The sequence below is a fragment of the Sciurus vulgaris genome (assembly GCF_902686455.1).
Source record: "Sciurus vulgaris genome assembly, chromosome: 10".
Lineage (NCBI taxonomy): Eukaryota > Metazoa > Chordata > Mammalia > Rodentia > Sciuridae > Sciurus > Sciurus vulgaris.
In genome coordinates, this window is record NC_136470.1 from 59,626,200 (window position 1) to 59,896,569 (window position 270,370).

The window sequence follows — 270,370 nt, forward strand, 5'->3', positions numbered from 1 at the left end:
TTAATTAATTAATGTGATTCAAGAACCAAGAGATTAGTGTGTCTGGCCAATCTCTTGGCAAGATAGTAAATACTCCCTTAAGAAGTACCCCTGGCTCCATGTATCTGAGGCTTTAAAATTTCTAAAATTTGTTGAGACAAGTATGCAGTACACCATAAGGATGGCCAGGCCTTGTGCTAGACGCTTACCTGTGTCATGTCATCCTCAAAATAAACTCCACCAGGTATTTTTAATCTCATTTCATTAGTGGGGTATCTCAGGCTTAGGAGGAAAAAGGGTCATCCACTTAGTGATGGAAGTATGCCTGTCTGTGACGCTTTTGGTGTATCTTAAAAAAGGAAATATTCATGACCCATGGTCCCCAGGTACTATAAAGATGATGCTAGGAGATAGAGTGTGGATGGCCTCTGACCTTTTGCAAGGCAACAGCAGGGATGGCCTCTTGCAGGAAGATGTGAGTTGGTATGATTTCCACATTTGGTCATGCATTCCAATCATCAGGAATACCAGGGATATACTTGTTTTTTATTTTGCAAAATATTTCCAGATAACTTAAGTTTTTCACTCACCTACCCTTGCACACTTGATGGAGAGGAACTCAGAATTAGGTGTAGGGATAAAAACTAGTAACCTGAGGCAGAACCCATAGGTAACAAACTGAGACTAATTGGCCATAAGAGATTTTTTTTTTTTTAATTTGGGTTTGCAATTAGAGTCAAATATGAACAATCTTTTCTTCCATTTTGTTTCTAAGTGAGTCATCTTTTTGAAGTACAGAGGCGTCACTCCCTGCGTTATGAGCATCTTCTGGAATCACAGAATCTGAGAGGGCAGGGACCTTGGAGACTGGTCCTCTCACTTTAGAACTGAGGAGACCAAAGCTCAGGAACCGAAGGTCACAAGAATGCAGAGCTGGTGCTTAGCTGAGTGCTCTTTCCACCAGGCAGTCCTGCCTCCCTATGTACGTCTCGGTGCCATCAGTCACCCCACTGAAAACTTGGTATTCTCTGGGTTTAATTTAGACATCCAATTTTGCCTACCTATAGCTGTCCCCAGAAACAAACTCTGAGTCCTCCCTGTCCACTCAATTTTAATAATTTAGATTTCTCCAGCAAGCATAAGACCCTGGCTTGGTTTTAAATGTCAGGATTTCCCTGTATTTCATTTTCATTTTTAAAGGTTATTCTAATTTAAGTTGGGGGAGAGGGAAGTCAGGCAAGCAGCCTCTCTCTCTCGAGTGCTCATATTGTTTCCTTAATGCACCAAACCTTCTTTTAAATCTTTTCATTTGCCTCTCAGCCATAAATATCATTTTAAGTGAAGCATATTTTCTCATTTATTTCTCTAATTATTTTTGTGCCAATGCATTTGGGAAAAAATAAAGAAGGAAACATTTACCGTACCTAAAGCAGTCTCAAGTCATTCTTCTGCTTTTGACAGATACCTATCTGAATGGAAGGTTCTTTCTTGGTGCCAGAAAGAACCATTACTGAGTTAAAGAACAGCTGCTCATCAGTCACTGACTTGGGGAAGAGAAAACAGATGACCGCTTGTCCTCATCCTTGTCTTTCCTCCCTTTCTCCATATTTTGGCCCACAGACTCAGGCCATATCCTTCCTGGAACATCTTTGTAGAGAGATTTCAGTAACAGAACTTCAGCTTTTATTTTTCCTGAGGGAGTCATTTTTAAAAGGTGAAAATTATTGACCCTTTAATATCTTCCTCTTCCTCTCTCTATCTTTTAAAAATAGTGTTTCTTTCCTTCAAAGTGTCAAGGAATTGCAGGAAAAAGAAAGGGTCATATGTTGAATCTGCATTCTCTTTAGGAGGTATCATGTTTCTAGTTGGGCCATGACTTTTTGTCAAACAGAGGCTCAGAAATGAAGATTGTTGAAGGTCTTCACACTCCAGCCCACCTGTCATGGAATCCCTTACTTAAAAATATTACTGTATAACCATATGGCAGAAAACTCATAAGAGTTTTAATTAAAAATAATAACACTAAAATGCAAATGTAGTTGTTGGGTAGTAGGCTCTGCTTGAAGCTTATAATCTGGAGGAAGAAATTTATTTAAAAATAGCTGTCTCATGTATAGCTTCACATGTAGATTAGGACACTGTCTTTGGACTCAGCATCATGATTAAAAGGCAGAGGGAATCATGAAGAGTGAGTGACTTGGGAGATAAGACCTACAGGGATGGACACTTGAGAGAAATAATTCAGCTTTTGTTTTTTTCCCAGTCTCTCCTTTTTGTTCCCATCTCAGCAAACCATGAGCCAATCTAAGATTTTAGGTTCCTGAATTTCAGATTTATCTCTTTAGGAACACCCTCAGGAAAACCAAGAAATAAATGAGATTTTGTGATTTGCTTTTTTTTTGACCAACACCTAGGATCTTCCCGTTCTTCCTGCTCCGTAATATAGTTTTCAGGGTGTGCTGTGCGGACGTGCCTGACCTCCATACAGATGGGGGAAGCCGCTCTTTTGAAAGGAAAGCAAGATTTTCACCTCTTCTCAGGGAACCCTGGGAATCAGGGTTGGAGGAGGAAAACCTGGAGTGAGCTTCAGGTATCTTGCATAAAAAGAGCTTAGAAATCCAAGGGGCAGCATTTAAGGAAAATCTAGACCCAAATCTGAGTCAACTACACAAACCAGTAAGGATTTCAATGGGGACAATGGGCTGAGCTGGGGGGTTTAGGTACCAGGCAACAGTGTGGGTGGAACCTGGGGAAGCCAGGTGAGAACCACAGGGTTCTCAGGATGAACTGAGAGCGGGGCCAGACTTGAATGCTCCAAGTTTGCACCTTAGAGGGTGAGGGTGTCCTGAGGGTCTGTTGGCTCATGCCGCCTGTCCCATCTGTGCTGGCCTCGAGGTCTAAACTCCTACTTCCAAGCCCATCCTTCCAGATTGATCCTAGATGCTGGCCCTGGGCTCTGCTGACTGAATTTCTCCTTTTCCAGCTGTTTCCTTGTCAGGCCAGTTCATGGCAGGTACTAGAATCTTCTAGACCAGAGGAGGGAGAGGAGTTCCTGTCCTTCGTGCCTCATTGATAGCCCCAACCTTCAGGCACAGTCTATGTCAATTTTTCTCACTTCCTCTGAGGCACCCTGTCTCCCTTCCCCAGAAAGCTGGTTCCAACTCCTCTTTTAAAACTGTTCTAAAAGCCCCTAATCTCTTCCTGGTGCTCCTTCAGTCTAGGATGGTGGTTGCTTTCTGCTCTCAATTGTTCTGTTACCTCAGTGTCCTCTCTTGCTTCTCAATCCTCCAGTGTCCTCTCAACCAATTCCTTGTATTAAATCCCTTTGATATTTCTACTTCCCTGACTGGATCCTGACTGAGGCTGGGGCCCAGCTGACAGTTTAAGGTGGGGAGCCCACCCTCTTTTTCTAGATGCCCTTCACACTTCTTCTGCAATTGCAGCAACTGGGCTCATTTAATCCTGGTCGCCCACTGAGGTTGCTGCTGTCCTCATTTTATTTCTGGTGACTCACAGATGTCATTTTCCCTTAGTCACCCAGTACATGCCAGAACTCCATTCAAACCCAGGTTTAACTGATGTGCAAGCCTTTCTCTTTGGATTCTGGCTTTCTGCCTGTGCCTGGCTTCCCTCCTTCTGCTCCTCAATCATCTGCTCCCCCTTCCTCTGAGCGGGGCTTATGGAGGTGGGCATCCTCTCCTGGGGCAGAGGAATAGCAGAGCCCTGAGTGGCCATGAAAGATGGGTGGAGGGGAGGATGCTGAGGTCACAAAGGCAGCCTAGTGAGATGGGGGACCCACGGGCTTAATGCCTGGGGTGAGAACACTCCCCTCAGTAGTGAAGATAGGCAGGTCAGGGATGGGAGAACTGGCTGAGAATGCTTAGGACAGAGCCAAGATGGGGCAGGTGCAGCAGCTGCTTTAAAATGTCTGCCTTTCTCCTGAGAAACTTTAAACACCCTGAGAAAGACTAAGCCATGAAGAAAATGAAATATCTTTAGTATTATTCTAATCCCTTGTATTTGCAAATCTTTAGAATACACAAAGCACAGTACAGTTGAAGACATTATATCATCTTATGATGCAATAACTTTGTGGGATGGTTTACCTTGCTGATATTCTGGCCATTACAATAGTGTTTCCCTTTTCCCTTTCACTGTTAGGAAGCTCAGAGTCCAATGGGTAACCCAACTTTAACAAAAGAGTAGACCTTGGCGGCATCATGGTTCTGGTGATTTCCCTCATTTTATTTTATCTGTTGTCATTTTATTTCAACATATTTTATCCTAGATTGCACACCACTTTGTGAATCTTTTTGAAATCTTTTGGAAAATTATCCCAGGATTCTCCACTTCCAAGGATCTCTTTACCTGTACATTTGTCTATGGTTTCTTCTCTATGTCCACTAAGACTTCCATTCACCATTTATCCCTCATCTACCTCCACCTGTACCTTTACCCACATTCATGACTACGAGGGAGGCAGGGAGAGTCCAGCTGCTTTGGAGTTTTCCAGTTGTGTGTTTTAAACCCAAATTTGAATATGAAAGCATAATTAGGAAGCTTCTGACATAAAGATGGTTCCCATCTGGTCTTGGAAACCTCCACTATGTTTTCATGAGAAAGCCATCCATTGACAGACATACTAATGGGCCTGTGTTATAGAACCCAAAACTTAAAAAGTTCTAACCCATCAAGAAATCCCATTCATCATTTCATTTTTTGGAAAGGATATAAAAAATGAAATGTCAGAGCTATAATGTCAGGACCGTTTAAAATGTCAAGTGCTTGTTGTTGCATAGCCGGGCTGTCTGCTGTTCTGATCAAACCTCCAACTGGCATAATAATTACAGATGATACATCACATTTTCATGCACAACTGGATCCAGATTTATAACAAATCAGATGGAAACATTCTCACTGCCCAGCCTGAAGTTTTCTTCTTTTCCTGCATAGCTTAAGACTTTGGCTTTGGAGCAAAAACATTAATTACTAATTCAAGATAGCATTCAGAGTAAGGAATGAGAAATAGTGCAGAAAAAAAAAAATTTCTCCAATAGACCAGAACCCAGTCATTTATAATATCCAAATGCAACAAGAGCCAAGAGGCAGCAAACACATTTGTCAAATGCATGTTTAATCTAAGGATGCAAACGGGTGGGGATGCTTCCCAGGTGACACAGATCTATTTCAAGATACAGCTTAATTTAAGTGTGCAAGGGCATACATGCAAGCTCTATTCTGAACTGATAGGTATGGAGACAAGTCTTCGGTTTAATTGGCATGTGTGAATCTGCAAAGGGAGTGCTAATGTGCAAACAGAACCTCAACAATGCGACTGGTTAGGATCTTTATGGAAGTTTCTACTGCATTAAAATTAATGCTGTATTCATTAGCCTATATTGATTATAATAAAGACGGAAGCTCACAGAACACATATGGGGAAGATTTCATTTCTTTTCTACTGGAAGTTTTGTGCTCACTTAATGCTGGAAAGGGGTTCTCACAGCAACTCATTTTCACCTTCCCTAGACCAGCCTTGTCAGGGTGTTGGGAGGAGTCTGTCTCCAGCGTCTGACTGCTTCCCATTACAGATTACGGTCAGCACATTGGAAAGGTCAAAGCTCTTGGAAACAATCTCCAGGAGATCCCGATCTTTTTCCATACCACTGATGAATTCTTCTAAGGTCAATTCCCCTGGAAAGTAATAAGTGAACGATTAACAAAAGGCTTTGTACATAACATTCACTGGCACACAGCAATACATTCATCAGTTCTGATACTTTTTTAACTTTCTTTTTTTTTTATTGTAAACAAATGGGATACATGTTGTTTCTCTGTTTGTACATGGAGTCAAGGCATACCATTTGTGTAATCATAAATTTACATAGGGTAATGTTGTTTGATTCATTGTTATTTTTTCCCCTTCCCCCTATCCCTCCCACCCCTCTTTTCCCTCTATACAGCCTTTCCTTTCTCCATTCTTGCCACCCTCCTTAACCTTAACCCTAAACCTAACCCTAACCCTAATGATACCCCTCCAACCCCCCATTATGTGTCCTCATCCGCTTATCAGCAAGATCATTCGTCCTTTAGTTTTTTGAGATTGGCTTATCTCACTTAGCATGATATCCTCCAATTTCATCTATTTGCCTGCAAATGCCATAATTTTATCATTCTTTATGGCTGAGTAATATTCCATTGTATATAGATGCCACAGTTTCTTTATCCATTCATCACCTGAAGGGCATCCAGGTTGGTTCCACAATCTGGCTATTGTGAATTGAGCAGCTATGAACATTGATGTGGCTGTATCTCTGTAGTATGCTGATTTTAAGTCCTTTGGGTATAGGCCAAGGAGTGGGATAGCTGGGTCAAATGTTGGTTCCATTCCAAGCTTTCTGAGGAATCTCCATACTGCTTTCCAGAGTGGCTGCACTAATTTGCAACCCCACCAGCAATGTATGAGTGTACCTTTCTCCCCACATTGTCTCCAACACCTATTGTTGCTTGTGTTCTTGATAATCACCATTCTAATTGGAGTGAGATGGAATCTTAGGGTAGTTTTGATTTGCATTTCTCTTATTACTAGAGATGTTGAACTTTTTTTTATATATCTGTTGATTGCTTGCACATATTCTTCTGTGAGAGTCTGTTCATTTCCTTAGCCCATTTGTTGATTGGATTATATGTAGTCTTGGTGGAGAGTTTTTTGAGTTCTTTATAGATTCTGGAAATTAGCGCTCTATCTGAAGTATGAGTGGCAAAGATATTCTCCCACTCTGTAGGCTCTTTCTTCACATTACTGATAGTTTCCTTTGCTGAGAGAAAGCTTTTTAGTTTGAATCTATCCCAGTTATTGATTCTTGCTTTTATTTCTTATGATATGGGAGTTCTGTTAAGGAAGTCTGATCCTAAGCCAAGAAGTTGAAGGTTTGGACCTACTTTTTCTTCTATAAGATGCAGGGTCTCTGGTCTGATTCTGAGGTCCTTGATCCATTTTGAGTTGAGTTTTGTGCAGGGTGAGAGATAGGGGTTTAGTTTCATTCTGATGCATATGGATTTCCAGTTTTCCCAGCACCATTTGTTGAAGAGGCTATCTTTTCTCCATTGCATATTTTTGGCCCCTTTGTCTACTATGAGAAAATTGTATTTATTTGGGTTTGTGTCCATGTCCTCTATTCTGTACCATTGATCTACCTGTGTATTTTGGTACCAATACCATGCTCTTTTTGTTACTATTGCTTTGCAGTAGAGTTGAAGATCTGGTATTGCGATACCCCCTGCTTTGCTCTTTCTACTGAGAATTGCTTTAGCTATTCTGGGTTTCTTCTTCTTCCAGATGAAATTCAGAATTGCTTGCTCTATTTCTGTAAGGTACATCATTGGGATTTTAATTGGAATTGCACTGAATCTGTACGGCACTTTTGGTAGTATGGTCATTTTGACAATATTAATTCTGCCTATCCAAGAACATGGGAGATCTTTCCATCTTCTAAGGCGTTCTTTAATTTCTTTCTTTAGTGTTGTATAGTTCTCATTGTAGAGGTCTTTCACCTCTTTTGTGAGATTGATTCCCAAGTATTTTATTTTTTTCAATGCTATTGTGAATGGGGTAGTTTTCCTAACTTCTCTTTCTGAAGATTCATCACTTATGTATAAAAATGCATTGGATTCATGAGCATTGATCTTGTAACCTGCTACTTCACTGAATTCACTTATGAGTTCTAAAAGTTTTCTGGTGGAATTTCCTGGTTCCTCTAAATATATAATCATGTCATCAGCGAACAGGGATAGTTTGACTTCTTCTTTTCCAATTCGTATCCCTTTAATTTCTTTGGTTTGTCTAATTGCACTGGCTAGAGTTTCAAGGATGATGTTGAATAGAAATGGTGAAAGAGGGCATCCTGCCTTGTTCCAGTTTTTAGGGGGAATGCTTTCAGTTTTTCACCATTTAGAATGATATTGGCCATGGGCTTAGCGTAGATGGCCTTTACAATGTTAAGAAATGTTCCCACCACCCCAATTTTTTCTAGTGTTTTGAGCATGAAAGGATGCTGTATTTTATCAAATGCTTTTTCTGCATCTATCAAAATAATCACGTGATTCTTAACTTTAAGTCTGTTGATGTGGTGAATGACATCTATTGATTTCGGATGTTGAACCAACCATTTGGTTTCTCCTTTATTTGGCTATTCCTTTAGGCTAGTTCCTCCCATTGCTGATTTGCATCCGTTTTTTTTTTTTTTTTTTTTTTTTTTTCATCTCTTCCTCATGAAATATTTTGCTGAGAATGTTCTGCAGTGCTGGCTTTCTTTTTGTAAATTCCTTGAGCTTTTGTTTATCATGGAAGGATCTTATTTTGTCGTCAAATCTGAAAGTAAGTTTTGCTGGGTATAAGATTCTTGGTTGGTATCGTTTTCTTTCAGGGCTTGGTAAATGTTGTTCCAGGCCCTTCTAGCTTTTAGGGTCTGGATTGAAAAATCTGCAGATATTCTTATTGGTTGCCCCCTGAATGTAATTTGATTCTTTTCTCTCACAGCCTTTAAAATTCTGTCTTTATTTTGTATGTTAGGTATTTTCATAGTAATGTGCCTTGGTGTGGGTCTGTTGTAATTTTGTATACTTGGAGTCCTATAAGCCTCTTGTACTTGGTTTTCCATTTCATTCTTCAGATTTGGGAAATTTTCTGATATTATTTCATTGAATAGATTGTTTATTCCTTTGGTTTGTTTCTCTAAGCCTTCTTCAATCCCAATAATTCTTAAATTTGACCTTTTCATGATATCCCATAATTCTTGTAGATTCTGTTCATGATTTCTTACCATCTTCTCTGTTCATTCAACTTTGTTTTCAAGGTTAAATATTTTGTCTTCAATATCTGAGGTTCTGTCTTCCATGTGTTCTATCCCATTGGTTATGCTTTCTATGGAGTTTTTAACTTGGTTTATTGTTTCCTTCATTTCAAGGATTTCTGTTTGTTTGTTTGTTTTTTCAGTATGTCTAGCTCTTTATTGAAATGATCTCTTTCTTCCCTTATTTGCTTTTTTAACTGTTGATTGGTGCGATCATTTAATGCCTGCATTTGCTTTTTCATCTCCTCCTTCAATGCCTGCATTTGCTCTTTCATCTCCTCGTCTGCTTCCCTGATTGCTTTAATTATGTATATTCTGAACTCCCTTTCTGACATTTCTTCTGCTGTGCTGTCATTGGGTTTTGTTGATATAGGATCTAGGTTTGTTTGGGACATTTTCTTCCCTTGTTTTCTCATATTGGTCAGATGTCATTGGGACTCTGAGATATTGCAGATTTCCTCTATTGGCTTGTAGTGTCCCTGTAGATTTCCAGTATATTACCTTCCAGCCTTCAGTTGCCTGAAGTCTTGGAGGAACTTGATAATGCAGTGTTTCCGAAGAAAGCTGCCCCAGCTTGCTACTGGTTCCAGGGCTTGGAGCTGGCTCTTTGCAGAAAGGCTCTTACTGGGTGGTCTGCTCCGAGAAGCTGGCCATGAAAGGAGTCTGCTGCCGAAGGGAGCAGGGCTGCTTGGAGAAGCCCCTGGCTGCCCTGTCCTTGTCCCTGAAGCTGCCTGCGGGCCGGAGCTCTCCAGTAGCTCCAGGACTTGGCGCTGGTTCTGTGCAGAAAGGCTTTCACTGGGCGGTCTGCTCCGAGAAGCTAGCAGTGAAAGGAGCCTGCCACCGGAGGGAGCAGGGCTGCTTGGGGAAGTCCCTAGTCCGAGTCTCTCAATGCCTCCCCTTCTTGAATCCTGGGTTCTGGAGTGACAGGAGATGCGGTCACCCTCTAGTCCGCTAATTTGGATCTCCCCGTGGAAAGAGCCTGCCACCAGAGGGAGCAGGGCTGCTTGGAGAAGTCTCTGGCTGCCCTGCCCTGGTCCCAGAGGCTGCCTGCGGGCCGGAGCTCTCCCCTGGCTCCGGGACTTGTGGCTGGCTCTGTGTAGAAAGGCTCTCACTGGGCGGTCTGCTCTGAGAAGCTAGCTGTGAAAGGAGCCTGCCACCGGAGGGAGCCGGGCTGCTTGGGGAAGTCCCTGGCTTCCCTGTCCTTGTCCCTGAAGCTGCCTGCGGGCCAGAGCTCGCCGTTGGCTCCGGGACTTGGAGTTGGCTCTGTCAGTTCTGATAGATGTTAATTGATGTTCTTCTTTTGGTGTCCTTTCACCTCTAAGAGTCTAAGTTATTTAAGATCTTTATGTGAAAAAGCATTCAGTGATGGAGTTGCCAGTGGAAATAAAGAAGATGAATATAATAACTTCTATTTTTAGATGAAAATATCAGGAAATGTACCTGATGAAATAAAGCACACATGTTTTGTGTCTCCACACAATATTGATCAATTGACCTTAAATCCTGACTACATGGTCAACTCAGAAGAACATGATAGGTTGTAGACTTCTAAGATCAGGAAGGGATAACTGTTTACAAGGCTGTTTTCAATGCTTTTCTGAGGAAATAATTCCAGGAACGTCACAAAGCTGTGAGGAAGTGGAAAAATTTCTTCATTCTGTGTATTATTATTGACCACTAGTTCTCTTCCTTTCTGTTTTTTGATGGCTACTTTTATCACCTTGACGAAGCCTTCACCTGTGCTGGCAGCCCTGTGCTGTAAATCCATCGTCTTATCCTCCTGGGTGCTGGCTGCTGTGGTTTTCCACTAGCCTCACCCATGAGATAACTTTTTAACATTTTGGGGTGGGGAGTGGAGGGGAGTCCCTGTTGACACAAATCATGTGGATTGGAATTATAAGTGTGATCAAAATGAGGGGTGAAGATGCGGTTCTTGGTCTCAAGCAGATGGTACCTGATGGGGTTTGTAACTAAGTGAGAGATCAGGCAAAGGCAAGTCCAGAGCAGTTCTTAGCCAGAGAAAGAGCACCTGAGACAGAAAGTCAGCAGCAACTGCATCAGGAGTAGGCTGACGAAGCGCTTAGAACAAAATCTGCTCAGAACCCCAGCTCACAGCAGTTAGGAGAACCCCCTATGTATCACAGGAAAATATAACACAGAATAAATCAAAGTGAAGCAAAGAAGACTGCAGGAGTGGTAAGGGTGTCGGGGGCCAGTCACACATGTGCGATGGTGATGGGGCGGGGGACCTAAGCAACCAAAGTATAACCACCTTTGCAAATGGAAGTCAAGGCTGCTAAATTTCCAGCCCCAAATACCTAAAATTTTCCGGGGATCAGCATGGCCAAACGAGAAGGGGGAGTGGAGATGGGGACGCTGGTGTCTGTTCTGAGTTTCTGAGCTTGGTTATCACTGCTGGTGGTGGAAGCAGCTGTGGCCGGCTACTGATGGGAAATGGGGAAAGATGAAATTCTTCGCTGCTGTCTTTTTCCTTGTCTTCAGAACACCTATGAACTCTGCTTATTAACTTTTTCCGTGTTACCTAATTACAACAAAAAGTCACTTTTGCAATTTGTTAACTTCTACCTACAGTAACTTAAAATATTTACCATATCTAAACTATTTCTTTTGAAATTTTCCTATTTTTCTTTCTAGCACTAAACACTCATTCATGTATTCATCCAAGAAACATTTATGAAGACTACGTACAATTTCCATTCCACTACCAAATGGTCATGACAACTACAACCCACTTCAGGGCTGTAAACACTGGGTGCTTAGCAAGCATATGCTGACAAATTGCTTTCTTTAATCTGTTGTTCTTTAGTATTGCTTCTTAATCCTCTTTAATGTGACTATGGTTTAGGCCCAAACAAATTAAAAGGCTGGTTTCTAGGATGATCCCTAGAGAGGATCACCTATAAATGTCTAGCAGCTTCCACCAAAGAATCTACCAGCAAAGAGCCATAGCCTGTAAGAGATGTTTGAGCCAAAGGTCACAGGACTCAAATGGACCTGAAGTGGCTACTGAGGGTTTATTATCTTGTTTTATATTTAGAGATATGTTTCAATTTTTGTAGGACATAAATTAGAAGTTGCACAATTTTGATTCTATATGTTGAATATATATAGATGCATAATTGATAACTACATGGTTTAGGCTGTTATGTTAGGTACATGTTCTACTTTAGGTAAACTAGAAGATTGGTAATACAATCTCCTTCTCTGACTCACCCCTAGTCCAATTTTAGCAGCATCATTAGTTATAGGACATCTACCCATGGATATTCAATTTAATTCTAGCTTTGCAATCTGGGTATCCTGTTGATATTCTTGGATCATTCATTTCTTTTCATTAACATCTTAAATAATCTTTGATAAGAAAAGATAACATCCCCGCCCCCCCCACACACAACAAAGCCAAAATTGATTGTGCCTACCCACATTAACATTTTTGCTTTGAAGACATCAGCTCCATTTTAAAAGAAATCAGCTGGCATAAAGAAAACTGGTATCAGTTCTCATACTTTTGTTTCATAATTTCATGAAAATCGTGCTGGGGCTGAGAAATTAGCAAAGATCAGGTGGGGGTGATTATGGAGGTGAGAACGACCAGGGTTCCAAGGGAGGATGCCGGGGAAGAGTTTAAATGAGACAGGAATTTTGTGTTCATTAGCAAGGTGGTGCCAGAGGCATTCAGCAGCATTTTGTAACCGTTTTCACCTGCTGCGATTTCTTCTCTGTAGGGAAACTCAGTTCCATCTTGACTCCTGGTTATTCTCAGTTTGGTTCTGTGGGACCCTGGTGGCTTTTCACAACGATCCAGCCTAAAGCACTGATCTTTCTGGTGGAACATCTCTTTTTATATTCTTTCTCCGCTTTCTTTTACCTCAAATATCCACTCGATGGTCACCTTCTCTGGTCTCTCATTTTCACTTTGTTATGAGCCTCTTAAGTCCTCTTTTCTGTGTACTCTTTGGCTCTATGTTAAACTTCCCAGGCACTTCTACACGTGATGCTGTGAACAACATCTGTAAGCCTTCCTTAAATCATATCAGGAATGACTCCTTCCAATACCTCTACACAATGGAATATTATTCAGCCACTAAAAAGAATAATAACATGGCATTTGCAGATGAATGGATGGAACTGGAGAATATCATGCTAAGTAAAATAAGCCAAGTCCAAAAAACCAAAGGTTGACTGTTTTCCCTGATAAATGGATGATTATACATAATGGGGCTGGAGGGGTCGGTGGTGAGAGAAGAATGGAGGAACTTGAGATTACATAGAGGAAAATGAGAGGGAAGAGGGGGCAGGGGTTTGAAAGATGGTGGAATGAGACAGACATCATTACCCTATGTACACGTATGATTACACGAATGGTATGAATCTACATTGTGTACAACCATGGAAACAAAATGAGGTACCCCATTTGTGTACAATGAATCAAAATGCAGTCTGTGAAAATAAAAAATAAAAAAAAAAAAAAGAATGACTCCTGACCAGAGCCTGGGAGAATGTACACTGCTATCCTTTGGGTGGCAAACCTACAGAATCCCTGCTTAAATTATTCTGTCTTGTCTCATTGTCTTCTTCTCTGTTTCCATTTCATAATAATACGAATGTTTAGCCTCAATTTTCTGTCGTTGTGATTCTGTTCCAGTTCCCCTTCTTGATGCTTTTGTTCATAACATAAAAATAAAATTGACTTGTTAAATTACAACAATAATATAGACTCATGGTAAAAAAAGATTTCAAACAATACACAAAGGTATAGTGAAAAGAATCTCCTTTTACTTTTCTCTGGTCTTTGGTGCCACTTTCCATAGGTAATTAAATCCTGTTAATCCCAAGTTATATTTTGCAAATGCATACATATGTTGATTTCCAAAACATTTTTAGTTGTCTTTCTTTCTACAGAGAACATCACATATTGTGTTTGTTTCTTCCTTTCTTCTTTTATTTTTCATTTGCCATCTTCTTATTAGACATTCACTTTGCAGTTACCTACTGTCTACCAGTGCAGGGAATATCCAAATATACAAACAAGAAATTATTCTGGCTTTCGTTTTTTTCTAGAGTTATTTCTATACTATTCTTTGCTTAATCTTTTAATCTTTCATGCTATTATGATAATTATGTGTAGAATACTTTCTAATTCTTTTGCATTTTTTCTATCATGACAAAGAGGATGTTGGTCATTTTTTTGCAAACAACAACTTACAATCAAACTGGGATTCTCATGTATGTTCTTGAAGGGGTTTTGTTGTTGTTGTGTCTTTATATGCTATGATTGTCTTTATGCTTTTCTGTTTCTTGGTATGAGGAATTTAATCTGGGTCACTTCATCACTAAGCTATATCCCCATCCCTTTTTATTTTTTATTTTGAGAGAGGGTCTCACTAAATTACTGAGAACCTCACTAAATTGCTGAGGCTGGCCTCTAACTCACCATCCTCCTGCCTCAGCCTCCTAGGTTACTGGGATTATAGGCATGTGCCATTGTGCCTGGCATGATGACCTCTATCTTTGGCTTCAATATTTGTTAGATGATCAGAAACCAATGATGTGCTTTGCCTTTTATTTTGAGAGATCAGATATATATGTGTATATTCAGTAATGTTCTGGTACATTTTACTGAACATCTATATTTCTACCAACACTGATGTTTTGATAACAATAGCATAAGCAATTAAAAACTATATTGAGGTGTATATACTTGTACAAACGTGAAGAGTCTCTGTAATAACTCCCTGTTTTGTGTGAATGAAATGCTTTATGTTGTTATTCTTTGTCCAACACTGGCCCAATCCTTCTGCCTTCATGACTTTTTCTTTTTTGTCCTCTGCCACACTGGGCTTTGTCCAACAGTAGAATTTTCAGCATCTTTTGCTTGACACATGACATGATCCATCTGTTTCTTGACGAGATGATGAGAAGACCTCTAAAACTTTTTCATAAAAAATCAAATTTTAGCTAAGCACAGTGGCACGTTCCTGTAATCCCAGCAATTCCAGAGGTTGAGGAAGCAGGATCACAAGTTCAAAGCCAGCCTCAGCAATTTACTGAAGCCCTACATAAACTTAGTGAGACACTGTCTCAAAATAAAAAATAAAAAGGGCTGGAAATGTGGTTTAGTGGTAAAGCACTCTAGATTCAATCCTGCTATAAAATAAATAAAATAAAATAACCAGCAAATTGTATCAATTTTCACTTTGTATATGCATTTGCTGAGAATCAGTTAGTCATTGTTATTCCAAAGTGATGTGTGTTTATGTGTATGTATTTTTTTAATCTAAAATGTAACTTTCTACCAGGAAAAACAATTAGTGTGTGCTGTTTTATCAATTGTTCTAGAAACCATACTGTACCGGCTCTTTTCTGTCATTGACAAATTCTTCCAGGTCACAGAGCCCATTTCTGTAGCCTCAGCTGCAGCCTGAACACAACTTCTCTCTTCCCGATTCGCATGCCCTTCCACCCAGCCCTTTCTATTGAGACGCCTTCTAACCACATTCCCCACTTACTGGTTCCCTCACTGGCCCTGTGGAATTGCTCCAGAGGGTAGACAAAGGGTCCTGCATCATCTTTTGCTGCCTGGATCACATACATGGTCTGTGTCCTCCAACTGCTAGACACTTCATTTTTTCCTCTGTACGCCCAAGTCCCCCTGCTTCTCCAAGGGAGCTGACTTTTCTACTCCCTGACTCCAGGCGCCGGAAGCAGTACTCACGGGCTCATCTCACTGCTTGCCCTGTCTTTAGAAACTCACTGTAAAACGTCTTCAACAGTCAGGGGTTCCGCGTGCCTCCCAAGTGCTCATCCTTCAGTGTTAGCTCTGGCCGGAAAGGCTTTATCCTCCTCTCTGCTCTAATCTCTGCCATCCTGCAGCACCTCTTAGAGTGAATTAAAGATGAGATAGAACAAAAATGGCAGCATTTCTCTTGTTTGATGGCCTCCATCAAACCCATTTGGTTGCAAATTCTAAATAAGGTTTTCATTGGCCTTGTCAAGTCCTCCTCTCTCCACTTCCCTGATCTGTTTCCAGTCTCCCTCAGCCTCTTTATCTCCTCTGAGTCGGCTGACTCATTTCTTGTAAGCCTTCACATGCAGAGGTTTATTTTATTCTTTGAGTCGGTGTACTAAGAGAACAGACTGACTTGAGACGGGAGAGGCAGATCTACGACTTGGCCCTTAGATAAAGAGCAAGGTTGTTACTATTGATATAGCTCCAAATTGTTGTCTCAGAGCTCTATGCTTGTCCCATGGTTTGGTTCTTTCTCAATGGTGGCTTTGTTGAACTTCTTCCCAGCCTCCTCACCATCTCCTCCCGCCACACAGAGCTGCCACCTTTGATTAGTACAAATGTCACAGTCAACATAGGAACGTTGGTCTCTACTGCCCTCTTGTGTCCAACAGAGGAAGTGACCTGTGGCGGGCAGGTGGATTCCATGGAAGGAGCTTCTTTGGACTGATGACCACCAGGACTGGAATCTTCATGCCTCTTTTTCTTTAACCTCTTTCTGATAGCTTTGTATTTTCATACTGCTAAGTTTTCTGGTTTTCAATGACCATTCCTATATTTCTGCCTCAATCCCAAGTCAAATCTTCACCTACCAGTTCACTGATGTCAAATCCATTAAGTATAGGCATTTTCTCGTCTCCTGAAATGTCTGTCTTCTCTCTCTACCCCTGCCTCTGAAAAGACATGCACTGCTAAAGAGGAATGCAGATTTGAGGACAGAAAGAGAAGATGGAGAAATGAGCAGAAAGAGCATAAAGGTAAGCAGCTATAGAGACAAATACCGATAACTCTCCAGAAAAGTATAGTCGAAGGGAAGGAAAAAGTCAAATTCTAGAAACCCTAGTTGAAGGAAGGCTTTCTGCAGTGGGACAACTTGCATTTATTTGCTAGTTGTTGGAAAAATCTCCACTAAGGAGGTAAAAATTAATAAAGCATGACCTGAAGCAGACAGAAGGGAAGTCATCCCATATTATCCCAATTCCTTTCTGTGCTCCTCTTTATAGACCCCAAAGTGTCAAGCGGCACACATTGAATATAAATACAGTGCACAAATATTTGCTCAGTTGAATTGTACTGACTGACTGGAGAACACTGGACCCGCCAAGTTATGAAGCCCAGGTCACAAGTGGGCTTCTCTTAGAAGTTTCCTGCTTTTTCTAAATGACCCCCCCCCCCCAATCTTCTACTGTGTAAGAAAAGCAGGTCATAGGAGAGTAGCCCCTTACCATCATTGTTTATATCTGTCTTATGAAGCACCAAGTTGACGAATTCTTCAGGACTCAGAGTTTGTTGGCCATTGAGGGCTTGTACAGCCTGCAAAAAGACATTAAATCAAAGAATTCAACTCTGCTGGAAGCAAATATATTTTTTTATAACATTTCTGCCCCAGTGTGACAGGATTTGGGGATGTGTTAATGTAAGTTTTGCTGTCCAACCTGTTTCGGTTGCTTAAAATAAATACAGAGAAAAGATTGCATGTCAGTTCTAGGTAATGGGGCTTGGAAATTAAATTCACTGAATAAAGTCTGAATTTTTATTTCGGGCGGTATAAAGGGATCCATTCAAAAGATGCAAAGAACCCCTTGGAGAAAATAATGTAGTGGTCACACTTGTAAGAATTCTGAAAAGAGGTATTGTTCTCAATTTTGGGTTGATTCATTTGGATCTTATGGATGAACATAAATGTATGACCAGAACTCCGCCATATGTAGGGTTTCCTCTCTGGCTTCTGCCATTGGCACCTCTTTGAAGGACGATGGACTGGAAAGATAGATATATATGCCTTAGAAGAATGCTGAATTTCTCTCACATGCTACCAGCACCTTTTTATCATAAAAGTTGTCAGAAAACCCAGGGCAAATGACATTTTCCAGCCTTCCTAGAAGGAAGATTTAGCCCCTCCCTCAAGGCAACTAAATTAAATGACCCAGATTTGACATAGAAATCCATAATAAAAGAGAATTAGTCATCTGGAAATTTGGACATAACTTTTGGACATAACTATCTTGACTGAGCATGAAGGAATCTTTAGAAATTTTCTGGCAATGTATTTCAGTTAGAGGGCACCATCTTAAATATGACTGTCTCTCTTGCTACTTCCCAAGTGCTACTAATGTCGATTCCAAGGTCAATAATTATACACTGTGCTAAAGTACCACTCTTGGCCTTAGTGAGTTGACCTCACAGTTAAATACAGGACAAAACTTCAATGTGACCATTACATACATCTAGCATCAAATCAGTTGAATACATTTTAGGTTTCTCAGTGTTTGGGGCAGAGGCTCCAAAAGCCTACAAAACTTGGCTAGGTGTCTAGTAGCCCCAAATCTTGAAGCAACACTGGAGTGTCATAAAAGTCATAATAAAAATTGTGAAGTCTTGATTCATCCATCACTCATCTCCAGATAACCTAAGCAAGAGTGAAATACTGATGGGGAGGTTGAGAGGATCCAAGGGGATATTCTCAGAGGGAGTTGTCAGCATGCTGTTTTTTCTCCTTCTCTTATAGGAGAAGCAGGATGGGGAATGGACAGGGAGACAGGGCTTTCTTTTCTCTTCTCCTTCTCCATTAGCATCTCTACTCTTTCTCCTCTGCTTTGCTAATCAGTCTCTGAGCAGGAGGAAGTAGGAGAGAAGGAGAGTCCGAGCATCATTACTTGGTAGGTACTATCATGGCTGGCTAGCTTCTGTGCTCTCTGGACTTTCAGGTGTTTTAAGTAGTTTGCTCTTTCTCTGACATACTCCTTCATCCATTACTGAGACTTTTTTCTGCAATTCCCTAGACATGAATCATGCATCTTGATTCCAGCCGATCCGTTTCCAGGGCAGTTTCTCAACCTCCACACCATAACATTTTGCCATAGATCATTCTTTCTTGTTGGGGATTGATCTGTGCATCGTTGAATGTTTAGCAGCATCCCTGGTCTCTAACCAAGAGATGGCAATAGCATCATCCTGTCCCTGACTCCCTCCCCCGTTAACCAAAATGTCTCCAGACGTTGCTAACTATCCTCTGGGTGGGAATTCTGGGTGAGTGCCTCTGCTCTAGGTCTACTTGGGCTCTCTTCTGAGGCTCCCTTACTCCTCCAGTGGCCTGCTGGACAGGATCGAACAAAATTCTATGCCAGCCTCCTTTCCCAGAGGTCTACACAGGATCCACGGGGAACACTCCAGCATTCTTTGTTCCCACAATTCTAGGAATGCAGATACCCCACTTTAAATTGCATCCTCTCCTTTGCCCTCATGGTCGGCTTCTTCGAGTTTCCCACATGCCGCACATAGCCGTGTCTCCATCATTTCCCTTGTTACTGACTTCAGGAGTCCTACCCAGTAACTCTTCTCAAAAATCCTTCTCGAAAACCCTTCTCTGGACTGTTTCATGCCCTCGAAGTGAGATTAAGATGTAAGACCCTCTTTTGTAAATTCCAAATGTGCTCTAGGGCAGTATTTCCTTCACTCTCTTGACACTTGGCTGAATTTCATTTTAACATCCTTATTGTAGGTAGAGAAAACTTAGGTTCGACAATATTATTATTCTTTCCCCTACCGTTTCTTTTTTTCACTTGCCATTGATAGGAATAATGTTCTTAGGTCACCTTTTAAATAAGTATATGTTCCAAATGCTGCACTAATTTGTTTAAACATTTTCCCTTATAATTTTTTACTAGCCTATTCTTTTTATTCTTTGCTTTTTCTGATGAAAGTAACTAATGCTGACTCTAAAATTAAGGTAATTTTTAGCCACTGGATACAGACTCTCACATTTTCAGGAAATTTGTTCTGAGTAATGCTTTGGTGGCATTCCCCAAGATTTTTATGCTATGCTTACATCTTAATTGTTTGTAGAATAACCTAGGGTATATTCATTTAAAATTGTATTTTAAAATTTATGTGGGGTTGGACTCCACAGGATACTTTAAATTCCTGATTTTGTGGTGCATTGTGTAAGATAAAAGGAAGAATTTCTGAATTTTTGTGTTTAGAAAATTTAATTGCAAAGTATGTTTTTTGTTGTTGTGTTTTGCAAATGACCTGTGTGAGATTGAAGTGGTAACAATGCCAGTATTGAATTCTTCTCATGTTGGTTAACTCTACACTTTATTTACTTGGCTTTACATTTTTATTTGCTTTGTCCATTTGTTAAGATGTTTGATTATAATTATAGTTCTACCCACTTATTGTTTTTCTTGAATTTTTGCTGATATTTCTACTACATATTTCGTTTGTAACTTAGCTCCATTGTCTATAAGACAGTGAATTTGAATTGGATCATTTCTAAGACATCTGACTTTAACTCCTTCATGTCATGTTACCAAGACAGTGTATCACCTTAATAATGTTTATTATACCTCTTAGATTCATTTGGGTACAATGTCCTGCTGAATTACGTTTTACTCTTTTCCGTTTTAATCTCAGACCATTAAAATGATTACCCACTACTTCACTGGGGGCAGTGTTGGAATGGTGACTTAAAAAGGCACTCATTGAACTTTAGAGTTGGAAAGGATCTGAGATCCCTGATCTAGCTGTTAGAAATGCATCAGTCCAACTCCCAGAAAGATTAGCCTCTAAGTACTTCAACCTTAGTTTGTGTATCTTGCTATATATCTACAAATCATCTTGTATTTTCACTGATCCTCATAAGATTTTCTGCACTGAGACAGTAAAAAAAGATCAGTTGCTTTAGAAATTCATATTTATTTCATTTTTCATCCCAATGCTCTGCAAAATTTTGCGAACTTCGGAGTGGATCGAACCAAGGAAAAAACTTGTTAATTTGCAGTTGCATTTTCAGTAACCGAACGGAAAAGTGAGACTCACATGGCTTCAGCAATCTAACATGTTCATCCCAAGAATACCCAATTACGTGGCAAGCTGTCACCCACTCTTGCAAAAGAAACTTCACTTCCACTTACCATGAAGATGTTCAGCAGTTCCTTTTTGTCAATAGAACCATTTCCATCAGAATCACACAGCTTAAAATACCATTTTAATTTTTGCTCGATTTTTCCTTGTACCACTAGATTTACAGCAGCAATAAACTCTACAAAGTCGATAAATCCATCCTACGGGAGGCAAGGTAGAAAGGGAAATGAATATTTCAGAAGAACAATTGTTTTTTACTTGATAAGTCATGTGTAGGACCTTTAGAACAAGTTAAGACAACCCCAACTATTTCAGCATAAATTCTTCCCTAGTATTTTGTTAAAAAGATAATATATAGCTACCATTTGTAAAAACAAGTACTTTAAGTTTATGGTTAAATGCCTTAAATCTGCATTATTTTCAGAGTGGTTTTGGGTTCACAGAAAATTTCAATGGAAGGTGCACAGATTGCCTGTGTGTCCCCCATCGCTGCACATGTACGGCTTTCCTCATTATCAACACCTCCCACCAGAGTGGGGCATTTTTTTCAACTGATGAATCTACATCGGCACATCTTTTTCATCCAAAGCTCACAGTTTACATTGTGATTTACTCCGTGTTATAAATTCTATGGGTTTGGACAAATGTATAATGAGGTGTACCCACAATTATGGCATCAGACAGAGTACTTTTACTGCCCTAAGAATCCTATGTGCCCTGCTGATTCCAACTTCTCTAACCCCTGGTCACCAGTGATCATTTTACTCTCTCCATAGTCTTGCTTTGTCCAGAAGATCATAAGGTTGAAATCGTTCGGTGCACGGTCACTTCAGATTGACCTCTTTCACTGAGTAATATGCATTTAAATTTCTTCCATGCCTTTTCGTGATTTAATAGCTCATATCTTTTCAGCACTGAATAAAATTCCATTATGTAGATACACACCCTTAGTTTATTGATTTACCTACTGACATCTTGATTGCTTCTTAATTGGCAATTATGAATAAAGTTGCTATTCAAGCGCAGATTGTTGTGTGAATATCCATTGTCAACTCCTTTTAGTAAATACCAAAGTATTTAGATAGAATGGTAAGAGTTTGTTCAGTGTTTAAGAAACCACTAACTCAAAGGTGGCTCATAATTTTTCATTCCAACAACAGTGAATGAGAGTTCCTGTTGCTCCACATCCTCACCAGAGTTTGGCGTTTTCAGAGTCCTAGATTTTGGCCATTCTAAAGGCATGTAATGGAATCACCTTGTTTTAATTTCCACTTCCTCAGTAACATATGGCGTTCAACAACTTTTCATATGTTTGCCATCTTCTTTAGTGAGTCCTTTGGCCCATTTCTTAGTCAGGTGTTTTATTTTCTTTATGGTTGAGTTATGAGAGTTCTTTGTGTATTTTGGATAATAATCTTTTATCAGCAATATCTTTGACAAATACTTTCTCCCAGTCTGTACCTCGTCTTTTCATTCTCTCAATGGTATCTTTTGCACATCATAACTTTGTGCTTTTAAAGAACTCAACTTATTCTTTCATCCAAGGATCACACCTTTGGTGGTGGTGTTTTTAAAAGTCATCACCACACCCAAGATCATCTAGATTTTCTCCTGTGTTTTCTCCAGGAGTTTTAGAGCTTTATATTTTGTGTTTAAGTCTGTGATTCATTTTTTTTCTGTGATTCATTTTGAGTTAATTTTCATGAAGGGCATAAAGTCTTTGTTTTGATCACTTCTTTTCTTTGCATGTGGATGTCCAATTGTTCCAACACCATTTGTTGAAAAGATTGTTTTTTTTCTCACAGTGAGCTGCCTTTGTTCCTTTGTCAAATAAGTGGGACATATTTATGTGGATCTATTTCTGGGTTTTCTATTCTGTTCTATTGATTTATTTGTTTACTCTTTTGTCACCACCACACTGTCTTGATTGATATAGTTTATTACATATCTTGAAGTTAGGTAGTGTCAGTCCTCCAATTTTGCTCTTCTCTTTCAATATTGTGTTGGCTAATCTGGGTATTACCCCTGCAGGTAAACTTTGGAATTAGTTTGTCAATATCCACAAAACAACTTGCTAGGATTTTGATTGGGTTATATTGAATCATTAGATCAAGTTGAGAAGAATTAATGTCTCAGTAATATTGAGTCTACTTATTCAGGAACATGGCATATCTCGCCATTCATCTAACGATCTGAGTTATTTTACCAGAGATTTGAAGCTTCCCTCATATAGACCTTGTACTTATTTTGTTGGATTTATACCTATTTCATTTCTTGGGTGCTACTGTAAAAGGCACTGTGTTTTTGACTTTACATACCACATGTTTATTGCTGGCATGTTGGAAAATGATTGACTTTTGCACAGTAGCTTTGTTTCTGACAATAGTGCTATAATTCTTTGTTGACTGCAGAAGGCTTTTCTGTCAGTTCTTTTGGATTTGCTGCTTGAACAATCAAGTCATTCACAAATAAAGACAGCATAATTCCTTTCCAATCTGTATATCTTTTCTTTCTTTTTCTTGTCTCATTACATTGATGAGAACTTCCATATGGTCTTGAAGAGTAGTGAGAATGGGCATCCTTGCCATGTTCCTGGTATTATTGGGAGAACTTCTGGTTTCTCACCATTAAGTGTGTTACTTGCTGTAGGTTTTTTGTTGATATTCTTCATGAAGAGGAGATTAAGTGCCTTTAAAAAAGACACTTTACTTCTTATGCCAACAAAATTTTGAAATGCTGTGACAGAAGGCTGAATCCTTACTCCTGAGCCCTATACAGCGGTTAACTTCTGAGTGTCTTTAGATTGTGTCCTGTTCTCAGAGAATTTTTAATAGGGAAACATATCTAATAAATAAATTCTACATTTATTTTTGTAGAAACTGATATTTTTTGCACAGATAAGTTTTAGTCTAGGATATTTTTAAAATTTAAAGTATGAATCATAATTTATGAGTCTCTTTTTCTGTAAAGATTATGTCCTATTAGTCAATCCTGGAAAAGATTATTTAAGGATCACCTTAAATAATAATCTTAGGAGGTCCCCCTCATCTTGTTTTAAATTGATAAAAAACATTTCAGTTGAAACAGAGATAGTCTATGTCACTCTTCAGAATCATAGTTTTTAAATTCTGTACTCAGAATGCTCAACTACCTTCAGAAAGATAGCCAGCTCAGGCATGTGACCTGGTCTCTGTTATTTCCCATATAAGTTCAGATGCCAATGGTAGCATAGTCTGCTCAAGAAAACATGCTGTCAACTACATCCTCTTTGGAGTACTTGTGATGTCAACACCTATTTATAGAGGCCAGAAGGGCCATAAAAGATTCCTCCCCCTTCAAATTACAGGGTTTTAAACTTACAGGTCTGTAAAGTGATATGTGTTTGTTTTGTGTCTCAAGCTTTTGTGAACAGTTTCACTAAGTCCATGGGAAAAGCAACTGAGAAGTCACCAGCAGCTCTGGGTAGAAGGCAAAGCCTATTTAGCTAGATAATAGCATTTTTTAAAGATTTTTTTTTTTTTTGTAATAAGATAACCACAATATCGCAGATATTAGAAGCCAATGAGCTAGTCACATCGACATTGTACAAAATATATTGACTCATATTTTCTAACCTGTGGATCATTTTTACTTTTAAAGTCAGAAAAAAATAAGAAAATATTTTAAATTCATTTCACTACAAATGGTATTATGCTTTACTATTTTATAACTTATGCCTCTTTAACCCATTATGACTATAAATCTCTTATAAAAGATACAACTAATAGTTGGGAGTCTAACAGAAAGGGTAAATTTACCTAAAGGTAAATTTTAAACACAAAGTGCAATTGGTTTTTACTTTCCTACTTTCTTACTGCTTGCTACCACTTTACCTTGTTTATCCCTAGCAGAGCCATGACTGAGACAAAGGAAATATCCTATTGTAGTTGAAATTTATTTAACATGACATCAATATCATATATCCAGATTTAGCAGGACAGAACTGTTATTTTTGGAAATAAGACTGGAGATTTGGAGGAAGTAAACATGGCAGACAGTAACCAGTCATAGGTAAATCTGCTCCCAGGCCTTTCTTTGGGAACTTGGGATCTGATCATTTAGTACAACTGTCTCCTGGGAAGTTATTGGGTGAGTTATCAAAGAATCAGAGGAGCATTCTCCCTGCAAATCTGGTTTATTAGTAAGGTCATCATCCAGATTTTCCATGAAAAAATTTTTATTTGATGATGGTTTGTTTCACTTTATAAGTTCTACCTTAGTGATCACAGCTTTTGGTGTCATCTGCATGATGAATGGCAGCAGGCTAGATTGAGGACCGTAGCCTGTAGAACATTTGATATTTTATTATCAGGCACAATGCCCGTGTGGCCTTAACACCTTCCAATCCAGGCTCCACAAGCTCTGGACCAGCCCTACCAGGAGGTGAGCATAAGTATTTACCACTGAACAGTTTTTAAATGGGAAACCTGGATTATCTACACGCAAAGCTGATTTGGAGTGAGGAAACTTTCCTCTTAGACCAGGCATTCTCTTTCAAAAATTTTTAGAAGCAAATCATTCCATTTTCCTTTCAACATTCTGTTATGCAGCCAGACAAATTAATCCACACAATCCACAGCCAACTCTTCTTTCCAATTACCCTTCTATTAATATTTTGAAGAAATGTGCATTACTCTAGCAAATGTGATTTAATAGCTTTTGTTAGTATTGTGAGGGTTTTAGGTGAATATTTATTCTGTAAATCAGAGGAAAAAAATTGATTATTGTCTTCAGGTAATCCATAGATTTCAAGGGCAAAAGAGGGAGAAAATTATTACTGAAGAGGTGAATGAATGTCCCTACAAATGTGACTAGGAAGAATGTAGGGAGAATACTCAATAACTTCTCTTTGGGGAAATTCAAGGGAACATTCTTAATTTCATATTTCCATAGCTGAGCTACAGAAGCTTGTGCGGCATACCATAGAACTGTCTGGAGAAGCTGGTTCTTGTAGCCTGAGCCTAGGTGGAATTCATAAACTTCCAGCATCAGAATACTATGGATGATAATGAAATATGCATATTCCTAGATCCCTATCCCACTCCTAAAACAAAAACAAGCAAACAAACAAAAAAGACAAAACAAACAAAACAAAAAGCCAGTATCAAACAAAGCTGCTCCAGATGTAGTCCAAGAACCTGCATTTTAACAAGCTCCTCAGTTGGCCTTATGTATCCTAAGATTTGGGAACCACAGACTTACTTTGCTTTTCTCATCCACATCTTATTTTGTACCTAGTTCTGTCACCCCAGTTATCTCTTCAATGGTCTTTTTAATTTTGACTTATTCCAGGGTGATTGTGTAACTTTATTAAGACTGGTTAGGAACAAAATAGGACTCACATGATTCAGTCCCAAAATGACACAGTCATAAGAACATGTTCCAATGATCAAAAGTTAACCTCAGAATAATGAAAAGTCTACACTCCCACTTCTGGAACAAACACAGGTTGCAAGACATCTCTGGATTTCTTCACAACACCCACTTCCTCTCCCATCTGCCTCTCCAAGTACACCCTGCTGCTCGCTCTTCAGCAGCTCGGTTCCCGGCTTGCTCACTGCCAGCCCTAGCTTGAGAACATTTCTTTCTTTTATCACACCAATTTTTTTTTTCTTAATTCTGTATCACAAATTCTAAAAAATTATTTTGGTGATGGCAGAATCTTCTTAGAAACTGAGGGAGGGGATGATACTAAAAGCTTGCAAAGCCAGAATTCTTTCAAGGAGTCCTCAGGAAGGAAGAGTGAGAGAGTATGCCTATCAAAATGATTCTAATCCCAACAGGTTTATAGATCTACACATCATGTTTTTAGGATAGAGTGGATTCCAGGGGAGAGTTAAACTAGAGATGGGGATATGGAAGCATGACAGCTACCCAGGCCAGTAGGGAGTCTGACTTCATTTTGTAGAAGGAAGGAGAGAGAGAGAGAGAGAGAGAGAGAGAGAGAGAGAAATACAGACATCAAATTTAAGTTTTCTCATCATCTCTAAAACATATGAAATTATAAGTTTTACATCCATAAAGAAAGTGAAAAATATGTTTAAAAATTTACTTTCTGTCATTATTTTAGAACCACCATATAATTTTAAAATAAGGAAAATAAGCTGGGCATGGTGGCATATGCCTGTAATCCCAGCAGCTTGGAAGACTGAGGCAGGAGGATCATAAGTTCAAGTTCAACCTCAATCATTTAGCAAGGTACTAAGTAACTTACTGAGACCCTGTCTCAGAATTTAAAAAAAAAGTAAAAAGACTGGGGATACGGTTCAATGGCTAAGTGTCCCTGGGTCCCTGGGTCCATTCCCTGTTATTAAAAAAAAAAAAAAAAAAAAAAAAAAAGAAAGAAAGAAAAAGAAAAAGAAGACCCTGAGAACTTCTGCCTAACAGACAAACATAAAATCCACAGGTGGGCTGTACAGTCTCCAGGCAGTGGACCTACCATAATCATAGCTGTTTTCAGGGTATGACCAATCTGAAGTATAATTAGAAATTTATATATAAAGTGTATATAAATATGAAAATGATTTTTATTATTTAGTACTAATTAATTTCCAAAAAAGAAAGGATAAAAAATCTATGTTCTAAGTCACGAAGCTAGTCACTTTCCCTGCATTATCTCTAATTCTAACAGTAACCTTGCAGGTCACCTTATTTCTCATTTTATGGAGTACAGAACTGACTTTCAGAGAGGTTAAAAAATTGAGCTCAAGGATCAAAACTAGGATGTGGGTGAACCGTGAATTTAAACTTAGTTAAGGCTTTGTTCATGCCCAACAGGGCCCTCAGAACTCCTTACGATGGAAGTCTCTTTCCAGATGAGGCCCATGGACTTGAACAGAGGGAATGCATTCAAGGCAGGGTGCTGTGCTGGATCCCTGGGTGGGAGCTGTTTGGGAGGAGACAGAACTGTGTAAAGTGAGACAGCTCAGAAGTCTGAAGGTGCTGCACCGGAGCCTGGGCTACCTATACACCTGTGCTGCTCAAGGAAAATCTGGCATGAGTGCAATAAGCTGCTTAGCTTCAGAGAGACTTTGAGATCAAAGGGCCCTCAGGGCCACCATTTCCAGTTCCACCCCCACCCCAGCCCAGTGCCATCTGGCTCAGCAGGAAAAGAGATGTTCATTCCCCTCTTCCCCTTCCTGCCCCCTGGTACCTTTCAAAAAAAAAATTTTTTTTTTTTTCTATTTTCAAACCCTTAGCTCCACTTCCACCATCCTTGGGTTTAGCGTCCAGCAAAGTTTCCTCAGGGAATGTTCTCAGCTTCCCCTCTATGACCTGGTGTGTCCGTCCTGGGACTTCCTCAGTTGACACTGTCCTTGGTCTTCACCTACATGCTTGGCTAGGAATCCACAGTCATCCTTTGCTGCAGAGCCTGTCCTTGCTTTGGCTTAGCATTTCTCACCCTCTGCAGGGCTTCATACCCACAGGGCAGACCCGACTGATCCCTCCACACTTCTCACTCTGTGAAGTCCCTAGGTGAAATCTCACTATAGATGTCATCTAATGTGTCCGCTATGGTTCCACCATTGCTTTCTCTCTGTTTGCCTGAATGATTTAGCGTATTTCAGAGACAGATGATTTGAATGTTGGAGGCATGAGTTTGTAAACTGCATAATGTCCTTGAGGGCACTTAGCTTCATTTCACTGACTTAAATTCTAGAATTTCCATTCTAGAAACATTCATTCATTTTCAGAAGGGAAGTAGGCTGGAATAACAATAATGATTGTAATAGTAATCATCATGACAATGATATTATTGGTGTTATGTAAACTTGCCGTACATACAGGGCCAGGAATTGTGCTTTGTAGATAAAGACTTATTTAACACTAATGAGACCTTACACAGTATTTACCAAGAACCAAGGCTGCTTGTGTTTTAGTATCGCTAAGCCCAGGGAGCCTGGAGATGTAGCTTGGTGGTGGAGCACATGTTAGGCATCACAAGGCCCTGAGATCACCAGCACCAAAAAGAACAACAACAAAAATCCCCCAAAACCATGGAAATAGAAATTATTGTACAGTAACTAGTGATTTACTCTATATTTCTACATATTTCTAAATCAGGAAAATAAGTAGTCCAAGTCCAACAAAATTTTGCCAAGCTATAGACCTAGAATACAACCATTTCCATCAGAAGAACAAAGGAAAAGAACAGAGAGAAGGTACAGACACAGGGGAAATACTGGGAATAAAACTGGCCAAATTATATTGTTATGTTGTGTGCATGCATGAATATATAACAACAAACCTTATCATTATGTGTAATGCACCAATTTAAAAATACAGGAAAAAGGTAAAATGTTAAAATTTTAGAATATCCAATTTCTATTATTTTTCAAAGAAACACTTCTTAAATTTCCAAAAAGAAAAAAAAAAAAAAAACATTTCCTTCCATATACCAATTTTGTGTTATTTTTCATAGCATCACTATCTGTGGAAAATTTATGAATTTTCACAACCTCTTAACCTGCAGACTTCTGGGTGTTTTCCTTCTTTTACATATGACACACTTCAATGACTTTTACCAGCTGTGCTGGAACAGTAGCAACATGTGAATTGAAACATCTGTCTGAAAATGGTTATTCGGTCGATAGATATAAAATACTCCAGATAGGAGCATAAGCACATTACATGATTGGTCAACAATTGCCAATTATATGAATTTACATGTTAGGAATATCAATGAAAGTACACAAAATAAAAATGCTACTTCTTATTCTTTCTCAGGTTCAAAACATCCTTATCCCTTTCGTGAATTTAAAAAATCTCTAAGAGAAATGTTATTTATGTTCAGGGTTTATGACCTAGCTCATTTTCATGTATGGACACAAATATTAACAGCAAACATCATCTCTCTCCGATGCAGAATTGCTGGCACGTCCTGAGGAGAGACTCAGCTCTGTGGGATGAGAGACACACTGCTGACTTGGTAAACTGGTTTTATAATGTGATCTTTATGCAGATCAGACACGGTTGTTCTTGACCATGACTCTGCAAAATTCAAGGGTTTGGGACAAAGGACTTCTCACTATATTTACAAAACAAGCTCCTGATTATTAATAAGTCTCCTGGATATAAGGAAGTCTTCACCATCTCCTCCTGGAATACAGTCAGCTCAGCAGATGTCTGGGCCTCTGTGAACCGGAAGTCAGTCTTCTGTGACAAGGGAGGGCAAGACAGGATTCAAGTCCGATCACCTCTGAATGAGCTATTTGACATCTGTGATTAGAACAACAGCAGCATCTTGCAAGGAATTTCCTTAGGTATTTAATACAGGTTTACTATAACAAGCATCTGTCTCCCTAACTCATATTTTAACAGAAAATAAAGCCAAGCTTCACCCTAACTCACTCAGACGGTCTCCTAAGAGTTTTTTATTTCCTGTGTGTAAGAGCCGGGATCTGTGGTCCTTAATGAAGAGAAAAGGTGAGTCAGAGATGCACAAAATGGCAGAATCAATGGTGGAATGAATACGACTACATTACTTGCTTCAGGGTTGTATTTTTCAATACTGAAACTAAAACAGGCGTCGTGACCATAGCTTCAGAGTTAGAAATTTTGAGCCCAGAATCCTCTTTGCCTATGTCCTCATGGTCCACAGCTCTTCAATGACAGAAATGGACCTAGAACCATTTTCTGCCAATAAGACTGTGACCATCTTGGGATAGCACTGGTGCTTACTCTGACCGCACATTAGAATCACCTGAAAGGTTAAAAAACAAAATACTCTTTTGCTTGATTTGGTCTTAGGTAGAAGCCCAGTCACTGATATTTTTCATAATGCTCCTTGGTGTTTTGAATTCATAGTCATAATTAACATCCACAACAGATTTTATTAAAATATATATGAGTTTCTGGGGCTTACATTTAAATGTATGTCACCTGGTAAAGCTGATGTCTTTTACAGGTAAAATTCTGGAAGGACCTCAGGCAAAATGTTGACAATTGGTGGTATATGTGAAAATTCTTTGTAAATTATGAAGTGCTGAACAAATATGAGGTGTTTTATTAGCACAATAAATGCTTCTTCTGAGCTTCTATTAAAAGTGGCTTTGAAAAGAATAGCCTTGGTTTACCCCTAGGAGACTGTAGCTTAACAGTAAGCAATGGAAGAGGTAGTTATTTGTTTCTAGTAAATATGGTTTATGAAGAGCAACAGTAATTGTGATCACCTCCTAAACCAAACAACCCGATACATTGTTATAGGTTGCAGGCAGCCAGGGGTTAATTGCAGGTAGCTGCAATTATGATGCAAGTTAAAAGGCAGATCTTGGGCTTTGATTGCTAAGGACTCCTACACAGAGAGAAACTAAGAACACACATAACCAAAGGTCACTTATGAATTTGAAGTAGAGCTGAGGTCCCCACATGTGTCCTGGTCAAAAATCATCAATTACATTTAATTTACATTTTAGGAATATCAAAGAAAGTAAGCAAAATACCATTTAATTGATTTCATTCTGCATTTGGCAACCATTGCGAGGGGCAAATGAATGTTCAAAGCACTAGGATAAATTCGAGGTGAGAATAGCAGGAAAACAAGGCCTGCGCCTGCAAAAACTCACCCTCTTGTCTGGAAGTATAATTCAGGCTTGATAAGAAGTACTGTTAATCAGAACTGTTATCAAACCCGAGGGGGCTGAGGTCAGAGCTATCTGCATTTTGCTGATAAGCAAGGCCTCCCTTTCTAACTGTGCTGGGTAGTTTTTTCCAAAGTTCTTTCACCTACATTGTGTCACATGAGCTCAATGACAATGTAGGCAGGATAGGTCTTGTCCCAGTTCTGGAAATGAAGAATTTGAGACTCAGAGAGATTAGTGGTTTTATCCAAGATTACATACAGCAAGTAAGGGACAAGCTGGGACAGGAGCCCAGGAATCCTGGTTCTTCCCAAGGGGCTGCCTTCACTGTCCCTGAGTTAGAATGTGATTCAGATTATAGAGAGATTCTCCAAGGGGCTCATTGAGAAAGTAACAGCAAGGACTTCTGGTACATTGAGGCTTGTAAGATTTGGTTTGTGAACAGATTTATAGGTAAATTACTATCACATACATTGTAGTAACCATACATCCAACTCCACAGAATGCTGCTTCTTATTCTTTCTCTAACAGGTTAGCCATTCATATTTCTAAGTATTACTTCTTCCCTCATTTGGGATCCCCAGGGTCCATCTGGGACTGCTAAGGTAAAACAGCAACCTGAAAATTTGCTTCTCTGCTTTGTTTTATCCTAGTGTTTAGATGTTCTTCTGAATTAAATGCTTACTCTATTTGTGGTTTGAGTTCCAAACCCCACACAGAGAAACCATCTACTTTTCTCAGTGAGACCACTGGAGGCCACAGGAAGCAAAGCCTTTTTCTTTTTTTGGTACTGGGGATTGAACCCAGGGGAACTCAACCACTGAGACAGGGTCTCCCTAAGTTGTGGAGGCTAGCTTTGAATGTGCCATCTTCCTACCTCAGCCTCCTGAGCTGCTGGGATTACAGGCAGTCATCACCGCACCTTGTTGAGGGAAAAACTTTTGTTGAGTCTTTTAAACGGGTTTCCCCGCACCCTCCTATTACCAATAAGCAGGCTGCTATTACCCCATTTGCCTGTGAGAAATGGCCTCACCCCTGCCTTTCTGCATCGGACACAGGATTTTTTGTTGTTGTTTTGCTTTGATTTTTGCTTTGATTTTCCATGGGATTGTTTTTAGAGGAGTTCTGGTCTAGTTTAAAATATGATGATGCTATTCTATTTAGATAAAACCCAGATACACAGATGTGGCCCACTTGTTTACCTTCCCACCTATTACAGCAACAGAACCGGAGCAGAGCCCCAGGGACCGAAGGCTTTCTTCCTGTTCTTCCACTCTCCAGGCATCCCAGTGCTCTGGGATCCCCAGTGCAGTGTGATCCCCTGCAAAGCCTGGCTATCTACATGAAGCAATAGATACAGGGGAGACTTCTGGGGTGGGTGGCCCCAGGCACACGCTAGTAGAAAGTGGGAATGATGAAAATAGTCTTTATATGGTTGTGAGGATTCTATGAGATAATAAAGTGCTTAATATAGTGATTGGCACGGGAATGTGCAGTGTTAACTTTTATTAGTAATAATCCAAGTCTTGCACTTCTTTAAAGATCTGAAAACGTCTTAACTTCTCTAGAAAGCCTTTCCTACCTAATGCCATGACTTAATTTTTGTTACATCTTCTGATCCCAGGAAATGTGCCTTGGTTCGCCCAGTCCTACTATATAGTATGTTATATTACACGGCCAGTCATCTGGACATGACTTTTCTCCTCGATTAGGCTGTGAACTGTTTAGGAGCACCCAAAATAATGACTTCTACTTGTCCACTGACTTCCACCCTCACTTCCTTAAAACAGCGAATGCAATTTTTTTTTTTTACCTTTTCCCGTTCTGCCTGGATGGAACTGAAGAGTTCACCCAGCCATACCTCCATCTAAGTGGACAGACACATTAACAGACTGGCTGAATAGTGTGGAATCAGAGAATCAGCGTGCTGATTTCATCTCCCTCAGTCTTGGATCTTTCGTTTCCTTCCTTTTATTTTTCAAGAATGGATCTGTATTCCCACTAGACTGTGAATGCCTTTTAACAGGGGCCCATTCCTATTCAGCTTTGTTCCTACTTCCTTCAGCCATGCTTCCAAGGCTCAGTGCAGTAGGGTAGAAAGGCAGTGTGTTCATGATGTGACTTTGCCCCTGACAATCCCTTCTATTGTTCAACTCCTCCACATTCACAAAGACCTTCACTTCCAAATGCTGAGGAGGATATGGGGGGAAAACTCTTATACATTGTTGTGGGATTGTAAATTGGCACAGCTGCCTTGGAAATTGGTATGGAGGTTCCTCAAAAGACTAGGAATGGAACCACACATGACCCAGCTATACCACTCCTCGGTATTTATCCAGAAGACATAAAGCCAGCATACTATGGCGGTACATGCATACCCACGTGTACAGCACGACAATTCACAATAACCAAGATACGGAACCAACTGAAGTGTCCATCAACAGATGTATGGATAAAGAAAATGTGATTATACATGATGTAATTTTATTCAGTCATGAATAAGAATGAAGTTATGTCATATACAGGTAAATGGATGAAATCTGAGAGTATTATTTTTAAGCAAAATAAACCAGACTCAGAAAGTCAAGGGTTGTATACTTTCTCTCATGTGAAAGCTAGAGAGGAAAAAGGGGGGAAAAGGGTGGGAGGCATCTCATAAAATTAGAAGAGAGAGCAGTAGAGCAAAGGGACCAGGGGGAGAGAGGAGGGGAAGTTAAAAGGAGGCTCTTGGGGGTGAAATTAACCAAATTATGTTATGTGCATGTACAGATAAATCACAATGAATCCCACTATTATGTATAATTATAATGCACCAATAGAAAGTTAATTTAAAAAAATAAGTCACTGTAGATAAGTTACTGTAGCAGAAAGGCAGAAATCAAGAGTCCATTCCTAGTTCTTGAGTTTCAGGGTTTAAACCATTTGTGTTTCAGAGTATTACATTTGTGCCAGTAGAAAATGACTTGTAAGAATATTGTCAGAGGCAGTTTTTCTGGTTTCTCCTAGCTACTCCCTAAGTAGATAACAAGTCCAGAGGCTGGGAGGTGTGGAATAAGGGAGGGAAAAAAGGGTGGCAGACATGGAGTGGGACACTGCTTTGAGAGGGCGAGAAGGTAGGAGGGCCAACGGAACACCAGGTTTGGCAGAGTGAAGCACCTGGGCACTTGGCATAGCTTGGGAGAAAGGGCTGTAAGCATTTCTGCAAAGACGAGTCCAGCCATTGCTGTGGCTTCCATGTCTAGGAGAACAAAGGAGCTGAGAGCGAATCTGACCTAGGAGTGAGCTGCGTGGAAACGACAGCTCCTGAGTGAATCAGGAGGTGAAGAGAGATGGCGTCTCAGTGAGTGTCAGTGTGGACAGAGGCTCCCAGCCCCTAGGAGAGTACCCTGAAGTTCAGGCACCTTCTTGGGGATTACATGCAACCCCAGCAAGGGAGAGATTCTATTCAGAGACGTGTGTGTGTGTGTGTGTGTGTGAAGTGAAATACCAAAGGAGTCAGGAAGGCAGGAGCCCTCCTCAGGCAGGGCGCTGACCTGATCTAGGTGAGGGTCTATTAGCAATGACTCGGCCTTAGGATTTCTGCTGCATCTATCCCTGATGGAGTCTAAGCTCAGGCGTCCTGGGCTCAGCCCAGCACGGTGAGGGATTCCCACAGGCAGCGCCTGGGGCTCTGGTCGGTTGTGTTCCAGGATATCTGAGGAGAAGTGGTCAAGTTCTCCCCCAGTGAAGCTGGTTCCATTACCGTGTGATCAAATGTGTTCATCATGTAATGTGCTGGAAGATGCCAGGCACTTCTTTTAGTTTTATTAAGGTAAAATTGACAAATAAAAATTGTATATATTTATAGTATACAGCATGATGCATACTCTGTGAAATGATTAAATCAAGTTATTTAACATGTCCTTCACCCCACATAGTTAATTTTGTATTGAGAATATTTAAAATCTTCTCTCTTGGCCATTTCCAGGTATTCAGTACATTGTTGTTAACCTCGTCACTTATTTATCCTGCTCAACTAGAACTTTATATCCCTTGACTAACATCCTCTCGTTCCCCTTCCCCATCAACACCCCAAACCCTGGCAACCACCACTCTATTCTCTGCTTCTATGAATTCAATTTTTTTTTATATCCCACATACAAGTGAGATCATTCAGTGCCTGGATTATTTCACTCAGCATAATGTCCTCTAGGTTCATTTAAGTTGTTGAAAGTGGCAGGATTTCTTTCTTTTTAAAGGCTGAATCGTATTCCTGTGTGCGTGTCTGTGTGTGTGTCTGTGTGTGTGTGTGTGTTTCTTAATCCATTTGTCTACTGATGGACACTTAGGTTGATTTTATATCTCGCCTATTGCAAGCAACATTACAATGTGTTCAGATGTCTCTTCAACATACCAATTTCATGGCCTTTGGGTATCTACCCAGAAGGGGATTTCATGATGATATGATATTTATGGTAGTTCTATTTTACATTTTCTTGAGGAAACCGCATGCTGTTTTGAGCCATACTGTTCTCCACAGTGGCTCAAATGTAAGTTCCAACTTACATTTCCACCAACAGTGGACAAGGATTCCCTTTCCTCCTCATCCTGGACATACATGAAGCATTACTGAAGGGCCAAGGAGAAGCCCACAGGGTATGTGATTAGCCAAAGGAACCGTTATGAATTTTACACCCTAGACTTCAGGATCTATTTACTTTTATGTTAAGCACTGTTCTAATAGGCTTGTTTAGCTTGAGTATAAGCTAAATCCAGGTTAGAAATGGCAGATTAAAAAGAGATCAAAAGCTTATTAGTATTATTATAGCAACCAGAAAGCTGTGAAATATGTTTGATAGCAGAAGAGATAGAAAGACAATAAAAAGCAAACACAAGGACAAAAAAGCACGATTTCAGGGTTTGTTAACAGAAGGAAACTCAGTCCCAGAGACTTACACAGGACATGGGTGCCTCATGGTATTACATAAAATGTAACAACTGATGTTCATATTAATGTCTTTGATATATCAAGAAAATGTTTAACTGGCACTTTGAGGAGGCAGGAACATAAGAAAGGCATTTTGAATGATTTCCATCCAGAATTCTTAAAATCACGAAGGAGCTCCACAGAAATACTAAATCCTCAGGGGTTTGGACAGTGAGTTATATTGGTTCATCTAGTTAAATATATTTTTTTGTTTCCCCGTGCATGATTACATGCCATGTCTCAGCATCACCTGGTAATGAACAATCCTGGTGCTTCTCATTTCACAACCTGGTGTCACGTGGCGATCCCCACCTTTCCTGTGGCCTGTCATCACGGCTCAGAGTCACCTGCTTCCCCAGCAGACATAAAATCTCTATGACAAATCAAGGACACTGGCAGAACTCACAAGCTATTTGAGTTAAGGCTTCTGAGGTGGGCCTGGCCATTCCTTTCGTGGTCACATAGGGCCTCCCGCCAGTGGAACACACGCCTGGGATGCCTCTCCGGAGGTCCTCTGCCCCTGCTTCCTGGACAGCAGATCCTTGCTTCCACCCAGCCTTCCTTTCACTGTTCCTGCTCTTGCATATGCACCGCGGGCAGGCACGGTGTGTTCCAGGCAGGGGGCTGGCAGCAAGACCACTGGCAAGGGATAAGGCATCAACGCTCTGGAGAACGGCTGCAGAATTCCATGAGCGCTCATCTTCCAATCTCCCAAAGCACCCTAAGAACTTGAGAAGCTTCTGTCTAGAGCAACAGCCTGCCATCCTGAAACTGGGCTGCTTGCAGCAGGCACCCCAGGACATCAGCAACCACACAGAAAGAGGGGGAGAGGGAGGTGCGGGAGGTGGGAAACAGACATGCCAATGTGCTTGCAGTAACTGGAACGCATTTCAGGGTTACGAACAAAAGCAGAATATGCCTCATTTTCCCACAGACTTGTAAACTCCTTTGGTTGCATCTTACACTAAAATTTCTGAGGAGGAAAACAGTCGAACTAAACAGGCAACATTTAACTTATGTTTGAGAGCAAAGTACAAGAGTGTCCTGAAAGAAATCTGTTCCCTACATTACTACAAGGATTAAAATGCTATTAATTTCTCCCAGGTTTAATTTCCCCCAGTTCCTGACTGTTGACTCCTTTTAAATCCCCCATTTTATGGCTTTGGAAAAGGGATCCAAGGGTTGCACTAAATTCCATACTCCTTGAGGATGACCAGTTGTTATTAATTTTGTTCACTTAATGATCCCTTCTTTCTCCCCTGGTATCATTGGTACAACCTCCATAGTCATCTATTTTTCTACTAGTAGTATTTTCCTTTTCCTTTTATTCTAGATGACATCTGCACATTTTGAATGAAACAAATCTATAGCTAAAATAACACACAGCTTTGCTGGCAGAGATTGCACCTGATATTTCAGATTGTTACATCTTAGTCTTATTTTCCCTTCCCATGTTTTTGAGAAACAAAAGCCAATATGCAGCAGCTTCTCAGGGACAAGTCAATTCGAGATAATAGTTGAATAACAATCTTTAGAAACTAAACTTCGTCTGAATTTAAAACTGTAAATTCATTTGGTTTTTCCCAAACTAAATTGGTCAGATATGGAAAGAAGTAATATAAAGCATTCTAATTTTTTATTTGAGTACAGACATGTTGTTTAATTTGTATTGATTTTACCTAATTTAGATGCATTCATGATTTTAAAAGCAGATTCCTGTAATTTACTTTTCTATAAAATGTCACCAATGCATTAAATACTTTGAAAACAGTCTTTATAAATCAATCTGCACTTATTAGATTTGTTTAAACGATAACATTAGAATTCCATGCCGAGATTTCATTTGGTTTTAAAATAACTCCCTACATGCAGAACATTTCCAAGGGCGGAGAGGCTAGTTCCTAATTATTTTCATGCCGTCAGTGCCAAATGTGTTTAAATGACTGACTTACCTACAAGCTGTGGGTTGTCTGAAAACGTCTCTGTTCAGTGGGCTGCACACATTTTACCTATGGCACTATTATAGGGACAAAAAAAAAAAAGGGAGGGAGGAAATGCAGAATCATAACTGAATGAAAAATAAACGGTCTTACCTTGTTGGTATCAAAGGTGTTATAAACTTGATCAACATGTTGATTGGCCTTTTGATTCAGACCTTGCAGACCCAAAAGTGCCTTAAATTCATGCAGTGTTTGCAGGCCAGATGGATATTCCATCATAAATGCTCTGTACCAGACATAGGTGTCTTGTGCAAGAATTCCTGTCTGACCACCAGCTACAGATTCCCCATTCCCCATCGTGATTCGCAGTCTAGGGCCTTTTTCTCAGGTTGTTTTCATATAAGTCCTCTCATTTAGTCCCTCTCCTCACTACAAATTGAGGCTAGCATATGCTCTTGGAAAGCTACGCTAAACCTCTTACAGCTACAGGCTAAATAAGAACAGAAAGCCAATGAGATTAACTTATCTGTACAGTTTTAAGACTGAGGTCACTTACCTCTAAGTGATGGTATTGTGCTTTCAGCATCCCAGAGGACGGTTTTCTATGAAGGGCAGGGGTTGTATCTTTTACTGACTACAATCTTTTGTCATGTGGTTGGTCATCCATTATGTCTACATTATTAACTAGCACAGTGAGTCTAGTGGAAGGAACTTTTCAGGTTTTCAAAACAGTAACTTTTCATTGTTCTTTTATAGATGTGGAAACTGAGACTTGTGAATCTAAGTAATGTTTCAGTGAGTTAAGAAGAGGTGGGACAAAATCTTCCTGATTGAAACTGAGGAAGCATGGATTCTAGACTTCGGTCCATCACTTGCTAACTTCATAGAAATATCACACTCTCAAGTCTCAGTTCACCAGGCTGCAAAATTGTAATATGAGTATCTGTCTGTTTGTACCTGATATTCTAAACATAAATTTAGATGAAGAATATTTTTTCCAGGGGAAAATTATACACTCAGAGTACTGTTAAATTAAAAGGAAGTCTATGTACAAGAGGGAACATGGCTAGAGATAACCAGATGATTACTGGTAAGTAAAGTTGTGGATGTAGTCATGAGTGAAGTCTGGTCTTGTTGTGCCCAGCGGCTCGAGACCCCACAAAGACCACCAGAGACCATGGTCAATGCAAGCAACAAAGAGTCATTTATTAGCAAGCTCGAGCCTGGTCCTCCGCGCACTCGGTAACCAGTGACGCTAAGAGGCCCTGAGCCTTTGTTCAACAGGCCTTTTATAATGAAAAGCAAACAGTTTTACAGTGTTCTTTTTAATTGGTTAACATTTGAACAGCTAAACATTAGTCCTCCTCTGGTTGGGTCCTGCCAATCTATTTGATTCTCATTGGGTCCCACCAGAACTGAACGGTCCTAGAGGAAGAAGGGAGGAGGGAAGGGGTGAACTATGCAGGAGATGACTGGGAGTTAGGCCCCCCTGTCCTTGATAGATAAGGCTTCTAGGCAGCTGCACATTTCTCAGACAAATATTTCTTAACAACCTCGATAAGCACGGGGGCGCAGCAGTCCTGTTTGCGCTGTATTGGCTTTTGAGGGTGCAGTCGCAACTGCCTGCATCCTGGTGATCAAGACAGTTAGCTGCACAGATATCACCCTGTTCTCAACAGTCTGAAGATAAAGGAACATATGTGGCTGTGTCTTCTGGCTTTCTTATTATTTTGTTTTTGTTTTTCTCTGTGTTCCTCTTTTTTTTGTCTTTCAAGTCTATCTCTGTATGCTTTCTCAATGCTGGCTTTCTCTCACTCCAGTTCCCAAGCTAATCTTATCTTGTCCTGGCCATACCCAATTGCAAATAGACTTGAGAACCAGTCAAAGGACTCAAGAAGTGTATCCATGGTCCAGTGATGGAAACAAAGCACCACAAGTGGTCCTCAAGCGGTCCTCAAGCATCTTACTGCCAATCATATGTGGGACCAGATTCCCACAAGGAATACAATTCTATTAATCCTGAATTCTGGTTACCACCTCCTAACCCTGGATGGATCTCTGCCTTAGTCCTGATTGATTATCTACTTAATAAATTCCAGGTTTCCTAAGAACTGGAGTCATTGAACCTGAAATAAACCATCTTGACAGGAAGTGGGAGTGGTTAAAGTGAATATGATTAATTTTGTTTCAAACATATCCGTGCAGACTTTCAGTAGAATATTTCTATTTCAGAATTAGAGTTATATAATAGGTGGACGATGGAGCCATAGAAACTTGTAACTCATTCAGGCAGAAGTATTACTTGAAACCAGTAGAATAGATGAGGTTTCTTTTGTGGAGTGAAAAGAAGATGAGACAGGAATGGAGCCCCGTGGATGATCCCGTTAGGAACATACCGAGTATTCTATTAACATTCTCCAGGGATGTTCCTCTTCAGATCCCTTCAGTGGCTGCAAAAGGATGCTCAGAAGACTTATCACCATTGCCTCTTATTCATCACCAATTTTTACATTAAAGGAAAATGGATACTGATGATGACAGAAGAAGATAATAAGTTTCCAAGGGGCAAGAGCATCCCTTATGGAAGAAAAATTTTGGATAGCCCAAGAATACAAGGACATGAAATACAAAAACTGTGCTTCTTCACATAAATTATGGATATTAAAATGTGTATAAAGATGACTACACTGATGCAGAAAAAAGTTTTAAACTACCTCTACTATGAGAATTCTTACATTGAATACAATATCTGTTTCCAAAAATCAGGAATCTTCCTGTATAAAAAAGTCATAAGTGAATGGGGAAATGCCTTCATTCATGATACATCAAAGGTTAATTCTAATTAATTACAGTAAATATAACTAGAAATGGGAAAAATGTTTGAAGAAAATTCTAAACTGGTACCATAGGGCACCAAGACTAGAACAGATAGAAAGGTATATTTTGACTGTGAATTTAGAAAGGCTTGATTTCAAAAAAATTCTATCCTCTATATATTATTCTATACCAACCACAAACACAAGAAAATGCAAATAAAATTTAGGGGGTAGTACTCACTGGAAAAGATAATTCTAAGTTTTAATGAGAATTTAACAGGTAAGCACACATAAAAAAAATTTCTGTCAAATGAAATTAGTTTTACCCAAACAACATGGGTCTGGCATGAGAAAATACAGAGCAATCACTGAAAAAAGCAGAGGGCCTTTTTGTTTGTTTTGCTCAGAAATAGACTCAAATACAAACAGAAATCTAACGTACAAAGAGAACATTGCAGATTAGTGTGGGAAGGATTGATTATTCACTCAATAATTCTGGGACAATGCTGTGGCTATGTGGAACCATATATACACACATACACAAATATAAAGTGGGATTTCTGTTGGGGAAGTAGCCCCGTGGTAGAGTGCTTGCCTAGCATGCTTGAGGCCTTGGGTTCAATCCCCAGAGTCACCAAAATAAGAAAGAAAGAAACAAAGAAAAAAAGAAAAAGGGATTTCCAAACAACTTCTTATACCAGAATAAATTCTAGAGTTTGACTAAGATAATTATTAAACTTATTATAATAAAGTAAAATTGTTTTATAATTTTAGCATGAAAAAGTCCTTTCTATATATGACTATCAAAGGCATGAACAAATTAAACCCCAATTTTTAAAAATCTCTTATGGCTCAAAACACCATAAAAGCATTTGATAAATTAAAAATTATGAGGACATTTTTGTAATATATATCATATAAAAAGATAATTTCCCTAATATGAAAATATTTCTTATAAATCAGTAAGAAATATACCTGCTGCCAAATAGAAAAATGTATGAAGGCCAAATTTTAAAATGCTAAAGACATTTAAACAAGAAAAGATGCTCAACTATACTTATAAGGAATGTACATTAAAGCAACAAAGACCTATCACTTTTAACCTATTTGATCCGCAAGATAAGAGTATGACTATGACGATTCACCTGGTAGCCGAAGGTATGAAGAAACAGGCACTCATACATTACAGAGGAGGGTATTTTAATATAATTTTTATGCAGTGCTATTAGGCAATATCTACTAGTAATAACATCTACATATCTTTGACCCTGCAATTCACCTTGTTAGGTTTGACAAATAAAATTGCATATGTGTGAATTTGCAAGGATATTCACTATTACAAGGTACTTACTATTATGTGCATGTAAATCCAAAAGGACAAAAAAAAATGTTCATTGATAAGGAAATGGTTAAGTATATTTGGGAATTTCCACAGAATGAAATAATAAGAAATAGTTAAAAATAATGAAAGATGATCTCATTACCTATTAGTACATATATTTTATTACATAGACTGATCCTGATATGAAATGTTCTTGTCAGTATTCTGAGAGGGACAATGCAACAGCATCTTTGGATGCTATTATATCCATATTTTCAGTTATATAACAGTCAACATGGTTTTATATACATTGTTTGGGAATGGATTCACAAGTGATTGGTAAAACATACCAATACAGAATTTCAATTAAAAAAAAAAAAAACTGGTAAAAACATGACTTTTTTGCCAGGGGGAGGGTACCAGGGATTGAACACAGGAGTGCTCAACCACTGAGCCACATCCCCAGCCTTATTTTGTATTTTATTTAGAGACAGGGTCTCACTGAGTTGCTTAGCACCTCACCATTGCTGAGACTGACTATGAACTCTTGATCCTCCTGCCTCAGCCTCATGAGCCACTGTGCGCCACTGTGCCCAGCAAGAGCATGCCTCTTGAGAAGCGTAATTAAGGGGCAAAGGACACAAATGAAGAATTTTCACAATATCACATTTCACATGTTCTACTTTTTGTACTATGTGCATTATGCAAATTAAAATTAAATAATTCCACAAACCAATTCCACAAATGAATCTTAATGTTTTTATTTGTTTTTGTTCAAAATCAAAGACATTCATGAACAAACAATGCAATCAGTTATTAAGAAAAGTATTAAAACAACTCCTTACATGTGTGTAAATATAAAAACACAATTCTTACATGTTATATATATATATATATATATGTATATACTGCTTAAGAGAGTTATAGTTTTACTATAATTAAATTATAAAACTACCATATAAACTTCTATCTCAGAGTTTTTTGGAGGATTTATAGTTTGTTTTACTGAGCGTTGACTGCAGTGGAGAAAAGGTACAATGTCTTTCAGCACACATTTCAAGAGAACATGATTCTACAGTCCTTTGTATATTGATTTTGAAATCCACTGTGTTCAGGTTTTTACAATTATCTAAGTAAAAGCAAAATTTAGGCTTAAGTGACATTTTCATTTTTCTTAGTAGCTTGCATGAAAATTAGAGAACTCTAAAAATTATATCCGAGAGAATAGGGAGAAATAAGAAATAGGATTGGCAAACATTTAAATTGCAGATCTGTTCCCATCTCTAAAGTATATGATTTTTTAGAGTTAGTAGGTGAAAAAATTTACAACAAAGAATTTTTTTAAATTTTCCAATTTTCTTTTTTTAATGGTTTATATTGTCCCTGTGATTTTTCTTTTTTAAAAAAATTATTTATTATTTATTATTTATTTTTTACAGACTGCATTTTGATCCAGCATTTTTTGGAAAGGGAATACCTTTTCTGACTTTTAGTTTTGAGAAGTCATTCCATTGCTCTCTAATGGGAGACCTGCATCACTTTGTTCAAGGGGTCTGGAAAGGAGATTATCTTCTTTCAACAAAGCTTCCAAATAAATGTCAATCTGCTCCAGGTCACCTGCTGGACCATCCTGGAAGAGAAAAGCAACACTGACACCAGGGAAAGAAGCTGCAGAGCTTACTCACGTATTTTGGGCAGGCTCCTGACAGTCTTCTCTCTGATTCATGTAGCAACAGAACCTGCCCTGTGTTTGAATAATGCTTTTAACCTTTTGAAGTGTTTTCTCGTTTAATCTCATTTTATGCTCACAAGGGGCTAGGAATTCGGATCATATTTTCTTCTTTACTGGAGGTTAGTTCCACTGGCATTTTCCTCCTTTTAAAAAATTACTTGTCGTATCACTTGTCCCTTCCCACCTGCATGTCATCCTTCTCTGTTTTAGGTTCTCATCTCTTGTTTTAAAAATTCATGAATCTTCAGTCTTTCAGGCAAAAACAGAGAAGTAAACAAAATTTGACTTCTGTTTCTCCTCTTCTTACTATTCCAACTTTTCTCAAAGCCTTGGCCTCGCTTGTCTCTCAATCCTTCCTTTCCCACTCTCCCTTAGCACCACATTGGGGTAATTTCAGTCTCCTTCCCTGGGCTTCTGGATCCCTGGACAGATCCATGGGATAAGCTAGATCTCTCTCCTTCAGGCCCAGCCAGAGTGTCAACGAGCTCTCCAACTGAACAGATGGAGGAGAAGACTGCTGGGATGGACCTTTCAAAAGCAATCCCAGCACTGTAACAGTTCCCACCAAGGGTCCAATTCCTTCACCTGCATCTCTTCTTCCCTTCCCTGGTTTCATTAAATGCACTTCGATTTTATTCCTTCTGCCCTACATGAGCTCTACAACAAGGGTTCCAGTTTTGTGACTGGGGTCCTGCTCCTGTGGAAGGGTTTCAATGACATTGATATTTACCTAGATTTCCAAATATAATAACCATAAAGAGTTCCCTGTGATCCTTGCTAACATGACCAGTGCTTAGTCTGTTAGGTACAGCTAATCCTTTGGCTACTAGTCTCTTCCTGGCAGGTGAAACTTCCTCCTAAGACCTTACATTGATTTTATGCCCAGTTTCTACGTGTCTGTCCTACTCCATCTGCTTTGGGCCCATCTCAACCCAGTTCTCTGTTTTATTCTACCACAGTTGCTCCAGCAGTCAGAAGGACAGATGGAAACTTCAAGTGGTGGAATGAGGGTAATATATTTGAGTCAGACCTCTTTGAGTATCTTTCCACTAGATTAGGTAAAAGGTTTCATATTCTGCTGGCTAAGTCTCTCACATCCTACCAAACTTTGTGACTAAAGCAAATTTAATAAAATTATCTTGCCTAGTCTGGGAAAACTAGTCAAGGTAATTAGCCAAGGGGTTTGGTATTGAAGGTAATTAAATTTTTTTTTAAATTTAGTAAATTATTATTCTTTCATTTTTTTCCCTAGCCAAACAGATTTTCTATGCTGAGATAACTTTTAGATTTTTTTATTCTCATTAAGTGATATTCAATTTCTATGATACAGAATTTCTTTGTCGTAAGTGTTCACTGTTGTTAAAACAAAAATTGTCACTGAAACTCTGCCATGCCCAGATTCCATACCTGTCCTTTTATTTGTAAAATCATTCACATTTAAAAGCATTTATGGCCACAAGAAGCTCCATTAAATCCCACTTGCACAGTAATAATGAACTTGAAGAATTGGCTGAAGGGGTGGTGTTGATAGAACCACAAATACAGTTGCCATAATGTAGAAGCAGCATTAATCGTCTGTTTTTATTTTAATAGTGTAGCATTTTAATTGTTGCCTATATAACCAAAGGGAGTTGAACTTTTCTTTGGGCAATTTACCAAAAATTAAGTAGAAGCATCTTCTGTGTTTCATTTTCTACTTAATATAAGAGAAACTTCACGTAAACCAAAAGATGCATATTTTTTGAAGGGAAAATAAACTTTCGCCTTGAAATGCTCACAGCTTGGACTGAAACCCAGGCAGACAGGCTTGAAAGTTCCACTTGAAATAGTGTGTGGCCAGTCTCCTTGTCTCTCCACCACCCATACATCCTCTGGGCTTTCTGTAGAGGATGCAGTTCCAGCTTTCTTACCCTGCATACCTGGGGAGATTCCGTCTCCTGTCCCTGCCCTCAGGGCTGTAACTGAGGAGGAAATGCCACGTGCGCCCTAAACTCACTGTTTTGGCTTGCATTTTCAATTTATTCCTAGAACCTATAGAAATACTTCTCAATCTTGGCTAATACATTTTAATTTTTGCCGTATCCAGCATTTCTATGTGCTGTCGCAGAAACTGAGCCCTTCCTCTTTAGTTCAATCTATCAATTCTTTGGGCATTAAAATATACAAGGTCATCTGACAGTAATTCACACCTCCATAATATTTCCTGACTTCTCCAAACTCTCCTCTAAGATTAAGAGTGTTTATTTTATTTATGTATGAAGATAAAACAAAAATACCTTGCTTCCTGGCAAAGTTGGTAAAAAAAATTCTTACTTAACACAGACCACTGAGGAGATTCAAAAGTGATCAATCACCTACCAGTAGAGTGGGATTAGTTGCTTTTATTACCATTGTAAGAGAACAGTGAAAAAATTCTGATTTTTTAAGAGAAAAAATAAGGAAATTTAAAAAATATTCTTATATATATTTTCAAAGTTCATTTAGTTATGATTTTGATATTCTTTAAGTGGGAGCAAGGATGGGGTTAGTGACTTGTCCCAGGTCAGTAAACAAATGATGACGTCAGGAAAGGGGTCTAGCCACAGAGCACATTCCTGCTACCCATATACAATGTCATCACTCACCAGCTGAAGTTTCTGCAACAACACTGCCAGTTTTACACGAAGATTCTTCAGTTTATCCTCAGTGATTCTCCTTTTTTGTTCACAGAGTCCCAGAGCTATTTCATTAAGAATTCCTCTTCTATTTGCATCATAGATGATGGACTGCATTTTTCTTTTAATTTTCTTTTCATATTGGACCATGTAAACATTCTGGATCTGGGAATGGTTTTCAAAACATTCTTAGTATATTTTTAAAATATTACTATTCCCCCTAATATCATGAGATGATTTCATATTCCAACTGCACACATGTACCAAGCATCCACTCTGCACGTAAGTGCGACAAGTAGTCCAAATTGTTGATACCCTTAAGAAACTAACTCTCTGATGGTGGAGAGAGGGAGGGAGGAGGTAACATGTACCATATTCCCCTAATTCTAAGGACTGGAGAGGCACACCAAGGTAGACTCAGAGATCTTTACTTTAGAATGAAGAAAGAACTTCATGAATGTTGAATCTGTCCTCCCATTAGCAATATAAAACCATATAGTGCACAGAGGGGCAGTGCCCATGGCCCATTCTCCACAGCACCAGCAGCTCATGAGCAATGACAGATGGTCAACACTTGGGCCATCTTGAAGAGAAGATGATGTTACTTATGACTCAAGTTTGTAGTGACCATAAAGCACAGAAGCAACAGAATGAGGAATTTGTTTCCTCACTCTGTGGGTTCTTTATCCTGTTGTGAAGAGTATGGACTGTTACCCATCTACCTCTTGCAAATTCAAGGGTCTTGGCTATTTTCCAAGACAGCCTGTTGTGCTTGGGGTTCTCATGAAGCAGGACAGGCTATGGAGAGGAAAGATGCTTCAATTTTAGAGTGGCATTAATTGCTTTCATTAACATCATAAGAGAACAGGGAATATTCTGAGAAAAGAGATATAGGGCAAATCTCATTTTGATAAACATTTTAATGTTTCCTATAATAAGGAAATTTCTGAATTCTAACATGACCGGGTTGCAGGGAAAATTGTAAGGCAGCCTCTTTCATCTCCTGGGCCTTCCCTGCCCCTTTTCTGCCATCCATCGCCTTCATTAACATGAGCAGACCCTTCCCAGGCACTGCCCACACAGTCACTGTTACACAAACTGTCTTCTTTCTATAAAGTCATTTAAGCAAATGAAATCTTACATATCTGTAGTTCTAATGAACATTAGAACATAAATACAAGGCATTAATCGTAGGTGATAGAAAGATATGAAAGGTAGTCTTTGTCCTCAAGAACTTTCTAGTTGACTGCATGAGCTAATACAAGTATGCAGACTTTATATCTTATGGGAGGAAGGGTATTGTATCCCCAGATAAGGCTGGGATATGACTGGAGTTGACAGAAGCGTGAGGAGTCTCCATTAAATTAGAGAGCACTGAAGTCCTGACTTGGAGTACTTGACTTGAAGTCATGTTAGCAATGCACCTTGACTCTGTGCATACTGTTCACACACTGTTAGTGGAGAGGAACCTGTGGGAACAGGAACCAAAACAGCACTCCACATATAACAAATATGGGCCACGTGTGTGTGTAACAGTTTGTTAAAGATGAGACTGATTCTCAAGGTTTCATATGGCTATGTAAAGAAATCTTAGATTTTTAGTGGCTTAAACTTCCTGGAAGCTGCTCTAAGGCACCAAGAATTACACACTGCAATCCCTGACCTGGCTCCACCTGTTCTCAACGGGTTTCCTGAGTTCCAGGACTCATTCTTCTAAGCATTCACCAATCCCATTCCTGCCTTTTGCTCCTGCTGCTTTCATAGTTCACATAATTCAACCCAGATCAGCACAAAGCTCCTTCCCTGTTTCAGATCTGAGATGCTCCTTGCCCGCTGTATCTGAAAATCACCTCCTTCTTCCCAAAACACACCATCACTGTCAACTCCCTGGGCCTGCACAATTGTTTTATAGCACAGCACATCATGATTACTTATTTATGTGTTTAGTATCTGTCATTATGTGCCTTTAAATTCTTTTTTCTTTGTGTGTTTATTATGTTTCTCCTTCTTCACATGTAACCTCTGTGTAAAAAGGATTTATTTTTATTCCTCTCCATATTTCCAAGGTCTGGAACGCAACACTAAATAGCAAGGAGTCAAGAAAGCAGATACGCATGCAGCACTCACAGCAAGGGAATTTCAAACACATGGAGCCAGCCTGCTTTTCTAGGCTACAAAGATCTTGGAGGGGAATGTGCTTGTTTGTTTTGTTTTGCTTTGATTAATGTATATATTAGGTAATGATCAAACCACAGTAATTAACATATCATATCCATCACCTTAAACTTTCATCATTTCTTTATGATGAGTGTATTCAAAATCCTCTCTTGTAACTTTATGATGAGTTGTTTCAAATTGTCTCTTGTAAAATATATATATATATAATTTATATATACATGTATAATAAATTATTGTCAGTTATGAGAAATTCATTTTTCAACATCTTTAATTCACCCTACACAAAGTTTATGACTTAAAACTAAGGAAACAATCACCTCCTCTAGGAGGCTTCTCAGAAGCTTCTCACGGAGGCTTCAGGCAAACCCAGAAGTTGCCCTCTCCCCTGGTCTGAAGGTAAATGATTCAACTCAGGAGGGCAGAGTCACAAAGTTCAAATGTCACCAGTCATTTGTAGTTCTTAGTTTTCAGAACTCGAGAACTTTATAGCTTTTGCACTCTGAATAATAGCAGCCAAGAAACATTTTTTTTTATAAAAATAACTTCAACAAAATAAACTCAAATAAAATAAAACAGAAATATATAAAATCTTAAAAACATCATTATTTGGAAAATAGCTGTATTGCTCACCAGCCATAAAAAGAAACATGCCATGGAACATTTGGATGGGCCTGAATGATGCTGAATGAATAAAGCCAATTGTAAAAAGATTGTCTGATCCCTCTTTCATAACATTCCCTGAATGGAGAAATGGTGGAAACGGAGAGCAGATTAGTGGTTTCCAGGAGTTGGAGGAGCTTGGGTGTGGGAAGTGAGACCAAAAGGGAAGCGTGAGTGAGGTATTTATAGTGATGGAAATTCTGGATCCTGATTTCAGTGATGGCTACCCAAATCGATACATATGATATAATGACTTCACGCTACACACACACGTAGAACTAAATTCAATTGCTGGTTTTGATATTGTATTATCATGTTAAATGTGAGCACTGGAGGAATCTGGTTGATGGGTACATGGAACCTCTCTCTATTATTTTTGCAACTTCATATGAATCATACTTTACATACCTAAAAGTAGTATTTCAAAATTAAAAGTTAAAAGACAAAAACAAAATAAATCCCACCATCGTTAATACAATATGATGGGAAGAACATTTATATAGCACACTACGTTCAAAATCACATTTAGTCTCTTTCTCCTTTTTATAATTAATAAACTGTATTTTCTCCAAACACCACAATCTAGCTTCCTGATTTCTTCTTCTTTTCTCAAGATGACCTCTCTAGGATGTATTGTTAAAAGACAACAATTTTCAGGCGTGGTGGTGCATGCTTTAAGGCTGAGGCAGGAGGATCCTGAGTTCAAAACCAGCCTTAGCAATAGTGAGGCACTAATCAACTCAGTGAGACCCTGTCTCTAAACAAAATACAAAATGGGGCTGGGGATGTGGCTCAGTGGTTGAGCGCCCTTGAGTTCAATCTCCGATACCAAAAAAAAAAAAAAAAAGGCAACAATTTTGACATCTTTTAAAGCTCAACGTAAAAGGATATCAAGTTGTATCAACATATTAAATAAGGTGAAAAGAGAACGATGAGTAGATGAGAAGCTTTAGTTCTGCTGGTTAAACCCACTGAATTCAGAGCAGAATTAGGATTCAAAAGAAAGAATATTCAACTGAGATTTTAATTTTCTACCTTGAATTCAGAAAGTCCTGCTCTTGCAACGTTGCAGTTTCAGAATCCTAAGAAGTAAGGAAGGCCTGTGGGATCTATAGCTTTTTACCACACAAAAGGAGATATGTATGTGTTTTTACAGGAAGACACTACAGCAGAAATGATCAACTACGATTCAACACATAAATGTTAAGATCCAGATGCATTCAAATATATCTACTGAATGCTGCTAGAATATAGAGTTTGATAAGAACTTTCTTATCACTAACTTCAAGGACTTTATAATCTTGTTGAGGAGAAAACGAAACACAAGAAACTATTATAATACAGAGCAGACATTTTAATTAATGATAAAAATCAAGTTTTTTAGGTTCTCTCATAGCACAGAGAGGTCATGATTAATCTCAGATAGAAAGACAAGGCTATATTTTTGTAAAAGATTATCATGACCAAGTTCTAATAGAGTGGGAGGTGTCTGAGGGGCCTACTGTGTGCTGGGAACACAGATAAGCATATTCTGGAGGTCAGCATAAGGCAAGACTCAGAGAAAGTCTGGGTAATGGATGTTGAAGTAATGCTGCGATATTTATTCTGGATGGAGCAAATGGCTTGTGAGCACAAAGAATAAAATATGGTGGATTTGTTTTCCCCATCTCAGTTTCAATAGGAACTCCTGGTCTCTTGACTGTTTATCTTACCTTGATCCTTTGAATCCACTTGTCCTGAGTATCAGGAAGATTCTAGTCATCACATACACTAACACTGTTGATCCTGAATAAACACTTCTTATTCCCTCTGACCTCTAAGACCGAACAACCTGGCCCCTCTACTGATAGTGTAGACACTGGGGAAAATACCACTTGGAAACACACACGAAAAGGAACACATAAGCTTGATGTATGACTTTGATGTATGACAGTCTAATTCTTAACCGATTTCTAAGTTTTATAGTGTAAGTAAATAAACCAAGCCCCCTGATGAGTAGGTGAAGACCTGTGGGAAGACAACCTTTCAGGTGGATTGTCAGACTTTCTCATTTGGGTAATCAGTTCTTGCTGAGCACTAAGCCAATGTGCCTACCACACACACTACACCTGAAGATCCCACTTTGGGCACCTTCACTATCTCCATCTCATGTTATAGTGTCAAGGTCTCCAGTAAATTTAATTAAAGATAATTCTTCTACATTGACATGCTGAGACACTGTAATAGATCTATTGCAAGTAACGCCTGCAAACTGTATCACAAGGATCAAGCACTGAAGTCTGAATAAGATGGGGAAAAGTAGTGTAATGGAAAGAGCTTCAAAGCAGGACAAATCTGAGCTGAAATCCTAAAGCTGACACTTATTTGCACCATGACATTGAGATATTATCTTCCTGAATCTCTATTTCTTCACTGCTAAAATGGAGATAGTGGGACCTACCTCCCAAAGCTGAGGGTGAAATTAGGTAACATTTAGAAAAAGCTGATTTTAGTATCTGGTTCAATCAATCACAATTCCATTTTAGCTGATTAATATTAGTGCTAAAACAGTGACAAAAACATAATGAAAGTAAACTGTCTTTTATTCTATGTAAGAAACATTGATAGGACAGTCTTCAAACTGAAAATGTTTAATTCCTGTTTTTTTTTTTTTAACAAAACATTATTCAGAAAACAAATTCACTTAGCAGTTGAGCAGGAATGAGAAATTAAGTACGATTCCCCTTCATTCCTAGTTGCTTAGCACAGTCTACCAGGCACTGAGTCAGAAACAATGAGGGTTGTTAAATTTGGGAAAAGTTCAAAAACTGAATATATCATGATACTGCCTTTGTGAAAAGGAATCTGGTTTAGGTTCCAGTTTTCATTTCAAGTCTACCTAGTCAGAAGATTTCTGGGAATTCACAATTCTTTTTCACTTGCAAAGCAAGAATATCCCAGGATACATCATTCTCCATAAAAGAAACGAGATGCTCTGCTCACAGCTGTGCTTTGCAGAGCTCCAGGGGAGCCATTCACCTCCCAGTCTTTATACACTTGTATGCTGTTACGACAGTTTTCCAGAAGGCCGTAAGCCTCAGCCCACGGAAGATGCTGCTAGTGTATGTGCTAGTGATGGACCTAGTGTACATGTTTGAGAAAACACAGAAAATGTCAGTGACGACCTGACATTTCAATATTGATCTTGGTGCCATGAAAAGTTCCAGACTCTTGTGGCACTGGGGGATGTCTGAATGACATCTGATCATCCCAGCTCCAGCGTGAATCCCCTGTTAGCTTGGTCGAGTTCACATCTTGGAGTCCCTGTTCCCCGGAGTGTGAAATAAGGGAATTGAGGGCATATGATCATGTGGGCAATTTCTATAACAAAACTGAAGAATACCATGGACTCTCTGTTTTTAAAAAATCTATGCAGAGAGAGAGAAAGGTTGTAAAAAGTATCAAAAATATTAACATCAGTAAACTTGGATGGTTTGGGTCAAGGGATAAATTTCTTTAAATTCTTCCTTTGTACTATTATTTACTTTTATAATGGGAAAATCATAATCTTAGTAACTATTGATAAGATTCTAAGAGAAAAAACCCAAAGAGATATTGAAGTGTCTGTAATAATTTAAAATTTCAGTCTATGAACAACTTTTGCTTTAGTCTAGTTTTTCAAGGATTCAGTGAATATATTTCATGGGATTTCCCCAACCACAGTACACATGCTATTTTCCCCTTAATTTGGTCCAGTTTTCACATGTGAGAGGAAACACTTGAGGAAGTTTTTCTGAGTCTAGGTTGTTTCCTTTAGCATGATGTTCTCCATTTCCATTCACTTACCAGCAAATACCATAATTTCATTCTTCTTTATGGCTTGAGTACTGCTTCATTGTGTATGCATACCACATTTTCTTTATTCAGTCATTTGTTGGTGGGCACCTGGGCTGGATCCTAACTTGGCTATTGTGAATTGTGCTGCTATAAACATTGATATACTATCACAATAGTATGCTGATTCTAGTTCTTTAGGACAAATACCAAGGAGTGGAATAGGTGGGTCATATGGTGGCTCCATTCCTAGTCTTCGGAGGAATCTCCATACTGCTTTCCAACATGGTGTACTAATTTTCAGTCCCCTCAATAATGTATGAGTGTGTCTTTCCCCCCGTCATTCTCACCAGCATTTATTATTATTTGTATTCTTGATGACTGTCATTCTAATTGGAATGAGATAAAATTTCAATGTAGTTTTGATTTCCATTTCCCTGACTGTGAAGGATGTTGAACATTTTTTTAATGTATTTGTTGTCCATCTGTATTTCTTCTTTTTAGAAGTGTCTGTTCAGTTCTTTTGCCCATTATTGATTGAAAATATTTCTTAAAGACTGAGACTGTCCTGGTTCCTGTTCAAAATACTACCCTACTCCAAGTGCTTCACAAGCTTTATGTTGTGGAAACATTTGCATTTTAAAATTCAAAAGATGTTGCTTTATGACATCTGATATGCTACACATTAATCTAAGTCTTGATAAGTAAATGCAAATTTGATTTCCATCCAAACCTAACATTTGGAAATTTATATTATTTCTCTTTTGGAACATGGGTCATTTAGAATATAAATGACTACATTGAAAGGAAGCTTACCTGGTTGAAACATATTTTCAGCTTTTTGTTCGTCTGCTCTGGGCATTGCTCCAGCTGTTTTCATAAATGATAACAGAACAGGATATTAACTTTGGAGAATGTGGTGTCTCCAACAGAGTTGTAACATGCAAGTAACTAGTATAAATAAACCTAGAACCAGTCAGCAGTGGTACTATTGGTCTTTTAAGCTTGGATTCAAATAAATTAACTATCTAAATTATACCTCACTTCATTCAAAACAAAAACAAAAACGGGTTCAGGCAGTTTACATAAATAAATACAGCATGGTTAAAACACGTGATAAAAAAATGAAGTTGGAGTAAAATTAAATATTGAAAATGAGATGTCTAGAAGGCATATGGAGTCTGGATTTCTTGAAAGAGAGGGCTAGAGAAATAGCCTGGGAGTCTCTGGGTTACTGTTGAGTGTCATCTAGAAATAGAACTTAACAGAAAAAAACGGTTCAGGAATGCACCCTCTGACATGAGAACATTCAGAATCCAAGTAGGGACGGAGTCGCCATAAAGAAGAAGAAAGGGAGGAAATCAAGGAAAATGAGAAGTATGTGGTCAGGGAAGCCGAGAAAGTGCTCCAGGCAGCCGGCTGGAGCCTCCAGGAAGTCAGGTCAGATAAGTGACTAAAGTATTTGTCAGCAAAGAGCTCATGAGGACACTAACAAGGAAGGTCTTAGTACTCTTAGCACCTGACATGGTGGTCTACCCAAACCTCAGCTCCGCCCCTCCTAACAGCCACTGAAGAAGTGCATCTATGGAACAGAAACTATTTGGGTTTGAGAGAGTGAAGTCAGCCACTATGTCCCATTTGTTTTGATCTCTGTGACTGATTGTTCTCCATCTGTAAGATCTTCTCTACCTGATGCTACCCACGAGATTTCACAGATGCTGCTGATGCTGATACACAGCTGGTATAAAGATCCCATCTTCACTCAAAGGCACTCCAAGTCCTCTTACTGGTACCACTTTACATTTGTCTTCACTGAGGGCTACACCCAAGTTATGTTTTCATCCTTCAGAGTTCTAAAAAGACAGCTTACCTCAGAACTTGCTCTGAGTTCTTCTACAGATATGCAGTCAAATTCTGATGGTAGCTGATACTCAGGAAAAAAATACAGAAGGATCTCCCTAGGAACAAAAGCAGAGCAGAAATTAGGAATACCAGGCCAAGAGACACAGCACACACCCATCAGAATCGGTTTTGTCCCCTGGGAATTAAATATCTGGCAAAGATCAATCTTAACTCCTCACAAATATTTTGTTACCACTGGCATCAAAGAGTTCTTCAAGAAGCACAGACTGAGAAGGACCTGAATGTAACTATAAAAGGACAACAGAAGGGACTCTTGCAGTGAGGAAAAGGTTCTGCATCTTCACTGTGTCAACATGGACATCCTGATTAGTTTTGCACATGTTGCAAATGGAGTGAAGGGTATAGTCTGATTTCTGCATTATTTCTTAAAATTGCAGGCAAATCTACATTTATTTAAAAATTTAAAAAATTATCAAAGGAAAGGCAAAGGAAGAAACAGGAAAAGAAAATGGGAACAGGAAGGAAAAAAAAAATAACTCACAATCCTAGCAATTCATCATCAACCAGTCCTGGGAAGCCCTGCACCTGCCTGAGTGTTCTTTTCTGCAGTGAATTCAGCATTTTAAACTTCCTGGAGGAAAACAGGCAGTTCCTGTATTACTGACTTTTTCTCCAAGGAAGTCAAAGAGCTTAATTCTCCAGAGCAATTCCCTTCATTAGGGCCTCTGGGACTACTCTTAGAAATCATATCTGGATTCTGCTCTTTCAAAACAGCGGTGGCCATTGCTCTGACAGGTGCTTCATTTTACCAAAAGGCAATGGCACCCGCCCTACTAATGTGACCGCTTTTCTGTGATTAATCACTTAGATGACACATCTTTCATTCCTGGCAGAATGAAATCTAGAAATTTATAACCAGCACATCTTAAAAGTGTACAGTGTTTTCATGTTGATGAACTCCAAGATCCTCATGCATATTATCTAAAGGATTGACAAAATCTTTTCAGTTGTAAAATAATATGGTACATCAGAGATAAAACAGCTCTTTCTTATAATACATACCTAGTATTTTATTTGCATTTATAGTTTCAAGGAGGTTTAAGCTAGAAAGTTTCAGAATTGCCCAAATATTAAGTATCATACACACAGTTCTCAGAATGACTTGCCTGGCTAGAAGAAGATAAATGGGGTAGAGATGGAATGAAAATAGGCTTCCAGAGATCTGAGATGAGAAGAAATCAGGTGGCACAGAAAGAAAGTTGCCACTGGAGTCCCTGGGAAAGGGAACCTGTTGGCCTTATGGCTGGTTAGGTGGGACAGAAGTGATGAGACACTTTCCATACGAAATACTCTCACTTCCACCCAGATTCACCTCCCTTCCCCACCACAGGGTTGAAACCACTTCCAAATGCAGGTCCTTTCCGAGGTGAGCATACATTTTTTGCTATTTAAATTTAGAGCAAATTCAGCAATCATTCAAGAAATACTCCTAGGTAAATAAATACATGATGCTGGTATTTGGGGGAAAGGGAGAGGGTGAAGGGGTAGGTTGGGGAGAGAAAAACTTCTAGATTCATTCTGGATAATTCTCATTTGTGGTGTCTCTACTTCAAAATATACATACCCTAAACATCTTCTATAGTCTGAAGAACGTGTTTCACACACGTACTATTATTTCCACAAATGGATTGGTGATAGATGCAATTTAAAAATTGAACAGTGCTTCATGTGAAGGTTTAGCTGAAATCACAGCAGCATTTGTGATTTTTGTATCTTCTCACACTCATTAATTTCACGGATAATTTGTCTTGAAACTACTAAAACAGCCATTGCTCTGTGGAGCCTCAGTGAGCCCACATGATGCCCTCCAGGTTGGGATCCCAATACTCTTTCCTGCACTGATTCAATACAACGTGGAAAGACAAGGAAGCAGGCTACTCCACAGCAATGTGGGCAGTTCCAGAAGGATGAGTGTGTGCCACCACAGTCCCGCGGGGGGCCCCGACTCATACTGGAAGCCCTAAGCCAAGTATCTGGGAGCCCTGAGTATTTGGAAGCTCTCACTTATATATGGGAGCCCCAAAGTCAGAATAGGAGTTAGATAACTGTGGGGTGGGGATGTGAAGGAAATGTTCTGCATCTGTATCCCACATTGGGAAATTGAGTATCTTCCTTTGGTAAAATGTCTGAGCCACCTGGGTCAGCTCTAACGACTCCTTATAGAGTTCTAGAAATGTGCCAACCACTGCTATCTTGTGTACATAATTTCACGTCATCTTTATGAAAACGCTTGGATTGAGGAGTGATTCCTATTTTGAAGCTCTCTGGTTTTATGGCTGTGAAGGACACGCTCCATTAGGCCCAAGCAGGGTCCCTGTACCATTGTTCTTTGTCTCTTTCTCTAGTGTTTCCTCGTATCTTATCTTTACATTCTTCTAAATAGAGTCGCTGCTAAGTAGCTTCTTCCTTAGGGGATTCTGTCCCACAAGACTGACTAGAGAGAAAGAGAACCCAGCCAGTGACTTGCAGTCTCTAAACACAAACATATACGTCTTCTCCTTTTCCTGCCAAATAAATTCAGGAAAAATATTAGAGACTATTCATAAAAAGTATAAGATATCGTGCTGGCGATATAGCCCATCATGTAGAGTGCCTGCCTCGCAAGCTTGAGACCCGGGTTCAAGTCCCCAGCACTGTTAGATTGCGGAAATAAAACAAAAAGTATAAAATATCAAGATGTAATATCATTACATTAGTAGATATCACACGTGTAAGATACCCCAAATCACTAAACATCTCATCTTAGATGTTTAAGAGCTCTAAAAACTCCTTCAGTTACTGGCAGGAGTCTTCTGTGGAATTTGTCAGGGATACTTTCTTCTGTTCTGAAGGGTACATTCTATCAAACCTCTCTCCGCCCTCAAACTTCAGGCTTTCTTTAGGATAAACATAATGATCCTATCATCCATAAATGGCCCTTCAAGGGGGGTGGTCCAGGAAGCATGCAGTGTAAAATTATAGGAATAAAACAGTGTCCACTCACTTGTTCACTGAATTAAAAAGACGCTGTCCATTTTAAGGGACTCTTGAACCAAATGTTGCTGCTCAACAGGACTTCTGTGCTGCCTAGCAACAGCCCTTCCCCTGACCCACTGATTCACCATTTTATACTCAGACTTGATAGTAATATCAGGAATTTATCTTTGTTTAACATTTTCTCTCTCCTTAAGAACTGAAGAATTAAATCTCCTAAATAACTCTTCCAGAACAACTACTTGCTTCCAGGACTTGGAGATGGTGCCCTACTCAGTTGAATTTCTGTAGAATCTCTATCTATATCATTCAGTTTGAATTAGAAGTTTTCACAGGATTCATCGAGGGAGCCAACATTAGAAATAAGCACTGTCCCTAAATATGATGGACAAACTTTGAAAGTTCCCACTAAAGGTCATTTCCCTTTCATTCTACAGTCATATTACTTTCTCAACAGAGTGAGTGCTTTCTTAATGAAATTGGAAAGAAAAATCTCTGACTTAAATAACAGAATTCTCCTTCTAGAGACAGTAGATGTGGGCAGGGCCACCTAGAGGTACCTGAATCCACCCATTCTTTTTAAACAATAATCTGGTTAATCAGCTTAGTGCTGGATGAGGAGAGCAAGTCTCCTACTTGAGGTTGACAAAAACTCTCTTTGTCAACCCACTGAAAGACCAGGATAAAGTGGAAATGACATGATTTCATTTTCTAAAGCCAGAAATCCAGCAATGGTTTCTAACAGACCTGGTTGCTAGTTGTATTTTTGTGGTCTTTTCTTTTGCTTTAGTAACTGGCAACCTTAAAAAGTGGCTTTCTTTTTAAGTGTTATTTTTGTTATTTCTAAAATGGAAGATAACACAGAGCATATTCATGTTTTTATAAAGATGAAATAAATAAAGAATACATTATCACATTCATAAATACAATAATAAGCCAAATAAGGTATTAGAGTTTAGCAATTAAATCGAGGACTGTGAGACCAGATGGCTCAGGATTCAAATCCCAGGTGTACTACTTAAGTGTTCTGCAAATTATTTAACCTCTACATGCCTCAGTTTTCTCATATGTAAGATGGGAATAATAAATGCAGTTATATAATAAATATAGTTATAGGATTATTGTAGTTATAAAATCATTGTAAAGTCTAGGAGAGTTAACCTATGCAAAGCCCTTCAGACAGTGCCTGCTACATACTAAGTGCAAAACAAATATATATTAATATTATTACTGTTAACACTATTTAAAGTGATTTGAAATTTGATACTACTCCAATGTTTAGGACCTGCCTGGAAAATGTAACAGTCTGTATCCCATTTCAGCTTATTTCCCTTTAACTTGACACAACTCAATCCCACTCCATCAGTAGAAAGTATTTTAACATCCAGCAATACTATTCACTTTATAATTTCCTTTTATTTAATTTATTTTTTGAATACATACAAATAAATGTTGGACATAATATGGAAAACCAATCTATTTTAAATTTAGGAATTAAACTTGTACATATAGAACAAAAAATAACATAAGAAAAACGTTTAAATTGAGCATAATCAGGTAATGGAAAAGACGATAATTAATTTATTCCGCTAGCATCATTAAACAGAGGAGGACAGGCCCTACTCTGGCAGTGTGGGAAGAGAAATGCTGGTGGCAGGTCAGGGTGAGCCTGGTGCAGGTCCGGGTGAGTCTGGTGGAGCGAGAACTCTACACCCTGGGAGCTCCGGCACTGCTCTCTGCCGTGTGATAAGCAAGGCAAAGGTGGTGAGCAGTTCTGGGTAGGGACACACTGTGTCCTTCACATCACACACTGCCAGCCACAATTTTTAACTCTGTGATGAAGTCTAGTTAACTCAAGAAATAATATGTGGACCACATATAAAATAGTGAGGTACAGAAAATAAAACAACAAGCACTTAACAAAGAAAAAAAAAAAAAAACCTCTGTTTTCACTGGTAAATGTGAGAAAACATACCACATGCTCCTAAAGGCAGAAAATGGGTAAAATGAGGAGCGTGTTCTGCTCCAGTGAAAGCCTGTATTCTGCACACCTTTTCTTTCCTCACTGAATGTTTTGAATACAGCAATCACCAGAGGAAATTTAAGCTGGCACAGAATAGAGTTGATATACTAATACATTTGGCTTTCAAAGTGCTGGAGAGATGGCCGTGTGATAATTCTAAGCAATAAGGAGGTGTCTAGATGTTAACCAGGACGAAGGGTCAGGGAAGGACATCTGTGGGAAATTTTAATGTTCTACCGATGCCTAATAATAGAAGTGGATGCTCTTTAAAGTCTTAGTACATTGAATCAAAATACCCCCTTTTTGATCACACGTAAACATTAAGGAATGAATATGAAGAACAAAAACTAGCTAAGTGAAAAATAAGGAGATTAATGAATTTGAAAAAGTTTATCTAACTAGAAAAGAAAGTTAGGTAAGCACATCCAAGCTGCTGCCAGCATGCTCAGGTCTCTCTGGTCTCATAAGTGTGGAGAGTAAGGAAAGAGAGCTATTCATCTACCTGATTAAGAGCACAGGATTCCAAAGCAGGGGGGCTTAAAACCAGCCCCATTCTTAGTAGCTATGTACTTGTCTGTACGACTTTCAATGTGTTACTTAGCTTCTCTAAGCTTCAATTTCCACATCCATTAAAAAGAAAGAAAGAAAGAAAAATATATAGTACCAATCTCTCAAGTTTGTCAGGACTGAATTCATAAAATACCTAAGTGAATGCCTAAAATAAAATAAAGGTTCAAAAGTGGTAGTTATTACTATCATCAAGAAAGCCTCAATGTAAGAGGCAGTGATGATTCTGAGACATTTTGCACTTGATCAATTTGCACTTGGCTAACAGATAGTAGGGTTTATGACATCTGGTTGTGTTATCTCTCTCTCTCTCTCTCTCTCTCTCTCTCTCTCTCTCTCTCTGGCACTAACTCAAAATGTCTTTGGAGGGAAGGTTGTGGAGAAAGCCTGGTTTACTTATAGTGTTGGCCCAATCATTGGATATATGGTCATGGTCATACCCTTACATGTTAAGTGAAATTCACACATTTATTCACATACATATGTATATACATATACACACACACACACACACACACAAACATAATTTCTTGCATATTAGTATGCTTTAGTGATCAATGGATATGCCTGAATCTAAGAAAGAGTAGATAATCAACCAGTATTTAAATTTAAGGTTACCCAACTGAAAAACTTAGGATCTTACATACTAATTTTGGAAAAAGTCCTGACAGAGGGTAAGAAACTAGTTGGAGATTTCAATTCTTCAGGGATTCTGCTGAGGGACACGGTGGTACAATACTGACATTATTCCAGATCACTGAACAAGTGGCCTTTACGACCTCATGACACTTGTCCAATGCTGAGGTCTGTCCTCTTCCTCTCCCATCCAGGCTAGTGTAAGCTGGCCAGCCCAGATCAGAATCTGGTGAGGAAGAATACAGCACGCTGGCTTCATTGCTCTGTTGACACCTTGTCTTGTCACATATAACCAGAGTGCTTCTGGTCTCCTGGGGCAGGACTGGTATTAGGCATGGAACCTAGGTGGTAGCAGGCGGGCATACATACCATGTGAATCGAGTCCTGCATGCCTGCAAACTGCCACAGAGACTTCCATAAAGCCCCGGGCAGCTGCAGAAGTGAGTTTGTGCCCACTGTGGTTAGTGATCTACTTTCACAAACATGACCAAAGCCAGAGCCCTAGTAGGGGCTGTAGCCCCTCCATATAGGCCCTTCCTCCACCTTTTCTTCCTTCATCCTCCTACTCTTCCAGAACTCTCCCCTTCAGGAGGATTCTGTCAGTCACTGATAAGCAAATCACTACTTGAGCGAGGGCCTGCTATGTGCTCTCCTTGGCCCAGAGCCTCTCCCCCACAGAAGCCCCTCACAGACAAAACCCAAGGAAACCACTGGGAATGCTACTGCATGCCACACTGCTGCTCCCCACTCACCCTCCCATGAGACACCTATGTTAGAGCCCTTTGTACACAGATGTCTTGGGCATGGTCATAAAGCTCCCTCTTTGGAGAACACCTGAATCCTGGTCATCAGTCCCTCTTTGGAGAACACCTGAATCCCGGGACTTTACTCCTCCATGTCTCCATCCTTTGAGAACAGAGATCCAAATATCTAACTTCCTCACTAACCATGCTGCGTAGGTCAACATTCTGCACTGAACAGAAAGGTAAAGCTCAGTTTCCCTCAATAAGTTAAGAATCTTAAAATTACAAAAATAGGTATTTTAAAAGGCCATACAAATGTCATGAGAATTTTTGTTTGGGAGAAAAAAATAATAAGCAAATTCAGAAAAAATTCTTTATTGCATTTAAATGAGGATCAATGTCCACCATACTGCTGGGCCATATGACAGTAGGCAGTTAGTGACTGTAGTTCAATTTCAAGGGTCAGTTAACCTGAGGTATATCTAGGTATATCTAATTCAGTATAGTTACAAGACAGGTCACAAAGTCACTCCATGGAATTTTCCCAATAACATTACCACTCAGGGGGAAAAAAAAAAAAAAAAGCAGTCATCACTGTTTAGAAAGTTCAACAAAGTAGGTGAGGAAACATTAGGAACTGACTTTACCTTAAATTAGACATCAGTTTTCTCGCCGTTTCCTCGACAGTTGTGCTTTGAGATGTCATAAGTGAAGATGCAGCTTTACAATCACCACTGGCAGAAACTCTGACTTCTTGTCCAAAACGTGGATTTAAATCTTCCATCGGCACACTGGACGAGCTAAGGTTGTAATTCCAAAGTAGAACCACATTAGATACTCGTAGATTCAGAAGCAAATGAACTCTTAATACACAACAGTAAAAAGGCATAAATTTCCACCCATGTAATTGTTACATAAAATGAATTCTTAATTAGACTAATCACCATTCATTCCTGTCACACATCGTGTCAAGGTTTTTGGGTGGCCACAATTAAATAGCATTGGTGATAATTTACTCTTGACAACACTAGTCATATAACACTTGTTTCTCCTTGGCTGGAAGACACTTAAGTTCTGTTTTAGACCAGGAGAAATTCACTGACATAAAACAAAAGAGAACCAAGGCAGTTAAGAGAAATATTTAGCAAAGATCTGGAGGAAGAGTGCTCCAGGTAAACTGTGATGAAAGCTCCAGGGTTGTTCAAGGAAGAAGGGAAAAGTAGAAGCTGCAGAGTGGGGGAAGCAGGAAGCAGAGGGAGAAGCTGAGATGAGAGAGTTGGTGTTCTGTGGTCTCCGGGAGGGAACCGAGTTCCTTGCAGACAGAGGGCACTAGCATGGGAAGGTTTCAGGCACAGAAGCAGGATGACGAGACACAGTTTTAAAAGGACTCCTGGCTGTGAAGTGGAAAAGACAGCACAGTGAGGAAGCACAAATCAGTGTAGCATGTTATGAAATCAAAGCTTTTTGAATGGTTGGAATAGAAAATTTCAAGAGGCTGAGTATGGTAAAATATGGAAAGTGAACATGGGCAGAGGTCAGATCATGCACAGTCTTATGTGTCAAGTCATAAGAAGATTTCTGTAATCCCTTCATGCAGACATCTGTAAATTAGGATCACAGATCCTCAGAGGTTTCTGTGTTTATATGGGGAGGGACTTTTAGAAATTGGACAATAGTTTATATCAAATGGAATGTGCTTCTATTGTGAACAGTTCTTTGGCATTAATTATACTGTCTAACTTCAGGTAACTTTTTTTAAAGATTAAGAACATTACATAAATGAATGCCTGTCTGTTAAAAAATACTTACAGAATGTCTAAATGTTCATTAATTATAACTTCTTTTATGCTAACATTTTATTACGAGAAGTCTTCCCTTAAAAAATTATTTTAGGGATGCTGGAAATTCATGTTGGTGTTGGGAATAGAAGGTAAAATACACTACACCAGAACACAGGGTATACCTCTCTCAACCTCTTCTGTCAAATAATACTAGGGCCTTCCTCACAGAGTTGATTAAATGGATATTCAAAGACTTTATCTCAATGCTTGGTAGTAAGTACTTGTCAAACAGAATCTAATAATTATTATGATCTTCCTTATCATCACTATCATTAGTAATGCATTTGATACATTTCTTCCATTAAGATTGTTTTAGTTGGGTTGTACTTCTAGCATTCATATTGTATTCAAATCAACAATGATTAAAAAAACCCATAACTTAATAAATATCTGAAAGTGATATATGGAAATAATACATGCACAATTATGTTTCAGTTTCTGCAAGGATCTTAAATTATAGCTCAAATTTTAATAAAAAATTCTATATTAAATCATGGTCCATGAAAAGACCTAGCAACAGCACTGGGAGTAGGGAAGCATGCATTCATTCAGTCGACACAAAATGAGTGCCAATTATGAGTCTGGTGCCATTTTGGACATAAGGGTACAAGACAGACTGTTCTCTTGGAGTGAGTTAGCTTCTAGTGGAAAGTAGAGAAAACAAGCAAGCTAGAATGAAAACGGTGAAATAAATGGATGAATAAATCAGATAATTTTAAACAGTAAAACGTGTTTTGAAACACCCAGCACAGGAGGACTTCATAGTGGGAATGTGACTTGTCACCAGGGGCAGGTTTTTTTTATCAGGGAGATCTTTCAGGTTTAGAGGTACAACAAAGACAAGATACATCTTTAAGGAGCATCCATGCAGTGCAATGACCTGAGAATTCCATTTGACCCACCCTTGTGGGTCAACACCTAGCTGGTGTTTAGCAAATAATTATTGAAGGAATCATGAAGCAACCTGATCACTGCAGCAGTGACTCTGTGAACACCCGGATTTTCCTGGGAGAGTCAGAAAAGAGCTCCTGAGCTGAGGCTTGAATAAAGGAGACAGGAGAGATGGGTAGACAGGTTGCAGAGGGCATGCAGCAAGGGAAGTGGTGTAGACGAACAGGTGGAAGAATGTGATGAACCGTAAGTAATTTGGAATTTCTGGGAAGCAAGGAGGTGACTAGAAGGAGGGGTGGGAGTGGAGGGGGCTGTGCCATGCTAAGGAACGAATCTATACTTGACCTTAAAAGTGATAAGGCTAGAGAGAGGCGATGGAAGGCTTCTGAGTAGAAGAGTAAAGTTGGATTTTGGTGTTGGAATAACTAACCACTCTGTTACCAAGTGCAAGACAATGAAAGGCCTCTGTCTTTTCTTTCCCTTAATTCAATGTGCTGTTATATAAGGGGCATAGCATCTGAATTCAGAGAAATCAAGTCTGAACACCTGAAAAGCCACTTAGATAAATTTGTAGCAGAGGTTAAGAATCTTTTTCTTGAAAGCATTCTTTTAATTCTACTGGGTATCTAAAATGTCCAGTTGATTTTATGAATGATAAAAGTCTCATGTCAAGTAAATTCTAGAATGCAATTATAATAATTATAGGTGTATTTGGCAATAAGTCAATGACCCATCTAAGGAAAAAAGTCAGTTCATGATTTCATAGTCACACCCCATATGTGTGTGACATTTCAGGGCTTTGACTACATCACAGTAACCAGAATTGTTTACTTGTGGTGGCTAGGAAGCTAAGCCTGTTCCATTTCATTATTCCCAAATCCTCACAAAAGAAATGAAAAGGTTTGGTGAATAGGTGAATTTTCATTCTTTCTTGTTTCTGTTGTAAAATTTGGTTCTATTCTTAACTGCCTTTGTTGCTACTATTTTCTTTCTTCTTGTGTTTAAACATTGATAATTACTTTTCAACAGTGTAACTGCACTGACTTGGAATTTGTATAATCGTAGGACACTCACCTTTCCCAGTTAGAAAATGAAGAGTCTTTTTCTATTGCTGAAGTATCACTGCACAGCTCCTGTTTTTCTTCATAAGGACAGAGACAAAATGAAGACAACTTCGATAATCACACAAAAAACTGAACCAAAGGAATGTTGGTTCATTAACTATAATGCTTTAGTTCTGATTCAAATATCCACCTGTAAGTTGTACCAACTTTAAGGCAATTTATAAATATGTTCTTAAGGAATTTTATAATAATTTTAATAAGGTATATATAGTATATATAATAATTCAAGAGCCTCTGTTACTTGGGTTGTTTTTATTTATTTTTATTGGTGTCTGTTATGAGTGTATGGTGACTGATCAGGACTGTTCATACTCCCTATTCTCTCCAACTTCTGCCAAAACACATTCTGCCCTCTACTATCCTATTCTTTCTCATTTTGTGTTCCTGTTCAAAGATATTCTGACAGATCCCCGTGAAAAAATGTGTCACCAATAGAGAGCTAAACTTGAAAGCAGAAAGAGACCTAGAGTCCTGTGTCAGTCTTTTCACTCAAGAGACCTCAGGCTGATGATCTGTTCCTAGTCCTAGTAAGTAGAAATCGAAGCTTCCCTTGGATTTGTTAAGAGTCTTGAAGACAATATAAGCAACGAGTCAATCTGTCCTTCTTTCATCTCTTTCTACAATTCTTTGTTAAAAATACCCAGATATCTTGTTCTATTAAGTAAACCTTTGTCAATAAGTTTAGGGATATTGAAGTCCAAGGAGAATAGGACAAGGAGGGAAGCTTTATATGGTGGGTGAATGCTGAGGATCTGCCAAGTTCTTTCAGGAAAACATAAAAGAGAATGGGTGCCAGAGGTTTTCTGAGCACAGGTTAAACACCATTGGCTGTACTTTCTGACTTGCATACAAAGTAAAAAAAAATAACTCAACAGTCAATTAATCTATAATTACAATCATTTAAAAATATTTCACAATTTGTTCCTGCCAAACCCAGGATGGATATTTAAAATTAAATATTAATTTCAGGATCAAAATTATAGTAACAATTTTTCCATTACAATCTGGAAATGCAACAGGACCACACTTGAAGACCCAGTAATAGTTAGAAACGGCTACAAAAGATTGGCTTTAAAATTAAGAGAGCCTAACAAAAGAAATCCTGATTGTGGAATTACAAATTATCCTAATTAAGATGAAAAAGAAAAAGTGTGATTTCTGAGGGACCTCGCTGAAGGGCTTAAAAACATAAAGTTGTGAATGAATAGCTGATTAGGTTACCTAAGCAACAGAATGTGCAGGAAGGAAGAGCTTACCACCAAAGTGAACACAAAATGATGGCATGGATCAGCACAAAAAGGCCCGGAAGGAGGAAGCCAAACAAGCTGAGACTCACTCAACAGACTAAGAAGGGATTTCAAGCTTATTTTGGAATAAAGACAATGCAGATGAAAATAATGCACGTGTTGCCTGGGCCCAATGACAGAGAATGGTATAATATTTTTATAACACCTAATAAAAGAATTATAGTAATAATGATGACTGAACAGGAAGAAACTAAAACACTCCAAATTCAACTTGTTTCTATTTTTTTTTTTTAATCCAGGGAGATTAAATTTGGCTTGAATATCATGAGGGCAAGTTTATGCTTTAAATAAGTTCAAGTCTTACCTGAAGCATATATATCCCACGGAAACGAAAGAATAAATACATGTATTGAAATACTCTTATGGATTTCAGAGGAATCATGAAAATCAGGAAAGGGGCTAAATGATTAAAATAAGGAATTCCATTACAATTTTCAAAGCAGATTCTGAAAATTATAGACCTGGTAATCAATCCTTGGCAAAATTGTAAATAAAATTCAGTGTGGAGAGTGGCATAAGTCTATGGCATTTCAGGCAATGTGGCAGTTTGGGGGGACACTGTTCTCAGCCAGCAGGTGTCACTGTCCCACCCAAACAGGTGAGATTAGCACTTTTCTCCACTCCTCCTTCTAGTTCTGGATGGAACAACAAATTTAGCTTTTTAAAATCCAAATTGTTGACAAACTTCTGATTATATCTCAGGCTGTCACAGAAGCCCTATGGAAAATGGTTCAAATATTATAGCTGATCTCTGTAAAATGGTTTATTTTTACCTTCGTTTTTGAGAGGAACTTCCTTTTGTTCTTGTTTCAATGAAACTTCAGTGCTGCTTTTATCTAAAACCTGAAAGACAAGCTTGTATTTAAAATTGAACAACAACAACAAAAAAAAAAAAAAAAAAAAAAAGGACATATTACAGGGTTGAGAAAATACCTTGAAGAGCAGTGCCCAAGTCAGAGAAAAGAGATCATACTGCTACCACAGTCCAGGAGAGAACAGTACATGTGCTGGAAAAAATACTGCCTGCCAGGATGACGCATTACTGTTACCATTTCTTTAAAAGGATTTTCATGTTTCTACTGAAACTTGCAAAACGAATTTACAAATTGTTATTTTGATATGAATGTAACTATGTCTCCAACAAATAAATCCAGTATTTGATTCACCAGGAACAACCATAAAGCCTCTTGTCATTCTGAGGAGCCTCATCACACCCATAGTAGCTTCCAGGGAGACCACAGTGTAGGAGCTCAACACCAGGGCAAGGAAAACTTTGAGGAGGTGGGGACCCCAAGCATGAAAGACAGCCCCCCTGGCATGCTGGGGAATGCTCTCATCTTCTGATGGAATCTCTGGGAAGCTGCCTAAAAGTCTTAATGTGCTGCATTCAGGATCCTGAGGGACTGGGGGTCCTTGAGTGAGGGGATGTGCATGTGTGATGTGGGGAGTTGGGTGGAGAAAGGGTGGGGGTGGGTGGGGCACAGCTGGAACGTAGGGCATGCCACTCATAAGTCACATCTGCATCACTCTGGGCATGCTGTAAGAGTCATTTTTCAAGGCTCGCATAAAACAAATGAACAATAATTCAGTTCTTTAGATGAGACAGAAACGGGGAGAGCAACAGACAGACAGATAAGATTAAGATAGAGAGAAAATTCATATGCCCTTCAGGGGAAGAGACCCAGAATGCTCCCTTCTGTGTTCTGTAAATCTGTTAGAAAGTAGAAAAACAGTCAGTTTTTTTAAAAAAAGGAGAAAGTCAAGAACTCCTGTCGGTTTCTTGATCCGAAGACTCCTGAATACACCCTGAAACACAACATGTCTCCCACCTCTGCCACCTGGTGTAAAGTGTGGAGCTTCAGGTTTTTTATGTGAAGTTTATTCATTATAGAGGTATCCTTTACCTTCAAAGCCCCTCTAACCTGCTAAACAAACATGGTATGGAGAAGATGCCAACCTACCCTTTTCTCCTGTCCCAGGAAACAAAGACGTATTTGTACACAGCACTCTGGAAACTGCTCTGTCAGGAAGCAGGTTAAATGGGCACACAGGTATCCTAGCAACGAAGTTACTATGTGGCTGCCTGTCATTGCCATTTTCTATTTCACCCAAACAGAAAGAAAAGCCTCCCAGGCAGGGGAAAATAAATAAAACTGCTTTTAAGTTACTGTTGTCCATTTCAAAATACTTTTACACTTACAATGCAAATAAGTGCATGCTCCAGGAGGTAATCAAAATGCATATTTTTAAAGGCTAATTTTGCAAAAATATTGAAAGTGACTTTAAAATGTATGTCTTACTTCTTTCTGATGTAACATGAAATTTAAAGTTTTCTTCTGAGGAGCTGAAATCTACATGATATAAGTGTTTCCAAGTTTGGACTAAATATTTTATCAGTTTAAAGCAATATATATAGTATTTTCTACAACAGTTAACAGCAGCCACAAGAAAAGTTTATGAGAAGAGCTATTTAGTTATAATCACACATTGTTATAACCCATGATGATCTTATTCACAATGTGTAAACTTTCTTTGGTGACTTTTTCTTCTGAGGAACTTGAACAAGATGCAGGTATCCAAGATTTTAACAAAATTACTACTTCCAGCAGTAATGGTTGGCAGTGTTACTTTATGAAATTAATTATTTTTGCATTCAATTGTTGACTTCTCTCAGTTGAACTCTACCTTGATAGGGCTGCTCCCATTAAGGATGATATCTATCCCCACCCCAAAGATGGCATGCATGCAAAGGTTTACCATCTCTACTGCAGGAGAGATTTCTTTTGCTTTTTTTTTTTTTTTTTTTCTGTCTTTATTCTTTAGATTGAAAGCACAGAAATGTCTAAAACATTCTTTTGATAAATTTACTGCCTACAGTATTTACTCTCAACACTTAAATATCTGATTTCATAAGACGCTGCTTTTATTACAGAGTGGTTGTAGTGTTGAGGATCAGAATGCTTTCAAGGTTAGACAAGGCATGTGGCTATCTTTGAAAAGCCATTATTTGTATATTTTTATCTTATCTACAGAGCTCTTTCACATAAATTAATTGATTTCATTAGAGAAGTGTTCTTCAGTTGCTTAGGTTTAGCTGTTGTTCACACTCTGCAATTTGGGGATATCTCTTTCCTAAGATTTTTACCTAAATCATGCAAGAGATAACACCTCTCACGTAGTAAATGAGATTATAGTTAAGTCTTAATGTGAGATCTAGGACCCTTCAGAAACAACGAGCAGGGTGGGATTTGTCAGTCCTCCAAGGAACTCAATGGATCAGAATAATGCCACATTTTTCATTTTGTAAAATATCTATTTAAGAAGATAAATAAATCAGGAAGAAGACGGAACAATAACACACCTCAGGCAGCTGTGTAACACCTATCTCATTTAACTGCTGATAAGGAAACTTTAGAAACTGGATGTCACTTTATCTGTCTTCTTTCCTTCGACTGCTTTGCCCTTCTCTCCCCATCCCAAGTACATATTATTATCAGGGACTCCTCAAGACCACCAGACCAGGACGTGTCTTTCTGCCAGATCCGACAATCCTTTCTGCTTGCACTTTTCCACAGTTAGCATTATGTCCCAGGCCCCTCCCCTTCACTCGTTAATCTTTTGATAAAATTGAGTTTTTGGCATGTGTCAGACACTGTCATGGAAAAGAATTCAAAGTCCTGCCTTTGTGGAACTTATTTTCTAGTGAGGGAGAAAGACATTAAATAAATAAAAAGACAAATACGTAATATAACAACAGGTAATGTGAACTTGCTGAAGAAAACTAATGTAGGTGGGAGAGGAATAACAAAGGTGCCTGCCAGTGGTGCTCTGTTTTCACCCCACACCCTGCTCTCCCACCAACAAGCCAGTCACAGTCACACACCTTTCTCTAGGTCTCTGACTTTGTGTGCTGTGAATCGTTTATCCCATAGCTTTTTATCTTGTCTTTCCTCCAGCATCTCCTTGATGGATTCCATCCTCGATCACTGTGCCTAAAATGGCAATATTCACCATATCCAGCGCATCCTGTCCCTTTCTTTACTTCATATTCCTCCTTAGCATTTTCTTTTATCTACCATGCAAAATACTTTACTCATCTTATCTCTTGTCTGATCCTCCCACCAGGACAGAAGCACCCTGAATACAGAGAGTATTGTCTGTTTTTCTTTCCCCCACTGGATTCCCAATGTCTAGGTCTGTAACTGACAACATACACAATAAAAGGTCACAAAGCAAGTCATGAAAAGACCTGTGTGGTATTGGTAGTGGTGGTGGGGATGGTGTGGCTCGTGGAGTGCAGGGAGCAGTAATGACAAAGGAAAGGCTTAGGCTCACATTACTCACTGTGTCTATAGAACTTAAATGACCTGATATCATATGGTATTTTTAGCTTTTATTTATTTGATATTTCTTAGGGTATTAGAAGCCAAGGTGTAGTCTGGAGAAGGAATGAGTAGTGGAGGTGAGGTCACAAAAGACACCAGGGTCAAGTCATCTGGTCAGTCTTCTAGGGCTTTGGGAGCTACAGTAAGGAAACAAAATTCTGTTCTAACAATGAGAAGCCATTGGAGGATCCAGAGCAGGAGACTGGCATCATATAATTCGTACTTCAGATACAATACTCAGATTTTTAAGTTTGTGGTGGACAAAACAGATCACATGTCATTGTGTCCTTAGTAAGAGACATTGGTGAGTTGGCCAGGGCGGTAGATGCAGAGGCCGGGGTACGGTTCCACGTGTAAAGGTGGATTCCCAAGACTGGCTGTGGGTTGGATGCAGGGAGAGAAAGGAGGAGAGAGATTAGCATGATTCCCAGGTCTGGAACATCCTCTGCTACAACTTAAAGGCTGTCTTCAGAATCCCCTGGAAGCACAGAATCCCCTGGAAGCACTATATACACTCTTAGTTTGACATCTTTGCTCATACAAAGGCTTCATCTGGAATGTCCTCCCCCCTCTTTCTTTCTTAAAGTTCTGTCCATTTTTTAAGATAAACATAAGTCCTACTTTTTCCAAGTGTCTTTTTTTGTTACTTCAGCCCATATTGATTTCTTCCTTAGCAGTGGTGCTATTTATTAAGTTAGGGAAGTTTGAATGTGTTTCTTGGATCCTTTCCTTGCTTGATTTCTGTAGCCTCTATGTCTTAACTCTCCCTGGGCAATTTGTTCCTCTTCTGCCTACTCTCAATTCTTCCATGAACTTATTAAAATTTCAGGGGGCTAGGTGTGCTTTATTATGCAAACCATGACTTTATTAGCATTAAACTATCCTAATTTTTCACCTTTGATCCAGCTACATTCAACTCATCTTCATGACTCTCATGTTCAAACATCTTTCTGAAAGTTCAAATTCTCAGTCTTAGTTTTGTCCACTTAGTTAGTGTCCCTGGTCACCTGTCCTCTTCCTATTTATAACACCACTTCTTTCTGGGTTGCTATTTCATTTTTTTCTTCATATTTTTATGGGTACATTATAACTATATGTAACAGTGGAGTCTTTTGCTACATATTCATATGTGCACACTGCATAATAATATGCTTTGGTCAGTGTCATGCCTCAGTACCTCTCCGTTTCCTTCCCTCCTCCCTCTACCTGGTCCCGTTCCTCTACTCTCTTGGTCTGTCTTCTATTTTCATGAGAATCCCTACACACACCTTCTTCCCCAGGTTGCCATTTCAACTCGGCTTTCATTATTTAGTCTTTTATACTCTTTTCCTTGTTGTGCAATGTTTTGTTTTGTTTTATTTTTAGTTTCTTCTCTTTCTAGTCCAAGTCATTATCGCAATCTGATTACTTTTTTAAAACAAAATCTCCATGACTAGATGTTCCTTCTCAAAAAACTTCCTGCAGGTTCTACCTGCTTACTATCTCACGCAGAATCTCTTTGTCTGACTTTCAAAATCCTTCTCAGGGTGATTCTAACTTATCCAGACACAATTTTAATACTTCTTATTTTTTATTCTTTTTTTTTTTCTTTGGTACCAGAAATTGAACTCAGGGGTGCTTAATCACTAAGCCACATCCCCAGCCCTATTTTTATATTTTACTTAAAGACAAGGTCTCAGTAAGTTGCTTATGGCCTTTATAAATTGCTGAAGCTGGCTTTGAACTCGTGATCCTCCTTCCTCAGTCTCCCGAGCCCCTGGGATTATTGGCATGTGCTATGCACTCAGCTTAACACTTCTTAAGGAACATCCTCTGCTACAACGTAAAGGCTGTGATCTTCAGAATTCCCTGGAAGCACTTTACTTAGTTAGACATCTTTGCTCATGCAATGTTTTCATCTGGAATGCTCTCCACCCTCTTTCTTTCTTAAAGTTCTGTTGTTTTTTAAGATAAACATAAGTCCTACTTTTTCCAAATGCCATTTCTTGTTACTTCAGCCCATATTGATTGCTTCCTTTTGAACAACTATTAACAGTAAGTTGCATACCATTTACTGTTATTAGCTAAGCATATTAATAGCTAAGCATTTTATCTACGTAACAGGTAAGACTGACTTCCTATAGCAAACTTGATCCTTCCCATTTCACTTCAAAGCAGAATTCAAAACTTGGTTGCATACCCCGACAAAAAAATTCAATTCTAAAAAACATTACTTAAGACTGTGCTGGAAAATGGAAGAAATGAATACACAATAGCAAAAAAATCAATTTAAAATTACCATTAAGCAACTATTTTTTAGCTTTCCCCTACTGGCTGCTACTTCTCTCTCTGCACACTTTCCCCATCCAGGGATTTCTGCTTCTGGGATTATCCACTCTCCCTCTCCATCCCCTATACAAAGTCTTTAGTTCTCCCCTTTCCTTCACAAAGCAATTTTACTTTCTCACTTTTCATTCCCATCCCAAATCACCCAATAAAAGCTGAATTTGCCTGCTTTAGAACTATAGAAGGTGAATTTAAAAAATACTTTTCATCACACAAAAATTACTTTCATTCTATCACAAATCAATCATTCTAATCCCACAACTTTGAGAGTAGATGATATTATTATTCTCATTTCATATGTGTGTGTGTGTGTGTGTGTGTGTGTGTTTGTGTGTTGCAAAAGGAGATTATGTGCAGCATGTAGCTCTGAATTTGAAACTGGGTCAGTCTGTCAGAGTGCACTCTGTCTCCTTTCCATAATATAATGCTACTTGTGATTTTGTAAAATTGACCCAATTTTCCCATTCCTTCAGGGCAAAGATCGTACATATTATCTTTTTGTTGTCTCTCAAAATCTCTAACACAGCATTGTCAATAAGTTTGTTGTAATTAATTGGCTCATGGTAGTTCACACACTGGCCCTTAATATTTAGCTCCATTATAAGTTGCCTTTCTGTCAGAGACTGTTTCACTAATTGCTCTTGAACCTGTCTGTAGAGTCTGTTGGAGAGTTGATGAATGACACTGTGGAGGCTGAGTATGGGTAATTTTTCCTCCAAAGCCCTTAAGGCAACTCTGGTATCTTACGAGAGGCTTACCATGAAGTTTCTGGTACTGTCAGCAGCAACCTCAGCACCGTACAGGCATCTGAAGAAGCAAGGGGAGATCATCGACCAGGAGAGCTGACTGACAGATGGTCTGCTTTTGAAATTAAGGCAACTTCAGAAATCTGAACTCATGTTATTGCAGCAATCAGGTCATGTTATTAGAATAACTGTGCAGTTTAAAATCATGGGTATTCATCAATGTTCATAGCAGCACAATTCACAATAGCTATGCTATGGAACCAACCTAGATACCCTTCAACAGATGAATGGATAAATTGTGGTAAACATACACAATGGAAAATTACTCAGCCATAAAGAAGAATGACTTTACGACATTTACCAGTAAATGATGGACCTGGAGACTATCATGCTAAGTGAAATCAGCCAATCCCCCAAAACCAAAGATCTAAAGTTCTCTCTGAAATGTGGATGCTAACATGCAACTAGGGGTGGGGAAAAGGAAGAATAGGAGTTGGATGAGACAAAGGGTATGAAGGGAAGGGAGGGAGAATAAGAGTAGTAAATATATTGGAATGAAAATGACACAACCTTCCTATGTACATATATGAACATAACACAGTGAGTCTCTGCATCAAATACACCCCAAGACTGGGATCCTAATCAGAATAAAATCTATTCCATGCTTATTATATATTTGTATCAAAATAGATTCAATATATCTATCAAAATAGATTCTAATGAAAAATAACAAATAAAAGTAAGATAAAATAAAATAATGTGTATTTAGGGGAACTGCAGCAGATTTAGACACTCACTTAAGCAGGCTTTTTGCTATTCTTCTTTACCTGTCTTTGGGTTACTTAGTCACCTTTTCACTTTCATTATCATGTTACACAGATGCCAAAATAGGGTACATGTAGTTGCTTTTTTGGTTGGTTGGTGGTTTCGTTTTGGGTCACTGTCAGTTCTTCCAGTTTTTCTTTAGTTTTTACAACATTCTGTGGGGCCCTGTCAAAGATTCTAGAGATTCAGAGTATGCTACGCTTTCTCTGAGCTGCAATGAGCTTTCTTGGAAGGATTCCCCAAGGAGCCAACCAGGTACAACTGGTAATAGATTTACCTCAGTTCTGAGACAGAGACATGATAGCATCTTTTCCTTCCTTTACTTATATATCTTTTGTGGACCTCAGAAAGGGACTACAAGTTACATCTTTCATAATAATTTACAGAGAGTCCATTATCAAACTCTTAAAATCTTTCTTGTAGGGGTGATCTGGCCATCATGTTTTTAAAAATGTGTGCAGATTGGGAAAAATGAAATAAATCCATCTGCCAGTCTGCTCCTAAGGCCAGATGAAAGGCAAAAACAAAGCAAAACAAAAAACAAAAAATAAAATAAACAAAAAATGGCTAATGAGGCCAAAAGGGGTTAAGTCAGTGGTGCAGTCAAAAAGGTGGTATGATTTCTGGTTATTACACAGGTAGGTCTAACCAACCTTCATAACCACATCATAGATACTCTTTCTTATTTTAAGAATCTGAGTTTATTTCTTACATTCAGAATTGTAGCTGAAAGATGGTTACTACAAAGTATGAAAAAAATGAAAATATCAGTAAGAAAAAAATAAACACTGCCTCATATCTGAATCAGAAAATGTCTACAATGGCTACTTGGAACACAGAGTCCACTGAGGTGAATTAAAGCATGCATATTTATAGTAGGAAGTCAGTACCTTTATCACTCCGAATAGAGTATTAGCACGTTAATTCTACTCAGTTTCTCAAATTTGGATTTTTCTCAAATTAAGTTTTCTTCAAACTTATCACATGCTGTCCCAACCATCTGTTGTGGTCTGCAACAAATTTTCCCAGTTGCCTTCCAGAGCAGATCCCCTAGGACATGTAGTCTGTACAACTGCTTCTTATATCTCAAGTTGTGACATAACATGAATGGACTGCTTAGCTCTTTGATGTAATGCTGGATAATCTGATTCATTTATATTTTTATTGCTTCTATTATGCCTGGTGCACTAACAGTTGATCAGACGGCATCACTTTGAATGCGCCAGTCTGTTCTGGGGTGGTATGGAGCTCATATGTCAAATTTTTGCCTGGAATGAAGTTCAGCTGTCAATTGATCACACAACAGCGAGCAGGGGTTTTTTAACTGTACTTAGGCAAACCATTAATTATAAGAGGGATGTACAGGGCACCTCCAGTAACAGTAGAACTACAGCAGCAGCAACCCACTCATGCAGATTCTCCTGACAAGGCCTGACAAACCTATGAGAGGTGCTGTAAGATAATTTCTATTTTCTTCCCATCTGTGATTAACTGGGACAAATATGAACTTTACACACAAGTTTGGAACTGCTTGAGACAGAAAACAGTATGAATATCAAGTATTCTTTTAAAAAAGAAGGCAGAACACGTGTTTGGAGCACAGAAGATAGTAAATAATAGGATCTTCTGTTGGCTGGAGGTAAGGAAACACGAGCTCACAGGAGGGATCAGTGGTAAGGTTATGACCATGATTATATTCCCAGGGCGATGATCTTGGACATGGAAATAAGACTCTTCTTTCTAGGAGGCAGAAAGAAGAGGAGGCCCTGAGAAGATGATGACTATTATGGGACCTTACATTAGTTAGAAGAAGAGCCAAGTGTTGAGAAGAAGCAAATTGCATAGACCAGATTTAGGGTGGACAGGGGAGAAACAGGCTAAAGGGAAGTTAGCTTTATGTAAGGAGGTTTTGGTGGTAGTAAGTCTTTGAAATTTTTTTTAAATTGACGTAATATTTGTACTTATTTACGGGGCACAGTATTATAATTTAATACATGTATATAATGTACAGTGACCAAATTGAGGTAATCAGCATTTCCATCTTCTCAAATATTAACAGTCCTTTGTGTTGGGAATCTTCAAACTCCCTTCCTCTAGTTATTTTGAAATGTGTGACTGCTATAGACTAAACTTGCTCCATCGTGTCCAATAACCTTAGAACACATGGTGGTGACCATGTGTCAGTGTCCATGTGTCCATTATCCACCCTCTCACTGTCCTCCCCCTACCTCCTGGCCTCTAGTGATCTCTGTTTTACTCTCCACTTCTATGTGATCAACTTTTTTAGTTTCTGCCAATGAGTGAGAACATGTGATGTTTGTCTCTCTTGGTCTGGCTTATTGTACATAATAGAATGTCCCCCCACTACACCCCCGTTCCAACATCCCTTCGTGTGCATATATCACATTTTAAAGATGAATAGGTCTTTTTAAAATTATTGTTTTTTAAATTAATTATTAAATTATTTTTTAAATCATTCAAGATTCTTGGTTTGTGATGTCCATCTACAGAACTGTGCAAACTTGTCTAAACTAAAATGGCCAAAGTTACACTGAAATGAAGTATGTTTGTGTGTTTCTCCTCATCCGAGAGGAAGGGGTTGCTTGAATTAATATAGGGGACATCTATGGAGGTGGAAAATAAAGGGAAAAAGTCATAGAAGAAGTGGGGGTCGAAGAGCTAGGACTCCTGGCGGTGTGACTTCAGCAACTTTTATTTTCCTCATTTATAAAATAGGGATGAAAAGAGTGCTTACCTTTTAGGTTGTTAAGAGGGTTTGATAAGATGCTGCCTAGGAAGGACAGCACCTGAGTTTCCTCATGGCCACACAGAAAGAGGAATGACTAATTCCACTAAAACATACCTGTGCATGTGTGCACCCACATACACACACACGCACCAGAGTATCAGAACAGTTCAGTTTTACAGGGTCACAGATAATAAATTTGGATCATTTGGTTGCTGGGCTAACAAGATTGTAAAAAATAATGAAAGAGGTTTGCTGAAATGCAGGAGAATTCCACACAAAATGCTCCAAAGGTCTGAGTGGAAGGCTAACTAGGGTGTTTTGAAGAGGATTAAGATGTCTTTTTTAAAAACTGCTCATTATTTCCATGACAGTTTTTTAATCTCTAGAAAATGCCTGAAGCTTAAACTGAATCCCAGCTGGAAACTTCCACAGCTCCAAATGCTGTGCAAGGTCTTACCAAGAACACTCTCATCACATGGACTGTGGACATGAATGGCCGGCACTAGCTTAAAGGCCAAGCATAAATTAATATCAAAAAAGAGAAATGCCAAGGAAGTGACACCAAGAATCTATATGACCAGAAGCCACTGAAGGTACAGCAAATGAGCCCAGCACCACATGACTCATTTGGGAGCCTGATAAATGTGATGCACGGTGGATAACAGGGAGATAAACATTAAACATGATCAGAAAATAAGGATAATCCCACTAGGGGAAAGAAGCAACAAAAGAAGAATATGGTTTTTAAAAATAGCTCAAATAGACACAGGCTTTGGGGTAAAAGCAATAAGAAGATCATTCAACTAGGAACTGGGTGGAGGGGAAGGAGTAAACTTATAATGCTGAACCATAGCAGTGACGTGATTTTGGAGGAGTGATCATTTGGTCAAAATAATCAGTACTGGTAAAATTAAATATAAATCTGAAAAGTAATCCATACTATAATTTCGGCTGAAATCATAAACTGCTGGTACAAGAGCCAGAGTGAGTGTTTCTCAGAACTTGGAAAGGGGGAAATCAAGTACCCTGACAGGAAAAAAATGCCTTTCAAAGGGCAGATGGATAGACAATATTAATTGCAGAGCAAGGGGAAAAAATGTGTCAATCAATCCGAATGGAGTAGCCCTTCAGTCAAAGTGAAACCAATACTGGGGGTACAAGCAGGTGTGGTAAAGGGCCCCCTGACAGTGCCCTATTGGCTATGTCACATGGGTAACTGTCATCCTTTTGGGAAGGTAGACACAGCAGGCTATTTCAGATGGAAGCCTTTAAGTATTCAAATACATCAGACAGTAACTGACCAGGCCATGCAATGTGGCATAAAGGGAGAGAATGTATAGCTTAAGTCAATATGTGCTGTCCAGTTGAATGGAGGCTATATTTATCTTTTAAATGACTGAACTGTCGTTATGCTACCATACATCATGAGTTGAGATAATACAAAATTATCCCTGTGAGATGGACTTTCTTTGGTATGCCGAACATACCATATTTCTGAGTCTATAATACCTAAAAAATAAAGACCTGGATCCCAACCCAGTAAATTCACCAAAATAATAAATACCACTTTGGGGGATAAGAGGAGGGAGTCCTGTGCTATAGTTTATTTTTCTTCCTAAGTAGCAACCTCTTCTTAGTGCTGAGTGCCTTCCTTCAAATTTAACAAGCACAGGGGTAGAAAACACACACACACACACACACACACACACACACACACACACACACACACGCACACGTACACAGGGGTTAAAAATCTCTTTATTTTTAAATTTCTAAGTAAGAAAGTACAGACAGACAAGCCTTCCGAAGCAATTATTTCCTAGTTGAATTATTCCAACTACAGACAGAGAAATTAATGCACATCTGGATAATGCATATTTATCCAAATTAATTGGATGTCATGATTTTGAAAACAAGACTTCCTGCTAAGATCAGAGAGACATAAATAAATCACATACCACACACATACCCACAAGTAACCTAAGAACTTGAAAAATGCTACAAATAAAGACAATATTTTTTATATGCATGTCACAGCTAATTCATGAAAAAGCACTTGCTGAAATCTCTGTGCAAAGGTTAGAGGGTGACAAAGTAATGGCTACATGAAAAATACACAAAGACTTCAAAGAGTCTGCAACCCAAGGCATGACTAGTAATGTTCACAGAACACCACTGCATCTTTGCTTCAAAGAGGTAAAGAGAGGTGGCCTTTTTTACAACACTAGTTACAGTGTTGTCTTCCTCTCTGGCCTTTAATTAAGTTTTGACTCTTTTCCTTTTGTGATACTTAGTATTTACTTTCTAACCATCCTGGATTTAGTTTTCCTTATTGTCAATATTACTTGTAGGCCTCTCCAAAATCCCTTCTAGTGGCTTCTTAAAACAATCACAATTTTCAGATGACAGGATGCAAGGCCTGGGAGCAGTGGGGACAGGGAGGGAATATGGATGAAATGAGACTGACGTGAGTACAAACAACACTGTTGGGACCTGGGAATGGGAACATGGGAGTTAACAGAGCTGTCTGAATTTCCCACAATGAAAAATTCTAAAAATAAAAACTTCATGATGGTCATGTCATGTACCTTGTGATAATGATGTTGGTGAAGGGCACATAAAATACACTAGTCAGGAGAAATAAAATGTTTGATAATACGTTCCTAACTGGTGCAAGTATAAGTGAAATCTAATCTGTAATTCTAAGTAGCATCTTGTGGTACCTGACCTAAAGACATGTGTAATATGTCAGGCCCTTTTCTAAATACTCTTACTTATGTCAAAAATACCAACCATCTAGGCTCTTGTAGCTATTTTCATTAGGTTAAAGTTTAGCTGTAAGCTTCCTGGCAATCAAGGTCAAGAGAAAACTATAGTAATAAAATTTGTGCTCTGACAAAATAACATACCAAATAGATTTTTCCTGGCATTAAATTCTAATGTCTACATAAATTTTAGTGTCTTTATCCTAACACATACGGTGCTGGATAACAATGGACACTATCTTAAACATGGTTTCACATGGAGTGCTTCTCATATGGTCAGTCCTTGAATGGATTCTTCCCAAACATTTCCCAGGAAAATGGATTCTTCACCCTTGGCTCAGAGAAGCCAAAACAACTCTGAAGTAGTCAAGACATGTGCCTCTTTGGTATCAACCATCAGGGTGGAATCACACTCTCTAGAGGAGTGAATAGAAAGCATGCCCATGTTTCTTGAATGGACTTCTCTCATCAGGGCTTTTAGTAAGTAGTCTAATTTAAGTCAATTCAGAATTATACTTTCTGAGGAGAGTCCCTATTATGGATTACAGAAGGGTTCACATGGTTTGGATTTGAGGGTATGACCTTCAAGTTATACACATCTACATAATAAAACTCCACTTGCTTGAGATGTTAAACATTTTTCATATATTTGTTGAGCATTTGTATCTCTAGTGATTAGAGAAATGCAAATTAAAACTATGCTGAGATTTTATTTCACTCCAATCAGAATGGCAATTATCAAGAATACAAGTGATGCAGTAAACAAATGTTCATGAGTGAGTGGGCCATACTGGGAAGAGAACTTGCTATTTGGAGCGAAGGATATAACTTATTTAACTTTATTGGGAAAACATACCAGTGTAGCAACTGTGTTTTTGCAAAAAGTATGCTAATTGAAATTAACAGCAAGCTTGCTTAAAAATAATAAAAAGGAATACAGGTAACAATAAATGTCGGTAAGGATGTGGAGAAAAGGGTATATACATAGATTACTGGTGGGACTGAATATTAGTGCAACCACTCTGGAAAGCAGTATGGAGATTCCTCAAAAAACTAGGATTAGAATCATCATTTGATCCAGTTATACGACTCCTCAGTATATATTCAAAGGAATTAAAATCATCATACTACAGGGATACAGTCCCATCAAGTGTTCATAGCAGCTCAATTCACAATAGCTAAGCTATGGAACCAACCTAAATGTCCTTCAACAGATAAATGGATAAAGAAAATGTGGTACATGTACACAATGGAATACTACTCAGCCAAAACGAAGACTGAAATTATGGATATTTGCTGGTAAATGGATGGATCTGGAGACTATTATGTTAAGTGAAATAAACCAATTCCCCAAAACCAAAGGTCTAATGTTCTCTCTGATATGTGGATGCTAACCCATAACAAGGGGATGGCGGGGGGAGAGGAAGAATAGAAGTTCACAAAAGGGGAATGAAGGGAAAGGAGGGTGAATAGGAATAGTAAAAACAGTGAAATGAATCTCACATAACTTTCCTATGTACATATATGACTACACCACAGTGAATCTCAACATGGTGTACATCAACAAAACTGGGACCCTAATTAGAATAAAATATATTCCATGGTTGTATAAATATGTCAAAATAGACTCTATTGTCATGTGTAACTAAGGAGAACAAATTTTTAAAAACTTATCTCACCCTGACAATTAAAAATAGAAAGTATTAAGGACTAGGGGGTCAGGAAGTCTAAGTTCCAGTTGTATTTCTACTAGCCTATCTACATAGATACATTGAGTAAGTGACAACTAACATTCCTGAGCCCTGATTCTTTCATTCATCTAAAAATTAGGTTATTCAAGCCAAGGTAATCCTTAGCAGGAAGAATGAGCAGGAGGTATCACAATACCAGACCTTAAACGAAACCACAGAGCAATAGTAACAAATATGGCATGGTATTGGCAGCAAAATAGACATGTAGATCAATAGTACAAAATAGAAGACACTGAGACAAACCCACATAAATACAGTTATTTCATACTAAACAAATGTGCCAAAAACATATATTGGAGAAAAGATAGCTTCTTCAACGAACGGTGCTGGGAAAACTGAAAATTCATATGTAACAAAACGAAATTAAACCTCTAGCTCTCGCTCTGCACAAAAATCAACTCAAAGTGAATCAAAGCCTTAGGCACTAGAACAGAGACCCTGTGCCTATTGGAAGAAAAAGTAGGACCAAATCTTTATCATGTTGACTTAGGGCCTGACTTCCTTACCAAGACTCCCAAAGCACCAGAAGTAAAATTAAAAATCAATAAATGGGATGAATTCAAACTAAAAAGTTTCTTCTCAGTGAAGGAAACAATCAATAACATAAAGAGAGAGCTTACAGACTGGAAAAAAATCTTTACCACATGTACCTCAGGGCACCAATCTCCAGGATATATAAAGAACTCAAAAAACTTAACACTAAAGAAACAAATAACTCAATCAATAAACGGGCTAGGGAACTGAAGAGACATTTCACAGAAGAAATACAACTGATCAACAAACATTTAAAAAATTTCATCATCTCTTGCAATTAGAGAAATGCAAATCAAAACTACTTTAAGAGTTCATCTCACTTAGAATGGCAATTATCAAGCATACAAGCAATAATAAGTGTTGGCGAGGATGTGGGGAAAAGGTACACTCATACATTGCTGGTGGGACTGCGAATTGGTGCAACCACTCTGGAAAGCTGTATGGAGAATTCCTCAAAAACTTGGAATGGAACCACCATTTGACCCAGTTATCCCACTCCTTGGTTTATACCTAAAGGAATTAAAATCAGCATACTATAGTGACAGCCACATCAATGTTTGTAGCAGCTCGATTCACAACAGCTAAACTATGGAACCAACCTAGGTGCCCTTCAACAAATAAATGGATAAAGAAAATGTGGTATATATACATAATGGAATATTATTCAGCCTTAAAGAAGAGTGAAATCATGGCATTTGCAGGTAAATGGATGGAATTAGAGAATATCAAGCTAATGAAATAAGCCAATTCCAAAAACCAAGGGCGAAAGTTTTCTGTGATAAGCAGATGCTGATCCATAGTGGGGAGTGGGTAGGGAAGAATAAAGAAACTTTGGGTTGTGCAGCGGGGAGTGAGGGGAGTGGAGATGGGAAGGACAATAGAATCAGACAGACATTATTACCCTAAATACATGTATAATTACACTACTGGTGTGACTCAGCATCAAGTACAGCCAGAGGAATGAGAAGCTATATTCCATTTGTGTACAATGTGTCAAAATGCATTCTACTCTCATGTATAACTCATTAGAAAAAATTAAAAAGAAAAAAATTAGATTATTCAACTAAAGGTTTTGGTGAGTTCCAGGCACTAATGATCTACTCATCTTTATGAATGTAAATAAACTTCAAGGTGTCATTTAGTCACTAAAGTTCATCTCACCAGGATTACATCTGGAACACTGTTGCTGTTTTCATTTTCACTCAACACCTTACATTCCTGTCTGAGGTTTAGACTCTGCCTCCTTTTCATTTCCCAAGAAGAGGCCTATAGCAAAAAAGATACAAAAATTATGATCAAGCAACAGCACACATGAAACCACCTTCACTCATGACTCATAATCTCCCTAGAATATACAACAAAGACTCAATTTCTGATATTTGCCCTTAAAATGTGTATAATTTAGAAAAACATATAAAGTTCACTAACAATGCACAACAATTAAAAAGAATATCACAGAGCAAATCAGGTAAACATGAGTCCCACAGACCACAGAGTTCAAAAGAGAATCAAAGTCCTTACAGTACTTTGCCAATGACTGTAGGAATTACCAACTATACACTGAATAACATCTCATGTGGATGTACGTTGTTTTTCAAACTTAGGCAGATGTTGCTAAGGAGAATGAGATTAACATTTATTTTAAAGTATCTGTGATAATTTTCTCTGACTAGATAGCTGTTAATCAGCAGATCACGTTATATGGAATGCCTGTAGTCATTTTATGTCACTGAAAAAGTATTTTCATACTTGAAAAGGTTGGAAAACTTATGATGCAGGAAAAGGTCTCCCTTAATTAGAATGGCAAGAGGTTGACTCTCAACTTCTTGAGGGGAGGGGCTGTGTCTTATTAATATCTTAGTCTTCAGTTACTGGTTCAGAGCAAATGATTAATATGTGTTTGTTGAGTGAAGGGAACTCATAAAAGCACTGAAGGGAAATTCAAAGAAATTACAAGGTACAGATAAAGAGAACAATAAGCTTATTATTTTTACTGAAAATTCTACTCTCATGAAGCAGGGAGAAAGTTGTTTCAGATAAATAAAGTGGAACCTTCTGAGAAAATCAAGGGTGTGATAAAAGCAATTCTCCAGGGAGAACAATAAGCTAATTAATGACTTGTCTTTTTTTTCTGTATTTTTACTGGTGTGTTGTAATTATACATAATGGCAGGATTTGTTGTTACATTTTTGCACATGCTCTTAATAGAGCTGAACTATAATACACAAAAGCCAAAATATTAACTAATTCCAGAGTCAGTTTTAGCAAATTTTTGAAGAAAGTGGTAAGATTTACTTGGAGCACATATGCCTTCCTAATTCCATGCTGCTTAGGCTAATACTGGAATTAATTTCATTTCCTGTGCCTCCTCTGTCTATTAGGGCCAATACCCAGTGTGTTTTTTGGACAGGAGATGAGAAATTTATGGCAAGTAATCCTCAAATAATCCAAAATCGCTTCAATTGCAGTTTAACCTGATGAGATTTATTTGAGTGCTTATAAAGGATGTCATGGCCCCCTTGTTCGTCCACCTCACCTCTTGATTTTCTTAAGTATAGACTACCTTCTGAAGTGAATTCAGCTTTCCTTTCCAAGAATTGATAGACAGCCTGTCTGTGTCTTCATCTCCCATATACTAATCAATGCACTCTATTCTGGTTTCCAACCTCTTCATCAAGAACAATTTTTTTTTTTCCAGAAATCATTCTTATTGCCTCTAAGTCATTAAGTCAAACAACCTTTTGTAGGCTTTGGCCAGCTGAGTTGGCCTCTCTACAGGATTTAGCCCTTTGGACCACCTCTCCTTGGACTGTTTACCCCTCATGGCTTTAATGATAAAACAAATTCCTGATTCCTCCCTCCCCTTGCTGCTCAGGTGATTCCTCCACAAGCATCGGTGCACAATTGTTCTCCAGTTCTCAAGTTTCTGACTAGGCCTCCTTTCTTCTTACCCTTCAACCTCACTCCTCCTCAGATACTTGCATATCTGAGTACCTTACAAGTTCATGCCTCCTAGTGAAACCTCAGCTCTGAGATCCAGATTCACATATGTGATGCTTCAAATTCTGTAAGCTGAATTCATGCTCCTATCTACAAGCCTTCAAGGACTCCATATTTCAATGGCTGGGATCACTATCCAACCAGGTTTAGAAAGAGCTCAAAAATCTGTGATCATTCCTGCCATATTCCTCTGCTTCACCTTCTATATCACCAAGACAGGTGACAGTGCTACCACATCCACCACCATCATCCTAGGCTACACTATTGTTATTTTTCCATTAAAGCCTCCTAGTTGCTCTGCCCTAATGACTCTTATTAAGCATAACTTTAAAGCAGAAGACCATGCACTGGTGGTCCCTCTCAGGGGAGGACTCTAGACACTTTCCACTTTGGAGTTGCCAAAGCAAACAATGCAGTCAAGTATTGGATGGAAAAATGTCTTACTTACACAGAGAAGAGAGCGCAAAATCAGCTTCAGTGGTGTGCATCATCCCCCTGTGCCAGTAGAAACCCCCATAGCCAAGGCAGGGAAATTGTCTACATACATTCCTCTCTTTCTACTATAGTCCCTTCTGCTCCCCAAATACAGCAGTGAGGCTGACCAGAGGCCTTATGAAACAAACACTTAAACAAAGGAGCACACACTGGGTTTGCAACAGAGAAGGATATTCCCACACAAGGAGATAAGCCTAGAACATACTGTGTGGGCTCTTTATCTCTTGGTTAGGAAATGTCCCAGGCTCAAGGTCCATTCTTAGGTGGCCAAGTGGGGGTCAAAAGACTAGATGGCATGAGAGAGCTTTTCTCGACACCTCTGCTCTCTACTAACCTTACTTCCTAGCTAAGCCAAAGCAATCATTTTTAAAAGGAAAATATGGTCACACCACTCTCCTGAATGAAGCTCCACTGTGGTTTCCCATTGCTTTGGGAACCAATGAAAATCCTTTTTCTCAAGGGCAACAGGACTCGTATGGTTTCAGTTATTCCCTACACATCTCCTACCACAGCCCCTTTCCACCTCTCTGCCGTGCCACCGCCTGTCTTAACACTTGGTATTCACTGTTGTGTCCCTGCTTAACAAATACTGTTTGCATTGCTTGGAAATGCTCTTCCTCTTCTGTTACTAATTTAATTGGAATTCAATCCTAAAAGTTTAGGGACCATTTTTTTTTTTTTTCTGGAAAGATATCACTGACCTCTCAGATATAGCTGAATCCTTCATTATTAGCATTTGTGCTATTGTGTCATATAAACTGCCTCAATAAAGTATGGTGACACATGCCTCTAGTCCCAGCTACTTGGAAGCCTGAGGTAGGAGGATCGCTTGAGCCCAGGAGTTTGAGGCCAGGCTGGACAAAACAGTGAGACTCCATCTTGGGGGTAAGGGGACAATATTCTGCGACCACAGTTGCAGTTTACATTTGACTGTGAAATTACTAAATCATTTGTCTTTATCATTGGACTGTGTTTGATGAGGGTGAGAACTATATGTGGCTTTGTTTACAGTTGAACCCTGCAGGTGATCTACTGTGTATATAAATAAATATGTAAAGTCACACAAAGTATGTACATAAATATATGTATACACTGTGCATATGTATTCACTTTGTGTAGTTTTACATGTATGTATAGACATGTATACTAGACTAAGTTAACCCCTATATCTAAAGTCTAAAATTTGTTGTTTTAACACTTGGGTACATTCTCTCAACTTCTCAATCCATTATTTGTTTTAAGAGCATACAACATGTGCAGAGAATAAACCAACAAATCCCAAATCTTGAACTACCTGGCAAATGAGTTTTTCTGGAAAAACTCAAGGTTAAAGGAGATATGATTAAACTACATTTTAGATTACAAACATAACATACGGTACTTTGAACACAGCAAGAGCTGAGTAAATATCTGCTGAATGTATGAACCTGTACTTTCAAATATGACATATAATTCAGAGTCACAGAAAAAAAAATTCTATAGATAATAAACAGATTCAGCTTGGCTCATATAGTTTCAAGAAAAGACTAAGGGCAAAAAATTCAAAATGACAGGGAAGGGGATTTCAAATATTTTAAGAGGATGAGCTACCCCAAAAGGGAATAAGAAAAGACTTCAGGGGGTAAAGATTTTTCAAAAAGAGTCTGCACACTATTTGCCAAAAGACAGTACAAAGGAATGTGTGAGATATTAAAGTAACTATTGTCCAAAAATAATTCCGTTTGAAAGAACCATGCCTAAAATATCTCGTCTCCCACCATGCCTAATGCAGTGTCCACCTTGGGTAGAAGTTCAGTAGATACTTTCTTATCAAATAAATTTATACGGTTTTCAGAGAGCCCATGTCCACCCTTTATGGGTGAACTTAATTTCTGGAAATAGTTAAAAGGCATTAGGAGCCAAATTTGATAAACAAAGTAAATAATCTAGACAATAAATTTTGGGTTATGAAAGATATAAAAAAGAAATTAGTAAGATAATATTTATAATCTTTTAGCAGTGAACCTAGCATAGAGTAAATACCTACTTGATTGTAGGCATTATATTATTATGAACTGAACGTGAGGGAAAATTCTCAAACAATAGGAAATAACATTGTAAGAATGAATGTATTGTGATCATTTTAAAAGGAAGAAGCCCATTTGAAAACAGGAATTACGGGAGGGTATATTCGTTAAAATCAGTAGCATTACTTAGTTGTATACTGACATTATACCCATTTCTTTTTCTTTCTTTTGTTTTCCTTTTTATTTATTTATTTTTTTGTACACAGGATTGAACCCAGAGCACACTACCACTGAGTTCCATTGCAGCTCTTCTAAAAAATCTAGATACAGCGTCTGCCTAGGTTGCCCAGGTTGGCCTCGAACTTGTAATTCTCCTTCCTCTGCTCTTCCAGTTGCTGGGGTTACAGGTATGTGCTATTGCACCTGACAGTATTTCATTTCTCTAGAGCCTTGACTACAGGGGTAGCAATCTATATGCTTTAGTTAAGCATTTTTCTTATAAAGTTCCGAATACAAAATCCTAAAAATTAAAGGTGGGTTCTATATGAATATTTCTTCCTTAAATATAGATTTACAATCCTTTGCCCGCCCAGGTATTCTTTGGGGTCCCTCCACTTGGCTGAGTTTCCCAGACACTGTGCTGATATTAACAATCTGACTTTTCTCTCAAAAGAGAGAAAACAGGAGGGAAAAAATAGAAATTGGGACCCTGTCCAGGAAACACAGATTGCCGTGTATAGCGTATAATTAGAGTGCTTTTAAATATGTGAAAATGAAGCAAAAACCTTTAGCTAATGCTATTTCCAGAACAAGTGAATTGTTATCCATTTTATGAATAAGAAAAAAGAAAAAATACCTGAGATCTCTCAGCTAGTTGGATGTTTTCTGGCAGAGCATGTCTCTGCTGCTGGGGTTTCATCTTCCTCTGCATGGACTTCTTCGTAATTTTATACTCTGAAACGTACTCTATATCAGAGTCTGTACTTTCTGTGTTTCTTTTTTGGCTTCTATGACTGACTGAAAGCTCAGAGGGTGAAAGAGATTCATGCTTCAAATCAACAACTGAAGATCTGATTTGGATATTTTCCTTAAAGAACAAAAAGCATATTTTTATTTTTATTTTTTGGGTAGCCAACTTATTTATAATTAATTGCCATTTCCCTAACATTATAGTAGGTGATATTTCTTACAACCAACTAAACATTTAAAAAATCAAAAGCTTAGTCAACTTTAGCAAGTGTATACTGATGTAATGACTCATTAAGAATTTGATTCAGAAATAGCTACAGAACAGGGCTGAGTCAAGAGAACTGATTTTGAGGCTCTCAAAATGACAGCACATTACATTCTGACTTTCTCCCAACAGTGATTTACTTACCATTGGCTCCCTGTTACATGCAAGACCAGTCCCCATCCCTACTTCATCCCACATCCTGTCTCCTGCATCTTCCTGGCTGTGATTTCAACCAATGAAGGACGTATTTGCTAAGAGAACTAGTATATCTGTGCCTGCTCCTAAGAGTCTGCTCTCTCCTCTAAGAACCCAAAGTAACCAGTAGAAGACAAAAGGATGCAGCATGAGTGACACTGTAGAGTTCCTAAGCATGTCATTACCCACCACTGCTCAGCAAACCCTCTCCTCAACAGTGTGGAGGGCTCAAGGAAGTGGCTGGCTCTCATTTTCCTTCATATAAAGCACCATCACTTGGTAAAGTTGCATTATAGTTGTACATACTAGTTTGTTTATATTTAGGTAAAATCTTAAGGCATGAGATTATATTATTATTAAAGGTATTATTGTTACAGCACACATTTGGAACCCGTTTCTCAGGACCTGTCACTCACAAATGATTTTTCCTGCTCTCCACTTCAGGAAAATCCTGTTGCTGATCTAATTCTCAGACTCCGATCACAATTTAGTATAAGTAAAATCAGTAGATTCTGAGCCTCGCTATGCAATTTAGCTCTGTAGTGATTTTAGGAAAATTCCTATAAAAGGAATTATATTGTGAGTTGTATTATGACACTTCATCAGTTCCAACTACTTACAAGGTTCAAGGGTTCCTGACTCCTTGATATAGAAGTAGAAGAAGCAAATAAAGAAAACAAAACAAACAAAAAAACCACTCTGCAAACAAGTTTCTAATTTTTAATATGAATAGTGAAGAAGTCAAATACATAAAGTATATTATATACATCTATCTGTCTAAAGTTTGTCTGGAGCTTCTCAATTTCATCATCTGCTGGTTAAGAAATATAAATAATTAAAATTATAAGGAGTTTTCTGTATATTTGTGGGGGAGCTGATAAGACTATAAATGTTACTTCTTAAAAAAGTTCTAAGGTTCAAAATGTTCTCTGAATTTGGAATTTTAGATAATAGACGTTTGAGAAATACAATACTATAGGATATTTAGCAAACACAAGAAACAATGCAGGAATTACACATACAGCATATTTCTAGACATACGTACATCCAAAGACTGAATCTTTCTCTCTCTCTCTCTGTTGCCCTCTCTCTCTCTCTCTTTCACACACACACACCCACACACACACACACGCACACACAATCCTGGAAAGAAATACATTAAAATATTTAAAATGGTGACCATGCAGTAAAATGATGGGAGACTTAAATTTTGTTTATGTTTTATTTTGTAAATTTTCCCTAATAAACAGATATCACTCTAAAAAGAAAAACAATGGTAATAAAATCTAAGTGCTTCACTTTCTGAACCTTATAAACCGTGATAAAGTTTGGCCCTTGATAAGACTCATCGTTCATGTGAGAAATATGACAAAAAAAATGACTTGCATCTGCTTTTAGTACTCACCTTAAGTGTTGAAGTAGGGCAGGTGCGAGTGAACTCAGCGATCCTACTCATAGGTATAAATTGAGGCTTTTGTGGGGGGGAAATCAATAAGGCAGATTAAAGTAAAAATAACTTTCAATTGATATATTATACTAATTCAGTATTTTTCACTTCTAAAAGAAGTGTCAAGATAGCACACCCCACCTACAACACTGTCCTGATTAGCAGTGAGCAGATAGTATAAGACAATCAGATTTGTTCAATTATTGAAGATTAAATGTCTTCTGAGGAAATGCAGGGCATCTCTGTGTCAAACTCTACCTGGGTCCAGCCTGTGCATCCCTTGTCTTCCCTCTGTTGAGACCCTCTGTCCCCCCACCTGCAGGACCCAGGGTCCATGGTGACCCCTGACTTCTGGCAGCAGCTCTCTCTGGCTCAGAGCTCTGGATCTGAGATTCAGTGGACTCTCAAGGGTAAAGTGACTCTACCTGTTTTCCTAAGAACTGACGTGCTGTCACGTTTTCAACATTCGGTGTTTACCCTGTACTCTGAGGCACAGCTAGGGAGTAGGCAGGGAACTGTTCTCTGAGAAATGATTTCCTTTCAAGCTAATATTTGAATGTGGTCATCATGGCGCTAAGATGATCAGATATTAATGAAACACACAGAAGTAGCTTAGGAGTAGTGCAGACCCTGCCCTCTGGGTCCAGGATCTCTGCCCTTGTGAGATTCTAGCTAGGTGTCTGCTTATACTTCCTTTCTGACATGGCCCTTGTTCTTTCCTGGGCCACAGACTTCATCGGGGTATCCAGCTCAGTACAAATTCTCTAGGAGAGAGTGTCTACCTTGCTCTTCTAGGTATCTTACGTCATAAATTGGCGTCCTGGCTCTAATTAAGGCTTGGATATACTCTGTTGAAAGTTTCCAATGCAGTTAGCCAATACAGATTTTGAAATCATGTCTTATTATGTGTCCTGAGATATGAATGCCTCTCGGTGGTACCTTACACCTGTAGGTACCTTCAAGGCAATCCTTCCACAACTGAATTCATTAAGTCACCTCTGCACCTGAACCACCCCAACCAGTATTTCCTAATGTGATTTCCCTCTTGATTAACAGCATCACCAAACACTGAGATGACCACACTAGAGGCTTCAGTTTGTCTTGGTTCATCAAGACAACATCCCACACCTAATCAGTGAATTCTGCACTTAAGTCTCTTATACATTCAAAATCTTTCACTAACCTTAAGTCAACAGCCTTCCTAAAGGTCTTTCGATCACCTCCTTTCCTTCTTTCAGTTCACTCATTTCTCTAGTTCCATGCCACAACCACATTCTACACCATGTTATTCCTTTCATTAAAATAAAGAGGATGGGATCTTCCACCACTTGAAGTCCACCTGCCGATTGCCCACCATTAGCCTGCAGACTGCCCACTTCCCACTGCCCACTGCTGCCTGGAAGTCCATTGTCATAGTATCCGCAGGTGAAGTACTGAAAACCTACATGGACACTATAAGACTACATGGTAGAACCTTAGTGCCTCTGCTCCATACTGCTAGGTGGAAAAACATACTAACAACATAAAAAAACAAAGGAATAAAGCTCCTCAAACAAACCAAGATGTTCCAACAATAGAATCCATAAATGACTCAGTAGAAGAAGTGTCAGAGAAGGAGTTTAGAAGGTACATAGTTTGACTGGCCTTCAAAATAAAGGATGGTATCAGAGAAAAAACACAGGAAGTGTATCAGAGAAAAAATATAGGAAGTGGAAGATCAGTTCAATAAAGAGGCACAGATTATAAAAAGGAATCAAGCAGAAATCCTCAAAATGAAGGAAACAAACCAAATTAAAAATTCAATGGAAAATATCACCAACAGATTAGACCACTTAGAAGACAGAACATCAGACAATGAAGACAAAATATTTACTCTTTAAAATAAAGTCAACTGCCCAGAGAAGATGGTAAGAAGCCATCAACAGAACTTCCAAGAAATATAGGATAACATGAAAAGACCAAATTTTAGGTTTATTGGAATAGACAAAGGCATAGAGATACAAACCAAAGGAATGCACAATATTCTCAATGACATAATATCAGAAAATTTCCCAAATCTAAAGAATGAAATGGAAAATCAATTACAAGAGTCTCACAGGACCGCAAATACACAAAGTTACAGCAGATTCATACCAAGGCACATTATAACGAGAATAACTAACATACAGAATAAAGATAGAATTTTAAAAGTTGTGAGAGAAAAAAGTCAAATTATATTTACAGGGAAACCAATTCAGATTTCAGCTGATTTCTCAACCCATACCCTGAATGCCAGGAGATCCTTGAATAACACATTTCAAGCTCTGAAAGAAAATGGATGTCAACCAAGAATTTGATATCCAGCAAAATTAAGCTTCAGATTTGAAGATGAAATAAAAACCTTCCATGATAAACAAAAATTAAAAGAATTCACAACCAGAAAGCCTGCACTACAGAACATTCAGCAAAATATTTCATGAGGAGGAAATGAAAAAAAAGAAACAATGAAAACCAGTAAAGGGAGGAACTACACTAAATGGAAGGTCCATTAAAGGAGAAACGAAGTCAAGTTAAAAGTGAAAAATAAACCAAAATGACCAAGAATACAAATCATATCTCAATAATAATCCTGAATGTTAATGGCCTAAACTCATTAATCAAAAGACTTACACTGGCAGATTGGATTAGAAAAAAAGACCCAACAATATGCTGTTTTCAAGAGATTCACCCCCCTATGAAAAGACATCCACAGACTGAAGGAGAAAGGTTGGGGAAAAAAATATCACTCACACAATTGTGTAAACAAGCAGGGGTTCCCATCCTCATATCAGACAAAGTGGACTTCAAATCAAAGTTGGTCAGAGGGATGAAGAAGGACATTTCATACTGCTTAAGGGACTCATACACCAACAAGACATAACAATCATAAATGTATATGCCCCAAATAACAGAGCATTTATGCTTCTCAATTTCAAGAATTAAATAGAACACAACACACTACTGAGTGACTTTAACACACCTCTCTTACCACTGGATAGATCTTCCAAAAAAAAGTAAACAAAGAAACTACATGTGTGTATACTTACATGTAAATTTCCCCACTTTTGGGGAAAGGAAAAATGGCAGTGAATTACACACACAGTCCACATCCTACTTTTTCACTTAAAGATATTTCCTGGAGTTCTTTCTCTTTTACTTCTTAAAAAGCTTCCTCATACCCTTGGTTATGGTTTAGATATGAGATGTCTCCCCAAAATTCATGTGTGACACAATGCAAGAGTGTTCAGATGTGAAATGGTTGGGTTATGAGAGCCTTAACCCAATCAGTGCACCAATCCACTTGAATGGATTAGCTGGGTGGTAATGATAGATTCCATTTTCCTTTTATTATTTTTCCTATTGACCATATAATTTTATTCCACTGTCTGATACTTGCAGATAATAAGGTACTTCTCAGTGTTTACTGGTACTAAAAATTATGCTTTAGTGGTATAAATGAGACCCTGGAAGTTATAACACCCAAATGGATTTAGCACAATGTCCAGATATTAGTAGTACAAACACATTTGCATACTTAAGCAGAAGAATGGAAGACAACAGAACAAAGTAAAATAGAAAAAAAAAAGATTTGGTTTTCTTTTTGAAACATCTTCTATCAACATAGAGACACATACAGTTAGTGCACTAAGATAAATTTGCACTTGTTAGGTGTACTATATGAAGTTGACCTTAATAAAAAAAGTTAAAAAATTTGCCCTTTGATTTTAGTTAGAAATAGAGTTTTGACTAAAAGATATATTTCTGATAATAGACGATAATGTTCAGCATTGATTTGGGAGTTGGCCTATAATTTTTTAAATGTATTTTGAAAAAATCACACTTTTTAAATTTGAGGAATACATTTTTACATCTTCACATTTTTGCAAAGTAGAAGTCTGTCAACAGTTAATCTACTTCAAATTCTGTCTCAGTTACTTAATGAGTAGCTGTTCACTAATGATAATGTCTTTTTATCATCATCATCATCATCATCTTTTTGGATTTCCAAAAAGAATAATTACCCTAGAAATTCTGCAAATATCAGTGTTTTTAAAATGACACTCATAAACTCTTTCAACCAGACTACTAAATGTCTTTACAAGTTCAAAAAATTCTGCAAATCTCAAACTGAATCAGTAAAAGCTGATTCATAAACTGAACAGCCTCTGGAACAGAAAAAAGTGAGGAATCCTTAAGCCAGGAATAAAAAGGAAATATCTATGGTGAATGATCTAGAGAAAGAGGCAGAAATCCGAATTCTGAAATTCCAGCTCTAGAGAGTTTTGTTCAGTCCATTTTGTGTAGAACCAGGAATCTGCTTTTCTACAAACATGTGAAGTTGTTCTTATACAGAACAATAATCTTAGGCTCACAACCTTGGAGAATGGAGGTTCTCCTTTCTAACTCTGTATCCCTGCTGTGTGAGACTATAAAGAAAATATATCTGTGTTTCTGCAGTTAGAATTTCTGATTCTACTTTACTGAACTTGAGACCTGGACTAAAAGGAAGAAATCCTGGAACTTAATGTATGACTGATTATGGCAAGACCACCTAGGGATTTCCCTGAAGACACTGGTCTCTGGAGGGAGGGATAGGATCTGGGACCACAGAGATGACCCTTAGCTGTAAAGCTGGAGAAGTGATCTTATCTCCTCCCTGGAAAAACTTATTTTTACTCCAAATATTAAGAGTAAAAGCCCAGGCTCCTTCCCAAAGAGCAAAATAGTGTTGGAACAGTGGCTGCCACTGTCCTGTATAAATGCTCAGGTTCAATTTTCTTTTGTTTCAGAATTCCTTACAAACTCCAGATATATACAGGAGAACATCAGGTCTTACTTTCATGCATTCACTGAACCAGAGGTAAGAACTAGAGTAAAGGGGAATCCACACAATTACTTATTATAATTAAATAACAATCTGCCCTACTCCCTTATTCTCACATTTGCATTCAAGATAATTATAATAGATATATATACCTTTAAAATAATAGCTTGTGATAGGAGATGGGCAACCACTGCTCATAGGTTCTAAAATTGGGGTGGATCCTTACAAGTATCTAGCCTATTCCCCTTCTTTCTACAGGGTGGGGGGTGCGGTTGGTGGCTTGATGATGGAGGACTAGAGACAGACAGACCTGAGATCACTCAGCTTATATACTACACAGCCAGGACCTAAAACCAGGTACCCTGACACTAGGCCAATGCTGTCACCACCTCCCGCTGCTTCCTCCTCCTTCAACCATCTCCTGAGTGTCTCTCTTTCTGCTCAGCTTTCCGAAGTGATTGCTCTGCTCTACAAATCTACCTAATATAAACAGAGCTCCTCAAAAAAAAAAAAAAAAAAAAATTATAATTAGTATTAGCTGTTAAGTTTTCAATTTCTCCTACCCAGAAAAAGTATCAATCTGAAGTGAACAAAGGAGAACAGAGTAGTTTAAACAGCTGTGAATTAAGAATTAATCATATATGTAAAATCCACCTTTGTTCCTAGTTGTTTATCCAGAGAGGCAATAGAGTTTAGTGCAGGAGCTGTGGGTCTGTAGTTAGACTGCACTTGTTGAAATCAGGGCTCTGCACTTCCTAACTCTATCTTTGGCAAATTACTTCCCTGTGGCTCAGTTTCCTCATTTATAAAATAAAAATCAATCACAGAACTGTCATAAGGATGAAGTAAGTCTGTGTATTTAGAGTACCTCTTACAGGTCACATTCTAAGTGCTATTATTTAATGCCTCCCTTCAGTCTTCTCAGTTTAGCTCCTCCATCTGTGTAACATGTATAGTGATAGTAATCATTCAGGTAGTTTTAAAATTCATCAAAAATATACAGAATTATGGAACTCTTAGGGGAGAAATGGAAAGAAGAAAGGGAATTAAAACTAGGAGAAGTCTTTGCTTTTTATATTTAAAAAATCTCATGGCAATTAAATGGTGTCATGTATATAGAAATAAAGGCAGATGAACCATGAAGCTAAACCTCAGTACCCCTCCCCATACAAGCCTCTTTCACAATCCTAACACAACTTTGCATTTATAATGCTGTTTTCTTTTCTAAAAGTGGTCCCCAAAATGATATAAAACTCAGGCTCCAAAAGTCAGAACTAGATTTGCCCTGGTTCTGAAGCATTTTAAACAATACTTAGTTAATCTTCAAAAGCCAGGAATTATTAACAGTGGTCCTAGCTCATATTTGGAGGGTCTTCTTGAGGTTCTATTGAACAGGAGAAAGATGATTCTAGATCACTGTAAAGCAAAGGTCATGGGCGAACATCGGCCTGTTCTCTAGGAGTGTATGAGAATCCCTCATTGGTCCACAGTCTTCCCACCTGCGTAGGACGCTGGGACTTGTCAGGAAAGACTGGCCAAAGGAATGGGAGGCTTAAACACACAGTTCAAGGTAGAAAACTGAGTTTGAGTTTTGAATTTCACTTTGTCCTACTGAGTTGAGCCAGAGGAAGAAATCATATCAAGAATAAAACCAGGAAACAAAGGTTTAACAATGTTAAGTCAGGGATATGATGTAAGGGGTTTGAGTTCAAAATTGAAACAACAATCATGAAGTCCACTTTCCTGAACTGAATTCAAGATGCAAAAATTTCTGAGTAAGAGGAGAAATTAGGTCAAACAGGATTCAATCTCAGAGGGAGAGGACACAGGCATGCTGGTGAGTAGCTTGCTTTGGAAGGAAGCCAAATACCTGTATTTTTACTCAGCAGTCAGAATATAGTCCCTGAGGTATGTCCACAATACCAGAGAGCCCCTGAGAGTCCTTGTTTGGCATGCACACTCACTGAGAATTGGTTGGACATATAGTTCAGGTGTTTATGGAGTTTTTGTGGGGCAGAGATCACACATTGTCTCTGGTGAAAATAATTTCAGGCAATATGCCTGAACTCTCCCACTCTCTCTGTCTCTGTTGATGTGAGCAGGAAAGACTGGCAAGCAGACAGGGATGTAATGTGGCATGACTGCTGGCCCCTGTCAAAGCTATTCTGACCTTCTCAGAGAAAGGATGTGTTCCCTCTGGACTTCAACTCATTTGGGCCTTCAGCAGCAGTGTTCAGTCACTTCCATGAAACCCAGGATCAGACAGCAATGAACAGTATCCCTCAGTCCCCACCTCCAGAAAAAAAGGTGACTTATGAAACCAGGGACTGAGAATATCCTGGGCTCCCTGAACCACACTGTAACACAATAGCCAGACTGCTATGATTACACTCTACCACTGGTGTTGTCTGGGCTTCTTTAAGTGAACTGAAAATGCTCTGCTGTCAAGGAAGTGTGACATCAGCTACTCGGGAAAGGATGAGTAAGAAAGATTGGACAAGCAATTCAAGAAGTGGAGCATCTTCTGCTAGGGATTTGCTGTGTCCAGTGCTGAGCCAGATGTGGTGGTGGGATGCACACAGAAGAAAAGCAGCACATGAACTCTGCCTTCAGGGGACGTCTGGATTAGTCAGTCATCATCAGTTCTTTTAACATCTCATCTGGTAGGCCGTGAATTCAAGGCCCACAAGTGTTAACACGTTCTGCAATTATCCCTCTTGGAAAAGCAGTGCATCACCACAGAGGAATGAGATCTTCATAGCAAGAGTAATAAAGTAAAATATTTCATACTATTATACCATGAGTATAATAGCCTCTTGCGAGACAAGGGTCTTTAGGTGTCATAAATTTCAGATCATGGCAGTTTATGTAAGGAGGCTGAAAAGTACTCTTGATAAATAAATATGTTTTCAAAGGCATCTGTCACTGTAGTTACACAGATCTGAGATCTCGGCATCCTACACATAATGACGCATTAAAAAGATTAAACTCTAAATGGAAAAATGTGTTCACATTCTTCATTACAAAGTTGTATTCAATATGCAATTTCAATTTGAAACACACAGCTGAAAGTTCAGCAAGCCGCCTTTGCACTACATTTTACTGCTAAAACAACCAACACGGGAATTGCTACATTATATAATTTCATTTTTCTTTTTGTGAGTCCACATAAGCACTGCAAAAGAATAGGATGCGATTGCTGGAATTCCTTTTCAACAGGCATGGGATATTATAAAGGATATTCGTTTGATGGGAAATCTTTGAACATAACAAATGAAATCCAAATTCAGTCTCTGTAATCCCAAACATAACACTTTATTTTGAACAAGTGTAAGAACGTTTTGGTCTCCAATAATATATGCAAAAGTTGATCCGTTTCACCTGTAGTCAACCAATCTGATCAAATGAAAATTATTTGTTTTTTTATGAACTAAATTATTCCTCCCATCCTTCATTCATTGTTTGGTAAATACCTATTAGATGAAAGATCCAGGCCTATGTGCCGATGAGAATACCGAGATGAATTAAAAATCACTGTTTATTTTCAAAGAAAGTACCGTTATAAAACAACGTTACCCTATGTAAATTTATGATTACACAAATGGTATGCCTTTACGCCATGTACAAACAGAGAAACAACATGTATCCCATTTGTTTACAATAAAAAAAAGTTGGAAAAAAAAAAGTACAGTTATAGTCTAAAGCAGGAGATGGACTGGATACATGACTAACCATAATACCAGGTAGAAGGTAAAAACACGCTCTAAAAGGACATACACAAGACAAAGAGAATTGGAAGGAAGGAGATGTTTTACAGACAAGAAAATGGAAGAAGATTTCATAAAGGGTTTGACATTTTGGTTCTGGATCTTGAAGGACTGGAGGAGGGCCAGAGACCACAACAGACAAGAATGGCGGGCAATGAAGGGGAGATCCTGGGGAGGACACAGAGCAGCTCAGAAAAGCACCATGCAGAGAGGAAGAAGGTGAAGCTAGAAAGGCAAGTTGTGTCAGATTAGAGTGAGCCTGGACTGTGGGATAATGACAATATTAATTAGGAACTACTAATTCAGAAAGGCCTAGAGGATACCTAAGCAATAAGGTATTCTCTGCACAAACTTACTGATTATAGAACTATACTACCCACTAACATTACCTAGATTCAATGGGGGTAAATATAGTGTAATTTAATTCAGGGAATGAAGTTAGGATACGATGGGGAGAATTAAATGCATTTCAAGTAGTACCAAAAAAATCCTGTATGAAATGTAATTAAAACTATGATCTGTGTCACAGTCATCTTTGCCACATAATAGAAGACAGAAGAGAAATCTAGTTGTGACTTAAAACTGGGAAAGTGCTCAAACGCATAGATATTAGTTGTATAACTCTAAGTTATTGTCTGGGTTGAAAAACAGAACAACAATTATCCAATTAGCAGCCAAGCAGTCAAGTGACACAGTGAAAAGGGAAACACTTCATTTGGCCAGCAGGTGGCACTTGTCACTCAGTATAGAAACAGCTTGCAATGAGGAATGAAGCTGGATGGATTCAGGCACAGACTGCTCTGTCATCTATTCAGAAGAAAGATTGGAATGGGCCGTTCCAGCAGCACAACCCATAAGGAGGACCTTGGTTTGGTGAGAAAGCTTATCAATTGCATGAGGGCAGCCCCTATAGATGTTACAAAATGCACCACAGGTGACAGCTCTTGAGTTTGCACTCTCCTGTTAGGTTTACTGAACTTAGCGCTTTCCTGTAGCAAATGCAATTTGCAGTACATCAGTTTGTTGTTTTGTAAATATTCTTACGTCCTTTTTGTCTATATTCATCCTATGAGACTGTGAACAAATTTATGCTGGAATGAGGCAAAAAAAAAAAAAAAAAGAAACAAATTCTAACTTTTCATTCAAAGATATGTAACTTGATTCAAGTTAGTTAACTTCTTTGAACTTCAAGTTTCTCTTTTGCTAAAAAAAAAAAAAAATTGGCTATGGAAGTAACTGGCATGTTGTAGCAATTAAATAAGATACCACGTGGAAATGTTAGCCTTGGGCCCAGCTATTTCGAGTTCTCCTGGAAGACAACACCTAACCATCAGGATGCCTCTTTACCAGAATAGTTTCTGACTCACTGGGGCCACTCTCAAATTAGGGCCTCCTGTGGGGGTACTGCTAGAAGCCGGACTTGGTCCCCACACACGGGTAGGGTTATGCAGGCTGGACTACCATCATGATAGCACCATTCCTACCATAATCTACTCTCCTGGGTGTTGGCGACACAACACCTAGAACTACAAGCCTGGGTTCCAGAAAGACCCTGGATATACCTCAGCCTGCCTGTATTTTCCAAATTAGGGTGCAAGCTACCATCAAAGCTGAAATATAAGAAGGTAAGAAATAAAGTATGCAGGTTTAAGTCAACTCTGTTACTTGCGCCCCAGTAGTCATTGGCACTGGGAGGCAGGAAGACAGAAGAGCTGGTGGGCAAAGCATAATTACAAGGCATATACCTTATGATTTCCTGATCTGAGAAAACAGGTGATAAACAGGGAATCACAGTGATCAGCTCTGCAGTTCTTGATCTTCCAGTGGCACCTAGCCCACACTTAAATCCTGTCCACACTGTACCTGAACGGAGCCCACACTAACTTCTGACTTCTGTTACCAAATCAACGACTAGAAGCTTCACCAAGTATAGAAAGTTTAGCTGTGATCTGGATGTGGAAGTGCTTAGAAGATGTTTCCAAAGAGGTTCTCAGGATCTTTCTAAGAGAGACCAAGATCCCAGAGAAAGGAAAGTCAGGTGTGTCTGTCATGTCAGGCTGTGTCTGACTTGCACCTCAGATCCCTTGCTAGGTGCAAGAAGCACAAAGGTAAACCTCTTTACCTTGGAAGAGTCCAGAAAGACTGGGGGTCTCAACTCCTGCTCCATCACAGAATTTTCTATTCTAATGAGCCTTTTATTTCCTGACCTCTCTACAAAGGAGTCAACACATTTGGACACATGCTGCTGACTGTCTCAAGTTCTATTTGAAAAGCTGACAGGCTACATACATAATAAAGTTAAAAATGTTGAATTTGGATGCTAACTCTATAAAATTAACAAAGATATAATTGTTAAGAAAATAAAACAATTTTTCTACATGTCATGTTTTCTTTCACCAGCAACTATTATGCTTACCCATGTTTATTATTAGTAATGTTTTATTTATTGAGTTTTCTTAACAAGTAAATATGACTTTGACTTTCTGTGTTAATAGGCTAATACTGTTTAAAAGAGCTCTTTACCTAAAATGTTCACACTCAGAGAAGAATCCTAATCAAACAGAAAAAGCCTAACCTTTGAAATCATACTGATTCACGTCCCCAACTTGCCCAGGTGACCTTGGACATGCTGACTGAGCTCTACGAAGCTCCTCGTGCAGCTGTGGAGTAGAAATAAATGTTCCTGCTCCTCTCAGGCATTGTCATTGCATGGAGGAGCTTAGGTATCCCATGTGCAGAGCTTTTTATAGAACTCTCTTCCCTTCTCTGGACTTAGCCACTGAAATTGTTCTTAGGTCAAAAATTAAAACGAAACAACAAAAGGAAGGAAAAAAGAGACTACGCATTTTTCTTGGATAAACCACATTAGTCAATGCGCACATATGAAACCAACACCTCAAGAGTCACACTTGAATTTGTAAAGAATTAATTACAGCTCACCTTTGGTTGCTGTTCTGCCAGTTTATTTTGATACCTTTGGACGGATTCTGTAAGTTGCCTCTCTTTCTCATTTTTTGATGGCAATACTGTGCTTATGGTGCCGAGGGGGATGGAAGGCAGACTTTCAACCTGCTGACAACTTCAGAATCAACATGTAAGAGATTAACAACAGGAGGAAATGCGAGACTATTCTCTGTAAAAGATGGTTTACTTCTGCAAGTAGTTACATTTTCTGTCATATCGTTAAAGATCAAATGAAAACAAAGATCATGATATGGATGATGTTAGGTAACACATGACCTTAAATTTCCAATTTGCACAGAAAAGAGCTAAATGGAAAAGGTGGAAGGTAGCATATATTTAGGAAGATGGGAGAGTATTAATTATTTGCTAATGCTTCACTTATCCTACATTTTCACGAAAGGAGGTCTTTTGCAAAAACTTTTTTGGATCACTGAGCTTTATCTCATTACTGCCAAACATTCTCCCCACCCCGGCAAAAAATTGAGGGTAGAAATCTATATATCTCTCTAAAATATATCAAATAATTCTGCCTTTGAAACACATGAGTCCTCTGACTTAGGATCACTGAGAAGACAAGTGACTGTGCTGTGATCAGTGTGGGGTGACAGCCTGGACCAGGCGGGGCATGGGGGAGCACTGAGACTTGAGACCTTTCACCAAATGGCCCTGGTGACTCTGACTGCAGCACGCTTCCCCAAGACCCTGCTGCTGTCAGTGTCTGCCCTTGGCAGTCACCCTGCCTCCCAGCCTATGTGCTGGGGAATCAGGAAGAATTCTGCATAACCGAACAATAAACAGGTCCTGGATGTGGATACGTACTTTCCTCATTATGGTTACAAAAAATACTAAGACTTTAGAGACACATGATTTGGAAGGCTGGAGACCATTTTTCTTCCTTACTTTTGCTTTTGTGACTCGATTTTGGGAAACTGAGAGAGCCAAACTGTTAAAAAGACATTATTTTGTTCACCTTGGTACTGAGGCTTGACATGACAGCAAGTTCACTTCCCACTGGGCACAGCGCTGACTCAGGGCATGGTAGGGGAGGAGCAGGAGGGGAGTGAAATGTTGAGGTCAGCTCTTGGTCAAGTTCTAGGTTCAGGAGTTTTCTATTATTGATATGTGGGAGGTAGTGGGAGGTTCACGGGGTTCCCAAAGAAAGGAGGAAGGGGCAAAGTTTGTAGAAAATGCATGTATGTTAGACTAGGAGAGGGAGAAGGTGGTGCAAACAGGAAGAGGGCCTTCCGTCTGAAACAGGGAAGCAGATAAAAATTGCCATTTCTCTGTTTCTCAGTGCTGCAGCATATATTTTTCTTGCCCTCTAACAACAGAGAAGAGTGAGAAACGACAATCAAATTCAAGCACTACTGTGAAGAAACACTTAGTTCCACCCACATATGTTGTTTGCTATTATTGTTATTTTCAAAGAAAGGTGCTAGGTAAACAAATTCTAGGGACAACTACTATATATACTGCCACCCACAGTGTGAATTTGAAGACATCTGTGGGGTGGTACCTACATACGCCTCTATTTCATTTGAGAAAAGAACCTTGCAGCAACAGTAAGTTTTTATTCAGAAAAGAAAAACCTCGACTATTTTATTAAAATGAAATCCATTCAATTGTCTTCATTTAAAATTTTTTGAAAATAATGCAATTTGGATATGCAATACAACCCACAGATGTTTTTTAACATCCTTTTCAAAATACAGACTTTTTTGGTGCAGCCAAGTAACAGGCGTCATTTTTACCCTGCTGTTAAAATGATCCCTACTTTCAATGCAGATAAATGCATAGCATGACTGTAATGGAAGTGTACTGATATCTGTTTCTCAGGCACTGTGATAACAAGGCGCAGCCTTTCTCTGTGCTCAAAGTGGAAAACAAAACAAGGCTTCAGTGGTTTGAAAAAGAATGGCTCCATTTTACCCTACACAGGTTACTGACCCTGAATACTACCATTTGTTAAATGGTATATTTTGGTTACTAAAAAGTATTGAAATGAAATTGGGCTTCCTGAAACATAAAAGGATGCCTTCTGAGAGAGATTGGTAAGGCAGAAAGAGTACATACAGATTCTGCATCAGAAAACTGGCTTCCAGTCCAGCTCTAGAGAGGAATCCTTGGTGAGTCACTGGGCCTTTCTCAGCATTTCTGTTTTCTCCTCTGAGAATCAGGGAAAGTTCTTAGGACTTTTGTAAATGACATGACATGTAATTGCTGTGGAAGAGCAACTATTCTGTTCCTGGTCAAGTTCTGGTTACACGGATGTCGTTCATTCAAATGCTCTTTATTGCCATTGAGACTGTGACAAGTGGCAATTAACTACTGACAACAAGCTAGATTTTCTGTAAATACAGACAATGACACTTTTCACCTCATTACTCTGTCCCTTTACTCAAACAATGTTGCCTAATAAACAGCTTTACTTCACTCCTCATCAATTTAATGCACTTATTTTACATGAGCTATCCAAATCTAATGGTATATATGACTCAAGGCATACTCCTAGCAGGTGCAGAGCCCAAACTATGATATTGAAAGAGATGACTGACTGAGAGCACCTGAAGAATTTCTTTTTTCCCAGGAGGCATTTTAGTGATACCATCGTTGATGAGCTCCCCATTCAGGAAGAACTAACTCTTAATTAACTTCAAATGTAATTTTAAAAAAGATGTTTAAAAATATGTATGGGTTGTATTGCACTTTGAAATTTATTATTTCCAAAAATCTTTAAATGAACACAATTAAATCGAATCAGGAGTTTTTCTTTACGTCTCCCCTAAACCTTCTGCTGCCACTTTATATTTTTATCATAATCTTTTCAGTGGAAATAAAATACAGATGGTCAATATTATGTTGGTGCATTTAGAGAAACAAGAACTTAAAAATTATAAACACTTTCTGCGTTGTATATTTTTAAAGTCTGTTAGTTTTCTGTCAACACAACTAAATTTGTCTTGCCTCTCTTCACAAGTGTCAATATTCTGATGTGTAAGAGACAATGAACACAGCTTTGAAATTTATTCTAAAAAAAGTTCTGCAGTGGTATTCCTACTTTTCAAGAGAAGAGGGTGAGAATGTGCCAATTCAGGGACCATGTCAAACTATAAATAAAGGAAACTGTAAAGGACAGTTCAGTGAGGCTGACAATGACCAAGACTGGTCTACGTCATAGCTATGTGGTTAAATCTGTGGGAGTAGCCTCGGTCCTGGTGGTATGTTATCAAGGGACACCCCCACCAGAGGCCAGGAACTTTCAGTAGATTGTCCTGATAACTGGACTTGGAGAAGATGCTTCGAGATTCTTTTATTATACCATATTCTAAGGAAGAAGAAAGAGAGATGGAGAGAGGTTATATCATTTACTCAGATTTCAAAGCCAGTGGAGCCAGGAGTCAAACCCCAGGCTGAGCTTGGACTCTAAATATCATTGTAGGCTGTGTGAAAAGTTTTTGGCTCATATTAAGTGATTAATATTAACCATTGTAAATATCAAAACTGAGCCGGTGCTGTTTTATTATTTAGGAGATATTTAAGCCTCAAGTTAGGGATGGAATCAGGCTAATAGTCAAAAGATTCTGGCCAGTGACTCACAAACAGCTCTCCTAGTCACAGGTTTGGGTTCGATTCTGACGTTTCTAAAATGAAGACGTGAAACTAGATGTATGTCTCACAGTCATGCTTCCTGGAGCACTCAGTGTTCTGCTGAGAGTAGGGGGCAGGAATGGGAAGTGGCCTCCTCTGGTCCTCGGTTCCCAGCCTCCCATTGAATGAGGACGATTCTGCATCTATCTGTTGTACCTATTTCATGTCTGTGACAAATTTCACTTAGGAAAACAGGTCATGTTTCAAAACAAGAAAGGGAGAGTGAAAAACCCTGGGATATGTGAGATGTAAGAGCCCTTGTACCCCCTGACATTTTCCTTCAGTCAGTAAATATAACTAACCGGGAGACTCCAGGAAGAAAGGGTTTAACAGCAGTTTCTGAATATTTACTATTTTTTAAATGTTTGCTCTTTTTTTCAGAGCTGGATAAAAATAACCAAACAGGAATTTTTACCCTAATGTCTATATTAGCAATATTGATTCACCTATGTTTAAGTCGAAAGATGAAGATTGTGTGGAAGCAATGTTCGAGTTAGGGGTGCCCTTGTTAAAGGGGGAGTACTAGCTCTTTTTTCCCTTAGGGAAAGAATATTAATCTAACAGAACTTGTAATAACATTGACATTCATCAATATTTAATCATTCTTTTTCCTGTTTTAGTCTGAACTTCTTCCTCTAAGAGCATGAAGCAATGAAATCAATATATGACTTAAATAGGAAAGGTGCATGGTCTATCAGTTTAAAGCCCCTGGATACACCCCCTGAGTCAGACTCCTGTCTGATCAGGTTGTATGCTGTGTGAAAATGAACCAGAAGGCAGAACTCAGGAGGCTGTAGCCTCTGCCCATGGAAGTGCAGATCCGCACACCTGACATCTGCAGATTGCCACATCTAGATCTGTTTCATCCAGTGGAAAAAGCACACTAACTAGTCTTTTCACAAGTAGCAAGGGGCTAGAAAGAGTCCAGAGACCAGCTACTAAGCTAAAATCCACTTCCATCTGACATTTTCCAGTTTCATAATACGGACTTCTGGAAATAATCATGGATAAACAATTTTTAGAAAATGATCAAAAAACTACCTGTTTTCCAGGAGGTTAGGATTATTAGCACAAATCCACATGTCATGAAATTCTTTTTCCTGATAATTAGTAGAGGAAGGTAAGACTCTCCATTTAAGACAGAGATCTGATAAGAAAAACAAAACCACACACAAAGAGACCACATAAAAAATGAATCTATCACAGAAATCTGTTAGTTTGCATCTACCAAAATAGAGAATCCTTCATCTCACACCATTTTGCTTGATAAATTCTATGAGTTACTCTAAGATCCTATCAAGAAATGTAGCTGTTACTCTTAATACTATGGCTTCAGTTCTTTCCAGTTAGATTCCGTTACTTTTAGCCAGAAGAGCCTTAAGAGATTCCACTCTACCTCTTCTTAAACCACATTAAGAATCCCAGTGACCCTGACTCTCCCATATTCTCTGGTCTATTCACCATCTGCTGACACCACCACCTGCTGTCACCAAACATGTGACTAACAGGAAAATCAAGGTCTCTGTGTAATTTATGCATTTTCTTCTTCTGTACTTTGCTTTGTTCTTATTCCAGTCTCAGTCTGCAGTTCCTGATTGTCCATTTCCCCTTATAGTCCCTCTTAGCCTTTAGGCCCAGGGTACATCACTGTCTCTAGGTTACACTTAAATCTAATCCTGGATTCCCTCTTGACACAGTGCTACTCGCTACTGGGGAAATAATCTGTCTCTGTTCATCTATGGCAGAGACAGTTTGCATGGTTGTTTAAAACCTGAATAGCTCCACCTCTTCCTTCCTCTATGATCTTGGACAAATGACTTAATTTCTTTATGTTTCCATATGGTGGCCTATAAAAAGAGATTAATATTACAGTTATATAAAAGGGTTATTAAGGGTGAAATGGCATAATAATGATGATGATGATAAAAGTCAACACAGCTAGACACCTTCCTAAGGACTTGGTAAACTTCACACTTACTAATGCGTATTATTCTCACAACACTACCACAATGTAGCTACAAGTAATAGTCTCATTCAATAAGTGAAGGAACTGAGCCCTTGAGAGGCCAAATATTTTTCCCTGTTCTCAGGTACTACAGATAAGATTCTGACAGTACCTGGCACATCAAAACTATAAAGTAATTGTTAGCCATTATTATCATCTGATAGGTTGTCAGATACTGTCGTTGATTTCCTAATCAGACCTTCTAAATATCTGTCTCACTGCCACAGACCAGTTCTGACATTTACAATCTTTCACCTAGATCTTAGATTGCAATAGCAGGATCCTCAGAGGTCTGACTCCTCCCTTCATCTGATCCTCTACAAATCACCCTTCACTGCCTTACATACAAGTTCCACCTTGCTAATTGGGTCCACCCTGGAAAACTCTCAGGCAAAGGTTTGGGGAGCTGTCCATGGCACAGTGACAAGACTTCTATGAAGTTTTACATGCTACTGGGGACTTTTGTGTTTGCTTGTCTGTTTTCTCTATTGGACTGTCTGCCAAAGAAAGTAAACTGTCCTCAATTCCATAACCCATCGTTCATAGCTAGAAAGCAGACCAAGTGTTCAATGACTCAACAATATTACTCTTCTACTGAAAAATTCCCAATATCTCCCTATTGTTTATCAAAGTTAAAATTCATCCTGGAATTCAAGACCCTCTAACATGTTATCCAAAATAATAATTTTGTCTTTCATTATTTAGTCATTATTTATGCATTCAGTTGCCAATTACAAAATTCTCATTATGTATTCGACTTAGCACTACATATTAAAAACAGAAAAATGGCTACTTTTATGACTCCACCATAAGTGTTTTAAAAGTTGAAGTATACACCTGATACTAATTCTTGTCTGTGGAGAAGGAAGCACCCAGCCAGGGAGAAGTCTTGGAGCTGAGCCCAGCAATGCTCTGGTATTGTCTAGCTTGATCTAGGTAGGTCTAAGAACCTTGTCCAACTTACCAAATTTTCCCCTACTGTCAGTTATTTTAATCTCTCTTCTAGACTTCCTGAAAACAAAGACCATGGCTTACCCATCTTTGTCCCCCTACTCCACCATTTCTTAATACCATGACTTTCATATTTAGATATTAATATTTGCCAATTAAAATGAAATTAAATACATACCACACTGTACCATGAATGGGATGGCCATGGCTTGTCTTCTTTGATACTGAAGGGAATCTGAAGATGTTTCCATGTCCTTGCTATGTTGGTATCCAAATTCATTCCAATATGATGTTAAATTTCTGTTACCTAAAACAAAGAAAGCAGGCAAAAAATAATGAAAGAAAATTTTTGCATTTTTTGAATTACCTGCAATAAATGTGCACAATCTTTACAATAAAACTAAAGACAACTGCAGTTATAATTTTTTTTAAAAGTTACAATAAAGCCTATTGACATTTAAAGTATTGTTTTTAAATATTCTCAGGAAGGAATGTACTAAACTTTAAAGACCACTTTTAAAATTATTGGTACAAATAGTTATTATTCCCATCACACAGTCAGAGTTTCTTTACCTTTTATTATCTCTGGCTCCTTTTCTTTCCAGTCTTCATTATTTGTGCCCTACCCTAGACCCAAACTTTATCCACTCTCCTTGCTTAGAAATGCCACACATCACGGAAGACCACTGTAGAGACCTCTTTAAGAAGTTGTGCTCTTATCCTTTGATCTAGCAAGTGTACTGTTAGGAATATATTATAGCATTGTTTGGGGAAAAACTAGAAAAAATATAAAAGCCTATGAACAGAGAACTGATAAGTTCCATTTGCAAATAATGGAACACTGGGCAGCCTGAATACGAGGAGGAAGAGCAATGTGTAGTACTGCACCAAGAGCTTCAAGACACAGTTTAAATTTTTAAAACAAGATAGAAAATAGAACTCCTAACATAATAAGCTTTTGTAGCTTATGAAAAGCATATACAAACTGGGCATGGTGGTATATGCCTATAATTCCAGCAACTTGGGAGGCTGAAGCAGGAGGATCACAAGTTTGAGGCCAGTCTGGACAATTAAGTGAGAACCTGTCTCAAAATGAAAAATAAAAAGTACTGGGATATTGTTCTGTGGTAAAGCACCCATGAGTTCAATCCCCATTATACATATAAATTATTATGAATATACTTTTCCTGAAGAGATGCAAAACAAAGTCTCTTTTATTAGTACTCTTTTATTAGTACATTATAATTATACATGACAGGGGAATTCATTGTTGCACATTCATATATGCACCTGATATACAAAAGAAAGTTTTAATAGTAGATATCTTTATAGAAAAAAGGAAGCTGAGAGGAATCAAGGGAAAACACTTTTACATTTCACTTTTTTGAACATTTTGAGTATTTTTGCAAGTGCATGTAATACTTGAAAAATCTTTTTAAAATTCTTTAGACAAAGAGAATTCATGTTTGCTAATTTATTCAATATGGTAACCACTAACCACAAGGCCATGTGGCTACTGAGCTCTTGAAATGTGGCAGATACAGAACATTTCCATCAATGTCCAAATTTCAAAAAGTGTATTCTGAAAAGCAAATCTAGAAATACATAAATAGTGTCACCACTGAAATACGTTAACATATGGCTGTGTAATTCATGCAAAACACAAATAGTGTCCTTCCTATTCCTGCTAAAAACTCAGGCCTAGAATGCTATGAATTTTTAAGACCAGTCGAGGAAGAACTCAGCCTTCAAAATGGACATACTTGTTGAGCTGGACTGAAAACAAACCTCACAAACTTCTTCTGCTCACAGAATTCCAAGCTGCTCTTGCCCTCAATTCTCCTGTGTATTCTGCTTTTCCTGCTTTCACTGCCAACTCTCAGCCTCTGCTCTTTTCTCAGTGTGTGGTTTCAGTCCACCTCATATTTCACCTTTCTGCCCAGCAGATCCTGGGGCACTACTTTAGAATCTGAGGCTCTGCTTCCCTGATTTCCGCATTAACCATTTGATCTTTTCTACATCAAGGCAGGAGTGAGACAGGGGAAAGACATGGGTATGAGTGCTGGACTGTCACATGTTAGCTGTAGTGGGCAAGCCACTAAGCTTTATAACCCATAGAGCGAGTGATTACAATAACTTGCCTTAAAGGATTAGCATTATTGCAGATTCAATGTGAAGGCACTTTAAAAACCATACAGCCTGGAGCATTCTGGGAAAACAACAGACTACGAGACACCAGAAATCTGTTTCACCACCTAGACAACCATTGAACTGATAGAATATAATAATTAAAAAATAAAAAAAAAAAACAAAAAAAAAAAACAGCAAACACTAGGAAGAAATGATGAGAATTTGATTTCCAGAATCACAACATTAACAGATTCAAATGTAGAACTTTCGACGACAACAAAAAAACAAAGTGTTTGAGGCAAGTACAGCTCATTCAAAAGAAAAAAATAAACCAACAGAAATTGTCCCTAAAAAAGACATGGTGGCAGATCTACCACACAAAGATTTTGAAACAACCATCTTAAAAATGTTAAAAAAAAAAAAAAAACTAAAGGAAATCATGAGAAAGGTCAAGAAAATCATATTTAAAAAGAGTGGAATATCAATAAAGAAATAGAAGCCTTTAAAAAAATCAAAAAGAAATCCTGGAGCAAAAAATCTACAGTAAGTGAAATGAAAAAATTCCCTGGAGGGATTCCAATGCAGTTTTGAACAGGCAAAAGTACCAATAAACTTGAAGTAAAGATAGTAGAAAGAACAATTAAAGAAAAGAAAACATAGTCTAAGGGACCAAGGAGATCCTATCAAGGGGACCAACATACACATTGTCAAAACTTTTAAAGAAGAAGAGGGAAAATTAGGAGGCAGAGATTACTTCAAGAAACAATGGCTGAAATGTACACTTTTAACAACATAAACATAAACAATCAAGTAGCTTAAACAACTCCAAGTAGGGTAAAGTCAGAGACTCAGATCAAGACACATTATAACCCAACTATTGAAAGGTGAAGAGAAAAAGAATTTTGAAAGCAGAAAGAGAAAAACAATTCATTCCACACAAGGAATCTTCAAAAAAGGTTATCAGCAGATTTCTCATCGGAAACTTTAGAGGTCAGAAAGCAGTGAGCCACTATATTTAAAGTTGCTCAAAGAAAAAAATCTGCCAACAGAGAATCCTATATCCGCCCCCCCCCCAAAAAAAAAAAAATCTTCAAAAGTGAGAAAGAAATTAAGACATTCATAGATAGATAAACAGAATCTGAGAGACTTCATTACCACTAGACCTGTCCTACAAGAAAGCACACCTGTAATCCCAGTGGCTCAGGAGGCTGAGGCAGGAGGAGCACCAGGTTCAAAGCCAGTCTCAGCAAAAGTGAGGTACTAAGCAATTCAGTGAGATCCTGTGTCTAAATAAAATATAAATAGGGTTGGAGATGTGGTTCAGTGGTTGAATGCCCCTGAGTTCAATCCCAGGTACCCCTCCCGCAAACAAAGAAATGATAATGGGAGCTATTAATGAGAATCCTGAAGGTTAAAATTAAAGGATACTTGATAGTAACTAGAAACCGTGTGAAGAAATACAGATATCCTTAAAGGTAAATACATGGGAATTACAAAAACTAACACTATTGTTGCAATTGCGTAAAACTACTTTTTTTCTCTATAGAATTTAAGAGACTAATGCATTAAAAGATTATTATTTCATGTCTTTTACAGATAGTGTACAAAGGTATCACCCTGAAAAGGGGGGAAGAGCTTTTTTATGGAGACCTTTTTATGTTATTGAACTTAAGCTGATATAAATTCAAATCAGAAGTTATACTTTGGTGTGTTAAATGTGATCCCCACAAAGGCAATGGCTGAAAAATACACACAATAAGAAATGAGAAAGGAATTTAAATGTTTTGCTACAAAAAAAAAAAAAAAAATCAACTAGACACAAAAGAAGACAGTGATGCAGGAAAGCAGGAATAAAAAAGCTGTAAGGCATATAGAAAACAATTAGTAACATGACCAAAGAATTTATCAGTAATTATTTTAAATATAAATGGAATAAACTTGCCATTCAGAAGATAGATGAGCAGAATGGATTGAACGGAATGGTCCTAATGTATGCTGTCTAGACACAAATTATTTGAAAATGAGATGATGAAACAAGGTATGTCTTACAAAAAGTAACCGAAATGCAGCAAGGGTGGCTATGCTCAAAACAGACAAAACAGACTTCAAATCAAAAATCATTATAAGAGACAATGAAGGCTGTTATATATGAATGAAAAGTTCAATTCGGCAAGAAGATAAAACAAGTATAAACATATACACACCTAGGAAGAAAAATTCATCAAAACTGGAGTGAGAAACAGATAGCTTTATACTAGTAGCTGGAGACTTCAATACCTTACTCTCAATATGGATAGAAAAACCAGACAGAAAATAAGTAAGGGTAAGAAGATAGGGGAATTAAACAGGACCACGAACTGACCAGACCTAAAAATTAAGACTCGATAAATTTTAAAAGATTTAAAAGGATACAGTAATGTTAATATTACTGTAATATACAACAAAAATGAATCTCCTCTGATAAATCACTTTGTCAGTTTTCAGGTAACATCTAAATAGAAATACCATTGGGTATTAATTTTAATGTTGAAAACATTATTTTCAAAATCTCAAGAAGCAACACCAGTGAGTTTGCGCGCCCTCTCTCTCTCTCTCTCTCTCTCTCTCTCTCTCTCTCTCTCTCTTCCCACATGTATGTGCACAAGAAAGGGCTCCTGAGAGCTATCAGCTGGGTGTCAGCCACCTACAAACCTCCAGGAGAGGCCCCGGAGTGAATCCTGCCTGCCAGCACTTTGATCCTGGACTCCTTAGCCTCTAGAACCGCCGGAACATAAATGTCTATTGTTTAAGTCAACCAGACTATGACAGCCTGACCGAATCCACCCAAGAATTCCAGACAAGAATATATACCTGCCCATTTGACACCTCTATCTGCAAATAATCCCCCAGACATCTCACAGTAGACTCTGTTTCCCTCTTGCCTCTTCACAATCCACTTTCACACAGACGTCACAGTAATATGGTTAAATAATATGACCTAAATAATTCCTTTTAACCCTTCCAGTGGCTTCCCACAATCTGAAGAATGAAATGCGAACCCCCTAACAGGGCTCTGAAGGTTTCTCTTCTCTTGTCTCCACCCTTTGTTTCCCAATTCATTTCATGTCTCTCTTCCTGGCCTGTTATGCACCGCTACAGAAACTTCCTCAGATTTAAACATGATAAACTGTCTAATTCAGAATAAATAATCAGATATCAAAGAAAGTGTCTTCTCTGGCCATAGTAAGATGTAGCCCCAGCCTTAGGAAGGCTGACGCAGGAAGCTCTTTTGAGTCCAGGAGTTTGGGACCCATCTGGACAATAAAACTAGAACCTATCTTGAGGAAGAAAATAAATGAATAAATAATCGAAAGAATAAAATACTGGAAAATCCAAAGATTGGAACACACAGAAATTAGAAAATACTCAAAGATGAATGAAAACAAAACACACCACACCAAAAACATGGGTTACATCAAGAGCAGTGCTATAGGGGACATTTATAGCTACAAATGCTGTAATTAAAAAAAAAAAAAATAGAAGGTCTTAAATTTTAAGAACCTAACTTAAGAAACTTAAAAAAAAAAAAAAAAAAAGCAAATGCAGAGCTGTCAGAAAGAAAAAAATAAAGGGCAGAGCAGTGGCCAGGTTTTGTGGTACAGGCCTGTAATCCCAGCTATGGGGGAGACTCAGGCAGGAGGATTGCAAGTTCAAGGTCAGCCTGCACAACTTAACCAAAATCATGTCTCAAAAAAAAAAATTAAAAGGCTTTGGGATATGGTTTAGAGATACAGCAGGCAATTGCTTAGCATGAACAAGGTCCTGGGTTCAATTCTAAGTGCCACCCCTGCCCCTCCCCACACACACAATTGGAGCAGAGATCACTGATGTAGAGAATAAATAATAGGGTAAAATGACAAAATCAAAATTTAGTTCTTTGAAGAGATGAAAAAAATTGATAAACCTTCACTGGATGGACTAAGAAAAAGAGAGGAGATTCAAATTACTAAAACCAGAAATGAAACTGGGAACATTACCACTAATTCTACAGAAATAAAGGACTTCAGGACAGTACAGTGAACAATTACACACTATAAAATGGACACCTTAGAATGAAACAGCCAAATACCTATAAGCAAAACCTATCAGGACTAAACCATAAATAAATAGGAAATCTGAATAGGACTTTGAGTCAATAATCAAAAATCTCCCAGTAAGAAATGCCCTGGGACTGCTGGTTTCACCAGTGAATTCTACTGAATATTCACTCCTTCTCAAACTTTAACAACAACAATAGCAAACAGATGAGGCAGAAACCCCCATCTTTAATCATTCTATGGAGCTGGCATTACTCTATGTGAGAGTCAGAAAAAAAACACTACAACAAAAGAAAACTACAAATCAATATTCCTTATGAAACTGATGCAAAAATTCTCAACAAAATACTAGCAAACTGAGTTCATCAGAATAATACAAAGGATTATACACCATGACCAAGTGAGATTTATTCCTGGGTCAATGTAACATATCACCATAAGTGAATAAAGGGAAAAAAAAAAAAAAAAAAAAAACCCTGCAGGGTTGATAAAACTCAATATCTTTTCATTATAAAAAACTCAGCAAACTAGGACTAGGTAGAAATTACCTCAGTATAGTAGACATTTATGAAATACCCACAATGAATATAATAATAATGGTGAAAGGCTGAAAGTTTTTTCTCTAAGATAGGAAAAGGGCAAAGATGTCATCTTTTACCATTTCTACTTATAAGTACTAGAAGACCTAGCCAGAGCAATTAGGTAAGAAAAAGAATAAAATGCATTCAAATTGGAAAAGTAGTAGAATTATCTCTGTTTATAGTTGATACAATCTTATATGGAAAATACCCTAAAAACGCCACAAGCACATGCACATACACAACCTGATAGAAGTAATCAACAAATTCAGCAAAGTAGTAGGAGACAATCAATACACAAAAATCAATTCTATTTCTACACAGTAATAATGAACAGTCCATAAAGAAAATTAAGAAGACAACTTAACATTTATAAGTGAATCAATAAGAATAAAATGACAATGAAAAAGGCAAGGGACTTGAACAATGAAAAACAATTCTGAAATAAACTGAAGAAATAAATAAGTGGATATATAATGTTCATCTATTGTAAGACTTAATATGATTAAGATGTTAATACTTCCCAAAGTGATCTACAGATTTAATGCAATCTTTAAGAAAATCCCAATGATATTTTTTGCAGCACCAGAAAAATTCATCCTAAAATTCACATAGAAACTAAAAGGACCTTGAATAGACAAAACAATTCTGAAAGGGAAAAATAAAGTTGGAGAACTCACATTTCCTCATTTCAAAATTTACTAACACTAGAGTAATCTAAACAGTGTCACCCTGTCTTGAGTCCAGAAATAAACCCTCTCATGTGTGTTCAAATTATTCTTTACAAGATGTCAGTACCATTCAATAGTGAAAAAAAAGTCTTTTCAACAAAGACTTGATACTTGGTATCTACATGCAAACGAATGATATTGGGCCATTACTTCACATCATACACAAAAAATAATTAAAAATGGATTCACAATCTAAATGTAAGTTGCAAGACTATGAAACTGTTGGAAGAAAACATAGGGCAAAAACTTCATGACTGAATTTAGAGATGATTTCTTGGCTATCATATCGAAGGCACAGACAAAATAAAGAATAGACAAATTGAACTTCATGAAAACAAATGAACAAAAACTCCACTATCTACAGAGTCAAAAGACAGCCCATTTGAATAAAAGAGAAGGTTTGCAATCGTTAGTAGTAATGGACAAATATCCAGAATATGGGGAACTCCAAAAGCTCCAAAAAACCAAAAACCTGATTCAAAAAAACAAAAGACTTCAATAGACACTTCTCCAAAGTAGGTATGCAAATGGCCAATAAACACATTGTAAGATCGGCAACTACATGAATCATTAGGAAACACAAATCAAAAGAACAGTGAGATATCAACTCATGGATGGCTACTATCAAAAAAGAACCTAGAAAACTGTCTGCGGGAATGTAGAAAAATTGGAACCCCTGTGCACTGCGGAGGCAATGTGAATGGTGCAGTCACTGTGGAAAGGAGTGTGGTGGCTCCACAAGGAATTAATAATAGAATTATCAAGTGATCCCACAGGGCGGGGGCTGGGACTCACTAGCAGAGGACTTGCCTAGCATATTTTAGCATATGCAACACATTAATGAAGTCTTTTGTCAGAAATAGCAGCGGCAACTGGCTTTGATCCCCAGCATTACAAGGAAAAAAAAAAAAAAAATAGTGGCCCATAGTGGCCCAGCAATTCCACTTTTGAGTATCTACTCAAAAGAATTAAAGCAGGATCTCAATTTTCAAACGAAGACATACTAATGGCCAATGGGTATCTGAAAACATGTTCAACAGGAGTAAACATCAGGAAAATGCAAATCAAACCCCCAACAACATACAACCTCATAATCTCAGAGCTGTAAAAATAACTATTATCAAAGATATGAATGATAACAAGTGTTGGTGGGGATGTGTTAAAAAGGAAACCCTATACACGGCTGGTGGGAATGCATATTTGTACAGCCATTATGGAAAACAGTATGAAGGTGACTCAAAAAATTAACAATAAAACCACCCTGATTTAGCAATCCCACTTCAGGATAGACATCCAAAGGAAATGAAATCGGTATGTTAAAAAGCTATCTGCACTTCCCATCCATGGTAGCATTATTCACAATAGCTAAGGTGGAATCAACCTAAATGTCCACCAACAGAGGAGCAGATTAAGAAAAGGCACATATACACAATGAAGTACTATCCTACCTTCAAGAAAGAAAGAAATCCTGTCATTCATAACACCATGGATGAAATGGGAGAGCTTATGTTAAATACAACAAGCCAGCTTCAGAAAGACTGGATGATAAAAGCTGAGGTCACAGACCCAGAGAGTGAAATGGTGGTTACCAATGTGGGGGTGGGGAAGATGATGTTGATCTAAGGAAACAAATTTTCATTTAAACATGAGGGATATGTTCAAGAAATCTACTGCATGTCATGGTGACTAGAGTTAGTAACAATGTACTTGAAATTGCTAAAGACACACAGAGAGGTGCCAATTCCCAAGAGATATGTGTACACCCTGTTCTGAGCACCATTATTCACGATAGCACAATGTGGAAGCAATCCAAGTGACTAGCAGCAGATAAAGGAAAGCAAAATATGTCACATGCATGCAATGGATTACAATGGATTACTAGTTAACCTTAAAAAGAAAATTCTGACCTGTGCTACATGAAAAAACCTTAAGGGTAGTGTGTTAAGTGAAATGAACCAGCAACACATAGACACTTGCTGTATGATTCTATTTATATGAGGGATTTAGAGTAGTCAAAATTCTAGAGACTTGTACTTTCTGTAGAAAGGTGGTTTCCAGAGGATGGAGGAAGAGCACACGGGGAGTTGGTATTGCATGGCAGCTTCAGTGCTGAGAGATGAAGAAGTCCTGGAGATGGATGTGGTGATGGCTGGATACCACTGACCGACACACTTAAAAATGGTGAAGATGGGGAATGTTACGTGGTGTGTGTACAATAAAAAAGAAATGGTGGGGGGAATACAACAGAACCCTGTAGAAACTCAACTTGCTGCTGTATTGAATTTCTGAATAATACTTCCTCAGGAAGACCACACCTTTTCAAAGGAAGAGCTGTGCTTTATTCTTCTTCAATAATAAAGCTGTGCTTTATTATTCTGCTCAGAATCCTGCACCTAACGAGCCCTGAAAATCTATTGCTGCTGCTGTTTCTGACAAAATTCCTTGCTAATGTGTTGTTTGTGACAAAATGAAGTTGACATAATGTTTCTCCCAGAAAACATTAACTAAAACAGTTAATACAACACAGCTAACTTACAAGATGAACATTCACCATGATCCCCAACGCAAACATTTTAACAGTGCGAAAACTAGTAGGTTGTTAAAAACATAAGCACGTGTTCCTTAAGGGCACAGTGCTCTTCTCCCTCCTGCTCTGTGATCACACCATCTTTAACTAATTACACATTATGCTCTTATTTACTCTCTATTTTCCCCTTTGAAGAGTGAAATACTTGAAGACAGGGACTATTCACAGCATCTTATTTAGAGTAGCTGGCACACAGTGCTTAACATTTGTTTATGGGACTAAATACTCCTGAAGAAGTATTGCTACTAAAGGTCAAAATGCGAAATTCACTAGCCAAAACATCTGAGGATCAGGTCTAATAAAAGACATGCCAGTAAAACAAATCAGTTATTGGGGGCAGGGTTTAGAAATAGTTTTTGACAAGTACCAATGGAATCTCAACTATTTTCCTACAAATAAAGATAACTCCAACATACCCAACTTGCATTAGTGTTTATTGTGGTATTAAAACAAATTTTCCATGGAGTGTACCCTGGAGATGTAGTTAAGTGCTTCAGCAAGCAGATAGGTAAGAAGGTCAGAGGATGGTAGTGGAAGGAAATACTGATCACATCCATTTCTCTTTTCATTTATAAATTACTCAGTCTATACATATTTATACCATCACTATTTTTTCCATTCAAAATTCACATATTACAAAATGATAGTGATGATTGACATTGGAAGGTGCATATCTACTAACATTTTCCAAACTGCATTTGCAGGAAATAGGCTGAGAGTTTGCATTTATAAATATTCTTGTCTGACCTACTCTTGCAAGAAATAATAAAACCAATAATAAATATTATTCATAGTTTTAGGTTGGCCTTCACAAATATAGTGGTATGTAATTATTGATGCTTTTAATATTGGGTTTTAATAACTGGCATTTGTGTAATGTGTCTTAACTAAGATTTTAAAATTGCCCTTTTACCTAGATTTGAATGAAAAGTCAAGAGTGAAATTTCAAAATTTAAAAAGTAATTGACTTTTAAAAATGTGTTAAATATATCCAGCCACCTATGAAACAAGCCATGCAGATAACCACAATTTATTGACTCCCAACTATTTTAGCATCCTTGAGATAGGCTGATTTAAAAATTTAGTTTACTATTGTACAGAGTAAGCAAATGAAAGCAAACACAGCTAATATGTAGAATTACAAAAGAATGTGTATCTTGAAACTTTTGTTCTAAAAACCAACAAACTCATTAAATTAATGGGATAATCTGGGATTAAAGCACACAGAATTAAAGTCTCAATTTCTAGCATATGTATCTGAGAAAAACTGTGAAAGGTTAATTTACTGCTAGCTATGTTTGGAATACTTTATTCAGAAGATTCTTAATGCTCAAATTAATCTGATTAATTTTTCAGGAACCATTTAGAACAGGGAAAAAAAATTAAAATGCTGTAATAACTTACTAAAACTTTACCAAAATCCAGTAACTAAAAGAATAGTTCCCACAGTTAGATTTCTGCCTCTTAAAAACAGGAGAAATGCAACATCCTCCTGCACATCAGCTTTATATTTGTTCACAGATAATACAGTGATGTCCAGGGAACCAATTAGTCAGGAGAGAAACAACAGTAATAAAAGTCAATAGTAAGCTATCAAAGGGAGGCTCTGAAGGTCTCCCTGAAAATAAAGAGGCCTTAAAACAGCTTATAAACTCAAAGCACCAGGAAAGTCATAAAATAGAGAAGTTGTTTAAATCAGGTTCCTGCCTTCAGGAGGCGCTGCATCTAAGTCAATGATATTCTGTTTTTGAAGATCTCCTGAGACAGAAATCACATATTTTTTCAGGACACTGTTCCCAGTTCCTTCCTCTAGTGGATACAGTCTTGTTTTTCTTGCCCCTCTCACTTTTAGCAGACACTTGACCCTTCCTAATGAGGTCTAAGATGTGATGGATTATCCTCCATATTCTTAATGGAAGCTCTGGATCAGGGATGCCAAAGTTTCAGATGATAACACCAGCTCCTGTCAGGTGACGATGACGTCTGGAACACTATTAAGAAGAGCCACAATGGTATTGCTGCTTATCAGGAAAGAACCACCCTGATGGCTTCGATGTGGTTCATGTGAGACGAGAGAGCCAGCCCCTATCAATCTGAGGCCAGTTCGCTACCCCTATTTTCCACTTTCCACTTCATTCTACTTGAAAGGAAGAAAAGCAAGGCAGGAAATGTGGTGGTATAGTCCTGCAGTGCTTCCCATTCTTTCTCTTGGTGTGGTGGAGTGGGGTTTGGCAGCCAGGTGTTCCAGGTACAGTCAGTGGTAGAAGCACGTGGCAGCTGCTCTCAAGTCTTTCCCATTCACACAGTGTACTGTAAGAACAGGATGCTGCACAGCAAATATCCAGGCGTCTGCAGAGGTGGTACAGCTCACTCTGTCACCTTCATCATTTCACCTGGCAATGGAGCTGAAAGGGAACTGTCCTTCTCCAGTGCCTTATCAGTGGTTATCCACCTTAAGAATGAGGGGTTCTTTAAGCTGCAAAAAAAATTCAGAATCATCCCCCAACCTCAGAAAATACATGATAAAAAACTATGAATTTAATCTTTCTAATGCTTTATCTTATTTTTATTAATATGCATAAATTGTACATATTAATAAAATGAGATATTTCAACAAATGTATATGGCATGTACTAATTCAACCTTCTCTTATTCATCCCTCTACCTGTTCCCAAACTCTAATAATCACTCTACATTCAGGCCAACACTTATAATTAACTTCCACATATGAGAGAATATGCAGTACTTGGTTTTTCTATGTCTTATTTTACTTAACAAAACATCTTCCAGTTACATTCCTTTTGTTGCAAATGACAAGATTTTTTCTTTATGCTGAATAATTCTGTTGTGTATATACACCCCTTTTCTTTATCCATTCATCTGTTGATGGGCACTGAGGTTGATTCCATAGTTTAGCTATTGTGAACGGTACTACAGCAAGCATTCAGTATCTCTTTGCTAAGCAGATTTCATTCCTTTTAGATATATACCTAGAAGAGGGACAGCTGTGTCATATGGTGGATCTATTTTTATTTTTCTGATGACTCTCCTTAGTGTTCCCCATAATGGCTGCACTGATTTACATTCCCACCAACAGTGTGTGAAAGCTCCTTTTGCTCCACATCCTCGCTAGCATTTGTTGTTTGTTGTTTTGATAATTAATCATTCTAACTGGGATGAGATGATATCTCATTGCAGTTTTAATTTGCAGTTCCCTCATAGCTAATAATACTGAACATGGTTTCATGTATTTGTTAGTCATCTGCTTTGCTTTTGTGAAGTGTCTATTCAAATTATTTGACCATTTTATTGGATTATTTGGGTTTTTATGTTGTTAACCTTTTTGAGTTCCTAATACATTCTGGATATTAATCCTTTGTTTGATTAACAGTTGGGAAATACTTTCTTCCATTTCACAGATTGTCTGTAATTCTATTTGTCTATTTTAATATTTTTTAGTGAGTTTTGGGGGCCATATCCAGAAAAGTCACTTCCCATATCAATGTCTTTAAGTGTTTTCTCTGTTTTCGTCTTATAGTTTTAAATCTTACTTTTAGGCATTTGATCCATTTTGAGTTGATTTTTGTATATGATGATGGACAGAGGTCAAGGTTCCATCTTCTACAAATGAACATCCAGTTTTCTCAGCCCCATTTTTAATAACACGTCTGAGAATGTTTATATTTCACTACTCCCAACTACATCTATATATGTTTGAAAATCTGTAGCATATTTTCTATGATGTATAGTGCCATTTTAGACAATAACTGGTAGACTAAGTTACTCAGGACTGCCTGGTATATTCTAAGGTTCCCCAGGGCAGCGTGGCTCCCAACTGGAAAACACATGTGCATGGAAAGTAGAGGAGAGGGTCTAAAGACCTCCTCAATAAATCCTCAAAGCAACACTGAGGAAAGTTATGCTTCATCTGGTTCTTTTCTAAGGAAGAAATAACTTTGACTTTATTTAGGTTCTATTTTTATTTAGTGTTGTCATTGTTTTCCTTTGGATACATTCATTTCTCTCATTCTCTCTAAAATGTGGAAATCGAAACTAGACTTAATAATCAAACACATATTCTTAGAGTTCTGTGTTATCATGGATAACAGTCTAGTCAGCTATGTGTCTCTCCACTGGCTGGGTTACAATAGATTATCTTTATACCAGGACTCTCCTTACATTACTCAGACATATAGGAAGCCTGTTGAATTAGTTAATGCTCTTAAAAGTCTAAAGATTCATATTTCATTTTCCTATTAATACAATTTATGTTCAATTTCAATTGCATTGTTTTATTTTTTATGGATAGGAAAAATATTTTTAAATAAATTTTACTGTGCTACATATTTAAGGTATACAATACGACTTTATGTGACACATAGTCAATATAAAGGTTACTGTAGTGAAACAATTGAACTTATCCATCATTTCACAAAAAAAAGTTACCTTTTTTCTTTCTCTTTTTAGCAACAGATAAAAATCTACTCATTTAGCCCAAAGCCATATACAGTACAATTTTATTCCCTATAGTCTTTATTATGTTCATTAGATCACTGGTTGCATTAAGTTCAGAGTAGTTGAGTATAACTTACTCTTCTTTACTAAGGTACACATTAGCAGGCTGGTGAAGAGTTTGAGGTCTTGCTCAAAATTGGAGGGGGAAACTGAACTAAGAATCAAATGGTATCAAATTCCAAGACAAAATAAGAGTGCTACTCTTTTTAGTATTTTATCTGCAACATGGGTGAGAGACTCTGAGATATTTTAGCAAGAAACTTGACTGTAGACGTAAAAAAATGTCATTATCATGATAATATAAGTACAATCAGAAAGAATAGGAAGCATAAGTGCTGTCAATGGTGATAATTCCAATTACCAGATGAAAGCAATGTAAATGGATAAAATCTGAGAGTGTGATTTTTTTTTTCCCAAGAAAAAAGTCAATCTGATGAACTTCTGAATCATCCTATTATTTGCTGGGAGCTGACCTGAAACAATGGTTTTAAACAAAGCATACATTGATGCCACACAAACAATTAGAGTCAGACTGTCTACATGTCTTAATTGTTTAATTGTCTCTAACTCCTCTTACATTAAGCTTTTATTCAAAGAAAGTTTTTAGCAATATAGTTCTGCTGCTTTTGTCAGATAGTCAAATTACCAACTAATATGCATCACCAAATAGTATATGCAAGGAAGTTTTTCTTTGTAGAAGTATTAGAGCTAGTAAAATAAGAAAATTTGTTACAGCACATTTTTTTTTGAACTTCTATGGATTTTGAGCATTGATAATCAATATCTAATATCATTAAAAGAAGAAATAATTGGGTAATATATGCCTTCACAAAAACCACATCTGAAGTTGATCAAACTGCTAATCCATAATCTACCAATTAAAAAAAAAACAGACTGGAAGAATGTGCCATGCTGCAGGATAATCTAGACTGTGCGGAAACTACAAGACAACCAACCCAGACTCTCCTACAAATAAACTGGAAGTATAAACAAGTGGGGATGAAGAGTGTAGAGGAGAGGGAGGGGCCCTGTGTATTACACTATGACAGGAGATCATTAAAAATAAGAATAATAAATTGGGTATTTTATTGCACTGAAGAGGTACTATCAATTTTTAGGTGTGATAGTTGTACTGTGGTTTGCAAAGAGCACCTTAGGAAATACATGCTAAAAAATTACAGATATAATTTTAGAAATGTCTTCATCATCAAGGTGAGGGAAAAGCTAGAAGTATGAATAAATTTCTATTAAAATCCTAATGATATTCTTCATAAAACTATAAAAAAAGCAAATATGAAGTTCATTTGGAAAAATAAGAATCTCAGAATAGCCAAAGCAATCCTTAGCAAGAAGAGTGAAGCAAGAGGCATCACAATACCGGACCTTAAACTATACTACAGAGCAACAGTAACAAAAATGGCATGGTATTGGCATCAAAATAGACATGTAGAGCACAGTTCAGAATAGAAGACACAGAGACAAATCCACATAAATACGGGTATCTCATACCAGACAAAGGTGCCAAAAACATACATTGGAGAAAGCAGAGCCTATTCAACAAATGATTCTGGGAAAACTGGAAATGCAAATGTAGCAAAACAAAATTAGAACCCTGTCTTTCACCCTGCACAAAACATCAACTCAAAGTGGATCAAACACTTAGGCACTACAACAGAGACCCTGTGCCTATTGGAAGAAAATGTAGGCCCAAATCTCCACCACATCAACTTAGAAACTGACTTTCTTAATAAGACTTCTCAAGCTCAAGAAGCAAAATTAAAAATCAATAAATGGGATGGATTTAAACTAAAAGGTTTCTTCTCAGCAAAGAAACAATCAATAATGTGAAGAGAGAGCCCACAGAATGGGAAAAAAATCTTTACCACTTTACCACATGCAATTCAGATAGAGCACTAATTTCCAGGATATATAAAGAACTCAAAAAACTTAACACCAAAAAAACAAATAACCTAATCAATAAATGGGCTTAGGAACCAAATAGACACTTCACAGAAGAAATACAATTGATCAACAAACATATGAAAAAATGTTTATCATCTCTTACAATTAGAGAAATGCAAATCAAAACTACTCTAAGATTTCATCTCACTCCAGTCAGAATGGTAATTATCAAGAATATAAGCAATAATAAGTGATGGTAAGGATGTGGGGGAAAGGTACACTCATACATTGCTGGTGGGACTGCAAATTGATGGAACCATTTGGTAAAACAGTATGGAGATTCCTCAAAAACTTGGAATGGAACCACCATTTGATCCAGCTATCCCACTCCTTGGTTTATGCCTAAAGGACTTAAAATTAGCATACTACAGTGACATAGCCACATCAATGTTTACAGCAGCTCATTTCACAATAGCAAAACTATGGAACCAACATAGATGCCCTTCCACAGATGACTGGATAAAGAAAATGTGGTATATATACACAATGGAATATTACTCAGCCTTAATGAAGAATGAAACTATGGCATTTGCAGGTAAATGGATGGAGCTGGAGATTAGCATGCTAAGTAAAATAAGCCAATCCCAAAAAACCCAAGACTGAATGTTTTCTCTGATAAGTGGATACTGATCCATAATGGGGATGGTGGGTAAGGAAGAATGAAGGAACTTTGAATTGGGCAGAGGGGATTAGGGGAGGGGAGGAGGTGTGGGGGTGGAAAGGACAGTGGAATGAGATGGACATTATCACCCTATATACATGTATGATTACACAACTGGTGTTACTCTAATAAAATATAATATAATAAAATATTTAATATGTAATATAATAAAATATAATATTTACAACAAATACTTTAAGATAAAGAAAAAAATACATAAAACCTATAGCTTGGAAAACCAAATTAACAAGATATCAACTGTTTCTCAGCCTACATCTTCAACTTGTCTCACATTTTTGCCTTTTAATATTTACACAGGCTTGCCACTCAACATATATCCCCAGGAGAGAAGTTGTATTTCATTTTTCTTATAGTAGTGCATTTCTGAGATCTTAGAGACTAAATGCATCATGAAAGAAAATTTTGTTGTGAGAAGCTAGTTCTATCTAGGGACTAGACATTATTTATGGAAATATTCATTCTAAAAATACTATCCCTTTCAAAATTGTGCACAAACTGGAAGATTGACAAGAGTTAGATGACAGCATAACTAGGAAAACCTGTAATGGGTTCACTGTCCTCACTCATGTGCCATGTGCCCATTTCTATCTCAGTAGAGATCACAGAACTTGTGTTTCTTGTCCTCTGCAACAGGATTTATATGAAATCCCAGGGAAAATGCTAGCCAGGTTTTGCATAAATCTGGGAAAATAATACATTAGTTATAAGTCAGCACTAGATTCAAAGAAAGGTCCTGACAACCTGAATGAATGAAGCCAAATAAGGTGATAAAGCTTAATAGGGACATGTGTCTGATGGTACACTAAGGCCCCAAAACGCTTACTGGAAAAACACAAGTAAAGAGAGGTGTAGTTTTATAAGAACATGTATCAATTTTTTTGTTGAATATTTAATTGGTAGTAAAGACAATGAGGGTCAAATCATGTGCTACTGAGAGTTAATATATTAGTAGGCTACACCACCAGCATTATAGAAACTCAAAAAAAAAAAAAAAAAAAAATGATGAGACCACCTCACTCAAGGATGTCCAGGTCTCATCTGGAATATTTTGTTTCTATGTGATAAACTTTAAACAGTAATGCTAGAAGGACAAATACATGTCAAATGAAGAACAATAATAAGACTTAGAAATATTAGGATAAAAAAAGACAGAAGAGGGAGATCAGTTTGTCTTCAAATCTCTGCAAGCCTGTGACCCCAAATGGGAAGGATCAAGTTGGCCTGGTTAACAGTTCATCACTTCCCAGAAACTGGCTTCTGGCTTCATTCTTTATTAGCAACCTATCCTATTTTTGATTGTCAAATCATGTTAGCCCTAGGTCTTAGTCCATCTGGATTGCTCTAGCAAAATACCATAGACTGGGTGGATTATGAACACTAGAATTTATTTCCTATAGTTCTAGAGGATGGGCATCCAGGATCAAGGTCCTTGTAGCTTTAGAGACTGGTGAGGGCTCACTTCCTGGTTCACAGACATACCTTCTCACTCTAACCTCACTTTGGTGCAGTGGAGAGGAGCCTCCCTTGTTCCTCTTTCACATGGGCATCAATCCCAATCATGAGGCCTCTGCTCTTATGACCTAATCCCAGAGGTTCCTCCTCCTAATACCATCCTCTTGGGAGTGGGAATTTCAACTTACCAGTTTGGGCAGACACAGGTATTCAAGACCACAACATCCTGTTAACAAGAAGTTCCCAGACAGAGTGGACCCTGAGTGGTGCCGAGATTCGTGGCCTACCAAGAGGAGTAATTTCCTTCATGGGAAGCCCTTGCTCAGGCGTAAAAGACTGTGAGGTGGAGGGTGATTGGACTAAATGTAATTCAGCCTCTGTAAGCTGAGGACCTATGATTTGAATTCTGCTGGAAAAAGTTATGCTTGTTACACCACAGATTTCATTTTAACACATCAGCTCAATTCTGATCCATTTTGGAAAAGTTTAGTAACACATTTCTACATAATTGCTTCTGTTCAAACCCAAATTTCGTTTGCTGTCTCTCCCCATATTTTCTATCTCCTTCTCTCCCTATTCCCCAAAGCTGGAATAATAATTCCATCTTATTGTGAGGAAGAATAAAGCTTCAGAAAACATAGTAGCAGACAGTGAGGTGAGGTCAGACTGAGTCGAGAAACATATTTCTGAGATTCTTAGCATCAACTGTGCCAAAAGCAAATGCAGATTTTCTAAATGACACAAAGTCATTACCTCTCCATTTCCCTTTCTGCTGATTCAATTTTTACAAGGGCCCAATTTTCCACAGAAACAGATCAGATTTACAGCAAATACAAAGATTGCATCTTTTATTTATAAGGCAAAATAACTACCCAAATACTTTTCATTAAAAGTTTGTGCCCTGTAATACTAGCTTTCAGAGTATTAGTCAGGCATTGCATTACTTCTCTCCCCGACCCCTTGTGGGAATTGATAAGCAGACCTTGAAGGTGTATCTCTGCAGAAGTTATTGAGACTATCAATCCTAACCTTCATTATTTGATTCAGGGTGAGAATGAAGTTTGGGAATGAAGTTGTGAGATGTATGAACAACTACACATGCTTGCTATTTGCTGTCCCTCTTCCATTCTCTGACTTCCTTCTAGAGGAACATCTTTTGTGAGAGAATCTGCTAGCCCCAACTCAACTCATAGGCAATTACAAAAACATAAAAACAATTTTATTAATTGAGTAATAATAAAAATGCAAATACAGCATTCATTTTGAACCATATTATGTCCCTTGAGAAATGTTTAAAAAAAAATAGGTAGATAGGATAGGAACAAGGAGTTACATACAGCTAGTGTAGGCAAGTTGGCAAGTGACAACCAGAGTGAACAGTACAACTGCGGTGGGTCGGTGTACCCAGACACCAGGCACAGGGGCTGAGAGCACCACCCACAACAGGATGGAGATATGATACCTCTCCTAAATGTGTGCAGGATGGAGCTGATTCCTCTGACCTGTTAGTCAATACCCACATCTTTCTGAGGAAGACAAGGTTGGTGTTATGGTTTGGATGTGAGATGTCCCCCAAAAGCTCACATGTGAGACAATGCAGGAAGGTTCAGAGGAGAAATGATTGAGTGGTAAGAGTCTTAACCTAATCAGTGAATTGATCCCTGATGGGATTAATTGAAGTGGTAGGGTGTGGCTAAAGGAGATTGGAATTGAGTCGTGGCTTTGGAGTATATATTTTGTATCTGAAGAGTGGAGATCTCTCTCTCTCTCTCTCTCTCTGCTTCCTGATCACCATGATGTGAGCTGCTTCCCTCCACCACCCTCTCCCGCCATGATGTTCAGCCTCACCTCAAGCCCCAAGGAATGGAGCCAGCCTTCTGTGGACTGAGACCTCTAAAATTGTGAGCTGTCAAAACCTTTCTTCCTCTATAATAATGCTGGTCAGATCATTTATTCACAACAGTGAAAAATAGCTGACTAAAACAGATAGGATCGCAGTGAAGATATGACTAGAAAGGGGAGTTAAGACAATTTTCAAATGCACAACGTTTTCCTTTACTACCATGTCATGGCACGGTACTAAAAACTAGGACATGGATGTGTAATTTATATTTCGCTGTTTATATTTATGTTTACATTTGTACCTTCCTACCTTTTCTATAGCTTTTTTGCAAACCCTGACAAACAAGATAGTCCTTCCTATCTTGGTAGAATTTTAAAAGTATCTCTGAGGGAGAAAAAAACTACCAGTGAAAAAAGTATGTCTACCCAAAGAAAAATTACATGAGTGTGCTCTTCAGAGCAGTGCTTCTCAAACTCGAATGTGCATCAAAACCACTTGGAGAGAGGTCTAGAAGATGGCGGCCTAGAGGGTGGCTGCATTACGTGTTGCTCCAGAACTCAGGATTCAAGAGAGGAGATATTGAGACGCTTGGGACCAACTCAAAGTAGCCGGGTGACTCTCACCCCCTGGGGGGGCATCCCGGATGGGACGGGGGTCCCGGAACGCAGGAAACTTTGTGAAGTAGAACTGCCGGCGAGACGCCCCTCCCCCCGCTGGAGCGCCATAGAGGAGGCCGCTCGGCACAGCGCTGGGACTCGGAGCAGCCACTGGGGCTCCGGCGGCTGCCCCGGGGAGGAGTGGCGGGGAGAACTGTGTGGACTCAGGACACCGGGACCTGCCCTGAGGAGGAGGAGAGGAGCGTGGCCACTTGGATTCGGAGAGACTGCACCAGAGCTGCAGGCGGTTGCCAGAGGAGAAGCCGCGCGGCGAGCTGTTTGGAATCAGAACGACGCTTCTGAACACCGGGGCCTGCCCTGAGGACAAGGAGGAAGAGGAGCGGCCGCTTGGATTCGGGTGATTACACGGGAACTACAGGCGGTTGCCAGAGAAGGGGCTGCGTGGCGAGCTGTTTGGACTCTGACCACTTCTGAACCCCGGGGCCTGCCCGGAGGAGTAGGAGGAGGAGGAGGAGGAGCGTGGCGGGTCCTTTGGACTCGCAGTGACTGCATTAGCACTCCAGGCAGCTGCTCAGAGGAGAAGGCGAGTGGTGAGTTGTTTGGTCTTAAAGTGACAGCTCCTGAACACAGGGGGGCTGCCTGGAGGAGAAGCATGGTGGGACGCTTGGTCTTGAGGGGCCACACCAGAGCTCCGGGCGGTGCCCAGAGGACCCGTGCAGCGGGTCACGTGGATTCAGAGCCACTCAGAGGGACTGCTCCTGAACACCCGGGGGGTTATCTGGAGAAGGAGGAAGAACGGGGAGGGTCACTTCGACTCGGAGTGATTGATTGCCCCGGGCTACGGGTGGTTGGTGGGAGGAGGAGGCACGAAGTGAGTTTCTTGGACTCCTAGTGACCGCACCGGCATACTGGGCGGCTGTCTGGAGGAAGAGGCCTGTGGCGGGTCTCTGGGACTCAGAGCGATTGTTCGGGGCCACAGGTGGCTGCTCAGAGGAGGGGCCACGCAGCCAGGCGATTAGGTGCAGAACAGGGTCCCAGGATCTAGGAGGCTTCTGGGTGGAAGAGCCGCACAGAGACAGGCTTAGGGCGGAGCGAAGGTTCCAGGCCTATGGGCAAATTCTCTGAGGAGGGGCAGCCTAAGGAGATTCATCTGCGAAGGGTGAGGCTCCCAGGCCCAGGAGGTAGGGCCGGGCCCCTGGAAACTTTGCAGAGGAAGGCAGCCCAGCCCAGGCAGTAGCTGTAAATTGAGGGGAACCTCTAGGAGGAAACTGACCAGCGAGACCTCCCCACTGGGTGAGTCTTCCCTGCCTGGTGAGGTTTCCCCACAAGGACGGTAAAACCAGAGACACAGGCCCAAACAGGCCTTGCCTCAGCCCACAGCCTAGGTCCCCTTTGGATGACCATTGGTCAACAAGTGGAGGCACCTCTGCCCACTAGCAGGGAATATACCCCACCTGAAGGCCACCACTCCTAGAGAGGCAGCTTCCTTGTGGAGCACCGCATTATCAACCTCCTCCAAGACTTCAGCCTACTGAAGGCTAAGAGGGGATATATATAGAAATCTTCAGGGTCATTGTAAATCAACAGAGGAAATCTGTAATATCTCAGCGGTCCACTGATATCTGAACAACATGAGAAAACAAGGAAAGAAAATGCTGCAAACAAATCTAGATGTTACATCAATAAAACCCAATGACAGCATGGCAGAAGAAATGACAGAAAAGGAGTTCAGAATGTACATAATTAAAATGATCAGAGAAGCAAACGAGGAGATGAAAGAGCAAATGCAAGCATTGAATGATGAGATGAAAGAGCAAATGCAAGCATTGATTGATCGCACCAATCGACAGTTAAAAGAGCAAATACAGGAAGCAAAAGATCATTTCAATAAAGAGTTAGAGATATTGAAAAAAAACCAAACAGAAATCCTTGACATGAAGGAAACAATAAACCAAATTAAGAACTCCATAGAAAGCATATCCAATAGGATAGAACACCTGGAAGACAGAACCTCAGACATTGAAGACAAAATATTTAACCTTGAAAACAAAGTTGAACAAACAGAGAAGATGGTAAGAAATCATGAACAGAATCTACAAGAACTATGGGATATCATGAAAAGGCCAAATTTAAGAATTATTGGGATTGAGGAAGGCCTAGAGAAACAAGCCAAAGGAATGAACAACCTATTCAATGAAATAATATCAGAAAATTTCCCAAATCTGAAGAATGAAATGGAAAATCAAGTTCAAGAGGCTTACAGGACTCCAAATACACAAAATTACAACAGACCCACACCAAGGCACATTATAATGAAAATACCTAACATACAAAATAAAGACAGAATTTTAAAGGCTGTGAGAGAAAAGAACCAAAGTACATTCAGGGGGAAACCAATACGCATATCAGCAGATTTTTCAATCCAGACCCTAAAAGCTAGAAGGGCCTGGAACAACATTTTTCAAGCCCTGAAAGAAAATGGATGCCAACCAAGAATCTTATACCCAGCAAAACTTACCTTCAAATTTGACGATGAAATAAAATCCTTCCATGATAAACAAAAGCTAAAAGAATTTACAAAAAGAAAGCCAGCATTACAGAACATTCTCAACAAAATATTCCATGAGGAAGAGATGAAAAACAAAGAAGCAAATCAGCAAAGGGAGGAATTATCCTAAAGGAATTGTCAAATAAAGGAGGAAACAAGTTGTGTCAAACAAATAAATAAACAAAATTTTAAAAATGAACCAAATGACCGGGAAACCAAATCATTTCTCTATAATAACACTGAATGTTAATGGCCTGAATTCATCAATCAAAAGACATAGACTGGCAGACTGGATTAAAAAGAAAGATCCAACAATATGTTGCCTGCAAGAGACTCACCTCATAGAAAAAGATACCCATAGATTAAAGGTGAAAGGATGGGGAAAAACATACCATGCACATGGACTCAGCAAAAAAGCTGGAGTATCCATCCTCATTTCCGATAATGTGGACTTCAAGCCAAAGTTAGTCAGAAGGGATAAAGAAGGTCATTTCATACTGCTTAAGGGAAGCATAAATCAGCAAGATATAACAATCATAAACATCTATGCCCCAAACAGTGGCTCATCTATGTATGTCAAACAAATCCTTCTCAATTTCAGAAACCAAATAGACCACAACACAATAATACTAGGTGATTTTAACACGCCGCTCTCACCACTGGACAGATCTTCCAGACAAAAATTGAACAAAGAAACCATAGATCTCAACAACACAATCAATAATTTAGACTTAACGGACATTTATAGAATATTCCATCCAACCAAGAGTGAATACACTTTCTTCTCAGCAGCACATGGATCCTTCTCTAAAATAGACCATATATTATGCCACAAAGCTAATGTTAGCAAATACAAGAAGATAGAGACACTAGCATGTATTCTATCAGATCATAATGGATTGAAGTTAGAAATAAATGAAAGAGTAAAACACAGAAACTATTCCAACATCTGGAGATTAAACAATATGCTATTATATGATGAATGGATAACAGAAGATATTAGGAAGGAAATTAAAAAATTCTTAGAGGTAAATGAGAACAAAGAAACATCATATCAAAATCTCTGGGACACTATGAAAGCAGTACTTAGAGGGAAATTTATTTCATGGAGCGCATTTAATAAAAGAAGTAAAACTCAACAAATAAACAACCCAACACTACAGCTCAAAGCCTTAGAAAAAGAAGAACAGAACAGCACCAAAAGTAGTAGAAGACAGGAAATAGTTAAACTCAGAGCTGAAATCAATGAAATTGAAACAAAAGAAACAATACAAAAAATTGACAAAATAAATAGTTGGTTCTTCGAAAAAATAAACAAAATTGATAAACCTTTAGCCACACTAACAAAGAGAAGACGAGAGAAAACCCAAATCACTAAAATTCGGAATGAACAAGGAAATATCACAACAGACAGGATGGAAATACAAAACATAATTAGAAGCTATTTTGAAAATCTATACTCCAACAAAATAGAAAATTTCGAAGACATCAACAGGTTTCTAGAGACATATGAATTGCCTAAACTGAATGAGGAGGACATAAACAATTTAAATAGACCAATTTCAAGTACTGAAATAGAAGAAGTCATCAAAAGCCTACCAACAAAGAAAAGTCCGGGACCAGATGGGTTCTCAGCCGAGTTCTACAAAACCTTTAAGGAAGAGCTCATTCCAATACTTCTCAAAGTATTCCATAAAATAGAAGAGGAGGGAACCCTCCCAAACTCATTCTATGAAGCCAATATCACACTGATACCTAAACCAGACAGAGACTCATCAAGGAAAGAAAATTTCAGACCAATATCCTTAATGAACATCGACGCAAAAATTCTCAACAAAATTTTAGCAAATCGCATACAAAAACATATTAAAAAGATAGTGCACCATGATCAAGTGGGTTTCATCCCAGGGATGCAAGGTTGGTTCAACATCAGGAAATCAATAAACGTAATTCACCATATTAATAGACTTAAAGTCAAGAATCACATGATTATTTCAATAGATGCAGAAAAAGCATTTGATAAAATACAGCACCCCTTCATGCTCAAAACACTAGAAAAAATAGGGATAGTGGGAACATTCCTTAACATTGTAAAGGCCATTTATGCTAAGCCCATGGCTAATATCATTCTAAATGGTGAAAAACTGAAAGCATTCCCCCTAAAAACTGGAACAAGGCAGGGATGCCCTCTTTCACCACTTCTATTCAACATCGTTCTTGAGACTCTGGCCAGAGCAATTAGACAAACCAAAGAAATTAAAGGGATACGAATTGGAAAAGAAGAACTCAAACTATCCCTGTTCGCTGATGACATGATTATATATTTAGAGGAACCTGGAAATTCCACCAGAAAACTCTTAGAACTCATAAGTGATTTCAGTAAAGTAGCAGGTTACAAGATCAACGCCCATAAATCCAACGCATTTTTATACATAAGTGATGAATCTTCAGAAAGAGAAATTAGGAAAACTACCCCATTCACAATAGCCTCGAAAAAAATAAAATACTTGGGAATCAATCTCACAAAAGAGGTGAAAGACCTCTACAATGAGAACTATACAACACTAAAGAAAGAAATTAAAGAACACCTTAGAAGATGGAAAGATCTTCCATGTTCTTGGATAGGAAGAATTAATATTGTCAAAATGGCCATACTACCTAAAGTGCTATACAAATTCAATGCAATTCCAATTAAAATCCCAATGACGTACCTTACAGAAATAGAGCAGGCAATTATGAAATTCATCTGGAAGAATAAGAAACCCAGAATAGCTAAAGCAATCCTTAGCAGGAAGAGTGAAACAGGGGGTATTGCAATACCAGATCTTCAACTCTACTACAAAGCAATAGTAACAAAAACGGCATGGTATTGGTACCAAAATAGAAAGGTAGATCAATGGTACAGAATAGAGGACACGGACACAAACCCAAATAAATACAATTTTCTCATACTAGACAAAGGGGCCAAAAATATGCAATGGAGAAAAGATAGCCTCTTCAACAAATGGTGCTGGGAAAACTGGAAATCCATATGCAACAGAATGAAACTAAACCCATATCTCTCACCATGCACGAAACTAAACTCAAAATGGATTAAGGACCTCGGAATCAGACCAGAGACCCTGCAGATTATAGAAGAAAAAGTAGGTCCAAATCTTCACCTTGTTGGTCTAGGACCAGACTTCCTTAACAGGACTCCCATAGCACAAGAAATAAAAGCTAGAATCAACCACTGGGATAGATTCAAACTAAAAAGCTTTCTCTCAGCAAAGGAAACTATCAGCAATGCGAAGAAAGAGCCTACAGAGTGGGAGAATATCTTTGCCAATTATACTTCAGATAGAGCACTCATCTCCAGAATCTATAAAGAACTCAAAAAACTCTACTCCAAGAATTCAAACAGTCCAGTCAACAAATGGGCTAAGGAAATGAATAGACACTTCACAGAAGAAGATCTACAAGCAATCAACAAACATATGGAAAAATGTTCAACATCTCTAGTAATAAGAGAAATGCAAATCAAAACCACCCTAAGATTCCATCTCACCCCAATTAGAATGGCGATTATCAAGAATACGAGCAACAACAGGTGTTGGCGAGGATGTGGGGAGAAAGGTACACTCATACACTGCTGGTGGGGCTGCAAATTAGTGCAGCCACTATGGAAAGCAGTGTGGAGATTCCTTAGAAAACTTGGAATGGAACCACCATTTGACCCAGCTATCCCACTCCTTGGCCTATACCCAAAGGACTTAAAATCTGCATACTACAGAAATACAGCCACATCAATGTTCATAGCTGCTCAATTCACAATAGCCAGACTGTGGAACCAACCTAGATGCCCTTCAATTGATGAGTGGATAAAGAAACTGTGGTATATATATACTATGGAATATTACTCAGCCATAAAGAATGATAATATTATGACATTTGCAGGCAAATGGATGAAATTGGAGAATATCATGCTAAGTGAGATAAGCCAATCTCAAAAAGCCAAAGGACGAATGATATCGCTAATAAGTGGAGGTTGACACATAATGGGGGGGAGGGAAGGGTTAGAGTTAGGGTTAGGGAGGGGGGCAAGTATGGAGGAAGGAACTACTGTATAGAGGGTAAAGAGGGGTGGGAGGGGTGGGGGGAAGGGAAAAAATAACAGAATGAATCAAACAACATTGCTCTATGTAAATTTATGATTGCACAAATGGTATGCCTTTACGCCATGTACAAACAGAGAAACAACATGTATCCCATTTGTTTACAATAAAAAAAAAAAAAAAAAAAAAAAACCACTTGGAGATCATGTGAAAATGCAGATTTTAAATTGAAAGGTCTCAAGTGGGGCGAGAAATTCATTCTGCTTTCTAACAACCTCCAAGTAGACAGATGCTGCTGGGGCACAGACCACACACTGAGTAGGTCTTAGGCCATGACATGAAGTTACAGTTTTGCAACCTCATTCCCTCTTTTACCTTTCCCCTGCATTCCTGCACTCTTTCCTCTGGTCCACTGGTGAGAAAATTTTAGGTCCAAGTAGGGTGAGTACAAAAGAAAAGAAAATATTCTACTTCAAGTCCAAAATTGCAACTTCAAGTCCAGCAATAAGGTTTTAAGTTTTCTCATGGAGAGACATATTTTTTTGACATGAAAGAATTATACATACTTCATATAAATCACTGAACAAATACATAACACATACACATAGCTTGTCAATTTCTTTCCATAAATGAAGTCCTACAACTGAGTACATTAAAAACAAGTGCCTATTTGATGAATAAGCAGCACACCACCTAAATGTTCCAGTATCACTGAAGAGTGAGGTGACCTGAGTTGGTCAAATTTCCCAGACAACTAAAGTTTATCTTTGAAGTCTCCAAACATACTGATTTTTATGAGTTTTAATTGAAATCTTTTTGGAATTAATATCCTCAATAAGTGTTAGGTATATAAAACAATGTTTAACATACCTACAATTGCCCAGGGACAATAATTACCAATCTATGGCATGATGTAGGAATGTTCTAAGAGCTACTATGGTCCACGAGGGACAGTGTAGGCTCAATGTCCTTTGATGGTTTCTCAGTGTGTTTGGAGTGACCGCCTGCCTCCCTCCTCATGGTCAGAGACACCACCACACTCTGCTCTCTGGCTGCCCTCTTATAATTTCTAATCTGCTGCTTTGCTTTTCACATGATATTCTGGTAAAAGTTCTGAAACTAGCTCCTCTCTCACTTTTTTGTTTTTCATTTTTCTTTCTTTGTTTTTGCAATGCTGGGCTGGAACTCAGAGCCTGGAGCATACTGGGCACAAGCTCTATCTCTGAGCTGCGCTCCAGCCTGTCTCTCTCTGTTTTTAAAGTTGGAACTGTCTTTTAGGGCTTTAGGTTACTGGATACCTCAGTCAATATAATCATTTCAGCTTAAAGAAATCACACAGGTTGATCCCTTTTAAGCATCTCTTACTATGACCACTGAATACTCACTGATCCCAGTGTCCTTACAGTACTGAACCAAGTACTGTCCCATGACTTTCAACAGATGATTATACTCTTGGACATTGAGAAATTCTTGTTTATTGTGGGATGGCTCCATGATCTCCAAGGGTATGTTAACAATTCCAACCACGCCTGCACCAAGTCTGAAGGAATAAACACACACATAAATTTCATAAAATTAAGCTGTACAAAAAGAAATATCAAATATATGCTGGCTATTTGCAATCAACATTTAAAAAAATAAATTTGTTCTCTTGGTTTGAACCATGTCAAAGTTAAACAAGTTAGACTGTGATTATATTTCATTATCATAAATCTGTTGTGATCCCAGACATTGTATCATGTGAAATCACTTCAGCACATCATTGCTGAATTAATGCAACTCTTCTTCCAAACCTGTCTCCTTTACATGGAGAGTAAGCATTGGTGGGAAGAAGCCTTTTAGCATAAACACCAGTAATGGGGCCTTATTGTAACCAACTGGCATGATCCTTTTAATCATACTGGCAGAAAGTCACTTTCTTTGTCCCCGTTTCATGTGTCAGGCTGGATTTCTATTCATTGCAGAGGTCCGTGGGGGTGCACAGTGAATTGTAGTAGGGAACGGAAGGGTTGCATTATCCCAAAGGGCGATCTGTTGAACAGAGGGTTCTGGGATTTGCCTGTTTCAGTTTTTAAGTGGCACAGGTCGTACACACCTGCAGTATTTTGCCTGTTCAAACAGCCTGTTATGGGAAAAAGCCTTGGTTGTCCAGCACTTTGGTGGTTCCCCATTGCCTCTCTCTGGAACACAATCACTCCAATGACTCCACCTGTGGTGTTTCTCATCACTTTTTCTTCCACCTGCCTTCCCTCCACTATTCATTCTGTAAATCTAAATTTGGGCATCGTTTTATCCAGGAATCCTGACCCCGTTTCCCCCAGTTTGATTTTCTGCCTCTTCTAAATGCTTATTTTTTTTTTTTTTTTTGTAGTTGATGTTCACTTCTAACACAGCATTCATTCATTCACTCGTTCATTCATTCATTCAAGCACAGCACTAATCCTATTCCAGGAACTACAAATGCAGTTATGAACAAGAAAGACGCAGTCCCTGGCTAGGAAGTTCTCCCATTGACTAACGGGTGACTGGCATGATTCTAGCAAACAGGTAAGTGAACAAGAGCATTTCAGACGATGATAAGTGGTATGAGGAAAATACAGTAGGTGCTATAATATGCAAAGAGTGACGGGTGAAGGGAACAGCAGGGGCTGAGTTACTTAATCAATGAAGGAAGACCTTCCTAACGGAAGGGACTTTAGAGCTCTGAATGGCATACTAGGGCCAGCAGCAGGAAGGTCTAAGAGGACAGAAGTCTCAAGGTTGAGGAAAGAGCACATGCCAAGACCCTGAAGAAGAAATGAGCTTAGATGATGGGAGGAAGAGAATGCAGAGTGTGGGATGTGGACAAAGGAGCAGAGCCCACAGCCAGGCAGAGGCCAGATCACTGGAAGATGTAACAGGCATTTCTACACACTGCTCTGGGCTTTTAAGCAAAAGAATCAATTAATTCAGGTTTTAAAAGATGATTCTTGCTGTTTCACACCGTATAAAAAATACACATTTGAATGCTTGTCCCTTTCCCTGGACTATATGTTCCTTAGCAAAAAATAGTGATTCTTGAGCATTTTGTCTTCAGGGCTTATTACAGTGCCTGGCACATTAACAGCAATAATACTGCATGAACAATAAATGAATTGCTAATTCCTCAAGAGTAAGGAAACAAGGTGATAAATGCTCTCCTGACCCCTTCTACTCTGCATGGATGTTCTGTCTGACTCTGTCCTTTAATATGGTGTCTCTTCGGGACTCTACTGACTGATGAAAGCAGCTTGTGGAGTTCCAGACGGTTGGAGAGCAACAGAATGTATTACTCTGGAATCTAAAGGTGCTGGAGTCTTCTAATAACGTGCTCAGCAGGTCACTGGCATACCTCACACATGTAGGGGCTGTTAACATGGTTGCTCTCCAGGCCTGTGCATATTTCTTCTCCTTCTCTTCTAAAATTTCTTTAATGTGTATGTATTATTTTTAAATTGGTAAAACATTAAAAACCCAAAGAGATGGCTCAAGGAATGGTAAAACATCAAGCTGTTTGAGAAATGCATTGAAAAAAAAATGTTTGCAAAAGTGTGTTTTTGCTTTAGAGCAAACACACAGCTTCACTGGTAATATAAATTGGGCAGATTAATGCTGCACATTGACAGGAAGGGCGAACAGAAAATATGACACCTGCCCCCATTAGAATTAATCACTCATCTCATTCCACAAACCCTTAGTACAACCTCTCTTTTCCTGCTTGTGCATCTGAAAACAAAAACATACTTACAAGGACTTCAGTTTCAACTGTGGGCCCACTTTCTCATGCATTTTGATTAAACGGTTATTACTGTAAATGAACATTCCAGATCGGCTTCGGTTTTCTATGTTCACTCCAAAGAACAGGAAGAGTGTTCTTGCTTTTTTTAATTCTCTAGAGTTATAATTAGAAAAGTTTTTTTAAATTAAATAATATACACAGCTTATAAAACTGCTAATAATTAGTCAGAAGATACACATGAAAGGAATGATATATAACATTTCAGGATATTTTGCAAAACCTGGTGGGTAGACTCAATATCTCTGTATAGCCAAGTATTCTGCATAAATATGATGCAAATAAAAACACAAGCATTCTTTGATTCAAAAAACAAACCTGTTAATTTAAACTTAGAAAAGCCAGAAAAATCCAAAGGCGTTCTGAAATGTTAACTGATCCAATATGTACATTTTAGCATTTTTGGAAAATGTTAATTTGACTTTTTTCAAAATTTTAGCTATTTCTTACACTGGATGTCACTTCTAACTTTCAAAATGTTCTCAAGTCTCCAAATATCTGATCAGAATGTGCCAAAAGATGTTCTTTAGTTTTCTCTCTACCCTTTTCTAAATATCAAAGGTAAATAAAAGTTAATAAGCCAAGTTTATAGATATGAGCCCCTATTTTTCTGTCCTATACTATGTTTTGTGTAACTTTTCTATTAAAACTGTAAAAACAGGAATTGAGAAATAAAAGAATGTGACAGAAAAAATTATAGTATTAGGAGATTACTGGGAACTATGAAAAGTTCCTGTTATATGAAGAGGCAGGCTTGGCTTCAAACACAAGTTCACCTTTCTAACAACTGGGCGACTATGGAGGAGCCCTTAAACATTCCATCTCACCTAAAACATGGGGATGTCATCTGCCTAGTCACTTGGGATATCATGAGGACTAAAGAAGATAATTTTAAAATATAAACCTGAAACAAATTAAGTACATAACAATTATTTTCCTTTCCCAAAGAAGAATGGCAACTGGGAGAATTCTTCCCATGCACTCACCCCATACCTTCCCTCCCTCCACAAACACAGCTTGTTCTCTCCAGATTCATGACCATGTACTATTACAACTGACACTCTAGACCTATTGGGATGATTAAAGGCACTTATCATTAGAGGGCAATAATAAAGTTCCATCCATCCGTCCACTGGTGTGGATGTAATAAACAGAATATTGCAGACTTGATGAGAAGTTACCGGCATGGGTTAATATAGAATGAATTTAATAAATACATGTACATCTAGGGTAAGCATATATGGATCAAACTTCTCAAAAATCTTTACTCAAGGAAATGAAGGGAGGGGAGGAATGATAGTAGAATGAATTGGACATCATTCTCCTATGTGTCTACATGATTACATGATCATGTACAGTCAGACAAATGAGAATTATATTCCATATGTGTATGATGTGTTCAAATGTATTCTACTGTCATGTATAACTAATTAGGATAAATAAAAACAGAAAATAAAAACGGGAAAAAAATATTTACTCAACTAGAAGACCAGAACTCTTCAACAAATAAGAGTACTGACTATTTAAGGGACCCCAACACAGGACATGACATATCACTCTATGGTAAATGACATACTGATTATGTTCAGGTTTTTTAAAAAAACATTTTTCTACTCAAACAAGTTCAAGGCAATCAGTCTTATTAGTAGTGAGATATAGATATTCACTTTTTACAAATTACACTATGATTATAAAAAAGTCATCAACAAGGTTTCTTTTTTTGAAGACTTTAGAGAAAGAATTGCCTTTCAATTAAATTTTCTATGCTATTTCTTTATTCTGATAAATGCATAAGTAACATTTCATATTTAAGTTTTGAGGAAAGTTATAAGTTATATGACAGTGCCTGACCAAAAAGTAATGTTGAAAACCAAAACTAATCATTCTTCCCTAAGAAACAGTTTCCCAAAAATATCAATTTTAAAATCTGACCTTACTTGGGCAGCAGTGGCTATATCCAAATTAATTTGTTCAGTATGTGTGTTATAGCAAGTAAACCTTACAAAAGTATGTGTTTTACTTTTTTTACACAGTCTTGTTATTTTTACTGTAGGCACATGTAAGTGATGCACTTATTTCCTATCTAAGTTTCAGCCTACTAGACAGGAAGGAAGAAACTGAGACCAACCCTCCAGAGTTGACGTAGCAAAGACAGAGGAACAGCAAAGCTGTCTGTGGATCTCCTGGGCGGTGCACTTCTTCATCCTGACATAGCATCAGACTCAACTACCAATGCTGAACACTTCTCACTATTTTTCAAAGGTTTGAACATTATGTAGATATATATGTATGCATGCCAACATATATTTATAGATATTTTACACTGTTTATCTTGATTGGGGAACCCTGATCAAATTAGGATGAGTATAATAAGATACCACATTCTGAAAAAGAGAAATTGTCACAATAACCACCAAGTCTGCCTACTTAGAAATCAGAGTTTGTTTTAACACAGCACAGAGGATCCTTTCAAACAGAAAAACTTATGTCTTACCTCTGTTTCTCTTTAAGATTCTTATGCTTGGCTTCTACATCTTCCAAAGCTTTCTGTAATATATCCTAGAGAAGTACATTTGGTTGGGAAAGAACATAATGCCACTGAATTAATGAAAGGTGAGTACCATTATCCTATTACCCAAATATCTTAAGACAGATCACACTGCTCAATGCATCTTATCATGGTAGATACTTAGTAGATACTTGATAAACACTTAAGTTCCAATAGCTGGGAAGATAAAACCAATCCTAACCCACTGGTCTCTTTTTGCACATATCCAGATGTCCTCTCTAAAAAGGAAAAGAATCTGTACACACCACAATGGTGCAATGCCTCCGACATAAACTTCATGAAAACTTGGGTAAGTTATTTGCTGTTTCTAGGCTCTGGCCTTTTATGACAGAAAATGTTATTTTCAATTATGTTATCTAAGACTGCTTTCAGGGAAAACAAGTAGCTATTAATAAATGTTGCTAGTAGCCAGAAGAAATGTTTCCTTCCTATCAAGTTAGATACCTTTGAATAATACTCCTCAAACTTCCCTGCATAGAATACCCCACCTGGAGGCTTTTCCCCTTTCAGTCTGCTCTAATGCCAGTGTCCAGTTGTCTTTACGTACACTTTTAATTTAATATACTGGCTCATTCAGTACCCTATCTTGAGTATGCTCTAACCAGGCAGAAAAAGGAATAACTGGTTACTACTGTTCTCACAAATATGAAAAGACTTCTAATGAGTTTCCTCCACCTGATGTAAAAGATGGACATGTCTTTTGATGGTATACCACCTAAGGAGGACTATTTTCATTGTCTTTCAAGTAAAAGACAATGATAAAGGTTGGTATACGTATTTCATTTCAAATTCAACTGCCTGGAAGTATTTAAAAGGTCAAAAATTCAGGTCATTCTGTTTTGCTCCCTTCTTTGCATTAAAGTAACTGGTGCACCTCAGAGCAACAAAGCAAAGTAGTCAAAGGCATCACCACCCAGAGCACAGAGCGAAGAGACGGTGAGAAGAAGCAGGCGGATGCAGCAAAGCACGGGCCTGACCTATCAGAAAGAGTCCGTTTCTCTCAAGTAAAGAAAGCGAAGGGAATTGATTTCTTAGAGACAAAATAAAAAAACCTTAAACTATAAAAAAATCAATAACAATAAGATAGGTTTACCTTTAACTTAAAAAAAAAAAAAAGTAAATGAAAAGAAAAAAGTAAGAGAATCTTGAGAATGCCGTAGATGGATTTAGCTTGGGGGCATTACCTGGCACCACTCTTTGATTTCATCCCATACTCTTGGCCCTTAGCTAAGAGGGAGCTTTTTCAGACACAACCTGGTCCTTGAAAGTTTAAGGGCAAGTCATTGAAAGCGTGCGACATTTAGCCAGTGGAAGAAGAAAGAGGTGAAAGAAAGCATTGCTGCTCATATTCCTGCTCATTCCTTTGTATTCAAGCAAATAAATACTCTGCTCAGTGAGTCACCATGTGGAAAGCTTTGTACCATATTTTTGGTAAAAGTTAGCAAGATTACTATACATATCCTGCAGAAATATTCCTTTTCTCTTAGCTGCAATGTACTATAATTAATAATAATAGTTCTTTATAACTTCTCTTACTCATAGGCATATTGCAAGGATTACAGAGAATGTTTATGAACTGTGCAAAGCAACTCTTAAGAAAAGAGCTTTGTAAGCTGGAAGCATTATTATTAATATTCATAATTATGGGATATAATTCCTAGCACAAGAAAGAAGGACTGCTTATTAGTCCTCTCCTTGCTTTCCCCATTTATTTGGGTCCATGGAGAGCTAGAATTTGAATAGATATTTTCAAGGAGAATGAAAAGGCTAGTTTTTTCTGCTAGCTTTTCACTATTTTCTCCTTTTCTTGTTATTACTTTCCTTTTCATTTTAAAGAAGAAGGCTGTGATGCTCTTTCCCACATTCCAAATGCTCCCACATTTCATTCATCTTTGCTCTCTGTCGGAGCCTTCCTCCTATGTGCTGGGTCTCTTCTTTCTCTGAACTCAACTCTTCTGTCTACCTGTGTTAAAATCAACTTAATCTTCTGAGCTCATCTGTGTTTAAGAGTGTAGGAAGTACATGATAAGGGACATCTAGGCCCAGGAAAAAGCAAGTGACACCGTTTGCCATTTAAGATCACTCTTTCCACCTCGTACCTTGGCAGAGGACGAAGAAGTTCTGTCAGGCTGGTTTACTTTGATTTGTGCTTCTTTCAATGAGAGTTCAGCTGGAAGCAGAAGACTAATAGTTATAATACAGTGAGATTCTTTCAAGCAATTTTTAAGTGAGGGTTTTCTATACACATAGTCATGACCAGAGATAATGGCATACCGATCATAATCTCAGAAAACCCTATGTGCCTTTCATAGCTTGTATTCCTTTTAAATCTTTTCTATTAGGCTTCTTCTTAGGCATGACAATTTATAGGACCTAAGTTTACACATAAATTCAAAAGCATGAGTCAACCTTTAGCTGACTGAAAATGCTCTAAAATCTATGAAATATGATGTAGAGCTATTTCCACCCGAGGTGATAGGGGAAGCATGGCTTTGTCCTTGCTGTGGGAGGACTGAATGTACAGAGCAGCCTCTTAAAGTAGATGTGATGCTGGTCTCTGCTGTGATCCAGCACAGCATCACAACAACCAGGCTTTCAACTAGTTCCAAGTATGCTTAGGATCACTTAAAATAACAAATCAGATCACAATTAAACAAACCCAGAGATAAAGGAATATGTTATGAAGTTTCTCAGAAGCAGGAGTGACGTTCGATTACAGCAACACCTACAGCAGCAAATGTCTCATAAGTGTTCACTTAACATTTGCTGAGTGAACGTACAATAGTGATGTTGGCCCCAGTTAATCACGTACCAATCTTTACTGCTTCTTCTGCCTTTTTTACTTCATTTTTAAGTGCTCCTTTAAAAGAATATGTGACATACAGATACTTTCTAGAAAGAAAAAAAAAAAAAAGAACCTAATCAAGTCATATTGTCATTTCAAAGTAATATAAGAGAATAAGGGAATATTCTTTAGCTCACTACATACTCCAGAGATAGGCAATTATTAAGGAAGATTCATCAAGTAAGTTACATCCAGCTGGTAAATTAGCAAACTTTACATCTAAGAAGAAATCCCTTGCCTTTTACTACTTGGTAATTTTACTTCCATAAGAGAACTTCAGGAACAAGATAAGAAAATCTCTGCCCACACACATGTTCACTTATACATATAAAATGAGTAATTTTCTTAAAAAGAAAAAAAAAAAAAAAAACTTATGCAAGTGCTCCTTTGTCAAAGTTTCTGGTTAATATGCACAGCCCTCTTGCTCAGATCCTCATTGTCACTGGATAAGACTCTTCTCCCAGTCTCCAAACAATTATCTCTAGCTAAATGCACAGAAACACACATTAATATCATCTTAAGCTACTAAGAGCACATTTTCTACATTATTGTTCAAAAAACACATCCATTGTTTTCATGACAGCAAAGAACTCTAGAACAATCAAGGAAAAAGAAAAATGTATACATGTATATATCTGTGAATGCAAGAGAACAAAGTTTAGATTGGATGAGCTCTGCAGAACAGAGGTTCCCTGAACACAGTTGAAACTCTTGTATCTGTTAAAAAAGACTTTTCTTGGAACCAGGCTTTTAATTGTTTGTTTAAACCATCATGGAAAGAAACATTCCAGAATAATAATTGGTTTGAGAATGCCCGAAGCTCTCTATGTCTCATTCTAAACTTTTGCTTCTTACCCCTACAGAATCAGTGGAAGATGGGCTGGGCACTGACCTAACTAGCTCCATTTTGCCCTCTTTGGTTCCGTGGTGCCTCTTTGACATTTCTTTCCTCCTGAGTTCTTCTGAGTCACTCTCTCCTGCAGTTAGCTCAGATTCCAGAAACAACAGCTCTGATCTATAAACATCTTTATGACAAGGAACCAAAATGACCCCAAAGCAGCAGCAAGCAAGATCACCCCATGAGGACTTCACCCCCTGGGCAGTCACTCTGCGAGGGAAACAAAGACTGTTCCCCTAAGCAAGAGCAAATCATCTCACAGTGGGAACCAAATTGGCCTTTCCGGGGATGATGACTTCCCTGAAGCTTTATGGAACCAGTCCTGAGATAGTGATCAATCTGACAACTGTCTGATCAGGATTGCCTGCTTTGCCAGCTATGTAAAACCCCAGCCATGCAAAACACCCACCCTGCCTTTAATCTCCTTTTTCTATAAAGCTTCGAAGTTCTTGTCAGCGCCTCCGAACACAGATCTTCGGTCCTCAGCCTTTCTCTGTTCCTCAGTGCAGACACACTGATTAAAGCTTCTTTCCTGTCTCCACCTCTGCTACTCTCTTTGAGTGGCACTGTGAAACCCGTGGCAGAATCTAGTTCCTTGGGACTCCTTGAGCAGCAGTGTTCACTCCAAAACTCCGGTAATGTCAGGAGTACATCATCCTCTGACATCTTCAATGTTCATAAGGCATATGATGACTAGTTTTATGTATCAATCTGACTAGGTTGAGGGATGCCCAGAGAGCTGGTAAAACATTATTTCTGGGTATGTCTGTGAGGGTGTTTCTGTAAGAGATTAACCTCTGAATGAGTGCGCTAAGAAGACCCTCCTTCATCAATGAGGTTGGCATCATCCAATCTACTGAGGGCCAAAATAGAAAAAAAATACATGAAGGAAGGAAAATTTAATCTCTCTATGAGCTGGGACACATATCTTCTCCTGACCCAGGACATCAGAAACTGAGGTCCTCAGGTCTTTGAATTCCAGGTTTTACACTGGCATCTCTACCTGCCCACCCTAGTTTCTATGCTGTTAGCCTCAGAATGAAAGCTGCACCATCTTCTCAGACCTTCGAATTCAGGCTAAACAACACCACTGGTTTTTCCTGGTCTATCAGCTTGCAAATTGCAGATTGTAAGACTTCAAAGATTCCATAAACATGAGAGATAATTCCCACAATGAAGTCGCTGACTATGTGCTATCGGTTCTGTTTCTCTGGAGAACCCAGACTAATAAAGGTATCAACATTTCAGTAACAGGCAGGAAGAGACCTGCAGATCATTTCCTGGAGCCCAAATGTTTTAAGATATACAAAAAGAGGTGTTTGCTCAAGCAGACGGGTGAGTGAGAGTCTAAACCCATATGCCCCAATAAGTTTATACCAGACTGTGGGTCAAACTGAGCCACTGACTTCTTTTGGTTCAGCCTCAGACCTAAGAACAATTTTTCATTTTTCAATGGTTCTAAAAGTAAAGGAAAAAAATTATGTAAAAGTACTGAATACACCCATATATTTACTATCAGTCCTATTATAGAAAAGGTTTGCCAACCTCTGGAATCTATGTTAATAGTAATCGCTGTTAAATGATAGCTTGATTTAGAATTACCTTTATATGATCTGACTTTTAAACAATAGAAGCAGTAATGCAAATTTTTCACTGATTGCTGGTACAAACGGGTTCACACATAATTTAAATGTTTCTTAGCTGGAGTCTATTTATAGTTTAAGAATTTCTTCCATTATCTCAAAAGAAGCAGTACACATGTACCCCAGACAGAAGTTTCATAATTAGATGCTAAGACTAGGAATATCTGGAGTCCCTCTGCCTGGGTTCAAGGTGAGGTGTAAGATTGTATTTCCTATGATTCTACTTCTTCATCTCTGAGTGGGTGGTAACAATGGTGCCTATCTTCAGGGTTGTCCTGAGAAGTAAATATGTCGATACAGCCAGAGAACTTAGAACAATGCTGGTTCTTAGTAAGTGCTTACCATGCTTCGTTATTATCTAATTCCCCCAATAAGTATTTTGGAGCAGAAGTGTACCGCGGATGAGAATATATAAAGAGTTGAGTCAGTGGATAAATTACTTTTCTTCTAAGAATTTGAAGGACTTATAGAAATTTGCTCAGTTAAAATGTGAAAAGGCCAATATTAAATGTAGTTCCAGCAGCTCGGGAGGCTGAGGAAGGAGAATCAAGAGTTCAAAGCCAGCCTCAGCAAAAGTGAGGCACTAAGCAACTCAATGAGACCCTGTCTCTGAATAAAATACAAAATAGGTCTGTGGATGTGGCTCAGTGGCCCTGAGTTCAATCCCTGGTATCCCCCCGGCAAAGAAAATACATGTCATCCTATATTCATCTACTTCAGTGGCTTAATAAACAATTTGAGTTACAGCAACTTTGTTTTTGTTATTGCTAAATTTAAAACCATTTCAGAGACGATTATATGGGTAACTACAGGAAAGAAATACCCATAAAAATCTAACATAAAGTAAATTATCAGTTAATTCCCTTGGTTTTCTTTTATGATGAACATTATTCATTTAAGTCATAACCTAAGTGTATTCCAAATTAGTCTCTATTACATTTAGAGAAAGTAAAACTTAAATTTCAATATAAAAATGATTACTTACTATATACTGGGATTATTATTTTTTTAAATCATATTCTAATCTCAAACTTTATCTTGTTTGAATCATCTATTTTAGATTAAATCATTTTTTAGAATCAGAAGGAAATCAAGGGGAGGCTGAACAATGAGGTAATTCTTCAAAGATGATGTGAGTTAACTTACTCAAGTATTTTTTTTATAGAAAGGAAATGTGGCACAAAAGGTGCCAACTCTGCATTAGTGCTCAAGTTTAAATAGCAAAGACCCCAAGAAGCGCCATCTTCCACATCTGTCAGTGAGCTAACCTGATCCCAGATGATCTGCCTGCCTGTTCACAACTAAATTTTACAATTGCTCATTACAATTTAAACAAGCTAATTAAGTGTATGCACTTACTTCTATAATTCCAGAGCAATGAATCTCTCTTATAAATGAAAGAATGTTTGTTCAAATCTTCATCCAGAATTGGGACCCTGCGTGAACTTGACACTTTCTCTATTTCTCCTACAAGTGGACTCTTGAAGATACAAGGCCAATGTAACACCTCCACCGAGGAGAAGGAACAGAACCCAGCCAGCTCTCAGCTCTTCAGTCCTTGCAACAGAGGGTAAGGGCCTCTAGGACAGGCTTCCTGTGTCTCAGTGGCTGGACTTTTCTTCAACTTCATTGCACATCCACCCTCTGCATTTACCTACCTCTGCCCACAACCCCAGCCTACAGCCTCTGCCTCCATATTTCTTTCTGCCTTCTCTGTGTGTCTGTGTCTTTTGGTGTCTTTCAGGCCTCCATTCTTTCTCACTGTCACACATTTCACCTTTGATTTTTCCACCAATGAAATGGACTGTGAAATATTGTGGTTACGTCTGCTTTCAGCATAAAACAACATATTCAATATTTTCTTTCCCAAACAGTTAGAAAACATGGTTAATGAAAAGTATTGAAGGGAATGAAAATTAAAACAATACAAAAATTTTGCTCCTCAGAGAAGCAAAAACGAAAAAAGAAAACACTGTTATTAAGTGTTGATTTGGAATAAGACAAAAGGACACTCTTACACACTGTTGGTGTAAGAACAAAATGGTTCCCAGTTATTAAGAGAGTAAATTAACAGCAGCCCTCAAGGTTAATGGCGTGTATTCTTTCTGGCCCAGAAATTCACTTCTACAATCTGTTTCACAGAAATAATTGCATATGAGCATAAGTATATATGTCCAAAGATGCCCAAGCATGTCCCTTTTAGCATTGTTTATAACAGTGTAAACCCTAAGAACTCTCAATGAGAAAATAGTTAAGCCACAGAATACTATGATATATTTAATGATGACAAAGACCTCCAAGATTAATTTTAAGTGAAAAGTATAAGCTGTATAGTTTTTTTAAAAAGACTGAGTATGCATGTAAATGCATAGGAAACAATCTGCAAGCATATTTAGTAAACTCCTAGCAGAGGTTCTCCTTTTGAAAAGATAATGGATTGTTAGAACACAGAATAAATGTGTTAATAAAGGAGGCTCTTTGTTATTTGGGATTTTTTTCCCATAACTGATTCTGCACTGTTTGAAATTTTATTCATTATACTATTTTAAGAACAAAAGATAACTCTCTTCCATGAGAGAATTTAAAAATACAAAGAAACACTGAGTAACTTTTAAGGCTTTTTGTTGCCAAAGTGGAGTGCAGCATGGTACATCATTCTTTTTTTTTTTTTTTTTTTTTGTTTGTTTCAATTTTATTTAAAATTCAGGAAAAAAGGTGCAGCCCCTTTAAATGGTTTAAAAGAAGTTTCTAGAACAGTTAATTAGTAATCTTTACTATTATGGAAATAGTAGTAAAATTTCACAGCTTCAAAGGGACCTGGAGTGAATGATTAAAAATGGACTGTTCAGGAATCCTCTTGCTGTTTGAAAGAGGCTGCTCTGGTATGTCACAGCACACTGGGCTGCTTGCAGGGGTCAAGGAAGGGACAGTGCTCTTGAGCCAGTTGAAAGAGAGTTGCTGGTGGCATGTGAAAGAAATAAAGGAGTGTGTCTGTGTGAAAAGAGGCACAGAGGGACTTCTGTCTAGGACACAAGACAAGCCTCATGGCACCTCAGGTTTCCTTTCCCTCCTATGAGTCAGTCTGAAATAAAACTGCAATGGCAGCTCCTTTATCCCAGCCCATTGGTCATGGCAGCATGGTACATCATTCTGACTGATGAAACTGATCAAAACAACTTGCAGAAATTTAAAATTTATTGACATTTAATTTTCATAGCCATACATTTGTCCAAAGAATGTTGGTCAGTAGAAAATATTTTAAAATTTTAAGTTGAAAAAGGACTATAAGTAAAGACTACTACAGTTCTGAACTTTTACAAATGCAAAAAAATTAGCCTACAATTAAGAATCTTAATTATATTTTGGTATTCACATCACTTTTTAAAATTTTAAGTTATGAGAGTTTACCTGGTTCAGTTTTATTGTTAAATAGTTATAATCCTTAATCATTCCTTAAATATGTAATGAGGTAGGAGTAAGAATTTTCTGGCTAGTCTAATGAGGATAGCTGGGCCTGGATGTCAAACAGACCTCTCATATGTAAGGTGTCCAGAATGAAGCAGAGATTACTTCGTCAACCATTACTCCTAATCCCTACCACTGCACCTCCCCTATTTCCAAATTTTTGATCAGGGAAAAAAACTTAGAAGGCCTTCCAGACTCCTAATTTTTTCCCTTCCCCACATCCACCCTCAGCAAGTCATGCTGGTCGCCCTTCACAGCAAATCTGTAAGGCATTACCCATCACTTCCTGAGCCCAAGCCCCTAGAGTAAAGCAATGGTATCTATCCTACCTGGCCTTTCTTCCTCCTTTCTTGTCCCATAAAACCAATTCTACACTCGGTAACCAAAGTAATCTTTTAAAAATCTGAATCAATAATGCCACTCCTCTGCTCAAAAGTTACTCCATTCTCAGTACAGGGCCCTCCTCTGGCCCTGCGGCTCCAGACCTACTCATCTGCCCCATCTTCTTCCTGATCGCTGTACTCCAGTTACACCACCTTTGACTTCTGCCTTTGTGCTTACAGTCTTCTCTTCCTGGAGCCTTCTTCTCCCAAAACTCCTCAGGACTCACTGAGCAACGCGCCCTCCTAGATGTCCCCTGGGATTTTTGCATCTCAGTATGCATGCCTTTGTGTAGAGTCCCCCCACACACAACACACACACACACACACACACACACACACACACACACATGCACGCACGCACTGAAGCTAGCCTGACCTGTGTGACCAGCAGAATATCATAGAGGAGATGATATGTAGTTTTCGAGGCTGGGTTCTAAAAAGCTGCAGTCTGCACTTGGTTCTCTTGAACTGCTCACTCTGGTGGACACCAGCGCCTCGGCCTTGAGAATGCTCAGGTAGACCTGTGCTGAGCAACAGCTCCTGTAAAGAGCAGCCAGTTTGCTCACTTGTGAGTGAGCCACCTTGGAAGTGGGTCTTCTAGCTCCAGGCAAGCCATTAGCAATCTCAGCCAAAATCTCTCAGCACCCACAAAAGAGACTGGACGCCAATGGCACCCAATAGAGCCACTATCAAATTACAGACCCATAGAAACTGAGGTAATAAATAGTTCTTTTTAACACTCAGCCACTAAATTTGGGGATGGTGTTATGCCGGGATAGATGATCAATACATTTACTCTCTCAACTTGTGCAGCTCTCTGCACAGAAGTTACTTCTTGCTTCCCTTTCTAAAAGTGCCATTAAATGTTCCTATAATCTCCTGCCCTGGTTTACTTTTTCTAGTAGCACTTATAAATACCCAATAATTTTTTATATGTTTTTATGAACTTATTATCTTTCTCACATTAGAACATAAGTTCCATGAGGGCAGCGGATTTTTATTGTTGCTTGTGCTGAATTCCTAGTGCCTGTAGGAGTGCCTTGCACATAGTGGTCATTCCATCCGCTTAATACTCATTCAGTATAAAAACTACAGCTGGTTTACAAATATTTTGGGAACTCTGCTGAGTGTTCTTATCTTTAAAGCACACAGTTCTGTTTCAATCTTCACAACATTCCTAAATGGCAGAGGAATTCCCAATTCACAGTAAGGAGAGGTAAGGCTTAAGTAACTGACATAGGTCCCCAGCTAGTAAATGACATAACTGAAATGCAAATCTGGGTTTGGCAGATTTTAATTCTGTACCCCAAATGGAAAGATTAAAGATTCTAAAATTATAAAAATTCATAAGATACAGAGTTTGTAAGAGATGCTTTTCACAAATTATTAGTCTCTATGTGGTTGGGCTGTGACCATGTGGAGAACAGCTTGAGAAAATGAAGACTGTCCTGGAAGATAGGGTTGCATAGCATTCAGCAACAGATCATCAAGTCAGCCTTAAAAGAACCATGCTACTCCAAGGAAAGCAGGATGACGCCAACTCCATCTCCTTGGGCTCCTTTCCAAGTTGCAGGTCTACAATAAAGCAATGCTATTGATGAATGGAGTTCTTCAAGCAGACACTATGGCTCCGCCTCCCAAAGAACTTTCAGGGGTGACCATTTACTCCCCTCTTTAGTCCTAATATGCAGAGCTTTAATGTGAGTTATTTCTCTCAAGAATTCAAAGTCAATCAATCAGTAATGTTTGTTGCCTAAGAGTAAGTAACATAGCTATATATTAACCTGTCTGTATTATTTAAAAGGAGGTTTACAAAATCAGAAGTAAGGGACCTTAGAAATCATCCTGCTAAAATTCTTCCCAAGCTAATTTCCTCTACAAGCTAGATCTCTCCAAAGACAAATCTGTACTGATCCTGGGTGGAAGTTTCTTCTAGTGCTGGAGGGCATGAGGAATTTTATTAATCTCATGCTGCATTTGTAGCCCTCTATAAGCTGCTGTACCCTGTGCCATAGGTGTCTAAGAAACCAAACTCCTATCCTGGACACGTTGGATTTAATAGTCTGAATGCCTAATCTGCTAAATAGACTAAGGACTGGTGTTCAACCAAAGGAAGCCTTATGAGAAGTAAAGCCCCTCTAAAGTGACTGATCCCCAAACTCAACCCAATTGGGAAGCTTTGAACTTTATAATTGAACTACCGGAGAGGAGCAAATGCTGGGTACACTTAAAAAAGAGCTCAGTGAAACTCGCATGTATCCTGAGCAACACTGTGCTGTCATTTCAGTTCTCCAGAACATCACAGGCACTGAAACACGGAATCAATGGTGATGGTGAGGCAGTTTTAACACTCCCTAGTACCTGACTCCTAGGAATACTTTGTATTAAGAACAACGGATAAGGGAAATCCATTTGTCTCCTCCTTGTAAAAACAGCCTAACACACTCATGAGGAGCCATTTGTAAATGTCTTCTACTTTCATTTAGCTTCTGCCTTCTGGAATTCCAACCATCACATGACAGCCATTCATGTTTCCACTCAGCTGTTAAGTCCTCTCTCTTCCATGGATGATCCTCAGTTCCACCGCTGTTCCCTTACCAGACAGTTACTTTCCTATGAGCTAGACACTTTTTAGTAAGTCTGTGTCCCTCTTGAAGGATTCCTGTCTGGGCATCTCCCTCTAGACATGGTGTACGCAGAACAAGGTGGATTGGTACTCTAACTATCCTGTTCTGCTCATAAGTTCCATAACCACGTGTCAACAACCCTGAAACGCTATCAGCTAATATGACCCTTAGGGTCAATTAAAGCACACCCACATTTTTTCATGTAAATCATTGTTAAATCTAAACTTACATAACAGATTTTCAAAATCTAAATTCTGATCTACACATTGTCTATATCACATATATCTACTGGATTTCAACTCTTGCACATATTATTTCTGTTATGCCCGATATAAGACATTCCTCTTAGGGTTAACTACAAATTCAAGAAGCATACATGTTTGTTTTTTATCCAAGTCACCAATTAAAATACTGAACAGAAAATGATCAAGGAAAGAAACCAATGACATGGCCTCAGAAATCCCCCTCTAGTCCTCCTCTGAACTTGTCAGGCATATTGGAGTGCTACTGCTAAAGCAACTACAAACCCACATGGATCCACACATTTTCCTGCTTGTTACAGAAGTGTAGAGAATAATTGACCGTGAAGCATAGTTATGTATTCTTATAAATAAAACTTCAGGATTACAGAGTTTTTTTAGGGGCAACCTTGGTTTCCCATTTCATTTCCAGAAATTTATTGGAGCCAGGGTGGCCAAGTGGACAGGGCAATCACCTTTTAATACCCTTTAAATGCCTCTACTTTGGTCAAACAGGGTCAATTCCAGCTCCTAATCTATTTTAATGTAGACATTGGAGCTACAGTGCCTTTTAGTAAAGAAAAAATAGAGGTTGTCTCATTAGGAAACTCCACATATTTCTTATGCAAGACTTCTGCCACCAAAGAATCTGAGGGAAATTACATATGAGTAAAGATGGCAAGCAAATAGTGAGGCAAATCCTAAGATAAAAAGCCACAAAATACATCTTTCTATACTGTCTATAGCAAATATCAGATTTAACAGTTTATCAGAGCTCCAAATTAAACTTGGCAAAGATTCAAGCCTCTTTGAATTTCTTTTATGAAATAAAACAAATACATCTAAACATACATATGCACATCATAATACCTATTCACAGTAATATATATATATATATGAATATTACTTTGAAAGGAGAATAAAAAACATACTAGACTGGGATAAGTAATCCCATTGAGATAAGTAATTTTGGTGGATGAAACTCAGTTTACTAAAATTCCCTTGGAAAGAGACAAATTCACATTTCCATTGGTTTAAGCTATTTTTTACCCATACTCCCTAAGAGAAGAATGATTAATTTGAAAAGATCAGCTATTCTGAATGATCCAGGAGATCCTTGGTACCTCCCAGAAGAATGAGACTGATAAAAGGAAACACTGCTTTGATATTTGCTAGGGAAGGCACAGGCTAACTTACAGGGAAAGTTCAGGCTGTGTGCACTTTATTTTCAAAAGATGATTTTTTGTATAATTAAAAATGAAAAGTAAAACTGTTGAGGAATCCAATGGTTTGTGGTCAGGCAATACAACACAGGGATCTATATTTTTAATATTAATATTTATGTGAATGACTGCAAAACTCCAGGTCAGCAATTGTTTTTTCATGAAAATAAGACAACATGACAAATGTAGGTCTATTATAAAGAATGAAAGTGATACATGAAAAGGAGCATCAAATTTGGATAAAGAACTGGAGACAGAAGATTTGAGTTCTTGTCTTGAAGTCTAAAATGGTGATAAAAACCAACTCAGAGGATCACTGCAGAAATCAAAGGATAATGCAGGTACAAAGACATATACAGAGAGAGAGTGTGCAAGAAATAAATGTCTCTCAGTAGATATTAAGCTCCTTAGCAACAGAATTAATCTTATCTTTTTTAATGCTTTGTACCCAGTACAATCTCACACAGGCTTTTTTCTCTTTTTTCTTTTTTCCCCACATTTTTTATTGGGTGCATTATAGTTATACATGATAGGATGTGCTGTTACATATTCATACATGCACACAATATAACAGTCAATATAATTTGGCCAACATCACTCCCCAGTACTCTGTGCTTCCCTCTCCTCCTCAAACCTCAGGTCTCTTTCCTCTACTGATAAGTCTTTGATTTTTAGGAAACACACCCCCACCGTTTTCTTTTTTCTCTCTATGCTTTTTTCTTTAGCATATGAGAGAAAACATACCTTTGATCTTCTCAGTTTAACTTATGGTCTCTAATTCCATCCATTTTCCTGCAAATAATAAAACTTCATTTTTCTTTGTGATTGAATAAAATTCCACTGTGTATATATGCCACATTTTCCCTCATCCATTCATCCATTGATGAACACTTAGGCTGGTTCCATAGTTTGGCTATTGTGAATTGTGCTGCTATAAACCTGGGTATGAATTTATCAGTGTAGTAAGAGGACTTTAATTCTTTAGGATAAATACTGAGGAGTGGTATAGCTGTGTTGTATGGGAGTTTCATGCCTCACCTTTTGAGGAAACTTCATACTGATTTCCATAGTGGCTGTACTAATTTATAGTCCCATCAACAGAGTAAAACGGTTCCTTTTCCTCCATATGCTCTCCAGCATTTATTATTCTTTGTATTATTGATGGCTGCCATTCTGATTGATGTGAGATAAAATCTCAGTGTAGTTTTGATTTGCATTTTCCTAAATGCTAATGATGTTGAACATTTTTTCATATGTTTGTATTTCTTCTTTTGAGAAGTATCAGACACAGATTTTTGATAATTATTTGGCATATAAATGAATGACTGCACAAAACATGACCATTCTGACTGAATGAATAGCTGGACGATACATTTTATTACAAGAAAATACAAGCCTAAAAATATTCACACTGAAATACACAAAATAAATTAAATATAAATAATTCATATGTGTATGAATAGATGTTCATTCTACATATATAGTACACTTAAACATAAATATTCAATCATTGCTTCCTCATGGAGTAAGTACTGTTAGGTATAGAATCTACTTATACAAACTAAGGCAACCAGGTCATCGCTAGGTGAAATAATTTTATGGGACCACCATCATGCAGGCAGTCCATCATTGAGCACAATATGATCTGTGACTTCTTAATGGAACCAATCATAATAAAAGCACATGAGATTCAGTGAAGTGACAAACAAGTTCCTACCTGGGGTGATTATCTAACTTAGCATGTTCACTTCAGTGTGTTCCAATTACTGACAAATATTGTCATATGTGAACACTCTTTAGCAAAAATTCTTTGCTTAAAGAGATTCTTTCTGAATGCAGTTTGAATTTTGCTTACAAAATAAAAATCTTACTAATAGAGCTAATACCCTCACTTTGACAATTTGGGGGAGTACATCAATTTTCTAAATTAAAATTCTAGGAAGATAATTGAAGAAGAGCGAGTTACCTGGGTCGGTAGAGGCAATAACATAGGTGTTTTGTTTGAACTCTTTTGGCTTGAATGAATATTCTCATCCAGGGGTCAAAATACAGAACAGATGTGTAGGCTCTGAAGGACCATCTCTCTGGAAAACTGAAATAGAAAATACCAAAGGCCACAATGTACATGATACGGCAACTATTTCTTTTTGAGAATTAAAACAGTTTGATTTTATACTGCTAGAATTCTCAGGATATTTTTCTTCTAAAACTAACAATGCCCCAAACACCCATGAATCCCCCAACACTCACTTCAATTATCAATCCTCTGAACACAAGGGCCTGCATACATAACCTACACTTTGGTTAGAACTAAACTATTACTGGCATCCAACTGGTTCTAGGTAGGTGTACCAGCAATTGAAATATACTTTCCATTAAAGCAACTGACCCAGAAGGACACAATGAAGTCAAATAAGCAAAACAATCCCCTGTTCGAACAGGACTGAAAGACTCTAGGCTCACATGAATAAAAGGCATTTCTATTAAGTTGTTATAAACAGGGGAACACACTAAAATGCTTTCTTTGCTTTTAGAATTATGAACAAGACACATAAAACTGCACTGTGCACGTGCAATAAGAATTGAGATACACATTTATGACCAGCTGAGGGGAGACATCGGACAATGTAATAAGTGAAAGAAGAGAAAAGAGAAAAATGAAGGACAGAAGGCAATAGAGCAGCAACAGAAACCAGGAAAAGAGCCTAAGAAGAAAACTCCCCTCAGAAGCTCACATTGCTGGAAATCACTGTGCCACTGCAGATGAGTTCCAGGGACCTTCTGTGTCAAAGTCCACTTATGAACTGTGAGTCCTCTCCGCTTAACAAGACTTGACATCAGACAAGCAGTTAGACAAGAAATAAAGATAAAAACCAGCCCAGCCATATTTAGGAAGTGATGCTCTCTGTTTCCAGCCTGCAGAAGAACCTGACTAACATGAAGGGCTCCCAGGTCACACAGAGTGGGGAGCAGTAAACCCACCATTTCACAATTCTTCCTTGGACCAGAGTGAGATGAGGTTTATGCAAAGGAACTAAAATGGCCCACGTAAGAGGAACTACGCAATCGGGTTACCCCATTCCCAGGTTCTCAGTAAAGGACAGAACTCCAAGGTGTTTTAAAAAATGAAGATGAAACCATAAGAAATTCAAGGATTTCCTGGTTGAATATAAGTTCCCCTGGGCACTAATCAAAGTAAAATAAAAGGTCAGGAATTTCTCTTAATTGTTTAAAGAGAAATTCTTCTAAAGTAAGCCTGGAGTAGAATTTTCCCAATATAAATTATATAAACATATCTAGTCCATGGCTATTACTTCATAAACACTAATGCATTTTTTAATGTAACAAGAAAAACTGTCTGCATTAGGGTGTCACATGACAATAATGTGGTTGCTTTTAGTGTACCAAAAGTTGTACAATTAATTCTTTCTTCACCTATAAAAGATAGGAGAAAGCTTTCCTGGGATGTTTTAAGCATCCCTGGCACTTGGGCCATTGTTTAAACCCTTTCTGGATCTCCTGATTTGAAGGGTTCCAGTCAAATAGAGAGCAGGGAGCAGTAAATTCACCATTTTCACAATTCTTCCCTGGATCAGAGTGAGACAAAGGCGATGGAGAGGAAGTCAAAGGCTCACCTAAGAGGAACTGCACATATCTGACCAGGAAATCCTCAAATTTCTTATGGATTCATCTTCATTTTTAAAAAGAAATACCTTGGTGTTTTGTCCTTTCTTGATCTCCTGATTGGAAATTGCCCTAAGGGCTAGTAGATCCTTCTATATAATCTTCTCAAAGCTGGCATATCTCTATAATTTGAAGGGAGTAGTCAAAAGTAAGTCAGAGCTGTGTTTGAGAATTTGAGAAATATGATGAGAGATCAAACTGGCTAACAAGTTTTGGTATATACCTACAGAATATGTGTATACCTGTGTTTACATATGAATAATACCACTACCTTTTGAAAGTTCAATTTATCTTCTTATTCTATAAATATTGATAGGTAAATATGCATAGCATGCATGTTGGGTAACCTCCCTTCTGTTAGAAGACTCCTGGAAGGACTCATGTTTCTTATTATAAAATTGTACTTATGACTAAGTTTTATCACAGTAAGGATATGGCGAGGTTCATGAGAGGAAAAGATACATGGAGAATGGAGGAATCCATAAGTCAGTTTTCTTAGGTTGTCTTCCTCTCAAGAAGGATCACACAGAGCACACCCTTCACACAGCTATGAAAATACAGTAACACTGCATGATGTATCTGTCTATGAAAGATCCCCAGAGACTCAATATTCAAGGGTTTTTTTTTTTTGCATCTTCTGCTTTAGCATGTATTGAAGTTCCAGAAACACAGAAGGAAAGTAGATTTCCACTCTTCTAAGTTAGGAAAAGTTTTAGATTCATATTGGGAGTTGTTTCTTACTCAAGTTCCCAAAATCCAGACATGGGCCAACCCTGCAACCAAGCCCATCTAAGGACAAGACACCATTTATGTTTCTACTCACATGCCTACTTATGCAAGTTTCTGTTTACTTGTGAAAAACAGAATAGTTATACCTCTAACTTGTGAGGTCTGTGGCAGAAAGAAAAGAAAGAAGGTTAAATATAAAAGTTATATATGAAACAATAAAAATTTCAAGTTTCTTTAGATGATGCATAAGATCCTTCACGATCAGGTTCCCACTTAACTCTCTGGCCTCATCTCTTTCTTGCCTGCTTAGTGGAGTCATTTAGGACCACTCTTAGTTCCCAGACATGGGATCTTGCTTTCTCATCCCCAAGCCATGGCATTTTCAATTCTTCAGTCACTCTTGGTCAGCCCCTTTTCACCCTTTGGGATACAGCCTTGAGAACGCATTTCCTCTCCAAGTTTTCTATTGCTCCCCAAGAATGTTGGCGCCCTCTCCTTAGGGCTCCTCTCCTTTATGTCCCATTACAGCACCTACCCCTCAGCATCACACCTGCCTATTTATGTGTCTCCCCAACAGGCTATAAAGTCAAAGAGGTAAACATCCTCAGAGAAAAATATTTGTTGAATGAATGACGATCATTCAGGATTCCGTGGCTTAAATTAAAATGAACAGCAGAGAATTTTCTATATAGGACTTTTGATGGAAGATCATTTTCAATGATGATACTATCATCTTTATAAATAAAGCCGATCACTTGGGAAACTGACAAATTAATGTGCTCAGTAGTCAGGACATCTTTAGAAGATGAAAGAAAATTATACTATTATTCTCCATTCATAAGGAACCACTTAATATATATTCCTCAGGGGGTTTTCTTGTCTTGCTTATGCCTAAGTATCTTTCTTTTCTGTCTCTTTACACTTTACCAGAAATCTCCATATCTCTATCATGTGTATCATTCTTACTTTCTACTTAAGTATCTATAATAAAAAAATGAACAAAAGAAGATAGAGAAAACTCCCACAAAATGTAGATAGAGTCACATGACAGACATGGGGAAAGAGAAGAGTATGTTAAGGCTGTAAGTGGCTTTGGAGTCTGGAATATAATAAAGGGAGACAGAGTAGAATCAGTGTTATTGTCTCTGCAGAGCCTTGGGTTTATTAATTAATTAATTTATTTATTCATTCATTTATTTATGTATTAGCCTTGGGTTCTTAAAAGTCACTCCCCAGTATATCCTTCAGCTGTGGCTATATCCTCTGTGTGGTCTCTTTCTTCACCCAACTTGTCCACATTATGTTGTTGTTTAAAATGCTGCTCTATGCATGGCATATTGTGGGTGGGCTGGTGCTGTGTGGTCACCAGTGTTAAGGGCAGGACAGGGGCTAGAAGGTGAGACTCTGTAACAATGTCACATCTCCTTTGCTGACTCAGATTCTCTGTACATAGAGTTGAGAATGTGAAGTTGTTAAAGGTACCCACAAGACTCCTTTAACTCTGCCAGATTCACAGACCACCGCCCAGCTGACCTAACAGATAGGTGGTATATAAGGCAGGTTGCCTAAAAGAGAACAGACTCACAGGTGTTCAGACCTAGGATATCAGCAGAGAAATACCACCTCTACATTTGTCCACCCTTTGTGCACAGATAACAGACTCCCATAAAACCCAACAACTGTGCTGCCCCTATGCTACAGTTTAAATGTCCCCATCAAAACTCAAGTTAGAACTTGGCCCACACTGTGCAGTATGAAGTGGAACCTTGTTAGAGTCAGCTATTTCACTGTTGTGACTAAAGGATCTGACCAGCACAATTGTAGAAGAGGAAACGTCTTTTTTGAGGGCTCACAGTTTCAGAGGTTTTAGTCCACAAAAGGCTGGCTCCATTCCTTGGGGCTCAAAGTGAGGCAGAGCATCAAGGAGGAAGAGTGGGGCAGAGGGAAGCAGCTCATATGGTGATCAGGAAGCAAACAGAGACTCCACTGACCAGATACAAATATATACCCCCAAGCCACACCCCGATTCCCACCTCCTTCAGCCACACTGTACCATTTCACTTACCGCTTAGCTAATCCCTATCAGGGGATTAATTCACTGCTTGGGTTAAGACTCTTACAACCCAATCATTTCTCCTCTGAACCTTCTTACATTGTCTTATATGTGAGTTTTTTGGGGACACCACATCTAAACCATAACCGATCTGGTGGGATCTACAAGAGACGACAAGGTCACAAAAGCTCTGTCATCCTGAATGGATTAATCTATGCATAGCCTCACAGATTAAAGATTTGATAGGTTATTTCAAGAGTGGATCTATTATAAAAAGCTCCATTTGACTTGTCTCTTGCATGTGCCCTATTACTGTGTGATGTCCTTTGCTGCTCTGGAACTTAACAGAAAATTCCCAGTTGCAGAAAGGCCTTCACCGAATGCGGACCTTGATCTTGGGCCTCCCTGTCTCCAGAAACATAAACTGAATAAAACTATTCTCTATGATTTACTCTGAGTCAAGTATTTTATTATAGCAACAGAAAACAGGGTAAAACACCTTATAAAATCCTTAGTTGAGACACTGACTTAATTCTAGGCACTGAACTAGGTCCCTTTTGTAATATCTCAAAAGTGCCATGTTTTATTCATAAAAATACTGTATATAAATTGTTTTCTGAATTTACTGCCTAAGAAATTTTTAACTAGTTGAAATTCTGAACTTCGAAAGCATTATACAAATTTAATCTTAGGGGTAGATTATATCTAAGAAAAATGTCGACTCAAGAAGGTAATTTAAAAGAAAAGTTATAAGCTCCTCAAAGTAATAAAAGCAAGTCTTTTGTGACAACTACAGTATGGCAAGCAGCACATTAAGGCAGTTTGAAGCTGTAACTTTGATGTGTTCCCAGCCGGCTCAGTTAAGACACAACTATCGACATCATGGAATGCTGCCCAATGATTGTCAATTCAGAAATATGCTGGCTATGGCACCTAATTTCAAAACATTACTTAGGACAAAATTTCAACTCCATTACTCTGTATTATATCATCAGTCTCAGAGCTGTTTTTTGGACGAATTTCTCTAAATGCCTGAGTTCCTCAGCCATGTGAATTCTAAGGATGTGCCAGGCTCCTCTGAAGACAGCCAATTCCACAACATGCCTTATTTTTTTTTTTTAATTAAGGTCTGTGCTTTCTTTCAGTTCCTAATATGTATTCATGTAAATAGTAATGGGAATTAACATGGGCATGAGGAAATCATACACCAGTTGAAAAGAACAGATGATCCTGACTCCCAAAAAGGGAATTAAGAAAAGTGCTATAGGGTGATCAGAACTTCACAGTTTGGAATTAAAGAGATTTTGAAGGTGACAGAAGCACTTTACCAAACTTCCTAAACTCCCCCCTCTCAATCTAAGAAGTATCACCAATGACCTTTAGGGACAGAGGACTAGGGGATCCATTACTGAGAGTCCCAGCATCTTCCAGCTAAAATATTTGTCATATCCTTAGAAAATTACCTAGACATTGACACTTCATTCACTTTACCTGAAGTTAGTTCGTTTGTTGTTGGCTATGCACTAGCACTGACTTAGTTTCCTATTACAGAAACTAAGAAGCATTATAGCAAGCGCTAGAAAAAATGTAGGGGAAAGTAGAATGGTTATGGAGAGCTGGAAGTAAAATGCGCTGAGTTTTTCTATGTGCTGGATACTGTGCCTATTCTGTTTCTACGGCATTCACAGGAAGTGGATGATGTTCAGTCTTAATTTATAGATGAGACCACAGAAGTTCAGAGACCACAGGTAACTTGTCACTAGAATATCTCTTCCAATAGAACTCAAGCCACTGATGGACAGTAAACCTAGGACTCTGGTCTCTTCCACCTGTTACCACAAACCTGAATCTGGTGCCACTGCTTTCTAATTGTATATGTACCTTCCTATACACAGAGTAAGTTATATGACACTATACAACCACAGCCCCCAGTCATTCAATTAATCTTAACATCTCTGCTGGCAAACCATGCCACCAGGTAAAGGAACATGTTTTGAAAAATTAAGACAGAAGTCAGTGTGGCAGAGTGAGAATAAATATTAGTCTCCTGGTGACAAACATGGCAGAATACTGATGCCACCTGTGAGTCTAGAAAGGAGTGAGAGCCGGGAAAGCCACCTAGGAGATGACAGGCAGCGTATCACACAGCCTGTTGCAGAATTCCCTCGGCACTCTGGCTCTCTCGCAGTGAAACCTGAAGCCACTGAAGACTTTGTACACCAAAATTTTAAGAGACTGCTCTGCCTGCCACTGAGAGGCAATGATGGAATCAATTTTAGAGAGAACCAAGGGTGGAAGGAGAGAGGCCAGTGTGCCAGGAGGAGCACTACTATAATAATCCAGATGAGACATGATGTGGCAGGACTGTGATAGTAGAGACGGTAAATGGTTGGTTCTGGATCTATTTTAAAGGCACAGTCAATATGAACTAAGCCTACCAGCAGAATCCTCCAATGACTAAAAGTAAAATATAATAAATAGACAAAACCCACAGACACACACACAGTTGGAATTGCTAAAGGTTAAGAGAAAAAAGCTATTCAAGGGGACAATGAGTCATTTATAAAAAACAATCAATTAGCACATTTGCATCAGAATTCTCATGACCAAAGTGAATTCAAGAAGTCAAAAGATTAATAAGTTCTGAAGAAAAGTATTTTGGAACCAATATTTCTAGATCCATTTAAACAATTTCAAAGTGAAAGGGAAAAATAAAAACAATCTTAGAATACAAAGTTTCTGATGGGCTGGGGGTATAGCTCAGTGGTAGAGCATTTGCCTAGCATGTGTAAGGCACTGGGTTCAATCCTCAGCAACACATAAAAATAAATAAATAAAATAAAGGTATTGTGTCCATCTACAACTAAAAAATAATTTACAAAAAGAATACCAAAGTTTATTTCTAACATACTCTGAAAGAATCACTCAAGGATATAATCCAGCAAAGGAACTAATGCATCCAAGAAACAAAAGAATGGGATGAAAGATAGAGTAGTAAGTAAAGAAAATAATGAATCTCAATAGTCTAAGTGATCATCTATGCATGATGTGACAGTGTAAAAATGTGTACCTAAACTTCTTGATAAGATAATACCAAATGGTTAAAGAAGTGAAAGCATATTAAGGCATTAACTAACAGCTAATAAAATTGCAAGTTAAAACATGCTTATAAAAATGCAAAAGTAAACCACCTAAAAAATGCACAGGAACAAGCAATTTGCAAACCAATGGAATGAGAAAAAAAATCACAATGGAACCATTCTCACAAAGGTGAAGACAGGGAATATAGAGCAGAACAAAATAAAACAAAAACACAGAAAACCAAGAAAGACAGATAGCAAAAGAAGTTGAATGTATAAGATAATATAAGACAAGACAGTGAGTCTGACCACCAGTTGTCATAATAAATGTAAATTAGATAAAATATAAAAGCATTCAAATTGAGAGGGAAATCTAGTTATATGTTTTATAAGAGACAAACCAAAATCTAAATATCACTGTTGGAAACAGAGTTGAGGCAACATATAGAGTAAGAAAAAATACCTAAAAGAAAGCAAGTGTAGCGTGGTACATGCCTGTAATTCCAGCTCTGAGGCTGAGGCAGGAGGTTCAAGAGTTCAATGTCGGCCTCGGCAAAAGCGAGGTGCTAAGCAACTCAGTGAGACCCTGTCTCTAAATAAAATACAAAATAGTTCTGGGGATGTGACTCAGTGGTCAAGAAACCCTGAGTTCAATCCCTGGTACTTACCACCCCCCAAAAGAAAGCAAGTATAGAGTTGAATATTCAGCAAAACAGAAACAAACTAGAAATAATAACTGGGACATACAGGGATATTATATATTAGTAAAATGTCCAGGTAAGATGATATGTACGTTACGTCAGGCAGGGTGGTGCACACCTATAACCCCAGCAACTCCGGAGGCTGAGGGAGGAGGAAGACAAGTTCAAAGTCAGCCTCAGCAACTTAGCAAGACCCTAAGTGACTCAGTGAGACTCTGTCTCTAAAAAAAAAATAAAAAGAGCTGGGATGTGGTTTATGGTTAAATCCCTGGTAGCCCCTCACCCCAAAAATGATATGTAAGTCACAAATTTAATGACTCAGAAACATAAATAGCACAAACTAGCAGAAATGCAAGAAATATGGACAAGCCCTAAATGTTGGAGAAGATTCTAACATACAGCTCCCAGAAACTGAGTTATTAAGAAGATGATATTAAAAAAAGATTTGAATGACTAAGTTTTTTCCAAATAAAAAGAAAAAAGAGTAGGTAAAATCTAATATAAACTGACAGATACCAAAAAATCTAGATGATGTATTTTAAAATTCAAGTTGCAAAATAATTTCTATCATTAAGAGAAGGAAGATTGAGGGAACTGAGTGAAGAAGGAGAAGGCATGTTTACATTGCTTTATATTTATGCAAGTCTGAGTACTTTTCAATGAATTATATTTGTGTACTAGTTGAATTCCTTCCCTTCACTCCCACTCCATCTCTGACCCAAAGATTAATGTCCTGGGGACAGGTGCTGAGCCAGGAAAGCAGGGGAGAGGACAGTGAGGTGTAAGAGAAAAGAAAACTAATGCTTAGATCCAGCATTCAAAGGCATCTCTTACATGACACTGCAAATCCAAACTATGAAATTATAATTTCAAATCTGTATTTACATAAAGGACTCTATGTCTTTTGAATGAAATGAAAAACATCTGAATTGTAGCACTATAATTCCATATCAGGCATCTACATAAGAACTCTGTGTAAGGAATGTCGATGTAAAATCACAAGCCTGTGGATTTGGCAGATGACAATTCGTGCTAAACACATGTGAGGTAAATGATGGCACAGATGCATTTTAAAACCCTCTACCAGCCTGCCATCTTCCATTTTCTCAGTCGAACTGTGCCCAATCAACATAGGACCTTTGAAAATGACTGTAAATTTTAATCATCTATGTGATTGTGATTGAAGGTTACTAACATCTACCAGGAAGAAGAAGAGAAAAAAGATTAACTAAAGATTTTGTTTTGACACGTGGACTCCTTCAAAGGAGAAAAAACATGCACAACTTGATGGGGAGAAAAGTTTTTGAGATGTGGGGTTTGAGTCTGGAGTTTCAAAAATTACCACAATGTGAAATTAATACACGCTCACAGTGCAACTCTGCAAGGACATCATCTCATTTTCTATTTTCAGTGCACTCTTGCTGTTTTCAATATTCAGTATCCTCAGCACTTTCTCTTGTTCCAAACTCTACATTTTCTTTTAATTTTTTTATAAAGTTCATTTTCATGTATTTTCCCCTCTCAAGGAACTTTGCCTAAGTTTAACCTGACATATGATTTAAGATGATTCTTAACACTGAAAGTACAACCCACTTTCTACCTGTAGCTTGGAACCTATGTATGATTCCCTGACTTTGTCCACATACCATATTCATGGTTTCAAAATCCAATTTAGTATATCACACATAAAATGCAAAGTTCTGCATCAGCTGCATTCTAAAAGTCTTCTGAGTGTAATCTATCCAAAAAGTTTTAAAACTTTTTAATTGAAAACTGGTCATCTTTAGACTGAAAATTGAAATATTACTTAATACCACTGATTATGTACTTGGACATCATTGCTAAGGAAATCTTCATAATGTCATTGTCACTGTGAAAGAAGACACCACTGACTGATTACTGCTGCTAGAGCATCAGCCTAAAGCAGAATGATAAAGGGTTTTGATTTCTATATTAAAACCAATGTCAAATATTCATAAAAATTACATGAAAATTTAGACTCTGACACAGTAGTTTCCTACCTGGGAATTTGTCTCAAGAGAATAATTCAAAAGAATAAATAAAAACTACCTGTATGAAGGTTTATTTCAATATTATCCATAGAATGTGAAACATTAGGATCAATGCTACTATCCAAAAATATAGGAATAGTTATGTGAATTATGGCAAATCAATTTGATGGACTATTTATAAAGCTACTTTATGAGTGAGGAAATTATTATGAAATACAGCTTACCAAGACTATATAATAATTTAAAATATAGTTTAGTAGCAAATCCTAAGTGAAAAACTAAAAATGAGAACTAGCACTTAAAAACCCTAGATTGCAATAATAAAGTTAATCATCAATTATGACAAATTCATTTTCTTTAAAATTTTTTAAATATTGTTTTACCACAGATTTTGTAATAAATAAAAATGAGAGGAAAGTAAATAATACTCCAAAAGCTTATTCTCTGAGGACAGAGTTTAAAAAGTTTAAATGTTCATAATTCTACACAATTTAATTATTTTCACAGAATCATCAGGACTACCCCCATTTAAAACCGAACCTGAAAATGATAGTTTCAAGGTTTGAAATCTGCTTTGGACAGATGCAGAGTCCTGCCCAGTGGCTCACAGGAGAGAGAATAACAAGAAAAAGGAATGTAGAGCTTTCGTTACATTATAAACCACCTCTTCTCAAAACCAAGAATATAAAACTGTACTTAATTAGAAGTTTAAATATCAGAAGCCATGAACAGAGGAGGACCAAGGGACAGATCCATAATGGACTAGAATTAACTACTCTTTTAGCCTAAGAACTATGTTTTATCTAGTCCTTTAGTGAGGAGGAGTTGGGTCAGAAACAATGACCAACCTATAATTGGTAACCCCACGTAGCAAATTGCTATGTCTGTTAACAAATTAAAAATATGCAGGTTCTAGGTTGAAAGGTGCTTGCAAGTGACAGGCAGGAGGCAGCAGAGGAGCAGTGGCTTTACTACCATTAAAGACACGGTACTGCTGAAGCTTCTTGGACACATGGAGGTATTCATTTGAAGCACAGAATCCGTGTTACGGAAATTTTGTTTCCTATTTATAATAATCCTTCCTCACAAAACCCTATCCCTGTCTTGGAAAAGATTTTTCTTGTGACTAAATGATGAAAAATTTTGTTGAAAAAAATTCCAACAGTCAATTTTCCAGAGTGAAACTGTATGTGTTGTAGATGCGATTCATTTTCTTTAATTTGTTACTAACTGCCTGAATAACTTGAGAAACTTCTGGCTTCATTTATACTCTGGAAAACGACAAAAACTTTCCTCAAAACTTAGCCGTGTCAAATTATTCCTCTAATAATGCATTGTTTTCTGACACGAGTGTTGAAATGCCAAGACACTCTGACAGATAACCATTAGAAACTTTGTATTCAAAGCTTTTAAATAGCATGAAATCCTGGTTTGGGAACCAACTGTTAAGCAGAGGGCAGGGGCAGTGGGAAAAGGGGAAGATAGAAATGGAGGTGCCGGTAACAATTTTGAACCTCCTTCCTGATATTGCACATTACTGTTGGCAAAAGGGTTCCCAGCATTTTTACAACAGAAATTAGGTTGGATGTATTTTTTTCTAAAAGAACAAAAACATCTTCTCTATGTATATTCAGAAATCCACATGTTGGAATATCAGAAAAAAATATACATCAGAACAAAAGTAGAAACAGTAATCCAAAGGTGTTATCAAACATTTAATTATCTGTCAAAGGAACATTCTAAATTGCACTTCAAAGGCAAAAGAAGAGATGTTCTCTAGTAATTTGGTCTGTTCACTTGGGTCTCAATAACTTAGTCTAAAAATCCACTGTCCAATACGGTAGCTACTGTCCACAAGTGGCTACTGGACATTAATCCAAATTCCTGTGTAAAAATAAAACACACTGGATTTGAAGACTGGAAAAAATGTAAATGATCTCATTAATATTTTCATATTGAAAATGAAATGGTAATATTTTGGGTACAGTAGATTAAATAAAAAATTATTAAAATTAATCTCATTTGCTTCTTCTTATTTACTGTGGCTACTAGAAAAATTAAGATTAAATATGTCACTCCTATTTGTAGCTTTCACATTTCTATTAAGCGGTGGTATATAAAATGAATTGAATAGAATTCTTATATCTAGAGTCTGACATTAAGAAACAGCAGACACAAATTAATAAGTCCCTAATGAGAAACGGGGTTCTTGTCACTATCTCTTTCTCTGAATTTTGTCACAGAAGCCCCTCAGGACCTTCTCCTTCTGTTTCCCATGGATCCCTAGCAGTCAAGAAGAATGAATGTGTACATTTATTTGTAAACTTCAAATGGAATTTCAAAGGGCTATCCTGGCAAAATAAAAATATGGCTATTTGTTCATATTCCTTTTAATTTATCACTGAATTTTCAGGCAAGCTAATGTCTGTCCGTTCTTGGTGATTTATAATGAATAATAAATCTTGGATTAGGGTTTTAATACCTACTTAAAAGAGAGTTATGATGACTTTATGACATTTGTGGGTAAAAGGATAGATCTGGAGACTATCATGCTAAGTGAAATAAGCCAATTCCCAAAAACAAAGGTTGAATATTTTCTTTCATATGCAGAAGCTAACCCAAAGTAATGGGGGAAGTGTTAAAGAGTAGAAGTTCAGCGTATTAGATAAAAGAAAATGAAGTGGAGGGGGGGGGATAGGAATAGGAAAGACAAAAGTGGAATGATTTGACATACTCTGCTATGTTGTATATGAATACGCCAAAGAGAATCTCACCATCATGTACATTCACAAGAGTGGGGTCCTAATTAGAATAATATATATTCCATGCTTGTATAATTATATCAAAATAGATTCTATTGTCATGTATAACTAAGAAGAACCAATAAAAAAAAAAAGAGGGCTGGGGATATAGCTCAGCTGGCAGAGCACTTGCTTAGCAAGCACAAGGTTCTAGGTTCAATCCCCAGCACCACAAAAAATATTTTAAAGTAAAAAATAAAGAAAGTTATGGTATTATAGAACTTCAGAAGTCTTATAATCTGGTAATCCCAAACATGCTGATATCTCTGAATCACTTGGGGAATATATAAAGAGTACTGATTTCTAAGCTTCCTTTCTGGATATTCTGACTCAGCAGGTCTCTATGAAGCCCAAGATCCTTTATTTCTTGAGAAGCCTTCAGATTGTTTTGAAGCTTACACATGGTTTGGTAACCTGATCTAGTCTACTTACTTCCATAACTGGTGTAAAATTTATGTGCCAATGTAAGGCCCAGGGGCCTCAGACCTGGAACTCGGATGCAAGGTCTCCTAAACCTAGCTCACTGCCATTGTGGAGAGACATTCTTCAGACACACACATTACTCACTCTTCAAGAGCACCAGCCATCAGTATATCTTCTTTGTCAGTTTTAATATCCAACTCTGGTTCTCCACTAAGCAGAAGCTTCAAGTTATAAATAACCAGCAAAGTACCTGGTAAAAAAGGAGGTGTTTGACTTGTCAGTATTTTTAACATACTAAATGCTAGGCATTGTGCTATCACCTCATCCTTGGAATAATTAAATATGCTATAATCAAGCTTCCTTTTGTACTTCAGTAAATAACAAGTTTGACTATATTCCAAAATACATATCTTATAGCAAATTCTACTCTTTGCCAAAGAATGTTGAGTTTCTACAATATGGTGTTTCTTATGACTAATTCAATTCATTATAAGTCTTTCAAACTTTAGCACTCTTCATAATTTGCATTATGGAAAGCATTAGGAAATTGAGCCAAGTTTGTATTATAAGTGAAGGTCTCATTGGTGAACTTGAAATCAATGCAGAAGAGAACAAAGATGAGTTTTTAAATTTGTACAAAGTATTGCTTTCAGACACTATAGCTGGTATTGGCAAACTTTTTCTGAAAAGGGACAGACAGTAAATATTTTAGGCTTTACAGGCCCGACAGTCTCTGTCACATCTGCTCATCGCTCCCACTGTGTCACTCACCATAACATGAAAGCAGTCACAGAGAAGACAAAACTGAATGAGCGTAGTTATGATTTATTTATTTAGAGAAACAGGTATGTCACCATAGTTTGTTAACCTCTGCTCTAAGTAACTTTTTATATCAAAAATTTCCAAATCATTGGCAAAGTTGGTTCTCTAACAAACAGGGCTGTCACAGAAATTTAAAAGGAAAGTTAACTGTATTTTTTGTTGGGAGAAATATAAAGAGTACAGTGGTTGAGAACGTGGAAGCTTAACTGCTTATGTCTAAATCCTGAGTCAACCATTTACTAGTACAGTAACCTCAGGTAAATTTTCTACTATCTCCAAACCTAATTTTTCTATACAATAGATATCATGAGGGACCCACCACGTATAGTTGTTCTGAGAATAAAATGAATTTTTAGAAAGTGTTTGGGAAAAGTATTCAGGAAATAAGAAACTCGTCATTAATATTTGTATTTCACAATTAGGAGTGAACTACTGTCCTTAAAATATATTGTGTATATATTAGTAAAAAGAATACTAATTTAATTGCCATTATTCTTCCTCTGTGACAAAGGGAAAGAGGTGATTTAAAACATCATTTTTAAACAAAATGCCACAAAATGTAGAAGAAATTTTTGAAGTAAAGCAAATCAAGTCTGAAACAAATTGAAATAAAATTTCACTATAAATAATACATAAATCCAAGAGTTGCACACAGTTTTCTTTAAAGCTGAGTTATGAGAAATGGTGGGAATCTGGAGAAAGACTGGCACTGGAAATGTCAGCGGACGTGGTGCATTTGATATGTTGAGCAGAAAGTTGGAGGAGGTGGAGAGAAAGAGAAAATCTGAAAATCTTGGAAAAGAGTATCAACAAAGCTTTTACTAACTCTCTGCCACAGAAGCAAAGATTCATTATTTTGTAAATTGGTACCTCTTATCAGTCTCATAACTCACAATCTCAGATGCTATAATAAGCACCTCAGATGCTGTAATAAGCATCTCAGCTACACGGTGCAAATAACAAATAACTTTGCTATATGGTACAGGGACTGGGTCATGGCCTGCATCATCCTCTTCTCATTCAGTTTCACAAAGCTCCTGCAAACACAATGAACCTGTCTCTTTGTGTTAGGGATTTATGGTAATTCCTGTTTCAATTCTCTTAAGACAAAACTTACATGGATAAAATGAATGGCTGCCCCCATATGAGAATCCACATGAGATTATTAACATAAAAACATATGGAGAGATGTTTCATAAGACACTGAAACAAAAACTTCCATCAAATTTCAGAGTTTTGATGATCTTACCACATTTTCCATAGATCAAATCAAATTGCTGCATTAATTCAGCTTCATTTTTAAATGGCGAGTATTTATAAATTATAGACAATTCTGTTGAGAATTTTTGGGGATCATCTGTGACGGATTCTCTGGTTCTTGTTAGCCATGAAGGCATTGGAACTACAACCTATTAAAAAAACACACACACACACACACACATACACATCAATTTATTCTTAAGTACACAAGACCATCTTTTTGTCTGATCCTAGGTTATTCTACTCTTCAACCAAATCATAAAACACGAAGTTAAAAGTTTATTTTCCTCCTGTATTTTAGTTTTATAAAGAGGAGACAGATAAAAAAATATGTATACTTATGGAATGTGGGGACAGATGGAGGCTAGCTACCTCTGCACCCTCTTGAAAGATGGGTGGAATGGCAGAGGAAACACATTATCAGCACTTTAGAAGTGGAAAAGCAGATGACAGCATACCAAGAAATACAATCCAAAGCCCTTGCCAGAAAAGACAGGAGTCAGCCTGATTTACAATTCAGATTGATGGCATGAAAGTAAGAAGCAGCATCTAGATTCCCCATCTGGCAACCGCTCCTCCAAACCCCAGAGCCCCTGGATGCTCGCTCTCTGAAGATTGGAACAATGTGTTTCTGGATTAGAAGACACAGAATCATTAAGGAAAGCTTACTGAGATTTGAGGGACCAAGTCAAAGTGTACTTGCTGGATGCTGAGAACCTCAGCATCTTGTCTCATCTGCTCCCGGAAGGCTGGCAGCAGGTCTCCAGGCAGAAGACTGCAAGAGTCTTCTCTTAGAAATCTGACCAGCTCAGCAGGAAAGACCTAAAGAAAATGACAGCAAGGATCCCCCAGTGACACAACCTGTTTGGATCATATCATTGAAACTCCCACGCCCGGTTCAGTCAGCATTTTATTGGACTACTTTTTTAAACGTTTAGGAATAACAACCATCTAAGAAAAGGATCTAATACTATAAACAAAAACCAAGTCAACAAATAGAAACAAAACAACCGACTCAGTGGAAATAGAAACCAAAAGAGGAAGATGACAATTTCGATTTTAAAAAATTTAATAAAATCTCCAGTGCTATAAGAAAAATACTGTATGCATGAAATAAGAACCAAACAGCTTTGAAAAAGGACCACTGAGAGAATAAGACTTCTTAGACATTAAAAATATGATTATAAAAGAAATTTATGAAAAAATTGGAAATATTGAAAAATCTCCCCCCCCCCAAAAAAAAAAAAAAAAAAAAGAGTAGCAAAACGAGAGAAAAGAGAATATGATGAAAGAAAATCATCAGTGCTGCAGGGCATAGTGGCCACAGGCTTCTAAACCCAACTGGGAGGCTGATGTGAATGGATCACAGGTTCAAGTCCAGCCTGCACAATTTAGTGAGACCCTGTCTCAAAATAAAAATTAAAAGTATCTGGGGATGTAGTTTAGTGGTAAAGCATCCCTGGGCTCAATGCCTAGTACTGAAAGAGGGAGAGAGGGGGAGGGAAGTGGAGGAGAGATAAAGATTAAAAAAAGAAAGAAAGGAAGGAAGAAAGAGAAATTCATCAGTGTTAAAGGAGATTACTCCAGAATTACAAAGGTATAATTTCCAGATTGAAAAGGTTCTACATATAATGTAAATAGACCACACAGGTAAAATCCTGAATTCAGAACACTGGGGACAATGTTGCTTTTGACCTTCAAAAAGTAGAGAGTAAGAAATAAAATTAAATGGCTTCAGATTTCTCAGTAAAAACACTAGAAACTAGATAATGGAGCAATGCCTTTAAAATCTCGAAGGAACAGTGGTGTACTACTGCAATCTAGAGGCTCATGAGGCTGGGGCAGGAGAATTGTGAGTTCAAAGCCAACCTCAGCAAGTTATCAATGCCCTTAGCAACTCAGTGAGACCCTGTGTCAAAATAAAAAATAAAACTGAGCTAGGGATGTGACTCAGTGGTTAAGCACCCCTGGGTTCAATTCCTGGTACTAAGTAAAATGAAATAAAAATAAAATCTTGAAGGAAAATGAATGTTATGGTTTGGATGTGAGGTGTCTCCCAAAAGCTCACATGTGAGACATGCAGAAAGGTTCAGAGGAGAAATGACTGGGTTGTAAGAGTCTTAAGCCAATCAGTGATTAATCCCTGGTGGGATTACTTGAAGTGGTAGGGTGTTGCTGGAGGAGACTGGAATTGGAGCGTGGCTATGGGGTGTACATTTTGTATCTGGAGAGTAGAGACTCACTTTCTCTGCTTCCCTCTGCCGTTCTCTTTTGCCGTGATGTTCTGCCTCACCTTGAGCCCCGAGGAATGAAGTCAGCCTTCTATGGACTAAGACCTCTGAAACAGTGAGCCCTCAAATAAACCTTTTCTTTTACAATTGTGCTGGTCAGATCCTTTTAATCACAGTAGCGAAAAAGCTGACAAAGACAATGAATTTCAGCCCAAAGATGATAACAAGCCAAACTATGAGTGTGGGAGGAGAGTAGAAACATTCTAACCTGTGAAGGTCTAAGAAGATCTTTCTTCTGTCCCAAGAAACAATTACAGACTACGCTACACAAGCTGCGAAAGAAGAGGTGAGATTTAGATCTGAGCTCTGAGAGAGAAGACATCCGAGACTCAGGACAACTGCAAGGGCAGATCCTAGGCTGATGACTGAGCTCTGGCCGTGGAGAGCTGGAGTGTGAGCTGCAGAGCATGACAGGGCTCTAGAGCAGAGGGCAGAGGAAGGTGGGGCTGAGAAGAGAGAGCCTGACTGGGGTTAACCACGCAGTACAAGAGATAAACAGCAAATATTCAGCGACAGCGGTAAGGGTACCGAAAAGGAAGCAGGCAGTTATTCGTTCTAGAGACATAAAAAGTTGTGCACATGAGGAAAACCAAAATAGTTTATGACGTGGTATCATCTGCACAGGGTCTATTAGTGAACACCGGCATAACCAAAGTTAGGAGGGAGCCATGATCAAGGTGGATTGGAAGGCCAGGTGTGACAGGAACACAGGAGAGAAGGAAGGTAGGCTTGCATCCCCTTCCATAGTGGGAGGTCACTGGAGAACACCTAAATAAAATCGAGCAGCAGCAATACCACCATGCTCCTTAGAGATGCACGGGTCAATCTCAAAAGAATCATTTAACACGGTTGGAAGAAGTTGCTTCTGTGAGTGTGCAAAAAAAAAAAAAAAAAAAGGGGGGCTGGGGAGATAGCTCATTCGGTAGAGTGCTTGCCGGCCCTGGGTTCGATCCCCAGCACCCAAAAAAAAAAAAGGTTAAAAAGAAAATGGCCCATTTGGGGAGGTATAACCTCAGCTTTAGTCCAAATCCCAGGCTCTTTGCAGGTGTAAATTTCAACTCAACTGCTGAGAGTACTCCTTTTCCTGCTGTCAGGCTCCCTTCAGCTATTCCTTACAGACACTCCTGCTGTCCCCACCCCACCCTGAGGCAGGCTCACACCTTAAGCCATCCCTCCAGTGCCTCTCCATTTTTCTTTACACACTAGCTTGTCCAGCTTCAAGTCATGCTCTCTCCACAGAACACTCGCTGGTCACTGGAAGCTCTCTAATCCTCCCTATCGCAGTTTTCGACAGTTTCATAATAACGCACACACTTATTGAACAGCATTCTTTTTAAATAGCCTCATTTTCTTATTTGTCCAATCACAAGAGTCTACCTTATTTTGCAACTGAAAGCTTTCTGAAGGTCACATGGTCTTCAGTTGGCTTTCTACCCGTCACAGCCTGTCCAAGGCTGAGCACACAGCAGCTCCCCAGCACGTGTTTGTTATATTGAATCATAACTGACACTAACGTAATGTTCCTGTGTCAGCAAATGGAGTTAAAAGTATGGTCATGAGAATTACAGTTTTAAGTTTATTTTGCATTCAATTCAACTTTTCTTTATACTTTGTTTTCTAAATCTCTGACCCTAATATTTTATTTATTTTAAAATCAATAATCCATTTATATCATAAATGGTAGAAAGATTTTGCAGGCTTCTTCTAGAAAGCTCATTACACCAAAGGGAGCTTCTTATTCTGGAAGATTTGGGCACAAGGAGAATGAAAATAAAGTACTTAAGACAGAGTTCCAGGGGCTGGAGATGTTGCTCAGAAGTAGAGTACTTGCTTAGTATGTGTGAGACCAAGGGCTGGTATCTCAGCCATGGGAAGAAAAAAAAAGATAAAAGAAAAAAAGGAAAAGAAAAAGAGAAAGAAAGAAAAAAGCTTCACGTGACACCCCCCCACCCCCGAGAACGTACAGACACCTTCAGTCATAACAGGCTTCACCTCCTGAGAGGATAAATGTAAAGAGTATTGTTGCCATGGTAATGGAAGGAAACCCTCAAATCTTACCTCACTAAGACCTTCTCTCTCACAAAAGCTTTGAGAAAAAAACACGCAGGTCATCGTTTCTTCCTTCTTCGTAAAAAGAATAAAGTCTTTTCCAATTCTCATGGACCCGCTGTATCAAAGATAAATAACATAATGATGTATATCTCAAACACCAAAAAAAGAAGAAGCAAGTGGGCATGGGTTTGGGTTTTTTAGCAGCTGGTCTTATTGACCCATCACCAAGAGAGCACAAATATTCTTTCTCAAAGCAGAGCCAATGCATTTGAAAGGATGCAACCCCACACTCTTGTTTGAGACAAGGTTACTGGGATAACGTTCCATCCAAGGCTCCAGAGATCAACTCAGAAGCAGGAACCACTCAGGTAAGCCTCGTGTCCTCCCTCTCACAGAGGCAAACTAAGAAAAAGCTGAAGTCACAACACATTGTCTAAAATAAACACTGAGAAACAACAGCACATAGAGACACCATGAAACTCCAAAGTTACTGCTTCAGGGAGCCTACAAGAAGATTCATCTTAATAAGTGTGAGAATTCGTTTTTAAAGAGCCTAGTCAGTTATAGGTATGGAGATTCCAAAAACAAGACCCCCTCCCCAGGTTTATGCTCTTTTTTAAAGTTCTACAGGCTTGCAACATTCTGTGCAAGACTGCCTTCAGTATTGTTTCCAGTATGAATAACGTATATCCTAAGGGGGAAATTCTCACCTTTTAAGACCATTGCCATATTGCCCAATGAACTTCAAGGTTGATAAGCGTTTCTTGGATGTGCCAAAGTAAATGATGTCGGAAGCTTCCTCTGTAATTGACAAAAGACTTTCTTTAAAGGTGGTTAGGAAGAGACTTTGACAGGAGCCTGAGGACCAGTTGTCAGGACCCCACACATATCTCAGGATATTGGGACAAGTCCATAGCCCAAAGATGAAGAAGATTCATGTCAGGATCTACGATCTCTGACAAGAATTTTTTTTTTCCAGTTTTCAATGCCCAAGTTTAATTTGACAAAGCAAGTTCACTTCTAGACAAGTATCCCATAGAAATTCTCATATTGGTAAAGAGATGGATAGCCATATAAGGTTGTTCACTGTCTTCTTAGTCACGAAAACAAAAATGTGAAAACGATCTTGAACATTTATCCTCAAATGTCTGCAGTGATTGAAGTATTTCCATGGATGCTATAGTGGATGCGATAGTGCCATGAAAATATCAGAATTATGATTACAATTATCTTGGAAAAGAAAAAGTTTGGTTTTGGTCTCTGGGATTAATTAATGAAAATTTTATATAAGCCTCTTTAAAACTGATGAATCTATGGTAAATTCCATACTTCAGGATCTTAAAGCAGTTAAAATGAAGGATGTGACATCACCATGTGTGGGTAGAGTTTAAAACTCCGAGTCTTAATTTCCTTGTCTTTAAAAGAGAACTTGCTAACACTTATATCACTGTTGTTGAAGAAAACACATTAAATAAGATATATCTGTGAAATTTTGGGCACAAAACTTGGCACTTGATAAGTGTTAAGAGATTATAAGTGTTGTAATTATTTGTACCACTAATAATTTTGTCATAAATTTGGCCCTTATCAGGCCCTTCTAAGGACAGAATGGCTTCCACTTTGACACCATCTGGGGGAAAAGGGCTAACCATTTCAGACCTCCAGAGTCATTCTCTTAATCTCTCCAAGATGTTCCCAAGTTCTAGAGATGAAGAACCTTCTAGATTTCAGAATACCCTGACCTCTAGAACCAAGAATATTCTTGTTACCTTACCTAAACACGTTTTAGAATTGTCTTGAGGACCCTGCATCAGGTACAGGCATAGTTACAGTTCCAGGGCACCTGGTAGGAGGTGTGTGAAGACCACCAGACACCCTGTTAGTCAGAAGCTAACTGGATATTTGATCCTGTGTTCTCATACACAGGTGAGCTTTATGAGGGATTCACGATAACAATGTTAGCCACCATTATTGATTGACTGTGTGTGCTAGCACTTGACATTCATTGATCCTATTTAATATTTACAAGAAAGCAAACAAGGGAGATATTATGATCTGCATTGTGTCATTATAGGAGAAAGAGACCGAAAGACATAGAAAATAAGGTCACTTCTGAGAGGATTAAGTGAAGGTAACAAAACCAAGATAATATAAAGATTTAACAGGGGTATGGTCTGCAGGGTAAGGCCACTTTCAGAAGGTAGAGATCTGGGGGGAGATTCAAATGACGAGGGTCCAGCCAGGTACAGCTGGAGTGTAATAAGAGCTAGACAGTGAGCAGTACTAGAAAAGGTCAGAAAGGTGGACAGGGCCAAATAATGCAAACCTCGGAAATTAAACTGGGGAGTGTTACTGAATTTTATTCTTATGCAATGGAAAATCACTGAGGGTTTCACCAGAATAAACATATAATAACATTTATATTTAAAGAAAAGTTGATGATTAGGGAACAGACCATGATGGGAAGCACGTGAGGAAAAAAAATTAAAAAACAAAGTTTGGAAATTACTGTAGTCATCTTCTATGGGTGGAGCTCTGTTTGACCAACAGATAAATTATATTTTCAGTCACCTAAATAAACTCTTCCTTCTAACTTAATACTTGATTTCCAATGCTAATTAAGAAGTGCTCTCTCAACAATATTGTGCTTGTTCTGCTATATACAGATGCTCCTCCATTTCCAATGGGGTCAAGTCCATCCCTAATAAACCTATCATAAATTGAACATATATAAAGTTGAAAAAACATTTAATATCTCTAACACTATCATACCTTAGCTACCAGGTACATGTCACAGGGTTCTGGTTTCCCCTCATGAGCATGAGGCTGACTTGAGGTTTGGGCCACCTACCACAGAGCAGCATTACAAAAGACTACTCTAGCACACACCGCTAACCTAAGAAGAGATCCAAATTCAAAGTACAGTTCTGACTGGATGCATATTCCTTTGGTACTGTGGTAAAGTAAAAAAAATGGTCTTAAGTCAGGGACCATTTGAGTTCCTTCTAAAGGTCTGAAAATTTGTGTTTTAATAATTTTTTCACGACCCATATTTTAAAACTGCTTCTTTTTATAAGGAATTTCCTTAGACTATATCACATATATTCTGTCATTTATTTTTAAAATTCAGGAAAACAAACTTTGCATTCAAGCTACAAGTGAAAAATAAGACTTTTTTCAGCACGATTTTCTTACAACTTCTTTAGCTGCTCGTATTTAAATGCTGAGGAATCAATAACACTTTAGCCAAAATGAATTGAGAATTGAGATAATCAAAATTATTCCAACAAAGTCAGAACAAGAACTGGGCGGGATAGTCGAGTATTTTCTAAGCTTGCTAATAAATATTCTTTTGACTGTCAGACCAAAGGGAGATTTCAGAGCTGGAAGAAGGTAATTGCTTTACTTTGTATTCTCAGCTTATATCAGCACTGATTATCACCCTTTCTTCAGATGTGCAACCAACCAGGACATTTCCATATTTTAAATGAACTCCCTCACCATATTTTAAGCATAGCAGTCAAAACTGTAGTATGTGATACATAAAGTATTATAAGAATTCAGAAATATGACACTAAAACTATGCAAAGCCATTATCAGAGGGAATAACTTTTCAACAACACAGCATTTGAGCTGTGTACCCTCCATGTGCTGACTTTGTGCTGACTTTAAATATGTAAGGATAAGTCATACAATATATTGTAGATGTCTTTGTTATTATGGGAAAATTTATTTGAAACAACTAAACCTTTGAACATTCAGAGGGAAAAAAAAATCCATTCAAACTACTTAAGACAAGGAGAACTGACCTTTACCTCAAGGTTACAGGGAAAATTTAAAATAGCCCGAAGGCACTGGAAACTGCCTTGGGGCTCTTGCAAACAATAGCTAAAAGAATGGATTAAAGCAATCTTAGAGTCCATTCAGATACTACTTGTAAGACGCTTTGTCTTGCAATCAGTACCATTTGTCTTTCATTTTTCTGACAAAATTTACTTTCACTTTTTATCTTGGTTTAGATGAATTTACTTTGCCAGCTGGAATATTTAAATCTGAAAACTTTGACAATAAGTTAAGTCTGGGCTTTTTTTTCCCTAACAGCTCCATATCTGTTTTTGAACAGAGTGCTCAATTTCTTTTTATTTATTTTATGGGTTTTCAGGCGGTTCCCTTTAACAGCCAGTTAGGTATCCAGATAATTAACTTACCAGGGCTCATGCCACATCCATCATCCAGGAAGCATAACATGAATCCACCCTGCAGTTTTTCATTATCCACTGTAAGAGAAAGCAGTTATTACTAATAAATATTGGGCTTAATTTGTTCATCAGAAAGTCATGCTGCTCACATAATTATTCGTCCTTCTCAACTGCAGCCACAGAGTGACAGAGTTATGGTACAATGATGGACTCAGAATGGAGTCTTGACAATAGCTTCATAAGAAACTGCAGGGGAAGAACAACCATGCAACAAAAGGCTTTAGATTAACATAAAACATCTATGTGTTAATAAATTATGTATGCAGCAGGACATACCCTGCTCTGGAATTGGACTGATCCTTTAAACTTCAGGTATTTCTTCCCCAGAGGAAGAAAAAAGGTAGATGGCCATGTGACCCCAGTATCCCTCTATATAACTGATCGACCTTTATGCCCTTCCACCAAAGCACGGATTCTAAAGTAAATCTAGATCATTCTTATTAAATTCATCAGGCTCCCTCCTAAGTAGTTCATTCCCACAAGAGCCTTTTGTGAGTGTTTCTTTGTGGCAGCAAATATTTGCCTCTTGAAAATGCATTTGTTTTTTGAAAATGCTGTTATTTGAAATCAGTTTTGATAATTAAAAGATACCATTAAATGACATACTATAATCTCCGGCCTTAAAAATGTTAAAGATGTAACTAAAGCTAATGAGAATAATTTTAGTGCACAGTTTGTAAACTGACTCTGAAGATAAATTCTACAGCTGGATATATGAGTTCAAGCACATTTCTTTTTTTGATAACTTATTAAGAAATAATTTTTGCCAATAAACTGCATATTTTTAAGTATATAATTTGATAAAGTTTGACAAATCAGTAACCCCTCATAACAATCAAGGCAGTGAACATAGCCATCACCCAAAATGTTTCCTCCTCACCCTGGGTACTCCCTCCCTTCTTCTGCTTTCATGGTTCCTCACTCCTGCCTCACACCCAAGCAATCAGTGATCTGCTTTTTGTCTCCATGGAGTACTTCCTAGTATGTTTAAGTAAATCTGTGTTTGAAGGTCAACTAGGATTCCCATTTAAAAATTAAATAACATTTAAAATAGCCTATGAATAAATATCTAAAAGACATATCTAAGTGTTTTAGCCCACTTTTTGTTGCTATAACAAAATACTTGGGGCTGGACAGTTTGCAAGGAAAAGAGGTTTATCTATCTCACAGTTATGGAGGTTCAAGCCCATGGACCTCAGCTCTGGTGAGGGCTTCATGGTAAATGGCATTGCAATAGCAAAAGGCATGAGTGATCACATGGCAAGACAGGAAGCCAGAGACCTAGGGGTCATGCTCAGTCTCTCTCTCTCTTTTATTAAAAAAAAAAAAAAATATATATATATATATATATATTATGCACACACATATATATATACATGTTGTAGATGAACACAATACCTTTATTTTACTCATTTATTTTTATGTGGTGCTGATGATGATTGAACCCAGTGCCTCAAACATGCTAGGTTAGTGCTCTACCACTGAGCTACAATACCTGCATCTCAGTCTTTTATAACAACCCACTTTTATGAGAACTTACTTTACCAGACCAGCATTAGTCCCTTCCAAGGGCAGGGGTTCCAACAACCTAACCACCTCCCACTAGGCCCCACCTCTCTAATTTGACCACTTTATCCCCAGTACTCTGCTTTGGTTTAGGAACACATCATTATTTTTCTGAATTATGGAAATAGTTCCCTAATTCTATTCCTAAAGTCAAAAGGTGCAACCTGTCTTCAGTCATCTGCATTTCACAGCTCTCCTGCTAAAACCTTCCGTGGCTTCCTACTGCTCTCAGGATAAAACACAAACCACTTAGCAAACGCTTGCCCCTCAGGATCTGGCCCTCTTACCCCTCCAGGCTCATCTCTCATTCCCTGACCCGCCCCTGCTGCCACCATCCTGTTTCACACAAATATGTCCCTTGAACTAATCCTGAATGTCTCCATTTTTCAGTGCCCTGCCCCCATCCTTCCCACGCCTGCTTCACAGGTGGACGCCTCCTGTCCTTGTGGACTGGTTCATGGAAGACTTCTTCTAGGATGGTTTCTCAATCCTTCCAGATCCTCGTGTGCCCATAATGAATGTTGTCTTCTAACCTGTGTTTTCCCACCTTCATAGAAAGTTAAAAGATCTAGTCAGGTGTCTATCTTTCTTCCAGATCAATGGTTCCTACACTTTTGAGGATCACAATTATCTCAGAGATGGACAAGATCTATGTGTCCTCCACCCGTGTAGATACATAATACATTTTCCATGGAGCCTCACACAAGGATGCCGATTCCTTAAAAGTGAGCACTGTGTATACTTGGTACTCAGCCCAGTATCTGGGACTTGGTGAGCCCTGAAAAAAATCTACTCAATGCATATCCATCTTTACTAGAATTGACATACAAAGGCACTTAAACGCTACAGTGAAACATATTTGGTTTGAACTTTATAGACCTCAAATTACTTGGAGGAAACAAATTGGGGAATAATTCAGGGCCTCGGTAAATCATTTGAAAACCAGTCCAATCTTAGATTAACTATGCATGTCCAGAACAATTCTATTTATGAGTATTAAGCACTTGCCCTCGCTTTGAAAAAAAATCAGTTACTAGGTTGAAAGCTATATGATGGTTTGCTGCAATAAAAAGTGTTATGATATGAATAGATAATTTAAAACAAAATGATAAATTCAGTTTTTCACAAAATATTTATGACCTAAAGAAAGAACAAGTACCACCTCCATCATTGATTAGCCAAGATCCTATTTTGTTTGCTTATGATAATGCTGAGCACTTGGGAAATCAGCACTCCCATGCCCTCCTGGAGTCCTGTCACACATCAAGAAGAATGTAACATGTGCGTGCTGATGACATATGTTGTGCTTGGTGATTCTGGATGTCTTCTCGGCCCCTTGCCAATACTGCACATGCTCTGAATGAAGCACCACTTACATTTGTTCTCCATTCTGAAATTTTTGGGACCCTTGCCCTAATTCAAATTTTCATGAAATCTTGTTTAATTTCCATGGTCACAATCCTGTGATCCCTGCCTTCATACTTCTACAGAATACCTTCTATGGTATGACTGGAGTATCTTTCTTGAAAAAGAGAAAAAGAGGACATGTCTACTTAGTGTAACGACACTGTGCAGAATATTTAAGATGCTCATCCATTTGCCTCTAACCCTTAGCTCAAGCCAAGGAGCCTCCACATTGCTCTCTGAATGCTTTTTCTCCAGTTATCTCCAAGCCTCACTCCCACAGCATGGAGGTCTTCGCTGGTATTTCACCTATTAAGAGAACTGCCCCCCATGAAAACCTATGATCTTCCCATCACCCTCTATTGTTTAAATCTGCACTTATTATTTTCCTTTTACTACTTATTACTGTTGGTAGATGATTTGCTTTTTTTTTTCTTTATTGTCTATCTCTTCCCAATGTAATTCATGCTCCATGAGAGCACAGAACATTTTGCTCACTATTCTATCCCCAGCACCTACAATAACAGACACTTAATAAATTGTCATTGAATAAATGTATAAATCCCTCAATAGTCTACCTCCATTCTTTTTCTCATAATCTTTGGACAAGAATATTTTTCCTAGATTATTTGAGAACAACAACTTCTATATTTCAAGCTCTAGATCCATGGTATGAACATAATGTCTTCTTCCTGTTCCCACATACTCTGATTCTTTCCTAGGCAAGATATACTCATTTTATGCTCTACACAAAAGTTCCCTAAATTATGATGGTTTAACTTATAATTTTTGTGACTCTATGATACACACAGAGTAGACGCTACATTTTAACTTTAAATTTCTATCTTTTCCTGGGCTAGCAATGTTCCTGGAATATTCTCCCCTGATGCTGGGTAGCAGTAAGAACCCACAGTAGCTAGTCAGCCACACAATCACAGGATTTAAAAAAAAAATCAATACTCTATAGAATCCTGTGTGGCTAAGCTACGATGTTCAGTAGCTTAGGTGTAGTAAATGCATTTCCACTCATGGTATGTTCAACTTACAATGGGTTTATCAGGGCATAACCCCACTGGAAGTCAAGGAGCATCCATAATTGGATGTGAAAGAGAAGGCCGATTTTTCTCCATGAAGGAGCCCCACTCTTTCCTTGACTCATCCCCCACCCATCGATGTGGGTTCCCTCTTCTTCTTGGTCCCTGAGGGAAGAACTCCATGGTGAGGCTCAATTCAGACCCCTTTTCCTCTTGGGAGTGAGCTGCCTGCAGACAGCCTGAGTTCTGCTCCCTTCTCCCCAGGGTGGAACAGTTTGGGGTGGAAGCCAATTCCACAGCTCTGAGTAGCCCCATCCTGGGGTGCGATGACCATCTCCTTTTACTCTCTCACACATACAACCTCATATCTGTCAGTGATAGAGGATGAGGCTTGCATTTATTGCCTAAACTTTTCAGGACTTGAAGAGTAGAAGGAAAAGAGTGTTATTTATTGTTTCCTCAGATATCTCAAGACCTTCAGTGCAGATATGGATTAAGATCACGGACGATATCCTCTCACCTGTGATTAATTACCAATATTACAGAGCAGCTGACAGAATCAGGGTAGAGAAGCAGCAGTAGCATTATGGACAATTTTCTAGGTGGCATTAATGACAGTGCTGGATCACAGAACCTACTGTCACTGGCATCATATTCAAATAAGATTAACTAATAAGTGCAATAAAAACTTGGAAACTACAAAATGAAGTCAATGAAGAAAACATTTGGTTTGAATTTTGCAGCACTAAAATATTCATGCTGCACATTCGCTTGTGCATTTTAAAACTATGAGAAGTTGAAAATAATGTTTGCTTAATTATGAATAACCATTAAGTTAATATGCTTTTTAAAATAAAATTGTTTCTCACAGCAAACAAATTTACTGCTCCAAACCACTCTAGTTCTTTCACAAAACTCTGGAAGGCCTAATTTTGTAAATGGGTCTCCTAATAAGAGAATAATTTGACTCTTAGAGTATATGTTTCTTGACCTGGCTCCCCATAGGGTTGCTGTACTCACAAAGCATTTAGATTACATTAAAATCTATAGAATGTGGCTTGATTTCATGAAATAAAATAAATGCAAAATAGCTACAAGCTTTTCCATTAGAATAAAAAGGAAAAAGAAGAAAGGAAGTCTGCTCACCTGAAAACACATCAAGTCTTGCAGCCCCTGCATCTCTGAAAACAATATAAAAATATCATTGCTTCAATATGAAATTATGTTTAAAAGATTACATTAATCTAACTTGCTTATGTAAGGTATAACCTACTGTCAGATATCAAACAATATAAAAAGTCACTTAAATTGCTTCAAAATCAATTACTATGTTTCACTGTGCATTTATGTACCAAGAATTATCATCAATGATCATTTGAGAATGTTATAAAAGCTAAAACTCAGAAATTTAAAAGAAGAGATGGAATTTAGTGGTAGTTCGCCCAAAAAGCTCAACAAAATGAACACGAATGCTGTACTTTAAAACACTGGCCAAAGAATAAGTCAGAAATTACAAAATGATTTTCATGATATATTTCATAGGTTTGAGAAAAAGGAGGTCTTAGCTGATGAGGAAGGAAGTATGGAAGGGAAGGATGAGTCTAAAAGGAAGTCAGTACAATAACTGGTGCAACTTGGATGGGGAAACTTGAGTCTTTCTCCAAATTTCCTTTCATTCCCAAGCCAAAACTACCCCAAAACAAATTTGAGTAGTTACACTGTATTTTCCCTCTAACCAATCCTAGAAGCAAGTCCCTTATAGCTCCTTCCTCTAGTCAACTGATGCTTCTAATTCCTCCTAACACAGAAATTCTGGAGCTACCACTGCCATTTCTGGAACATTTCATGTTTCAAGTAAGAAATGAATGAAGTCTTCTTGAAAATTCTCTTCTAATCCTTACCACAACCCCATGTCCTGTATGTGTCAATACCTCTATTATGCAATTAGGCTTTTTATTTTGTAAGTACCACATATACCCTATGTGCTCAATAAATGCCAATATACTGAATAGAAAGTCTGTAAAGAAAGCTTCTTCACATGGTTAAGGCATAACATAAGAACTCACCTTTATATCACATTAAGACATTTTATAATGACCTTTGTGTTTCAGTCCTAGATACTTGCTTTTTGGATAGCTGAGGTATTAGGAAGAGACCCTAACCATCCCTTCCTATACCATCACATTTTTTCTCCTCTCTCTACAATATTTTTTTAATATCCTTCAGTTATAATTTTTACAACTTCAGGATGTCACCAAAATCTTGAATATGATAATATAATTTTTTTAAATAACACAGACTTTATAAAAGACTTCTTCCTGAGACCAACTGAGCATCTTGAGTAAGTCTGCCAAATAGTTTCATTTGCTGTTGAATACTAGCATCTACGTAGTGATAGAGGACTGAGGTATCCACTGCTGAAGACAGAAGAACTGAGGAGTTCAAATTGTTGGGGCAACGCTGGTCATAAGGCAGAACTGAAGACACAGGCTGCTCCCGCAAAAGACCCCGTTCCTCCTCCAGCCCTGATTTTATATGTGGTGCCTCCTGGGTCTTAAACCTTACAAATACCTTTTCTCTTCCTTTTTTTTTTTTTTTTTTTTTTTTTTTTTCCTGAATACTATGTAAACTTTCACTGTGAGACAAACAAACACAACACAGACTAGACCTAGTCAAGGGGCTGCCAGCTTTCAAATGCTGCTCTAAGAATTGCTTTATTGATTACATTTCTCTCCTTCCTTCAAATCCAAAGTTAATCTTTCTTCCCCAGTCACCTAAACACTCTCAACAGTGTTCCCACTGTTCTATGGCTGCTACATTGTGATTTCCTGTGCCTTGAATGAAGCAACTTCAAGAGAGAAAAGACAAGACAGCGATAGAAACGAATGTGCTCTTTGAGAACAAGGTGCTGAAAACAGACCACCCAGTAAAAGGTAGGATGGATGGATATGGGAAAGGCCTGCTTCAGGAACAACAGCAGCCACTCCAAACTCCTGCAGAGAAACTAACCATGAGTATTTGTCTGTCCAGGCCCCTACCCTGTTAGCTCCTTCTAACTTGATTGGGCTCATGGCTCCCCCGACCAACTGACTTTATTCTTTTTCTCATTTTCCCTCCCTTTCTGTGATTGCATTATCCCTACAGAGTGTTTTATAAAAGAAGGAGCTAGCAGTTTTTTACCTAGTGCTGGGCACAGAGTTGGGTAGAAATTCCTAGATGGCTGGTTAACTGACCACACCCTGTGGTCACACTCTCAGATAGGTAATTTCCCTTTAAAGGCCAAAAATGGAGGACAAACACAAAAAGCTAACATGCTATGTCCTAGTGGCAGGGAATTTAAGTCAACCTACTAGAATCTCTGATTTAACAACTGCGTACTGTTTTGTGGATGGACTTTGTTTTCTGCAGAGAAGGGAGGAAAAATCTATGTAAAAGCGAAGTACAAATAGAAAAATAGACAAAGGCCATATTCAATTTAGCTAGAAAAATGAGTTCCTTCCAATTCTCCACACATATAATCTTGAGTGGAACTCAAATTATTAAAGAGGTTCTTTAAACCTCAATTCCTTTGTCAGAGATAGGGAAATAGGGTACTGGAGTTTTGTAGCCAAATGGTATAAATCTGAATTCTATCTCTGCCAAAGAGTAATCACAGAACTTTGAATAAATCATCTAACTTCTCCGTGCACAGCTTTCCACATAAGTAGAACTGGGATAATGAGTCCCACCTCAGGGTGATGCCATAAAGATGAATGTGTTTACACCTATATATAAAGAGCTTGTACAAGTCAGACACACGGGTGGAGAAGAACAGTGAGCTTATTAGTGCAAGTCAGACACACAGGTGGAAAAGAACAGTGAGCTTATTAGTTATCTTATTAACCCTACAATTCACCTCAATGCAAACTTCAATAAAGGCTCAAACCTAAACATAAATTTGCAAGACAAAGTTTACACTGATTTGTAACTAAAGAAACGTCCAAATATCTGCTATTACATGGTTATTAACACAAACACCGAAGTCCAGTTTGCCTTCATTTCAAGTTTGATCATAAATACAAATTAAATAAAGGTGAGTAATTCCTTCTTTCACCTGTTCTTTTTCCCATAATATTTTGATTATGTTGGAAATGTAGTTGCACAACATTCTAAATGGGGGGAAATGACAGTATATTTTTATCTTCAAAGACAACTGGACCAGATTTATGTCATGAAATTCCCTCAGTAGCCTTTGTTTGCAGGTAAACCTACCTTGCATTGTCCAGCAATTCAGCCAGAGCTCCAAAAAGGAAACTGTGGGTCGTACTGATGAGAAGAGAAAGGGAAAACACCAAGTTAGATCAGGTGTATAATCAGGGTAAAAGCTTTAAGATATTCACAGACAAATGTTCTCCAGTTCTGGACAATCAGTTTTGAAGTTATTCAGAATCAATGTACTTAGCATGACCAGTTTTCTGAAGTGCATACTACATTACAAAGCCAGGGTAAGAACACGTTTGCAAAATGTCCTGCTTACTTCTTATAAAATTAAGACTTTGGAGGATCTTACTATTGTAAGAACAAACTTTCATCTTTTAAACTTGCTCTGTAAGTACATATTCAAGTACTATTTCCAAAGGAGTTTTCATTAAAATTGTATTACTTAATACCAAATCAATAATGAGGTATATTGATCAAGATCCTAATTTTCTAAAAGGCCACAGGGTTCCATCTGTAGGCATAAGAATTGGCAGGAGGCCCCTGTTCACCCCACCAATCTGTATGTCTCTGTGGAGGCTTTCCACCTCTGAAAAGCCTGCTCTTTAAATGACCTCATGGATTATCTGTGGTCACTCACTTCTGTACTCCTCAGTACCAAGTGCTTGGTAATAGAACACGGTGGAACCTTCACTACTTACAACACTTGGAAGGTTGAAGGGTCTACCTGTGGGTCAAATAGGTTGCTTTCAGGGTTCCATGCTTACTTTTCCTTTTCTGATGTGGGTATTTCAAGTAGCAACCTCATCATAGCACTCAGAGAAAATTCAGTATGCACTTTTTATGTTTAGTTTAGCAAGAGACCCATTTACCATTTGCACAAGAGAAAGCATCAACTGCAATGTCTGAATCTTCAGACACCTGAGGGCATGGGACAACACCTTAACTTAAAATTTATTTTTAAAATTACATCAACTGCAATGTCTGAATCTTCAGACACCTGAGGGCATGGGATGACACCTTAACTTAAAATTTATTTTTAAAATTACATGTAGGTCTGCGTGTGTATGTGCGTGCATACACATATGTGTGCACGCATGTGTCTTCATTTTGAGGAATTTTAAACTTTAAATACAGATACTAATGAAAGGTGTCTTGAGTCAGGTCAGCTTTAAGCTTATAATTAAAAAAAACAAATCTACTAAATAATGGCCTTGTTTAAAAAAGTGCTCTTTACACAAAATAAAGCTGGTATAAAAATCTAATACTCTATAAAAGAGAAGTGTAAGTAATATGCTTTATAAAATCAGCACTTTAAACCACAGCCCTTCTAGTGAATTTAAAATTTGTATACCGAATGATTCAGTACATAAAAATTCAATATATACATACATGTTCTTTGTGAAAGTCACTGCAATTACTGTGACCAAAAATGCCACTGAGTTTCTGTACTAGTTCAATCAAAAGGTTTTGTAACTGCCTACCATATCATGAAGCTCAAGCTGTGGAAAAACACACAAGTAAATACACAATGATGACCTTACAGATGGTGGTTAGGTGCTTTCCCACAGCAGTGATGGGAAAGAGTAACTACTGGGGAGGAGAAGGATGCTCAGGGAAACCTCTCTTGATAAAAGACATTTAAACTGATCCTTGAAGGATGAGCACCTTGTCTCTTGCAGGGCCAGAGTGAAAACTTTCCATCAGGAGCAGGTGATGCAAAGATCCCAATGCAGAAATGAGCTAAGCATACCAGTGTCTCCCCTTGTAGTAAAATGGAGAGAACAGCTGAGATCAAGGCATGCCAGTTTATGGAGGGCTTCCTACCTCATTTAAATGGCAACTTGCAACTGGAAACACTGTAATAATGAGAGTGACACATACATATGGTTTACTTTTTAAAAGCTCAGTCCGGCAGCTTGCAGAAACATGGATCCCAGAGGACCCAGAATGGGAAGCAAAGAAACCAGGTAAGAGGTTGTGTGGAAGGTGGTCCAAAAGACACGGTGGCAGCTTTCACAAAAGTCAATGGCAGTGGAGACATAGGGAAATGGACGAATGTAAGACATATTTAGAGAAAGCATACATTTGGTGGGTTGAATGCCCAGTGAAGCAAAGGGAGACATTTTTTAAAATCACTCCTCTTTTATGCGTGGAAACCTCAAACTAACATTTACCTGGACAGCTGAGAAGATGGCAATTTGCACCTGATTTTTTGTTGCTTCATGCGACTGTCTTTTCTAATATTAAAAGTTGTTACTTTTAATACTAATATTCACCAATTGAAAAGGGGCTGGAGAGGCCCAGGGTATGGTCCATGCCTGCAATTTCAGCAATTTGGGAGGCTGAGGCAGGAGGATCACAAGTTGGAGGCCGGCCTTGGCAACTTAGTGAGACCCTGTGGTTCAGTGGCAGAGCACCCTTGGGTTTCAATACCCAGTACCTCAAAAAAATAAAAAAGGAGGAAGAGAAGAGGGGCTGGAGAAGTGGGTATTACAGAATGGTTCATGGGAGGGGGAATCTGGGAAGAAATAGCTGCAGAAATGACTCAAAACTGAGACTGAGTAACTTTCCAAAATAAAGTTCACAATCATTCCATTACTAGACTTATGGTTTTTCTTAAAGTCACTCAGAACTGCTATTTCCTCCTTTTTCTCCCACTCCAGGCACCTTTAACTCTTTATTCCACACTTACCAGCTAGAAATCATTCTCCACAGGATATAAAAACTAAATATCGCTGAATATTGCCTGTTTTACTCTGTTATCTTAAAATTGTGCAGTTTGTCCCACTCACCAAGGCTGGCCTTCCCTGTCTTTATTTCTGTGGTTTCTAATTTGGTACATCCATTCTATCAGTTGCTACTTTTAGTAAAAACAAATTACTAAAAGATTCCAAAACACTGACATACCACTGTGAATTACAAAGCAATCACACTATACTTTGCTGCACTAGAAGTGACAAATGACATGGAATATTCTGTCACCTGACTCTGCAATCTATGTCCTTATTTGGGGTTTTACTTTCTGTGATTTCATTTATCATTGGCCCATCTCAGTCCAAAAATATTAAATGGAAAGTTCCAGAAACAAACAAATTCATAATTTAAATTGTGCACCATTTTGAACAGCATGATGAAACATTGAGTAATCCCACCTTTGTTACAGTATATTGCTGTAATTATTCTACTTTATTATTATTTATTGTTCACTTCTTTCTTAATATATAAATTTATCATAGTTCAGTACTATTCCCAATTTCAGGCATCCACTGGGGGGTCTTGGGGCCACATTCCCATGAACACTGTATTTGAAATAACACCCAGTGAGGAGCCCTAAAAGGTATATGGGCCTGGCAGAACAGAAAAAGTGCTAGGATAACAAATGAAAGGTGAGATTCCTATCTTCAGAGGGTTTTGGAAAACTCAGGAGAGGCTGAAATCAATGAATTCAAATTACTGCGTTTGAAAGTTAACCAGAATCTTTAAATTGTGGTGTGGGTCAGACTAGAGCAGGCAGGACTTGTAGAATTAAGCGTCCCACTGACCAACAATTAAATAGTATTGTTCAAATATAAGTGTGAAGCCTTTCCACCACTTGGTGTTAATTGAAGAATATCGATATTTTTATCACTTGTTCATTGTTTTAGAAACACATAAGCAACATAAATAAATAAATCCCTAAGTCAACCATACCAAGTTCATTTTTTTTCAATCAGATATTTCGTTCGGACACGGACAAAACCTTTCTCCTTTGCGTGGAGACCCGACCCATCTCCAACCCCAGCAGGACACTCACGAGTTGGCGTGGATGAAATCCAGATGGAGTTGGGCCCGCTGCAGCGCAGCATATTTGTGGTTCATGTCCTCTAACGCGACCCGCGCGGTCAGAGGGGACAGGAACGCCTGGTCGCAGCTGTTCACCAAGCCCCTGCCCACGCCCACGCGCGGAGCACCAACTGCGCAAGCTCGAGCGCCCCCTGCGGCCGCAGCGCGAACCTCACCCTGCGCGGTATTCAGGTACAGGTATCTGGCCAGGTTCTTAAGTTTCTTGGTCTTGAGTTCATTGTTTGAAAATTAGGCATCAGAGTTAGGTTCCTTTTCAGGAATTAATATTTATTTTTTTAAAATTTTTTTAGATGTCGATGGGCATTTATTCTATTCATTTATTTATACGTGGTGCTGAGAATCGAACCCAGTGTCTCACACATGCCAGGCAAGCGCTCTGCCATTGAGCCACAACCCCAGCCCCAAGGAATTAATTAATATTTCTAAAACCTTCCCAGACCATTGTTCTTCTTGCTGTCTCTTTCAGTCATCCTCTAGCTGGAAATTGTGGGATTGGAGTCTGATCAGAAATAACACACACACACGAATGCAGAGAATCTACTTCGTTTTTGCAGGGGAATGCCTGTTGAGTAAATAGGCAGTTTCTATTCGCTTGTGCAGTCTGCTTACTCTGCTGTGCCTTTTGAATTTAATCATGCTTCTGCCATTTTGAGGAAAGAAAAGAAAAAAGAGAACCAAAAGAAAAGCTGAAGACAATGAGAATAGAATTTGGCTTAGCTGTGATGTTGAGGCTTGTCTGTCCCTCTGAGAACAGCAGTTCCCATCTGGATGGGTCACTAACATTATCACTTGTTGGGTGACATTCAACTATTTGATGCTTTGACCTGACTCAAGGACATTCAGTAATGTTCCAAAAGATATAACTGGACAGGTGCAAGGTGGAGAGAGGCCTTGCAGCTGTCCATATTTTTTTGCTCTACTCACAAAATACTGAATTCTGAGTCACCAAAACCCAAGCTGAAACATAATTTGTCAAAGATGCTAAATGGAAAGTTCCTACATGGGATGGGAAATTATTTGACCTAGCCAACGTCTAAAAAGAGGTCAAACTATGATTCAATAATATTATTAAAGTAGTTTAATAATATTCAGCAAAAATTTTACATGATAGCCTTAAAGTCAGAAAGAAACATCCGTTATACAGGGAAATTGAACAAGATGTATTTGTGATTTCCAGGCATCATACAAGCAATGAAGCTCTCAGACAAGGGAAAAAAAAAGTTAAATTTGGAGGAGTCATTCTACTTCAAAACAGAGGAATTTATCAGCTACTACATTTATAGGAATCAGGAGAGGAAGAGAGAATTTGAATGGCAACCCAAAGGAACATGATGTTCTACTTTAATTTGAAAACTGGAAGTAAACATAAACATTTCAAGTAATTTTTCTGATTGCATTTTTGTTTTAACAGTGGCTGCTATGGTGGTGTTTTGATAGCAAAATTCTCTTTACTAAGCAACTTAAGCTATCTTTCCAATTTTTCCTTCCACAGAACTCCACAAATATAATTTTTTATTTTCATTTTATGGGCAAGAAAAGCTTGACAAGCCTCTTCTAGATTTATTTTATGACCCCAATTTCCAGCTGCTATCTCACTGCAATTTGCTTTTGGGAGGGCACCAGAGCCACTAGCCTGTAATTAGTAAAGGTTGTAATATCTAATTTCTACTAAAGGGAAGGATGTGATTATCACAGAAGCACTCCTTCTAATAATCCAAGCAGAGTCTTCCTACCGCATGTGGCCAGTCCCAAAGCACTAGGCAGTACTGGTTGGCCTGGTTGACAGGCACAGAGGGGAATCGGTTAGATTATGCTAAAAACGTGGCCTGAGAGTCACTGCACAAAATCCAACAAAAGCCTTTTCCCCTTTCCCATTCCAGCTCTGTTCAGCCACTCTCCCCTCCAAAAAGACAAACTTACTCCTCTTCAAGATGTGCTTTTGGGATTCCTTGTTTTACTCACTTCCCTCAAGATTCATTTCAACATTATTTCATGATAAAAAATACTGGAGGAGTGACAGGGAGGGAAAATTAAAATGAGAATGCCATTTGATCATCATATGGTTGATCCTGATTCTAAGGAGAGTCAATTTGAGATGAGACTCTTCAGCTCTCCCTAACTTAACATTTCAGATTTGCAGCACACATATTCTAGTCATAAATAATGACTTAAACCTTTCAAACTACCCTTTTATTGAAATAACTATTTATGAACCAACATTTCATTACTCTTAATAAATATGTTTAAATCAAGATAAAGTTTATAAATATGAAAATTTAATGTTTGAATCTACCAGCCATCCACAGTGGTATGCCATATCCCAAGCACTATGATTAAAAAGTAATGTTGGCATATTATAATAAACACAGAAGATGAATGCTATTAAGTTGTTGATGTTTGAAAGGGGTCAATGATGCTCAATTGAGAAGAGTAAAATGTGTCTGAAAGCAACATATGACCTTCTTGCTCATTTTCTTGCATTCATGCAAGACTGAGTCTGGGTAATGTGTTTTCATCTCTTCTAATCTACTCCATGTACCACGATGGTGAGATTTCATTACATCAGTTGTCAGCTATCTATATAACTGACAATTTTTATACCAGTATGCAGCAGAGTGGTAAGTACTCTGGAGACTGTGGAAAAACAAAGGCCTAGAGCTTTTCAAAAGATTGCCAGAAGTATGACATGAAGTATGTTGCCTTCCAGTCAGAGAATCCATCAGCCATTCCCAACTCTTCTTTCTCCTTCACAAAGGAAAACTTGCTGAAAAATTGCGTTCCTGGACTCTTGTAGTAAGGGTTGGCCACCAGGCCACCATAAATGAGATAGAAGTAGAAGTATACTAAGTGGCTTGTAGGAAGGCCTTTACTCTCCTGATAAGGGCACAGGCAGGTCTGACTCTCTCTCTCTTCTTTCTCTCCTGAAAACAAGCACAATACCTGGATCTTTGGTTGTCACTGGCATCCATGAGGGAAAAGTCAAGAAATTCGTATGAAGGTATCCCAAACGTTCCTGAATTACTAACCCAAAGTTCCAGGGTTTTTTTTTGTTGTTGTTGTTTGTTTGTTTGTGTGTGTGTGTGTGTGTGTGTGTGTGATGAAACAATATTTAAAATTAATCCTTATTTAAGTCATTAGAATTGGGTTTCCCTAGACCTACAGCCAAAACTATTTCTAACTGATAGAGGCAAACCATAATTCCAAAAAGCACTGGAGACATACTTTCTTTCCATCAATTCTGACATTAGCAAGGGATTCTGGTGTGCGATGTTTAAGCATTCTTTTGCCAGTACTGGTGAATGTGTGTTGACAGAGAGGATGGAAGATACTGCATATAGGAGCAGCCATCCGAACGAGAAGGTACAGAAAGACACAAGACATAGGTGCAGAGTATAACAACTAGGATCAATAGACTGAATTACAGAAGAGTCGGAGACTAGATTGGCCAGGAATGAAGAAGAGTATTAGAAAGAAAAGAGATTCGCCACTCAGGGTGAATTTTATGTTTAGTGCGATACATAATTTACAGTCATTATTGGCTCATTCAGTGAATCAGTCATTTATTTGAAGAAAGTCCACTCTGTGGTTCATCACAAGAATATAAAAATAGAAACAAACACATTATTCTTGCTTTCAAAGCAATTATAGTTTAATCGAGGGAGACCAAATCAGGATTCAGTGTAGGAAACAGAAAACATTGTAGGTATGGAAGGCACAAAGAAATAAAATACAGGGAAGCATGAAATGTCTGGAAGGGAAGACGGGCCAAAATGAGGGACCCACCACTGGATAGTTGAACTCAGGGTCCCATCGGGAAGCAGCAGAGCGGAAGGCAGCAGTCTGCTGCTAGAACTGTCTTCACTTCCTGGGGAGGATGCTTTTCCATGGTGGACTGCTAAAGTTGGCCATTGACTTTAAACACTCCTATCTGTGTTCTGCATCTTTGTGGCAGCAAAGCATCAAAAAAGAAAGAGAAGGAGAGAGAAAGATAGCACTGAACTAAAGGAAAAGGGGGAAATGCATGCAATGTCTGCCTTTTCACAGGAGTTGGTAGAACCATAGTTGATAGAATTTAGATGCTACTAAGACATCTAAGTGTAGTTTCTAGCTTTGAAAACTCTCTAATAAGATTGAAGAGAAAGTGCAAGGAGACTGAGGGAGGCAACATGCCATTTCTGCCACACTGATGGGCTTTTAAGACATCAATTAGTGCATTACCGTGTTAAAGGTCCTCCGAGAGAAGTCAGGCTCCAAGCTGAAAGAGAGTTGGGTAGGAAGGGTTTTAAAGTTGTAATGAAATTGGAACTACCCCTTGAAAGATGAGTTTATACTAGTTAGGTAAATAGAATAGGGACTGGTATTTTAGGCAGAGGGCTCAGCTGAACAAAAGGAAAAGCACAAGTCTGCCTTGGCATTCAGTAGGTAGCTAATTTGTGTCTGGAGCCCGGGGTACAGAGTGGGGCAGAAAGAGAGGAGTGCAAGTTTAGAGAGGCCTGGAAAGGAAGTGGAAGTCAGATCACGGTGGGCAGGTATTCTGAAATGGGATTGTTATGATTTGGTCCTGGAATTTCCCCCCAAAATATCATGCATTGAAGTCTCATCTCCCAATGCAGCAATGTTTGGAAATGGGACTTTTAGGAAGTGATTACATCATGAGGGCTCTGACCTCACACATAGATTAATCCATGGATAGCTGAATGGACTCCTGGGCGGCCATGGAAAGTGTAGGTAGGTAGGATAGGATGGGAGGAATTAGGTTGCCTTGGAAGGGTATTTCCGGTCTGTGGGGCCTCCCCGCCTTCTTCCTGGTTACCATGAGCCGAGCAGCTTTCCTCCACCACACCCTTCCCATGTGGTGTTCTGCCTCACTCACCTCAGGTCCAGAGCTGACCATGGACTGAAGCACCTGAAACCATGAGCCAAAAAAAAAAAAAAAAAATCTTTCCTCCTTTAAATTGTTTTTCTCAGGTATTAGTAACAGCAACAAACAGCTGAATAACAGAGGGATCAACAGATAGCAGTAATTATATGGGCAGAATACAAATTTGAGTGGCTTGATTTAGTTATTCAAGGGTCTGAGGAAAGCAGAAAAGAAAGAGGGGGCAACGGTGACTCCATGCTTTTAAGTTTTCAGTCCTGGGCAGATGGCATTGTAGGTGACAATATTGGACAAGTCACAAAAAATTATCAGGTTGAGAATTAGGAGAGAATGAGTTCATTTCTGGCATGGCAGGATTTAGCATTAAATAGCACATCCAAGTAGAAGAAAATTGTCAATGCAGTTAAAATAAATATATAGATTTTCTGTCTTCAATGGAAGTAGCTAACAACAGGCTGTCATTTTTCAATGAAATATAATTTTGAGCTATGGAAAATATTAGTGAAGTTATTGAGCTTTGTATGCCTCTGAAATAAGAAGCTAAGTAGCTCATGAAACAGAAGAAGCCAGTTAAAGATACCAGGATAGAGATAGGAAGAGAGGTAAATAGATGGGGAAATGCAAACTTTGTGGATATAAGTTAGTATTTTTCAAAATTGGCCAAAAATGTGTAAAGAAAAATTTCTGCACAGAACCCCCAGTTAGATACTGATGCCTAATTCTGAACTGAAACAGTGTCTTGACTTCCAAGAATTATGCTCCAGTTTCCATCTGAAAAGACAATACAGGAGTTTTGGTAACTATTTCCCAGGATTTGTCCATGGAAAATTAAGGGAAAATAATGTCTCCAAATCCCAATAAAACTTGCTTCATCTTCTTTCAGCAAAACCCTTTTAAAAACCATTACAAATAGCCAACTGTGGAGCATTATTAAAATGCAAATTGATAAAGCAAAACACATTGAACTTTGGGGCACTCTGTAATAAATGTCGCTTTAAAAGTTCAAAGGTGGGAGAAAACCCTCACACATGTAAGCAAGATCCATAAGTTGACCTTTGAGCTCGGCACTTAAGGACGTGGAATGAATCACTGGTAATTCCAAGGGAAGAGGTAAGCACATTTTTTTCTGCTGTGGCAAAAAGAAATACCACTTTAAATTTCTTTCCTAACTCAAACTGCAGAACTTTTAAACAAATCAAATTGTCCTGTATATTCTTCAAGGGATAATTTTCTTTCTGGGAAAATTATTTACTCAAAATTGTATTGTTTTCCCCTCATATCATACCACAACAACATCCAGAAAAATACATGGTTTATTGTAGACATTCAAATAAACTATTGTTTTTCATTTAAAATTGCTCACTGGTTGTTCCTTACTATTGTCACATCATTCCCATGTCCAATTGCCAGAACTCTGTCACTTGAGATAAGCTCAAAGGGTGTTCTAACAAAAGAATTTCAGAGCAGGCGTGGTGTTTGTGTATAACCAACGCTACATAACACTTTCAGAATAGTTTTTTGTTTGATGTATTATATTGTTGGGTTTTAATTACCTGGGTGCCACCATAATTATCATATGACAATAAAGCTGAAAAGTAATCCAACATGGAAAGGAAAGGAGGCTGTGACCTGATGTCAGGGACCCTCTACCTTCTTGGGCCCAACACTATCTTTTTATTTGTGACCTGAAATTTCTTCAACAAGGCATGAAGCCTTTCATTTCACTGCTGAGAGAAATAATAGGTTGTGACAGAGAACCGCTGAGTGTGGACTGAATGTGGCAGTAAGTAGTTTTCAAGGTTCCATGTCAGATGCTGATGTTACCTTGCTCCTCTGGCTTAGAAGCTTGACTAGACATTCCTAGCTTGGATGGGGTCTGGGCCCCTGTGGAGACAGGGGCATAGACAATAAAAAAAAAACTCCTTGATTTCCAGAGGTAATAAACTCCTAATATTATCATTTCCCCTCTGGTAGAATTTCCCCTAGAAAGGTGTATGCCATGATATGCCAAGGAGTTCAAGGTACTTGGATAGATTTATTAAATTTTGCCCCACATTATTTTATCAACTTAGGAATTTTAAACTTTCTTCAAGATAGATGCATGATAGAATAATATATAGCTGATCATATTCTTACCCCTCTTTGGTCTTTCTCCTTTTCCTTGGTGCACAAACATACCCCCATCTCCATGATGGCCTTATGTTTTGCCAGAATCTGAGTCAGATCATACAATATCTTTAATTAATTATCTTAGACTGAGTCCTATGTTGCTTGTTCTTCCTGGGTTTATAATTTCTTTTCCTTTTTCTCATCCTCCCTTTCAGGACTGTCCTTCCCCACTCGTCTCTATTGAAAGCTCACATTTTATAGCACCGTAATTTTCATCTTAAGTGACCAAAAAGATCATTAATCCTGAGCAGAAAATCTGATGATGGTAACTGAGCAGGTAATCTGATGAGGAATGTGATATTCCTCTTACATAGAGGGCACTGGGACATCAAAAGGGTCTGGGGATTTATAACCATTACACCTCTATAAAAGTTAAAGCTCTATAAACATCCCTCCTAGGAATCCTCTGTATGGAGATAATCATAATTTCAAGAGGTTTGGAATAGACACTAAGTTTGATTGGCTAGTCCAAAGAATAATATTCTTAGGCTTACATGAGGAATATACTACAACTGATAATAAACAAAAATGATTGTAATAATGCATTGAATGCTTATTTTATAATCAGGAATGAACCAAATAATGTTTTTAGGGCTTATGATAAATTCATGAATTCTGAGTAATCTCCTAAAAATGAAACCAACACCTGCCAAGTTTTCCATCTCAATGTTGCCCATTTGTACCTGCCCTTGCATATCTTTTCTCCATGAAAAAGAATCCTTTGACTTATTGGTCAACCTCAATGGGAATTGTACATTAGCCTCAATGTGTTGAAAGTAGCCAGAAATACAAATAATTTAACAAGTTTGGAATTCCTATGAAGGAAACTGAATCAGGGGAGATGGTGAGAAAGGTTTCTCATCATTCTCAAATCTGTTCTATCCAAGACAAAAAGGTACTCTCACCAGGTAAAAAGAGCAATCAGTAAATAGACCTTCAATATGGCTTTCCTCCCCTCTAATATTCTCTGTCAAACTCCCAAATATTCCTAATTGTTATGGAAAAAAATAGTCAAGAGCAGGGAAAACCAGAAATACCTGCAAATTAAATGCTTTTTCTTTTCTACTGTTATGGACTGAAATGTCCCCTCAAAAGTCAAATGTGGAATCCCAATCTTCAATAATTCAGAATGTGTCTGGTATTCGGAGAGAGTGCCTTTGATAAGGGAATTATTTTACAATGAGATTGTTAGGGTGAGCCCTAATCCAATCTCATTGGTGTCCTTATAGAGAGGAGATTAGGACATAGTCACCAGGGATGCACACATGCACAGAGAAGCAGTAATGTGCAGATGCAGCACGAGAACAGCCAAAATGGAGCTAAAAAGAGAGGCCTCAGAGGAAACCAAACCTGCCAACATCTCCATCTTGGACTTTGAGCCCATAGAACTGTGAGAAATAAATTTTTATGATGCAAACCACCTAGTCTGTGGCATTTGGTTATGACAGCCCTAGCAAACTGATATAACTACTCAACAACAATCAGTGGGAAGTAATTGCTACCATTCAGAACCAGCTGTTGTGCATCCTTCATCTTCTCCTTTTAGACACTTCCACCTTCCTATCCAGGACTCAGAATACTGTTTATCCTCCCCACTCCTGCTTCCTGCCATGGCATTTAATTTTAATGACCCTCTCCTATATCTCTCTGCTCTATCTTAAACCTCCCATCTTTTCCTCCAGGATCCAGGAATTTCAAGCAATATTTTAAACCGTTTAATGCTAAGCCTTTCCCTGGAGAACCCAACTGTTGTTTTTATATGCACGAGACTGGAACAGACACGCTTACATTTTTGAGCTCGAAGAAGTAACACTGGCAAGGACTCAACTACAGGTTACAGCAGCAGATCATAAAATGACTGAGTAGCCTTTATTTCAAACCAATACTACATTATCAAGTTTATCTTTTGAGATTACCAGAGCCATGGGAACAGATTCCCTTCCTATGGAACTAATACTAACGCCCACAGAGCTACCTGCAGAGAAAAATCTGGTCCCATTCACTTCTACAGTGTATCTCCTGAAATGCTTTCTTTGCTTTTAGTTTAGGCAAGCATGGAAGACTTAGCAAATGACAGACTGCATTTTGACAGTGAGCCAATTGGGCAGGGCCCCTTGATAGTTCTGTGCTCTGTAAACTAACTAGCACATTGCTGATGCTCAATAAATGTCACATATTGTCAACTATCAATTATTCAGTGTGTAATGAGGAAAATGCCTTGGCAAGTGCTGCCTCAAAGCTTAATCAAGAAGCTGTGCAATTCCAACACCATATCAGAAAACAGATTGGCATTTTTGCTTAAACTGCTAGACTGTATGCATTTGTATTAATGACACATCTTTAAATTGGTCCAATTTGTTTATAATGACAATCAATAGAAATCACTAAAATTATTGAAGATCCATAATGTAGAGAGTGTTTAAAGTCCACAGGTAGACTCTTCACAAATGCCACTGCGATGGCCCCAAATGATGCCTGACTTTACCTGTACTTTCCTGTCCTGGAATTTTCTTCCTCCTCAAACCTTATGGGAAACTCCAATTCACCTCAATGGACTCTTCCTTGAAATTATTTTTTCCCACACTAGAAACAATTTTAGTATCTCTTCATAACAAATTCTTGGAACGATGCATGTGCAATGTGTTCAGAATAAATGGATTTTGAAAAGTTTCTAAAATATAGAACGTGCCAATAAGTAGTTGCTGAATGAATGAATAGCAACTGCAGAATAAGACCGTAAATTCCTCATCACATTTTTATGCTCCTCTGTGCTGTATGTACAAATCAGCAAATAGATGGGAGTGAGGGAGGAGAAGAAACCCTGGATAATATGGGTGACTTACTTCTTAAGATGACAATCATTCCCCATATAATAGGAAACCCCCTCTTCCTGAAATCTTTGGATCAGTTCAATCTTTCAAAGACCTTGAGGTACTGACATCTACTGAAAGGGAAGTCTATTATAAAATTCTTAAACTATATTTCCAAATTACATTAAACTGATGATTTCTCAGGCAAGTTGCTAACCTACAGCAACCACACCAAAAATGAATACAAGGGCAGAATACATTTCCCCAAGTTTTTGACCAGTTTGTTCAAATTAGTCTTGCTCCTGCAGTTAATGCTTGGTGGATGTATGTCCCTGTATGCTGGTGACACTAGCAAGGACGTCTCCATAAACCATGGTAAGAGGGAGAATAGTGGCCTTCAGTGGAGGGGAATGAGACTATTTGTCCAACCAAATCTTTATTCTTTGTTTTACTCACAAATGGACCTAAAAAGAAACAAGAACAAAAACCTCTATGTTTTCCAAGACAAAACCACATTCTACAAGGTAAAGCAAAATTTCTGCACTATGCCAATTGGGTCCGAATCTGACATCTTGTGCTTCTCTAAAGAGCACTGTCTGCGTAGCTTAACACTTCACAGAAACCCTTATTCATTCTTAGCCAGTGGTTGCTGTGTCATTCTCTGTCTAAAAATCAGCTGGTAACTTCGGGTGGAAAGGCATATTCCCTCAGTTCTATGATACTCAGGATTAAAATCAGAGCAAACCTGTACCTACGGTCAAATTGGTTTTAAAATGACTCCTTTGTCAGTGCTATGGTAAATGTTGTTCCCATGGAATAACTTTTTGGGACTGTCACATAATTACGTAGGAAGAATTGCTATCACCAGCTCATTTCCAAGAGATTGAATGCAGTTGAAAGTTCAGTGCAATGTTTAATAAGGACTAATAGTTCTCCTCCCCTAAGGTGCTGGTTGACCCTTCACCTCTTACAGATGCTGATGCCAGTGCGTCATACCAGGCTGTACCATGCTCTCCATCAGAATTTTATACATGAGTGCTGCATTTTCCAGAGCTTTGCAGCTTGTTGATTCTGATTGTATTAGTGACATGACTTAGAGCAGAAACAAAGTTTGGCTTGCTCCTTGGTGAATAAACTTTTCTTTCCTTTATTTTTTTCTTCTCTAAAAAAAAAAAATCTTTTAATATTATTGGATGTAATTTCACATATTTTTTTCTAACACTTATATTTCATTGATATGGAAGAGACTATGAGAGCTTACCAAGGTCTATCATATCATATTAATGATTTCTAAGTATAAGGTATCAAAGTTGTAAACAGATCCCATTGATGAGCTTCATTAATTCATCCACTTGATCTTTCTGTTTCTCAAAGATAGAAATTCCAATTTTATTTCAAAGAGCATTTCTATTTCTTTCTAATTAAGGTTGCCAATTTTCATGGATTCCAACCTCTTTCTTTCACAGATAATAGAAAGAGACAAGCTCTGGGGGAAATTGTTTAAAGTCCAAACCTCAATATAAAAACAAAACTGTTACCTTAATCTTGTTTTCTACAACTTGTTGAAAAAGGTTGGGAAATGAGAGACTGCTGCAGGACACTTTTGACTTGCTTTAATGCTGTTTAGTTAAATTTGAACCAGTTGATTCAATTATGTTCTATAATGCTTATATATGACAGCCTTTGTACTAGGAATCGAAGGCAAATAAACAGAAATAAGATGAAACACTGGCTTTCAGGAAGCTTGAAATCTGCCCGACAATTGAAATATAGATACATAACCATGATGCAGATAAACGTGGCCTAACTACTGCAGGGATGCAGATATGAAAAAAGCAATCCAACCTGAGCCGGGGGTCAGGGAAGGCTTCATTCACCAAGAAGGACATTTTGTGACCTAAGAAGGATCACATATTATATCTATACCTCCCTCATGAAACTGAGTTGCCCAGGCCACACGTTGACCTGTGGGCACATTTGAGGTCACACTCACCTAATTTATCTAATTGCATGGCTTTTGCCCCTACGCATGAGTAGCCCCTCTACTTCTATTGCAAACTTTTATCCAATAATTTCTGAACACTCCTTAGACATGTTAGGAAGACTCTGAGCCTAAGTTTACTCATCTATAAAATAATGCTAATACCTTCTGTATAGAATGGCTGTGAGCAGTAAATGAGATTATGTGTGTAAAATTTGTAGAATAGCTATTATCATTTTCTCTTTACATTATATATCCACCATTTTATGACAGAGGTAAGATAAAAGATATGGAAGCAACCCCACCCTATTGGGCCTCCAGAAAAGGTTCATTTTAAGTCCATAAGTTGAAGAATGAGGGAAGTAGAGGAAAGGAAAATAAACTTCTCTTTCGGTTTTATGGGCTTAAAGTTTTGCTTTGTTTTGTTTCACCCTGTAATTTCTCCCTGATTTTCCTGTGATTAATCTACTATATCACATAACTAAAATGTTCACATCTCTACAAAGTAAGACACAAAGGGGGCTTACAGAATTGTGGCAATAGCTGTTATGCCTCCAGAGTTTTGTACAAATGAACACATGGGCTAAGCTTCTGAGATTTTGCTGGGCTTGTTTTCAGTATCTTTCTTCCCAAGCCTTTCATCCATCAGTAAATGCAGACAGAATTCCCAGCTGGGCAGATCCAGGTTTCCATATAGCCTTTCTAATTCAAAGATAGTTATCAAAAAAGTTGTTCATTATCACTTTACATCTTTATACCTACTCATTACAGGCGCATAATCTTGATAAGATAGATGACAGATGTACAATTTGTCTATGATCACATATTAAGAATGAATTTTATTAGATGATGAACTTATTTAGTTCACCATGCCACTCAGAGGTCTATTACGTGAAAAATGAAAGTAGTATTCTGGTTTTATTTATTATGTCTTTTCGTTGGAAACAAACAAATTTTATAATGCAGTTGAATGTTCCTTGTTTTTAAGTAAACTTTTTTTATTTCGAGATACGTAGATTTGCACACAGTAGCACATGCCTGTAATTCCAGTGGCTTGGGAGGCTAAAGAAGGAGGATTGCAAGTTCAAAACCAGCCTCTGCAACTTAGCAAGGTACTAAGCAACTCAGTGAGACCCTGTCTCTAAATAAAATACAAAAAAGGACTGAGGATGTGGCTCAGTGGTTAAATGCCTCTAGGTTCAATAGCCAGTTTAAAAACAAAAACAAAAAACAATCCTAATACATATAGATCCTATGTGTCTTTTATGAACCTTCCCCATTGATTGCATTTTGCAAAACTATAGCACTATGTAGCAACCAGGATATTGGCATTGATATAGTCTTTTGGCCTTACCCAGTTTATTTCAGCTCCACATGTACTCATTTGTGCATGTGCTTGTGTGACGTATGCATTTAGTTCTATGCAGTTTCATCACGTGTTGATATATGTACCACCACAGTCCGCATACAGAACAGTTCCCTCACCTCAAGGATCTCTCATGTTTCCTTTTTATAAACCACACCCACCCACCTTCTCCCCTCACCCCTATTCCCTGACAAGTGCTAATCCATTCTTCATTTCCACAGTTGTGTTGTTTTCAAGATTATATAAATGGAACCATATGTTATACAATCATTTGGGATTGCCTTTTTACTCATGTAATTCCCTTGTGATTCATCAACGTTGTCCTATCCATAAATAATAGTTATTATTTTTATTGCTGATAGTAATGTGTGATATAGATATACCACAAATTTAGCATTTCATACTGAATGACATCTTCAGTTTTTATTACTAATAAAGTTGTTGTGCATGTAAGTTTTCATTTCCCTGAGATAAAGCCCAGCAGGGCAATTGTTGAACTGGACAATGTTGCACGCTCCAATTTCTTTCTTTTTTTTTTTTTTTTTTTTTTTTTTTTGGTACTGGGGATTCAACTCAGGGGCACTTTACCACTGAGCCACATCCCCTGCTCTATTTTGTATTTTACTTAGAGATAGGATCTCACTGAGTTGCTTAGCACCTCACCATTGCTGAGGCTAGCTTTGAACTTGCAATCCTCCTGTCTCAGCATCCTGAGTCACTGGGATTACAGGCACATGCCACCACGCTCAGCACATGCTCCAATTTTTAAGAAATTGCCAAAGTATTTTCCAAAGTGTCTGTACTATTTTAAATTTCTACCAGCAATGTATGAGTGATCTGGTTTTTCCATCTTTAAAAAAAAAAATAAATTAGTCTGAGTGAGTGATAACATTAGTAAATAAGTAAATGACGCATATAAAACCAGTCTATAAAAAATCAGTTCAAAAAGTTCAAAGGGTATAAAGGCAGAAGGTATATAAAACAGCCAGCTTGGGGGAAGGCCTCTCTCTGACTTGTTTCAGTTTCCAGGGCCTCCAGGTATATAGTAAATGCTTTATACTTTTGGAAAATAACCAATATACCTGAAACCTTCTTCTGGGCTAAATTAAAATAAAAATATTCTCTTTCCAAAACAGGATCATGGCCTGTAAAATGCTTCAAGTTGTCCTGTGTTCCACACTGCTTATAGGTAAGAAGCCCATTTCTTTTTCATTTATTGTATCTTTTACAACTATCAGATTGATACTCATCTTTTAAAAGAAATAAACATGTTTTACGCATGGACGCATTTTAAAACACTGAGGGAATCAAACAATTGTGTCATGCTGTGGTTTTGGACAGGTTAATGTTAATTGTGAAAGTAAGATCACTTAATTCCTAATTATATATAACATATTAACACATTACTCTTGCTCAGAAGTCGATTTAATTGCTGCCTCCAAAGAAGTGCTCTGGTGTCCCTGAACAAAGAAAAATTTAAAATATCTTCTAGAAACTGTAATACAGAGTACATTATAAGGAGACCTCACAGTACTTTGGGAGCATGAATTCATTAACCTTCTCTGAGTGACAGCACAGAGAAGTGGTGTTCTAGAGGCAGATCAAGGAAAGCACCAGAGACCAGCTGATTTGCTGCCAAATTGACCCAGTAATTCTATGGTTTGTATTAGAACTGAACTGAGAGGTCATTTGTTTTCTTTGTAACGAAACTGAAAATATTTACAAAGGTATGAATTAACTCAGTGAAACCTATACAATTTATAAATATTTCTGATAAAGATGCTTGAATCAGAATAAATTTCTGTTTCTATGATAAGCTTGAGACCTATGAAAAGTTATATTTTGCTTGACACACCTCTCAGATAGAAATAGCCGTGTGTGTGTGTGTGTGTGTGTGTGTGTGTAATTAGCATTTAATTCCTAAGCATAGAAATAATTTTATTAAATTGTTGTAATCATCAACATTGCACTTTGCATTTGGGTCATGTTTAAATATTGTACATGATTTAGAAATGTTTAGTCAAGTTATAACTAAGCAGCTAAATCAAGGCATAGGCAAGGATAGATCCAGCCGACATTTCCAGATGAGGAAAGTGAGGCCGGCTCAGTTTTAGTGAGTTCTTGAGAGCACACTGGAAGTTAGAGTCATGGACTGGTTGTGATTATCAGTGTGATGCTTTACCTTGACCACCTACCCATGCAGCAGGAGTTAGAGGGGCCACTGACGTCAATCTGTAAGCTGACGTACTGCTGGGTCACATTCCCCTATGAATGCTGCAGGATCAGAAGTATTTGACAAAAGAAAACAGTTCTGCCAAATTCCTTAGGAAACCTAAAATACTTTCTTTTTAAAAAAAATTGTTTTTTTTTAGATACACATGACAGTAGAGTGTTTTTGACATATTATACATACATGGAGTATAACTTGTTCTAATTAGGATCCCATTCTTGTGGTTGTACATGATGTGAAATTTCACTGGTTGTGTTTTCATATATGAACATAGGAACGTTATGTCCAATTCATTCTACTGTCTTCCCTATCTCTTCTCTTTCTTTCCCATTGTCTAATCCTATGAATTTCTATCTCCGTACCCTGCTGCTGCCCTTATTGTGGGTTAGCATCCACATATCAGAGAGAACATTCGGCCTTTGTTTTTTTGGGGAGTTGTCTTATTTCATATAGCATGATAGTCTCCAGTTCCACCCATTTACCAGCAAATGCCATAATTTCTAAAATGACCTCTTAACAAGCAAGCTTACATCAACTTCTACTCCAGCTGAGATGAAGATCAGTCTACCTATCAGATGACTGGTTTGACTGCTTTCACTTTAAAAAAACACAAGTTGTATAGTTGAAGTTCATGAGCATACAAGTTGGGAAAAGAAACTAAGCACAGAGAAATATTTACTTTGCTGGGTTAGCCCTTCAGATCTCAGGAAAGACACCTGTGTCTATTGCAGGCTGAGGAGACTGAGGTCTTTATGATCAGACTCATTTGAGACACTCCTAACTAGTTCAACTGATATTTTCTAAGTCAAATAGCTCTAGAGGAGGAACTAATAACTTAAATCGACTTTCTTTGCCCTGCTCCCTTTTGCTTTTAAGAATGTACCCTACTCTCTGTGCTTCCCTGGAGCCCTTCTGTTTATCACAAGAAAATAACCATAAAAGGAATTTGTTACTTTTACTATTGAAAAAAATAGTTTTCTCAAGGCAGATGTGGTGGCACATGCTTGTAATCCCAGCAACTTTGGAGCATAAGGCAGAAGCATCACAAGTTCGAGGCTAGAGTTGGCAATTTAATGAGATCCTGTCTCAAAATAAAAAATAAAAAAGGACTCGGGATGTAACTCAGTGGTAGAGCACCCCTGGGTTCAATCCCCAGTACCACCATAAATAAATAAATAAAGTTTTCTCCAGGACAGATTACTTGCCTAATGCATTCCTTTTCCCTAGAATTTGATTTAAGGTCAGCAGGAAGAAGTTCTCATTATGCATTTTCCTGAAGGAATGCTGAAACCAAAAATGACAACAGGCCTTACTCAAGTGATTAAATTTATAAACAAAGCTCCCAAATTAACTTATTGATTTCTTTTTTCAAAAGAGTAACTTAGATACATTGGAACTGATTCTCTGGTCGCAAAAGAAGTTTGAGTGCCATAATTTAATAGAAAATATAAATAAATATACTGGCATTGAAAATTTAGGTCAGCAACTGCCTTCTCCTTTAGTAAAATTGGAAAATATTAATTGTACCACTCTAAGTTCTTTTTCTGTGTCTGGGGCTTCACGTGGTCTCTTAGTTCAGTTCTCATGACCATTTTGAAAAAAGGTGCTATGCATCCTATTTTACCAAGAGAAAACTGAGGGTTTAGAAAAGTGGCATAACTAAGCTACAGAGGTGACCAATGGTGGATGCTGTGTGCACATCTAAATGCCACATCTAGGACTTCTGAGAGCAAACTATCCTTTCTACCACACAATCTATTCCTTCTGGAATTGCAATGCCAGAGATATGATAGGCATCAGAGCTTAGACAAGAACTCCTCCTGAAGATTCCTCAGAAAGCTTGGAATGGAACCACCATTTGACCCAGCTATCCCACTCCTTGGCCCATACCCAAAGGACTTAAAATCAGCATACTACAGAGATACAGCCACATCAATGTTCATAGCTGCTCACTTCACTATAGCCAGATTGTGGAACCAACCTAGATGCCCTTCAGTTAATGAATGGATAAAGAAACTGTGGCATATATATACAATGGAATATTACACCGCCATGAAGAATGATAAAATTATGGCATTTGCAGGCAAATGGATGAAATTGGAGGATATCATGCTAAGTGAGATAAGCCAATCTCAAAAAACTAAAGGACGAATGATCTCGCTGATAAGCGGATGAGGACATATAATGGGGGGTAGGAGGGGTTAGCATTAGGGTTAGGGTTAGGTTTAGGGTTAGGGATAAGGAGGGTGGTAAGAATGGAGGAAGGAAGGACTGTATAGAGGGAAAAGAGGGGTGGGAGGGGTGGGGGAAAGGGGAAAATAACAGAATGAATCAAACAATATTGCCCTATGTAAATTTATGATTTTTAATTAAAATAAATAAATAAAAAGAACTCCTCCTGAAAAAGCAGTAGAGCCAGCATAAGCCTTGGTTCCACCAAAAAAGAACAGAAGTTAGGGAGCTGAGTGACTTTATCTGACAAAATGGAGCCCCACCAGCACCTAACCAACAACTTTCCACGACAGCTGCTGAGTGTACTGACGCTGAAGAATAAATGCTGACCTCACCATGTTGCATCTCTAGGGCACTTATTAAAATCAAGCATAAAGAGGAAATAGGGAAAATATATTTGGAAAGTATTTCACTAAGTAAGCCAGTCCTTGAACATTACTAAGCTAATGTTTTGGGTTGTTTCTAATTTGCTTTTTTTATTTTTTAGAGATGGCTTTTATTGCCACTCTGCTAAAATAAAAAAAAAAAAAAAAATAGATTTCTTTTCCCTTGGCCACCATGTTCTTCTGACTTGATTTGCCAGTTGGAGTTGACCCCACATGAACAGTTTTGAGGTCTGTGCCCCCACTGTTGGCCTGCAATCCCATCTATCCTTAAAGTGCAGGTTCATATTCTGGTTTTAAATAGAAAAAATAACTAAGTTGCCTTTGCTCTGTAAATCCCTCAGAGTTCTAGCTCTTGTTTTTCACTCCCTAGTTAGTAACTAATGGCAATCTGTCTCGAAGGATTTTTTTTAATTCAGTTTTGCTTTTTAGCAAGGGCTCTTAAACTCACACGACCCTTTCAGCACCCTCGATCTCTCTCTGCTTGCCTTCTTCTCTGCCAGGGGAGTGACTCCTTTGCCATCCCTTCAGCCCTCTGATTCCTTGGTGAGTCTGGATTCCCTGATACGATTTTAGCTTATATGATGAGATTTTGTTCTTGATTTTATCTACTCACTCGGACTTAAGATGGATGTGAGAATCAACTGGGAAATAGTTGGATCAGAGAGAAAGACATTGCTTATGACTAGATTCATCGAGTGCTCCAGATGTTGTAGAAAACGGTCTGTTTTCCTACCCCTATGGCATCATTTGTCACGGCCGAAGAGAGGAGGATCCCATTCACACAACACACGCAGCAGCCCAGAAGCACTGCCGTCGCATCACATAAAACACTGCCTTCCATGTGCCACGAAGTTCTCTGTGTACAGGATTAAAAACTAATGGAAACTCTGCTGGGTCCCAAAACATACCCAAGGAAGTTGCATAGCGCTGTGTGAGTGCCCATGTCATTGGACGTTCATCGAGAGCAACTTAAAACGGATTTAAGTTACACTCAAGTGATGCTAGTCTATGGTTACATTTCAAAATACTCAGCACATCAGTAATTCTAAGGTCAACACAGCAAAAGTTTCTGAGTCGAAAGTTAAGTTACCAAAGTATCCCATTAACAAACATTTGAATGGACAGGACCAGAGAGCTGGTCCTGCAACTGGGTTCCCCATTCTGTTTCTTCTGTCCCCTTCAGTCCAGTCTCATAGTTCTTGTTACTTTCCTGGCTGCCCTGCTTTTTTTTTTTTTTTTTTTTTTTTTTTTTTTTGGTCTTTTTCTTTTATTGTTCACAAAAGGAGTACAACTTTTTATTTCTCTGGTTGTACATTATGTAGATTCACACCATTCGTGTACTCATACGTGTACATGGAGTAATGATGTTTGTCTCATTCCTCTGCTCCCTTCCCTCTCCTCATTTCCCTCCATACAATCCAATGTTCCTCCATTCTTTCTTCACTCTCCTTGCCCAGTTATGTATCAGCATCCACTTACCAGAGGAAACATTCAGCCTTTGGTTTTTTGGGATTGGCTATTTCACTTAGTATGATATTCTCCAACTCCATCCATTTACCTGCAAATGCATAGTTTTATTCTTCCTTATGGCTGAGTAATATTCCATTGTATATATATACCACAGTTTCTTTATCCACTCATCAATTGAAGGACATCTAGGTTGGTTCCACAATCTAGCTATTGTGAATTGAGCTGCTATAAACATTGATGAGGCTGTGTCCCTGTAGTATGCTGATTTTAAGTCCATTGTGTATAAACTGAGGAGTTGGGATAGCTGGGTCAAATGGTGGTTCCATTCCAAGTTTTCTGAGGAATCTCCATACTGCTTTCCAGAGCCACTGCACCAATTTGCAATCCCATTAGCATCCTTGCCAACACCTATTGTTGCTTGAATTCTTGATAATAACCATTCTAACAGGAGTGAGATGAAATCTTAGGGTAGTTTTGATTGGCATTTCTCTAATTACTAGAGATGTTGAACATTTTTTCATATATTTGTTGATTGATTGTATATCTTCTTCTGTGAAGTGTCTGCTCAGTTCCTTAGACCATTTATTGATTGGGTTCTTTGTATTTTTGGAGTTAAGTTTCTTGAGTTCTTCATCAATTCTAGAGATTAGTGCTCTATCTGAAGTGTGTGTGGTAAAGATATTCTCCCACTCTGTAGGCTCTCTCTTCACTTTATTGATTGTTTCCTTTGCTGAGAAAAAAACCTTTTAGTTTGAATCTATCCCAATTACCAATTATTGATTCCTGCTTTTATTTCTTGCACTTTGGGAGTCTTGTTAAGGAAGTCTGATCCTAAGCAGACATGATGAAGATTTGGACCTACTTTCTATTTTATTTAGTGCAGGGTCTCTGGTCTAATTCCTAGGTCCTTGATCCATTTTGAGTTGAGTTTTGTGCAGGGTGAGAGATAGGGGTTTAATTTCATTTTGCTGCATGTGGATTTCTAGTTTTCCCAGCACCATTTGTTGAAGAGGCTATCTTTTCCCCATGATATGTTTTTGGCACCTTTGTCTAGTGTGATATAACTGTATTTATGTGGGTTTGTGTCTGTGTCTTCTATCCGTATCATTGGCCTGCCTGTCTATTTTGGTGCCAATACCATGCCATTTTTGTTACTATTTTTCTGTAGTATAGTGTAAGGTCTGGTATTATGTTACCTCCTGCTAAGGATGACTTTGACTGTTCTGGGTCTCTTAATTTTTCCAAATGTTTGCCCTGTTCTTTTCCCAGTGGGTTTTCGCCCTTCATAGTCTTCTGTCATTTGTTACCTCCCTTCTTTTTTTTCTCCTTCCTTTGACTTCTTTTCTTAATTTTTCTCTTCCATTTCTTATTTTCTTCATCTTCTTTTTTCTTCATATTTCTCTCTCATAACCCAAACTGTTTCTCTCCCATTGTCTCTCTCTCTGCAATTTTTATCTGAATTAAAATAACACGAGAGAATCTATTGTCCTAATACAATTATTCTGTCTTCTAACATAAATTTTGACTCAGTGACCAAATTTATGAATGAGAATAAAAATGAGTGAATAGTTGACACAGATATTATGTATGTCTGAGAAAATATGTAAACTAAACGAGTATTTTGAGCTCTTACAATATCATAAAATGTCTCCTACCTTTAAAGGACATTTTTGAAAATTTTGCTTTGCCAAGACATTTATGTATCTCTTTCTCCTCATCCTCTTTTATACTTAATTGCTAACGGCCATTTATATTTAAGTTCTTAATTTAGGTATGTACATAATTTCCTAGGCATTGATTTCAACTATTTCTTTAAAGACATAAACATGTTAAAAGCAGGGGCTAAATCTATCCAATAAAAAATAGCAAATAGTAGTATTCCTTAAACACTTTCACTGAAGGCTCAGTGCTCTTTACCCTCCATACCCTGCACCTTGGTATTTTTTAACTTGAAGACCACAGTGCTTTTCCTCATCTTCACCACAAGGTGTCAGCACCACCAATATCAGTATCACCCAGAGCCCAGTGGCGGTACTGAGTGGTGGACCTATCCTGTGGTCTGGTAGTTGCTGTATGTCTTCTGCCCCTACTAAATCCATCTCATCTGTTTCAAAGACATACAGGTGTCAAAGGTTACAGGAAAGAAGGAATTCACAGTCATGGCTGTCCCCGGATGACACTCTCCTGCTGACTGAAGTATTCTGGTCTGTGCTCATTTTTTATTTCCCTTGGCTTCTTAGGGAGTCTCTGAGACAAGAGATTGTTGAATTCTCTGATCCACCCCTCATTCCAGTAAATAGCACTCCTCTTCATTTTCCTAGTGCTTATCAGGCTGAGAAATAAACCAAAGATGATTGTACAAGGCAATCTATTTCCTTTCTACTGAGAAAAGCTAATTTGGAAGATGTGGCTTAGTCAAAGTGCATAAAGGGCTTGATGATTCGAGTCCAAATTTGGTGAATTTAATATCCAATTGTCAATTACAGAACCAGAACAGAAAGTGTTCTCTGGGGGCAGCCCACTCAAGAGGAAAAAGCCAGAACCGAACTAGACATGCCAAGTTATGCTTTGATTCACCAGTTGAATGAGGCACTGCTCTTTCCAGGGACGTCATATGCAGGGTTACTCTAAATGCACTGCCTCTATATGAAAGAAAGCAGAAATCCACTATCAGAGCCTGTAATTCTGTATCTTAAGTTTCACATTAGGCTTTCTGATCTTTTTAGTGCAGTGGCTCCTACTACAAGTATCATTTTCATCATAGTATCTAGAATATTTGGTCATTTCTTCACGATCATGTTTAAAGACTTCTTCAGCCCTCCCAGGGTGAGCCTAACGTAAGGCATCTTCCCATTTCTAATGGTGCCCTTTCCATGACTCACAGGTTCCTCATCAGCTCAGGATGGACACTCAGCCCTTCGTGCATAATGTGAATACATTTTCATTTATTTTGCTTTCATTATTGGCTAGGTTTATTCTGGACTCTCCTTTGCTTCTTTCTGTCTGTGGGAACAGTGCCCACTTAGCATATTCTATATGCTGGTTATCTAACATGATAACATGCAGAGAAGGGAGTTTCTGGTTAATGACCTATTTGTTATGAATACATTTCTGTTCAAAATACTTAAGGTGGAAGAGATCTCAGCGAGAATGTGATTCTGCCTCTTCTGACAACAGAAAGGGAGGTGCAGAAATAAGAAGTGGCTCAGCGAACTAGCTAGGCACTTGAAGAGCCAGGAAAAGACTGATCTTCTTGGCTTGTGTGGGGAGCTGTGACTCTGAAGAGTTCCACACCCTGATGTGTTTCCATTATCTCTACTGTACAAAATTTTCCACTGAAGATATTTGTGAAATGTTTAGTAAGAATTTTGACAGATCCTATTAAAATGGACTGATACCCAATGAAGAGAAAGAAGCTGTACAGAGAGTTGGAAAGAAAAAGAGAAAGAATTTTTCAAGGCTCATGATCATAAAGTTTATGAAAGGCATTAACCTGGCTGATACTGACTACATGTTTTAAAAAAATACCTATTTAAAAAACAACAAAGCAATAAAACCCAGGGTTGAGTTTTCAAGCCCCAGTAATATTATATAGATTCACAAACTCAAAACCCTGGTCTTGCTCTCACTAACTTTCAAGGTTGATCAGGCAAAATGAAAAAGGGAGGAGAAGTTTCTCAAGCAGAGAGGATAATAGCATGCCCGTCTACCTGACTCGCATTTTATTTCGAGTCTTGCCACTGACTTACTATGTGACCTTGAGTGAGTCATTTCATCCCTGTGTGTCGATTTTCTCATTTGTAGTGTAGGATAATAAATACTACTTTCTGCCTCTCTCATGGGTGATGTTATTATCACCATCAATTAATATTTATTGGATGCCCGTTGGATCTATAATGCTGAGGTAGAAGTTTTATCTTTGAGAGAGAGAGATTGTGTCAGTGAAATATTTTCCATGAGCAAAAAGATAGAAGATTTACAAAAGACAGAATTATTAGAGCTTAAAACAACCATGGTATGTATTTTAAAGAATGCTTCTTTGTCAAGATTTATGTATTAGTACTTTTTTTTCAGAGTGATTGTACAATACACCAGGATAATTGTGGTGGAATATAGGTTTTACTTTGGGGGGGGGGGGTTGCAAATAACACTATGGTAAGCAATGACTGCAGCTTCTTTTTCTACCTGGAAATTTTATCCTAAGCATCACTTATTTAGAAATATTTATTATTTGTTGATGGTACTGAATCGACTTTACATAGCGACTCTCTTTGTTCGGAAACAGGATCATACATACAATGTGTAACACTGTGACTAACACCCTTTGTTCAAAAATAATAAAAAAAAATTTCTGAAAAGTTGCCTGTTAGCGTCTCTCAGGTAAAACCGAAACTTGCAGGGCTGGTTTGCTGCTAGCAGGCAAATGAATGGAAATTCCCTCCCATTCTCATCAAATCAATCCTGTCTCCCTGTCCCCGCTGTCACTGACCTAATCAATCGTCTCTCATCGGTACTATTGGAAGAGTCTCCAACCTTGTGATCCTCACTGTGCTCTTCCTTCTCCCATCTGTCTTTTACACCACTGACAAGAGGATCTTCAAAGCGAATCTGAGTGGATGAACACAAGGTGGTCTATACACACAACACATTCATCAGCCTTTAAAGGCATAAAAGGCTGACATTTGCACTGGATGGATGAAACTTAAGGACATTATGCTAAGTGAACCAATATCATATGAGTTCACTTATTGAATACCTAGAATAGAGATTCACAGAAACAGAAAGGAGAAGCGTGGTTATCCAGGGCTGGTGAAGGGAGTACAGGGTTACTGTTTAAAGAGTACAGAGCTTCTGTTTGAGATGATGAACTAGTTCTGGAGATGGACAGTGGTAATGGATATACAATGTTGTAAATGTACTGAACACTACTCAATTGTATACTCAACAATGGTCAAATGGTAATTATTAAGTTATATATATATTTTGTATGATATTATCACAATAAAAATCATGTTAAAACACTGAGATTTGGCTTTATCATCTTCTTGTTTAGGAATAATCATTAAATATTTGCAGAAGAAAGTGTAAGCTCCTCAGTATGACAGTAAAATCCCTTCTGGCTGGAGCTTCAGCTTGTCTTTCCAACACTCACCAGGTCTGAACCACAGCCCTACGTTTCAAACACACCGGCAGAGTGAGAGTCGCACAACCTGATCTTGAGTGACTCCTCTGTGCCTTGGTTCTTCAGTCCCTTTTAGCTTGGAACACACTCTGCTTCCATTTCCTTCCTCCTGGCCATTGAGACCGTGCATATCCACTGAAGCCCAACTCATAATCAATTTCTCCATGAGCCTCCATGTCAATATCGGAGTTAATTACCTCCACTATGGATGATCTTCTAATTATCCATGAACTTTGACTGTAACGTGAGCTCTTTGATGGCACAATTTGTTGCCTATCTTTCCATGTAGTAGTGATTGGTAAGGGTTATTTTTTGTTTATCTTTCCATGCAATGATTATCAGAGTGAGGACCAGGGTCAGGAAATTGAGGGACTTAGAGCACAAAATGTTCATGACCCCATAAGTTCCTTTTAGGATTTTGTACCCCTCAGGGCCTCATTTGCTTCACTCTAGGTCCAAACCTGCTAATAAGCAATTTACCTTGGCGTTAGTAAATGCTTAAAATACACTATAACTGTGACCTACTACTGCATAACTAATGCCCTCAAATTCTAGCACCTTAAAATGATAAATATTTATGATCTCAGTTTCAGAGTCAGGAATTTGGGAGTGGCTTATCTCTGTGGTTCTGGCTCAGGGTTTTTTCATGATGCTACACTGAAGATATCCGTGCGGGCTGCAGTCATCGCAAGGCTTGACTGGAGCAAAAGCATCGGGTTCCGCTGGGACTCGCTTACATAACTGTGGGTGGGAAGCTTCATTGTTTTCTGTCCTGTGAGCCTGTCTCCCTCAGGGCTGCTTGAGTGTCTTCAGAATATAACATCTGATTTAGAGCTGATGGACCAACCCAGTGCAAGATGGAAGCTACAATGTTTCCTTATCCTCCCCCCCAAAATCATACTCCTTCATTTCTGCAGTGGCCTATGGTGACACAGGCCAGCCCTGTTAAATGGAAGAGGGGACTGCACAAGGATGAGGCAGTGATCTTTGGGACTCACTCTAGAGGACAGCTTCTGCAGACACACTGGTTGATAGAACCAGGACAGTATTACTTATGGCATCTGTCACTAGTGTAGTTTGAAGTTCAATGTTAACATTTAAAATTTTTCTATCTAGCACCTATCACTATTGTTTCAGATTTTGGTTTTAAAGATCACCAATACCACTGTTCACATCATTCCTCCAGCTTATAATAAATAATGTGGTGCCTTTTCCAATACTGCTAAATCTAATCTTCCCTTCAAGGAAAAGGTTTAGCAACTTCCTTGACCTTGAAAACACTTGCCCGTGCCACAGTGCTTGATGCTCAGTAATGTCTTCTGTGGTCGTCCTAATCCTCCCTGGTACAATCACGTCATGTGTTGCCTTGTTTTGTTTTATATCTTTGATCTTTGGCCCCAACTAAGCAGGAGGCCCTACAGAGGGGAGCTTTATATCCTATAGTTCTTATAACCCTTGTCTGTACAGAGAATCAGTCAATAAAACCCTGTTAATTATAAGGCTGTAGAGTACCTAATGTGATATTACTTATATTATATTTTTGTAATGGGTGCTTCTTTTTTTTTTTTTTAGCTATAAATATTTTCATTTGCACTGTGTTTGCTATGTCTCTATAAGTTTTGGTATTCTATATTTTCAGTTTGGTTCATATCTAAGTGTTTTATAATTTCCTTTGTGATTAAAGAAGGACATTTTTAGATGAAAAAAAAAAAAAAAGGTAAATCCAGCAGAAAGACATGTTTTAGTCAGCTTTTCTATAGCTCTGATCAAAAGACCTGACAAGAACAAGATTTTATAGGAGGAAAAGTTTATTTGGTGTTCACAATTTCAGAGACCTCAGTCTATAGACAGCTGACTCCATTGCTTTGGGTCTAAGATGAGGCAGAATCTCCTGGAAGAAGCATGTGGAGGATGAAAGCAGTTCAGGACATGGAAATCAGGAAGCAGAGAGTGAGATCCATTCACCAGGGACAAAATATAAAACCAAGTCACACTCCCAGTGACCCACCTCCTCCAACCATACTCTACCTTTCTACAGTTACCACCTAGTTAATCCACAGATTAGGTTAAGGTTCCAAAATTCTTGTATTGTCTAATATAAGACTTAAGGGTAATTAATACCTGATATCTAGATCATAACAAAGTTTATAATCATCTATTAAGAATGTTAGCCTTAGCTGGGCATAATGATGCGTGCTCATAATTCCAGCTACTCAGGAGGCTGAGGCAGAAGGACTACAAATTTGAGACCAGACAGAAATTTAGCAAGACCCTGTTTCAATACCACTCAGTGGTAGAGCATTTGCCTAGCTTGTGGGAGGCTCTGAGTTCAATTCTTGGTACAAGACGACAAAAAAAGCACTATCAGCCCTCCCTTTAAGATGCATGTGGTCTTGGAGCTAGCTACATAGTCCCATCATCCAAAGCCTCTCATTCAAAGAAGTTATGGCCAGGATGATTATGATTATCTCTCCCGGGGCCAAAGAAAGTCAATCTCACAGGGAAATTCTGCAAGATTTAATAGACCCTGCCTCAGAGTTATCCCAGATGAAGAATAAGGAAGCTGGGTTATTTATGTGTTATCTCCCTATCCATCACTGGTTGAGGGTTGCTCCTAGGGCATTAACTCTCTAAAAAAAATCCCTGCTTGTGGGTGCTTCTTTATCACAAACAGATTGTATTGTAGCCATCTATAGGCAAGGAGCAATTATGAGAACATTATTGACTCAAGTTACAATTTTGAACACTATTCTATGTTACTTAGGAATGAAAATATAATACAGAGTTAAAATTTCAAGATACTAAAAAAGTCTATGTTATTATCCCCGCCACCCCGCCCCCCGCCCAGTAATTCTAGAGTAGGAAGGAGAGTAGTAAGGTTGGATTTAATGATGGATCTATGAATACTAAAAATTTAAACCACAGTGTCAGGTTTGGAAGCAGTCTGTTTCAAATCAAAGGACACAGTCTATTTTAGAGGGCCAGGAAAACAAGAATAAAATTGTTGGTTGGCTGGTTTCAACCTGATAGCATATATCCTTTAATTTAATCAGTCCTCATAGAATCTTGTGTGTTTTATTATCATTACACCCCTTTACATTCAAGAAAACTAAACCTCAGAGTAATCAAGCAACTTTCAAAAAATAAGGGTGCAGGAGGAGTAGATAGAGCTGGAACTTTAATCCAGGTTCCCATGCATGAAAAGAAACTCTGAAGTCCTCCCTCCACTACACTCCACTGGCTTTTGCACTGAACTCTATGCAGGTCAGAGTTGTAACATGCAATAAGGTCAAAGGGTCAAGGAGCAACCATATCCCTCAGGGCTTAATTTTTCCAGAGTTTCTTTCTGAGGCACCCAGACTCGCAAAGACCACAGCTGTGTCTCTTTAAGAGGAAACATCAAGATAATAACTATTGCCCTAAAAGATGTTACGCTCTTGGATTCTGAATTGCAGGAGCATTGGGAGCGCCATTTTTGTTGGAGGACCCAGCAAACCAGTTCCTACGTCTCAAAAGACATGTATACTTGCAAGATTTCTGGGACCCAGATCACAGTTCAAATGGGTGGGGAATCACACTGGCTGATCAGGTACTTGTATTTGAAATGAATCATCCTTCACCATTTATCTTTTAAAATTGGCATTGCATCAGTTGATGGTAGCATACTGCTAGCCTGGACTCAATTTTTCCTCTCTAGCTGTTTTGGGGTAAATGCTCTTTCCTTTCCCTAAAGTGGCTCTTATCTAACACATGCTACCTCCTGCTTAAAAAGCAAGCTCAAATGTTCTCTGCTCTTTGAAGTCTTCCCATTCTTTTCAAGGAAGTAATTGTCCCTCATTCTTCCTTCTCTTTTGTGAATAGCTCTCAAAATTTTGGAATAATTTGTTTCATGATGCAACCTCCCTACCTAGATTATAAAGGTAATGTCTCTGTCTTATCCATCAGGGTAATTATTCTTTGGATCTAGTAAAATGACTGTTATGCAATCAAGTCTTAATAAATGATTGCATGTTTGGGTAGATGATAAATGGATAGGGGGTCCATTGTAGTTCACTCTCAGTTAGTTGTACAGTGGCTAATTTTCCTCTGTTATAATTCTTCAGGTCTTTTATGTTATTCCTTCATTTGTTTGACTTTTGTACATTTTCCTATTCATTTGCATTTCCACTGCAAGAGAAAAGAAGAAACTTGCATTAGCGAGTTTTATCTCATGTGTACTTTTCTGATGGAATAAAACATTGAAACTCTGGGCCAAATGAAATTGCTAAATTATCTGAGAATTTTTAATTGCTCACAATTTCTCTATTACAACTTAGCAATTTAAGGGGGAAACATCTATAAAACAAATTATTTAATTAATTCCTTCACTTATTCATTCTTTCTTTTCCTCTGTATCAGGCTCTCAAATCGCCAGGCATGAGGGTTGTATAAAGTCATAAAACATTTGTTCTTGTTTTCACGTAGCCTCAGTCCTATCCTTACTCGCATGGCTGGGTCTTAACTGCTCTACCAGGATCATCTTGTTTCTGCTTAGCATTTGCTGATGAAAACCACCAGCTTGAATAACACATCTAGTTTTATACCTGTTTTTCTCCAACAGGCATCATTTAGAAGTATTGAAACAAGACATTTGTTTATTTGGCAAATTAAATAATTACAGAGGCTGGCAGACTGTGTCTTCTTTATGGAATGTTGAAATTTGCAAGCACACTCCTGCCTGTAATTGTAGAACAGTTCTGTAATCAACTGACAGATTCTGTAACACAACAAGACTCCCACATTGGTCCATACTGTAGCCCTACAAGTCCTACAACACATTTGAGCATAAAACAAATAGATAGCAGGTGTAGTGGCGCATACCTGCAATCCCAGCAACTCAGGAGGTTGAGGCAGCAGGATCACAAGTTTCAAGCCATTATGGGCAACTAGCCAAACCCTGTCTTAAAATAAAAAGGACTGGGGCTGTTGCTCAATGGTAGAATGCTTGCAAGTATGCACTAGGCCCTGGGTTCTAGCCCAGGCATCATGAAAAAAACCACAAACATATCACTGAAAGTCTGGAAACTCATCACTATTGGGTATAATTCTTCCATCACATTTCTCCCCTTTTAGGAATATTTGCATGACAATTAGAATCACCAAAGCAGTATGTGTTTTCCATACTCACGATCGTGACTTGAGTTCACTTCTGTTGCAGGCTCGGGAAACATGGACTTTCTTGAAAACAACTGCACGGCATTACTTGAACTGAACCTTCACCTCTGACATGTCTACAATCCAGCAAAGGAGTATTACTGGGAAAAACTGGAGAACAAAGACGGCAGGAGTCTACATGACCATGTGCCAAAACCATCGATTTTGGAGACCTGGGGACAAATCTATGCCATTTACTAGATTATTTCTTATCTCCATCTCAGTGTTGCTGAAAGGAGGATTGTGAAAACCCATGTAGAGACCTGGAATTAGAAGTTCTCAATAAATGGTTGCCCTTGAAATAAGAATTAAAATGAAGGCTGTAGTAAAAACATTTACTAAAGAGTGGGCTTTTGTCCGTCCTGGTGGTGCAGCCCTGTAATCCCAGCAACTTGGGAGGCCGAGGCAGGAGGATTGCAAGTTCAAACCAGCCTCAGTAATGGTGAGGTGCCAAGCAACTCAGTGAAACCCTGTTTCTAAATAAAATACAAAATGGGGCTGGGGATGGGGATGTGGCTCAGTGGTTGAGTGCCCCTGAGTTCAAACAAAAAAAAAAAAAAAAAAAAAAAAAAAAGTGGACTTTTGTGAGAAAAGGGAAGCATAAGCAAAATAAAATAGTGTAATTAAAACTCTCCGTTCTTAGCTCTGGCTTTCTATTGCTTCTTCTTTAAGAGAGCTGGTTCATTTTTTAATTCAAAACGTGTGTATCTCAAATGGAGCTGGTACCCTCTCCTTTTCTTCAATACTTATCACTTTCTAAAACCAGCTGAAGACCATGCTTTTGAAATGTTTCCTTCAAACCCATACTGCTGAGGGGGTGGTGGACAGTATAATACTAAAATGTAGTATTATAAATATAATGAACCAATGTGGTGTTTCAGTGTGTCTGGGGTCATACTATGAACTGTGGGAAGTGGGTGGGGCTAGGAAACCACCAGAAGCCACTCATCTGTAAGTGCAAACTTCCTTAGAAGTTTTGTAAAATATGAGCTAAGCCCAGTGGTGCATGCCTATGGTCCCAGCAATTCAGGAGGCTGAGGCAGAAGAATGGCCAGTTCAAGGACAACCAGGACAACTTAGCAAGATTCTCTCTCAAAATGAAAAATAGCAAGGGCTGGGGATGTAGTTCAGCAGTAAAGCACTTGCCTAGCATGTGCAAGGCCCTGGTTTCAATTCCTAGTACTGGGGATGTGGGTGAGGACAGACAAGGAAGTTTTATAAAATATGTGCATGTTTTGCATTTTGTTCCATAATATGTTGATATTTATTTCAATAAGAAATAACATTTTTAACATACTGTTTTGAGTCGATTATTACTCTTTTTCAGTAAAACTGAAAAAATTTACTCTGGAGAAAAGTAGGTCTCATTTTTCCTCTAACTTTCCATATATCTATGGAATATCACTTCATTGGGGAAGTACTGAGATATTATAACCAATTGCCAAGATTGTGCCCCCAAATCACAGATAAATGAAATTATTATCTTCAAAAGTCTTTTTCCCCCCTCTCCATATACCTATGTCGATTACTGTCTGGAACAATTTCTTTTGAAATTTCAAGGTAAATTGGAGCATAGTCTCAAGATCAAGAAGCTGCACTATAAGTCTTTGACCCTCACACTTTCTTTTCCAAGAGAACACTGGTATCACCCATTTCCTCTCCCCATTGCCTAATCCTCATCTGCAAGGAGAACTTTTAGCTAACCTATAATTTATCATGCTGACTGGTATATATTTCCAATAAATATAAACATGTAATGTTAAAATCAAAGTACAAATGAATGGGATTGAGGGTGTAGCTCAGGGGTAAAATATTTGCTTAGCATATGAAGGGTCCTGGGTTTCATCCCCAGTACCACAGACACACACAAAATACAACTGAATGGAAAAAAACAAAGAAGACGGATCATCTAGTTTTACAGTAGGAAATAAATTTGACATTATACACAAACATATCTTCAGTGTTTCAATGATAATATACATTTTGCTACTAAGATGTTCTATTATTGATCATTTAATTAAAAATTAGAGAATGTAGAAAGAGATCTATTTATTTTTATTTTTTATTTTTGATACTGGGGATTGAACCCAGGGGCATTTAACCACTGAACCACATCCCCAGTCCTTTTATTTTGAGACACGTTCTTGTAAAGTTGCTTAGGGAATCATTAAGTTGCTGAGGCTGGCTTTGAACTTGTAACGCTTCCTGCCTCCCAAGCTGCTGGAATCAGGCATATGCCTCCACACAAGGTAAAAGAAATCTACTGTAATGAATTGACTCATGCAATTATGAAGAGCAACAAGTTCAAAATCTGCAGGACAGGCTGGAAGACTGGAGATCAGAGAAGAACCAAGCCTGCAGTTCAGTCCCTAAGGCTGTCTCTTGGTTGAATTCCCTTCTGCATCTGGTGGGTATGTCTACTATTCTCTTTAGGACTTCAACTGACTAGATGAGGAGGCCCACTCACATTATAGGGTGTAATCTGCTTTATTCAAAGTCCATGATCTAAAGATAAATTCTACCCAAAAATATTCTCACAAAGGCATCCAGAACAATATTTCACCATATATCTGGGTACTGTTGCTCAGTCAAGTTGACACATGAAACTAATAATTATAGCCTATTATTTAAATTATGTATGCACATCACATTCGCTTACACAGCTGTGATTGGAGTTACGCACTGTAGAGGAAAAAAAAATATGCTCAAGGTCAAGTTGACTCCTTTTATGGCCTCTGGGACATTTTGCCCTCTAGCATTCTTGTAATGCTGACTGACATGGTCTCCCACTGGGCATTTCAATGCTAAATGAGTCCAAGGGAACAATTTCAAACCTTCCCTTATAGCATAAGAAGTATAGTTCTAATCTTGTTATCTAACATGTTCAAAACTTATTTTTTAAAAACTTTGACAAAAATGAGGAAATAACATTGTTGTGATGTAGATTTTGCTGTGCTCTATCACTATCTTAGGCAGTTTATATACTTTACCTATTGATATGTGACAATTTGATAAGGGAAGTCCCACAGAGCTTATTTTATAGATTAAAACTAAAGTTTAGATGGATAAACTTGATATAACTAACTAACTGAAACTTAAGACTGTCTAGACTCGAATCATGCTACCTGCATAATCTTACATATGACAGTTACCTCTGTGCCTCAGTTTCCTCTTCACTAATTTGGAATAACTGAATCTACTTACTGTGCAAAATAAATAAGATGCTATACATATAACACCTAGAAAAGTGTCTGGCATGTAGCTATTAATTATTAACTTTCCTAGGGCACATAAAAAGTCTTTTATTTTTCACTATTTCACAACACATTCCAAGAATTTTGTTATCCCTAACTCTGAGTTCCTTATTATTTTGCCCCTTTCCTATGACTTCAACTATTACTCTCAGAAATTCTATCCTGCATTATTTATTGATTCATTTATTTGCTCATTTCACAAACACTGTTTCCTGCTTTTCTTGGCACAGTCACAGTGGAGGTACAAAGAGTATTGAGTCCCATCCCTTCCCCCAAGAGTCTTATATTCAGTAAGAAAAAAAAAACATTGTATTGCTATTGACAATCATTACATAAACTGACTGCAAATTGTATGCAGAGACAGACAACTTAGCCTAAGAGAATCAGGGAAGGTTTCACTGAGGAGGAGACTTTAGATCTTAATCTAAATTTAGGTCTTAATACTTATGCAATATATGGAATTGCTATAATTATAGTCTTTCTATTATAGTGTGTTTTTTTTAATCTTATAGTATACTCACATACTTACACTATTATTATGATATATATTTATGGTATTATACTATAATATTTTTAAGGTTTGAATTGAACTGAGATTTATGTTTGTACCTTTAACAATATCCTGAACAGCGTCTGATATGCATCAAGTATATGATGAATAAATGGGTACTGATGAGGAATGAAATTGTATTCACATGATTTTACTCTTACTATTCTTTTATCAGTAGGAGGACAAACAAATAAGATGTGATATAATTTATCAACCTGCTATCCTGTGTATCCATAAGAGAACTGAACAAGAACTCAATAGTATTTTCTTATTTCTGCTCTTTAGTTTCTTCCACATAGCAGACCCAATCTCAAAAGACATACTCCTTCTGTGCCAATTCATTATAATTTAAATAGAATAACTAATGGATGGGAGCTACTGTACACATAGAACAAATTAAAATTGAAGGTATTTATTTTCATGTGTTGATTTTACTTATTCCATTTATTTTCCCCAGATTGATCTAAAACAGCTCAGGCAATTGAACTAGGCACAGAATATATATATACATATATATACACATCTCACTGTTATCATCAATGACAGCAGCAGTACAAATGAATTTTATTAAAAGTAATTTAGCATTGACTGGTTAAATATACAAACTACCCATCTGAATCAGAGATATTGCCAGACTCCTTCAAATTAGAGACAAAAAATAAGTGTATGGAGATTACTTCACAAATTGGAACTGTCTTGGAAGGCAGTTCAAATGTAAAACTGAAATAAATCATCTAAATTTAAAATATTTTATTACATCCATCACAGTGACAAAAGCAGCTGCATTTTTCCTCTGATCATAATATTAGTAAACAAGTTAATTATTTTTAACAGACAGTTTGAAGAAAGGTATGCCTTCTTAGTTCTCCCTCCTTTTGCTCCACAAAAAGTAATTTTAAAATCTTTTTTCTTTAATCCAATAGTAATTACAAAGAAGAAAAAATATGCACACATACATATGTATATATACATATATGTAATGTATTTTATACTTATAGATACTTAAATATTATATACTATTATTATAGTATACACTTAAATATTATACCATAAGATTTTTAAGGTTAGAATTGAATTGAGATTTATATTTGCACCTCCAACAATATCCAGGACAACATGTGATGTGTATCTCTCTATGTATACATATACGTATAAATTCTGATTTGTACTATAGTAGACATTTTGAACATGAGATATGAACCCTCTGCCATTTTCCCTTAGAGGCTTAATGTTTAATTTCCAGTTATACCCCTTTCTTAGAGAAAAGGGAGGGGTGAATGCCGTGTTATGGTTTGGACATGAGGAGTCCTCCAAACAACTTCTGTGTTAATGCAGGAATATTCAGAAGTATGATGATTAAGTTATGAAAACCATAACCTAATCCCTTTGTCCTAGTTTGAATGGACTGACTGGGTGGTAATTGTAAGTAGGTGGGTCACTGCGGGAATGCCCTGGAAGGGTTCATCTTCCCTGAAGCCCTTTCCCTTTCTCTCTCTGTTTCCTGACCACTACAGGTAAGCAGCTGTCCTCCACCTCCACCCTTCCCCTATGATGTGAGGTCTCACCCATGGCCTTCAGTGATAAAGTCAGCTCACCATGGATTGAATCTCTGAAACCAGCCTCTGAGCTCAAAATAAACTTTTTCTCCTCTAAGTTGGTCTCATTGGATATTTTGGTCACAGCTTTGCAAAACTGACTAACACAGCCTGGGATTTAAGAATGTGTAGCCTCTGGGGGCTGTGGCTGTGGCTCAGTGGTAGAGTGCTTGCCTAGCATGTGTGAGGCACTGGGTTCGACTCTCAGCACCACATATAAATAAATGAAAACAATAAAGGTCTAACAACATCAAAAAAAAATTAGAAAAAAAAAAAAAAAAGAATATAGCCTCTGGAACATTCTGGGGGTGAGAGTCCACAAATTGATGTTGTCTACTGGGCTAGTTTACTTAAATCAGCTGTGGCTGGCCTTCCTATTTATGAAATGGGAATGATGCAAGCACCTAGCTCATGGGGTGGAGCAAGGCTTGAATGGGATGAGAGGCTGGTACATAATGAGCCTTCAGCAAGTACAGTTGGCCCTCCATATCTCCATATGGTTCTGCATTCATAGATTCAATCAACCACAGATCAAAAGTATTAAAGCAAAACTGTATCTGTACTTAACCTGCATAGACTTTTTTCTTATTATTATTCCTTAAACAGTACAACAACTATTTATATACCTTTTACATAGCATTAGGTATTATCAATAATCTAGAGATGATATAAAGTACACAGGATAATGTGCATAGATTATATGCAAATTCTATGCCATATTGTATAAAATACTAAGTATCCGTGGATTTTGGAATCCGCAGGAGTCCTGGAACAAATCTCCCATGAATATGAAGGGATATATGTACTCACTTCCACTAATAGAATTCACATATCTCCACTTTGATTTCAGAAAATCTATTTAACTGTTAGGAGAAGGGCTTCTATTTTTAAAGCTAGAAATACACCTGATCATGGTACAAGTGTTGAGGACATTCCTGCTGGGAATTCCAGTCAACCATTTCTTTTATCTGAATTTTTACTTTTGATTCACATAACACCACATCTCATTGCCCTTGGTGTACCACAAAATGATTACTCAAATATTGACCACTGGAAGGAAATGAAAACTCAAGAAGCTCCCAATAGCATAATCCCAAGGCAATGGGAATTAATTTTAATATTGTTCTGTTTTCTAAAGAATCTCACACAACCATCCCAAAACTATACATTTGTATGTTTGTTCTGTTTGAGGCATTACATCTACTTTGTGTTGGGGTCAAAGGTGAATGGGAACTGCCCCTGCTCTTGAGGATCTCAAGGATGAGATTAAGGGTTTGCTACATGTGAACACTTTTGATTATGAAAGTGTCACAGTAGAAGTCATGGCTCAGTGGTAGAGGCCTTGGGGGTTAGATCCCCAGCACTGCAAAAAATAAAAATGTCATGGCAGCTGTGGTTCTGGATGCTTGGCACTGTCATGGAGCTCTGATTTCATCCTGGACTATTTTCTCTCTCCAGCTCTCTCCAGCCACATTGGTCTTTTGGCCTTCACTATTATTCTTTAGAATAACAGCATGCCAAGGTCACTCCAACCTCAGAGACTTATTCTTCCTTCTGCCTGGACTTTTCTTCTCCCTAAAGTTCAAAATGTTGATTTCTTTTCATCACCTAGGTCTCAGCTCAAGAATGCCTCCTTAGAGAAAGCATCCAGACTAACTGGTTTTAAGTAGCCTACTTCATTACTTTGTGCTTGCTGATCTAATGAAGTAACAAAAATATATTTGCCCAAACAACATGAATTTATAATCTTACTTATAAATTATAAATATAATCTTACTTTTATATAGTCCTGTAAGTTAGAAGCCTGACATTGGTCTCACTGGTTTAGCTGGAAGGCATCAATCAGCAAGGCTGTGTTCCTTTCTAGATAATCTTGGAGAATATCCATTTCCTTGTTTTTCATGTTTCTAGGATGTTTGGCTCAAGGTCCTTTTCCTCCATCATCAAAGCCAGTAATATTGCATACTCTGCCTCTGCTTCTTTACTTCTACCGTTATTCCTTCTCTCTCTCTCTCTCTCTCTCTCTCTCTCTCTCTCTCTCTCACACACACACACACACACACACACACACACACACACACTGAACAGAATTGGGGAAATTTTCACATAATACTCCCAACTCAACTCAAGGTTCTTAACCTTAACCAAAAATCCTTTATGCCATGTGTTATGGTTTGCATATGAGGTGTCCCCCAAAATCTCCTATGTTAATGCAGGAATGTTCCAAGGTGTAATTATTGAAGTATGAAAGCTGTAACATAGTTAGTTCACCCTAATTGAATTGACTAATTAGGTGGTCCTGTGGGCAGGTAGAGTGTGACTGGAGGGGGTGCCCTTGGCAATTCTATACCCTTGGCTCCTTCCTTACTCTCTCTCTGCTTCCTGGCCACCGTGTACTGAGCAGCTCTTTCCTTTGCTATATCCTTCAGCCATGTTGATCTGCCTTACCTTGGGTTCAGAGAGATGGAACCAGCTGACCATGGAATAAACCTCTTAAATCATGGGCCAAAGTAAACTTTTCCTCCTCTAAATTGCTCTTATTGGGTATTTTGGTTACAGCGATGGAAAGCTGACTAATGCACCATGTAAGGGGACATATTCACAGGTCTCCAGGATTAGGATATGGACATGTTTGGAAGTTCATTACCCTGCCTACCACATATAACCTTCCCCACCCAAGTCTCTCTATAACATTGCCTTTTTTCTTATTCTTATAGCAGTCGATAAAATTCTGTTGTTTACCTTATTTGCTAATCATTTAATAATTATCATGTATTTTTATATGAAAAGTCCCCTGTATTAGTCAGTTTTTTGTTTCTACAACAAAATACCTGGGGAAGTATAACCTTCTAAAGAAAAGCAATGTTCTTAGCTCTCAGTGCTGGAGTTTCCAAGTTCAAGATCAAGTGGTTGGACAGGGCATTGATTCAGTCTCAGGTGGAAAATCTAATGCCAGACAGCGTCATATTGTGGCAAGAACACATGAAGGAGGAAGAAGCACATCTGAAAACAGGAAGCCAGAGAGCAGCTCAGGGGTCAGACTCAGGCCTTTACAACTCACCCCCTTGAGAACCATTGCAGAATACCAAGTGTTCCTTTCCAAGGGCAACACCCGCCATGACCTAAGGATCTCCCAGTTGGCCTCATCATTTAAAGGTTCCATTAGCTCCCTCATTACCACACTGGAAACCCTCCTAAACATAAACCTTTGGGGGATTCTAAAACCATAGAACCCTTTTACCCTGCATTATTCTATAATCTTGAGAATAAGAACTTGAGCTACCTGATCACATTGGCGTCCCTAGCCCCTGGAGCAATGCTTGGCATGTAAGAGGAACCCAAAAAACTCTTGTTAAATAAATAAACTCAGCTTTGGTGATTGGTGGAAGCTTCCAGGAGGAGGTGATGCTAAAATCGAGATCGTTGGGGGAAGGTCAAAGGTTGAACCTTCCAGCATGTACCAAGGGCAAGCAAGATCATCATGGAATGACAACATGCTGGTGCTCTGAGTTCTCAAGCACTGTCTCTCAAGACTGCCCCCCATTTCCAATGCCAGTCACAAACTCCAGGTTATTTTAATTGTGCTTCTGAGCAAACAGATAACCAAAAATAGATCAAGGTTCCCATGAGCCCTCCTCTGGTTTGGTTAATGTGCAGGAGCAGCCCACAGAACTCAGAGAAACATTTCCTTACACCACTTATTTAAGCTTACTCCCCCCACCCCTTGCAGTACTGGAGATTGACCCCAGGGCACTCTATCACTGAGGTACGTCCCAGTCCTTTTTTTTTGAATTTTATTTTCAGGGTCTAAGTTTCTGAGGCTGACCTCAAACCTGAGATTCTCCAACTTCAGCCTCCCCGAAATGCTCTTGTTGTTCTGTCCTTTTTTATTTTTATGGAAGCTTCATGGTATAAGAGTGATTGATTAAATCACTGACCACTGGTGATTGGCTTAAACTTCAACTCTCCTCCCATTCCTGGAGATTGGGTAATGGGGCTGGGAATCCCAACCCTCTGATTCTGCCTTAGTCTTTGTGGTAACCAGGGGTCCAGCCCTAATCTGAATTTAAGGAGGTGGTGACAGTTTTTAGCCAACTCATTAGCGTACAAAACATTTACTACTTTGGATATTCCACATATTTTAGGAGTTAGATGCCAGGAAAAGAGGCAAAACCAAATATATATTTCACAATATCACAGGAACCATACTGAGCTGCCTTCTTAAGATCATAATTTTGAAATCTTAAGGAGAACACATTTTATAAAGTCCACTGGTCTAATGAAAAAAGTGGAAATATTCAATTTTGTAAGTACCAGACTGGCAATGTGGCACAAAAGTTACATTTGGGGATATTTAAGCAATCTTTTTCTCACTTGCTCCAAATGTATAATCGTATAAACAAAAAAAAAGCCTTTCCCTTTGAATATAGCTTATACCTAAGCAATAAGAGAGAGTGAGAGAGTCAAAGATGACATTGAAGTTTCAAGTGTGGGTGACATGGATAAGGAGGAATTTGAAAACAGAAAAGAGGGATGACAGCAGGAAAAGCTGGCAAGGCCGTGAAGTTGGAAGGGGATATGTTTGGTTTTGAACATTTAATTTCATACTCCATTCTCACTTCTTCCCAAATCCTGTTCAGAACATATAATGCACAAACACAGGTGTTATATTTGGGAAGTTATGAACTCACTTCCTAATTGAAGATTTTTCTGTGAAAAAGGTAATTAGCTAGGGTGATTCTGGCAAAAGCAAAACAAGTAAGACACCAATGAACACACAAAGCGACACATTTTGAAAAATGTATAAGTGAAAATATAAATGTTCATATTTATAAATTGTTTTACTTTTCAGTTTTAAAAAATTTATTTCAAAATAATAGTTTATATGCTAGGCAAGGGGGCACACGCCTGTAATCCTAGCCACCTGTGAGGCGGAGGCAGGGACATTACAAGTTCAAGGCCAGCCTCAGCAACATAGTGAGAACTTACTTCAAAATAAAAAAATATTTTTGAAAAAGAGCTGAGGGTGTAACTCAGCAGTAGAACATCCCTGAGTTAACTCCCTAGTGCAACTATAGAAATAATAATAATAATACATTATAGAAAACAGTTTTATATAGTCCTATATCTGATCAAAAGTAATCACAACCATCTAATTATTGATGCCTAAGGCTGTCTCTTCAATTAACCATAATTGGTGTATCTTAAGGGAATCCACCTTGGTGACGAAGTTCAACTACTTTGATATTAACACAAAGTGGTTTACAGCATTAAGGAAATCTACTTGTATAGTGAGGCCTACATGAATTACAGATGATCTTATAAAAATAATTTTTAAAACTACCAATATATCAATATATACCAATATCAAATGCAGACAAAGAAACAGCAACAGGAACTCCTGTTCATTGCTGGTATGACTACAAAATGGCACAGCTACTTTGGAGGACAATGTGGCAGTTTCTTACAAATCTTAAACATAGTCTTATCATAAAATATAGCAGTCAGGCTCCTAGGTATTTAATAATTAAGCTGAAAACTTACATCTACAGAAAACCTGCATTTGAATGCTTATGGTGGCACTATTCATAACTGCCCTAAACTGAAAGCAATCAAGATATGTTTCATTGAGTGAAAGAATAAATAAACTGTGGCTTATTAATACAGTGGGATATTATTCAGCAATAAAAAGGAATGAACTTTTTTGAGCCACAAATTAAAAAAAAAAAAAAAAGGAAAAACTTTAAGTCCATATTGCTAAGGTAAAGAATTCAGTTAGGAAAAGACTACACATTGATGATTCCAAGTATATGACAGTCTAGAAAGGACATAATTATAAAGAGAATAAAATATCAGTGGTTGCCAGGGGTTCGGAGGCAGAAAAAAAGAGTAAGTGGGGCACAGGTGGATTTTAAGGTATAAAATGATACTGTAATGGAACTGTACAATACAAAGTGAACTTAGTGCAAACTATGGACTTCAGTTAATAATTGTATATCAACATCAGTTCATTGAATATGACAAATATATCACCCTAAAGCAAGGGGTGCTAATAGGGAAAATATTATGTGTAGAGATAATGGCATTTAGAACTCTCAGTGAACTTTTTCTGAAAATCTAAAACTTCTAAAAATAAAAGTTTATTTTTAATAAAAGGAAGAAAAAAAGAAAGGTTTATTTTTAATAAGTCTATTTTTAAAGTCTATTTCTTTTATTTATTTTTTTTATTGTTAAAAAATGGGGTACATCTTGTTTCTCTGTTTGTACATGAAGTAGAGGCATACCATTTGTGTAATCATACATTTGCAGGCAAATAGATGAAATTGGAGAATATCATGCTAAATGAGATAAGCCAATCTCAATAAACTAAAGGACGTATGATCTCACTGATAAGCTGATGATGATACATAATGGGGGGCAGGAGGGAGGCAAAAATGGAGGAAGGAGGGACTGTATAGAGGGAAAAGAGGGGTGGGAGGAGTCGGGGGAAGGAAAAAATAACAGAATGAATCGAACACCATTACCCTATGTAAAGTCTACTTCTAACAGAAGGAAAGAAATAAGAGGGAAAAGCACTACTCTGACATTACCAAACTATACAGTGCCAGCATCCATCGGCTTTCCAGAAAATTTTACCCAGGGATAAAGTGATGGTGCAACCAGTTCACACAGGGAGATACAACTTATGTATGTTGTCCAGGTGTAATTGCTAACCAAGCCTCCCTTCTGTTCTCAAAAGCACTCCATTTGTTTTGATAAGTTACATGGTCACTGTACTTAGAAAAGGGAAGTAAAGTCTTTTTACTATTTGTCTTTGAATGTAAGAAATTGGACTATGCCTGCGTTTAGAGAATCATTTCAGTCGCAAAGCGCTCCCATGAGGGAGATTTTGTTTGTACCCAATTTGCAGGTGAGAAAACTGAAGCTCAGAAAGAATGTGCCTTTCACTCAAGACCGTACGAGTCAACATTGGCAGAGTCTGCCCTTAAATCTTGATTTCTATGATTCTAGAGGTCTAGAAGCATGTTCTCCTGACTGATCTGTGAAAACTGGAGGGGAGCACAGGTCCTGAAGCCCATCATTAGACTGGGTGGTAGAGATTCCCATTTCCACAGCCCTCTTTCAATTTCCCCTTCCTCCTTAGTGGTCTACTCCAGCTACCAAAGGAAAATAGAATTTCATTTTATCTGGGTATACTGGCAAATTGATTCTACAGGAAGAGTAAGAAAGAAAAAAAAGTTCCTAGTTTGTAGCGATTTGCCAATTTCCAGGGAGTAAATATTCCAACCATGGCCAGTCTTAAGTTGTTAAGGTGATGTTTCTAAACTGCAAGTTGGGGCAACAAGCACATCATTGACTTGTTTTCGTTGGTTCCCAGTACACCATTTGTTCTGGCCCATTGACTTGGATACTTGCTTCGTTTTCCTACATCTCCTTTATCCTCTCACCCTCTGCTGCCCAATACTCCTAGCTAGTCAATATCCTGTTAGCCTGATCTATACCAGAGATGTGAGACAAATGAATTCTATAGGAAGAAAGATGTATGACCACGGGGGTCTGCAGAACAGGATGTTAGACTCAGACAGGATTAAACACATTTTGAACACCATCTTGATGGCATCTGCCTTCTAGTTTAATCTCCATCTTCTTGTAGTGCATTTCTGTAGTAAATCTCCCATGCTCTAGTGCCATGCCAATTTAGAATTTCTAGGGCAACCCTGGGAATGGCCAAATATGGTAAATTTTATATGTGAGGGGGAATGAATTTCTTAGAGACAAAGTGGCACCTTCTTGGAGAAATCTTCAATATTCTGTCCACTGGTCCCTCCCCAACCCATAGGTCTATAAACATATTCTTTTTGTTTGCTCAGAGGAGAACACAATTTGAGAATGGAGACCTCCATTCCCCCCTTTTACCGGCATTGAATAAATGTTCAATTGTTTGCTGGTGTGGTTATTGGGTTTGCTCCAGGGAAGAAGAACCTAAGATTTTGGGAATATTTTTAGTTAAAAAGCATATCACTCATCTCTCTCTTTTAAATGATACTGAGAGACAATATTTGATTTTAGTAATGGTGGTATTATTATGTTATATTATTCCAAATGTATTAGTATGCTGTTGTTGAAAGAGCTCAGAACTGTAGAGAAAGAACTACATCACTAACCATGCCATTAAATACCAAACAGTCCTGAGCAAGTCCCTTAATCTGAGCTGAAGGTAGTAGAATTTGTAATTCTGAGGAATAATATCCATTTCTTAAACTCCATTATTCTAGAAGAAATATATTTTCTATAAACATATGTCATAGAACCTATTCTCATTCTTAAAAGTTAATGTCATTGATTTTGAAAAAGTGGGCTTCATCATGCTTTATTTTATCAACCAAAATGTTTGAAAATGATAAAACTGGTAGGCTCCTACCTACCAGTCACATGATGACTGTGAATTCAGCACACAGGACTTTTCTTTGAGGTTCCAATGATGCCAAATTCCTGATTTTTCTGGGAAAAAAATCAAAGTGCCTCAGCAGCCTGGTGGTGTGTGTCCTTACAAAAAGCTTGGCAAGATTTACCCTTTTCTAATATTTCATATTAAGAGTAATCCGGACCAGGAACAATGACACACACTATAATCCCAGCACCTCATGGGGACTGAAACAGAAAGATTGCAAGTTCAAGGACAGCCTGCATGGGAAACTTAGTGAGACACTGTCTCAAAATAAAAAACAGAAAGGACTGGAAATATAGCTCAATGTTACAGTGTCCCTGGGTTTAATCCCCAGTACCATAAACGCAAATTTTCTGTTCATTATCAGCTTTCATTCTCAGTTTCTCTGAAAGATCAATTTCATACCCTGCCAAAAGATAAAACAATATAAATACTTTAATGAGTGATTAAAGTTAAAATTAAAATAACAATTTTAACTAATTTTGTAAAAGCGATCGTGTCAAAGAATTATAAGAACACAAAAGGTGCCTCATCAGAAAATTTAAAATGAAAGTTTGTGACTCTTAAATATTTTTAACATGCTTCTAGTGAACCATTTTGTGTTTGGTCATATCTTCAAGGTCTAACAAGATCAATTAGGGGAAAAAATGATTGAGAAACTATTCAGTTCATGTGTAGCTTCATAGGAATAATAAGATAATATGGTGAGATGATGCTCTATATTCAATGAAAAAGTTCAACTGTGTTCTTAAACAAAATGACAATGATCCATGATTAAACCCCACAATTCTTCCCTTTATATCTTTCTTCCTGAATATTCCAATGTTTTTCTCTCCCTCCCTCTCTCTCTTTCTCTCTCTCTCCCTCCCCCTCTCTCCCCCCTCTCAACTCCAAATCTAGCTCCAATCTTTTCAGAATCTCATGTTCTTTTTCTTCTGTCCTCATTAACTCAGTGGTGAGGCAATAGCAAGGTGAGAGGCTGTGTGTAATTCTTTTTGCATGGTTTGGCTTGGCATTCTGGAATTCACAATTTCACAAATAGGGGCAAGCAGAACAGCTCCAGCTGATATTAGATGCAAAATTTCAACCTGTTTTCTCAGCATGATCAGTAATAAAATCAAGGAACTACAGGTGGTAAACGAAGTTAGAGGTCATCTATTTCCCTGCAATTGATGGTGTGGTTGGGGACCCATGTCATCTGCTCCTTTGAAATGTAGAACATGGGGTCTCATCTTAGACCTGCTGAATCAGACGCTACATTTTATCAAGATCTCCGAAGTGATTTGCTTACCTGCCTTACACCACTTCCAACCAAGTGACAACCCTGCCTATAACTGTAGTCACAGAAGTTCCTGCCTTATTAGGCAGCTCAAATCCCTTTTTCTTCCAAAACATCCTAGCCAATATTAAGATTCATTTGGGAACATTGCTTTAATGATAACTCTCTTTTGCTCAAATGAATCTTTCAATGTCCAAATGCATTAGTCCAGAATCTGTAACCACAATTCCATCCTCATTTTCAATCTTCTCTCTTTGGTGCCTCTACTACAACAAAATTGATCGACCTGTGCTGCATAATAACTTGAGTAGTTTATTCTTTCAGTAACCTGGTCCACAACTCTCTTCCTCTCTGGAAGTCTCTTTCTTATCTTTCTGCTCATATTGATTCTATGCTTTCATGATACCCCCACTTCCTGATTTGACAGTTGGCATAACATGCTTGCACTATGTTGACTGGTTTTGTTATTTAGGTGTGCTGAGACCAATAGATCAAAGATGATTGCCTCTAAAAGATTAGTTTGTGAAGCGTAATTTCCAAGAAGAGGTGTCATGTCACGTTATGGAGGTGTGCATATGAGGAAGAATCACAGTCGGGAGGCAGAGAAAGAGGGGAAACTCATAGTCAAGAGCTTTTATTGTGGTTTCTGTGGAAAGAAATAGACAAGGCAGAGTAAGCATGTTTAGGATTGGCTAGTTTAAATAATTTTGGTGGGTTCTAAGGTATAGGGGATATCCTACTTGTGTGGTACCTGAATCCAGGGTAATGTAGACCCAAGGCAAGTGGAAGGCAGCCGGAGTATGAGTCTAATAAAGAAGGTGTAAGTGTCAGCTCTGGGTTGGTTGGTTTTCTTTTGGAAGAAACACTCAGGCTAAGCGATTTACTCTCTCTAGGAACTGAGTAGCCATGGGAGGGGCAATCCCTTTAGGGTCAGTCAAAGTTCCAGATGTCAAAGCATCAGAATGCAGAAAATAAAAGACTTGGATAATACACTCCCTAAGAAACTTAAGAGTACCTTTGTCATAGTCTGTGGCAGGAACATTTGTCTTGTGCTTTCTATGGGAGACTGAGAGGGAAAGTTGACAATTCAATCATTCTGCAGGGGTTCCTCTAGCTTATATTCTCAATGATAACAATGCCCCAGGGCATCAGGAGCACAAAGGAAGATTAATGGGGGAAGCCAAAGCCACCAAAAGCAAGTCCATCTCCAAGCATCTCTCTTACTCTTCTACAGTAAAGCTAGAGATGCTTTCTAGAGATTGTATCCTGGCTTTAATTTATCAACCAAAATGTTTGAAAATGATAAAACTGGTAGGCTCCTGCCTACCAGTCACATGATGACTGTGAATTCAGCACACAGGACTTTCCTTTGAGGTTCCAATGATGCCAAATTCCTGATTTTTCTGGGAAAAAAATCAAAGTGCCTCAGCAGCCTGGTGGTGTGTGTCCTTACAAAAAGCTTGGCGAGATTTGCTGGTTTGTAATGGAGCACAGTATGTGTGCACACACTCATAAGCACACACACATGCTTGGGCACACATGGATCATGCACACTGGCAATACTCTTGCCTAGGTTCCAGTCAGGATGTTTGAACCAAATGCAATTGCCTTTCCTTTCCCTTCAGTCCATTGGAAGAACCATGTTATTCCAGTTAATAACTGTGCTGGGGCTGAGAACTGAAATCAAAGAAATTTATTTTACTTACAAGTTTTGCCTATGTTTAAATTCTGGGCTCTCTCTTGCAGGAAACACTGGAGAACCGTTTAGCCAACAGGATGGTAGGGACTCTGTAATATAAGGGAATGTGGCAAAGATTGCTTAGGTTCTTGTTCAGCTAAGACTCACAGGCAATATCTTAGAGAAGTGAAAAAGGACAGACATGGATTATTCAAAATGGCAAATCATCCAGAATCTGTTTTTATAATGCAAAATTGCTGCTCCAAACTCATGTCTGGCCACATAAATCAGTGGTAGAGCACTTGCCTAGCATGTGCAAGTCCCTGGGTTCAATCCTCAGTATTAAAAAACAACAACAACAACAAAAAACAGTGAAAATTCATATCTTGCTTCTGGTGATTCCTGGCTGCCCATTCACACCCTAGTGAGTTGCAGGGAAGCTGATTAAAAGCTCTGTGTTTCTAGAAAGATCTTTCACCAATGGTGATAGGATGTACGTGACTGGCTATTTCATCACACAATCCCCAGTTAACAATACATGGAGGTATTTTTCTCTTGGCTTGTCAGATTCTTAAATGTCTTATGTGAAGAGGAGGCTGCAGTCATAGACCTAACTGAGTTCTAGGTGCAAGTGGTAAGATAAGCTGAAGGTCATGTCATTCAACATGCACTAGTTTCTCCACTCAACTATTTTCCCCCATGGTATTGGGGACTGAACCCAGATTCTCACCACGTGCTAGGCAAGTACTCTACCACTGAGCTATGTCCTCAGCCTTTTCTAATATTTCTATTTTTGAGACAGGGTCTCTTAAGCTGCTCAGTTGCTAAGACTGACCTGGAACTTGAGATCCTCCTGCCTCAGCCTCCCTAGTAGCTGGGATTACAGGCGTGTAATTACACGCTCATGCTCATTCACTGTTCAGAAGATAGTTTTCTTTCCCCACCCCAGTCATTGGTCATCTAGCCCTCTACCCTAGAAAGTAAACTTCTCAGCTTCCCTGACAATGATGAGGAGAAGGCCTGACTGCATAAGTTAGAGAAGACCAAAATGTTACCTGTTCCCTGGACCAAAGGCAACAATTTTGTATATATTATATGCATGTTTTTCTTGAGTTCTTAAAAATGTGTATTTTTGTTTCATGTATATCGACTTAAGCATACACATGGTAGTATGGTTCTTAATTTCTTATTTTTCTCATTCAGTATCATGTTTTTAATATATGACCATGTTACTCTATCTGCATATCATGATTTATATATTGTCTTATTCTTTTGTATTTCCTATGGTTGTGGCTGTAATTGTGGCTGGAATTCCATATAATTATTCTTTCTTAAAATGTGTGCAAAATGTAAAGTTAACATCTTTACAACTCTCATTTAGGTTTTTTAAAATGAGTCAAGAGATTGAAATTTTCTCAACAAATTGAGTGTAAAAATCTCCCAGATTTTTGTTATTTCACCCTAATCTTTTACAACTACCTTACCCAACATCTAGTTCAATAGTAACTTTTTCATTCACTTTTGTATTCCTTTCCTGGGCATTCATAGCTTTTATTAGCAAGGATAATTTTATTTTATGTTTGTTAGAATAAATTCTGACAAAATTTTATTTTGATAAATCATTGCAAGAGCAAGTACAACTAACTTAATCCAGTGTGAGGGTAAACATTTCAGAATATTGATAATCATGCAACTCAGCTGGAGGGAGGCCCATACCAGCACTTCAGAAAGCAGCAAGTATTCAGCAGACTGTGGGCATCAGCTGGAATATTTTGCACATAATCGTGAGCCTTAGGTAATCCAGAGAGCCATGAACTCCTACCATAGTTCTTATTTACTTGCTTGTTTCTGAAAACACCCTATTAATCTGACTCTTCTTGTCTGATGTGTTTAGGTCTTAGTGTGCCTAAATAAGAGTAACTCCTCAATAGATCAGGATGGAAGAGATTTCAAAACAGGTCACTGGAGAGCTGGATGGAAGATACCAGGTAATGTTGTTGCCAGATATGTTTATTCAAAATTTGTGACACCCAAGGTCTTTCAAGTCAAATCTTTTCTCACAACTATAATTTAAAATAAGTTCATGATTAAAGAATCAAAAAGCAAATAACACAAGGCTCTAGGTTGCTATGATCACCCACCACCTAGGCAGATTCATCTTCCCAGTCTGTATTCCCTGGGGCAGTTTCCAAGTCACTCAGGTTAATCCTCATGCTCTTTCAGAAAACTGCCCTTAAATGACACAGAGACTCTCTCACTCAAAAAATATAAAACACCATGTGAACATTATCTCATTCACTTTTCAAAATGTCTATGAAAGGGAAAATGACAAATGGATACTATACAAGGAAAGAAACTGAGGCTCAGAGAGGATATTGGCTAATTTAAGACCACGGCACAGAGGTAACAGGAATTGTTATGGTTTAGATATTAGGTGTACTCCAAAAGCTCATGTGAGAGACAACTTAAGAACATACAGAGGTGAAATGATTGTGTATGAGAGTCTTAACTCAATCAGTGGATTAATCCCCTGATGGGATTAACTGGGTGATTACTGAAGGTGGGTCATTGGGGGTATGCCTTTGGGTGTATATTTTGTATCTGGTGAAGAGTCTCTCTTTCTGCTTTCTGAGAATCATGTGAGCTGCTTCCCTCCACAACACTCTTCTGCCATGATATTGTGACTCACCTGGAGCCCTAAGGAAAGGAAGTGGCTGTCTATGGACTGAGACCTCTGAAACCATGAGCCCCAAATAAACTTTCCTCCTCTAAGGCTGTTCTTGTCATGTCTTTTAGTCACAGCAGTGAAAAAGCTGACTAAAACAGGAGTTGACTGGCAGGAGTGTGTTTTTTGTTTTGTTTTGTTTTGTTTTTAAGAATTTCAATAACTCAGCAGTTTCTTTATAAAGTTATAGAAACTTTTATTCAGTCTTTTGGTCCTAAAATTGTCAGAAATCTATATTTAAGAGTACCTGTAAAGAGTATTTTCATGAATCTAGTTACAACACTTGCAGAGAGAAATCAAGATAATTGTTTATGGGGAAAAAAAAACTATGACTTAGGACATATATGGTCAAAATCTGATAAAATTTAAGTAATTGACAAAAAAAATTCAGTGATTTTCCTTGCATACAGCATTTAAAGTTAACTAGAATCAACTAATAACATCATACTAGAGCTATCAAACATCTAAAATTTTATTTATGCTCTAAAATATTCACATTGTCTCCATATCCATGCCAATATAACTTTTAAAAGATTTGTAATTACTATATTATTTGACAATCCCATAGAACTTGACATAGCAAATTAGCCTGGTTAGTTTAATATCTTCTTTCTTTTTGAGGCATTATTTAACTTATTTTTTTTTAATTTTTGTTCTAATTAGTTATACATGATAGTAGAATGCATTTTGACATAATATCCATAAATGGAGTATAATTTCTCACTCTTCTGATTGTACATGATGTAGGGTCACATGGGTCATGTAGTCATATATGTGCATAGGGTATTAATGTCTGATTCATTCTATTATCCTTCTATTCCCATACCCCCTACTCTAATATCTTCTTTTTGTAAAATGAACCTTTGAGAAGTTCTGTCTTTCTCTGGAATGTCCCAAATTTACTTTCAGTACGAGATAATTTAATTTTTAGCATTGTTCCCGGGAATGCCTGCCAAACAAAGTGATTAAAATATGATCAATGAACACTGTGAAATAATATTCATTCAAAAATTGTAACAACTAAGATACAGTGCACCTTTTTTGTGTTTTTACAGGCTGCATTTTGATTCATTGTACACAAATGGGGTACAACTTTTTGTTTCTATGGTTGTGTATGATGTAGATTCATACCATTCATGTAATCATACATGTACATAGGGTAATGATGTCGGTCATTTGATGGAAAGACTCTTATGATTTCACTTACAAAAAGCAAAGGGAAAATAAATGCATGGAGACACTGAAGCATGTTTGTGACATTGGAGTCACAATTCTTTTTATTTTAACCTAGCACCAATAAAATAAGAGCAGTTGATAGAATCAATGTTGAAGCTGCCTTTTCTCTTCAGGAAAAAGAAGATATACTGTTTTAATTGATCAGATGTGGTGTGAGAGTCTCAAAAGAATAAAGGGACAGGTAGCACATAGCTTATGATGCTCTTCTGGCACTCTAGAATAATTCTTGGCACATGTTACCTTCATCTACCAATGATGAGCTAGCAAACAATCAGCTCAAAAGGACACAGGAATTTATATTCCAAAGGAAAGAAAATGCAATCTAAAAATAATCATCCTCTCATTTCCAAGAAAGTTTTTACTAAATTTTACATTGATATCGGGTCACAAAGAAAATCTGTTTCCAAAGAGGAAGTCAATATTTATATTTTGGGTTTATTTGAAACTAAATTGAGATCAAATTAAATAGAAACCAAATCTATTTTCACATGTGGCAGTGCCTGGATTTGAGTCTAAGCTGTGTTCTCATCTTAAAACCTATTTGTTTCTTGGGACAGCCAAGGAACTGGTGTCTATGACTTGGAAGACTTCTGCTTGGAAGAGGGGCTCCCTCATTCTAAGAGAACACTAAATATAAAATGCTTCTGTTTGCTTAGAAAATGGGACAGGATATGAGAGGAAGTAATCTTCCTCCAATGCAGGGTGAGACACTAAAGCCAGAGGCAACATGATGTGGAGAGCGGTGACTGCTTCATGGTTCTGGTGCTCCTGCTACCTGGAAGTATTTCTGTGCAGGATGCCCAGTTGCTATGGTGATGCCCTGCCCAAAGAGGCTCTGTGCAAGAGTTTTTTTTATCAGTTTTGATCTTGATCTCAGGCACAAAACTCCAGGGCATAAAATAATTCTAGCATAACAACTACAATATTTCACCAGCACTGCTACTTCCAAGTCTTCCCACTTCACAGTAACTTTACACAATGGGCTTCCTGAGTTCTGTAGGAAGCTCCAAGCATTGCAGCAGTTAAATAGCTATAAGAATGTTTCTAGCCCTGTAACTTTCTTTCTTTTTTTTTTTTTTTTTTTTTTTTTTTTTTGTTTGTTTGTTTGTTTTTTTTGGAGGGACTGGTTCTTTATTTCAAAAAGACACTTGTCAATATTCAGTATCAAAACAGTTGCACTATTGGTTTCTCTTTCTCCAACTGGCCCCAAAGAGACCACAACAAAGGAGAGTACATTTTAAGCCAATAAGCTGCAGGATGTACACCTAACAGACCTCACAGAAACCTCATCTAAAAGTGGGGATTGGGTTGTGAAAGAAACTTTGAAAGATCAGCACACTGCCAGCCCAGACTGTTGGACTCTCACAGCCAGATGGGGTGGCCAGGTACCCCAGCCCAAAGATGCAAAGTTTCAAAATAATATAAAATTTAAAAAGTTTTGTACCCAAGCTATTCAAGATTCTCCAGCACTGACTGACACAAAGCACAATGAGATGGCACTTTTAGATACAGCAGCTTCAGACCCAGAAAAGGGTGATGAGATGAGTTTCATATGGCTAAATCAGTGGCAAAAACATAATTTTCTTTTTCTTTCTTTCTTTTTTTTCAAGGAGGCAGGAGAGCAATTAAGTGGTCACCTCAAGATTAAGGGACCCATGATCCATTCTGTGAACACTTGGAAGGGGGTAGAGATGGGAGAAAAATTTGGTCTCAGGGCTAAGGATATGGCTCAATGGTAGAGCATCTGAGGAACATGCAAGAAGCCCTGGGTTCAATCCCCAGCACCACAAAAACAGAAGGTCTCAGAGGTTTCCTCACCATCTTAATTTGGTCATTTCTGATGAAAAAAAAAAAAAAATAATAATAATAATTTAAAAATAAGAATAAAGTTGTCTAAAGTTTAAAGCTAAAAACAAAACAAAACCTGAATAGCACGGTTTTTGTTATTTGGCTAACTCCTCTTGGACTCACCTTTCTGGTTTGGCTGGTACTTTGCACAGAGCAATGAGGTTTCCCATAGTACAGTCTTTCCCTGGGCTCTGTTTGGCTTTCAGTAAGGCAGGCCCATTCCTCTTTTCCTCCTCTACAGAGAGGGCAATAGGGATTAGGCTGGAAAGTTACCTTCCAAAAGTGAGAAAGGAATTAGATTGCTACTTCAGAGCTATGAAATTATTTGGAATGTCTTACAAATGGTTACTGTAACAACAAAAAAAGTAATTACAAAATGTGTACATCACAACATGCTTTTAAAGACACTTTGCGTTGTGCTCACATTCCCTTAAATGTTCCCAAAAGTGCTCAGCCTTTAGCCCAGCTGGAATCTTCTGGGAAGAGGCAGACAGTTTGGTGAAAAAGACAAGGGGGTGGGGGTAGAGGGGGTGTTGAAAGGAGAAAGCAGCCTTCCAGTTAAAGATCAGCCCTCAGTTTCAAGGTCAGCTTCAGGCTGGCTGGCCTCAGGTGGTCAGGGTCAGAGGGAGGAGCAGCAGCAGGGTGGGACTGGGGGAGCTCTGCATCTCATTCAGGTCAAGCACAGTCTGGTCCAGCATCTTTTGTGTACAGAGGTGCTCCTCTTTGGTGCATTTCAGCTTATCTTCCAAATCATCAATTGTTTTTTCCAGTTTGGCTACTGATCTCTCAGCAAACTCAGCACAGGTCTCTGCCTCCTTGAGTTTATCAGTAAGAATCTTTATTTCTTCCTCATATTTGTCTTCTTTTTGAGAGTACTTTTCTTCAGCAGCATTCAGACACTTCAGGTTCTGGTCCATCAGTCTGATCTGCTCATCCATCTCTCGGCAACGGGATTCTGCCAGCTCAGCTTGTTCCTCTGTGCGTTCCAAGTCTCCTACAATAATCACTAACTTACGAGCCATCTCTTCATACTTCCTATCTGCTTCTTCTGCAATGTGCTTAGCTTCTTTGAGTTGGATTTCCTGGAGTTCCATCTTTTCTTCATATTTTAGGACCCGGTTTTCAATAACCTTCATACCTCTCTCACTCTCATCAGCTTCCTCCTGCTTCCTCCAGCTTTTGCAGGGCAGTAGCTAGATGCTCCTGAGCAGGGTCCAGCTCCTCTTCAACTAGTTGGATCCTACGGTTCAAGGAGGTGACCTCAGCCTCAGCCTGTTCCCGGGCCCACCTTTCTCCCTCAACTTCCTGATGGAGGCGCTCAGCCCTCTCCTCAGCATCATCAGCTTGCTGCTGCAGAACCTGGATCTTGCGCTTCACCGCCTCGATGGTGGTGATTCCGGCCATGGTACCCACCCAGCCGCTCCTCGATATCCGCCTTCTGCCTCAGCCCTGTAACTTTCTAGTGCACCAAGAACAATGCCTCTATAGTCCTTAACGTCTTGATTATGAGACCCTATAAAAATAAACTTGTTGGGCCAGCTTGTTAGTCACCATTTCTCCATCAGAGTGCAGTGTTCCATCCGAAAGATCCCAGCTTTCTCTCAAAATCGATGTGTGTGTTTTTTTCTTAATCCCCCATCACCCCTCACTGGTTTCTCAGGTTCAGCTGTGCAGGTTGCAGCAGCATGGAGCCAGGATGGTTGGAAGCAGAGCCACCATCTGATATGGTAATGATGTATTGTCATGGGAAGGCATTGGTGCTCATCATGATGTAAAATGCAAGATTTTAATGTCATTGCAGAAAGAAATGGAACTGCCTTATATTGTAGTTTCACATCTCATACTGTACATTGTCAGATTTCATATTTTTAATAGATGCGTTTTGTTTTCCCTTTAAGACAAACCTTCTCTGTGAAGGGGTAGATCGTAAATACTTAAGCTTTGGGTGTCATGTAGGTCTCTGTAGCATGCTATTCTTTTTTGTTCTTGTTGCTTTTACACCATTTTAAAACTATAAAACCATTCTTGGCCCACTGATCAAAGAAAAACAGGCCTTGGGTCAGTGCTTGCTCTAAGACATCAGGCTTTGTGCTGGTATTTGGGGAGCATGCTGGGATGGGAGAGGGGCGGGTTGGGGGTGGGTGTGCCTTGGTTTTCCATCCTTCCACCTCAACTCCCGCCCTGTGCCCTGGTGTCTGCTGCTGGTTAGATTGTCAAGTTCTTCCACCAGTTCTTGCTATTCAGATCTGACACCTGGCGCCGTAGAGAAGGAATAAGTAGCTAATTCTGCTTCACTCCAGGGATCCTGGTAGCTGTGCTCTGTCCTCTGTGTTCCAGATCATGATGCTAGAGTTGGAGAGACGAAGGACACTTTCCCCATTCCAGCTTATTATGTGTACCTGTACACCAGTGGCTCTTGATCAGTGGTTTACTGGACTACAGGAATGCTGGGGGAGAAAACAGGGTCCTAAGTGGGCATCTGTGCTCAGCGCTGGCTGGGTATACAGCATTAGGAGCCAGAGGCTCCGCAGGTGTGCCATCCCATGGGTATGAAGCGTGGGAAACCCTGGCTGTGTGCATCATGCTAAAAATCGAAGCAGGAAAAGAATATCACGACAGGTGCCAGGTGGGAACTGGCAGGACTGTATTTCTAATTACCTGTGAGACGCCCCCTGGAGGCATTTAGGGGAAAAAATAGCAGGTTCTTGGTAGAGAGCACAGACCAAGCCAAAGCAGTACTGTTTCCTATCGTTAGCGTTAAAATGGGAAAATTTGAAGACTTGAAGATGACCTGGAGAAACACAACTCCCATGGGCTTGTCAGTTTGTTCCTGGTGTTGTTTTCCTCTGATATAAATCAAAGTGACAGTTTTCAATGAAGAGAATAGTGCTATGTGATCTGGAAACCAATGTGTCCGTTCTAGTCAGGCTACACAGTAGCTGCATGACCTTGGGAAAATCCCTTCATTCTCTTGGCCTCGCTCAGGTGGTGGTGGTGGTGGTGGTGGTGGTGGTGGTGGTGGTGGTGGTTGTTGTTGTTGTTGTTGTTGTTGTTCTTCTTCTTCTTCTTCTTCTTTTATATAGTCAGGTTGAGTTTATTTCAGAAATTCCAATGTGGTTTAACAGTAGGAAATCAAACAATGTAATTCACCATATTAACAGAATAAAGGAGGAAATTCATGCCATCATCTCTATAAAAAATTTTGAGAAAATTTGATTCTCACTTGTAACCTTTTAAAAACATGTTAATGAAGTAGAAATAGATATGAACTTTTTTCTCCCCCAGTGGGCAGTGCTGGGGATTGAACCTTGAGCCTCCCTTATGCTAAGCACACACTCTGCTTCTGAGCTACACCACCAGTTCAGAGAGTAACTTTTATTCCAATATCTACACATTTTCTAGAACAATATCATATTTAATTATAAAATATTGAAACCTTTGCTGTGTAAGAGAATGACGTGAGGTCTGAGGATGTAACTAGAGATGTAGCTCAGTGGTAAAGCACTTTCCTATTGTGTAAAGTCCTGGATTTGATGTCTAGCACTACAGGGTAAGAGGAGAGGATGATACAAATATATCTACTAAGATCACTTGCAGGCAATATTGTACTGGAGGTTCTAAGTATAAGGAGTGGAAAAGAAAAAAAAATTGTCGTTATTTGCAGGTGGCAAGATCATATACATAGAAAAATCTAAGAAAAAAATACGAACAACTAGAATAAGTAAGTTTACCAAGGTAGCTGGATTCAAAGCTGATTTTAAAAAATCAATTATATTTTGATATACCAACACCACAGGAATGGAAAATAAATTTTTGAAATGATATAATTTGTAATAGCTAGCATAAGAACATCAGATATCTGCTGGGGGTATGCTACACTCAGTGGCATAGCAATAACCTAGCATGTAAAAGCCCCTGAGTTCAACCCCAGCCCCATGGAAAAAATAATTTCCAGGTGGGTTGTAGACAGAATTACAATGGGTAAAAGAAAAAGTTTCTAAAGAAAATATAGGAGACTATCTTCAAGATTATAGCATACACAAAGTTTTCTTAAACAGGACACAAAAAGCACCGAACACAAAGGAAATAAATTAATAAATCATTAAAATTAGAAACTTCTATCTGGACCAGTGGTACAGTGCTGTAATGTAATCAAAGAAACTTTTTTTTTTTTTTTTTGTACTGGGGATAGAACCCAGGACACTCTGCCACTGAGCTACATTCCCAGCCACCCCTGTTTTTTTTTTTTTTTTTTTTTGGTTCGGACTCTATTTTTTTTTAATTAAAATATATTTTTATTTTTACAGACATGTTTTGATTCATTGTACACAAATGTGGTACAACTTTTCATTTCTATGGTTGTACACAATGTAGATTCATGCCATTCATGAAATCATACATATGTATATAGGGAAATACTGTTTCATTCTACTGTTTTTCCATCCCCACCCCTTCCCACCCCTTTTTCCACTACACCATCCGAAGTTCCTTCATTCTTCTCTTCCCCCCGCCACTCCCCACTCGTTATATATTGTCATGCACTTATCAGAGAAAACATTTGGCCTTTGGTTTTTTTGGGTTTGGCTTATCTCACTTAGCATGATATTTTCCAACTTCATCCATTTACCAGCAAATGCCATAATTTTATTCTTCTTTATGACTGAGAAATATTCCATTGTGTTTGTATACCAAAATTTCTTTATCCATTCGTCAGTTGAAGGGCATCTGGGTTGGTTCCACAATCTGGCTATTGTGAATCGAACAGCTATGAACATTGATGTGGCTGTATCTCTGTAGTATGCTGATTTTAAGTCCTTTGGGTATAGGCCAAGGAGTGGGATAGCTGGGTCAAATGGTGGTTCCATTCCAAGCTTTCTGAGGAATCTCCATACTGCTTTAAAAGTGGTTGCACCAATCTGCAGTCCCACCAACAATGTATGAGTGTACCTTTTCCCCCACATCCTTGTCAACACTTATTATTGCTTGTATTCTTGATAATAGCCATTCTAATTGGAGTTAGATGAAATCTTAGGGTGGTTTTAATTTTCATTTCTCTAATTAGTAGGGATGATGAGCACTTTTTCATATATTTGTTGATCACCTGTATATCTTCTTCTGTGAAGTGTCTGCTCAGTTCCTTAGCCCATTTATTGATTGGGTTCTTTGTATTTTGGGTGTAAAGTTTTTAAGTTCTTTATAAACTTTGGAGATGAGTGCTCTGTCTGAAGTGTGTGTGGAAAAGATTTTCTCCCAATCTGTAGGCTCTCTTTTCACACTATTGATTGTTTCCTGTGCTGAGAAAAAACTTTTTAGTTTGAATCTATCCCATTTATTGATTCTTGCTTTTATTTCTTGCACTATGGGGGTCTTGTTAAGGAAGTCTGGTCCTAAATCAACATGATGGAGATTCGGGACTACTTTTTATTCTCTTTGGTGAAGGGTCTCAGGTCTAATTCCTAGACCCTTGATTCATTTTGAGTTGGGTTTTGTACAGGGTGAGAGATAAGAGTTTAATTTCATTATACTGCATATGGATTTCCAGTTTTTCCAGCACCATTTGTTGAACAGGTTATCTTTTCTCCATTGTAAGTTTTGGGCACCTTTGTCTAGTATGAGGTAAATGTAATTATGTGGGTATGTCTCCGTGTCTCCTATCCTGTACCATTGATCTACCTGTCTATTTTGGTGCCAGTACCATGCCGTTTTTGTTACTATTGCTCTATAATAGAGTTTAAGGTCTGGTATAGTGATACCTCCTGCATCACTCTTCCTGCCCAGGATTGCTTTGGCTATTCTGAGTTTTTTGTTATCCTAGATGAATTTCATGATTGCTTTTACTGTTTCTATGAGTATGTCATAGGGATTTTCTTTTTCAGTGCTGAGGATTGAACCCAGGGCCTTGTGCTTACAAGGCAAGCACTCTACCAACTGAGCTATCTCCCCAGCCCATGTCATAGGGATTTTAATTGGAATTGCGTTAAATCTGTACAGTGCCTTTGGAAGTATGGCCAAATTGATAATATTAATTCTGCCTATCCAAGAACATGGGGGATCTTTCCATCTTCTAAGGTCTTCCTCAATTTCTTTCTTCAGTGTTTTGTAGTTTTCATTGTAGAGATCTTTCACCTCTTTGGTTAGATTGATTCCCAAGTATTTTATTTTTTTTTTTGAGGCTATTGCATATGGAGTTATTTTCCTCATTTCCCTTTCAGATGTTTCATCGCTTATGTATAAAAATGCTTTAGATTTATGTGTGTTGATTTCATATCCTACTATTTTGCTTAATTCATTTATGACATCTAGAAGTTTTTTGGAGAAGTTTTTGGGTCCTCTAAATAGAGAATCATGTCATCAGCAAATAGTGACAGCTTAAGTTTCTCTTTTCCTATTTGTATCCCTTTAATTTCTTTAGTCTGTCTAATTGCTTTAGCTAGTATTTCAAGTATGATGTTGAATAGAAGTGGTGAAAGAGGGCATCCCTGATTGTTCCCGTTTTTAAAGGGAATGCTTTCAGTTTTTCTCCATTAAGAATGATGTTGGGGCAGAGGAAGGCAGCCCAGCCCAGGAGGTAGCTGTAAATTGAGGGGAACCTCTAGGAGGGAACTGACCAGCGAGACCTCCACACCGGGTGAGTCTTCCTTGCCGGGTGAGGTTTTCCCACAAGGACGGTGAAACTAGAGACTCAGGCCCAAACAGGCGTTGCCTCAGCCCGCAACCTAGGTCCCCTTTGGATGACCATTGGTCAACAAGTGGAGGCACCTCTGCCCACTAGCAGGGATTATACCCCACCTGAAGGCCACCACTCCTAGAGAGGCAGCTTCCTTGTGGAGCACCGCATTATCAACTTCCTCCAAGACTTCAGCCTACTGAAGGCTAAGGGGGGATATATATAGAAATCTTCAGGGACATTGTAAGTCAATAGAGGAAATCTGCAATATCTCAGCGGTCCACTAATACCTGAACAATATGAGAAAACAAGGAAAGAAAATGCTGCAAACAAATCTAGATGTTACATCAATAAAACCCAATGACAGCATGGCAAAAGAAATGACAGAAAAGGAGTTCAGAATGTACATAATTAAAACGATCAGGGAAGCAAACGATGAGATGAAAGAGCAAATGCAAGCATTGAATGATCGCACCAATCGACAGTTAAAAGAGCAAATACAGGAAGCAAAAGATCATTTCAATAAAGAGTTAGAGATATTGAAAAAAAACCAAACAAAAATCCTTGACATGAAGGAAACAATAAACCAAATTAAGAACTCCATAGAAAGCATATCCAATAGGATAGAACACCTGGAAGACAGAACCTCAGACATTGAAGATAAAATATTTATCCTTGAAAACAAAGTTGAACAAACAGAGAAGATGGTAAGAAATCATGAACAGAATCTCCAAGAACTATGGGATATCATGAAAAGGCCAAATTTAAGAATTATTGGGATTGAGGAAGGCCTAGAGAAACAAACCAAAGGAATGAACAATTTATTCAATGAAATAATATCAGAAAATTTCCCAAATCTGAAGAATGAAATGGAAAATCAAGTTCAAGAGGCTTATAGGACTCCAAATATACAAAATTACAACAGACCCACACCAAGGCACATTATAATGAAAATACCTAACATACAAAATAAAGACAGAATTTTAAAGGCTGTGAGAGAAAAGAACCAAATTACATTCAGGGGGAAACCAATACGGATATCAGCAGACTTTTCAATCCAGACCCTAAAAGCTAGAAGGGCCTGGAACAACATTTTTCAAGCCCTGAAAGAAAATGGATGCCAATCAAGAATCTTATACCCAGCAAAACTTACCTTCAAATTTGACGATGAAATAAAATCCTTCCATGATAAACAAAAGCTAAAAGAATTTACAAAAAGAAAGCCAGCATTACAGAACATTCTCAGCAAAATATTTCATGAGGAAGAGATGAAAAACAAAGAAGCAAATCAACAAAGGGAAGAATTATCCTAAAGGAATTGTCAAATAAAGGAGGAAACAAGTTGTGTCAAACAAATAAATAAATAAAATTTAAAAAATGAACCAAATGACCGGGAAACCAAATCATATCTCTATAATAACCCTGAATGTTAATGGCTTGAATTCATCAATCAAAAGACATAGACTGGCAGATTGGATTAAAAAGAAAGATCCAACAATATGTTGCCTGCAAGAGACTCACCTCATAGAAAAAGATACCCATAGACTAAAGGTGAAAGGATGGGGAAAAACATACCATGCGCATGGACTCAGCAAAAAAGCTGGAGTATCCATCCTCATTTCCGATAATGTGGACTTCAAGCCAAAGTTAGTCAGAAGGGATAAAGAAGGTCATTTCATACTGCTTAAGGGAAGCATAAATCAGCAAGATACAACAATCATAAACATCTATGCCCCAAACAGTGGCTCATCCATGCATGTCAAACAAATTCTTCTCAATTTCAGAAACCAAATAGACCATAACACAATAATACTAGGTGATTTTAACACGCCTCTCTCACCACTAGACAGATCTTCCAGACAAAAATTGAACAAAGAAACCATAGATCTCAATAACACAATCAATAAAAAAAAAAAAAAAAAAAAGAATGATGTTGGCCATGGGCTTAGCATAAATAGCCTTTACAATGTTCAGGTGTGTTACTACTATCCCTATTTTTTTTATTCTTTTGAGCATGAAGCAGTGTTGTATTTTGTCGAATGCTTTTTCTGCATCAATTGAAATAACCATATGATTCTTATCCTTAAATCTATTGACATGATAGATTACATTTATTGATTTACAGATGTTGAACCAATCTTGCATTCCCGGGATGAACCCCACTTTATTGTGGTGCGCTATCTTCTTAATATGTTTTTAGATATGGTTTGCCAGTATTTTGTTAAGGATCTTTGCATCTATATTCATCAAGGGTATTGGTCTAAAATTTTCCTTCCTTGATGTGTCTTTGCCTGGTTTGGGTATGAGGGTGATATTAGCTTCATAGAATGAGTTTGGTAGCGTTCCCTCCTTTTCTATTTCCTGGAATGCTTTGAGAAGTATTGGAATGAGTTCTTCTTGGAAGATCTTGTAGAATTCATCTGAGAACCCATCTGGTCCTGGGCTTTTCTTGGTTGGTAGGCTTTTGATGTCTTCTTCTATTTCATTGCTTGATATTGATCTGTTTAAATTGTGTATGTCCTCCTGGTTCAGTTTGAGAGGATCATATGTTTCTAGAAACTTGTCAGTGTCTTCAGTATTTTCTATTTTGTTGGAATACAGATTTTCAAAGTAACTTCTTATTATGTTATGTATTTCAGTGGTGTCTGTTGTGATATTTCCTTTTGTATCATGAATTTTAGTAAATTGAATTTTCTCTCTCCTTCTCTTTGTTAGTGTGGCTAAGGGTTTATCTATTTTGTTTACTTTTTCAAAGAAACAACTTTTTGTTTTGTCAATTTTTGAATTGTTTTGTTTCAATTTCATTGATTTCAGTTCTGATTTTAATTATTTCCTGTCTTCTACAAGTTTTGCTGTTGTTCTGTACTTCTTTTTCGAGGGTTTTGAGCTGTACTGTTAGGTCATTTAGTTGTTGACTTTTTATTCTTTTCGTGAATGCACCCCATGCAATGAATTTTCCTCTTAGTACTGCTTTCATAGTGTCCCAGAGATTTTGATATGTCATATCATTGTTCTCATTTACCTCTAAGAATTTTTTTTATCTCCTCCCTGATGTTTTCTATTATCTATGCTTCATTCAATATCATGTTATTTAGTCTTCAGGTGTTGGAGTAATTTCTGTTTTTTATTTTGTCATTGATTTCTAATTTCATTCCATTATGATCTGATAGAACACAAGGCAATATCTCTATTTTTTTGCATTTCCTAAGGGCTGCTTTGTGGCATTAAATATGGTCTATTTTCAAGAAAGTTCCATGTGCTGCTGAGAAGAAAGTGAATTCACTCATTGATGGATGGAATATTCTATGAAATATATGTCTGCTAAGTCTAAGTTATTGAATATGTTATTGAGTTCTATGGTTTCTTTGTTTAATTTTTGTTTGGAAGATCTATCCATTGGTGACAATGGTGTGTTAAAATCACCCAGAATTATTGTGTTATGGTCTATTTGATTCCTGAAATTGAGAAGGACTTGTTGGATGTACATGGATGCACCATTATTTGGGGCATAAATATTTGCAATTGTTATGTCTTCCTGATTTATGGTTTCCTTAAGCAGTATGTAATGTCCTTCTTTATCCCTTCTGACTTAACTTTGGCTTAAAGTCCACTTTATCTGAAATAAGGATGGAAATCGCCGTTTTTTTACTGAGTCCATGTGCACAGTAGGTTTTTTCCCATCCTTTCACTTTTAGTCTAAGAATGTCTTTTTCTATGAGATGAGTCTCTTCCCCCCCCCGCCCCCTGGTTAAATCTCCTTTGTTTTTTATTTTATTTTTTATTTTTTTTAAATTTTATTTTATTGTAAACAAATGGGATACATGTTGTTTCTCTGTTTGTACATGGCGTAAAGGCATACCATTTGTGTAAACATATATTTACATAGAGTAATGTTGTTTGATTCATTCTGTTATTTTTTCCCTTCCCCCCACCCCTCCCACCCCTTTTCCCTCTATACAGTGCTTCCTTCCTCCATACTTGCCCCCCTCCCTAACCCTATCTCTAACCCTAACCCTATCTCTAACCCTAACCCTAACCCTTCCCTCCCCCCATTATGTATCATCATCCACTTATTAGCGATATCATTCGTCCTTTGGCTTTTTGAGATTGGCTTATCTCACTTAGCATGATATTCTCCAATTTCATCCATTTGCCTGCAAATACCATAATTTTATCATTCTTTATGGCTGAGTAATATTCCATTGTATATATATACCACAGTTTCTTTATCCACTCACCAATTGAAGAGCATCTAGGTTGGTTCCACAGTCTGGCTATTGTGAATTGAGCAGCTATGAACATTGATGTGGCTGTATCTCTGTAGTATGCTGATTTTAAGTCCTTTGGGTATAGGCCAAGGAGTGGGATAGCTGGGTCAAATGGTGGTTCCATTCCAAGTTTTCTAAGGAATCTCCACACTGCTTTCCAGAGTGGCTGCACTAATTTGCAACCCCACCAGCAATGTATGAGTGTACCTTTCTCCCCACATCCTCACCAACACCTGTTGTTGCTTGTATTCTGGACAATCACCATTCTAATTGGGGTGAGATGGAATCTTAGGATGGTTTTGATTTGCATTTCTCTTATTACTAGAGATGTTGAACATTTTTCCATATGTTTGTTGATTGCTTGTAGATCTTCTTCTGTGAAGTGTCTATTCATTTCCTTAGCCCATTTGTCGACTGGATTATTTGAATTCTTGGAGTACAGTTTTTTGAGTTCTTTATAGATTCTGGAGATTAGTGCTCTATCTGAAGTATGATTGGCAAAGATATTCTCCCACTCCCACTGTAGGCTTTTTCTTCACATTGCTGATAGTTTCCTTTGCTGAGAGAAAGCTTTTTAGTTTGAATCTATCCCAGTGGTTGATTCTAGCTTTTATTTCTTGTGCTATGGGAGTCCTGTTAAGGAAGTCTGATCCTAGACCAACAAGGTGAAGATTTGGACCTACTTTTTCTTCTATAATCTGCAGGGTCTCTGGTCTGATTCCGAGGTCCTTAATCCATTTTGAGTTTACTTTCGTGCATGGTGAGAGATATGGGTTTAGTTTCATTCTGTTGCATATGGATTTCCAATTCTCCCAGCACCATTTGTTGAAGAGGCTATCTTTTCTCCATTGCATATTTTTGGCACCTTTGTCTAGTATGAGAAAATTGTATTCATTTGGGTTTGTGTCCGTGTCCTCTATTCTATACCATTGATCTACCTTTCTATTTTGGTACCTATACCATGCCGTTTTTGTTACTATTGCTTTGTAGTAGAGTTGAAGATCTGGTATTGCAATACCCCCTGTTTCACTCTTCCTGCTAAGTATTGCTTTAGCTATTCTGGGTTTCTTATTCTTCCAGATGAATTTCATAATTGCTTGCTCTATTTCTGTAAGGTACGTCATTGGGATTTTAATTGGAATTGCATTGAATTTGTATAGCACTTTAGGTAGTATGGCCATTTTGACAATATTAATTCTTCCTATCCAAGAACATGGAAGATCTTTCCATCTTCTAAGGTGTTCTTTAATTTCTTTCTTTAGGGTTGTATAGTTCTCATTGTAGAGGTCTTTCACCTCTTTTGTGAAATTGATTCGCAAGTATTTTATTTTTTTCGAGGCTATTGTGAATGGGGTAGTTTTCCTAATTTCTCTTTCTGAAGGTTCATCACTTATGTATAAAAATGCGTTGGATTTATGGGCATTGATCTTGTAACCTGCTACTTTACTGAATTCACTTATGAGTTCTAAGAGTTTTCTGGTGGAATTTCCAGGTTCCTCTAAATATATAATCATGTCATCAGCGAACAGGGATAGTTTGAGTTCTTCTTTCCCAATTCGTATCCCTTTAATCTCTTTGGTTTGTCTAATTGCTCTGGCTAGATTCTCAAGAACGATGTTGAATAGAAGTGGTGAAAGAGGGCATCCCTGCCTTGTTCCAGTTTTTAGGGGGAATGCTTTCAGTTTTTCACCATTTAGAATGATATTAGCCATGGACTTAGCATAAATGGCCTTTACAATGTGAAGGAATGTTCCCACTATCCCTATTTTTTCTAGTGTTTTGAGCATGAAGGGGTGCTGTATTTTATCAAATGCTTTTTCTGCATCTATTGAAATAATCATGTGATTCTTAACTTTAAGTCTATTGATATGGTGAATTACATTTATTGATTTCCTGATGTTGAACCAACCTTGCATCCGTGGGATGAAACCCACTTGATCATGGTGCACTATCTTTTTAATATGTTTTTGTATGTGATTTGCTAAAATTTTGTTGAGAATTTTTGCATCGATGTTCATTAAGGATATTGGTCTGAAATTTTCTTTCCTTGATGAGTCTCTGTCTGGTTTAGGTATCAGTGTGATATTGGCTTCATAGAATGAGTTTGGGAGGGTTCCCTCCTCTTCTATTTTATGGAATACTTTGAGAAATATTGGAGTGAGCTCCTCTTTCAAGGTTTTGTAGAACTCAGCTGAGAACCCATCTGGTCCGGGACTTTTCTTTGTTGGTAGGCTTTTGATGACTTCTTCTATTTCAGTACTTGAAATTGGTCTATTTAAATTGTGTATGTCCTCCTCGTTCAGTTTAGGCAATTCATATGTCTCTAGAAACCTGTTGATGTCTTCGAAATTTTCTATTTTGTTGGAGTATAGATTTTCAAAATAGCTTCTAATTATGTTTTGTATTTCAATTCTGTCTGGTGTGATATTTCCTTGTTCATTCCGAATTTTAGTGATTTGGGTTTTCTCTCATCTTCTCTTTGTTAGTGTGGCTAAAGGTTCATCAATTTTGTTTATTTTTTCGAAGAACCAACTATTTATTTTGTCAATTTTTTGTATTGTTTCTTTTGTTTCAATTTCATTGATTTCAGCTCTGAGTTTAACTATTTCCTGACTTCTACTACTTTTGGTGCTGGTCTGTTCTTCTTTTTCTAGGGCTTTGAGCTGTAGTGTTAGGTCGTTTATTTGTTGAGTTTTACTTCTTTTATTAAATGCGCTCCATGAAAAAAATTTCCCTCTAAGTACTGCTTTCATAGTGTCCCAGAGATTTTGATATGATGTTTCTTTGTTCTCATTTACCTCTAAGAATTTTTTAATTTCCTTCCTAATATCTTCTGTTATCCATTCATCATATAATAGCATATTGTTTAATCTCCAGATGTTGGAATAGTTTCTGTGTTTTACTCTTTCATTTATTTCTAACTTCAATCCATTATGATCTGATAGAATACATGGTAGTGTCTCTATCTTCTTGTATTTGCTAACATTAGCTTTGTGGCATAATATATGGTCTATTTTAGAGAAGGATCCATGTGCTGCTGAGAAGAAAGTGTATTCGCAATTGGTTGGATGGTATATTCTATAAATGTCTGTTAAGTCTAAATTATCGATTGTGTTACTGAGATCTATGGTTTCTTTGTTCAATTTTTGTCTGGAAGATCTGTCGAGTGGGGAGAGAGGCGTGTTAAAATCACCTAGTATTATTGTGTTATGGTCTATTTGATTTCTGAAATTGAGAAAGATTTGTTTCACATACATGGATGAGCCACTGTTTGGGGCATAGATGTTTATGATTGTTATATCTTGCTGATTTATGCTTCCCTTAAGCAGTATGAAATGACCTTCTTTATCCCTTCTGACTAACTTTGGCTTGAAGTCCACATTATCGGAAATGAGGATGGATACTCCAGCTTTTTTGCTGAGTCCATGCGCATGGTATGTTTTTCCCCATCCTTTCACCTTTAGTCTATGGGTATCTTTTTCTATGAGGTTAGTCTCTTGTAGGCAACTTATTGTTGGATCTTTCTTTTTAATCCAATCTGCCAGTCTATGTCTTTTGATTGATGAATTCAGGCCATTAACATTCAGGGTTATTATAGAGATATGATTTGGTTTCCCGGTCATTTGGTTCATTTTTTAAATTTTATGTATTTATTTGTTTAACACAACTTGGTTCCTCCTTTATTTGACAATTCCTTTAGGATTATTCCTCCCTTTGCTGATTTGCTTCTTTGTTTTTCATCTCTTCCTCATGGAATATTTTGCTGAGAATGTTCTGTAATGCTGGCTTTCTTTTTGTAAATTCTTTTAGCTTTTGTTTATCATGGAAGGATTTTATTTCATCGTCAAATTTGAAGGTAAGTTTTGCTGGGTATAAGATTCTTGGTTGGCATCCATTTTCTTTCAGGGCTTGAAAAATGTTGTTCCAGGCCCTTCTAGCTTTTAGGGTCTGGGTTGAAAAATCTCCTGATATCCGTATTGGTTTTCCCCTGAATGTAATTTGGTTCTTTTCTCTCACAGCCTTTAAAATTCTGTCTTTATTTTGTATGTTAGGTATTTTCATTATAATGTGCCTTGGTGTGGGTCTGTTGTAATTTTGTATATTTGGAGTCCTATAAGCCTCTTGAACTTGATTTTCCATTTCATTCTTCAGATTTGGGAAATTTTCTGATATTATTTCATCGAATAGATTGTTCATTCCTTTGGTTTGTTTCTCTAAGCCTTCCTCAATCCCAATAATTCTTAAATTTGGCCTTTTCATGATATCCCATTGTTTTTGTAGATTCTGGTCATGATTTCTTACCATCTTCTCTGTTTGTTCAACTTTGTTTTCAAGGTTAAATATTTTGTCTTCAATGTCTGAGGTTCTGCCTTCCAGGTGTTCTATCCTACTGGATATGCTTTCTATGGAGTTCTTAATTTGGTTTATTGTTTCCTTCATGTCAAGGATTTCTGTTTGGTTTCTTTTCAATATCTCTAATTCTTTATTGAAATGATCTTTTGCTTCCTGTATTTGCTCTTTTAACTTTCGATTGGTGCGATCATTCAGTGCCTGCATTTGCTCTTTCATCTCATCGTTTGCTTCTCTGATCATTTTAATTATGTACATTCTGAACTCCTTTTCTGTCATTTCTTTTGCCATGCTGTCATTGGGTTTTATTGATGTAACATCTAGATTTGTTTGCAGCATTTTCTTTCCTTGTTTTCTCATATTGTTCAGGTATTAGTGGATCGCTGAGATATTGCAGATTTCCTCTATTGTCTTACAATGTCCCTGAAGATTTCTAGTGTATCCCCTCTTAGCCTTCAGTAGCCTGAATTCTTGGAGGAATTTGATAATGCGGTGCTCACAAGGAAGCTGCCTCTCTAGGAGTGGTGGCCTTCAGGTGGGGTATATTCCCTGCTAGTGGGCAGAGGTGCCTCCACTTGTTGACCAATGGTCATCAAAAGGGGAACTAGGCTGTGGGCTGAGGCAACGCCTGTTTGGGCCTGTGTCTCTAGTTTTACCGTCCTTGTGGGGAAACCTCACCCGGCAGGGAAGACTCACCCGGTGTGGAGGTCTCGCTGGTCAGTTCCCTCCTAGAGGTTCCCCTCAATTTACAGCTACCGCCTGGGCTGGGCTGCCTTCCTCTGCAAAGTTCCCAGGGGCCCGGCCCTACCTCCTGGGCCTGGGAGCCTCACCCTTCACAGATGAATCTCCTTAGGCTGCCCCTCCTCAGAGAATCTGCCCGCAGGCCTGGAACCTTCGCTGCGCCCCTAAGCATGTCTCTGTAGGCCTCTTCCACCAAGAAGCCTCCTAGATCCTGGGATCCTGCTCTGTACCTAATCGCCTGGCTATGCGGCCCCTCCTCTAAGCAGCCACCTGGGGCCCCGTACAATTGCTCTGAGTCCCAGAGACCCACCACACGCCTCTTTCTCCAGACAGCCGCCCAGTATTCCGGTTCGGTCACTAGAAGTCCAAGCAACTTACTGCATGCCTCCTCCTCCCACCAACGACCCGTAGCCCAGGGCAATCATCACTCCGAGTCGAAATGACCCTCCCTGTTCCTCCTCCTCCAGGTAACCCCCCGGGTGTTCAGGAGCAGTCACTTTGAGTGACTCTGAATCCACGTGACCCGCTGCACGTGTCTTCTGGGCAACTGCCCGGAGCTCTGGTGCGGCCACTCGAGACCAAGGGACCCACCGCGTTTCTCCTCCAGGCAGACCCCTGTGTTCAGGAGTGGTAGCTTTAAGTCCAAACCACTCACCAATCGCCTCCTCCTCTGAGCAGCCGCCTGGAGCTCTAATGCAGTCACTGCGAGTCCAAACGACCCACCACGCTCCTCCTCCTCCTCCTACTCCTTCGGGCAGGCCCCGGTGTTTAGAAGTGGTCTGAGTCCAAACAGTTCGCCATGCAGCCCCTCCTCTGGCAACCGCCTGTAGCTCTGGTATAGTCACTCCAAATCCAAGCGGCCACGCTCCTCCTCCTCCTCCTCAGGGCAGGCCCTGGTGTTCTGAGTCCACACAGCTCTCCTTGCCGCTCCTCCCTTGGGCAGCCACCGGAGCCCCAGTGGTTGCTCCGAGTCCCAGCGCTGTGCTGAGCGGCCTCCTTTATGATGCTCCCAGTTGTCCGAGTTCACTGCTCCAGCGGGGGGAGGGGCGTCTCGCCGGCAGCTCTACTTCAGAAAGTTCCCTGCGTTCCGGGACTACCGTCCCATTTGGGACGCCTCCCCAACGGGAGAGACTTACCCAGCCTCTTTGAGTTGGTCCCAAGTCTCTCAATATCTCCTCTTTTGAATCCTGAGTCCTGGAGCAACATGAAATGCAGCCATCCTCTAGGCCGCCATCTTGAAACGCCCAAGATGAGTCTCTTGAAGGCAGCATATTGTTGGGTCTTTCTTTTTAATGCATTCTGCCAGTCTATGTCTTTTGATTGATGAGTTCAGGCCATTAACATTCAGGGTTGTTTTTGAGACATGATTTGTATTCTCAGTCATTTGGGCTTATTTTTTATTTTTAACTTGACTTGATTTCTCCTTTGAATGGTTTTTCCTTTAAGGTAGTTCCTCCCTTTGCTGACCTACATTGTTTTTTATTTCCTCCTCATGGAATATTTTGTTGAGAACATTCTGTAGTGCAGGCTTTCTATTTGTAATTCTTTTAACTTTTATTATGGAAGGATTTTATTTCATCTTCAAATCTGAAGGTTAGTTTTGCTGGGTATAGGGTTCTTGGTTGGCAACCCATGTCTTTCAGAGCTTGAAATGTGTTGTTCCAAGCCCTTCTAGCTTTTAGAGTCTGGGCTGAGAAATCTGCTGATATCCGTATTGGTTTCCCCCATATGCTTTTCTCTCGCAGCCTTCAAAATCCTATCTTTATTTTGTATGTTAGGCATTTTCATTATAATGTGGCTTGGTGTGGATCTGTTGTGATTTTGTGCATTTGGTGTTCTGTAAGCCTCTTGTATTTGATTTTCCATTTCATTCTTCAGGTTTGGGAAATTTTCTGATATTATTTCATTGAATAGGTTGTTCATTCCTTTGGTTTGTTTCTCTGTGCCTTCCTCAATCCCGATAATTCTTAACTTTGGTCTTTTCATGATGTCCCATAGTTTTTAGAGATCCTGTTCATGATTTCTTACCATCTTCTCTGGGCAACTTTATTTTCAAGATTAAATATTTTGTCTTTATTGTCTGAAGTTCTGTCTTCCAAGTGGTCTAGTCTGTTGGTGATGCTTTCCATTGAGTTTTTTATTTGGTTTATTGTTTCCATCATTTCAAGGATTTCCATTTGGTTTTTTTGGAAATCTCTATCTCTTTGTTGAAATGATCTTTTGCTTCCTACAGTTGCTCTTTCAGCTTATTGGTATTATCATTCATTGCCTGTATTTGCTCTCTTATCTCATCCTTTGTTTCATGAATCATCTTAATCATGTATAATCTGAAGTCATTTTCTGACATTTCTTCTGCCCTACTGTCACTGAATTCTATTAATATAGAATCTAGGTTTGTTTGGATCATTTTCTTCCCTTGTTTTTTCATGTTGTTCATGTATCTTCCCCTCTAGCCATGCAGATCTGAGGTATTACAGTTCCCCCCTATAGGCTTATAGTGACTCTATGGGTTTCCAAAACCTTTTCTTTAAGGGGAAGATCAATATTAGCAGACAGTATGCAACCCGAAACCAAATAGCCTCTATGAGGACATTAACAATATTGTCATAATCAACAGAATGAGTTCAATTATTATCTTCAGTATAACAAATAGATTTGCAATAAGGTCTGCAGTTTCTAATGGAGGACAAAGATGATGTGGAGGGGTGTAGGATGCAGTTGTTAATGGGATAAGAAAAGAACATATAGAAGTTCTAGATCATAGAAAGAGTGACAGCGTAATCATAACAAGTTGGTTTTTAGCATGTGAAAAGGGAGAAAGAAAGAGACTCTGAGGGAACAGGTAAACAAAAGGAAAAGCGAGTGATAAAAGTAAAGAAATAAAAACTTAAAATTTTTCAATAAGGAGAAAAAAGAAAATCTACACTATAACAGTCTTATAGTATTCAAACCTCCCAGTCTTCAGTAGCCTGATGTATGAGAGGTACCTGACAATGAGCTTCAAGTCTCCAGCAGGCGTCTCAGGATGGTATTTGCCCCACCTAAAGATGGGAGATACGGCTTCCAGGATTATCCAAGATGGCCACTCTGGCTTCCAAATGTGTTGGCAAATGGGGAGATGCAGCTCAGGAGTGGACGTGGTCAGCTGGAGGTCCTGGAGGCAGGGTGCAGTTGGTCAGGCAGGGGTTCGGGAGGCGGGTTGTTGTTGGTCTGGTTGCGGGATCCTGGAGGGGGGGTGCAATCAGTTGGTCTGGGGGTCCTGGTGGTGGGGAGCCATCAGTTGATGTGAGGGCCCCAGAGGCAGGGAGCGATCAGTCAGGCTGAGGGATCTGGGAGCCGGGCTCAGTCAGTCCAGCCAGGGGTCCTACAAGTCCTGGCTGTTGTCTCAAAATGGCAGCAGCCACATGTAACCAAATCTGCAGGTACTGGGACAGTGACTGGCAGTCTGTGGTCAGTCTGCTGACTGCTTTTGGATGATTGGGAGGTGAACCTTGGTCAGTGGGTGATGGGTAGGTGAAAGGCAGGCAATGAACAGGCAAAAGGCAGGCAAATGGCGGATGGTAGGCACCAGACAGTGAACAATCTGCACTCAGAAATTATTGATATGGTGGCAGAGTGCAGGTGATCGCAGTAGACAAATGGGGTAAACAGCAGGGGATTGATAAGCTGCAAAAACTGCCTCACGAAGAAACAGATACCCTCTGCTTGAAACCCGAGTTATGGAGCTACAAGGAAGGCAGCCTCCCTCTAGTCTGCATCTTGGATCTCCTCAGGTTGTTCTTCTGTATACCAAGAGTTAAAGCAAAAGATGTCTGAGGTCATCATTGTTTTAAATGTGTTCTAAAATAGCAGTAAAGTTGTTAACGAACTAGCTGTTTAGAGTCACCCAGCACATTAGAAACATGGAACTAAGTAACAAGACTCTGAAGGAAAGCGAGTCTTTACCTTCAAGAATTTTGGTAAAGATAAACCAACAATCACAGCACAAGCTCTTAAGAATCTGGGTAGCTGTGAGATTGCAGAGGATGGACACTTCCATAGAAATCAGACCATGGACCACACAGTTCCTGTGCTGTCACTGCCCTGGACCTCAAGAACCAAAGAAGGAGAGAAATGAAAGTGATGCATTGACAATCCAACATGGCTGCTATCTCAGTCACACTAGACCTCCCCTGCCAGCGTGTGGAAACCTCCGAGCTTCGGGACAGTCTGTATGGGTGGGGGGAAGGGACAGGAGCTTCACTGTCTTTCATATTCACAGTTCATATTGTAGAACAATTTCATCCCTTACCTTTGTATGTGGGGAAGGTCCCACAGCTGTGTGTCAACTGACTTCAGGTGTGCTGGGGGAGCTGGACCTTGGCGGGGGGGGGGGGGGTCACAGGCACCAAGGACTTTGCAGTCCCATCAGGGTGGGTGTGATGGAGCCGACTCAGAGTGCAGTCCCAACCTGGGAAAGGCTAATAAAGGCAGCAGGATTAAGAGTAGTGGCAACGAGAAGGTAGGGACTGTTTCCTGAGCAAGTGACCAAAGAACAGAAGGCATAAGTCCAGCAAACCTGGGGAGGTGCAAAAAAGGGGGACAAAGTAAATTAAAACAGAATTGAAAAGGCTACCCAGGGGAGGAGATGCTTGAATTGCTGCTGGAAAGAAAGAAGTAATGACTAGATGGACAAGCTGGGGGTACAGGGGGTGAGAGGTGGTAGGGATGACAAGGAAGGATGGCAACAAGCTAGTTTCAACCCAAGGGACTAGCATTTGCAAAGGCCCAGGGCATGAAATTTGGTCAGTCTAGTGAACTGCCTGGCTGGGGATTCGAGGAGCGTGGACGAGGTCTCTTCATTCTGGGCTGACATTCCATTACCTCCAGTTACCAACTGCTGAACCTATGTGGGCACAGTGGGAAAGATTTGGTATACATGAATGTGATGATGGAGAGATAACTAGTCATCATTCATTTATTCATTAAAAATATTTGGTTTTGCTACTGTGTATAAAATATGCCATTGTCCTCAAAAATTAAACCAGAGAAGTCCTCTGCATTCTTTATAAGTTGGTTTCTGGTAGATACTGGGACACAGATATTTTCAGTGACTTCCTCAATCTTTTTCACTTCTTCAGTTTGAAGTATTGATTATCAAGAGACATATATTTTTTAAACCTCCCTGTTTTCCTAAATGAGGATTAATTTTTATTCCATACATAACCCTCTCACGTGTACCATCTGTGAAATCAGCATGACAATTTGTTAATTAAATATTGACTCTTGGAACATTTTAAGCACTGACAAGTTTGTAACAAACAGCTACTGCTCTTTTCTTGCCTCTGAGCAATGAAAACATACATTGAATTGTTATTCCCTGAAAGAAAAATGTGCGAAAGGATTTTTTTATTAACAACTTTGCATATCGCCACTTGAGTTCCCTGTGAGCAGTATTTTAATGAGCCTTCAGTTTTCATGAGGCCATTTTGTAGTGCTGGATTCATACACACAGGGGAGAGAGGACTGAATGGGCCAGGATAGAGCAGAGTTGGTTTGCAACACCACAAACTTGTGCTCCTCTTGTGTTTCTGGCTCACTAACTCTAGTCCTCCAGTTCCAGAATTCCTTGACCATCATCAAAGCATTTCAACCCAGAGCCCCCACTGTTATTCACGGACCCTCACTTCACCAAGATCCTTTCTTCATTTTCTGTGGGGCTGGGGTGCTTAGAGATCAAGGTCCTTCACTGTAACACTTTAACACTGTAACACTATGCATCCACAACTCCCTCCCAACACACACTTTCTCACTCAACTTATGTGAAAAAAATTTCTGAATTATGGTAAATCCAGTGCTGTACTTACTCCATACCCACACATGTGCTATGGTTGGGACACACATACACACATCCCCACACACACACCAATGCTGACAGATCTTTTTATATTTGTGACCAATAATCTCTCACATGGGTCCTGTATGCTGCCTAGAAAATCCACTGCACTTTCCTAATCCCTTCCTTCTTTCAC

The 270,370-nt window shown here is 38.3% G+C and overlaps 3 protein-coding genes and 1 pseudogene across 7 annotated transcripts; 1 reads left to right on the forward strand and 3 right to left on the reverse strand.

The window, feature by feature from the left end:
- Window positions 1-5,518: 5,518 nt before the first annotated feature.
- On the reverse strand, window positions 5,519-38,606 carry GUCA1C (guanylate cyclase activator 1C; the record flags this gene model as incomplete). The annotated part of the gene is made up of 4 exons (XM_079101450.1): window positions 5,519-5,673; window positions 17,085-17,172; window positions 20,775-20,924; window positions 38,403-38,606. The coding sequence occupies 4 exons, from the start codon at window positions 38,604-38,606 to the stop codon at window positions 5,519-5,521; spliced, it is 597 nt and encodes a 198-aa protein (XP_078957576.1).
- A 4,623-nt stretch (window positions 38,607-43,229) lies between these two features.
- Window positions 43,230-195,980, reverse strand: MORC1 (MORC family CW-type zinc finger 1). 3 transcript variants are annotated; one of them, XM_079101436.1, is made up of 27 exons: window positions 195,772-195,980; window positions 192,030-192,083; window positions 188,925-188,959; window positions 183,724-183,792; window positions 180,226-180,316; window positions 179,522-179,630; window positions 175,162-175,321; window positions 173,235-173,340; window positions 159,574-159,699; window positions 147,097-147,176; window positions 146,384-146,454; window positions 144,210-144,274; window positions 141,668-141,811; window positions 139,287-139,441; window positions 110,265-110,393; window positions 108,172-108,277; window positions 103,459-103,597; window positions 91,867-91,932; window positions 89,889-90,119; window positions 84,693-84,797; window positions 68,225-68,294; window positions 66,095-66,161; window positions 62,936-63,088; window positions 55,294-55,381; window positions 54,240-54,293; window positions 46,743-46,937; window positions 43,230-44,016 (listed from the first exon to the last, which is right to left on the reverse strand). In XM_079101436.1, the coding sequence occupies exons 1-27, from the start codon at window positions 195,834-195,836 to the stop codon at window positions 43,876-43,878; spliced, it is 2,874 nt and encodes a 957-aa protein (XP_078957562.1). In that variant the 5' UTR covers window positions 195,837-195,980; the 3' UTR covers window positions 43,230-43,875. The 3 variants fall into 3 exon arrangements, with proteins under 3 accessions (XP_078957562.1, XP_078957563.1, XP_078957564.1); XM_079101437.1 differs by lacking the exons at window positions 179,522-179,630; window positions 180,226-180,316; window positions 188,925-188,959; window positions 192,030-192,083; window positions 195,772-195,980 and having other exon boundaries at window positions 183,724-183,785; XM_079101438.1 differs by lacking the exons at window positions 179,522-179,630; window positions 180,226-180,316; window positions 183,724-183,792; ... (1 more) ...; window positions 192,030-192,083; window positions 195,772-195,980 and adding an exon at window positions 178,232-178,330.
- A 5,756-nt stretch (window positions 195,981-201,736) lies between these two features.
- On the forward strand, window positions 201,737-226,912 carry LOC306670905 (uncharacterized protein C3orf85). Of its 2 annotated transcripts, none has more exons than XM_079155947.1 (4): window positions 201,737-201,810; window positions 210,163-210,215; window positions 223,982-224,115; window positions 225,724-226,912. In XM_079155947.1, exons 2-4 carry the CDS (start codon window positions 210,167-210,169, stop codon window positions 225,775-225,777), a joined length of 237 nt encoding a protein of 78 aa, XP_079012073.1. In that variant the 5' UTR covers window positions 201,737-201,810; window positions 210,163-210,166; the 3' UTR covers window positions 225,778-226,912. The 2 variants fall into 2 exon arrangements, with proteins under 2 accessions (XP_079012073.1, XP_079012072.1); XM_079155946.1 differs by lacking the exon at window positions 201,737-201,810 and adding an exon at window positions 204,081-204,259.
- A 22,026-nt stretch (window positions 226,913-248,938) lies between these two features.
- Window positions 248,939-249,863, reverse strand: LOC306670398 (tropomyosin alpha-3 chain-like; annotated as a pseudogene). Its single transcript has one exon. The product of its transcript is annotated as a tropomyosin alpha-3 chain-like (transcript).
- Window positions 249,864-270,370: the final 20,507 nt, after the last annotated feature.

Excerpts from the sequence above, each read along its gene's own strand:
- MORC1 (XM_079101436.1), bottom strand. The coding sequence starts at position 195,836 with ATGAACCACAAATATGCTGCGCTGCAGCGGGCCCAACTCCATCTGGAT. Across the intron at positions 179,631-180,225 it reads TATGGCAATGGTCTTAAAAG|CGGGTCCATGAGAATTGGAA; the intron begins GTGAGAATTTCC and ends TCTTTGATACAG. Across the intron at positions 146,455-147,096 it reads AGAAGAAGCAGTAAAGATTG|CTGAACTCTCATTGAAAGAA; the intron begins GTACGTGATTAA and ends TTCTGCTTCCAG.
- LOC306670905 (XM_079155946.1), top strand. The coding sequence starts at position 204,135 with ATGCACAGAGAAGCAGTAATGTGCAGATGCAGCACGAGAACAGCCAAA. Across the intron at positions 204,260-210,162 it reads GACTTTGAGCCCATAGAACT|GATCATGGCCTGTAAAATGC; the intron begins GTGAGAAATAAA and ends TTTCCAAAACAG. Across the intron at positions 224,116-225,723 it reads GAATCACACTGGCTGATCAG|GCTCGGGAAACATGGACTTT; the intron begins GTACTTGTATTT and ends CTTCTGTTGCAG.